Source organism: Amblyomma maculatum, chromosome 1 (genome assembly GCF_055883805.1).
Source record: "Amblyomma maculatum isolate TAMU_Amacu chromosome 1, ASM5588380v1, whole genome shotgun sequence".
In the NCBI taxonomy this organism is placed as follows: domain Eukaryota; kingdom Metazoa; phylum Arthropoda; class Arachnida; order Ixodida; family Ixodidae; genus Amblyomma; species Amblyomma maculatum.
In genome coordinates this window covers 499,000,513-499,288,870 of record NC_139344.1, presented here as the reverse complement: position 1 = coordinate 499,288,870, position 288,358 = coordinate 499,000,513, and the positions used below count along the sequence as shown (strand labels likewise).

Sequence of the window (288,358 nt, the reverse complement as noted above, 5' to 3'; positions counted from 1 at the left end):
TGACGAACTCGGGCGAGTGTGCGTGTAAAGCCCAAGTGGCCGGAGGTGGGCTCATCATGGCAGGCAAAAAGGATATCGGCACGGAGGTCGGCTGGCACTACGAGGAGGAACGCTCGGTCAACAGTGCTGGAGTTCTGTTTGTATAGAACGCCATACCGGACACAGAAAGCAGACAGGTTTCGAGCAAATTGCCGAGGGATATCAGCAGCGCGACCCTGCAGGTGGTCAATGACAGGTCGAAGGTCCGGGTCAGCTCGCTGTCGGGTCATTATGTCTGAAGCACTCACCAGTCCAAGAAAACCGCTCTCATCGTCCGTGCTCTCATCGACTAAACCGACGGGTGCGCGTGACAGCGCGTCAGCATCTTCGTGCTTCTGGCCAGATTTATACACAATGGTGTACTCAAATTCTTGGAGGCGAAGACTCCATCGTGCTAGGCGCCCCGATGGGTCGCGGAGGTTAGCCAGCCAGCACAAGGAATGATGATCGGTGACAACTTTAAACTGGCGGCCGTAGAGGTAAGGCCTAAATTTCATGGTTGCCCACACAACCGCAAGGCATTCCTTTTCCGTAGTGGAGTAGTTTGTCTCGGCGCGGGAGAGCGTGCGGCTGGCATACGCTATTACCTTTTCGACGCCAGCTTGGTGTTGAACGAGTACAGCGCCAAGGCCGATATTGCTGGCGTCAGTGTGGACTTCGGTGTCAGCGTCTTCATGAAAGTGCGCAAGAACAGGGCTTGTTTGCAGTCGGCTGCGCAGCTCCGCAAAAGCCTCTTGTTGCTCGGCGCCCCACACGAACTGTGTATCATCGCGCGTGAGGCGAGTCAGGGGGGCGGCAACTTTGGAAAAATCGGCGATGAAGCGGCGGTAGTACGTGCAGAGACCCAGGAAGCGTTTCAAACTTCTCTTGTTTGCAGGAACGGGAAATTTGGTGACAGCAGCAGTCTTGTCGGGGTCTGGCCTAACGCCTGCGGCACTCACAAGGTGACCAAGAAACTTCAACTCTTTGTAGCCAAAGTGGCACTTCTCGGGCTTGAGCGTCAAGTCAGCTGACCGGAGGGCATCTAATACTGCGCGCAGGCGTTCGAGGTGTTCTTCAAAGGTTTCAGAGAATACGACAACGTCTTCGAGATAGACTAAGCAGATTTGCCATTTGAGGCCGGCGAGGACGGTGTCCATCATGCGCTGAAAAGTTGCCGGCGCTGAACATAGGCCAAAAGGCAGCACTTTGAACTCGTACAGTCCATCTGGGGTGACAAAAGCTGTTTTTTCGCGGTCCCGCTCATCAACCTCAATCTGCCAGTACCCACTCTTCAAGTCAATGGAGAAGTACTGGGCGCGACGAAGCTTGTCGAGTGAATCGTCGATACGGGGCAGCGGGTAGACGTCTTTTTTAGTGATGGCATTCAGCTTTCAATAATCGACACAGAAGCGAAGGGCCCCATCTTTTTTTTACCAGCACGACAAGGGATGACCACGGGCTGTTGGATGGTTGTATGACACCATCACAAAGCATCTCCTGAACTTGTGTCTGAATCGCTTCATGTTCCGTCGTTGAGATGCGGTACGGCTGCTGGCGGTTAGGGCGGGCGTCGTCAGGAGTAATGATGCGGTGCTTCACGAGAGGCGTTTGCCGTACTTTCGATGAGGACGCAAAGCAAGAGCTGAACTCTAGTAGGAGGGCACGTAGCTCACGATTCTGTGTGTCCGAGAGATCCGGACTAATATTAAGACGGTCAAGTGGGGGCTGCACAGTGCTAACAGCCCCAAACGTAAAACATTCAGAAAATCCGCTAAGGAGTCAGCAAACGCGATGACAGTAGCACGAAAAAGATTCCGGGGTTCGTTGGTGAAGTTAGTCACCAGGAGATCAGACCGGCCGTCGCGGAGGTGGATGAGGCTGCGCGCTGTACAGATACCGTGGGTGAGCAAAAGTGACTGGTTGCCTTCCGCGACCGCGTGCCCGTCACGCAGTTCGTCGCAAGTAACTGTCACAAAAACACTGGCGCGTGGCGGAATCGAAATGCTCTCGGCGGAAATTCGAAGGGCGGCGCGGCGTTGGCGATTCTTGACGTCAGTATCAGCAGCTTTCTCGGTTGAAAATGTCACTGTGCGCTTTCGGAGATCGATAATAGCTCCATACTCCCGGAGAAAATCAACTCCAAGGATAACGTCACGGGAGCAGTCAGGTATAACGAGGCAGCTTACAATAAACGTGGAGCTGCGAATTTGAACTCGTGCCGTGCACAGGCCACTAGGAGTTATGACATGTCCGCCAGCGGTGCGAATCTGCGTGCCCGACCATGGTGTCATGACTTTTTTTAGAAGCGCTGCTAGCTTCCCGCTTATAATCGAAAAATCCGCGCCAGTGTCCACCAATGTGCTAACCTTATGGCCGTCGAGAAGCACGGGTATGTCCAGCGAAAGTCGATTTTCATGCGTAGGAACTGTCGTCGGTGCCGTAAAATCCAGATCGCTCACAGGTCTCCTTGTCAGGGGGTCTTCGTCACGTCGATTGCAAGCGGCCTCGCCCCCGGAGGTCGCTGTCTTTAGTTTTCCCGGTGGGGACTTGGCGAGCGTCGCTGCGCCGTCCAGGATGGCCCGCGCTGCGGCGATGGTCGGCGTGGGGACGTGGATCGTGACTGCCGCTGAGAAGTTGGCGCCATGCGCTGCTGCGCTAAGTAGTCTTCAATCTCCCGGGGTCTTTGGCCTATTGGAGGGCGACGCATGTCGATGGGAAATCCGTGAAGTCCAAGGTGTCGATAGGGGCACTGGCGATAGAGATGACCTGGCTCCCCGCAATGGAAGCACAGGCGCTGGCGATTTGGGGCGCGCCACAGGTCCGCCTTCCGCTGGGGTGGTCGTCGGTTGTCGACGAACGGCTCAGTGTGTGCGGAATACAGCGAGCCTTGATCGGGTGGCGGTAATGGCGCCGAAGCAGTGGCAGGGCGTCGCGCCATATCTGCATAAGTTGGACGCAGGTACTCCGTGGGGAAAGGTTGTGGATCAGCGGACGCTACCGAGGGCTTCAACGCTTGAAGCTCTTCTCGGACAATGCTAGCTACAGAGCCGACCATCGGCTGTGGAGCACCGAAAAGCTTCTGGATCTCTTCGCGTACAACTGAACGGATGATGTCGCGTAGGTTCGGGGTAGCCCCGAAGGCAGAAAACGGCTCCACAACCGAAGCGGCGACCACCGGCCTGTTGTAAGTGGTAGACCGCTGCTGGAGCATCCTCTCTATTGTGACAGCTTCCGAAAGAAACTCGGCAACCGTCCTTGGTGGATTACGCACGAGGCCAGCGAACAGTTGCTCTTTAATACCATGCATAAGGTGGCGCACCTTTTTGTCTTCGGTCATGGCCGGGTCAGAACGTCGGAAGAGCCGGGTCATGTCCTCCACATACATGGTCACAGTCTCATTTGGCATCTGTATACGAGACTGTAGAGCCCTTTCTGCGCGTTCTCGCCGATCCGCGCTGGCATAGGTCTCACGAATTCGTCGGCAGAACTCACGCCATGATGTTAGGGCGTCTTCTCGGTTCTCGTACCAAGTACGAGCGCCATCTTCCAGGCTGAAGAAGACATTTCGAAGCTTGGCGGCGTCGTCCCACTGATTAAACGAGGCGACCCGTTCAAATTGGATAAGCCAGTCTTCGACGTCTTCGCTCTGACTGCCGTGGAAGGGCTGAGGCAGTCGTGGATTTTGCAGGGTGTAGTAAGTTGGAGCTCCTTGCATAGCCGGTTGAGGGGCGCCTGCGGTGTTGAACTCCAACGGCCCGTGCTCAGGTGGTAGGCCTAGGTTCCTCCGGCTAGCGCGGTGATCAGGAGTGTCGATTGGCACAGGACCTGAATCCTGGGTATGCGGAGGAGTTCGGGACATATACTGGGATCGATACCCTGTGCCGACACCAAAATATGTCACGGACAAGAGGGCTAGATGTGACTAAGACGACGGGACGAAGCTCAACCAGCAGGCAAAGTTCCGCGGACAGCACGCGAGACAACTTCGGCGTCCTCTTCTACCAGGTGTCACCTAAAAACATCTGGGACACCAGGTGGCAAACGAAAGAGGGATAGAGACAAAAGGGACGGAAAGAGGGAGAGTGAAAAACTGAAAGAGGGAGAGAGGAAATGAGGGAGGGAAAGATGGAGAGAGGCCATAACTGAAAGAGGGGGAGAGCGAAGGAAGGAAAGAGGGAGAGAGGGAAAAAGAAAGAGGGGAAGGGAGAGAGGGAAAGGGGAGAGGGAAGGAGGGAGAGCAAGAGGGAGGGAGGGAAAGATGGCCTGAAAAATTGAAAGAGAGGGAAAGGAAAGAGAGGGAGAGGAAAATACAGAGGGGAAGAGGGAAAGAAGAAAAGTGGGAGAGAGGGAAAGACTGGAATAGGGAAAGGATATAGGGGAAGAAGGGAATAGGGAAATGATGGAGGGGGAAAGATTGGGAGAGGGAAAGACTGAAAAAAGGGAAAGAAGGGAGATATTTACAGGGAATGGAAAGAAGGAAAGAGGGAGAGTGGAAGAGGGAGGGAAAGATGGAGAGAGGGAAAGACTGAAAGAGGGTGAGAGGGAAAGACTGGAAGATGGAAAGAAGGAGATGGGGGAAAGAGGGAGGAGGGAAGACTTAAAGTGGGAAAGAAGGAGAGAGGGAGATGAAAATAAGGAAAAGGGAGAGAGGGGAAAAGGGAAAGGTGGAAAGGGAGACGCAAAGCAAGAGAGAGCGAGAGGGAAAAAAAAGAAAGAGCCTCACATGAAGTGCTCCCTTAGAACCTCAGCTGCAGCAGTCCTTAAAAACCGAAGCGGTGGCCTTGTGGTAGAGCATCCGCCTCGCATTCGGGAGGTACCAGGTTCAACCCCTGGTGCTGCGGGTACCCACCGGTTTTACAATGGGTACAAATCCCGGCCTCTTACTCAGCTCTTCTGGGGTGAAATGCTTGGGAAAAGGCTGAAAGACTGAAAGAGAGAAATAAGGAGAGAGGGAGAGGAAAAGAATGAAAGGGGAAATAAGGAAAGACGAAGATGGAAAGAAGGAGATAGAGAGAGATGGAAAGAAAGAGAGAGGGAAAGAGGAAAGAGCCTCAGCTGCAGCAGTCCTAAAAAACCGAAGCAGTGGCCTTGTGGTAGAGCATCCGCCTCGCATTCGGTAGGTACCGGGTTCAACCCCTGGTGCCGCCGGTTACCCACCGGTTTTTCAATGGGTACAAACCCCGGCCTCTTGCTCAGCTCTTTTAGCTTTCCCCTGGCCTGTTGCTTGGCTCTTCTGGGGTGAAAAGGGCCACATAAGGGAAAGAGGGAAAGGGAGAAGAGGGAGAGAATGAAAGGAGAGAGGGAAAGAAGACTGCAGGTAAGAGGAAGAGGGAAAGAGGGAAGGGAGAAGAGGGAGAAAATGAAAGGAGAGAGGGAAAGGGGAAGAGAGGGAGAAAATGAAAGAGGGAGAGGGGTAGGACTGAAAGAAGGAAAGAGAGAGAGCGAAAGGAGAAAGGGAGAGAGAAAGGTGGAGAGGGAAAGAGGGCGAGGGAGAGAAGGGAAAAGGGAGACCGAAAGAGGGAGAGAGGGAAATGGGAACAGGGAGAAAATGAAAGTGGGACAGACAAACGGGAGGGAGAGGAGTGAGGGAAAGGTAGAGAGTGAAAGAGGGAGAGTGGGAAAGAAGGAAAGATGAAGAGGGAGAGAGGGGAAAAGGAAGAAGGAAAGAGGGGGAGATGGAAGGGGGAGAGAGGTAGAGACTGAAAGAGGGGAAGGAGGGAGGGAGAGAAAGAAAGATGGCAAGAGGGAAAGAGTGAGAGCAAAAAAGGAGAGAGGGATAGAGACAAAAGGGAGGGAAAGAGGGGGAAAGACTGAAAGAGGGAGTGAGGGAGGGAAGATGGAGAGAGGGAGGGGAGGAGGGAAACATGGTGAAAGGGAAAGGAGAGGGAGAGCAAAAAAGGAGAGAGGGACAGAGGGAGAAAGGGATGGTGAAAGGGAAAGGAGAGGGAGAGCAAAAAAGGAGAGAGGGACAGAGGGAGAGACAAAAGGGAGGGAGAGAGAGCTGGAACAGGGGGAGCGACAGACAGAGAGGGATTGAGGGAGAGGAAAATAGTGAATGAGGGGAAGGGAGAGAGGTAGAGACTGAAAGGAGAGAGGGATAGAGACAAAAGGGAGGGAAAGAGGGAGAGTGAAAGACTGCAAGAGGGAATATGTAGAGAGGGAAATACTGAAAGAGGGGGAGAGCAAAGGAAGGAAAGAGGGGAAGGGAGAGAGGGAAGGAAGGAGAGTGAGAGGGAAAGATGGACTGAAAGAGAAAGAGGGAAAGGAAAGAGAGGGAGAGAGGAAAATAGAGGGGAGGAAGGAAAGCGGGAGAGAGGGAAAGGATAGATGGGAAGAGGAGAAGTGAGAGGGAGGGAAATATGGAGAGATGGAGTCTGAAAAAGGGAAAGAGGGATAGATGGAGAGAGAGAAGGAAAAGAGGGAGAGTGGAATAGGGAAAGGGATAGATGGAGAGGGAAAGGAGAGAGAGAAAGGGGGATATAGGGAAATAGGAAAGTGGGAGAGGTGGAAATAAGGAAAGAGGGAAGGAAAGAGGGATAGAGAAAAAGGGAGGGAAACAAGGAAAGATGGAGAGTGAAAAAGGGGAAGAGGGAGAAAATGAAAGAAGGATAGAGGGAAAGAAAAGACTGCAGGTAAGAGGAAGAGTGAAAGAGGGAGAGATGGAAAGGAGAGGGAGAAATGGAAAGAGGGAAAGAGAAAGAGGGAAGGACTTAAAGGAGGAAGGAGGGAAATAATGAAAGAGGGAGAGTGGAAGAGGGAAAGGAGAGAGGGGTGGAAAGGAGAGAGTGAGAGGGAAAAAGGAAAGAGGGAGAGCAGAATGCACGAGGAAAAGAAAGGAAAAAGGGCGAGGGAGAGATGGAAAGAAGGAGAAGCAAAGTGGAAAAGGGAATGGCTGAAAGAGGGAGAGAGGGAAAGGTGGAGAGAGGGAAAGATGGAGAGATGGCAAGGGAGAGATGGAAAGAGGGAGACTGAAAGACATCACAGGCGCCCCGTGAAATGCGAAAACTGCTTAGAAATATTTCGGTTTCATGTATTCCTATGGGCGCTAACCCTATTTTTCACCCCCAGTCGGCTGCTGCCCCCTTCGTTTGTAGACACGGTCTATATGTGATCGAACCTTGTGCATTTCGTTGAGGAAGGAATTATGCATTCACGCCGTACATGGCCAGAGACGCGGGCATTGCGTAACCAGACATAACCACAAGAGCTCCAGCAAATCTTGGCTTTATTAGACAGTAATGCACTGCATACTTTAATGCGAAAAAAAAATGGATATGTTCGCGAAATCATGTCCGCAAGATCTGTGACCGAAAGATCTGATCATGCTCACCTGATGACGTCGTGATTCATGTAAGTTATGAGACATTAAAAACTGCTGAGTCAAGGGACGTCATAGGTTATGTGACGTCATAAGGTATCTGAAGTCACGCCAGACAAGTCCCCTTGTCGAAAAGTTCGCTCGGCTTGTGAACTGTTCAGTGCTCTTTCTCAATGTGTAGCCATCTTCCTCTCGTTCTATCCTGAATCAGCAGTGTCAGTGGTTTGATGTCATCAATGAGTCATTGCCATAGTCATAAGTATTGAGTCTTTTGATGTCATAATGACATCATGAGTATGTGACGTTGCTAGTGGCGTTAAGGGTTTGATGTCACTGGGTGATTGTCGTAGTCATAAGTCACGTGACGTCATGGATCTTGGGCGCAATACGTCGTTGACTCCATATTCTATGTGACGTGCAAGTGACGTCAGGGCTTTGATGGCGTCCCACAGCAAGCTAGTCAGAAGGCTACGTCAACTACCCTGAATACCGCGAGACACCGTTTTCTGACTGCAAAAAATTACTCATCAAGTGGTAACATCGGAAATCGAAGAGTACCGGTCGGATCTTAACGGAGTGGGTAAGTGGATGCAGAGTCTTCGATTAGGTGTCAACAACGTCGCGGTAGCACTAATGCATTCGCATTCTCCCAATGCAATTTCTGCAGTGGCATAGCCGTCATACCTTTAACTAGCCACCGCTCACGGGCAACTTCTCTTTCCGAATGCTGCAAAGTCCATCCGTATGTCGTCGTCAGCGACGCCAGGTAGAATCCACTGCAGCCGCAGTTTGACATGGGTCGATGAACATGCACCGACCATATTTCATCCGCATTTCGTTGACAAGGAGCAGCCGCTTAGTTGCTTCGGAACTGCCGAGTGTCACTGCCCCCATGCGGTTAACGCGTTCTGGTGTTGGAAAGGGCATCTCGGAAATCCTCTGCATTGAAGGGCTCAAGTTGCACATCACAGTGAACGAAAAGAGCAATCTGTCCAGTAAGCACTGTTGGCAAGGGAATCTGATACCTGTTATCTGCAGCAGTTCTGTTTCCGCTGCCGTCAAGGGCCCTTGTCGCTTTGCTGACGTCCATTCTACGCGCGTCCGTTCGCTTGCGCGGCTGAAAGTATATAATCGATAGCTATCGCCGTAGACGAACATATCGAGCGTTTGAGTGCAAGTCGGTCGCACTGTGCACTGCATGAGGTCTTCTACATTAAGTCCTATCCGTGCGCAACAGACTGCTATTGCACTGCCCTCGTAAGGTGCACTAAGTTAACCTCTACTTCTAAAGCACGCTACCACTAACATCCAATCACCAATCTCGCGGATCTTCCACTTACTTCGAAGCCCTAGCGTAAAACCGCAAGTGAAATGAAACTTTCACGCCTTCGCACACACCTCGCAAGTTCACTACAACGGCTGCAACTTTTTCGTCCCCCAGGCCAGACATGGCAGTAATTGAATTACAGTAATGAAATTAGCGTAATTTAATTTCTTTTCTCGGTAATTTGTACTGTAATGAATTACGTTTTCGGGTTGGTAATTTAGTAATGTAATGAATTACTTCTGGTAGTAATTTCGCAGCAAAAATAATTAATTCTTTTCGAAATTACTTTTTCTAAAGCACTACTCCTTCAATAGACAGCAAAGTAGTTCCGCGATAGCAGGAACGACGTGCGGCAAACCGAAGCCAGCGTAACGGATCGGCAAAAGGAATTGAGCAGAACAGTCCGTCTGAGACCTTCTGTGTAGCAATGTCACTTAGTGCGGCTACTCATGACAACTATTCTCCAAGCAGCAGGATACAAGGCGTCAAGGGAATGCCGAAGGGAGAAATGGTGCAAGAAGGCTGGAGTTGAAAACTAGTTGGAAGCGCGGCGCAGTGGCACTCCCTATTGCGTCGGCTAGGGCACAGCGGATCCATGGTTACACTCGTAACCACGGGGCGAGGGAGGATTGGGGTGGGGGAGATAGGTGGAAGAGTCCATGGCGTGAGCCGCCGTGGCTTGAGCATTACTGAGCAGTGAGCACAAGGTGCCGACGTCAATTCTTGAGACTGCGGAAGCAATAAATAACCTTCTTCGGGCCGTTGAAATGGCGGAGACAGCTCCGGGCCAGCAAGACGCTGAGTTCGCCGTTCATTTTACGACCGTTCAACCCTGCTTCTGCTTTATGATTATTTTTTTTTGCGGTTGTCTTGTTCTTTTGATGGCAAGTGTTGTAGGAAAGAGGGAAGGAATAGGTCTCTGGGAAGGAATTTGGCGGGAAGACGAAATAATGTGTGTGCTTCGAGTCTGGAGAACAAGTTGTTTTCTTCACCAACTTTACTTATTTTTTGCGTTGATTGAAACTAGAAAGTAATTTAAAAGTAATTGAATTACTAAGTAGAAGTAATTGAATTGCAATTTCATTACTTTTACGGGGCCGTAATGAGTAATGTAATTTAATTCCTTTTGAGAAGTAATTTTGCCATGTATGCCCCATGCTCCCGCCCCGATCGGTGAGCAAGACGGGCTTGACAGAAGATTGACCGTTTTAAGCATAAAATAATTTGTAGACAACTCTGTGCAGTATTTCGATGTCGAGTCTAATGTTCAGCAGATGAACATCGATGGGCAAATGCCGTCCAGTTCATCAGCCAAGTGGTTTCTGGCAAATGGCGTTGAAATTTTCAAGCGCGTGAAGCTGGAACACGCTTTGAGAATTAGGTGTCGTGGTCAGGCTTAATAGCATAACAAAATTTAATCCAACCACAGTGGCGTGGTTTGTTTTATATCTCCTGATTATCAGTTTCTACAGTGCGTCAACACATTTACATCATACCTTAGTATCAGCCGCCCACGAGCCGCACTAGCTACGTTCACTGCATAAAATATTCGATGACGTTCCTAACCCGTGTGCGTTATACTTGTAGGCCTGCCTGTGCGCGCTGCACTTGATCGCGTTTGGTCAACTCCTTGAGCACCCAGCGATTATGTGAATTAACTAATGTGTTTATTTCTTTATTTTTTTTTACTAGCCGCGGCACAAGACAGTTCATTCAGAACATGTTTTTATGTGTCTATATCCCGTAAGGCTCAAAAACCGTCCAGTGCGTCATTTTCATGAAAGCACCTCCTTCATTTCAACTGTTACTTTCTGGGTGCTTATTACCAATCAGTGCTTCCGTTGTGTCCGGCTTTATCTCGTGAAAAAAATACCAGTGATAGAGCCAACATTTTGCTTTGTGGTGTGACCCGCAAACGTCTCTTTGTTTTTCTTTTACATATAAGTCGATAGAGCAAACAATAATGCGCGGAACAGTTCCAGCTATTGCCCCGTGTTCCCAATAGAGGCAGACACTGGCATTTAAGAAAAAGGACGAATTCAGGCCATTAGTACGCGATCGACTAGCTCATACCTGATGTCTCAGCTGCCTACCTTACATTAGCACAGCCAGGACACGCCGAAAACCGACTCGGGGTCTGCGCACGCAACAAAAATTTAAAGGCATCTGTTACTGTGTTTATTGAGCGTTCTAACTCCGATTATTCCTTTTATATATCGGCAACGAGTTTTTTTTTTCTGAGTATTTGAGTATTTTTTGAGTGACGTCAGCCTTATCTGCTACAGTATGGAACAGCGAACGAGGGAGAGTGCGAAATGATAATGCAAACCCGGAGTGCTAGGCTGGTCGACGCGATAACCTTCAAATCGCGCTCGACGTACAGCAACATCATCCCCACGGTTGTGCCAGCCCGGCGGCTCCTGTTTCACCAGGTGGGCTTTTCCTTATCGGAGCCGCGGACGTGACCGCTCGTCGGGGGCGGCCTCTGCGGGTCGCTCCCCGTTTTTCGGCCGCTTCTCGCGGTCCACGGACTGGCTCTGCGAGCCTCGCGTAACACTAGCGAGGCCTAGCACCGGCCGCGCCCTGTGGTGGCCGGGTAGGAGGTCCCCCGCGGGAATGGAGGCCTCCACCTCGCCTCCTGCGTCCTCGGGACCGACTTCGCGTGCGGAGAAGCCGCGATGCGAATCCCCGAACGACACATTGGTAGCGGAGTCATCCATTGCCTACCGAACATCGTCGACCAGGTCCCCTGTCTCGGACCACGGTGAAGCTACAGTGCTTCAGGCCACGCAGGCGCAACCTATGTCATCTATTACTGCGGCTCTGAAGATCCAGCTCGCTCCGGAGCTACCCATCCCTAATTCTCTTTACATGGCAATTAGTAATTTAATTACAGTAATTTGAAAACTTTCACCATAATTTGTGATGTGATTATCATTTTTCTGGTAAGGTAAGCTAGTAATGTAATGAATTACTTTAGAGCAGTAATTTTGCAGTAAAAGTAATTACTTTTGCTAAAGTGAATCACTGCTGTTTCTGTACATCATACACCTGGTGCTGGCGTCGCCAAAGCAGTGACGATGCACGGTTGAAAAGCCCGATAGGACCCAATGCCTGCTTGCTTGGGACAGCACGGCTGCTTATAATTTCTCCTCCACTGAAATGCCGCTGTTGTGGCAGGAATTTGATCCTGCAACATTGTGATCAGCAGCCAATTGAACGTCAAAACCGCTGCATTGCGTCCTTGAAATACTGACCCATAAAGCAAACCCAATTTGCGCTCATATATAGTTTCATATTCAGATATGTGGCGCAAAAAACACAAACACAAGATACACAACAAGATAAGTACCAAAAAGCAACCTCGAATATGCACCAGCTGTTCCTGACTGCAGTTCCTTTCTGACCGGCGATAACCGGCCATACAGCCGGTATTTGCTATCTTCCAATTCTGGTTAAAAATCGTGTTGCTTATTGCAGAATCCTATGCTATTCGGATGATAAGCAATGCCGCATTATCAGGCAGAGGCCTCCCGTTCCGTGGCAAATCATGAAGACACGTTCCCAGCCCCATTTGGGTCCTTATGTGTGGTAATTAATTTCACTGCCGTTGGGCGCGCATTATTGCCCTCTTGTCACGGGCGCCCGCCTGACCCGTTGCCATGCAGAGGTAGTTTATCCTCACCGATCTTCACAATGGCATGCCCGCCACGTGGTTGCAATGCATCTGATAGTAATTAGCTGGGCTAACTGTTGCTGCACAGCTTTGGCTGTTGGCGCTCGAAGCAAACAGACGTGATTGCGCTGCGCTCCCGTGCCTCGCGCTATTTCTTCTTCGCCCAGATTTCCTGGGCCCAACACCGGCCTTTGGGGCCTTCTGGGCGGCCTCGGAGTCTCCCGTTTTCAGATCCAGGAGTTCCAGAGGCCTCCGCTAGCGGTTTTAGGCCGCTTTTCCAGCCTGCGGACTTTGCCGGTGGTACAGTCAAGGTATATGTACTATGGTAGCGAAGGCTCCATAGACGCCCATGCGTACAAACATGGCGGCTCACGGGCTCCAGCGACCAATGAAAATTGGGGGGCCATGACCTCAAATGACGTCACGCATACGTTCACTTTGGCGCGAATTATAAAAAAGTTAAAAAAAAAACGCCGCGTTGCATTGACGAGCCCGCATCATTTGAAGGTTGTTAACCTTTCAGCGCGCGCCAACCTTTGCCATCTAAATGAACTCGAGTTGTTTACGCCCTTGTTTATAAGCAGTTGCTCCAGCACAATGAAAGTGGTTGGCAAAAGTAGCGGCATAGAAAGGCAGCAACACTTCCAAATAGAGACCATGCATGCAAATTCATAACACAAATACTGCTGCAAGTCATGCAAGTACTTTTGCCATTTACTTTGTCCCTCAGCACAGTAAGGTGCGGTCCAGAAATACTGGTGCAACGGGGCAGTCGTGCCCAGTTCGCAACAGAGTGTACCAAGTGAACAGTTATGGTTTTCATATTCATGGTTTATTGCATCAACCAATAAAATACAGCAACAAATCACAACAATAAAAATGCATGTCGCAGACAGCACAAACAGTAGCGCTGTTTAAGCGGGCTAATCATCCTAATGATCACAGCCGAGGCACGGCTTGAAGTGCCTGCCACAAAACATCACCAGATAAGACACATGCATGTACAGAAAACAAAGACAGCTGCGAAATAATGTCATGAATTAGTAGGTGCATCAAAACATACGTGGAGCACTCTTCACATTTAAATGCTTCGACAGAAAGTATGCAGCAGTTTTCAAGGCAATTTTAAGGTTGCACCAGTCCAGGCAGCTTTAGCATCAACAAACGTGCTTAACACAGGCATACATGGAGTCTGTGTGCAACCTCCAGATCTGCTCACCGGTGAAAGTCAGCCGGTAAGCGGTAAGGATACCGACGGTTGAGTCGACGCTGTCGCAACGTGCCGCAGAGCATCGCTTCCTCACTTTGTGCGGGCTCATCTTGCGATAAAACGCTAAGCGCAATACACTGCTGCGAAAAGACTTCGCACTGCCCGCACGACGAAACAAACAAAAAAAAAACACGGTTGCAGGGGGATATTAAATCTCACCAAGCGGCGACAGAGCAGCGACCAGCAAGGACGTCGAAATCTTCGCAAAAGGGACACTTTCAGACTTGCGAACTAAATTACGCTTTCCCGGGCGCACCACAGCAGACTAGCAGCAGACAGCGATAAGAAACCGTTTCGTGCTTCGTCATCTCCGTTGCCTTGGTTACTTCTGGCAGCGCCTGCTAACCGATGCAACATCAAGGGGGTGGGGCGATAAGAGTGTTGCAAGATAAAAAAAATAAGAATGTATTTATAAAATAGAAGCTTTCAACTGCCTGGTCATCATAACTACATGTAGGTGCATAGGCCTGTACAACCTTCAGTTTATACCGCTTATTAAGCCTAATTACGATGCCTGCAACCCTCTCATTAATACTATAGAATTCATCTATATTGCCCGCTATATACTTATTGACAAGGAAACCTACTCCTAGTTGTCGCCTCTCTGGTAATCCCCGATAACACAGTACATGCCCATCCTTCAGTACAGTATATGCCTCATTCGGCCTCCTAACCTCACTAAGCCCTATGACATCCCATTTCATGCCCTCTAGTTCCTCTAACAGCACTGCTAAGCTAGCTTCACTAGCTAGGGTTCTAGCATTAAACGTTGCCAGGGTCAGTTTCCAATGGCGGCCTGTCCAGCGTAGCCAGGCTTTCTTAGCACCCCCTGCTGCGTCACAGGTCTGACCGCCGCCGTGGTCAGTTGTTCCGCAGCCGCTGGTGACTGAGGGCCGGGGTTGTATGGAGCTTATCATAGGAGGTTGCGGCCAATTACTGCACCAGGGTGGCCAACTCCTGTTCTGGTGAGGGAGTGTGTTGCCGGAGGTGTTCACCGGCATCAGGTCGCACCCCAAACCTGTTTATGCAATTCCATCGACACGCGGATTTTTTTTTTTTTTTTTTTTTCATCCGGTGGAGAATTGCGCGGCACCGGGATTTGAACCCCGGTCCTCTTGCATGCGAGGCGGACGTTCTACCGCTACGCCACCGCTGCACCTGCACCTCATTCACAAGCGAAGTTATCCAAATGCCTATTTTTATGTTGATACTTTTCAGTAGTATAATTTCTTAATCTGAGTGGTTGGCCCCCGACCTGTGGCTATGCTGCGGTACCGCTGAACCGCTTTTGAGCCCAGCCTTCGCCACCATTCTACTTCCGCCATGGTACAGTCGAGCGCGATTTGAAGGTTATTGCGCGAGCGTCGACCGGGAACATGAACAGTGCCATGCTCCAGAATTCTCTGCCGAGGCGAGGGAGGTATCAGGACAGCTTCCCTTACTGTTTTTGTTGTTCCTTCAGCAGCCGTCACTCCCTGCTGGGACATCACTTTCTTTTTTTTTTTTCTCTTTTGGTTCTGCGAACAGGCAGTGACCGTTGTGCGCACGACGTAATATTTGGTGTTATCTGAAATTGGACTGTTTAGCGCAACAGATGGAAAGCTTAGAATAGAGAGAAAGGGCAGTGAGTTTATCGCGGGGATGATGGTTGTTGTATGTGTGCACGGCCCCGCGTCGGGTGATGAACAACTTTTATTTCCGATAAGACGGCGTATATATACATGTGCTGACGCATTGGGTCATGCGCAGATTAGGTTAGAGCGAGTGACGTCAGCCTTACTCAGATCTGCTACATCTTCCTTTTTACGGAAAAAAAACAAGGTTTAGCATCGCTCGGGCAGAGGGTACAGACATGGTTCGCGTCGCTGCCTTGTGCTTCGGCGTAGCTCTTGGACAGGCTCTGTGCGAGGGCCTTCTTGGGGGGCGGAACTTGCTTCAGGTTGCGGTCCTATCAGTCGTACATGTTCTCGTGTGCGTCGAATTTCCCTGCCGTCCTCGGTTTTGACGATCGCTGAGCGAGGTTCGTTAGCTGGCCTGAGAAAGACAGCTGGAGACCAGCTCCGCTGGATTGTGTCATACACGGTGACCTGATGTCCTGGTGTCGCAGGTGACAGGTACCTGCTGCCGCGGTTGTAAGTCCTTTGGCGTTGGCGTACCTCACGAAGCCGGCTGCAAACCACGTTGCTGGGTATTTCCCGTGGCTCCAAGTGGCTTCTAGGCACCGGGAGAAGTGTCCGAGTGTGGCGTCCCATCAGCCTCTGCACAGGGTACTGTAGCACATCATCACGCGGAGTATTGCGCCATTCAAGCAAAGCCATTTGAAATGCAGGCATTTTAAAGGAGCATTTTTTTAGAAGCTTCTTTGCTTCCTGCACCGCTCTTTCTGTCATGCCGCTAGACCGCGGGTGGTAGGGGCTTGATGTGACGTGGGCGATACCTAGGATGTTCAGGAAGTCCTTAAATTCCCGGCTGTTAAAGGGCGGCCCATTATCACTGCACAGCTTCAAAGGCAAGCCATGGACAGAAAAGGTTTCAGAACACCAGGTTTTCAGCGAGGTTGCTGTGGCGGTTCGAAGTTCCCGAATCTAAAAAAAAAATGAGTAAAAGCCCACGATGACGGCAAATTCACGACCTTCGTAAAAGAACAAGTCAATACCAACAACTTGCCAGGGTAAGGTTGGGACATCGTGACTTAAAAGGGGCATTTTGGCGTTTCGCGGCTGATTCTTCATGCACACCTTGCACCCTTTACAGAACTGCTCAATGTCGCTCGCCATGTTCGGCCAGTACATCACGTTCCTAGCCCTCGCCTTCATTTTATCCGCGCCAGCGTGCGCCGCGTGAAGGAGGCGGATCATTTCGTATCTTTTTGACTCTGATATAATTACCTTGTTGCTGCGAAATACGAGGCCATCCTGCGCGTGTATCTCGTCTCGGTACCCCCAGTAGGTCCGAAGTTGCTCGGGGACTTCATGCTTGTGAAGAGGCCACGCTGCCTCGGCGTATTCGCGCTGCTTTGTCAGGTTGCTGTCGCCACTGGTTGCTGCAAGCAGGTCTTTCAGGCAGTGCTCAGAGGCTGAAACACAATCAAGAACATTGACTTGAAATTCCTGGTGTTCTTCCATGTATGCCTTAGTGGGAAAGCGAGATAAAACATCTGCGAGGAACAGTTCTTTGCCGGGTTTATACGTAACGATCATGGATAACGTTGCAACGTCAGCCGCATGCGATGCAAGCGTAGCGGGCACTGGTGCAGTGGTTTATTGAAAATGATCTGTCTCCACTGTTACTGCATGCTGTTCAAATATATAGTCATGAAATTTGGTGCAGCCGTGCACTATCGCGAGGGTTTCCTTTTCTATCTGAGCATATCTTTGCTGCGCATCTGCGAGTGACCGCGATGAAAACGCAACGGGGTGCGCATCCTGCATCAGAACGGCGCCTACCCAGAACTGACTTGCGGCAACTGATAAGGTAACTCCTTTCTTGGGGTCAAAATAACAGAGAATTGGGGCTGTTATCAGAGCCTCGCGCAACTTTTCGAAGCTTTCTTGCTGCTTTTCTGTCCATACCCATGCGATTTCTTTGCGTAGCAAAGATCGAAGAGGGCCGGTCACTACAGACATGTTAGGGACGAAACGTTGCACAAAGTTTATCGTGCCCAGAAAAGCTTGCAGTTCCTTACTATTCTTTGGTGCTGGCATTTCCAAAATATCTTCTACGGGTTGTGGGTCAACCCGCAGGCCTTCTGCAGTAAGCACGTGTCCCAGGTAGCGTACCGCTGGCTGGAAAAATGAACATTTCTTCAAGTTCAGTTATGTTCGCGACAGCGTGTTAAAAGATTCTGCAAGTGGTAGTCGTGTTCTTCTTTAGTCTTGCCCCATAAGAGAATGTCATCCATTACTACTGCGACATTTGGCAAACCCTCTAGCACGCGATGCATTGCTGCTTGCAACACTTCCGGGGCTGAGGCAATTTCGAAAGGCATGCGCAGAACGCGATAATGTCCGTAAGGTGTGCTCATTGTGCAGAGCTTGGAGCTTGCGTCAGCTAGTTTTATTTGCCAGAATACCGATGCCGCGTCTAGAGTTGTAAAGAACTTTGCTCCGGCAAGCTTAGGCACTACATCTTCAAGAGTCGGCATGGGGTAATGCTCCCGTAGCAAAGCTTTGTTGAGTGCTGTGGGATCTAGGCAGATGCGTACTTTTTCTTAACTACAGTGACCATGTGACTGGACCATTCTGTAGGCTCATTTACCTTGGATATGACGCCTTGTTCTTCCATGCGCTGGAGCTCTTGACTTTTTCTTGGAGGGCCACTGGAACTCTCCTCGCCGGGACGACCACTCCCACGGCTTCGGGCTTTAAGTTCATCGTGTACTCAACGCCTTTTAACTGTCCCAGTCCACTGAAAACATCTGCAAACTATTGCGCTGCTGGGTACAACTGGTCGACATGAACTGTTTCTACGCGACAAATAAACCCAATGCTTTCAGCTACTGAGAGTCAGGGGCACATTTTGGTCAACCACGAAAAAAAGTCTCTTTGTGAACTTTGTTGTTAGCGCGCAAATGCAGCGAAATTTGTTTTGGCCAGAGTTTTGTGGCCGAAGAACGCAGTTAACGTTACGCGACATTCTCGGTGAGGCTTGTTCGGCAGCTTGCAGACATCCTTACTCGAGATTACACAGCAGTTCGCTCCTGTATCCAGCTTACATGTGAATGGGCGTCCTTCAATGTCAACTGTCGCGCTCCAATGGTCTGAGGCTACAGCGCCGACGGTCAAAGTTTGTAAAATGAAATCACCGTCATCCGCGCCTTGCAGTTCGCGCAGTTCCTTTTTTGACCCTTGTTATGACGGGGCGCAGATGCTTTTCATGCTTGGGCGAAGTGATTACGCCCACCGCACTTTGTGCAGTCCTTTCCTTGGGTCGGACATGTTACTCCACGATGAGTGAAATAACCACAACGACTACAAGGTCGCTTTCGCGGGCCGACTGCATGGTCTACTGCGTCGCCTGCTGTTTCGGTGCCTTCACTGATTTCCTTAAATTGTTCCTTCCCTTGCTCGGGGGCTCGGCGTATTGCGACTGTCTTCTCATACGACGGGTTTTCGGCTACAAGCTTTTGCTGTAAACACTTGTCCTGCACTCCCAGGGTAATGCGACTGCGGAGCAAGCTGTCTTCCAAGTCTCCGAACTCGCAGTTCTTTGCTAGCAGCCTTAGGTCTGTCAGCCAGTCGTTAAAAGGTTCCCCTTGCTTTTGGTCTCTCGATCCAAAGCGGAACTCATGAAATGTCAAATTCGTCGATGGTTTGTAGAATTCCTCAAACTTTTTAAGTAAAATGTCGACGTTGTTCTTGTCCTCTTCGTTGTCGAATTTGAAAGTGCTATAAGTTTTCTTTCCGTCTTCTCCGATTGTTACAAGTAACGTTGCTGCTTGCACTTCGTTAGGCTGTTTCCTTAACTGGGTGGCCGTAGAAAATAGCATGAACTCACTTTTCCATGCAGTCCATGCGTCTTCCGAGGTATCCAATGGTTTCGGGGCCGGGAGCAGCGTCGACGGGGCGGATATAGTGAATGGGCACCGCTGCCACCATGTGCACGGCCCCGCGTCGGGTGATGAACAACTTTTATTCCCGATAAGAAGGCGTATATGTAGTGTGCTGACGCATTGGGTCATGCGCAGATTAGGTTATAGCGAGTGACGTCAGCCTTACTGAGATCTGCTACAGTATGGAACAGCGAACGAGGGAGAGAAGAGTGCAAATGATAATTTTTCCTGTTGCAAACCCGGCCGCCAGGTGCCTGGAGTGCTAGGCTGGTCGACGCTCGCGCGATAACCTTCAAATCGCGCTCGACGTACAGCAACATCATTCCCACGGTTGTGCCAGCCCTGCAGCGGGCTAGCGGCGGTCCTGTTTCGCCAGGTGGGCTTTTCCTTATCGGAACCGCGGACGTGACCGCATAGAGAAAGAGATTGGTAAAGAGCGGTCACTCGGCGAAAACTGGCCCCAGGAAATGACGCTCGACTTTTTGCGCTGCCGCCGATTGATGGATGGCGGCACCAACGTGCGCATGCGCGGACACGCGCGCGACGGCACTCGCTGCAGCGGTAATCCGCCGGAGCAGACGACAAGAAGTTGTCGAAGGGAGCGGTTGTGTGCTCGTGCCTCGCCGCGCTTGTGCGGCACAGACCTCTCGTCGGCTGCTGCGCGGAACGACAGCGGTTTAAAACGACGGCAAGGTGAGCAACGTTTTTTGCTTAACTACGCTGCATTTCAAGCAGTTTACGCTGACCATGCCGGCCGGTGCCAATAAGTTTCGCAGCTCGTGAACAGGCGCGCCGGCTGTTCAGGCGCAGTTCGTTACGCCGTAACTCTGGCGGTTCCCAACCACGGCGAGGTGTAATATGTTGTGTTCCCGGGAAACAGCTTCATTTCGAACAGTTTAGCTCGTCACGCTTGAAAAAGTGGCATGTGAAGGCACCAAGGCACGTCGTTGCGCAAGAATGGCGCGTTCGCCGGCCAGTGCGGCCATGCTGACGCAGTTTGCCGAACGGCTAGTTTCGCTAAGTGTCGCGTTTAGCAGAGCAACGGTAAAGTGAGAAACGTTTCATTCTTGACTTTCTTGTCAAACTGTGCAGTATTTCAGGCAGCTTAGCTCAGTACGGCGGCAACTGCGCTTCGCAAAGTCGCGCGTGAAGGGCAAGCTAACAGGCATGACGAGGCGTGCTGACCGCCGCGGTGACGTGACATGGCGATTTTGCGAACGGCTCGTTTTGCGTGCTGTCGCGTTTAACAGGGCAACCGCAAGGTGTGAAATGTTTCATTCTTGTCAAACTTCGAGGCGTTTCGGGCAGTTTAGCTCAGCACGGTGGTCTGCGCTTCACAAAGTCGCGTATGAAGGGCAAGCCAACATGGCGTGCCCGCCGGCCGCGGTTTTGCGTGGTGTCTCGTTGCGTTTAACAGAACAATGTTAAAGTGAGAAATGTTTTATTATGCAGCAAGCTTCATTGCTTCAGCTGTTCAGTGTTCTTGAGGAATATTGTTAGTTTAGTGGCTGTTATTTCACTCACTGTAGAAATACATTTTCAGATAGGTTCGATTAGCCTGCATTTCCTGACCTCTACGTTGCAAGAGTAGCTTTTGTATCAATTTTACGAATCACAGCTTTTCTGTTCTGGACCACAACTGCTGCGCACCAAGTCTTCAGTACGCATCCGCATGCACAGAGGTGTGCGCGATGCAGTGGCCTTACATTTCATTGCAACCTTCTGCATCATGTTCATTCCTTTTCCAACAGCACTGAATGGACCCACGGACTGCAGCCGAAGCACGGCAGATGCGACGAGTGAACGGTGTGGCTTTCCCCCAAGCGTCAGTACTTCTCTCTGCCCTGAACAATACAAGTTACCCTTGCTAAGGTAGCCGCGACTGGGACTGTGTAGTTTATGTATAATGACTGTTTTGTTACATATCATTTGCCATAATTCGGAAATCAACGTTATGCTATTTTTTGTCTCTACCTAAGTGCTGTTTCTCGCCGTGTGTATTTTTATTTTTCAGTGTTTTGCACATCGCCTAATGTGTCCCAAGTTTTGTCGATGCATCCGTCTACAGCTGTTGTATCTCTTATGCGTTTTATATGCAGCAAAATAAATGTTCATTTCACACAGCTCTTGGCGTCTTTTCTGCAATACTGTTTTGCAAAGGCTGTGGCGCAGCTGCGTTGATGGCCAATTTAGAGAACTGGGAATCTATTTTTCATGTTATGCATGCTGAAAATAAATAGAAACACTAGCAGACCGGGTAAAACCAAAATAATGCGCCGTAAGGGCAGGGAAGGGCGCAGCGCATTCTAGCATTCAAATCACGCGCTTTTCAGCAAGACCGGAAGTAGTTGCCGCCGGCCGCTTGGCGCACTACAGTCAAATGGGCCGCTGGGCCCTATGGGAGTGTCCGCTCTTTACCAATCTCTTTCTCTATGCGTTTCCTCCGGGTGACGGGAGTAAACTCTTCGTCATCGGACTGGACGAGGCTGCCGCTTGTCTGGCTCTCCAGTTGGTCGGCTGCCTGCTGCGTAACTGCCACGTGTTCGGGGGCCGTATTACGAACCGCTCTCAAAATCGCTCTCAAGTTTGAGAGCGTGACGTCAAAATGACGAGGCTCAGACATGTGAAGTGTGACGACATCACGGTTTTAGCCAATTACAAGCAGGCTAGGGTGCTTAATAGCAAAGCCCCACCCCGGAAACTTTTATTTGCACGATAAAGGGGCCGTGTGCAAAAATTTTTCGTGAAAACGCAGCGAATAAAAGTATAAATGTTCTATTTACCTAAGAAACATTGTTCGAAGCTATAATACGGCAACTAAAAATAGAAGCATTTTCAGTATTACAATTAAATGTGCGCCTAGGTAACGATTTTCGCCGCGAGGGTCAGCTGACGACAGCGAGGCGTGAACATGGCGGCCTGCAAAGAAACAGCTGATTTTCCCGTCTAGTTGCTGCTTTTTACGCGTAGTTTAAAATCGAGGTCCTCTGCGGATGTTGTTAGTTGCCGGAAACATCTGACTGAAAGCAGTAAAGGCTACGAACCTGCAGTGAACAGCTTGGTGAAAGTGTTTGTCACGAAAATAGATTGCTGAAGAGTGTTTTTCAGTGCTTACCAGCGATGACAAGAGCGACGAGCGGTAGCCATGTGATCTAGTGTTGTTTCTTTTTAAAATACAAGAGGAAAATGAAGGCTACACTATTACTTCTACCGATAGATGGAAGCTGACAGTATCAGTAAAGTAGGTGTCAGCCGCTATGCAAGAGCTCGCGACTGCAGTGCGGGAAACGAGATCCCACGCACGACCCTTCACCACTGACTTGTCGTGCAAGCCACAGTGACTCGCTGCTGTGCTTCGCAACCAGTTGACCTCAGGCACATTGGGCTCGGTTCTTCATATTGCGATTGATGCTACTGCTGCTCCATTCCGTTCATGTTCAGTAGCTGATGTTCTGTGTGAGGTACAGAAACCGACGTTTACGCTCCGTTTTGGTTTGTGCAAGAGAAAGAAAGCACTCTTTTTTTTTTTTTAATTGTCACCGAGGCGAGAACGAGTTTGTTCTGCCAGACCTCAGTTTAGAGGCGATAAAGGTAGGGATGTCTAGTATGTTGCATTTCGCGCAGCGGTAAGAGTGATGGTGTTGGTCGCACATTGTTGCAAGGCCTCTCTGACGGTGTCATAGTTTCTGTTCGTGCTAGACGGTGTCCACTCTGTCGGCAGGAAAAGCAAGCGTATCATGCATGTGATGCCGCGAGGGAGCTCGAAATCGGCTCAATTTCTGCGATCGCACTATGACAACTAGCTTTCAAGTGCCCTTATATCCATCAAAGAGTCTTTAGAGTTTCAAAATATGTTCATTTTACACACATTACGCATTCTCTTTCAATATTGTGTGAATTATGTACAAGACTTTTCTATTAAAATATCAGTTTGAACAGGAGATGATTTTTTTTGGTTATTGGTTGAAAAGACTTTGAAAATAAATGCCAATGACAAAAGTAGCTGTGCAAAATGTGTATATCACACATTTATGGCGTAGTCATTTATTGGATGCTTATAGTTTAGCTTCCTCTACTGTCTTCAAGCTGTTTAGCATTCTTCTTGACAGTGTTGCACGTTTTATTAGTGTAAAATAACCTTTATTCACACATAGCCCCAGCAATGCATTTGTTATGATTGCAGTTATTTTATTGTCACTAAGATTTTTGTCATTCAGCAGTCATTCTGGGCACTGAAGCCAAGTAAAATACACTATTCTCCTAGCAGCTGCTACAGCAGAGCAGCAGCTACAGCTTTGTTATATCTGATATATAAGCATTTTGTATACTGCACCATGCATACAGTACCTATTTGTATAGGTAGCTTCAATATGCAATGGAATGGCTTCTTTGGGCCTAGTAATTTATTCTCGAATGTACATGTCAATGTTGTATGGTCAATGTATATCAAGGTACATGTGCTTCTCTATATGCTGCCTCTTTTGCAGTAAAAACACTCGAGTGAAATGCTGCTGCCAAGAAATAAGTGTTTCTACTGAATATAAGTGGCAGTAAAAAAAAAAAAGATCTTTGTTGGTAGTATTTTCTGATTACAGTCAACATCATGAACATTTACTGCCTTGCAGTAATACTGCACTTTTCAGTTTAAGCATGTTTACACCACAGTGACGACAGCCAACTGTACCAGGCTGCAAGACGGTAGCAGAGAAGAGACAGCGAGCTGGGACTGGGATGGCTTGGCGCTGGTGTAATCAGCCATGACTTCAGTGGGTAGTTGCCGTCTTATGGGTAACCAAAATATGACATCCACTTAGGCCCATCTTTTGCTAATCTCAACAGCTTTCGAGCATGCTTTAGCACTCAATTGAAGATCCATACTAAGTAGCCCACAGCCAGAATCGTAAACATTCGCAGGAATGCTTACAACGTGTGCCAATGCTGTTTAGGCAAGCATCATTGTAGGGACAGCCTTGTAACTTGGTAGTGATGATTACCTGCATAACAGAAGCACCCCGATTTCTTAGGCAGCAAATAAATTTAAACACTATAAATATTTGTCTCCTATTGCTTTTGCCATGAACAAAATTTCACTGCAACATGCATTCTTTGGCATATAGCCCGTCTCAGCATATTCAGGAAATGTATCTCTTGCCGAAGCCGAAATCTAAGTCAGTCTCTCCCTGCAAGGCTTGCTTTCAAAAAAAAATAATAATAATAAGCCTTGCAGAGAAGCCGACTTACAACAAATGGTATTGCACACATCAATGCATATAATCAAGATCGTTCGATGACCAACACGGGTTTTTAGATCTTAATCAGGAAAAAGACGCAGGTGTTCAGCAGACCTTCGATCACCTTTCGGTGCACAGGAGTACCGCTATCAAACATTATGGTGTCGCAGCGCTGGCAGACAAAGACAAGACTAGCGACACACACAACTGCACTGAACTTACAACTTTATTTTGGACGCTTTTGATTCGCGCATATATAATTGACAGAAGGATGAAATGAAAAGAAGCAGGCGTTTTTACGGCGCATTCACAAACGCTAGACGAACGCGCCGTGGAGGAGGCGTTGGTCCGGCGGGGCAGCCAGGGTCACGAAATGCGCGTGTTCGCTTCGCAGATCTGAGATAAAGCAGGCACAATACAAGTTTACTATGATCTTCAGAACTCTTCGGCAAACACACGCAGTCAATAACAAAATCTACTCACTATTGTGATGTTCACAACGTGCGTAGTATTTCCGTATCCTTGACGGCAATCATCGTTCCGTCCGATGGCTTCCGCTACCGACGCACTGCGTGATGCAAACGATCTTACATTCCCTACGTACGTTGGAAGCACGGTATAATCGTGGTTGGAAGCCTCCGGTAGCAAAAAAATGCGGTGCGCTTGCCGCCGCGGTGACGACGCACTCGCCCGCAAGCCGCCGTTCATCGATGTTCGTCGGCAATCGTCGCGCAGTTACTACACTTTCTGCTTGTTCCCGAGTTGAACAGAGCCGGAGCAACTTGTCCGGCAAGTCAAACGCGTCCTCGTGCTTCATTCTTCGCTGTGGATCGCCGATACAATGCCTCAAAGCGGCGCATCGCAATTTACGCGGCCGCCATTTTCACTCTCAAACGTTTGAGACTGCTTCTGTCGCTCTCAAAAAAACGCTCTCAATTGGCGGCCATATTTAAGTGCCTAACGTCATCATTTCTTTCGTGTTCATGACGTCTGATGACGTCCACCGGTGACGCAGAACTGACCGGTCAGAACTGACCAATAGGACATAGGCCTTTGAGAGCGATTTTGAGAGCGATCCGTTTGAGAGCGGTGCGTAATACGGCCCCGGGACTCTCGGCTAATGGTGGCGCTTGCTGTTCGATGGGATCAGCAGGGCCGCTGTGAGCGTGGTCGCTCCGAGGAGCGAGGCGGTTCGGCGCGGCCTGCGAGGACAGTTCGGACGCGGTAAGAGAAATGTCACTCACCGCGACTGGCTTCTCAGTTGTCTCCTCCCAAGCAAAAAAAAGTGTGTGGTAAAAGGTAGGGCCGACCTTTCTCGCCGACCAAAAAGTGGCCGGCCGACCTTCGGCACCCGAATGAGGGCCGGCGTCGGGGATTGACACTGACCTAACGTCGGCCGATTTTCGGCAATCGACTACGGCCCTACCTTTTGGCCCGACGTGACCGACCCCTTACTGCACGTGGGCCGCCCATTTGCCAGCGTTACTGAATGGTCGGCCGCTCGTCTGCCCTAGCTAGTTTGCTGACGAAAGACCGTACGTCGGCCGGTCGCTTCCCGACGCCGGTTGGTGGCCCCTCGTGCATCGCCCCTCGTGCAGGTATTCATGCCATGCATTTAATATATCGTGGCCCATGCATATATAACGGGGTAGCACATACAAATGCATCAAGAAAAGCAATAGCTTTTCTGATGCCATGAAGAAACAAAAGCTGCAGTATTTGGTGAAAAATTTATTTGTGAACAGCGTTCAGAAAAAGCTCGCGATTTGCTTTTTAATAAGCGTGGATATATGACTGACTATAGAACACGCGTGTGCCACATATGGAAGATGGGCTTGAGGCTTGGTCTTCTTCTTTTGGCAGCCTGTCGATCACTTGATGTCTGCGACTGGTCGGATCTGCGGCAGGTTCCATCTTGGTCAGCTGTAGGAAGACAAGTGTTTTAATTAAATATTTCATTTTCGCCTAGACTTTTACATTGCAGGCAAATATAGGGTGGAAAGGTAGAATAAATAATGTCTGCTCCCTGCCACCAACTGCACTATCACATAAATATATTTTATGCGCCTGACTTTCATGCGACCCTACTGAAAACGCATTAGCGCAAAGCCGCAATAGGTAATCAGGATCTGTGAATCCGCGAAAGAGGCGTGATCACTTCGTTTTTCTGGAGTCATGATGTTGCAATTTGCAACCGTAGCGCACTCAAACCTTATCCTCCCGAAGCGCGTTCTTGCATGCTAATGCTGCAATTTAATCATTCTAGCAAAACCAAGTGTCCGCGCTTGTCATACAGCGCGTATGAGGGATTCCAAAGCGGCAGAACAAACAGTTTCCGCGATATTTACATGAAACCTACAATAAGTTTATTCCGTAGAATACAGCTTAATTTTCGCAAACTAAATGGAACTTTTACAGCAAAAGCGACCGGATATTTAACGATAAGTCATCTGATTTATTTTCGTTATTTAACAACCGAGCATTATTTTAAAAATTGTCTCATCAGCCGAGACGGCTATTTAGACAGCCCAACTCTTAGAAGCTTATAGAACCCGTTGTAAATTTTTAAAGCTTGAAACAAGTTAGCTGAACACCTCATGAGCATGTAAGCACCAGGAAATAATCCGCACGATGAAAATACAACTGCTTGCCCAGAAAGCAAGCGCACAGAGCAAAATCAATGTGAAACGGCTCAGATCTGTGTGCAGCACATATATAATTCCAAAATCCACAAAATGAACGCACTGGCTCACTTACCTTGCCAGCATACCGCATCACTCAATCATCAATTTTCACGTATATACATCATTACAGGAGCAAAATAATAATAATAATAATAATCATAATAATAATAATAATAAACACGGCATAAATCTTGTACTCAGTCCTGGCACGAGCTTGCTTGGCAGTAGCGATGATGCTAGTACAGCTTCTGATCGCTCCTATGGCGAGGGGTGCTGCAATATTTATATCAGTGATAGCATTTGACATTTAACTGGGCTGCATGCGTCCCATCGATGTGAGTCGGATAATCGAATTTTCCGAACAAAATCAGCGCTAATACCTGTCCGGCGAGTGCACCGCCATAAAGAAGTGAAAGGCCAGCGTTTTAGTGTAGAGGGGACCAAGGACTTCGGGCTTCGGCGAAACGAGCTTCCACTGTCGCAGCCAGTTTCCAGATCAGCTGATATCGCCTCCCTGCACGATCAGCGCAAGGCGCGCACACCAATTACAAAATATGCATTTACAGTAACAAGATGCGCATAAATCTCAAAACAATACATAATTAGTTGCAGTACATTATCGTATAGAAGAAAATAAGCGCTAATTTGACTTACCTGATCGGTATACATGTCAGTGCATGCACTTCGATATGAAGAAGTGAAAGACGGGCGTTTTGGGGCAGAGGAGATCGGACCTCAGACTGCAGCGAAAAGAGCTAATTCCACCGCCGCAGCATCGTTTCCAAGTCGGCTCAGCACATCTTCCTGCGCAATCAGAGCGAAATGCGCACACATCGATGATATATATATATAAAAAAAATGTACGTAGTAAGATGCGCATATATATACGCGCTCCAGAAACAGTTGCAGTATATTGTGTTGGATTGTGATCTCACACAAGCTGTTAATATTCCAACGAGAGTACAGGGCACATCATCCTCAGTATTAGATCTGATTTTCCACAGCCGATCACTTAGTGATGTTAGTGTTGAAGTAGCAGATGGCATCTCCGATCACAAGTTAGTATTGTTTACATGCAACATGCGTATAGCTAATTGCCCACCAGTTCGGTGCAGGAAGACCGTTAGGGATTTTACCAGGGCTAACGATGAATCTGTTCTTGATTACCTCGAAATGGCCCTAGATAACTTTTCTGAGGGCGATGTGAATGACCTATGGAACAAATTTAAGTCCCATTGCCATTTTTGCATAGATAACTTCATCCCAAGTAAAACTAAAACTGTTCGCCGAAAAACTCCGTGGATTACCCGCGAAATAATTCATTTAATTCGCAAAGTCAAACGGCTTAGAAAACGCAAGGCTAGTAATTGTGTACTTCAAAACCTAAGGCGTGCATTGGCAGAAAAACTTCGTGTCAGCAAACAATATTTTTATTCCAATACATTAGCTGAATTCATCAAAAGTAACCCTGCCAAATTTTGGCGCCACCTTAATCATGAAGGACGCAGAACCGTCGATCGTGTCAAGGTCGGCGAAAACGTTGTTCGCGACAGGTCACAAATAGCCAAGGAGTTCAATCATTTCTTTCAGTCAGTTTTTTCGAATCCCCGTCCCCACCCTAGTTCTTACAATAACACGACCAGCGTTAGCCCGGAATTCATAACATATGAAGGAATTTTTTCAATGCTTCTCAATTTGAAGCCAAAATCGTCTTGTGGCCCTGATGGCATCCCAAACGTATTCCTGCGACGTTACGCTGAATCACTAGCACACTTTCTTGTTATTATATTTCGTTCATCACTTTCTACTGGCGATGTTCCATCTGACTGGAGGCTTGCCCGTGTTGTGCCTGTTTTCAAGAAAGGCAACCGCGATCAGTTAACTAACTACCGCCCGATATCTCTCACCAGCACTGCATGCAAACTTATGGAACATATTATTTCGAACTACATATCTGACTTCCTAGATAAGAACAACGTTCTCTCCCCATTTCAGCATGGTTTTCGCAAAGGGTTGTCGACAACTACTCAACTGGTTTCCACAATACATTCCTTTTCTTCGGTACTCGATAATGCTGGCCAAATTGATGTAATATTTCTCGATTTTAGTAAAGCATTCGACATGGTTACGCATTCCGGTCTATTATATAAACTTGACGAGCTGGGTATACCTCAAACTGTGCTTAATTGGATTTCATCATATCTAGACATGCGCCAGCAGTTTGTCGATTTTGAAGGCCATTATTCAGACTGCCTTTCCGTAACCTCCGGTGTTCCGCAAGGAAGCGTGATAGGTCCTCTTCTTTTTTTAATTTATGTGAATGACTTGACTGCCTCTATCCATGAAAGTGTGAATATTCGTTTATTTGCGGACGACTGCCTGCTCTTCAGGGCTATTAATAATACAAGTGATCAAGTGGTTTTAAATAAAAGCATTAACGCTGTTTCTGACTGGTGTGAAAAGTGGGATATGAAACTTAACGTCAATAAAACCGTGTTCATGCGCATCACGAACAAAAAATCGTACCATTCTTACCGATACACTATCAAAGACACCCTTATAACTGAAACCGACAGCTTCAAATATTTAGGAGTTACAATTAACAATCACTTGAACTGGTCCCCCCATATCCAGAACATCTGTTCATCTGCCCGTCGCAAACTAGGCCAACTGAGACATAGGCTCAAGCACTGCACCTCCGATGTAAAGCGTCTAGCATACAATTGTTTAGTCCGTTCCAAGCTAGAATATGCCTGCGAAGTCTGGGATCCTTATACAAAGCAGGATATTAATAAGTTAGAGCAAGTACAAAGATCAGCAGTACGCTTCATATATAACCGCTTCCGCAGACATGATTCACCATCACAGTTGATAAGATTAAATGAAATCGAATCATTAGCATCTCGGAGAAGGCTAGCAAGAATAAAATTGCTCTTCAACATCTATTATCGCACGCTCCGTATGAATCCTTCGTTGTATTTTCAACCCTCATCGTCCAGAGTTACGAGGCGTCATCATCCTCATAAACTAACTCCTGTATTTGCCGGCACAAACCAATTCAAATATTCATTTTTCCCAAGGACTTTAACCGAGTGGAATGGATTGCCTTCGCATGTGTTTGAAGGTCCAAATGTCCTCTCCGCAATTCAACAATTTTTGAAGCAATAACGTCTATTTTTTGTAATATATCAAAATGTGTTCTTGTTCTTTCCTTCTGCTCTCTTCTTTCCACGGAAAAATGTACTGTACATAGGTGTGTATAACGATGCTCGATTGTGCCCCGTTCCTGCCAGGGCCTTTTATGGCCTGCAGTATTGTATAAATAAATAAATAAATAAATAAATAAATAAATAAATAAATAAATAAATTGTCGTATCGAACAAAATATGTGCTAATTGGACTTACCTGATCGGTATAGTGAGTGTCCCTCCATATTAAAAGGCGAGCATTTTGGGGCAGGAGATACCCAAGGACCCAGACTGCAGCAAAATGAGTCAATTCTGCCACCGCAGCCAGCCACAGCCTTGTTTCCAAACGGCTCAGTAAGTCTTCCTGCGCGATCAGCGCCCACACCAATTATATATATATATATATATATATATATATATATATATATATATATATATATATATATATATATATATATATATATATATATATGTATATAAAGATGCAAGGAGTATATAACAAGATGAGCATATGCTTCAAAACAATACATTATTCGAAGTGTCTAAAGGTACGTCCGACGGATCCATTCGATTCTCGTAAAGATACGGCGGACGTCGATATACAGGCTCATGGCTATATACACGTCGAACGCGGCCCCATTCCGCTTGCTACGCGTGAATGGATCTCATCCTCTATGATATCAGCTAGCCGCGACTCTCGATGAGGTGCTACGAAGAGTGCATCCGTTCTAACATAGATCACGGTCTTCACTTAGGGTTGTGTACGGCAAACATCGCTGTCAAGCACATAGCTGCAGGCGATATGCTACGTACTGCACCAGCTCCACCAGCTGGCATCGAGATACGCACATTCACGAGCAGCTTTCGCTTCGCACTAAACTATCACCTCGATCTGCCCGTAATGCGAGCGAGCTATTCCTAGCATTTACGCTGTCTTAGGTCCTGCATCGACCTCTGAAGATCTAGCGCCGGCACAACACACACACACCTCGTCGTGCAGCTGAACATTCGGCAGTCCAAAGTATGTATGTGAAATGGCATTATGCTCGTTCCTCACATGCAGACCGAGGAAACAGGATGTTTTTAGCTAAATTCTTCGTTTAAATTCTACCTCAGAGCCGTGGCAGAAGACATGCCGAATCTACTAGAGGCCTGCACATCGACTCGTCGAGGCGAAGACCTACTGCACCGCACCGCAAGAGTGCACAACCGGAAAGCCGGAAGCGCGAATGATCCGAATTCCCTGTTAACAGCAATGTTCTTTGGTATTTAGGGGAAGACTAGACTAAAGTGCTTAGCCTGCATCTTTTTCTTGTCGTTGAATTTTGCGTACATGTAGTTTAAACCCCCGCATGCTCGAGGTTAGCATGACCCGACTGAACGGCCGCGCAGCTTTGAAACGATCGGGATCGATATGCATGCATCGGCGGACTTGGGTACGCGTTAAAAAATGTGCGCTGCACATTTCGTTGCAGAAGCTGACTCTTGGAATTTTGCAGAGTGCGCCACGCAAGTGATCGTTGCTACAACCACGCATCCATGTTCCAGCGGCTGGCCTACCCCGAGGCGCATAAATGTTCAACCGTGGACGTATCAATGATCGAAGAGAGGACAGATTTTCACAATATTGGGCGCGAAATCGATAGCTACCAGTGCTCAGTGTTAGAGAAATTCTGCCTTGATCATGCGCAATTCAGTGTTTCGGGTGTGGTCAGTAGCTATATAAGTTTGAACAGTTCGCCTTTCAAGTCAGCGGCGCCAGCGATGGATCGGCGGAGCGATTTTCCACGCTACACCGCTGTCTTGCTAGAAAGCCTATCTAGGCGGCGTTTGACATTCACCTGCTTTTTGTTGGCCCCGTAATTGAAAGCAACGCCTTCAGAAACGCGTTAAATGTTCAAAAATGTATTCTCTTCAACAGTTTCACTCCAGGCTGTCAAAGCAGGCGGACGTTGATAAAACAGTTGAGCACTCCAGTCTTTAGAAATCTGTACAATCACCTTCAGTTTGTAAAATTATTGGAATACTAGGTCACTTTCCGATCGCTGGGACATAGACCCTCATGACAGCGCTGTCACGTGAATAAGGACCACACCAGGCCGAAAGCTTGTCTCATATAACATAGCTAACCAAGGTATACCTTACAGCATTGTGTTGATTTTTATGGTGCCTAAGCGACTAATGCTGCCATGCACCAAGAACAAGATTTAATGTATTTATTTTGTGTGTAATGACTAAAATGTTCTTTAGGATGTAGCTTGTTTAGGAACATTTTAGGAAACCAAAAATGCAGGAAATTTGCACGTCTCTCCTAGGATCATGCTGGGATGGAAATGGATCTGTTGGAAATTGTACAAAATGTTTCCTCTTTTCTCGACTCTGGCGCATGTGTAAGATATGGTTTATTGTTAGTTCATCTCCACACTCCTTGCATATTGGTTTGTCCTCTTTCATAAGTATGAAGCTGTGTGTGAGGTTTGGGTATGTGTTTTGTGAAGATGACCTAAAATGTCCTCCATGTTGTGTTTTTGATTACTGCATGATTTCCATTCCTTAATGACAGGTTTGACAAGTATAGTTTGTAGTTTATTTCAATGTTTCAAAAATCCTGCCATTTCACTCTCACTTTTCTTTGTACAAGCTTCTTGGTATCTTCATGCAGCATATTCACCCTCTGTAATTTAGCATTGCGTCAAGGTAACCTGGTTATTTCTTTTCATCACCTTTCAAGACTACTGTCCCGATTTCATAAAGTTGCTGACAACAGGAACTCCTTGGAAGTCATAGAAATAAATGAGATCCACAATCATGAGCTATCTAGGGTATGCATATACATGTCCATCGCTCAGTGGAATGGCGTCAGTACGCTGTTAGAACAGGTCTTGAGATAACAACAACCATTGTCTGAGGTGGTCCTTTAATGGGCATTGAAATGCTATGTAACTACAGGTACTGATAGAACTCTTGATCATGTTATGTGATGATGCGATCCTTGCATGAATATAGGTATACATTTCAGAATCTGCAGTGCACCACTTGACCATTTGCCACCAGTTTGTGTGAAAATGTATTTTTCATGCATGTTAACCAGTGTTTAACAGATGACCCCTGTGCACAAGCCAAAAGTGCCACGAGCCAAATGTCACGAGGCCACACAACATGGCAGGAGCTGTTAAGCCAAGCTTACAAAGTTATATTTGAAATATTTCAGCTTCAACGTTTCAGCTCCAATTAAGAAAGGTTGAGGCTTACAGAGGTCTATGCCAGGTTGTCTATCACCTAACAGGGCAGCCTACAACCGTATGCTAATGAGTATATCTGAGATAACAGAGACATGAATTAAGGAATTAGTAGTAATGTTTGTAGCAAAGGGCATGTAAATTAATGAGAATCCACAGTGGGATCTGCAGACAAGAACCATTAACGCTGGCACACCATACCCTTACAGGTGGAGATTAGGAGTCTCCCTAATTTTTTGTCTGCTCAAACAAAGCTTGTCATTTCCTTCGTTCTTCCAGATGAGGAAGATGTGAAAATGATAGCATCTAAAATGCCAGAGACCATCGTTAACAAGGATGCTGATCCCAACAGCATAAAAAGGAATTTCAGAAAAGATGGGTGACTAGTAATGCTGGCAACAGTTGAAACTAAGTGGAAAGGCATGAGATTGAAATGCAACATATGCAGAGATGTTGCGAGACGACCAGGCTGTGGTGTGCGACATCTGTCTTCGTTAGTTCCATCAAGTGATTGGCCAAAGCAGATGGGGCTTGTGGTTTTGTGATAAGCGCAGTGTAGTAGCATAGATGCAACCTTGCCCATTAATAATTCGAGTGGAGTAAGTGCATTGTTTTGTTTTGTTCATGGTTTCCATGAAAACATTATGAGAAATTTTTTCCTAGAGAATGTTTGCTGAAATGTGAATATAATGTGCAATAAAACTAGTGTTTTCTTGCTGTTTACTTTTCCTTGTATACATTAGTTCTGTGAAGAAAACCACAGGCTAGAAATAAATGTAATGGCATGCATTTTGATACTTGGCCCCGTTGTGCTGGCTCAGTAGTTAGAGTGCTTGGCTGCTGAACCCAAAGATGCAGATTTGGTTCCAGCCACAGCAGGGACATTTTAATAGAGGCGAAACAATAGGCCGTCATGCACCGTGCGGTGTCAGTGCATGTAAAAGAGCCCCAGATGGTCGAAATTATACCGGAGCCCTCAACTATTGTGTTCCTCATAGCCGTAGTTATTTTGGGATGCTAAACCAGATATATATCACATCATACTCTGAGTAAGATGCTATTCATGGTCAGTTAATCATACACTAAATGATCAATTTTTTTTCTGCATGGTACAGCAGCTGTTGTACAATTTTACTTTAGCCTTCATGAAGAATATCACACTGGCTCCACATGGCCTTCTGTTGACCCTTGATATGCGTCACAATCACACACCCGAGTATGTATTTGTCTAAAGGCACCTATGCATGCAAGGAGGGGACCGTTACTTTCTACTTGTCAGAACTGAAATGCATGATCCACATCATTTCTGTAATTCAACTGCTTGCTATTTGAACTGTCCAGCATTGATGCAAGTTTCAAAGAACTGCAATTAGCAAATTAATCTAAGCAGCAAACCATGCCAAGAACTGCTTCGGTTTCATCTTTAGCAACTGTTTGGGAACTAAAATTAGCCAAATGTTGCAAAACATAGATGAGGGGTTACAAAATCTAAAAAACAATGCAGCCTACCTGTGGCATGTAGGGTTTCACATCCTAAAGTGACATATGTAGCTATGAAGAATACCGTAGTGGAGAGCTCGAGACTAATTTGACTGCCTGGGCTTTGTACTTTGAATTGACATCTTGCAGAAAACAGAAGCATTTGCATTTCACCTGCACCAAAGTGCGACTGCCATCACTGGTATTAAACATCACGACCTTGGGGCAAGTAGCCTAACGTGCCACTAAGATGTCGCAGCGTGTACGTACTTACATGCTATACATGTCAACCTTTCTAGCATTAAAGCTGTCACATGCATGGCAGATATTCATGTTCAGCTTTGGACTGACAAGTTTAAAAGTGTACTATTTGTGTTTGTCTAGCATGAAAAACAAAGGAAACTAAGGAAAAACGAAAAAAAAAATGAACATAATATGTTGAAAAAGCATTAGTCATTAACACATAAAGCATATTCGTTCCTTTATTAATGATAAAGTGGCCTTCAACAATAGTACAAAGCCTGAACATTTAGAAAGGTGCTGTGCCAGGCAGCTATTTTACAGAAACCTGAACCATTTCACCTGTAGTAATACGCATCCCGGCGGTGTGGGCTGGGCACTTATTTTTCGGTCCACTCCAACATGCGAAAACTGCATCATGTGCATTCCCATTTTCCGAGTTTTGAGCTCTGTAGTACAGGCTAACAAATTGTCGATGACTTATTTTCGTCTGATTGTTGCACAGCGCGTGTAAATAAATTACCACTGCACCTAATAAACACTGACATGCACGTGCAACATCGCCGATCATAAACGGACACACTGATGTCCGTCCGGACATCGGCGCACTCATCACAGCACTCTTCGTAGTCTCACACAGCACTCTAGTAGGACGTAATCCGTAATCACAGCATCTCACGGTAAGCACAAACCACACCTCCAGTTGTACAACAAACACGAATGACGCGATGCTTGGGCTAGAGACACGCCGGCGGTGCCCAGCTTTTTCAGCGCCGCTTGTACTACGTAGAACTTGCAGCACCAAACCTCAATGCGAGCAGAAAGCGATGCGTTACGTGACGCATCTCATCACAGATGGAAGTGAGGAAACTTTGAAGAATCAAAACTACATAATTACATAACGACCGTCGTAGACGTTAATTCACATAATAACGAGGACCAAATGAGCGGGCGTGCGGGCGCGGGCTGGCCGTCAACACCGCGATTACATGCGCTTGCGCTCTGGTCGTGCTTGCCACCCTGCCGCGGTCCAACTCACGTAAACCTATCATCATGCCATCACGTAGTATATCACCCATTCTAGGCACTATTCTTGCCACTGTACTATTCTTTGTAATTTCACATTTCACGCATGCAGTATGTAGTACATACTTCTTACACCTCGCACGTACACCTCATACCAACTTCGATTTGGCTACATATGGCTACCATGTTGCTACAACCACATCTGAGTCCGGCTTTCCCGACGGATCCCAAGACCCATATCGGAGAAAAATGCGTTGGGTCCGTCGGAAGAACCCTACCGATCGGGTCCGTCCGCCGTACCTCTGAAAAATATTTCCCGGATCCGTCGGACGGATCCCGAAGAAAAACGCACCGGGTCCGTCGGACGTACCTTTAAGACCATTGATCGGGTCCGTCCGACGTACCTTTAGCCACAGCCTACATTATTATGTTCAGTATAATATTGAATCGAGCAAAAAGCTCCTCTGATCAAGACCGAAAGATCATGTACTTACGCATGTTTTGGTGAACTTCGGCACGAAGAATCTGTACAGAGCGGCTGCAATCATCAGCTGCATATATGGGCTGTTCTTTTCAAACGCTGACTGCTGCAGGAGGTTGAGACAGACTGAATTTGCGCGAAAAAAGCGGACGATAAATTTAGGAAGTAGGCATCGCGCCCACACGGAGGCTGGCCGTCGACTGAGTGGCGCCGCGCATCTTAGCTCGCGCGGGATGTGTTTTCCCGCCATTTGGCCACGTGACCTCAAGAAGGGGGAGGGGGGGAGGGAAGCTGGAAAAGCAGCGAAAATCTCTCTGTGTGCGGTGCATGCAATTCTTTTTTTTTTTGTTTTTTTTTTTGTTTTTGTTTTCGCCGCTATTTGTCTCCGCTTCGGCATTCCTGTCGCCCCCGCGGTAGGGTGCCTGGATGCCTTTCGCCTCCCCGTGGTTCTTTCCGCTTTGCCGCAGGGAGAGGAGATGGACCGATGGGGCCCCGGCAGCGGGTCCCGCGCAGCAAGAAGCAGTTTTCTTTCTTCTTCACGCCCCCTCACCCCCCCCCCCTCCCCCCTCTCTCGTCGTTCAAGAAGCGTCGAGGTCGTTTCTTTTCTTTTCTTTTTTCTACGGCTTCTGCAGAGCCCTCGTCTTGATACCAGCGGCTGTAGTTCTTTGCATGAAAAAATATGGCTTGGAGCGAATGCATGTAATGTTCTTTTAACCGAATATCTTCCACACAAACCAAGTGTGGGGCAGTAGAATACCTGCAGCTTCATTTAGCCAAAATAGCAAGACCTAGCTACGTGTATAGCGTTCAGCAACTTTATCGGAACCGTCTTGGAAAATTTTCCAAGAGAGTTAAGTTTCAGAACACTGTATATTATGAGTGCTTTTGCAGAGATTACATAGTCCATGCGGATTTATACTTCCCAAAGCAGTACGTGGGTTATTTAGAGCCCCTCGGGCTGTCATATTAATTGCAAACCACATTTCCGTTTTCGCGTTTGGTTTCCATCATAATGCAGCTTCTGCAGCTCGACTAAAGCCCGTGACCTCGAGCTCAAGCTGGTAAATACCGATTGAACCACATAGTAACTGCTGCAAGTTTCTGACAAAAATATATTTTGTCCATTTGTTCTAGGGATGCATGAAAAGCAGTAGAAGGTCGCAGGGCAAAGTGCACCGGATCCGGATGAAAGCTCATAAAAGCTCACCGCCTCTTTTCTTGACCCCGTACGAAAGGTAAACTCACGGAGGCTGCGAAACGAATTTAAGGGCGTTTAGGATTGATAGGTTTCGAGGGCACTGGCAAAAGTAATTGACGGTTAACATGTAAACCTTAAAGGCACGTGATCTCTTCGGTTTACCGTGGGTTTGCTTAGGGTTATGTTGTAGGTTAACTTTATGATGAGGTTGTTTAAATTCAGAGGTTACCATTTAACCATAAAAAAATGAACAATTACATTCCTAGGCTCATAGCAGTTTACCGCGCAAATCTTAGGCACTTAATACTAAGTATGCTTCAAACAGACAATCAGCGCCTACCAGTTCACAAATACAAGCATAAGTTCATGACAACTCGCGATCAACTACAGAGTGTACCATACCCGCCGCGGCTCAATTAACGCGCGGTTAAAGCTTTATTTCAGAATACCGTAAAATGGGGTTACTTTGTGACAGATTTCATACGTTTTCATTCTCTCGCTGAACATAACGCTGCTAAAGCCTTCCCTCACACGACGGTATGTTCTGCAAACCCGCATATTTAATACAAACGGAAATATTCAGGTTAAAAGCTGTCACAAAGTTGCCCCGCCGTGTGGGGCAACTTTGTGACAACGTTGGTTTTGGCTATGATTGGGAAAAAAAGGGCTGACATAAAGTTACCCCATCAAAAGTTTATTTGCGTTGTCTACAATTGGTTTCTGCTCCGGCAGCGTTACAATTGTATTACAAATGATTGATACATGTACCTCCTCAATCAAGATCTTTTACTTCAAAGATGCCTCGCTTGCCTACTGGCCCAGGGGATTCAATTGTGTACAAAATTTCTTATTTTAAGTACAAAATAGCGTCTTCGTGGTCCGGCCATCTCCAATTCTTTTTGGTCCTCTCCATAGTGCTGACGATGTACCCCTCAGGTTTGACTTCCGTCATGACGGAAGTCAACTCTTCCCGGGAAAAGTTGTCCTTCGAAGTTTACTACGACAAAGTCATCTCCCTTGAAGGTGCTTTCTCCGGAAACTGTACCGCGGACCCTCGGGACGTTGCTAGTATTTGGAACCACGGAAGTGGTAGGAGTGTCCGTTTCCGATAGGTTTTCAAGACTTCCGGACAGTACCACGGAATCACTTGTATCTCTTTCCGACCACTTTTTGTTGTCTCCATGCTGACCATCTGAAGACGATTCGCTGTCACTGCTTTCTTCTGCGCGGTCGTCCTCAAGAGAAGACCTCTTCCTAGGTCGTCTAGCTCTGGTACCGGAGGAAGAGCTGCCCTTCTTTCCGGTTGTCGCTTTTCCCGTCCTGCTGGCTTCTTTGTTGGCGTGTCACAAAGTTACCCCGCGAAGTATCAACATTTCAGTTTCCTTTCTACAACCTTATACAAACATGACTTGATTAAATTTATATTACAGTTTATTTTAGCCTAGATATTAGCAATCAGAAGTACATAGCTGTTTTCACTGGATTTCTCATGCGGACGGGTCGAGCACACAAAGTTTACGGTGCTTCACCAAATGGGCGCTAAAACACGATTCAGCCTGTCGACGTCTGGATGGCTCCGGAGCGCGGGAACTTCGGCCGGCTGCCGGTAGGTGGCACGGCATATCAGGCGAGCTTGTTGAGTGGCTCGTAGCTTTCCGGCGGCGCCTGGTCGTGGCGCGAGATGTAAAATACAGAAAACCGAGCGCGTGTCACAAAGTAACCCCTGCAGTCACAAAGTAACCTCATTTTACGGTATGTATAAATAACAGTTAATTTCACCTTCTGTTGCGCAATGTATAATTCTATCAGCAGGCTCAAATGATATAGTGTCAATATATATCATGCACGCGGTATAATTCAATGTTGCATAAAAATAGCTGTTTCAATTATACGAATTTTCCACTTTTCTCCTGCTAAGCCGACTGCCTCATGGAACGTAGAGGGGAAACCTGCTGTATTGCAGGAGTCTTTACTTTGATATGCACAATGTTATTTAATGATATATTATAGCAGCAGTGAATACGCGGCTGTGGAAAAGGGGATTCGAGGAACTTTATATATATTCTGGCATTTCATACCATATTTCTGCGTGTGAGGCTGACGTTGAAGAATTTAACACAATGTAGACCGCCACTGGTGCAGGAGCCGATCGATCCTCGTCATGTTGCGCGGGATTCACAAAACGTAATCCCTTTGAATTTTCTCAAAAGAACCAAAGGTTACTTCTTGCACAATGCTTGTGTTCGCAGGAAGTTACGATCGACAGGCGAATCGTCCGGGCGATCGGCTCTTTGCGTGCCTTTCATTTTTATTTGGAAACTATCAAGACCACATTTGTGTTCTGGATAAAGACAGTCGGCCTCGGCATATTGATATATCAGGAATATAGCTTTCCTGATCACCGTGTTTCAACTGAGGCGGGCAAATATTTGTCCCAAGCTGTTCCATTTATCCTCATGTCGGCAATATACCCGAGTTTCGTCTATCGAGAGTGCAGCATATATGTATATATGCGAAGCGTTACAGCTCATTTGGTCCAAAAGCCACCTCGCTAACCCGGTTTTCGCTTGAGTATCGTCGAGTTTTGTCTGAAATATTCGGAATGTGGTAGTAAATATGGAGATGCGGTCCAGGTTCCCACCGGGATCTGTGACAGATGCTGCGCCTTTACTTTCCTATAACCAATTTACAATTAATTGCGGTTGTCCACCGAAATAGAGAGATAGAGAGAAGAATGAGAAGGCGTTGTATCCCGACGAATGTTAAGGGGAAGCTTGAGCGTCCCCCTAATTTTTATTTCCTTCTTTCAATTATTATTAACTATTCCATCGTACCACTGTGTAAGGTCGTGGAACAATTTACTCTGTGCGACTGCAGACGTGCGTAAGTGCGTGCGTGCGTACGTGCATGCATCACACACGGCTTACGTGCCGATGTCGGGATAGACTATTAACTCAATAATCTCGGACATCTTGTTCATCCTAAAGTTATAGCTAATTAACGTATGCGCGAAACTTCTGATAAAGCCTAGTGCACACAGGTGCCAACTTTCCCACATCTGTGTTCCTTGATTGTTTATTGATCCAGACTCCCAATGATACGACCCTGCATGGCTTAGCGCGTGTTTTCTTGTGTATTCCTCTCGCAAAGTCAATCTACTTTGATTATATTTTCTGTATAGCTAGGTGGTGGCGCCTATTTGGGTTCCGCCTTGTCTTCATTCTGCCCTTTGTTGTGCGCTATTGGGTATCCGAGTTAGTGGATCACATAGGTTACGTTGGGCGGCCTTAACTTTTATACTGGCTTGGAAGTAGAAGGCAGATATGTTTGTATAGTGCATGATCAGGGGAAAGACAGGCGCACGTGTTCGCATAGTTAGAGGAGATGTTTGTAGACGGAGCATGGATAGCCATAGCAGTATCTAATCTCTGCGAAGCGCTCTGCTATTCTGCGCCCCTAGACGTATGTGCCAAAGGTATGCGAAGTGGGAGACGCCTGTTGCACCCAATCTCCCGCATGCTGTATACTTTCGGTGGCGCACTGAGTGTGGCGTATTCGATCCCCACCAAATTAAGACAGGCTTTACAGCTGGCATATTGATCCGCACTGTATCAACTTTGGTCAAGTCGAGTCTCACACACGTGTCCTTAAGAACTGCGTCGCAGCTTGGACATTCCGCTGCCTAGCGCCGTGAGCTTTTTTGTCGCACAGTGGAAGGCCGCGCGAAGCGTTCGAACAACGTGTAGTCAAGTCCGTGGGATTGATCATTTGGCAGAATAGGAACGCGGTCGATCGTATTCTTTCGGTGACCCTGTTGTCTACTGTTCCCCATGCTAGTGAGTCTCACCTAGATATAGCCAGCTGTTAGCTCTTGGAGAGCAAAGCTTTGTCCGGCGGTTGTTGACGCGGCACATCCACCTCAGGAAGGTCACTTGTACATCGAAGTGATTTGAACTCGGTTCTTGTCTTGAAAGACGCAAGCCTGCGGCTCACGCGTATATGTGTGAGCACAAAGGATCGAGCAATCGACTGTCTGGAAAGTTGTTAGGTGGTCAGAGCTCCCGAGGGATTCCTGTTGCAGCTGCGCATTATTGATATACAACGTGTGACCAGAAACCCACTGCATTATATATTTCTTGCCGCTACCTTATATGTTCGGTACTGTTGGCTGTTTTACTGAAACATTATTTATTGTCCCAGTGTGCTTTGCTATTTCCATGTTTATCAATAAGATTTCTTTGGTTCCCTGCTATGCAAATGGTTCAAGTTCACGCCTATGACGTCATAATCGTTTCTACTTTCTTATCCCGGTACTTTTCAAGCAGAAGTCTTCAGTTTCTGCACCTATGCAGCATTCCTTCCATATGCAGGGCTATTCTACAAGCGATCTCTTGGCTTAGTACGTACGACAGATAATTCGCTTTAATCACTTCCGATACATGTTCACGCCTTAAAACTAAAAGTTCTCCATATTATTAGTCTGCAAGCCACAACAAAAACCCGAAATTGCGGCAGCTGCTTCAGGAAAGAATTCTTTTCAATTAGCTTCTTTTATTGCGCGTACCTCGTGTAGCTCTCAATAAATATTCTTAATTTTCAATCACTCTGTATAACATAGGGGTCTCAAACTCATATTGATATGCAGGATGCGTTGAGAAAATATGTCTCTCGCGGACCAGGAGTGGACAGTAACAAGCAAGAAAATATATAGAAGCCATAATTCAAAACAATCTGTAAAACAAAAGCGAAATACTAATAAAATAAATAAAAATCAACTGTTTCGTTCCTATGAAACCACACTCCCATTATTTGAGCAAAAAGAAAAAATAAAAAAAAAACAGGAAAAGCGGAGCATCTTCGATTTTTTGTGTCCAAACGCGCCGGAGGAGCGCGTTACTTCAGGATGGCTTGCCGGAGTTACTGAAAGGATACAGCGGTTGAAAACTACTACAATCACTTGTCCTGACAATATATAAATGCGAATGAAAAAGAGGTCTGGTTGTCCAGCGCCTAGTTATTGAAGGTAACAAAGTTGACTGTCTTGTAATTTTAACTAATAACGCGCAGCTTTGGAAAGCGCGCTTACATTTCCAACATTTCGTTCGCACGTACAGCGTCCTCGCGCGCTCGAGATCGTCTCAACGAACTTGAAAGCACGCACCCACGAGCACAAGCTGCCGAGTCTTCCAAGAACTGTTGACAAGAAGCGGGGGAGTAGAGGGGGTTAGTTTCCGGTCCATTGTAGAATCGGACCGCTCGCTGCGAAAATGCGCCCCTCCGACTTCCGAAAAAAAAAATAGAAAAGAGCCGCCCGTCCCACCCCGGCAGGTCGTAAAAGAGGATGAATGGGCCACACGCAAAGAAACAAAACCAAATGACAAGGACGCTGGCCCGTTTTCTCGCGGCTCTTAGCTTTACCAGACTGTTTTGAGAAAAAAAGTATGCGATTAATAACCTGGACAATAATCATTTTCCTTCGTTTTTTTTTCTTCATGTATTTGCTCGTAAGACAACTTTGTTCGAAAAGAGCTCCTTCAAAAATAGTATACAAATACCACAAAACTTCATGCTCTCTTCAAAGTCGGCGTCTACACATCTCTTCTCTCGCCCAGTCAGGAACGCTCGCCACCAACTTTCGAGCTGCGGGGGTGACAGAGTTGCCCTGCCCTTCCCATCATTTCCCCCCTCTTCTCCGCCCTTCCTTCGAAACGTCCGAGCGCGTGGTCGGTTTGTTTCGTCCGGGTCTCCCTCCGTGTACGCATTTCTTCTCTAGCTGCGAAGTCGTGTTTTTAGAATTTGTCTCTGCTTGCCTGCCGGAGCGTTCGCCGCGGCCAAAGCTTGCCAGTGCCCTACGCATAATGTCTACCCCCGTGTGCTTTTTCTTTTCTGTCCGCTTCTTTTATTTTACACAATAGCCTTTTCCTCCCTTACAATGCGAAGTTGCGTCTACTCAAGTGACCTGCCATATAGCGGATGAATTTCAGTGAGTGATACGGGCTAAATGGGGTGTACGGGAGCTTGTGCGCCAAAATATAACTGATGTTACATCACCTACTGCTACTCTTCGTAACAAGCAAACAGTATAATGACATGATCTACACATTAAATCGCGGTCACCTTGTGGCTTGCTGTTTATCAGAACTCGGTAAATAATTTTACTAACAGCTATAGGGTTCACTAAAAATGTGAGCGACAAGTTAAACAAACAATAGTATTAATTAATGTAACAAAACATTTACACTAAATAGCATGTATAATTTTGTTCCATACTAAGCGCAAATTACATAACATCGCGAAAAACCAAAGCCAAGTAACAGGCAAATTAAAAAAAAAGTAGCAGTCGTGCTCTTCATAACTTTTTTTCAATGTACCGCCTCAACAGTCGGGCCGACGCATTGCCGCACTCTTGCCATTAACCTGGCGCCGTGCGCGGCATTTAGTCTGTCCGGAAAGTCGGGCCAAAGCCCGCTGCGAACTACTTGCCGAAATGGCTGGCGGCTACCTCCGGGCCGGCCGCTTGCCGTGGTTTACTAGCCGACTAAGTAGGCTGCCGACCATTTTCCGAACGTCGGCCACAGGTAAATGGTCGGCCAAGGATGCTTGGGCTCGTAGTCCTCGGTGCCTTCCGGCGGTTGTTCAGAAGACAACGCGTCGGTCGGCTCTCTGGCAGCAGGCTGGGTGGGTTGTGGCAAAGCTGCGGCTGCAGCGGCCACTACCATGGCGTGTTTGGCCACGGACGCGAACGTCCTAGCACTACACTTGATCAGCGCGTGGTCCGCGCCGCACTGGGGGCAGGGGAGGGTGCACGAAGCGTGGCCGAAGGCCCCGCAGCGCGCGCACAAGGGGACATCGCACGTGGCCACTAGCACCGCAGCGCCGGCAAACACGTGCGACCCCCTCGTACTCGCACTGCAGGGTGAATTCGGCCACCTGCAGGAAGTTCGGCAGCGGTCGTCGCAAGTCCATCCTCACGCGGCGGTTGCCGCTCGGTATCCCCTCGAACTCCGGCACGAACTCGGTGGTGATGGACTCCACGGGTCCGTACCGCTCCAAGGCCTCTCGTAGCTCTCTCACGTCGAGGTCGTTGGGAAAGCCAAACACGCGCACGGTTGTGCTCAGCTTACCGCGGTACGCGAAGCGTACGGCGGTTCCCTTCACAGTGATGACTGGGTCTGCAAGGAAGGCTTGGACCACCTTCTTGTTCTTGAGGCAGATCTCAAATCGTCCAGCCTGGAAGTCTTGCACGCCTCCAATCTCAGCTCTGGTGAATCGCTTCACCAACTCTTTGCAGATGTCGGTGCTGTTTACCCCCTTCGGCACACGGCCGAAGAAGGCAAACGGACGCAACCTAGGCTGCGGCGGCGCCATCCGTCTAGCTAGCGCAATGCCTACCCTAACCCCTCCTAAGCCTTCACGGCTTTTCCGGACGGCTGAGGCGGCATGACTGCCGCGGATCATCCTCACCGGACCAGAGATGGCTACAGCCCACACCGCCACCGCCGCTACCAGGCGCGCCAACGCCGGCACACTGCACGTCTCGTCCAGTCCCGGGTGAACTCTCCGCCACTCTACATAACTCTACCATAGAGAAAGAGATTGGTAAAGAGCGGTCACTCGGCGAAAACTGGCCCCAGGAAATGACGCGCGACTTTTTGCTCTGCCGCCGATTGATGGATGGCGGCACCAACGTGCGCATGCGCGGACACGCGCGCGACGGCACTCGCTGCAGCGGTAATCCGCCGGAGCAGACGACAAGAAGTTGTCGAAGGGAGCGGTTGTATGCTCCTGCCTCGCCGCGCTTGTGCGGCACAGACCTCTCGTGGGCTGCTGCGCGGAACGACAGCGGTTTAAAACGACGGCAAGGTGAGCAACGTTTTTTGCTTAACTACGCTGCATTTCAAGCAGTTTACGCTGACCATGCCGGCCGGTGCCAATAAGTTTCCCAGCTGGTGAACAGGCGCGCCGGCTGTTCAGGCGCAGTTCGTTACGCCGTAACTCTGGCGGTTCCCAACCACAGCGAGGTGTAATATGTTGTGTTCTCGGGAAACAGCTTCATTTCGAACAGTTTAGCTCGTAACGCTTGACAAAGTGGCATGTGAAGGCATCAAGGCACGCCGTTGCGCCAAAATGGCGTGTTTGCCGGCCGGTGCAGCCATGGTGACGCAGTTTGCCGAACGGCTAGTTTTGCTAAGTGTCGCGTTTAGCAGAGCAACGGTAAAGTGAGAAACGTGTCATTCTTGACTTTCTTGTCAAACTACGCAGTATTTCAGGCAGTTTAGCTCAGTAAGGCGGTCTGCGCTTCACAAAGTCGCACATGAAGGGCAGCCAACAGGCATGACAAGGCGCTCGCCAATATGGCTCGCCGGCCGCGATGACATGTGACATGGCGCGAGGTTTTGCGAACGGCTAGTTTTGCGTGGTGTCGCGTTAGATTTAACGGGACAACGTTAAAGTGAAAAATGTTTTATTATGTGGCAAGCTTCAGCTGTTCAGTTCTTTTGAAGAATATTGTTAGTTTAGTGGCTGTTATTTCACGCTCTGTAGAAATGCATTTTCAGATAGGTTCGGTTAGCCTGCATTTCCTGACCTCTATGTTGCAAGAGTAGCTTTTGTATCAATTTTACGAATGACAGCTTTTCTGTTCTGGACCATAACTGCTGCTCACCAAGTTTTCAGTACCCACCCACATGCGCAGTTGTGTGCGCGGTGCAGTGGCCTTACATTTCATTGCAACCTTCTGCACCATGTTCATTCCTTTTCCAGCAGCACTGCAGGGACCCACGGACTGCAGCCGAAGCACGGCAGATGCGACGAGTGAATGGTGTGGCCTTTCCTCAAGCGTCAGTTCTCCTCTCTGCCCTGGACAATACAAGTTACCCTTGCTAAGGTTGCCGCGACTGGGACTGTGTAGTTTATGTATAATGCCTGTTTTGTTACATATCATTTGCAATAATTCGGAAATCAGTTATGCTATTTTTTGTCTCTACCTAAGTGCTGTTTCTCACCTTGCGTATTTTTATTTTTCTGTATTGTGAACATCGCCTAATGTGTGTCAAGTATTGGCAATGCATCCGTTTACATCTGTTGCATCTCGTGTTTTATATGCAGCAAAATAAATTCATTTCACGAAGCACTTGGCGTCTTTTCTGCACTACTGTTTTGCAAAGGCTTCTTGATGGAACAGCGCAAAACATCGGGACAAGAGACAAGCGCTGACTTACAACTGGTTTTTATTTCGAAGAAACATTGCTTCTTATACCTTCATCACCCTCTCAAAAAACACATGCGTCGCAACCATATCGTTCAAGCATCCACAAGAAAGCATCAGACACATAATCGCAGATATTTATAATCACATTTTTAACATGTCAAATTCTTTCTTAGTCAAAGCAACGGACGGTGTGCTGACACAATCGTCGCGCAGACTCGCTATCGAAGCTGCCTCGATTATTTCCCGGACTAGCTGGTCTTTGTGATTAGCCAAAGCTTTGCATTTTTGGAAAACCGGTGCACAACTAGTTGAAGGGCAATCTCTACAATGGATTCCCAGGTTCCTGCAAGCTTGCTCGAAATTATTTTTGTGTTCTAGCAGCCTTTCATTCATGCACCTGCCAGTCTGCCCAATGTACTGTTTACCGCAAGTCACTGGCAACGAATAAACAAGGACTTCGGTGCACTCCACAAAGGGGGTTCGATGCTTTATCGTGCATCCCTGCTTCTTTTTGGTCGGATCGGAGTTGACTCGTCTGCACAGACCTTTGAGTTTATTAGGAGCAGTCATCACTACATTCACGCCAGCTTTTCGACCTATGCCTTTCAGGCGATGGGAAATATTGTGAAGATACGGAATTGCTACTACCGGCCTCCTTTCTTTCTGTTTCTGTGCATCATCTTGCTGCTCGGGCCTAGCCTGCATCAGGTGCTTTTTCACCTGCTTGGCAACAGATACCAGCAAGTGCGAGGGGTAACCCGAGTTGCCAAGCCGTTCCGCCTGGCGACGAAAGCTCACATTCATTTTGTGAACACAGACTTGAGTTCACTAGAGGGCACGCCTGCTGGGCCTATGAGCCCAGAGCGGAGAAAGCGCCAATGCCCTTCCAATCAGCTCACTCTAAGCTGACCAAGAGGGCTATTGTGAACTTGTGCTTCACGAATGCCTTGAGGAAATCCTGTGTTCACAAAATGAATGTGAGCTTTCGTCGCCAGGCGGAACGGCTTGGCAACTCGGGTTACCCCTCGCACTTGCTGGTATCTGTTGCCAAGCAGGTGAAAAAGCACCTGATGCAGGCTAGGCCCGAGCAGCAAGATGATGCACAGAAACAGAAAGAAAGGAGGCCGGTAGTAGCAATTCCGTATCTTCACAATATTTCCCATCGCCTGAAAGGCATAGGTCGAAAAGCTGCCGTGAATGTAGTGATGACTGCTCCTAATAAACTCAAAGGTCTGTGCAGACGAGTCAACTCCGATCCGACCAAAAAGAAGCAGGGATGCACGATAAAGCATCGAACCCCCTTTGTGGAGTGCACCGAAGACCTTGTTTATTCGTTGCCAGTGACTTGCGGTAAACAGTACATTGGGCAGACTGGCAGGTGCATGAATGAAAGGCTGCTAGAACACAAAAATAATTTCGAGCAAGCTTGCAGGAACCTGGGAATCCATTGTAGAGATTGCCCTTCAACTAGTTGTGCACCGGTTTTCCAAAAATGCAAAGCTTTGGCTAATCACAAAGACCAGCTAGTCCGGGAAATAATCGAGGCAGCTTCGATAGCGAGTCTGCGCGACGATTGTGTCAGCACACCGTCCGTTGCTTTGACTAAGAAAGAATTTGACATGTTAAAAATGTGATTATAAATATCTGCGATTATGTGTCTGATGCTTTCTTGTGGATGCTTGAACGATATGGTTGCGACGCATGTGTTTTTTGAGAGGGTGATGAAGGTATAAGAAGCAATGTTTCTTCGAAATAAAAACCAGTTGTAAGTCAGCGCTTGTCTCTTGTCCCGATGTTTTGCGCTGTTCCATCAAGAATGAATAACCAACATGCTCAAGCTGCTGTCCTGGCTGGTTTGCAAAGGCTGTGGCGCAGCTGCGTTGATGGCCAGTTTAGAGAACTAGGAATCTATTTTTCCTGTTGTTATGCATGCTGAAAATAAATAGAAACACTAGCAGACCATTTAAAACCAAAATAATGCGCCAAAAGGGCAGGGAAGGGCACAGTGCATGGCTAGCATTCAAATCGCGCGCCCTTCAGCAAGACCGGATGTAGTTGCCGCCGGCCGCTTGGTGCACTACAGTCAAATGGGCCGCTGGGCTTTATGGGAGTGTCCGCTCTTTACCAATCTCTTTCTCTATGACTCTACTAGGCCGCATCGGTGGGGAGAGATTCTTTACACTCCGCTATCTTATGGGCGGAGCCATGACGTCACCTCATCGGCTCATGTCAGAAATAAAAAACAACAAAAACCGGTGGAGGCGCTGCTGTTGCTGCTGCATTAAAGTCCCTTGATAATTTGAAAGTAGCGACACTCTCCTCCGCGCCGCGCTTTCCTCCTCGATTCTCCTCGCGCGGCGAGCGCTGCGCACGACACGCTTTTTCCCCTTGACGCCCGCCGGCCGGCCGCAGCAGTGAGTGAAGCGCGAGCTTTTGGGCCAGGTTTGCGCTCCAGGAGTGCACAAAATTTTTGAAAAATTGCGAGAAAAGCATTGAGAATGCCGAAAGTAAAGTTCATGAATTGATTGGTTTCTTCTTAGAACTGTTTTAATGGGGAATACTGATAAACAAAGCTTTCAGGCGAGTTCTGTGCTACAGACACTTTTTAAGTCTCATGATAAGGTTTTACTTTGTGCACTTAATCTAGTACTGCCTCTGACTTTGTGTTTTTTTTTTTTTAGAGCGTGAAATCTGTCACCGCGGTAAAACTTCGGAAAACGATCCAGGCTGGTGCTTTGAACTTCAAGATTAGAGAAGGTTAAAGCAGGACTTAGTCTATTTCGCTACTGTCAAGCTATCTCTCTAAGCATAGTATATGTCACGTGATCAACCATGAGATTGGATTATTGGCTAATTGTACATGTATTTCAATCAATTACTGGGCCAAATTAATTGATAATTAGTAAATTGGAATTAAAATCTAAATTTTAGCTGCAACATCGAACCGTATACCGTTGGAAAGTTTATGCCAAGTGTAATGGCACTGTGCTAGTTAGCGATCCTCGATAATCTGCGTTCATTAGTTAATTTTGTATAAAACCAAATTTTGAGCTGTTCCTTGCTGCTTCGAGGAAGGAACAGGTTTTCCGCAGCAGTCTTGATATGATGCTGATGGAGGAATTAAATAATTTTATGAGTACGCGGCCCCTGACTGACTTCGCGTGTGGTTAAAAGACAGCAGGGTACACTGGGAGAAGTGGTGGGCCCTATTGCCGACACACTGAAGTTCTGGGGCAAGCATGCTGTGGTCTCATGCGCCATGTAAAAGAGCTTGATTTCATTGAATGCAACAATCAAATAAAAAAAATTACAAGGTGCACATAGGTCTTCAACGTGCGGAAATGAAAAAGCATATGACTGCCAATTCATTACCTATCGCTATCATATCTATCACTATATCTACTAATGCCAGAGACCTATCGTAACTGTCACTATCCGCAACGAACACTATCACCTCACTATCCGGGCCTATTACTATAATTTACTATTATTATCTGATGCCGCCCCATTACCCATTGATATACTTCAATTTGCATTGACTTACGTTGTCAGATATTATCTCATAATATCTGACGAGACAACTATACATTGACTTTTAATTCTTATACGTTCTTGTTTTCTCATAAATGGAGGTTGGAAAAGAGCAAGCCACAGAAATAACTGACTACTATCAGAGCGAGGTTCATGTCTCTGTCGAGGAGGCTTCCTTTACTTCAGGACAGGTCGGTGAGAGAAAATTGATGGAACTGCGTTTGGCCTGTTTTTTTTTTTTCGAGTTCGTGTAATATTGGCGGCTCAAACTGGTCTTCAGTGAAATGTAGCTAGAACATAGAGCGATGATTTAATCACTCAGGCTAGGTGAAAAAAAAAAATTCTTGCATACAATTGAAATGAGTAATATGTTACAGTGTTAAGAATTGTTGCTCGCAAAATGTTCCTTTATTTTTACATCATAACTATATAATTATTGATTGTTTAAGTTTCGTAAATACAGAAAATTGATACAATGATTCCGGCTGATTTGACATCGATGGGATAACTTTTCTCGCAATAAATGAATACGCGGAATCGCGGTTTTAGAGCTCCAGCTTTCAAAGCGAAGATAACCTGCCAACGCCTAGTAGTCATGGTCAAAGTGATGCGTGTGTGATCGTATGAACACCTCCTGCACATTGGCCGTATCCCTGATAAAACGAACGCATATTTTTTAACCCACGCGTGCGTCGAAGCGTGGCAACACATTCAAGAATTGAAAAAAAAAAATATGCCGTACGACCTAACTAGTGCAGATTACCCGCAATACCTCTGGTTTACTTGCCAAAGAGTTTTTCAGGGCCAGCATTAATTGCTCCCGAGTAACCGACGCACACTACAAGTACAAGCTGGAAAGGCTAGCTCCTCTACAAGCCCGAATTTTGATTTTTAGTGAAGGAGGCCAGGGATCCTAGCATAATCGCGACAAATGCAATCGAGAGACTGTAATTTTCCAGTTATTTCTGACAGCAAAAAGCAAATTATAGCGACCTGTTTCTGACTGTACAGAAGTCGAAGCGTGTTAAATGATGGAGCCTTGGAGCCTCGCAGAATATTCAGCATGCTGCAGAGGACAACCTTATTTTTATACAATGAACATGCTGCCGCCGCAAAAATATTGAGGAGCAAGCAGGAATAGAAAACGCAGCGTCAGGTGACGCGTTATTACGGGGAGAAAGGCACCCGACGTCGCAAACAACTCTGTTGTATCTAGGAATAAACGTCTTTCGACTAATCTTGTGAATCCATTGACTCGTGCGCAAGCCGTCACGCTTGCCTTGAGATATCATGAATACCGCATAACCATCTTCAGGCCGCTTGCTGCAGTTGTACGCGCAACAGCACGACATAGAGCTTGCACGCTGCAATAAAAGCACAGCGCGCAATATTCGCTCGCCGAGACTAAGGGAAAAATGGCGCGAAGGAAAAAGAAAACACAAGGAAAACGCCGGACGCGCGTCGGTTTCCAATGGCAACGGCAGGGAGACCAATCGTCGCTCAGGAAATCGGGCGGAGAGCCGGCCTTCAGCGAAGGGGCGAGGAGGAGGCGAGGAGGTAGCGCGGCGGCGGCAAAGTTCAATCGTTGGCGTAACTTTCAAAGTATCAAGGGGTTTTATGCTGCATTAAAGCCCCTTGATACTTTATGCTGCATTTTCCGTGCGCGAGCGCGCCTCTGTGTCGTCTGCTATTTGTTCTCGTAGGCAAGCAGTCCCAAAATGATGGACAGCGATTACCCACAGGAGACCGTAATGAAAGAGCATTTGAAGGAGTTGAAGAAAAATGACGATACCGGCTTTCTTGAATCCGATGAGGATCTCGAAGAGTTCGAGAAGAAACTTGCATCTGCTCGCGTCCAGTTTGCACGGAATCATCGAAGACATTCAAGTCCGGAGCCTGTGAGTTTGCCCGTTTCATTCAGGATCGAGAATTTAAGATGATGTTTTTTCAGCTCCCTGTTTGTGTAGTATTGGCAATGAGGCGCACCGGCGGGTGCGCTATGTTCGCGCGTCTTGATAAATGGTTTCTATATTGTGGGGCTCCGCAGCCCCTTTAGGTGTTTTAAACCGCGCGCGCCTCTTTCTATTTGTATTGTTAGCACGGGCAGCGCGAGTAGGGAACCAAAGCTGGAGTTTGCTCCGCGACGCCAGCGCTCGGTTTCCAGCGGAGCGGAGAGGAACTACAAAACCTACGCGCATCCGCGCCCGCGCTGCGCGTGGCTGTCTGCGGAGTCTGCGCAGCCCGCTCTCTCGGGAGCGCGTGCTACGTTCAGCCGCGCGTGCACGCGGAGCGGGAGAAGGAGAGTGAGGACGAGGGGGGTTGGTGGCGCGTTCTCGCGCGCAAAGCCGGCGCTCTTTGCCAGTGGGATTTCTTAATTTTGCTTTTTTCTGTGCCCCGGCTGACATAGAGGCTGGCTGGAGGCATGTTTTTTATCGGTGCTTTTGAAAGCAAGAAATTATGATTAATTGATCGCCAGACATTGTTTTCAAAGAGCGCTTGTTGGCAGGCTCAGACATACATAAAAAAAAAGAACGCGAATTCGCTCCTTGGAGGCGGGAGGCAAACGACAGCTATCTTGAAGGACTTGAGCCGGCACCTCTTGATGCCTCTGTCCATGTTCACAGAATGAAGGGTCCAGCCTTCGAGTGCTCCTTCCTTTCCCTTTGTAACTGGTCACTTGAAAGGTGCCTATTCAGCTCTTTGGGGACAAACGTTTTAGGCAGTGCTGCCGGCGCCGTGGGGCCTGTTTTCGGCGCGTTTAGGATGCGTTCCCTACAAAGGCACAAAGCATGCCGCCTTACCCTTTGGTTCCTGCCGACACCGGCCAGGGGAAGTTCACTGCTGCGGCGCTGCCATCCGAAATCCATGACCTAGCTACCGTTAACGATGAGGGGTTTCTTAACGACCTGGGTCATTCCCCAGAAGCCGAGGCATGCCATTTTTGCGGCAGTTTCCTCTCCACGAGACGAACAGCGAGGAAATGTCTGACGACTTTCCATGGAGACGGGGACATCTCTCCACGGAAATCTTTGTCTTCTTAATTCCACTCTTACGCTGCGCAATTCCTAGATCAGTTATCTCCTATAGCGAACGCGCAGTTTTGAGCTCCCGAAGCAGGATCGCGTATGAGGATAGGATGATTGACGTAAAGTGATCGCATTAATGACGAATATCTGTTTCTTGAGGCCGATCCGGTTCCACGATGGCTGCTTCAGCACCGCCAGTTAGAGAAGTACGACACACGAACGGTACGAGATATCCCCCCCCCCCCCAAAAAAAAAAGAAAAAAAAAGAAAGGCCCACAACCATCCGGTTACCGTTTCCACGCAAGCTTCGCGAAAAAAGTGCGCCGTCATTATTTTCCTTCTAGTTCTTTTCTTTCTTCCTTCTTCCCCCCTCATTGTTAGAGCGCGACGGTGGCCACAATGCGGCCGGAGGAGGAGAGAAACAACCGAGCGCGCGCGCGCAAACACGTGCTGGAGAGCAGCGCGGAGCAGACGACAACATGCTTTTCTATGCGGCGGCTAGCAGACGACGCGGCCGGGCTGCGCGTAGATTTTGACGGGGTCTCCATGGAGGGCGCTGACGCACAGAGCGGCGCAGCGCCCCCTGGCCCAGGTTTTCTCCCCTTGGCTTTTATGCCCCGGCGGAAAGTTCGGTGCGGGGCAACCGGCGAGCGTCATGGGCCAGCAGGGTGTGCACGGACGATCACCGACACGACGATGGAAGCAGTGCCTGCAGGAACAGCCTAGGCGTATTCCTGTGAGTTGCTGCGAGGAGCAATCTTTCTTGTGTCGCCGTTAGCGCTTTGGCCCCATTGCTCGTTTTATTCGCTCCGCAGTGTGTTTGGTTTCGCCGCGGTAAGACACTGACATTCTTCCCGCTTTCCGTTGGTGTTCAATTGTCGCGCACATGAACAGCCTGCTCTCAGCGCAGTAGCGCCTCATGTTTCTTTGTTTTGCTTTTTTGTTTATCCGGAATAAACCGGTGTTTTTTAAGAGACTGGATTTGTCACTCGTCGGGCGAGACCATGGCTCGCGGACCCGTTTTTTTGAAGGCGAGGCCTTCAATATATAATGAGCATTCAAAAAAGTATCTAAATTTACGCGCTTTAGTGCATTGTAGAAAATTGGAAAGATTGGGATATATATGAAATTGCGTCGACGGATATTCAGAATATTCGCTTTTCAACACGTCTCACGTCTAGAGAAGAGCGCATTATCCCCATTAAGTATAATAATAATAATGTTTATTTTTCCATCACCATAGGTTAATGGAGGAGGTGGGAATAAAAGCGATTAACGCTTCACTAAGTTCCCACTCCCTTTACTGGACACTGGCAGCGGCAGCGGCACGGGAAAGGCACCATCTTAAGAAGTTTTTCTCTGCAATTGCAGATATGAAGTTTTGACATCGACTACAACCGTCTGCGTGCACGTGTGCTGGTTGCTGCGGAAGATAACGTCATCCAGGACTGCATCGCTACCGGCCAGCGGACACGCCCACCCATCGAACGAGACTATAAAGAAAGCCCAGAGACCTGCGGCTGTCACACTGGCAGCGGCAGCGGCACGGGAAAGGCACCATCTTAAGAAGTTTTTCTCTGCAATTGCAGATATGAAGTTTTGACATCGACTACAACCGTCTGCGTGCACGTGTGCTGGTTGCTGCGGAAGATAACGTCATCCAGGACTGCATCGCTACCGGCCAGCGGACACGCCCACCCATCGGACGAGACTATAAAGAAAGCCCAGAGACCTGCGGCTGTCACACTGGCAGCGGCAGCGGCACGGGAAAGGCACCATCTTAAGAAGTTTTTCTCTGCAATTGCAGGTTAGTTGCTGCTCTGTTAATATATCTTCCCGCTGTCTTCTTTTACTGCTGCTGCTGCTGCTGCTGCCAGAAGTGTCGCTATGCCCCTTGATGAACAGTGTGGGTCATGTGATATGCAACTCGAGGAACTTGATTCCAAAATCGACTGTAGTGACTGTAAATCTGTCTATCACACGGGAAAATGTGCAGGAATTTCGGATGCTACTATCAAGTCAAAAGGGGAGCAGTATCGCAGTGCGTGGCGTTGCTCAAATTGCAGGCGCTCGAAAGGTCGTGCTCCACAACTCGATAGATCCAGCATTGATACGGATGACCAAGATGTTCGTGCACTGCTGAAATCAATCAATGAAAAGCTGGAGTACCTTTTACCGCTAAAAGAAACAGTTGACAGCGTCGAAGACACAGTTCAGTACATGAGTGACCAGTACGATGAGCTTCTAACTCGGATAGAAAAGAACGAACGTGAAGTCAAGGAACTGAAACACAGGGTAGATAAGATTGAGAAGCAAGACGATGAAATAACGCAGCTGAAAAACGAAATGGACTGTTTGGAATGGAGAAGCCGAAAGCTCAACCTTGAATTCCATGGAATTAAAGCAATGAAGGATGAAAACCTGATTGATGAGATAAATAAGCTGGCAACTCTAAACAACCTGCCACAGCTTCAGGAAAGTGACATAGTGTCCATTCATCGCCTGCCCTCAAAGCAAGATAAGATACCTGGCATTATCTGTCGTTTCGCCAAACAATCAGCAAGAGACAAATGGTGGCAAAACAGGAAAACACTGTGCCAAGGAAATGACAGCATTTTTGTGTTAGAAAACCTGACAAAAAGGACACGTACTCTGCTTACCGAAACAAAGCTCTGGGCGAAGACAAATAACTACAAATACGTATGGCACAACAACAACAAGGTCTTGGTCCGGAAAGCTGATGGGCAAAACGCGGTGGTCATTTCCTGCTCTAGTGACCGCGACAAACTTAAACAACAGATCAGCTGAACACTAAGAACACTATGGCACCTACTCACTCGTATGTATTGCCACACACTTTCAACCATCACTTAGGTACAGCGTTTTCGAAGGCTTTCAAATGTTTTCACTTAAACATACGTTCTTTTACTCGCAAGGAACATGACTTACAACTCTTTTTTGAGCAAACAAAGCAATCCTTTGACGTCATTATGCTGACAGAGACTTGGTGTGTTGACGATGTGAACATCTTTCGGCTTCCATTGTACAATACTTTCTACCTGAATCGATCAACAGGTCGTGGTGGCGGAATATGCACCTTGGTTAAAAAGCCGTCTGCATGTGAAATATTGAACCAGTTTTCAGTAATAACTCATGACTATGAATTTTTATCAGTGATACAAAACAATACTGTTTTCGCTGTTTGCTATCGCCCGCCGAATGGTTCCGTTGCATCATTTTTGGAGTTCTTAGAAACTTTTCTCGTCTTTATAAATGAAAACAATTTCAATTTAATTTATGGCGGAGACATTAACATTAACATGATGAAGAATGATTCACCAAAACTTGGGTTAGATACTCTCTTGGAGATGAATGCGTGTTGGAATACTATCAGTCTTCCTACCAGAGTGACCGAGAATTCGTCATCTTTAATTGACGTATTTATTACGAATTTAAGTTCTGAAGTCATTAATGCTGGCGTCTTCGCATCGGATCTCAGTGATCACTTGCCGATATATTTATGTTTCAAGGGTCACGTACGAAACAAGGAAACAAAGACAAACCATTTCATTCAACTAATAACAGATCAGACTCTTTCTATTTTTCGTGAGAAGATAGCTCAGACATGTTGGGATACTGTATACGATCTTAAAGACGCAAATTTGGCTTACGAGGCTTTTTTCAGCCTATTGAAAGAAAGTTATGACATTAGCTTTCCTTTTAAGTGCATTAAACAAAAAAAGAAAATACGTAAACCATGGATTAGTGCAGAGCTATCTGCCAGAATACGGAGAAAGAATGCATTATACAGTGAATTTATAAAGACAAGAGACCCCGAAATATTTCAGGCTTTTAAAAAAATTAGGAATCGTTTAGACAAAGATATAAAAAAGGCCAGGCGAGAGTACTATACACTTTCTTTTAATTCACTGGTTCCACGTACGGCCACAATGTGGAAAAAACTGAACTCTTTGTTGAATTGCAATAATCCTGAGGAAAGGATACAGAGCTTAAAAATAAATGGTCTTGAGTTAGAGGGAAAAGCACTTGCCGACGCTTTTAACGAACACTTTGTTAAAATTGGAAGTAACAACGCACCAGACATTGATCTTGATGGTATTCCATACAACTCTAGCTCTATATTTTTGTATCCAGTAAATGAGGGAGAGATAATTAGCACAATTCACAGTCTAAATAATAGTACCGCTAAAGATATTGATGGTATCCAAATAAAACCCATCAAATATGTTGCTGGCCTTCTCTCTCCTTGTCTTACATATATCTTTAATATCTGTATAAGCGAAGGCACGTTTCCTCGAACGATGCAGATAGCGCGAGTCGCTGCGCTCTTTAAAAAAGGCGATAAAAACGACTTAGGAAACTATCGACCGTTATCAATCCTTCCCGTCTTTTCAAAAGTCTTCGAAAAAGTTATTTTAAAGCGACTATCCGAATTTGAGCAGAAACATTGCCTGCTGACTGATTGCCAGTATGGCTTCCGTAAGGGTTTAGGCACACAACTCGCACTGCTACAACAAAAAGAACACATACTAAATCAGTTTGAAGAAGGAAGACTTGTGTTAGGAATTTTTATTGACCTGTCAAAAGCATTTGACTCCATTAGTCATCAACTTTTAATTAAGAAACTCCAACACTATGGCTTTCGTGGTAAAGCCGCATCTCTTTTATGCTCCTACTTGGAATTTCGTAGACAAATAGTCGTCATAAACAACCACAGTTCTAACCCATTATCTATTTCAGCAGGCGTCCCACAGGGCAGTATATTAGGACCATTTTTATTTAATATGTACGTGAATGATATTGTGAATATTGATGCAACCGTGAAATTTATCATGTACGCGGATGATACCAGCATATTATTAACCGGTAAAACTAGTGACGACCTTGTTGATGCTGCTAATTTAACATTAATAAAACTAGACGAATGGACGCGTAAAAACAGCCTGACGATTAATGCAAACAAAACAAAAGCCGTATTTTTTCGAAGTAAAAACAAAAACCTAACAATACAAAAGTCTATCTACTTAAATGCCACTCCTCTCGAAATAACTTCCAGTATTAAGACATTAGGTGTTATCTTTCAGCAGAATATGTCATGGGATGTCCACGTGGACAGTATGCTTATTAAGCTGGCACAGGTAATTGGGCTAGTATACCGCAATCGCAATTTACTACCACCAAAAATCTTACTGTTAATTTATAATACCCTATTCTCCTCCCGACTCAATTATTGTCACTTAGTTTGGTCTACGACAACTTATGGAAATTTGCAGAAGCTTCACAAGTTGCAGAAAAGGTTTGTAAGAGTAATAGAAAATCTGCCGTTTTATTCACATACGTACCATCTCTTTCCCAAATACAAAATACAACATAATTCCTGTTACCAAGCTATTTGATTATATCCTTTGCAAGGCAATTAAGAATGAAAACGCCAGCAACAGTTCATTTCTACATCGTCTAGCCAGGTTACAACAAAACGCTACTACACGCCAGACACGTTACACGGAGCTCTGGAAAGTAAGGACGTTTCGCACAACATACGGCCTACAAACACTACAGAATAAACTACCCCGGTTACTAAATGATTTAAATCATAAACATATCCAACTTGAAAAGGTGACGTTCAAAACACTCCGCCGGTATTTCAACATGTACTAGGACACTTCGCTTGCCATTCCTGTTTACTCTGTCACATTGTTGTTTACCCTGACTGTACCGCTTGTCTGTATTCACTTTGATTTGAATTTTATTTGAAGCAAAAATGTGCTTAATTTATCTGTTACTTTCGCTAAACTCATTGCCATCGCACATGAATGTTCCATTGCTTTTGTAAGTGCTTTCTAGCTTCATTCTAACACATTTTCTGTATAATTTTATGTAGTTTTTATGAGTGATTGTAATTGCAGATGTTTTCATGTTTTGTTTCTATTTTCTTTTTGGATGAGACATGCCGTTTCATTGCGCCTATGATGCTGTCAAGTGTATAGGGGGGCCTCCGGCTTTGTCAAGCTGTCGCTTGTGACAGCTTTTACTGCGGGTCTCCCGCGCCATGTATTCATTTGGCGCAAATAAACCATTATTATTATTATTATTATTATTTATATATATAGCTTGCACATCCACGGAGTTTTTCTTTTTTTTTTTTATCAGTAGTAACTTTTTTAGGTATCCTATTGTATTTTACCAGATCAGTTTTCAAGCATCAGCTGATGCAGCGTATATGTATACAGCCCCAGATGAGAATGTGTGAAGAGTAAACTGAATGAACTTATTCAGATATGTGGCGCAAATAAACACAAACACAGGAGAAGATACACAGCACACGCGCATGCTGTGCTGCATGCGCGTGTGCTGTGTATCTTCTCCTGTGTTTGTGTTTATTTGCGCCACATATCTGAATACGATGATGCACCAACTTGCCCCTCAAGCCGTTATTTTGAATGAACTTAATTTCCTCCATCGGGATACAATATGATCGAGATGGAAGTTCAGGCAGCATATACAATTAAGTGATGTGTGCGCAGAATGTATCGCCTAGATGAACGTTAATTTCTCACGTTTGACATTCTCGGAACAAAACTTTGGCTGACCGAGAAAAAGGAAACGCTGTTAAGTAACACACACAAAAAAAAGGATAGTCGTTTATCTCGAAATCGGTGGATGCGGGTAAATGAAAATTAAATCAGATGCTTCTAATTTCATATCTAACCGCTGCTCCAGCCGCAAGAACAAAAATGTATTGTGCCTGTAATTCACGTTCACTATTCCCCACTCGATGATTTTTATTTTTAACATTCATTCTGTAACTGTCTTAGTGCATTATGACGTGATCCTGCTTTTTAATTGCAAAACGCATGTATGCGCCACACATATCCCAACGATCACGTTCCATAGCGAGAAGATCGACGTCGTATCAAAATTGCGCACATGTGCATGCGGTAGCCACTGCACAAACCTTTCACTGCTTCACGAGTTTCAGCAGCCTAGTCAGCTCTTGCTCTCGTATGGAATGGTGTTCGAGTATGGAACGTTCCCACGCTGATTCATCAAAAGGTCGCCGCAAACGGGCAGTTTTCAACAAGCACCCGGCGGAACCAAAGCTGTAGAAATCGGGCGTGCAACGATTCCCTTTGTTTACCGTCCCTGTCGGCGTGTTAGAGGACACAGGACGGTCAGGGATGCGTGGTGCAAAAGGAAACCGCAGAAGCCGCCTCGGGCGGTTCCCATAGCCAGAAACGGGAGAACAGTAGTGGGGAAGGGACCTCGCAGGAGATGGGCCAGCGGCTGCGGGTCACCGTCCGTGTGACCGACCCACTGCGAGGGCGGACGACGGCTTCAAAGGAGCCGCTTGAAAAGCCTAGCCTGGGAAAGAACAGGCACTCCTAAGATGCTACGTGCAATCCTCCCCCTAGTTGAGATAGAATCAATGGGGAGGGGGCTGAAGTTTTTCCTATCGATTGTGTCCAGTTGGTCGCTGTATGCCGCACAATAATAAAAAGGAATGTTGAGTTATTACACAAAGTGTGTATGAGTGACGAAAAAAGTAGTCATCCATTTATTGTGTGCCATCAGTTCATCTGTCAAACCATTTCCTTCTCAAGCAATATATATATATATTTAGAAAGAGATCTGTTTCGCATATAGTGCCACTTAGAGTACCCAAGTCAAAGTGCCTTGAACTGTAGCATTTTCAGCTGTTAATTGATGCTCTGTGTATAAAAAATAAGTTAATGTATTTTTTTTTTCATACTAATTAATGGTGTTATCTTTTCACACAGCCCAGCTCATGTTTTCCTCAAATCGAGGAGCAGTGCCAATCTCTCTCAACATGCCATTCTGCGTTGTCCGGCGAGTGAGCAAGGACTGCGTGCTGGGCATTGATCGCAACAAGAAGAGAAAATGTCCGAGCAGCAGCACGGTAAGGAAACTACACCTTAAATAATATATAAATTATGCACTTTTCTAGAACAGTTACAACTGCTACTCACAAAACAAGGGCACAATCTTTTTCCAGTAAGAATGACTGCCTAAAATATGAGTAAGATGTCACATTCCCATGGGAACTTCTGCACAACATTTTATTTTGTATTTGAAAGCCTCTTTCATCAGATGTGGATGTGGTTACCTCAATCAGCAGTTGCCGAACTAAACCTTCTGCATGCCAATTACCACCTGTCAGATGACGTCATCAGATTCTAGCTAGAGTCCACCAGGGTCATTGTGTTTTCCTGCTCTCTCTTGGTAAACATTTTTGCCAATAACAACCTCCATCTGTGCCATTTTTAACAATTCACTGACTAACATAGCTTGGAGCCAGCAGAAATGCTTTGTGCTTGAATAGGCTCCTTAAGTAAAACAAAAGTCTTAACTATATTAGTCCTCACTGTTATACAGTCTTTCACAATGCATTTAAACACACCCTCAGCATGCTATTATAAAATTGCAAGATAATTATAAAGTTGCTCAGACGCAGTTTGGCATTAATTCTGAACAACTGCTACTAACACTTCTTAGAAAATATATATACAGGCAGAAACCTAAATATGTCTTGAAGAGCTGCAGATCTACAGATGATGAACATCAGTGTAACATGGTATAAGTGGACATTTGTATTGACTAACAATAAAATTTATTGCTGGCAGATGCCTTCAATAATATTGTGACATCATATTGTGCCATTTTGACAGATGAAAGCAGCAAATATTATCACGAGTGATTATTCTTTCAGACGAGTTGCCCACCTGACTGGCCTCAAGATGTCTTTGGAAAGAAAAGGATGACGTTACAGGGAACAAAGAAAAAAGGATGCACTGCAAGCATGCACTTAAAGTGGCTTATTGTATATCCCGACTTCAAGGTAGGCCCGATTTTTCTGTTCCAGGACAAGGATTTAAATTTTAGCAATGTGTATGTGATGTGCAGGGCTTAATATCTGAGAAAGATAAGGAGGAAAAGTCTAAGCGAAGGTATAGCCATTAGCAAGAGTCAATGGTTGTCTCAAAGCAGCTAGAATACAGGCAACTGAGGATAAAAACTCGTGTTAGAAACACCTCTTGTAGCCTATATCACTTTGTGATTTAATAATGACAAAATGCTGTTTTCATTTATTCAAGCATGAAATTAAATACAATTTTCTCATGAAAATAGAACAAGTAAAACTGAAGCTAAAATCACCAGAATGGCAGGAAAATGTACAAGGTGAATTCAGGTTTATTACTTTTCCCTTCATAACTTTTTGTTCTGTCAGCATAATGGGAATGCTACTGACAAAGATGGAACTGTGGTGCCAGGCATTTAGAAAACGAAAGAGCCAGCAGCATGCCTAGGACCATCATAACTTTCTGTGCTGCACGACAGCTTTGCTACAATCAGCAGTTGTTACGGCAAGTTAGTGTCTAGCTCAAGATTCTGTCTCACAGCACTGATGAAAAATGTACATATGTGTCAAAGTATTATGAAGACAAATAAGAAAGCTGAGGCCGTTAAGTTCACATTTTGATGAGAACAGAGAAGCATACCCACACACCAGCTACATGAGAGTTGAAATCATGGCCTGCTCGAAAGAGTCAGACACAGAACCAAATATATTTAGAAGGGTGGATGATTGGACTTGTTATGTTAGTTCATGAAGCAAGAAAAAAAAATTGCAGTGCAAAAAAAAAAAAAAGCCAGTCAGGGAACTCCGTGCAAAAAAAAAAAAAGTTGCCATCGTCCCATAAGATCATTGACTGTCACATAATAAAAAAAAACATGGTGCAGCGATCTAGTGCTAGATTGGTTTTTCGGCTCCTAATAAGTTGAGTTATTTCGCAGAAGATGGCGGTTGGCTGCACAAAGAAGCATCGGGAAAAATTTGTTAACTACGTTGAAAATGCTGTGTATGCATGAAATATCTCTCTCCTGTGGCAATGTGTGGGGCAAACGGGCAGATGCCTAAATGATTAGCTGCGGTAGCATGGGCCAGACGTTAAGAACATGTGTGGGAAAGGTCTGTTGGCCACTGCCGCATTTGCAAAAGCATTCTTCCCCTTCTAAAAAAAAAATGCTTGCTTTTAAAAGTGCACGAAAACCGAAAACATGTTAAATAATTGAAGCGAAATAGACTGCACTTTTCAAAGGTGATTGTGTAAGTAGACCCGTGCTGTGCTGTTGCCGAAAGAGCTCTCGTATCTAGGAGGTACGCTTTGCTAGTGCATGTTCTGATCGTGCACTTACGATACGATGGTATAAAAACTGCCCTTCCAAAATAAATACTGCTGGAAGTTAGCACTGTGCGTGTTTTCTTTTCTGTCAGTGTTTTTTTTTGTGCTACGCTTTCTTCCTTGCAAATATATTTGTACCTCTGGCTTAATTTCTAGGAGTGTGAATTCCCTAGTAGTACAATTCACAGTAGCTATCTTACTTAGGTCTAGTACGCCAAGAGTTAAGCATGCAGCCGAAATATTGCAGAATACATAGCAAACTGTTTATAAAAATTTTGCACTACAGGAAAACAGGTTATATCAGTATAATACAATAAAATTTATTCTTGGTGATGTCATGGTAATTAAAATAATTCTCAGTGTTATGCAGTATTTAACCATAATGCCACCAATAATATTACATAAGCAAAGGAACCAAACTGTTATAATCACTGGAGGCTGGTTGATATAACTTAAAATGCTTCAATATCCATTGCTCTGATACCTACACATATTAATCTTTTCAAGAAACATATATATTTTGTAGACAATATACACATCTAATAATTGTCATTCTCTTTTGATCATTTTGCATTTCAGGTTGACATCGCTGATGGCACAGGAATAGAAAGGACATACAGAATGAAGGCTGACAAGATAAGACAGCACCCCTAGTCGCTGCCGCGGTCACTTCCGGATGCTGCTGGATTCTTTTGGCTGTTTTTGACCGTTTCAGCGACATCGGCAGAGGACGCTGGATGTCACCGTTTTTTGCGCGAATATGTCGAAGTGCGTCTATCGAAAAACGTCTGCAGCGTTAAAAAAAATGAGAAAGCAAGTTGTGGGCCGTACTCCTGCCTATTTATCGTGTTCCATACCGACCAGTGGAAATCGCCATTACTTAGCAAGGCAATGTCATCAACGAATCGCAGCTTAGTCAGGTATTCTCCATCTACCCACTGCCCCCATTCCAAGTCTCTGAATACTTCCTCTAAGCAAGCTTTGAACAGTACTTGGGAGATAGTGTCTCCTAGATCAGGGTGCCTTAGAACACGCAGCTAGAAAAACAAATATGACGCATGTGCTGTATGTGGCAACTCCAGTGAAACAATTGACCATATTACACTCGAATGTAATGGTATCCATCCGGAAGTTGATGTAGGCGCAGTCACTGTTCCTGAAGCTCTGGGGTTTGGAGATACCAGTGGCCGGGTGAATAAACCGGCGGTGGAGTGGTTTGGGCGCCCGTCTCGGCTGCGGGAGGTGGTCAGTTCGAAACCCGCCGCCGGACACCCACCGGTAAAATTGGGTACAAGCGTCCCCCGGCCCGGCGCCCGGCTCTTTTAGGGGTGTGCGTTTGGGAGAGGCTCTCTAACCATTAGTGAGAGACCGGAAAGCGTGGCGTGACATGGTCCATAGGGTCACGAAGAGTCGGACACGACTGAACGCCTGAACTGACTGACTGACTGGAAGCTAGCAAAAAACTACTGGAAGATTGGTGGCTTAAAAGCAGAGAAGTGACATAATGTTAGTAATGTAGAAACAAAAATTTCATAAATAGAATGATGGTGTAGTTAACCAATATAAAACAATAATTAAGATTTAGTGACAAAAATGAGCATGATAGCTGCTGCTACCACCCCGTTTCAAAGGGGACGCTCCTATATTCCATCCAGCCGCTCGCTTCGCGTCCTGGCCCGGGATTCCCCGGTCGTGACGCATCGCATGGCCAAGACAACAGCTGCCGACTTCTTGCTGAAGCCCAAGGATCCTCCACCCGCTCCCTCCAGGAGGACGAAATGTCAGGTTGCCCCTGGCCACATTCCGCCCGCGCTGCTCTAAAGCCTGCATGACAGAGAGGCCCGGGGACACCACGTCAACCTCCTGTGGCTTGCCCCCTCCGAACCAGCCGGTCTCTCCTCCGGACATCTCCCTGGAGGAGCCTGCTGCCCAGGAGTCCGGCCTCACAGGGCTTGAGTCCTCGTGCGGCTGGCACTCGTCTCACAGGGGCGTCCCGCCCGAGGGGTGGCTGTGGGCCCCCCTTAGGCTCTTTCAGTGCCTGGGGGGACTTCAGTGCCCCACTGGACGACCTGTCCCCCCTAACAATGCCCTGGATGGGTGACCCTCCCTGCACCTGTCGGGCCTTCCCAGGAGTCCCTGCTGCAGAGCCAGGACCTGTCCCAACTGTCTGGGGAGATCGAGTGGCAGGTGGGCCTTGCCAACAACCCCCCCCCCCAGAGCAGTCCCCGAGCAGGGTGGGCACTGCCCTCTTCCAGTGCCTTCCTTCCTGAGCCGCTCCAGGGTGGCTACCGCGGAGGACCAGGCCACTACACCTGCGGTCCTGGGAGTGAGGGTGAACCCCTCACAAAACATTGTGGCCGTTGATGCCGCCACTGAGAGGCCCTCATGGCCTCTCAGGAGATCCAGGCTCTTGCTGGGGTCGCAATGCGGGGCCATTCTGCCTCACTCTGAGAGGGGCACCGCCTAGGGGTACGTCCATGGAGTCCCAACGAACATCAGGGACGAGGACCTTCCTGCGGCCATGGAGGCGCCTGTTCCAGTCCTGGGTATCCACTGAGCTCGGGGAACTGCTCTCCGGGTGCGGTTCAGGCCCCCGTTTCCTCTAGCCTGGGTGGTAATCTTCCGCCTGCGCCTTCCAGTCCGGCCGGCTCTGCTACGGCCAATCCAGTGCGGTCGGTGCGGCCGCCTGGACCATGTGAAAGCCTCCTGCAAAGAGGCGCACCGATGCACACGCTGTGGCCGCCACCACCAGACCAGCGCATGCAATGCTGGAGTGCTTCGCTGCACCAACTGCGGGGGACCGCATCTGTCTTTCACCCTGCTGCCCCCGCTGGCAGGAGGAACATCAGGTGGCAGCGGCAATGGTGCCGTCCCTGGAGCCTGTCTGGGAGGGAGGTGAGGGCCAGCTTGCGGGAGAATCCTGGTGCCCACACATACTCCCGGGCCCTGCAGTCACCCCCCAGGTGACTGAGGACTGCCGTCTGGTTTCTCCCTCGACACCAGCGAATGGGACCCCGGGCATGCCACTCTCCCCTGCCACACTGAGCGGGAGGTTGGAGGAGCTGTCCTGGACCCGGTGCGCCATCTCCAGAAGTCTGCACAGCCGTCGGGGGCTTGCCACCTGCCGCACCACCATGGCTAGGGCCCTGCCAGAGGTCCCCTACCCATGGGTCCTGCAGAACTGCCGGCCCTCCGCCCTTGCAGGGCAGAACTCATCAGTCGACTACAGGCGGAACCCCACCTCCGGGACATCCTAGCCCTCCAGGAGGCATCGCAGGGAGTGCCACCTGCCGGGCTATCAGATCTCCCTGAGCCAGACGTGTGAGGCTGACCCCTGCCTGAGGCCCCTCCATCCCTCTTCGCCCGTTCATCCCTCCTCTAGGCTGAGTGAGTGATGCGGTAGGGGCCCCCATGGAGGCGGTCTGTGTCAGACTTAGAGGGGTGGATACGGCTGTCGCAAACGTATATGTCCGTCCTGTAGCTCGCAGGGTCACCACGTCCTTATCACAGCTGGCCAGCCTCATAGGCGGCAACTGTTTGCTCTGCTGCAACTTCAACGCGGTGCACCCGGAGTGGTGTTCCCGCAGGGCAAATCGCCATGGCTGCCCTCAGCAGAATTACTTGCAAATTAAAATCATTAGTTTTGGATTACCAAGTATTACGTCTCAGCCAAGGAAGACACACATGCAGGAAGCCAGGGAACGAACAGAAGTGGGCTTTATTCACCAACACATAAATGTACTGTTTGTTAGGATTATGCGCTCGCTCTGATTTGAGCAGGCGTTCCAGAAAGCGTTTGTTGCCTCCCTTACCTCATTCAGCCCAAGCTGCCCCCCTCCCCCTTTTCTGTCAAACTTTCTTTATTTTTACCTTTTCTCGATTCCTTTTTCTTTTTCTGGTGGAACACCTGTTATGAAAACAAAATTTTTGGACAGTTCATTAACGTGATCTATGTATTTCGATGGCTAAAGCCTGAATCGATACCTCAAATTAATAGCGCCAGCCAGAAGTCGCCACTATGACTCCGCCCTAGGTTGTCGATTTTAAAACAGTGCAGAAAAAAACAACGCAGGCAGAACAAGCACAACACCTGGATCGAGCTTGTTGTACTTTTTCCGTGCTCATTATTTCCTGCTGCTTTAATATAGATAACGAAAACCAACTTGCCCAGCTTCCTTTTCTCCTAGGTTATACCTAGGTCCATGGGGGTCACAAACCGCTATCATTACAAGCGACTGATGCAGTCTAAAATCACATACACAAAGAGGCTTAACAGTAAAAATAAGTTTAGTTGCATTTCCACGCAACTTCACTTTTTCTTCAAGACAATTCCACGCTTGAACAATGCACAAATATTGCCTGACTGACCTTGGCACAAACGGGAAATGCAAAGGTGTCCGCGTGCTGTGCGATATATCACACATAGGGTATATACATCTTCAGCCTTGGGGAATGTGCTTGGTTCGACCTTGATCTGATATCAGTCATTTGGTGGAAGCATGAACGAAATATTGTTCCAGATGCAGTGGCGGAGGTTTCAACCTAAAATAAAATTTAAGTGAAGTTCTGTGTACCTGAAAGGCGCAGCAGGAAACATTTTCCTTCAACTTTCTTTCGGCGTGCGACAGCCTTCTTGTTATGTGCCAATGAAAACAAATTTTTGAACATACTGCTTTAATCGTCAGTCACTGGTTATAAACATTTGGCTGAGGTCTGTACATCCATTGAAGCACGTCATATCTGATGAGGAAAACAATAGAAAACTACTGTGAATTTTCAGCTTTCATTATGTATAGAACAGGAAAGAAAACTCAGTACTAAGAAGGTGGAGCAGTAGAACACACCCTAGGTTTTTTTTTTTTTTTCTGAAATCGTTTGAACCGGTTCGGGGAGGGTCGAACTGGCTTGAACAAGAACGGAATGCGTCTCCAGAGCTGAAACCAAACCCGTACCCGAAAGGCGCGAACGATAACCCCAAAAAATCTGGTTCGACATTTTGCTTTCAAATACTCATAAGAATGTGACCAGTGGTTATAAACACGTGTGTGTGGCGTACGCATCGGCTGACAAACCACCTTTCTTTGTGCTTCAGGTCCTTCTTTCATTCCTGGCATACTCGTACGGCGTTGTCTAGCGCGGCACCGTCATTGGGGACCTTCATACTGAGGCCTGCCAACTTTGGCAGCGTGCAAACGCTACACAAGGGTCGGAAGCCATCGGAGAGCCACCAATCATTGAAATGCATCCAGTCTTCATGCCATCACCATGGTCATCGACATCAACAGTAGCGCCAGCTATAAATGTCCGGCAACATCGGAGCTGCTCCAGTGGGCACGGGTGCAGCCTGGCGTACGCATCGGCTGGCAAACCACCTTTCTTCGTGCTTCAGGTGTGTAATTGCATTTCCTTGTACGCAAAAAGGTGTGATAATCGTTTTTTACAGCTGTGCCCACGGGTTTTAGTATGCATTGTAAACGAGTGTTTTCACAATGGTGTACTTTTGTTGCGGGCGGGAGATGTAGAGGAAAATCCTGGTCCTCCCGGTCCCGAAACCTGCCCTCATACCGCTCGCAACAAACAGTCCGACCCCATACGTTCGACTGAGCAAGACGAGACAGTAGACAGAGCCGCCACTGTAACATGATTAACGCAAACGAATCACAACCTCGAAATTCTATGCCTACTTCGCGATCTGCAACTTGAGACTACCACAGTTCAGGCGAGTAATGAGGTAATTAAGAAGGGCATGAATGAAATGCGGCTTGGACAACACAACATTGAAGCCTCACTTGCAAATATTGGCAGCAGGCTAGAGGCTGGGAAAACTAGGTTCAAAACGCTTGAAAGCCATAAACAGGACCCTACCCGTTCTATCGACGAACTTCGCAAACAAAACCAGTTGTTGCATGCTCGTATCGACGAGCTGGAAAATAGGAGCCGGCGCGATAACATAATCTTGCATGGAATACCAGACGGCATAGAAACGGGGGGGGGGGGAAACTGAAGACAAAGTTTCGAATCAAAGTTGCTGGCAACCTGTATTGATCACCATTTGTCGTCGACTGACATCGACCGAGCTCATAGATTAGGTCAGTATTCACTCTTGCGCTGTCGTCCTGTCATAGTTAAATTCGCTAGTTATAAAACTAAAGAAAAACTTTTCAGTCTGCCTCAAAACTAAAAGAAAAGGATAGAGTAAAAGCTTGTTAATTCGACATCGACGGGACCGTGAAAAATTTTCGAATTATCGAATAAAAAAAAAAAACGAAATGAGCCCCTGGTGACATACCTTTATTGATAAAGAAGTTAGTTATCACCGTCTGTTTTTTCGGGCGAATTTGATCGGCGACAATAGTGCTAATCGCTGCAGGATGCTCCATGGCATGCGCACCATCGGTAATCTGTTCGCAGAATTCTTCCAGAACGGACAGCGCTTCTGCGGCTTCTTTAACCATGCGCTTCGGCGGTGGGGAAGCTGGTCACAATGATCTTCTGATGAATCGTTGTTGCCGGTGTTTTTAACTTCCTGAATTATGTCGTCCTCAGTCAGCTGTCTGGCGACTGCGACGCCATCATCGATTGTGATGTAATCAGCAAGCCGCCGTCCGCAGTCTTTTCCTTTTAGCATTGAAGCTTTCACTGTGGAACGCCTCCAAGATGCTGTTTTCATTTTTGACATACGTGGCCAAGGTTGTCCTCTTCACTCCATACTTGTTCATCACGTCTTGGCGTGAAACGCCGTCCTTGATCGCCTTCAATAATTGTACTTTTGTGGCCAGGTCCTTCGCTTCATACTTCGGCCGCTTTGCTCACGCTCACCTCGCGCTCACGTCGAATTAACCGATTTGCCGAACTAACGGGGGTCGAATTAACGAGCTTTCATTGTATTAGTGTGACAGAAGACTTCAGCCACTCGTCTTGCTCAGTAAAAACTAACCGGCTTCGCTAAACTACAGCCAGCATCCCTACGTTACCGACTCAGGTTTCATTTCAAACAAATGCTACATGTATAATCCTGTTGCTGACATATACGAAGTCATCTCTACCAGTCCGCAACTTCAGATTAACAATTCGACACCGCCAGGCCCTGCACTAACAACCGAAGTATCATCTGATTACGGAATCCAGAGAGGAAGTGGCCACACGCAACAATCAACGCATGCATCTGTCGTATTCACTAACATTACAAGCATTGTCAAAAAGTGCACAGAACTTTCCTCTCTTATCGATTCATGCTCCGCTGATATTATTATGTTGACTGAAACATTTCTGCGTGGGAACATCAGAGACAGTGAAATCCTCGACTCAGCTAACCAATTTCATTTTTCAGATTTTATAGAGAGGAAAGGCAAGGCGGAGGTGTTCTCATAGCTATCAAAAAACATTTGGAATCATTCGCGCTCAATATTACGACAAACATAGGAGTCATTTGGGTGTCAGTGAACCTGGTTCACTGCCCCTGTGTTTTTATTGGGTGATTTCAGTTACCCTGGTATTAACTGGACCTCAACTGCATAGTTTTCCTCCCGAACGTGCTGCGAATTTCTTGATGTGTGTTCGTCATTGAGCTTTACCCAGATTGTTACTAAACCTACCCGGATCACAGAAACAACAGCTAACATATTAGACCTGATTTTGTCCACATATGTCCCGAACTGTTCTCAGCTGACCTACTTGCCAAACTTAAATGATCACATTGTATTAAACTTTAGCACCACTATCCCTGTGAAAAAAAAACGCGAGACAATAAAACTACCGTGCAACTACAGTCGAACCTCGATATATCGAACAGCGTGGTGATTGCAAAATAGTTCGATATAGCCGGAATTCGATATACAAAATCACGTAGAAAACGCGTCAAAAACTAGTACAAATCGATCAATGAACCAATCGTGGCACAGTGGCGCAATAAATACTCACTTGAAGTTTCAAACAAAGTATTTATTCCTTTGGCTTAAAGTACTGTAGCAGCGTAGCTTGCTTCAAATTGGCAACCGCGTGCTTAACCATGGCGTCCTCAACATAGTCTAAACGGCCCACAAGCGATAGTCCAGCGCCTTCTATTGCGCCGCAGTAGCGGCGTACAAGGTCCAAAGCAGCTACAGCCTCAGTTGCAGTCGGGAGCAAGGCAGCGCTTACGGGATCAACCTAGGCAGCGTCTTCGTTTGGCCGCTCAGCAGTTACTTCCGCCGCAATCTCTACATCTGTCAACTCCGCCACTGTTCCGGTGCTGTCATCACCGCCAACGAAGTCATCAATGCACATGCTGTGTGGCTCAGCACCGACAAAGTGCTCCAACTGGCTCCAGGTTTCTTCGAGCTGGCATTCTTCCTCTGTGCCGTCGTCCAACGCTGATTCTTCAGTTGCTTGCTCGGAAGCTTCTTCAGTGCGGCTTACAAAACCCGCATGCCGAAAGCAGTGAACTACTGTCGATTGCTTGACGCTGTCCCATGAGGCTTTCAGCATTTGAATGGCACCCAAAAGGTCTATCTTTAGCTCTTGGCCCATCCGCAGCTTGAGAAGCAAAATGTCAATCAGCGGACGTTTATAAATGGATTTGAAAGCGCGAATAATGCCCTGGTCCAATGGTTGCAGCTTCGACGTCGTGTTCGGCGGCAAAAACTTAATTTCAATATTGCTCAGCTGGACATCAGTGTGGTGTGCTGTGCAATTGTCAGCGATGAGGCAAACCGTCCGGCCTTGACGCGCCAGCTCCGAGTCCCATGCCTTCAACCATTTTTGGAATATCTCCCGAGTCATCCACGATTTCTTGTTCCATGCGTATGTCACCGGAACACTGGGGCAGTTGCGCATGCATCTCGGGGTTTGAAACTTGCCTATGACAAGTGGCCGCAGCTTCGTGCTGCCGTCCATATTCGCAGCCAACAGAACTGTAATATGAGCCTTGCCTTGCTTGCGGCCGTGGCACTTGTCTCCGCACGTGTCGAGCGTTTGTCGCGGAAGCATTTGCCAGAACAGGCCCGTCTCGTCAGCATTGAATATGTGATTGGGCTCATACTTGACGAGAATCTTAGGCCACTCTTCTTCAAGCCACTTCTTGATCTCGCCTTCATTGGCGTCCTCACTTTCCCCCGAGACTGTCTTCCCGACAATGTTAAAGCGGGCCTTAAAACGTTGCAGCCAACCGCTGCTGGCATTGAAGTTCTCGGCACCGAGAATGAACGCAAAGTTCTTGGCCTTCTGTTGTATCATCGGTCCCGATACAGGAATATTCCGGGCCCTTGCGTCGATGAACCATTTCTGCAGCGCCTTCTCAACGTCTTCAAAGGCAGCTTTGTGCACCCGCCGCGCGCCTGAATGCTGGTTTTGTTCCGCCTTGGCCTTTATGTCACTCTTGTTTTTCAGCAGAGTGCTCAAAGTGCTCCTCGGTATGCTGAAAGCTTCGGCGACGCTTGACTTTTTTTCACCATTTTCAACGCGGCGGATCACTTCCAATTTCGCAGCAAATGTCAGGGTCGTCCGCTTCTTCGCGTTTGCAGCCATCACAACACCGACCACGCCATGACAGGCCTAGGCCACACACGATAACGACTGGCGCAGCACAAGTGGCAGCGCCGAGGCGCGGTTAGTCGTTGCCAAACTAAATCAGGCTAGCCACCCTAGCCCGGCCAAGCCGCCGCTACGTTCAAGTGGCGCCCTCGGCGCGACCGATGTATGCAGTGATCGTGCGCAGCAGTCGGGAACGCCCATCGCGCTGCCGCTATCTTCGAGGGCGTTGAGGGAAAGCTCGCCTCCTGTCAACAGAGTGCACATGGTTTGGGGTGGCGGAGTTCGATTTATCCATTTGGCAACCGACGCCGTTCGAAATAAAAAATTAAAAATGCATGCGATTTTCTGCGTGATATAGAAAGTGTTCGATATAATTCGATATATCCGTGTTCGATATATCGAGGTTCGACTGTATAAGCGGGCAGATTTCGACCAAATTAATATGCACTTGCATTCTTTCTTAACATCATTCTTAGATACTTTTCAAGAGCGCTCTGTTGAGGCAAACTGGGATTTATTCAAAACCAAGGTTGAGGATCTTACTAGTCGCTTTATTCTGACTCGAACCATATCATATAACCCGGATGCGCCATGGTATAAATTGGACATAAGACGACTTTCAAACAGAAAAAAACGATTTTATCGTACGGGTTAATCATCTCATAATCAGAACCGCTGGGAATTGTATCGTAAAGCAAACGATGAATATATTTCCGCTGTAAGGAAAGCTAAAAAATATTTAGCTGCGAACACACTACCTACTGGATTAATGCAGAATCCCCCAAAATTTTGGAAGATTATTAACCCCAGGGAAACTGCGCGTATTACATTAACAGACTTAGGTGATGAACCAGTACCTGATAATAAATGCACGAGTGTCCTTAATGATGTGTTTTCGAATTGCTTTTCTACTTCTTCCGTCGTTGAGCTTCCTATTTTTCGTGGTTACAAATATTTGCCAATGTATCCCGTGGTGGTCCACTCTGATGGTGTTGCTAAAATTATTGACAGCCTTAAAGTATTTTCAGCAGCCGGCATCGATAACATTAATGCAAAGTTTTTGAAAAGCACCAAAATGTATTCATCAATTATTTTAGCTAAAATATTCAGCAGTCATTGGAAAGTTGCGAATTACCGTCAGACTGGAAGATAGGAATTACCGGATTCCTTCGGTGCACACGCAGTGGCATTAGTGGGGCCAAGTAGGGCTAATGCGCGTGTGCAGCCGCCACTCTCTACTTCTCTGTGCGTAAATAGTAAGCCTCAAAGCCGTGGATTCATGTTGCAAGGCCAGGGGTCTGTTTTTTTATTATTATTATTATTATTTTGCAATGCACCGTAAACGCTTTCGCAGACATTTAGTGCATGTGGTGGTTTGACGGAATGAAGCGCGTGTCTGTATGGGACTGTCGTGCAGAACAGAGTACTGATATCCAGCGCGGCACACACACATCGCAGCTGTTTTTAGACTGCTGCAATGAAAACAAATCGAACGTATTTATTAGCACAATGACAGCCTCCCTTTACGAGTGCACATGGTTATCCCCGATTAGTCATCGCGGTGAAATTCCGAGCTTTTCGGGTGTTTCCTGCGCCTCATTCCAGTTTTGTACCGAAAAAAGAAAATTGTAAATAAACGTCGCGTTTGGTTTCGACATAGCACATCATTCTCTTCACACCCTCGAACACGTCAGTTGGCTTGAGTAAAGTAAGTAGAGGAGGCTCAGAATTTTTGCCTCCAATGGGCAGAAAGTCGATTGACACCATCGAAATGAAATATGCGACAATATGTGGAGTGGAAATTGCAAGGCAGTCTGATTCGGCGTGCAGTTTTGACGTCGAGGCCACCAGCGGCATTTTTCTTTTTTTACTGAAAGCATTTCCGATAACAAACATGCAAAGCAGTAAAAGGAAATAAAACCAAAGACTAACGCTAGTTGTAATCCTTACTGCTTAGCATCAAGGAGCCATGTGGTCTTTATAAATATAAAGATTCAGAAATGAAAGCAATTCCAAGCAAACACGCAGAAGACACGCAGCAAGTTCTACCAAGGCAGCAGTTGTTGCTTCCCTCAGCAGATAGGAGCGTGAGTCTTGCATGAAGGCACATTCACGAGCTGGGCTGAACCTGTTCATGTAATGCCATTAAGGCTATGCGCAAAAAAGACGACACAAAAACACAGAGGCAACGACAGGACGAGCGCAAACTAACAACTAGTTTATTAAGAAGTTTAACCTCTAAATATACAACATATAAGCGCATGCGCAGCGGAAAAAACCACAACATGCCTGATAAACGCGAACCACCGTCATACCCTCCAAAACAGAATTCAACAAGGCAGACTCGCTTTGGTATAAGGCGATAGACGTAGTATCACTGACACAATTGTGCGCTTTGTTTATCAAAAACGACTCAAATATTTCGCGCGCCACTGCGTTGCTGCCACGGCCAAGTATCTTAATCTCATTTAGTCGCGGCCGGCACTTGCAATCTCGACAATGTTCGGTTAAGTTTGTAGTACATTCCTTATCCCCTAACGTGTGCACATGCTCCCCTGCTCGATCATTAACGCATCTCCCTGTTTGGCCAATGTAGGCCTTTCCACATGTTAGTGGAATTTCATAAACAATGCCTTTAGCGCATTTTACATAGGGCTTACCATGCTTCTTTGTGCAAACGCCCGGCCTAGTTCTCTCTTTCGCCGTGAGCGAGCAGAGTCGGCCTAGCTTAACAGGTGCAGAAAACACCACAGGCACACCAAACCTGTTGGCCACCTTCTTCAAGTTGTGTGCCACTTTATGCACGTAAGGTACAACTACTGGTTTTGTACCCTCCTTTGGGGCCCGTTTGCGCACTTTTCCTTTCATTTTCTGCAGGAGACTTTCACTCACTGCCGTCAAGATTGTGCAGGGGTAGCCCGCATTGTCCAAACGGGACACTTGTGCCAAGAAACTATCGCCCATTTTGTGCGGACATGACCTCATGAGGGCAGACTCAAGACACATAGCAGCAACACCTCTTTTGACCGTCTTCGACTGTGCAGACCCGTACGGCATAAGATCTTTTGCAACTCTGGGATGATACATCCAACACAAATGCTTATCTGAAAGAATCATTTTCATGTCCAAAAACTGCAGACTGTTATGATCTGGTACCTCATGCGTAAAAGTTAGACCTCTACCGTGTAGTTTAAAAGCTTCTAAAATCTCATTCGTCACGTCAAGGTAGTCAATGTTATCTTGTTCTTTCAGAAGAATTAAAAAGTCATCCACATATCTAAATACTTTTAAAACCATAGTGCTGTCAAGGACATTTGTCAGGGTACGGTCAATAAAAGAAGAAAAATGTTACACAGTACCGGGGCAACACAGGAACCTATACAAATACCGCGACGTTGCAGGTAGAACCCATTGTCAAATGTAATGAATGTGCTATTAAGATAAAATTCAAGTAGAGTTATAAAATTATCTACACTCATCCCGGTTGCGTTTTGAAAGGGAACATCCCCGTTCTCTTCCACACAAAGTCTAACTGCTTCAAGTAGTTCAGCATGAGGTATGGAATAAAAGAGGTCCTGGACATCTACAGAAAACATGAATCCAACATTCTGGCTTTTCTCCAAATAGCCACTAACATCCTGTGAATTTCTAGTAGTAAATGGGTCAAACACATCTAGCTGCTGTAAATGTTTCTGCAGAAACAAACTGACCTGGTTCTGCCTTTCTCGCTCACAACTGTCCTAAAGGGCACATCCACTTTGTGTCTTTGCCAAGAAAAATACCTGCAACGAGTTGCCGACACATTTGTTTATACCTTTCGCTATCTGCACCAGACCTAAATCATTGCACAACTTCACAGCCTTACTCTTAACTCTAGTTACACTCCTTTTAACTGACCTAAAGTTTTTGCTGATTGCCTGGTCTGCCTTTTCTTTAAACACACCTTCAGGCATAATGACAAATCCACCATCTTTATCAGCCTGCAATAAACGCAAGTCATTATCTCTAAAAAAGTTCAGCACTCCTTTCGTGGCCTGCTTCTTCCTTGTTGACGGTAGCTTGTGAATAGTCTTTGCTAAGCAGTCCACCCCTTCCAAAAAGCACCGCTCTTGACTTTCGCTTTCAGCTTTCTTGGCAATTCTTCTATTCAGTGCCAAAAGTTCATGAGCTTGTACGGCAGGCTCTTCGCTATACTTTGGTCCCTTCTTGAGAACGCTCATTACAGACTCTGGAACTTGAACGTCTCCGAGCGCAGTCACAGACCCTTTTCCTCGAACGTCACTCCGCCTCTCCGTCAGCTTCAACAGTTGTTTAATTGTGACGTTCCACATGGCCTCCGTATGTTGCGAAGCATTTCGCGTGTGGACGCGCAGCATATGTTCTCCTAGCCTAGACGGGTGCTGAGCCAAGCACACAATGCGCAGCCAGTCTTGACATAGGCGAACCTGTCTCCACAACTCAGATCTGAGTAATCTACACACCCGCTTACGGTGACCAACCGACGGTTTAATAACCCAAAAAAGGGCACTCACTTCATGCGGGGTGATCCCTTTCCTGAGGCAGTAAGAGATGGATCTTGCACGAACAGAATTGGCGATGATCAAGCTGACCAAGGTATCCGCTTGAGGGTACGACGATGGAACACATAGTGGTGAAACACAGAAAGATGGGCCTGCTGTAGTAGAAATGAACCTCAACAAGAGTTGTTGTCGGGCTAGTTGGCTTGAATCATGTAATGCCACTAAGGCTATGTGCAAAAAAGACGACACAAAAAACAGAGGCAACGACAGGACGAGCGCAAACTAACAACTAGTTTATTAAGAAGTTTAACCTCTAAATATACAACATATAAGTGCATGCGCAGCGGAAAAAACCACAACATGCCTGATAAACGCGAACCACCGTCATACCCTCCAAAACAGAATTCAACAAGGCAGACTCGCTTTGGTATAAGGCGATAGACGTATCACTGACACAATTGTGCGCTTTGTTTATCAAAAACGACTCAAATATTTCGCGCGCCACTGCGTTGCTGCCACGGCCAAGTATCTTAATCTCATTTAGTCGCGGCCGGCACTTGCAATCTCGACAATGTTCGGTTAAGTTTGTAGTACATTCCTTATCCCCTAACGTGCGCACATGCTCCCCTGCTCGATCATTAACGCATCTCCCTGTTTGGCCAATGTAGGCCTTTCCACATGTTAGTGGAATTTCATAAACAATGCCTTTAGCGCATTTTCTGTCTTTTCTTGACCATACCCTGACAAATGTCCTTGACAGCACTATGGTTTTAAAAGTATTTAGATATGTGGATGACTTTTTAATTCTTCTGAAAGAACAAGATAACATTGACTACCTTGACGTGACGAATGAGATTTTAGAAGCTTTTAAACTACATGGTAGAGGTCTAACTTTTACGCATGAGGTACCAGATCATAACAGTCTGCAGTTTTTGGACATGAAAATGATTCTTTCAGATAAGCATTTGTGTTGGATGTATCATCCCAGAGTTGCAAAAGATCTTATGCCGTACGGGTCTGCAGAGTCTAAGATGGTCAAAAGAGGTGTTGCTGCTATGTGTCTTGAGTCTGCCCTCATGAGGTCATGTCCGCACAAAATGGGCGATAGTCTTGCACGATCTTGACAGCAGTGAGTGAAACTCTCCTGCAGAAAATGAAAGGAAAAGTGCGCAAACGGGCCCCAAAGGAGGGTACAAAACCAGTAGTTGTACCTTACGTGCATAAAGTGGCACACAACTTGAAGAAGGTGGCCAACAGGTTTGGTGTGCCTGTGGTGTTTTCTGCACCTGTTAAGCTAGGCCGACTCTGCTCGCTCACGGCGAAAGAGAGAACTAGGCCGGGCATTTGCACAAAGAAGCTTGGTAAGCCCCATGTAAAATGCGCTAAAGGCATTGTTTATGAAATTCCACTAACATGTGGAAAGGCCTACATTGGCCAAACAAGCCAATGTAGGCCAATGATCGAGCAGGGGAGCATGTGCGCACGTTAGGGGATAAGGAATGTACTACAAACTTAACCGAACATTGTCGAGATTGCAAGTGCCGGCCGCGACTAAATGAGATTAAGATACTTGGCCGTGGCAGCAACGCAGTGGCGCGCGAAATATTTGAGTCGTTTTTGATAAACAAAGCGCACAATTGTGTCAGTGATACGTCTATCGCCTTATACCAAAGCGAGTCTGCCTTGTTGAATTCTGTTTTGTAGGGTATGACGGTGGTTCGCGTTTATCAGGCATGTTGTGGTTTTTTCCGCTGCACATGCGCTTATATGTTGTAGACTTAAAGGTTAAACTTCTGAATAAACTAGTTGTTAGTTTGCGCTCGTCCTGTCGTTGCCTCTGTTTTTTGTGTCGTCTTTTTTGCGCATAGCCTTAATGGCATTACATGATTCAAGCCAACTAGCCCGACAACAACTCTTGTTGAACCTGTTCAATCTGTTTCGAAAGGACTTTTGATAACAATATGACGTCAATTCGATGTAGACTGCTATATGTCGAGACCTTGCGGTGAAACCCACAGTTGACCGCGTCGAGTTATCGCTATAGCTTCGTTCCCACGTGTAGTGAACATCACCAATTTTTTCTGTGCACAGATAACAAACGGTGACCACGCCTTGCAGACTACTTTTTTTTTAGTGATAGAAAGGCAAATTTCCACTTCTTTGGAATGATAAAATCTGAAATAAATCGAAAAGAATAGAACCATAATGTTCAAAAAACAAAATGACTTGAAACAGCATCGCCGCAGAAGAAACTGCATAAATATTCGGAGCATCTGCCATTTTCTTGGTTTAGACAAATCGTTTAAAGGGTCTATCAACTTGCATCTTGAACGTTCACGAGCATACTTCAGCCGACTGATTGGAAAGTCATTCTAAGGAGTTCTTGTGTGGACAAAAAAGCAGGAGGATGAGGGTTAGGTGCAGCAAGTGGCAGTGAACCAGCTCTGCCATTGTTCAACTCTCATCCTGCAGAAATGCTGCATGGCATACTGAAACAACAAAACATGGGGGTGAGGTCAATGAATTGCCACTATGATTGATCTCATGAGAGAGGAAGAGAGAAGGACAGGGACTGGTCATTTTGGGGAAGGGCTAAAAATATACAGGCACGAGGGACAGGCAAAGCGCTTTGTCCCATGTCTCTCGACCATCCCTGCCTCTTTTTTGCGCTTTGTCAAAATGAAGAAACTCCACAAACTAGGCCAAGAAACAGCATTGCAGAGAGACAGTGTGCCTAAATTTCACAACCACTTTTTGTAAGTCTAGAAAAGCTAGTAAATTCAGACTAGATTGACCAAAATTGACCACAGTAATCTGGGCATGCACTGGGAAAATGTTAGTATGTCTAACATTAAAATGAACACATTCTGATGCCTGTGCTGCTTAGCATTCTAGTCAATTTTTTCTCTCAGTGTGGCGATTGAAGAAAGTATAAAGGCATACCACTTCCCCAAAGTAAATCCAAAATTGCGTCATGTTGGAGGTAGAGTGGCGTGGGTGAAGGGAACTACTGGAATACATAAGCCCAGACTCAAAACACACATGCGTCATGCACTGCCGCTCCAACGTCGTCGCACGCGTCAGCCAAAGCCGGTCTGCGCATGTGCGCAGTGCCTGCGTGCATCGCGAGCGCTGATGCTGCGATCTGTCCCTGCCAAATATCTGGCGCGTGACGCGCGCGCGCTACACGCGTCCAGAAACCGCGGCTGTCTCCTACTCCGTTCTTCTCGTCCTGAAGTCCACTTAGCTCCCCCTGCTTCTATTCTTCACAGAATGGTTTTCTTCATGGCTTTCAAATTTTCTCAGTCCGCGCGAGATGATGAGCGAGGCAGCACCACGGACATGCAGGTGCATTCCCCTTTTGCGACGCCTGCAGTGACGCCGGCGTTGACGTCAAGGCGCATGGAAAGTGCTTTGGAGCACCCGCTTTATTTATGGCAGTTACGAGGGTTTGCCTACAGAGGGAATGTGAGGATTGCCAGCCATGTTTGCCAGTTCTTCGATTTTTCCGTACTGTTTCCTCGGGCTGTTTTTCTTCTTCTTTCATCAATGATGAAACAACCCTTCACACATTCGTGGGGACAATGTTTGCAAACAGTGTAGGTTTGCCAGTACTTGTCTGAATGGGGTGATTCCCCCCCCCCTTCTTCCCACATCTTCATTGGGACCGCTGATGAACCAACAAGGGTATCTTGTTGTACGATCCCCAGACATGTAAAAAGAATTCCGGGGCTGGTAAATTTCAAATTATGAAATCATTGTCAAGAAACACATGTGCTACTTGCAAAGCAGTGCATATTTAGATAACTGCTTGTGATGTCTCACTTTTCTGGTCGTCTTATTGCTCAAATACATTTATTTATTTATTTTATTTACATTACCCCTCAGGGAGGCATTACATATGTTTTGCATATATTTCAGAAAAATCATGTCGCACTCATGCCCTCGAGTACTGCTAGTATGGCAGTCCGCTTTCTCAACGTACCTTATAGCTAAAAATGTCGCAACAAAAGCGCAGACTGGCTTGAAACTGCAGCTCGCGGTAGTTATTATAGCTGGAGTACCATTACCAATGTACGCTTACTGCCAGCGCTGGTGCATTCACCTTCAGCCGACCTGCTCATCTTGCTATATATAGCACATGGAGCTCAATCTAAAACACAAAAACAAAAATGGGGGAGGGGGGGGTTAGCTTACCGTCAATGCTATGTAGCGTCCCCCCCCCCCCCCCCCCGCAGGGAATAAAGAAAGCGGTCAGCGCGTCATTAAAAGGAAAGTACGCACACCCACATATATCAGCGCTCACTTTTTTTTTAATACTTTTATTACAACAGAAAAATTGCCGACGATTACGATAATGCGAAATTTGAGCGTATCTCATTGGCTGTTTCAGCTTTTCGATAGATTGAAGCAAAGATTTTGAGCAAGACATATATGTACAGTTACAGACAACTTTTTTATTTTATTTTTCACGCATATTTCTTCAAGAAACACTCCACTAACAGTTCTTGACTTGTCATGAAGGAAGCTTTGTGGATCAGAAGTTCGCGGAAGGCAGCGTGTGGACCTGTAGGAGAGTTGCGCAGCGAAGAGATAGCAGCGACTGACTGCTGCCGCTGACACCGCTAGCGAGTCAAGTCAACGTGGCTCTGCGTTTCGGCTTAGGATGTATGTACCGTGATCCGCTTACACCGGAGAACACCGTCGCCGCCACAAAGAAAAAAGGTAGGGCAGGGACACGCAGCGGCGAATGGTGGCAGGAGTGCGCGCTGCCCTGGCTGCGGAGCTGGTTACGAGGGACAATGCAGATGGCGATGCGAAACGCAGGAACGGGCGCCAAAGAGCTGTGCTCTAAAAAAAAAAAAAAGAAAGCTGTTAAGCACGCCAAATGGCCAGATCAGGGCAGCGCAAGGAAGTACATGTCCGGACAAATTCTAGGGGCAGTAAGTAACTAAAGTGACGTCTTGCATTATTCTTTTGTTGCATATACAATGACAGAAACTAATCCTTTGACTCCAAAGAATGCCTCAGTGGCAGCCACTTATGCATTTTACCGTGGTTAGCGCGAGTGATTGCCGTTCTATGCTTGTTATGAAAGCAGGTAATGCTGGTAGTGAATAAATAAATAAATATATAGGAAGTACTACACTGGATTCGCAATGCAGCAAAGACGTACCTCTAACCAACGAAGAGAACAGAGGAGGTTCAAAGGGGAAGGGTCGAGAAGGAGCGGTGTAACGCGCTTGCGAAACTAACCCTCTTCTACTGGCAACGTTGCTCATAACTGCCTGCTACCCTCCCCTCTCCATTTCATTTCTCCAAAAATTTAGCCTGAATTCATTGCGGCAGCTGCGTGGTGCTTACCCTCTTGGTAGGTATTTCACACCTATTTCGCAATGCCGACTCTCTTCTCTAAGGTAAAATGAAATTGGTCATCGCCCTTTCCTCAGCTCTCACTAGGTTACCAACGCCAGTTTCTATGGATAGAAAAGCCCGAACTAAAGAAAAAAGAAAATGATTACTGTTGATTGAAACAGACTTTATTGCAATTTTATTATTTGCAATAACGTTAGATAAAAGTAATTCTGCGCCAGAGAGTTCGCAAGAATATACTATAATTGCTATAACTTCAAAAATGATAACAGCTCAAAAGATGGGTATCAAAGGAAAGACAATACAGGTGTCGATTTCAGCCAGAGTCCATGACGAAACCACCAAAGATGTATACTTCGTCTCACAAAATGTTTTTAGTACTGCGAAAGGCCGGGCGCCATGGACCAAGCGCACTTGGACACTTGCGCGCGAGCGAGGCGAACACGTTTTCCTTTTTTTTTTGTACTTTGTAAATAATGTACAAAGCTTCCCCTGTACTTTCTTGCTATAGCTCCCCTCTGCACTTTCCCTCACTATCCTCTGCCCATCATTTTGCTTTCCTGCCGGCTGCAGCTCGGGCGCTTCAGATTTTAGATACCAGTTGAAGTGGCCGGCAGCACTCCTTTCCTTCCTTTTGTTTGAATAACCACTACCCTCACCACCTATAATAGGCAATTGTGCTCCCACTGTCGCCCTTGCCGATTCGAGGGGTGCGTCGGAGCAAAATTACCTATTACAGTGCGCATTTGAATGGGCCAGGGAGCCCCTGCCTTTCGCAGTGGTGTGAGTCAAAGTATAGTATACAAGGGCCACATAACTATTTTCCATCATATCGCACCTTTCCATTTTTGGTATGCACTTGAGCTATCGTGAATGTATGTCGACGATGTATCATCAACTCGCTCAAGCTTCTAATCTATCAAGAACAGTGAACAACAACGAAACGAGGTGACGATCAACCTACTTTTCATTTACGTTACGCACACTGGTCATGGCCGAATTGAGTAGCAGCGGCGTGCGTTGCCGCTCAAGTTCAGCCATGGTAAGGCAAGCTAGCACCCCCGCAGTCCTGCTATCCGTTGTAGTCAAGCTAAGAACAGGTGAACGCTTTCCCCTGCGCACGGCAAGGAGAAAAATGGAGCTTTGAAAACCCATCTTCCAACAAAAGAAAGCTTCTCTACAAAGCAAAAGTTGGGTCGCTCGGCCAACTGGGGGCAAGGCCGGTAGGCACTTTCTCAGTCCTGAATCAGTAGCGTAGCCTGGTAGCATAATTTGAACTAAAACCAAGATGGCCACCTTGGGATCCCCGCCTTAAGCTCCGCCGTTAAGCCGGTAAGAATGTGACGCGACAGCGTCGCTCTCGGCATGTGCACGCACGTATGCACATACACACGCGCAATGTTTTCTTTCTTCACGTTTAAAATTTTTAGTTTTTAGTTTTCTTTTATTTATTTCTTTTATTTTTGTATAATTTATTTTCCTTATTTTTTATTTATTTATTATTTTACATTTTTATAAACCAATACTCAGCATCAGCAAACATTGCCTTTCCATTCTGAACCCTTTGACACCATTGAAGACCTTCTTCATGTATTTCAATAATCAGTTACACAGAAGATAAATTCGGATTGTTGGAGTTTAGCAAGGGCAGTCAAAGAGCATCAAACCGACCCGGAAAGCCAACGGGCATCTACTGATAAGTTTTGCTTTCTTCTCCAAAGCGACGGTGATGCGCAAACCAAGCAAACTCGCGATTGTCTCTCATAGGCTTCCTAGTAAATAGCAAAGGCACAAGAAAAAAAAAATCTCCATTATATAAAACTTTGGGTACAGCAATTAGATAGGGATGACACTATGCGGATTAACGAGGGGTCCATGTAGGACTCGCAGAGCAGTTTGTAATTGCACTCAGCAGCCCGTCCGGTGGGTCCCACCACGCCTCAGCTGTCAAAATACACATCTAGGTGTCGCTGACGAAAACCGCCAGGGACAGAGCAGAGGTCCCTCGACCGGGTAGTGTGTTCTCTTGACAACGAAAGGTTAGTCCAAGCACAGCACATTAGGTTACAACGTGACAAGCGCGGAGAGAACAGCGGGCACTAACGGACGGACACGGAGCTGACTGATGAAGTGATCAAAATATGGTAGGCAGTGCATAATCAGCGTGCCGCTCACGGTTGCCAGACTTACTTTTGTAAACTGCAATACTGCAGGCCGTAAAGGCCTGCAGTATTGAATAAAAAAATAAACCCTCTAGTCCACACTGATGCTGGTGGTGTTGGCATCGGCACTTTTTTGTTAAATGCACTGTCACACCAAGTGTGGCAGTGAAAACTTCCATCCTTTCATATCAGCCATCATTCCATAACATTCCATACTTTCTTGGCATTGAGGTATTTAAAAGTGAGCAGCGCAACGGAAGAACCGAAAATGGACATGGAAAAGTCCTAACGGAGAGACTAAAAATGAAATCGACTTCATAATGTGTTCAACCCCCGCCATTGTGCAGGATGTAGAGGTAATCGGGAAAGTTCGATGTAGTGACCACAGGATGGTGAGGTCCCGAATTAGCCTAAATCTGAAGAAGGAACGCAATAGATTAGTAAGAAAGAAACCCATCAACGAATTAGCGGTGAGGGGGAGGGCAGAAGAGTTCAGGATCTCGCTACAGAATAGGTATTCAGCTCTAACTGAGGATGGCGACATTACCCTAGAGGCAAGGAACAATAATTTCAGAGATATCATTACTGAGTGCGCGGTAGAAGTAGGCGGTAGGATAGTTAGAGAGGACACCGGTAAGCTGTCTAAGGAGACGAAAGATTTGATTAAGAAACGGCAGAGTATGAAAGCTTCCAATCCAACAGACCAGATCGAATTGGCCGAGATATCAAAGCTAATCAATAAGCGCAAGGTGACCGATATAAGGAAGTATAACATGGAGAAAATTGAGCATGCTGTAAAGAACGGGGGAAGCCTTAAAGCGGTAAAGAAGAAATTGGGCATAGGCAAAAACCAGATGTATGCGATAAGGGACAAGGCGGGCAATGTCATCACTAATATGGACAAGATAGTCAAAGTAGCCGAGGAGTTCTATACAGATCTCTACAGTAGCCAAAGTAGTCAGGACCGTAATGAGATTGGCGGTAGGGAAAAACAGTCGGACGTTCCACCAGTGACGAAGGACGAGGTCAAGAAAGCACTAGAAACTATGAAAAGGGGGAAATCAGCTGGAGAGGATCAGATAACTACAGATTTGCTGAAGGACGGGGGGGATATCGTGCTAGAAAAACTGGCCACCCTGTATACGCAGTGCCTGGTGTCATCGACGGTACCGGAAGCATGGAAGAATGCAAACATTATCCTCATTCACAAGAAAGGGGACTCTAAGGACCTTAAAAATTACAGACCAATCAGCTTACTGTCTGTTACGTATAAGGTATTTACTAAGGTAATCGCTAATAGAATCAGGACAACCTTAGACTGCAATCAAGCAAAGGATCAAGCAGGGTTTCGGAAACGGTACTCTACTATCGATCATATCCATACCATCAATCAGGTGATAGAAAAATGCGCGGAATATAACCAGCCCTTATACATAGCATTCATTGATTACGAAAAAGCATTTGACTCAGTTGAAACCTCGGCGGTGATGCAGGCATTGCGAAATCAGGGGGTAGACGAGCCGTACGTGAAAGTGCTGGAAGATATATATAGTGGCTGCACAGCAACCATAGTTCTGCATAAAGAAAGTAACAAAATTCCCATAAAGAAAGGTGTTAGGCAAGGAGACACAATCTCCCCAGTACTATTCACAGCTTGCTTAGAGGAAGTATTCAGAGACTTGGAATGGGAGCAGTTAGGGATAAGGCTAGATGGAGAATACCTCAGTAATCTGCGATTTGCTGATGACATTGCCTTGCTAAGCAACTCGGGAGATGAACTGCAAATAATGATTGATGACCTAGACAGGAAAATTAGAAAGGTAGGCTTGAAAATCAATATGCAGAAGACTAAGGTAATGTTCAACAGCCTCGGGAAGGAACAGGAGTTTACATTAGGTAGCGAAATACTGGAAGTAGTAGGCGAATATATCTACTTAGGACAGGTAGTAACCGCAGATCCGGACCATGAAAAGGAAATAACAAGAAGAATAAGATTGGGATGGAGCGCATTTGGCAAGCACTCGCAGATTATGACTAGCAGCTTACCGGTATCGCTCAAGAGGAAAGTATACAACAGTTGCATCTTGCCTGTACTCACTTATGGGGCTGAAACGTGGAGGCTAACCAAGAGAGTTCTACTTAAGTTGAGGACAACCCAGAGGGCTATGGAACGAAAAATGGTAGGGGTAACATTAAGAGATAGAAAGCGTGTAGAGTGGGTCAGAGAAATAACTCAAGTTAACGACATTCTAGTGGAAATTAAGAAGAAGAAATGGACATGGGCAGGACATGTAGTGCGAAGAGAGGATAACCGATGGTCGCTGAGGGTAACAAACTGGATTCCAAGGGAAGGAAAGCGTAGCAGGGGGCGGCAGAAAGTTAGGTGGGCGGATGAGATTAAGAAGTTCGCAGGGGTCAAGTGGATGCAGCTAGCACAGAACCGGGTTAAGTGGAGAGATATGGGAGAGGCCTTCGCCCTGCAGTGGGTATAATCAGGCTGATGATGATGATGATGATGAGCGCAAAGGTCTTACTCTACAGCTCCCCTTTGCCAGTGCATGCAACCAGGCAGTTACGGGCCACTTTTGTATACGCCACCAATACCGCCACCCAAGAGATGAACAAATACTGCCCATTCTATCTTTTGTACACTTGGTGCATAAGTGGACTGGTGGGTTTCACTTATGCAGAGGGCAAATGTAACAGCTGTAGTCTCAAAGACAAGCAAATTGGACACGGGGATTTGTCTAAGTGGAAACTGGGGCAGCTCACATGCTACTGGTGCAACACCGTCATCAGTAAAGCTTTTCTTCCATAACAAAAGAACACATGCTGTGTTGACTGTCTGGACAGCATGGTTCAAATTAAACGGACAAAAATGCAAAGCCTCCAGAGAGGTTGTCATGCAAACAGGGGCCACGTCTGTGTTCCCTACAGTGGAGAGAAAGTTGCTTTATCCTCACTACACTTGTATGCAGACATTCCTGGAAAAAGATTTAAAAAAAGGAAATAATATTGATGTAATTACTTACTCTTTGCAACTTGCCATGTATCAAATTTGTAATCACTGTCAGGCTCTGGTTTTCGTATGTTTCTTGATTCCGGGGTGCCTGTCAGTGGTGAGCATTTTGACGGTCACTTGGTGAGTTCCTCAAGCCCCTTCACCAAGCCTTACTTTTCCACGTTGTTACTTGTTTTGACCTTGTCATTCGGCAAAGGATTTGCACAAAGTTATTCAGTTTAGCAAAAACGGCGTGAGCAAAATAGCACTAAGAATATCACAAAATGTAAAGACCAACCTCTCCAAATTGCACCTGGACAAAGTGAATGACTTTGTTCATTAAAATGTCCATGAAGGTGTGTAACTTTGCGCAAAATCCAGGGGCGTCGCAGTGCCCATCTCCTGCCAACTCCTCTTGGGCACTTGTCAAAACATTGCCTTGTTCAGTGTCCCATACCTGGAAAGAATATTGTTGCTCAGTATGAAAGACCCAGACGAAGACAAGCCCCATTGTCCAAATGTGAACTGAGGCTCCTGCTTTCAAATCTGAAACATAGTTCAGCTGCCTGAAGATGCCCGTTCACTATGCTCACTGCCAAATTAGTCTCTAGAGGTGTGCATGTCTTAGCTCAATAACTACAGACATTTCATTTACATTTTTACTTGGAAAAACAAAAACTGAGCCAAGGCAAAAAATGCATGTTTTGCTGTATTGCAGAATTGCAGGCTGGAAGAGAATCCTTTGGTTTGTATATAACACACATGTTGATGTCACCTGTATGTTTGCCTGCTTTAGCAGCCTCAATGTCCTTTTGTGAGCTTGCATCAGGGAAGCAAGTGGCAGCACATAGCACTAAGTTTCCCACAGGCTTCCTTCTAAGCATAGAGCCATAGACGGCAGTGGAAACCTGGCTTGGTGTCTGGCACACTTTGAAGAGAGCCATCACCAGTGAACTTTTGAAAACAATGAATTTCCACTGGAACGTCGGAAGCCTCATACCTGGAAACGAAAAGTGTCATACACCACACATGCTTAGCGCAATTACAAGCTTGTGAATGTGTAGCAGTAGTACTTGGAAAGTAGTACCGCTGCATCATCATCAGCAGCCTGACTTGCATCGGCCAAGGAGCTTGTCGAAACACCTCCTCTCTGGACTTTTGCAAACCGCCTCCACCGTGTTGACACCCCAGCGAGCAATATGCGATTGCGTAAGCGAACCACTCATCAGCAGTCGGCGATTTTTTTGCTGCTCGGAAAATCCTACCTTTGATGTTTGGTAATCAGTTAAGCTGTCTAGTGTATAATGGCGCGTTAGATGATTGATAGACCTTCCTTAAGGGAATGTTTGCTTTTATTAGGTGCACCTTTAAATGATGCTTGTAGTTTTTAATACCATGTTGTCGAGAAAAATCGGCCCTGATAGTGGCTAATATCCTGGTAAGTTTGAAGCGCTTGTTCCTTTTAGAGGCTGGTACAGAAACAGAAAAATGTAACACGTTATAATCAGTGACTCAGTAGGTGATCGCTTTACTATCAAATATCAAATAAGCACTTGACACCTAGTTGCTGCTCTCGTGATAACCTTGCAGTAGAAAATGTTTCCTAGAGTAGATACTTGGACATGGCGGTGCATTTTAAACCTGAAATAGAGTGTTGCCTTATATGTTATTTGCAAGTTTGTGAGAAAAACTTGGTGCCATGATTATCTTACTTGCAGGGATAAAGAAAAAGTTGACTGCAGTGAGCAAACAGGCCTTCGTCGATAGTGGGTCCAGCCGACAGTTAGTCATCTGTACTGGTGCTCTGAGTTGAGACGATGGAGAGCGACTGGTGGCCTTGTGGAAAAGTGAGTTTTCACTATTATTTCTTTGTCATGAGGCAGTTTCTGAAAGGTTGTTTGTGAACCACGTTCAGTAATGTTGATATGCTTGACATTAACAGATTAGCAGTTTAGAGCCTGGATTTCTAATGAGGCCTACTGATTTTATGTGATAAGTACCTTAGGAAAAAAAAGTGTGCTAGAAATTGCTGCATGCAGCATATTACTGTCTGCACATTTTACCATTTTCTCTGTTGCCTACTCACTAAACAGTTCATGCCTCTAAGATATGCTCTTACTTAAGGCCCTAGATTCAGTTGGTGAATCAGTTGCCGTTGCTGGTCAGAACATAAAATTGTCCTCGTTGTCCTGCAAGGGAAGTTGTCATAAGGACAAGCAAGCTGCTGTACTTTTGTGCACAGATAAAGGAGGCAAGTTGTGTGCAGGCGCTTATGAAACATAGAGCTTGAGACTCATGCTCATATGTGAATGGGGCTGCCTTAGCAAACTTCCACAGGCTAGTGTATGAAAAAAAGGGAAGAAAAATGGGATAAGAGCGTAGATTTCATGCTTCCTCTGACAGCCTTGATTTTCCTCGAACATTTCAATATAGCCAAATGTAAACATAGTCTCAGAGCTGGGATAGGGCAGAGTTAGAAAATTACTACCGAAAACTAGCCCTGAAATCATATCAGGCCATTTGTTTGCAAGTGACCTGGTAAGCAGCCGGTTTGTTTCACGCTCGTACATGAAACAACACACACACACACATGCACGCACGCGCACACACACCACGGGAAAAGAGATGTACAGATGGAGGGACAATCAAGGTGTTAGTGGAATGATGCCTCTAGTTAAAGGGTTGAGTATTTTGGATGCAGTCAAATGCACTTACAACAATATTGAAGTGCCATAGAAATATCATTGTTATAACTGATTTAGGCTGAAAAAGCAAATAAAACATTTTAAACTACACATTTAATGAGGACGAGGTGGTCTACACTTTTTATTTTGTAGCGGGAAAAAAATCCATAATCCGTAAGCGTTGTCTCTTTCACGGCAATCTGGCTGACATCTTTCTGCGGGGCATCTAACTGTTGAACATTGTGCTGTGGAAGGTTCTTAGCAAAAAAAAAAATCCTGCAGGGAATCGATCATTAGCCCCCTGGTGAGATGCACAGGTTCTGGTTCTTCATCTCTCGCAACTGTATCATTGGCATGTAAGTCCGACACTCTGGAGCATGGTCGTGTTGGCAGGAGCTTGGCGACCTTTAGCATCGCTGGCAGTTCATGATGGTCAAGGAGAACTGCACTGGGGCGAGATATCCAAGTCTGGTGCCGGCGTTCTCGGACAATCCTTCATTGCTGTTTACAGAAAATTCATAGCGTGTCTGGTGAACAGCCTGAAATTGGTCAAATGGGTCAACCAACGCGTTTTCTTGCTACTTTGTTGTCATTTTAGAAATGCTTCTTTGCAAATAGTTATGTACTAGGTGTAAACAGTGTGGAGCCAGGACCATGCTTTGGCATTATTTGAGTGTGACACACATTTAAAATGGGCTTTGCCAAATATTCGGCCTCCTTGCCTAATTGCTTGTTGGTTGGCTTTCTTGCGTTGCAACAGTGCTGTTAGGAGAATCAATGAATAATGAACACAAATATTATTTGTGCTCAAAAATTACCCACGTCCTCATGTAGAATAACTCCAGACGTCGTATCTCAAAGAAAAGGCAGGATTTTAGCAGAGAAGACTACCATACATATCCAGAGCAAATTTCCAAACACATTTTCAAAGCTCGCTTTCAATTTAACAAAAACGAAAGTTTCGAAAAGTTTTCTTCTTGACAAATAGTTATTTGTAATTTTGGTAATTTGCAGCACTTCCCACAGGTACATGTCTCTCTTCAGCAGCAAACATGATCTTTGGTATCTGAATAAAAATTTTATTTACTGGTTATAGCTTAGACATGCCTAAAAGGAAAGTTTCAAAAGAGCCCTACTTAACAAATATGAAACATAATTTTTGCTTAATACAACATTTTGGGCGAGTTGGTTACGTACATTCATTATTACAGCGCAAAGACGGACAGGACAAGAAGAGGACACAACAGCGCTGACCAACACACATGGGACGGAGTGAAATGAAGGGCGAGATCTAAGAACCTGATAGTGTCATTAAGTGGTGTTTCCTGTGTTATAACCAATGGTTCAAGACACTCTGTGAACACTGAATGAATCTTTAGGAACTGCTGCTCAAAGCTGAGGTTGTCGTACTGTACAAACACAAAGTAATCGTCAACAAATCTAAAAATGCGGCACACACCAAACCCTTCCAAACGATCTTGCAGTGTTTTGTCACGCAAGGCCAAAAACATATCGCTCAGAATCGGGGCTAGGCATGAACCAATACATATTCCGTCTTTCTGAATGTACATATCCCCATTTCAATCTACAAAAGTCGAACTGAGATAAAATGATAACAATTCTAGGAAGGCATCTGCAGCAATTCCGCACTCGTTTTGGAAAGCTATGACACCATGCTTTTCAATGTGGTTATTCACAGCTGACAGTATCTCCGCCTGCGGAATTGTGTAATTGTAAAGAAGACAAAGAACAGAAAAACGCTGCGGCATCGCCATCACCATCGCTTGTCTCCGGCGCCCATCTCGCTCGCGCTGAAGCTGTGCCCTGCGGCTGGTAATTCGACCCTGCTGTGCCCGAAGTACTGCCAGTGCTAGACGTTCCAGCCAACCATTAAATCCACATTTCACTTGGTGGAGGTGAATCTGAGGTTCCCTGTACCAATCTTGCCCTGGAACTTCGCAGCAGAACATTGACTACCCCAATGACGGAGCCGACTTCATTGCACCTACCTCCGCCAGTCACCTGCACAGGCGCCGTTCGTCAACGGGACCCGGCTACCTTCAGTGGAAGCAGCGATGACGACGTCGACGATTGGCTGACCACTTACGAACGGGTCAGCCGTCAATAACTGGGACGACAACCGTAAGCTCCACAATGTCATCTTTTACTTGAGCGACGTCGCTAATCTGTGGTTTCGAAACCACGAGTCGGACTTTGGCACCTGGGCGAATTTCAGTACGAAATTTTCTGATGTCTTTGGCCGCCCCGCCGTCCGAAAACTCCGCGCGGAACAGCGTCTTCGGTCGCGACTGCAGCTGCCTGGTGAAACGTTCACCAGTTACATTGAGGACATTGTTGATATGTGTCGTCGCGTTGACCCGACCATGACCGAGGCCGCTAAAATACGTCATGTCCTCACAGGAATTGATGACGGCGCTTTTCACATGCTCATCGCGAAAGGCCCCACTACGGTCAAGGAAATCTATGACCTCTGTCAAAGCTACGACGATCTCCGGAGGGAGCGTGCTTTGATTCGCCAGCCTCATACATCACTTGCTGGACTAGCCGCGGAGAGGGAGTCCTCTAGCCTCTCTGAAGACATCAAGGCTTTTGTACGCCAGGAAGTCGCGCGACAACTGTCCCTGCAGCTAAGGAGTTAAGGAGTCGTCAACAACTGGCCTTGTTCCGGAGCTTCGCCATGCAATCCAACAGCATGTATCTGAAGTCCTCCCTAATCCTGTTCCTCAACCAGCTCCGGTCGCACCTTCAATGCCGTTACTCACGCCCACAGTTTCATCGTCCGGCGTTGCGCCACTGAGCTACGCTCCAGCATTCGCGCCGGCTCCTCCTCAAGTATTGCACCGCACGTATGCCGAAGTTACTTCAAGTCCACCGCCTGAGCCAGCATATGCCTATGCTTCGCCCCCCATGCGGTCGGCACCAACAGCTTTTGCTCCCCCCTTGCTTCCGACACGATCTCCATGGCGCACATCAGACAACAGGCCTATTTGCTACCACTGCGGCATCCCTGGGCACACTACACGCTACTGCAGGCGCCGAATAAATATGGCCTTTGCTGCACGGCCTGCGCCACCTTATTTGGCCCCCCAGTTCCCAGTCCCATCGGGTCCTCCAACAGCACCCCCTGAACCTCCGGACTTCCGCCCTCGTCGTTCGCCATCACCACGTCGCCGCTCCATTTCGCCAATGCGCCGACGACCCGCTACCCAGCCGGAAAACTAACCGCCGCAGTTCGCGAGGCACGAACTGCGTATCCGACCGAATTTCAAAGTCCTCGTCTTAATCCCGCGAATGTTATTCCTGTCATCGTTGAAGGTGTTCATACTCTTGCGCTCGTCGACACCGGTGCCGCTGTATCAGTTATCAGCCAAAAACTCTGCCGCTCCATCCGAAAAGTGACTACGCACCTCGAGGGACTATCGCTTCGTACCGCATCCGCTCACAGTATACAGCCGACAGCTGTCTGCACTGCTCGCGTCGTCATTGCTGCAGCCTTGTACATCATCGAATTCGTCGTCCTCCCCACATGTTCTCATGACGTCATTCTTGGCTGGGATTTCCTGTCCCAGCATCATGCTATCATTGACTGCGCCAGTCCTCAAGTAGAGCTCATTGAATCGAGTGATGCACCGTCTGATGCCCTGCTCCACGAGCCGTGTCCTCGTTTTGCGACCAAACTCCTCGTAGCACATGACACAACCATCCCACCCGTTAGCGCTGTTCTGGTTCCCCTCACTGCCTCTTTTACCACCGTCGCGACAGTCCTCTTTGTGCCCTCTAACGTTGTCTGCCGCCGCCGCCACTTACCGCTGCCGTTTGCCGTCCTTGACATGAAAAACGGCACTAGCACACTTCTGGTAGCCAATCCTCTTCCGTCTCCCGCTATGTTGATCGAAGGGGAGTGCCTCGGCCGCATCGAGCCCGTGGACCTTCTGTTCACCTTTGATGATGTGTCATTCCCTCTTTGCCAAGTTGACGCCTTGACTCCAACTCGTGTGGCTTCAGATCCGCTACAGCGGGACCTTTTTGACCATTCCGTGGACAGCGCTCTAGAACCGCGCCACCGCGAGCAACTTCTTGACCTTCTACACCAATTCCGCGCCTCCTTCGACATTCCGCAATCTTCCTTGGGCCGCACGACGACCGTTTCCCACCTCATCGACACTGGCGCTCACCCACCTCTCCATCAGCAGCCGTATCGGGTGTCCCCGACTGAGCGCCGTGTTATTGCCCAACAAGTCGATGACATGCTGCAACGCGGAGTAATTAGAGAATCCTGTAGCTCATGGTCGTCTTCTGTGGTCCTAGTTAAAGAGAAGGATGGCTCCATACGATTTTGTGTTGATTATCGCCGCCTCAACAAAATCACTCGTCGTGATGTGTACCCCCTCCCACGAATCGATGATGCCCTAGACTGTTTGCAAGGCGCAGAATTCTTTTCCTCACTCGATTTACGCTCCGGGTATTGGCAGGTGCCCATGGCAGAGGCGGATCGTCCTAAGACCGCCTTTATTACTCCAGACGGACTATACGAATTTAATGTTATGCCATTCGGACTCTGTAACGCCCCAGCCACATTTGAAAGAATGATGGACACTGTACTGCGCGGCCTGAAATGGAACATCTGTTTATGCTACCTCGATGATATCATCGTCTTTTCAACCGACTTCCCGACCCACCTGACTCGACTTCGCCAGGTCTTCACCTGCCTAACCCGCGCCGGTCTTCAACTGAACCTCAAAAAGTGCCGCTTTGGTGCCCGCCAGCTCACAATACTCGGACATGTTGTGTGTAAAGATGGCGTTCTGCCTGATCCTGAGAAGCTGCGCGCCGTCGCTGACTTTCCGAAACCGACCACTTTGAAACAACTGCGAAGCTTCGTGGGCCTCTGCTCGTACTTTCGTCGTTTTGTTCGGAATTTCGCAACCATCATAGCCCCCCTTACACAGCTCTTGAAAGGCACCCCTAACCTCTCCTCTTGGTCGCCAGCCTGCGATGATGCATTCGCGACACTGCGCAATGTTCTGACGTCACCACCAATCCTTCGCCATTACGACCCTACTGCACCTACAGAACTTCACACCGATGCCAGTGGTGCTGGCCTCGGCGCCGTCCTCGCCCAGTGCAAGCCTGGCTTCTCCGAATACGTTGTCGCCTATGCAAGCCGTGCTCTCACCAAAGCCGAGTCCAACTACTCCGTTACCGAAAAGGAGTGCTTAGCAATCGTGTGGGCTGTAACGAAGTTCCGCCCTTACTTATACGGCCACTCCTTCGAGGTAGTTACAGATCATCACGCTCTCTGCTGGCTCGCGTCTCTCAAGGATCCGTCTGGCCGTCTCGGGCGCTGGGCTCTCAGGCTTCAGGAATACGACATCCGTGTAGTGTACCGCTCTGGCCGCAAGCACTCTGACGCCGACGCTCTTTCTCGGTCACCGGTGCGCTCGCCTAACTCATCGTCCCCTCCTCAAGCATTCTTGTCAGCACTCACCATTGAGGATATGCCTTTCAAGCAACGACAAGATCCTTGGGTTTCTAACCTGCTGGATATCCTTGGCACTACTTCCGCGGCTACGCATCCTCGGGCACTCCGCCGACAGGCCTCCCATTTCGCCATTCGGGACGGCCTTCTCTACCGCAGGAACTACAACTCAGACGGCAGAACGTGGCTTCTTGTCATTCCGCACCACCTCCGCTCCGAGGTTTGTGCCCATCATCACATTGACCCTCAAAGCGCTTATGCCGGCGTCCTCAAAACCTATGATCGAATTCGTCAGAGGTACTACTGGCGGGGAATGTACAATTTCGTACGGCGCTACATTCGCTCTTGTACCGCCTGTCAACAACGCAAGATTCCTCGCCACCCCGCTGGCCCTCTCCAGCCTTTACCTTGTCCAGCTCGCCCGTTTGATCGCGTGGGAATCGACCTTTATGGTCCGCTACCATGCACTGCCGCTGGTAATCGACGGGTCATCGTCGCAGTCGATCACCTGACCCGTTACGCCGAGACTGCTGCACTTTCCGCGGCGACAGCCCGAGAGGTAGCCCATTTTCTTCTACACCACTTCATTCTTCGACACGGCGCCCCTCGCGAGCTACTCAGGGATAGAGGTCGTGTCTTTCTTTCCGAAGTAGTCCAAGAGCTCTTGTCGTCTTGCAAATCGATACATCGGGCTACAACCGCGTATCACCCGCAGACAAACGGCCTCACGGAGCGCTTCAACCGTACGCTTGGGGACATGCTCGCAATGTATGTTACATCTGAATCGGGAAGCTCCAACTGGGACCAGGTACTGCCATTCGTAACGTTCACGTACAACACTGCCACCCAAGCAACAACTGGGTTTTCGCCCTTCTTTCTCTTATATGGCCGTGAACCATCTTGTACTATGGACACAATTTTGCCATACCATCCAGATGCCTCTGCGTACAGTGCTTTGTCAGATATTGCACAGAAGGCTGAGGTGCCGTCAGCTTGCTCGCACGTTTACCTCCGACACTCAAGGCTATCGCAAAGATCAGCATGATACCGATACCCCTGCTCCCACGTTCCTGGCCGACAGCTTCGTTTGGCTATGCGTTCCTGCCACCAACAAACTAGACACCAAATACCACGGACCTTATCGCGTCTTGGAACGCACATCCCCTGTGAACTACGTCATCGAGCCAGTCACCCCTTCTTCCGACCACCGCCGTCGCGGCCGCGAGGTTGTCCACGTTAGCCGCCTCAAGCCATATTACAACCCTCTGGTCGTCTCTTCTCCCTGAGTCGCCAGGATGGCGACTTCTTCACGCGGGGGAAATGTAAAGAAGACAAAGAACAGAAAAACGCTGCGGCATCGCCATCACCATCGCTTGTCTCCGGCGCCCATCTCGCTCACGCTGAAGCTGTGCCCTGCGGCTGGTAATTCGACCCTGCTGTGCCCGAAGTACTGCCAGTGCTAGACGTTCCAGCCAACCATTAAATCCACATTTCAAATACAAGTCGTTAACGTCGAATGAAAATCCCTGCAGTTTTTTATCGTGATCCCATCCTTTTATGAAGGTGATTACTTCGTCAGAATTTTTTATTCTAAAAGGGTCATTGATAGTTAAAACGTTCAGTTTCTGTTGCAAGTATTTTGCGACCTGCTTCTGCCATGTCCCTACTTCTGAAACTATTGCACGAAATGGCCAGTTGGGTTTATGGGTCTTTGCAGAGAAGAAAATTTCAAGGTTGCTCTTGTGACAGTTCTCAATCATACTCGACAACTTGTTTAAATTCAACTTGTTAGTTAGCTTTTTTGCTTGACTCTTAATTTTCGACATTTTTACATCATCGGGCTTGTCAAACACTGCAAGGACGCTATCCATTGCTTTCGACATGTACACATCTCTAGTTAAAACAACAAAACCTCCATCTTTGTCTGCAGGAAGAAGAGACAGAGAGTTATTTTTCAGCCAATTAACTGTTTTGAACAAGGGGAGCTTCCTGCCTGCCTGTCTGTACTTTGCTAAAACGTCTACACCTTCAGAGATGCAACGGTCTTCTTTGGTCTTCTCTGCGCGTCGAGAAACTTGTTTCACCATCGCCAAGAGCTCCGGTCTCGAAGTTTTTGGCTCGACCGCAAACTTGGGCCCCCGGCCAAGGACTTGCCTGATTTTGTCGGGCAGGGAGATGCCCTCCATGACATGGATCTGTTGTCTGGTAGCTGGAGCCCTCTTAGGAAGCAGTGCACGAAGCGCTTGGAGCGTCTGTTGCCAAAGGAACTCGGTGGTGCAGTCGATGGACCGAGATAATTGGTGCCACTGCGCTTTTGAATGTTCTGGCTCAGCATGGAACTGTACCAAGACCTTCAAGCGCTCCTTGTACGCTCGCACTTGCTGAAGCCATTCAGACCTGAGAATCTTGCAGAGTCTTCTTCCATGGCTTGCCGAAGGTTGAACGCCGCCAAATAAGGCTGATGCATCAGGTGGGAGGATTCTCTTGCGAACGCAAAACCCGAGTGAGCGTGCTCGGCAAGCCGCCACGGCGACTACTGGTACCACATGGAAAGGATTAGGAACACATGCAAAAGAGCCCTTTGTAATAGAAATAAAGTTCCATAATACAACATTTTTGGCGAGTTGGTTACGTACATTCATTATTACAGCGCAAAGACGGATGGGACAAGAAGAGGACAGAACAGCGCTGACCAACACACATGGGACGGAGTGAAATGAAGGGCGAGATCTAAGAACCTGATAGTGTCATTAAGTGGTGTTTCCTGTGTTATAACCAATGGTTCAAGACACTCTGTGAACACTGAATGAATCTTTAGGAACTGCAGGAATTAAGAATTAGGAATTAAGGAATTAAGAGACTCTTAATTAGGAATTAAGAGTCAAGCAAAAAAGCCAACTAACAAGTTGAATTTAAACAAGTTGTCGAGTATGATTGAGAACTGTCACAAGAGCAACCTCGAAATTTTCTTCTCTGCAAAGACCCATAAACCCACCTGGCCGTTTCGTGCAATAGTTTCAGAAGTAGGGACATGGCAGAAGCAGGTCGCAAAATACTTGCAACAGAAACTGAACGTTTTAACTATCAATGACCCTTTTAGAATAAAAAATTCTGACGAAGTAATCACCTTCATAAAAGGCTGGGATCACGATAAAAAACTGCAGGGATTTTCACTCGATGTTAAAGACTTGTATTACACAATTACGCAGGCGGAGATACTGTCAGCTGTGAATAACCACATTGAAAAGCATGGTGTCATAGCTTTCCAAAACGAGTGCGGAATTGCTGCAGGTGCCTTCCTAGAATTGTTATCATTTTATCTTAGTTCGACTTTTGTAGATTGGAATGGGGATATGTACATTCAGAAAGACGGAATATGTATTGGTTCATGCCTAGCCCCGATTCTGAGCGATATGTTTTTGGCCTTGCGTGACAAAACACTGCAAGATCGTTTGGAAGGGTTTAGTGTGTGCCGCATTTTTAGATTTGTTGACGATTACTTTGTGTTTGTACAGTATGACAACCTCAGCTTTGAGCAGCAGTTCCTAAAGATTCATTCAGTGTTCACAGAGTGTCTTGAACCATTGGTTATAACACAGGAAACACCACTTAATGACACTATCAGGTTCTTAGATCTCGCCCTTCATTTCACTCCGTCCCATGTGTGTTGGTCAGTGCTGTTGTGTCCTCTTCTTGTCCCGTCCATCTTTGCGCTGTAATAATGAATGTACGTAACCAACTCGCCCAAAATGTTGTATTATGGAACTTTATTTCTATTACAAAGGGCTCTTTTGCATGTGTTCCTAATCCTTTCCATGTGGTACCAGTAGTCGCCGTGGCGGCTTGCCGAGCACGCTCACTCGGGTTTTGCGTTCGCAAGAGAATCCTCCCACCTGATGTATCAGCCTTATTTGGCGGCGTTCAACCTTCGGCAAGCCATGGAAGAAAACTCTGCAAGATTCTCAGGTCTGAATGGCTTCAGCAAGTGCGAGCGTACAAGGAGCGCTTGAAGGTCTTGGTACAGTTCCATACTGAGCCAGAACATTCAAAAGCGCAGTGGCACCAATTATCTCGGTCCATCGACTGCACCACCGAGTTCCTTTGGCAACAGACGCTCCCAGCGCTTCGTGCACTGCTTCCTAAGAGGGCTCCAGCTACCAGACAACAGATCCATGTCATGGAGGGCATCTCCCTGCCCGACAACATCAGGCAAGTCCTTGGCCGGGGGCCCAAGTTCGCGGTCGAGCCAAAAACTTCGAGACCGGAGCTATTGGCGATGGTGAAACAAGTTTCTCGACGCGCAGAGAAGACCGAAGAAGACCGTTGCATCTCTGAAGGTGTAGACGTTTTAGCAAAGTACAGACAGGCAGGCAGGAAGCTCCCCTTGTTCAAAACAGTTAATTGGCTGAAAAATAACTCTCTGTCTCTTCTTCCTGCAGACAAAGATGGAGGTTTTGTTGTTTTAACTAGAGATGTGTACATGTCGAAAGCAATGGATAGCGTCCTTGCAGTGTTTGACAAGCGCGATGATGTAAAAATGTCGAAAATTAAGAGTCAAGCAAAAAAGCTAACTAACAAGTTGAATTTAAACAAGTTGTCGAGTATGATTGAGAACTGTCACAAGAGCAACCTTGAAATTTTCTTCTCTGCAAAGACCCATAAACCCAACTGGCCGTTTCGTGCAATAGTTTCAGAAGTAGGGACATGGCAGAAGCAGGTCGCAAAATACTTGCAACAGAAACTGAACGTTTTAACTATCAATGACCCTTTTAGAATAAAAAATTCTGACGAAGTAATCACCTTCATAAAAGGATGGGATAACGATAAAAAACTGCAGGGATTTTCACTCGACGTTAAAGACTTGTATTACACAATTCCTCAGGCGGAGATACTGTCAGCTGTGAATAACCACATTGAAAAGCATGGTGTCATAGCTTTCCAAAACGAGTGCGGAATTGCTGCAGATGCCTTCCTAGAATTGTTATCATTTTATCTTAGTTTGACTTTTGTAGATTGGAATGGGGATATGTACATTCAGAAAGACGGAATATGTATTGGTTCATGCCTAGCCCCGATTCTGAGCGATATGTTTTTGGCCTTGCGTGACAAAACACTGCAAGATCGTTTGGAAGGGTTTGGTGCGTGCCGCATTTTTAGATTTGTTGACGATTACTTTGTGTTTGTACAGTACGACAACCTCAGCTTTGAGCAGCAGTTCCTAAAGATTCATCCAGTGTCCACAGAGTGTCTTGAACCATTGGTTATAACACAGGAAACACCACTTAATGACACTATCAGGTTCTTAGATCTCGCCCTTCATTTCACTCCGTCCCATGTGTGTTGGTCAGCGCTGTTGTGTCCTCTTCTTGTCCCGTCCGTCTTTGCGCTGTAATAATGAATAATTTTTGCTGTAATGCATTGATGAAAAGTTGCCTCTTTCCTTTTCGGTGAATTGAGTACAAAAATGAGATGGCTTAGCTCTACTTTGCCTGGATGTACTTAGCGACTACATCGAAATCAGAAGTTAATTTCTCCAGTCTTCTGCGCCGTTCATCAGCAGCTAAACTCTCCTTGGCTTGCATGTCGAGCGTGTCTAAGTTCACCGGCATTCTATAATTCGTTTACAGGAAACGAAAGGCACAGCATCTGTCACTCGCGGTAGGCAAGAAGTGCCGCCAGGCAGTGTTGGAGTGCACTCATTCTCGCTTGGGCCTCATAGCTCACAGCAGATGGGCGGCGTCACATCCTTGACATCACCTGAATTGAGTGACTTAAATATTTTAGTCTTTGGTACTTTCAAATTTCGTGCCAGTCGCAGTATCTGTCACTCGCGGAATCCTGCTATCATCCTCACTGTACACAAGCAGAATTTTCGATTCCTGGATGGAGATTAATCTTTTTTTTTTTATGAAGAGGAGTCGCACACTTCTTAAGCGTTGCTAGGCAACGCCGGCAGAACTTGGCGAAGGGGCTGCGCAGCTGGCCTTGGTTGTGACGTCACGCGGCCTTAGCATAAGCGAAGCTCGGCTCCGACCATTGTAGTGAAGCTTTTCGCTTAAAAAATTTCTTCTCGTGTAAGAGTCCTTCGAATTTCAGACTAACGTAAAACTAGATCTTCGTAAGCAATATACAAACCACCTTATTTTTTTTTCTTGTGCTCAAACCTTTTTATAACAACTGTATAGACCTTTTTAGTTTCGATGCCTGGGTGCAGCCATCTTAGTTTGATGGTGGCGCCCTGTATAAACCAAACTGCGGAACGTCCGCTCCGGTGCCTCTTGACGCCATCTTGGGCTGTGCTGTGCGTGTTGATGCTGCGGTGCGGCAGTGTAAAAGTGCTGTTTCGTGGTGCTCGTGAAAGCTATCTGACACCTTGGTGCTATTTGTGCTTTGTTTGAGCGCGTCAGGAAACCGTATACCAGCAGTTTGACATAGCGGCTGCTGTTGGAAACAGCACAGCGGTCGGGGTGGCTGCGAAGGACTGCGCTCCACTTCCGCAGTGAGGATGTATCTGTTATATCTTTCACGATACATGCATTTTTAATTATATTTTATTATCGCAATGGTAACTGCACACACAAACACACAGCGAATGAACCGTATGGGCAGCTACCGAATTCGGAATGCAGATACTGTGAAAGATGCTTTCCAGTTATCGCCGCATTGATTTAACATGAAGTGCGATCCATGTCGATATACGATCGAGCTGCATTGCTTAAACAATGTATACTTTCAAGTTAAACTATGGTTCAAGACATAAAAGAATTAGGGTAAAGTACCATCCTTCGACGTTTTTATAAAGCCTCGGTGTTCGTCCTGCGGCGAGACAACATCGTATACCCCCGTCCCATACGTCGTAGCAGCATCGTTTGCACGACGTATTTTGCAGCAAAACTTCAAAAAAACTTGTGCTCTCAGCGGCACCGTGAAAGTAAACCACAAATTCACAGCGCATACGGCAGCGTTTATGAAAGCGGCGCCACCCGCTGGTGCGGCGGACTACGGCACTCTCGTCGAGCGCTACTCCCTAGTCGTCGCTAGGCCTAAATTGTTTCGCATCGAAGGCACATCCGACGACGCTTTGTAATTGCTCAGCGCTAGAGTAAATGGTCTCTCATGGAACTGCCTTACTGCCGATCTAATAGTATCAGTAAAAGAAAGATGTAAATTTCGGTGATGCCTTAGCAGTAGAGCCAGCGTGCAGATGATGAGCCGCACCAGCGGTAATGTGCTGCGTAACTTACTTGTATTGCAATTATCAATAACACGGTATAGGCCAGAAATCCGCAAGAAATATATATATATATATATATATATTTTTTTGCTGTCGGCTTATTGTTTACGTTAAGAACAGATTATAGCACACTCTTGCGTTGGCGGAAAAGATCCACCGTATCGTTGGCGCGGAGGGCTTGCGGGAGGCACGGCCTGCCCAGGCGTGCGTGGCTACTACGGCGGAGGAAGTGAAGTGGGCATCATATTCGTGAGTCCGTCATTGGTACTAAGTTTATCTGGCTTACATAAAACGTTCATAAGCTAATTAAATAAGGTTAGACTGGAAAGCGGTGAAGCAGAAACATATCAGAGCCAAACTCGCACTGTCGATGCATGCTTCCCGCATACGCTCTCGGCAATCATGTTGCGATTTCTTTGATTCTTTGCGCAGTCCACGATCACTCATTGCTGTCCCGATGACGTTACCACTGAAAAGGGCGCTAATAAATGTATTTCAGTCTCTCAATTGACGATATACCGAGGTGCAAGGCCGCTCTGCTATGCATGAAGCGTGCGAATGCTCTCAGTAAAACGGTCTATACAAGCGGCACTTTTTATCAGGAATCGGGACATTGTCGGTACAAATTTTTTTTGTTCTTTTAGTTAATTTTTGTAGCTTGAGATGCATCATTTCTGGCCTTTTAAAAATTGCATTTGAAATGTATGAGCAGTTTGAGCTTTTGGTTGGTTTGCTAAATCATTTCACTTCATTTGAGCTCAGCAACATTCAAGAAAAAATTCCCATATTGCAATAAATTACAGTGCACTGTATGTTCGGATGAAAATTTAATTGTGCGGCTTGTTGCAGAAATGCAAAGTTCAATTAAGTTGGTAGCAATGCTTGCACATTCGATTGTATAAAAAGGGAGCCATTTGAGAATCACCAAGCCAGTTTTGCAGCGAAATGACAGCATGGGACGAAAATGACTGCAGAGCTTAGCTTCAAAATTGCTTTCTGTTATGTAAAGAAAAGATTTCAAAGATTTCTTAGCAAAACATAAAATAACAGGCTATCAGCTGAATTGCTTTTCACATTTTTGCAGCGAGCACCTTAGTATGCAATTTTCATCTGAATACACAGTACACTACAGAATGTTTGTAAATTTGGCATTTTTCATGTAAGCTATTTATTGAAGCTGAGGGGAAATATTGTCTTGCCGAATAGCACATATCAAAGGTGAAATTATAGCCTAACAGAAAAACACACTCACATGGAAGGCAACAGGACCCAAGGTTGACTAACAACTCATCTTTATTCCAGGGCGCAGAAGAATATAAAGGTGAGAGGGAATGTGGGGCATTAACACAAAAAATGCTCTCAGTCATCACGTATAAGTCAGTGCCATGGGGTGAAAGCAAAATAAAAACTTATGACCTGTTAAAGCAGGTGTTAGTGTGTTTTGTGCGACGCCACGGACCCCGAGCACCCACGCTTAGCCGTGCGTGGCATCGTCGTGTTTGGGGAAAAGGGGATCCTGGTGTTTGAGCCGATGCCGAGTGTTTGAAACGGCCCCTCGGCGGAGGCAACACACCACTTTGGCCCACGCTTCCCGGATTGACCCACCTTTCCTGTCCACCCCTCCATCGTTTACTTTCCTATCCCCTTTCTTACAACTGTCCTGTCTTCTCTTACCTTCTTCGTTTCTTCCTACTTCCAGGCTGTGAGGGTTACCCTTGTGTGGCTAACCACCCTGAGTTACGTCATATTTGGTTATAGTCGGGGTGTACGGCTGGCGTGAGCAGGACCTTACAAGCTCCTGTTCCATCCCCTTGTTGGGCTCCATGGTGGGTGGCCGCCACCCTGGCCGAACAGACAATATTTTTTATGGCTTCTTCTCTACCTTCAAGTGGAAAACGGGGGCGCACCGATGAAACAGCTAAGTTTTTCCCAAAGAATGCCACCAACTTTTCACGTTTACACGTTATCCAAAATCAGCTAGACTGATTTCACCATTTCTGGTTACCAAGACACTAACCGAGGCGATTGACCAAGGGTACAAAGTGAAAAAGCTACCGAACGGCGACCTCCTTTTGGAAGTTCTGTATAATCATCAGTTCGAGAAAAAAGTGACATCCTTTGGAAACTGCCCAGTAACAATCTCCCAACACCTGTTCATTGAACACAGTGTGTGGAGTCATTTCCGACTATAACCTAAGGTACTTGAGCGAAGAAGAACTGCTCGAAGGACTAAAAGACCAGAATGTCACTCAGGTTTATAGAATCAAAATCAGACGAGATAACAGCGAGACACCGATCAAGCACATAGTTCTTACCTTCTCATCGAGCACACTGCCCGAAGAGGTGGGCTACACAAAGATAAAACTAAAACCATACATAGCGAGACTGTAGCGCAAAGCAGACAGGACACACGAGAAGAATGAACAACACGAGCGCTAACTTGCAATAATCTTTATTTCAGTCATGCAGCACATTTATACGCCAAAGATAGGAAATCACTTGTGCTGACAGTATCACCGCCGGAGAAAAGAGAGTTCTTTATCGCATAAACTAATAGACGGAGTGCTAACACAAGTCTCTCCGCAAGCATTTATCTTCTCAGCTTCAATTATCATTCGCGTGGTCATGTCAAAATTTCTTGCTAGCACAACTGTTTGTTCCAAGTACGGTTTGCAAGTTTTCGATTCACAAGAAAGAATATGATCAACAAGAGTACTACTCTTCCCATTCTTGACGTTACGTGCGTGTCCCATTAATAAAGATTGTTGGAAGTTAGCGCTCGTGTTGTTCGTTCTTCTCGTGTGTCCTGTCTGCTTTGCGCTACAGTCTCGCTATGTTCACGCACCAACAAGCCCAAAAAGCCACCCTTTAAAACCATACATACCAAACCCACGTCGCTGTTGTCAGAAGTATGGCCATGGCTCGCAGACCTGCTGAGGCCAACTCACCTGCGCTAAGTGTGCTTCACACGAGCATCCCGCAGAAGACTCTGAGGGCAGCCATGCAGCTTACTCTTGCACATGCCCTACCTGGAAACAAGAAAAGGATATTCTCACATTGAAAGTCCAAGAAAACTTAACTTACAGGGAAGCGCGACAGAAGCTTACCTCTTCTCCGAATCCTTCATACTCTGCTGTGACGCAACAGGGGGCCGCATCACAGCAGTCTCTCACCCCTGGCCAGGCCACACATGGTGAGCCTCGTTTGCCCCCAAGGTGGAGGGAGCTACTCCACCACCCCCAAAGTGCGGACCTCTACGTCAGCCAGCCCCAAGGTTTCTTCAATCACGGCGAGGCCCAACACAAATGTGTCTGTGCGTCCAGCACGTCCGAGGACGCAATGGACACAACGAAAAATGATCATTCGGGGCTGTCAACATCAGACAGCAAAGTAGAAAGGAAAAAGCTAGTCTCCTCTAAAGATGGCCTTTCTTGTCCTGTAGAGAACTACAGCGATATAACACTCTTGCCTCTAGCACTGTGTCTACAGGAAACCAGTCTCGGTGCAAAACATTCAAATATACTGAAAAAATATAAAGATTTTCGCCTGGACTGAGAGCAAGCCAGCAGGTGGTGTTGCCATCATTGTCAAAAATACCATTGCAGCAAACAAACATAAACTTAACATTAGGTTTGAAGCGGTGGCAGCCACCTTCAGTTCAGTTCAGTCGTTCAGTCGTGTCCGATTCTTCGTGACCCTATGGACCATGTCACGCCATGCTTTCCGGTCTCACTATCTTCCTAACATCACATAACTTCATCTGCAGTGCCTCGAGGATGCCATCTAACCATCACGTTCGCTGCCTACCCCTTCTCCGGCGACCCTCAACCTTACTTACTTTCAAAACAATAACGGTATGCTGTGTTTATATTGAGCCACACCAGACTGTAGCTCTTCATGACCTTGAAGATCTCCTTAATCAACTACCGGAGCCATACGTGTTAGTTGGAGATTTTAACGCGCATTCCCCCTTTTGGGGAAGTGAGAAAAGCGATCCACGAGGACAGATTATAGAAGATTTTATTTTATCTAACAATGTCTGTTTATTAAATACCGGCAAACCGACCTACTGTTACCGAGCACAGGACAAATGAGTGTTTTAGATCTATCTTTTTTTTCATCCTCAGTTTTTAACGATTTTAATTGGGATATTTTAGATAATCCTTACCAATAGTAATTAACCTATCATCATCAAAAACCACAGCACTGGAGGCTACATCTAGCAGAGAAAAAGCCAGGCTACATGAAGCATTTTCCAAAAATCTCTCAATTGACGAATTAAATGAAAAGTTTACAGATTGTATACTTACCGCCGCAGAATTTGCGATCCCACAGTCCTCGGGAATAGTACATCAAGGCCATAAGGTCTGCTATTCTTGTAGGAAAGCAGAAAAAACAACAAAATAAAGCCGCAGATACCCAACCTATGAAAACTTAGTCAATTTTAAAAAAGCAAGAGCGAAAGCACGCTATACCCGACAAAATGCTGAAAAGGACTCGTGGCAAAGATATGTAACCTCCATAAACAGTTCAGCTACATCAAAAAAAAAAAAATTGTGGCAGCAGGTTCAGATACTAATTGGCAAATTTTCACCTTTTATAATCCCCCTCCTAACACCTGGTATTCAAACCACTCTAATGGAACAAGCAAATATATTAGGGGAACACTTTGCTACAGTCTCTAGTTCATCCCACTATACACAGCCTTTCTTAAAATATAAAAGTATGGCCGAGAAATATAGACTCCCAATAATTGGTGGCACAAACGAACCTTATAACAGAAAATTTACAGCCCATGAATTAAATACAATACTCTATGCGGAAAAAAAAAAACAGCCCCAGGACCTGACAAAATGCACTATGAAATGTTGGCGCACCTTTCTGATTCCGCAGTAGAAGCACTTTCGAAATTTTTTAACAAAATATTCACACTAGGAAAGATACCCGATGCATGGAAGAGAGCCGTTATAGTTCCATTCCTTAAACCCGGAAAGCCGCCTACCTCCCCTTCTAGCAACAGGCCCTTACGAGCTGTCTTGCTAAATCTTTTGAGAGTATATTAAACATTAGGCTAACTTTTATTCTGGAATCACGTAAATTTCTCGACATTATTCAGTGTGAGTTTAAAAAAGCCTGCTCAACAACAGATCATCTCGTTAGGCTTGAAGATACAATCCGAGAAGAATTTATACACAAACAGCATTGCCTTGCCGTTTTTTTCGACATAGAGAAAGCATATGATACAACTTGGAGATTTGGTATTCTGCGTGACCTAGCAGATTTAGGCATCCGCGGCAAAATGTTAAACTGTCTAAACGATTTCCTTTCAAACCGCTCGTTCAATGTACGCCTGGACTCAACCCTCTCGAGTACTTTCACTCAAGAGAATGGTGTGCCTCAAGGATGCATTTTAAGCACTACTTTATTTGTTATTAAAATAAATTAATTGTCCAGAAGAATCACGAAATCTATTATGTATTCACTCTACGTTGACAATCTCCAAATTGCATGCGCATCATCAAACATATCAACGTGTGATCGGCAGATACAGTTAACAATAAATAGGTTAGTTACATGGGCGGACAAAAATGGTTTCCAGTTTTTCCCACAGAAATCAGTGGTTCTCACTCAGACGAGGACCGACCCTTACTTGCACCTAAAAGAAACTGTGCTACCCATCAAAAGCGAGCACAAATTTCTTGGTATTACTTTTGATAAAAAGCTAACCTTTCTACCTCACATAAACATTCTCAAGAAGAAAGGAGCACACTCATTAAACATACTTAAGATACTCTCAAGAAAACACTGGGGTTCTGACAGAGCTTGTCTTTTAAATGTCTATCGGTCTGTAACCCGCTCTGTTAGATTATGGATGTAATAGTGTATGGGTCAGGGAGACCTTCTTATCTGAAACAGCTGAACCCAGTACACAACTTAGGTTTACGGCTCTCAACTGGTGTATATAGAACATCTGCTGCACATAGCAGCATTTATATTGAAACAAATGAACAATGCTTACATGCGCATATGTACTCAAAATAAGGTCTCTGCTGAAACATGTCTGTTACCCCATAGTTACCCAGTGCCCATCTAGAACACTCTGAAAACAAACCTCAGACAATCAGACCAATAAGTCTTCGTTTTGAACAGATATGCCAAGAATTAGACATTCTCTTCCAAATATTGCCCAAAAATCCAGTCCACTGCCAACCTGGTACCATTTCCCTGCTGCACACGACATTACACTAACACATTTCCATAAGAAATAAACGCCACATGAACACATACTACAGGAGTTCTTGGCACTAAATGAAAAATACATAGAGTTCTACACAGATGGGTCTAAAAGAGTTTCATGTTGGAAGTGTTGTGATACAAGGAAAATGGGGGAAAAAATAGTACAGTTACCGGAGTTCTTATCAATTTTCGCAGCCGAATGTCACGCTATTTCTTTAGCAGTAGAAAAAATATTAAAGACCAGTATTGAAAATAGCATCATTTATACCAATTCTCTCAGCGTTATCACAGCATTAAATCATAGAAATGCTACAGAACCTCTAATCAGAGACATCATACATAATATAATAGCTGCAAAAACACGGGGACATACAATTAAATTCTGTTGGGTGTCAAGCCACGTTGGAATCAGCGGCAATGAAAGAGCTGGTGCATGTGCCGCAGCAGCCCGTCATACTAAAATACAGCCAGTCAACGCACCACATAAAGATGTTCTAAGACTTGTAAAGAAAAAATTGAGAGTAAATTTAAAGAAAAAATTGAGAGTAAAATGGCAGACATCATGGAACAACGAAATAAATAAGTTACACCTTGTCAAACCGATCATTGAAGAATGGAAATCTTGCAGTTACCAAAAACGTTTTATCGAAGTCATTTTATGTCGTCTTCGCATCGGACACGCTCATCTGACACATTTTATGTTGTCTTCGCATCGGACACGCTCATCTGACACATAGCTTCATTCTAAAGAAAAAAGACGGACCTCTGTGTCAAGGATGCGGAGGTGAACTAACAATAATACACATCCTACTTTCATGTACTAAACTAGAGAACTTAAGGAAAAATTTTACACATTTTTACACAGAACAGATCCCTCTCCATCCCAGCCTGTTGTTGGGAGAAGTTGCATTGGTTGAAGTGAACAATGTTCTCCATTTCCTAAAGGATGCAAACCTTCTGATAACGAACTTAAAAAAAAAAAAAAAATCAGTCCTTATTTACAAAATAAACATAAACCTTGTTCCTGGCGCATGATAGCCTGGATTGCTTATGCACCAAAAAACCCAATACAATACAACAAAACTTATGAATGCGTTTGATGTAAAAGGCCATCATGGGAGAGATTAAAAGCTAAAACCAGTACGTGAGGAAACGCGGCTGAAGTACCAGCGCCCCGATCACAACAAAAGGGGGGGGGGGGTGGAATGGCGGTAGCTGGAGACACCAATAAGAACTAGCTTAGTCAAGCACTAGGGTGCTAAAAACTTGTACTAAAAAAAAAAAAAAACATGGTATAAAGAATTGGTATAAATGATGCTATTTTCAATACCGGTCTTTAATATTTTTTCTACTGCTAAAGAAATAGCGTGACATTCGGCTGCGAAAATTGATAAGAACTCCGGTAACTGTACTATTTTTTCCCCCATTTTCCTTGTATCACAACACTTCCAACATGGAACTCTTTTAGACCCATCTGTTTACATGTGTAAAATTTTTCCTTAAGTTCTCTAGTTTAGTACATGAAAGTAGGATGTGTATTATTGTTAGTTCACCTCCGCATCCTTGACACAGAGGTCCGTCTTTTTTCTTTAGAATGAAGCTATGTGTCCGAGGTATTTCTTCTTCTTTTTGGTGAGTGCCACAAGACAGTGCTGATTAAGATCCCCGTAGTCATTAATTGCTACCGCTTCCAGCACTGTCCGCGTTAACAGCACGTTCTTTTTAGCCAAAAAGGTAGGCTTGTGCAGCATCAAGACACATTCTGTGGGCACCCAATGCCTGCAGTTTTGAGACAGAAGCCCCCCCCCCTCACCCCTCCCTAGAAGCATTGTTGGAATTCCTTGAGTGCTCCATTATAGCACTTACCAGTCCCCCCTTTTTGTTGTCATTTGTTTCCTCATGCATTGGTTTTAATCTCTTCCAGGTTGGCCACGTTCATACATTTTCTTCTTTATATTTCATCATGACAGCATTCTTCACTCCCATTTGCTTTTATATTTTAGTTGTTACTCTATTCCTTGTGTGTTTTTTTTTCTTAGGCTATAGCGTCAACTTTGACATGAAGCAATTAGCTCAGATCTACATCATCCTGGAGTAGTAAATGTTCTGGCTAAAGATTACGTTGAACTGAAAAAAAAATAAATAAAGGGATGAAGAATAATTTTTTACTGACAAGTTCTTTATGCATAATATAGAAGTACAGTTATAGATTTTTTGCAGAAATTTTGACTACAAGGGTTTTTATAATTTTTATGGACACTTATACTCCCTGAAAACTTTCTTCTGTCTGACAGCGAAGGCTACACAAGAAAGGGAATGAGTCCGGCCTTCGTTTCCATGCCACTGACAGTAGATTGTTTAGGTGATGAGGGGAGGTTGAAAGGATGGTGCAGTGTTCTCTGGCCCAACAGTATGGGGGCAACAGCCTATCTCTTTCCCTTTCTTGTGTAGCCTTCACTGCATAGCCACTGAGTTTTCCATGAATATAGTCACGCAGTAGTCAGAAAAATTCAAAAGGCTGTCACATGATGGGATTTTTGGGAAATTGCGTTTGACTGTAGTTAATGCTGTAAATTGTAAAAAATAAAATTGGAGAGGGTCAAGCACCCTGATGCATTCAACATGGAATGGTCATAAAGGAAAGATGTGTTATTGTGGTTGCTGCACTGTTCTGTCAAAATGATCCTTTCTTCCTGCATGCATTGTAAGCGCACATTATTAGCCATGTCTATAGAAAAGCTGCTACATTACGAACCCACTGTGCATGCCATTTTCAAGCTATTAAGTTTGCTGTATCATTCTTGCAATGTGCCTTTATAGCTGCAGGTCTGGTTATGGCCGGGCTGCTTGTGCCACTGAACACCGATTTGGCCCTGGAAATTGCCGGAACACCTTGGATTCGTGAAAGAGCTGCTGTCCAGAGCCGAACTGCGGAAACCTGTTTGTACATTGCCGGCTCAACTACCATGGAGCACACCAGGCCACTTTAGTCGACATATTCAAAAGTAAGTGAACTTTATCAGTAGAAATTCTATTGCACTGAATGTATTTGCAGTATTTTAGGATATGTACTTAGATCATGAGCCACTTTGGCGCTTTAAACCTCATGAACCAAGCAAGGCTGAATGTGAGAAAGAAGATGGCTTCAGAGGGTAGAGGAGGAGCCTCAGTTTGCCAATCTTGTAGCACCATCATAACTAGTGGGCTTCAGAAGAACAAAACCTAGGGAGGGAGAAGAAAGAACCCACAAATTTGGCGCAACAAACACAATCACATGAGAAGAAAACATAACAAAGGCGCACACTACCAACACTACCAACCACACTACCATCTTACACTACATTGCACATCACGATGACAAGGATAGACGACTCTTGCAAAAGAAAAACAAAAAACAAATTTGCTGCTTCTTTAGGTCCGCAACCGTCATAGCTTATGCTACACCGCACATTCAGCACGATGACAAGGATGGACGACTGTCGCAAAAAAAAAAAAATTTGCCGCTTCTTATTGTTCGCAGGTGCCATAGCTTAGGCACATTCAGCAGGACGACACGAGATGCACATCGGACATCAGCCGCCGCGTGCTGAAGGTTCACAACACACTCTAAAAAAGCAGAAAGCGTCTGACATTCTGTCTGCGACGGGCTAAGCCGGCCTGTCAGCGCATGCATAGTGCGTAGGAGAAGTAATTGCGGCGTCCAGAACTGTATTCATTAGCTACAATACCTCTTGCTGTGACATCTACACAAGTCGGCGTCGAGACAGCATTTTGTGTAAGTGTGTCCTCTCTTGTGATCGAACCTAGATAACTTCAACAACCCTAAACAATGACCTCTTCTTTCGGTATTTCTATGCTGACAAATAAAAAAGTTGGCAGAACCTACTGAGCCTATGATAAAATATATGCGAGCAGCCATGATGTCATGACATGCTGATTGTAAATTATGTGGCTGAACATAACAGTCCTGCCTTAAGGTTGCTCTAGAAGAAGGTATATAGCGCGCCTATTCAAGCAGCCATGACGCACGAGACGATGGTCGCATATCGTGTCGCGGCCACTGGAGCGAGATAATAATTATTGCGGTCCTCCGGCAAATACGATAATGACTCCAAACTCATTACGTGGCAGAAGGGACTTTTGTTGGAGCTTTTCGGGCCACAACATACGGGTGCCTTTGCGTTTCACCTTGGTACAAACGCGAAATGCAAAGGTGTCCGCGTGCTGTGCGATATATCACACATAGGGTATATACTTCTTCAGCCTTGGGGAATGTGCTTGGCTCGAACTTGATCTGATTTCAAAGTCATTTAGTGGAAGCATTGACGAAATACTGTTCTACATGCACTTGGCGGAGGTTTCACTCTAAAATACGAGGGTATTCCCAAAAGAAACCGAACTAAATTTTTGGTGGGCAGCTCTTTCATAGTACCATGTTTTGCCACAAGGAGCGCATAGAGTGAATATTTCAGAGTCAGTCAGCCGAGTGGCGTCGCTGAAGGTCAGACGCACTAGCTTGAGCAGAGTTTATTGTGACAACTGTTTTCAGATAGTGTCGTTTTTGCAATGGCTGATTTTCATGAACAGCATGTGGCGGTGAAATTGTACTTTCTGTTTGGAAAAAATGGAACAGAAACTCTTTAAAATTTAAAAATGGCTTACAGGGATGATGCTATGAGGAAAACTCAAGTGTTTGAGTAGTTCTCCTGTTTCAAAATTGGTGAAATGTCAATTGATGACCAACCTCGTTCTGGTCGTCCTTCCATGGTCTGAACACATAAAAATGTTGAAAAAATTTGTGCAATCATCAATATTTGATCAAAAATGGTATGCCTCCTGTTCCTCACCCCCATGCTCACCGGACCTTGCGACGTCTGACGTGTTTTGTTTTCCAGAATGAAAAATATACATGAAAGGAAAATGTTTTGCTGATGTTGCGGAGGCAAAGAAAAAAAACACAGGCGCTGTCAACCATCACAAAAAGTGACTTTAATCAATTTCTTGAAAACTGGAATGAAAGATTAGACAAGTGTATTAGTGCAAGTGGAGAGTACTTAGAAGGAAATTGAAGTTTTGACCTAAAATGTGAATAAATAGGTTTGAAAGGAAATGAGTTCGAGAGGAAACTGGTTCGAACAGGAACGGAATGTGTCTCCAGAGCCGAAACCGAACATGTACCCGAAAGATGTGAACTCGAACCCGAAAAAAATCTGGTTCAACACCTTGCTTTCAAGCACTCGTAAGAATGTGACCAGTGGTTATAAACACGAGCTTTAGCACAGAGTGTGTCTGTACAATGCGGACATTTCATAATTTGTCTCTATATGTGCATTCCCGCATACTCAAAAGTTTGGAGCGCAGTCAAAAGTATTCCATAAGGTTTAGGAACCCAGGTAAAATTTATAAAGTATCTGAAGAAGATCAATGACACAGTTTGCATTGTAAAACCTACAAAGATAGATATATACTGACTGTACTAATTCAGCAGCTCAAATAAAAGAAATACAGATCACAGCAGTGTTCCCCCAAGTTTTTCAACACATAGCCACAACAACTTTTACTTACTTTTTTCATATGGCTACGAGCAACTGCCACGCTAACAGCTGCACACCAGTACAGGGGGTGGACCTCTGGCTGTATCCAGTCAAAAAGAGCAGCACGGGCAGTCTTGTTGCTTTCTGCTGTGCGACGTTTCTTGATCACTGTAAACAAATTGACTGAGAAGTGCAACCCTTGTGACAGCTGCCCCCACCCAGTTCCCTACTTCACCTGTGAGAACCCGACCTTTGCAGGTCATTAGTTGTTCGAAACTTTAAGCCCTCTAAGGAGCCAAGCAGGGTTAGCAGAGCCTCTTCCAAACGCACACCCCTGAGAGAGCCGGGCGCCGGGCCGGGGGATGCTTGTACCCATTTTACCGGTGGGTGTCCGGCGGTGGGTTTCGAACTGGCCACCTCCCGCAGTCGAGACGGGCGCCCAAACCACTCGGCCACGACTGCGGCCCTTGAAATCAGTACCTTCTTAGCAACAGAGGCACTCGGACAAAAACCATAGAAAGGTGACAGTGATAGAGGAGCTATACAATCATTCCTTTATGCATCTTTTGAAGATCCACTTAGAACCTGCAGCTTTTGAGACTTGTGGACACTGTATTGGGCACATTTGACAAACATGACCAACTAGCATAAAGCCAGCCTAGCTTTAAAATGATGGCCACATTGAAGAGCATCCAGTGTTGTTGCTCGGCCATTTTGTCGATCCTCAGAAAAGTGTGGCTGTGACTGTCAAGAAGGCCTGCACTTTCTTGGGGCTTTGTTCATACTTGTGATGCTGTGTTCCCTACTTTGCCAACAAAGCCTGTCCAGTATGCTTCATTTGGCCTCTCTGCACGTGCAGAAGAGAGGCTTTACAAAAGTTAGCGTCATCTAGTGAAAGAAACACAAACTGTGCGTGGCGGCCATGTTTTAATCCGTCAGCCCGCGCTGCCAACGTGCACAGTCAGTGCTGCCAACGTGCGCCGTCGTGAGAGCCGTGCATGCATTGCAGGCTGCATTGGAATGCTCTCAAGGGATTGTTTCTTTCAACCAACTGGTTCCCGGTGAAGTTGACATAGTCAGAATTAATCCCTGGAAGGATGTCCTCACCGTGAATGTCAAATCCCAGGCTACAGTGGACAAGCTGAAAGGAATTGGTGCGCTTAGCAACATGCCGGTCCATTCCTTTCTTGCACATGGGAAAAAGACTACTGCATTGACCCTGAGATAAGTTAAAGCGATCTCTGCACACTGATAAATCTACGGCGCGCATTGTGGATGCTCATCGTTTCGGCCGCTCAAAGTGTGCTAAATTAGTCTGAAACTGAATCCCTCCTATCCCATGGTAAAGTGGGCTATGTGAGACATCCAGTTCGGATGTACTATGTTCCAAGACCTGTTCAGGGCCACAAATGCAACAAGACTGGACATGTGAGTGCCGTTTGTCAAAACGAGATATCCTGCCGTCGATGTGGCGGTACGTACCCTCATGACACATGTCAGACGGAGACTGTCAAGTGTGCGAACTTCTCGGATGCCCATGAAGCGACAGCTAAGGACTGTCCTAAAATTCGGAACGAAAGGCGTTAACTAATGAAGATGGTGTGAGATAATTTGACTCATCAAGAAGCGGCTGCGTCTATTCGTCGTCGCAAGCACCATTCCCGACGCCGACGCAAGGAATCGGAAGGCAAGCCTAGCCTGGATAAGTCAACTTTACGGTTAACGTCAGCTCAGGTGCGACAACAGATTGAGCCTAATCCCATTAAGAATACTCTGGCTGTAATGTCACAGGCAATGTCACAGGCCAAGGGTCAGACAGAAGCTGTTGTGTTACCTGCGGCCTCTGATGTTGAGTGGCCTGCTCTACCATCAAGGGCCATTGCCAGGCCTCATCCTAGCTTAGTTGCCACACATGCTGAAATTTCTGACAATCCCGGCAGTCAGCAGGCGAAAGAAATGCTGAAACAGCTTGTTTGTTCAATGCGGATGCTGCTCTCTAGCACCAACATGCAAACAGCAAAGTTTGCTGTTCAGTTTTTGGACGCATTTGACCCGCTCTTCGCGGCATTACAATAATTCACAATGGCACAACAAACATAACACCACCTCTGGGACGATGCACTTGTGCCACAGTGTAGTGATGCAATGGAATGTCCGAGGCCTGCGTGGTCGGCTGAGTGACTTCCGACAGCGGGTACAGAAGTGCCACTTTCCTGTGATTGTGATCTGTGAGCCCAACATGCTGACTGCTCTCTGCCTTTCTGGATATGTTGTGCTATGGTCTCGAGAAGCAGAAGAAACAAGCAAAGTGCTGGTGTGTATACGCCAAGACATTGCACATGTCCGCCATGCTCTAAAGCCCCACAACACGAATCAGTACATTTGTTTGATGTTAACCCTTAAGTTGCAGCGGTGGCGTAGCGGTAGAACATCCGCCTCGCATGCAAGAGGACCGGGGCTCCAATCCCGGTGCCGCGCCATTCTCCACCGGATTAAAAAAAACAAAAAACAAAAAAACAAAACAAAAAAACAGAACAAATCCGCGTGTTGATGGAATTGCATAAACAGGTTTGGGGCGCGATCTGATGCCGGTGAACACCTTCGGCAACGCACTCCCTCACCAGAACAGGAGTTGGCCACCCTGGTGCAGTAATTGGTCGCAACCTCCTATGATAAGCTCCATAAAACCCCGGCCCTCAGTCACCAGCGGCTTTGGAACAACTGACCATGGCAGCGGTCAGACCTGTGACGCAGCAGGGGGTGCTAAGAAAGCCTGGCTCTGCTGGACAGGCCGCCATTGGAAACTGACCCTGGCAACGTTTAATGCTAGAACCCTAGCTAGTGAAGCTAGTTTAGCAGTGCTGTTAAAGGAACTAGAGGGTATGAAATGGGATATCATAGGGCTTAGTGAGGCTAGGAGGCCGAATGAGGCATATACTGCACTGAAGGATGGGCATGTACTGTGTTATCGAGGTTTACCAGAGAGGCGACAACTAGGAGTAGGTCTCCTTGTCAATGAGCATATAGCTGGTAATATAGATGAGCTTTATAGCATTAATGAGAGGGTGGCAGGCCTTTTAATTAAGCCTAATAAGCGGTATAAACTGAACGTTGTACAGGCCCTACGCACCTACATGTAGTCTTGAGGACTTGGCAGTTGAAAACTTCTATGAAGATGTAGAATTGGCAATGCGGAAAGGAAAGACGCAGTATATACAGTCGAACTCGGTTATATCGAACCCGGATATATCGAATTTTGGTTATATCGAACTCACGGAATATCCCCTTGAAAATCCCATGTAAAAGTATAGGAAAGCCGCGTCATATATCGAACTCAATTTCGCCGGTCGTTCGATATATCGAACTCCGCACCACGCACTGGAAAGTGTGCCTTCCCTAAAGACGATCGCATCACCCTTGGCCGTTTTCCGCGTGACGTTTTCAAGCCACGCGCGGAAGGAATGAGAGGGGACAGTTCTGGACAGCGCCGCGCCCATTCCCCAAAGGCGCGCATCTGCAGTTATCGTTTCCTGCGCGCCAACACATGACGTTTGAAAGCCATGTGCGTGGGTGTACCCATTCTTTTGCCGAGCTCTCTCCTTCAGCACGCGCTACTCATGCGCCAAGCCAGCTCAGCCCGTTTTCAGACAGACGTGGGATGCTTTCTCCAGCGTGTGTTGCGAACCCTCTGCGAGCGGCGGCTGACGTGGCTATGGCGCCTGCGGACGTTAAGAAGCGGCCGCTCTCTGCGTTTTTTTTTTGCGGGAGTCATTCTTTCTTATCGTTGTGCTGTACGCGCGACGTAGCGTAAGATATGGCGGCTGCGGACGTTAAGAAGCGGCAGGTTTTTTCTTTTTTTTTGGCGGGAGCCGTTTATCTTTGCATGTATGAATCAACGGAAGCACGCCGTCAGCTGCTGCGATCATGACGCCCGCCCCAAGCGCGGCGTGATAAATCGAACCAGGCTTGTGCAATCAAGCCATCACGGGAACTCTGCCAAGTTCGCTCCCCGCCACCGGAGGAGCTATCAAAAGATAAACGCGCCCCGACGTTATCGCTGCGCAACTTCTTGGCACGCTGCCAAGAAATGAGCTGTGGATGCGACGACCGAAATGGAGTGACGGGCGCCATCGACATGCAAGCGAAAACGCTTGCGATTTTCTGCTGCAGCGACACAGAAACCTTGTTTTGAGCTGCCGCGGTGGCTCGAGCGGCCAGCGGGACGCAGTTCCAACAAGTTGGAAATTTTTCGCTGTGTCGCTGCCGCTCGTCGCTGAGATCGCTCAATCGCTTGCATGTGAGCGAGCTGGCCTTAACACATTTTTTTTTTTTTTTCAAATTCTCGGGTGCAAAAGTGGAGAGTGGGTTCATTATGCGATTAACGTTAACGGCTTCATGGAACACACATTGCGCTTTGGGAAAGAAAACTTAAGTTCCCACCGCCACTGTAGGCACTTGTCTTTCTTCCTGTCATTTCTTGCTTACGCTTTTACCGACCTCTGTTCACGTTCAGCAGAATTTATTGCAACCACATGTTGCTGTTTTCCAGACTGCGGCGGCACTTCCGCTGCACCCAGAAATCTCCTGGTTCCCCCCTTTCGGGGTCTTTCTTACGCTGATCCTTGGTTTGCTCTGTACATTCCTCTCTGCTCTTGCGCCCCCTCCCCCCCCTTCCTCCTCCCTTAGAATGGCGACACGCCACAGGACTCGTTCAGGCATCCCAAAGTATCGGCTGTCGCGTAGGTTCGCGGGCGGCACGCCCTTCTTTAACTTGCATTCAGACTACTATGCTTTTTTTCAAGCACTGTCCACATTAACGAGACAAAAATACATGGGCCCAAGTGGGGCACATGCATTCTTCCCCTGTCCATTGTCCGGACAGCGAGTTTCCGTATTAATGAGGCATAAATACATTGAAAAGGTTTCGTCCCAAAAAAAACTGTCCATAATTCGGGTCGTCTATATTGACGGGGGTCATATTAATGGGGCACAACTGTAGTGACGTTCACAAGGCTGTTGCGTCTTCTGAGCAAGGCTTGTCATCCGCACCACAAGAAATATGGGAATTGCAACTGAACCTAGATAAAAGACTAGGCTTGTCCCAGAAGTGCAATCTTCTCGAACTTTTACATCAATACAACGATTGTTTTGCCACGATATACAGGGTTCGCCAGACGTGTCGCAAAACCCAGAATTATTGTCGATGGCGCAACACATCCGATTCGCCAACTTCCATACCGGGTTTCCTTGAAAGACCGAGAGACGATACAGGAGCACGTGCGTGAAATTCTAAACAATGACGTCATCCAGCCTTCCAAAAATCAGTGGGCTGCACCTGTGGTGCTGGTTAAAAAGAAAGACGGGTAGCTGCGATTCTCCGTAGATTACCGACGACTCAATAAAGTGACAAAGAAGGATGTATACCCATTGCCACGAATCGACGACATCCTCGATCGACTATGTCACGCCTGCTATATTTCGTCGATCGATTTGAAGGGCGGATACTGGCAGATTGAAGTAGATGAGCGGGACCAGATGGCCTCTATGAGTGATGCCGTTTGGTTTATGTACTGCCCCTGCAATGTTCCAACGAGTCATGGACACTGTTCTCACCGGATTGAAGTGGCAGACCTGTATTTAGATGATATTATTTTTTCGAGCACCTTTGCTGACCACCTTGTGCGCCTCAAAGCGGTTCTCCATGCTATATGGAAGGCAGGCCTCACACTGAAGCCCTCAAAATGCCGGTTCGCGTACAGCAAGTTAAAGTTTCTTGGGCATATTGTCAGCCACGCGGGCGTGGAACCAGATCCTGAAAAAACTGCAGCCATAGTGTCGTTTCCACAGCCGTCGGACAAAAAGTCTGAGAAGGTTTCTTGGTTTGTGCGCCTACTTTGTCCACAACTTTGCCGTGCCCCTGATCCACCTTACAAAAGATAGTGTTGCCTTTGCATGGAATGAGGAGCAAAAGTCAGCGTTCAGGCTGCTAAAACAAGCCCTTCAAACACCACTTTGATGAAGCTGCCGACACTGAGTTCCACACCGACGGCAGCAACAAAGAGAGCAGTACTTATGCATTCACGGGACGGCTGTGAGAGAGGTATTGCATATGCTAGCGTATTGCGTAGCCCTTTCCAGGGCAGAGTAATTACTCCACAACAGAAAAGGAGTCTGGGCCACAACAAAGTTCCGCCATTTTCGTATGGTCACCAACCACCACTCACTATGTTGGTTGGCTAATGTGAAGCTTGCTCGATGGAGCCTTCGACTGCAGGAGTGTGACATCACTTTTGTCCGGCCGAAAGCATCATGACACTGACTGCTTGTCTCAAGCCGCCCTGGAGCTGGCGCCAGGAGACGATGATGACGCTGACAATTTTATTGCATTCTTAAACATGGCAGATATGGCGGTTCGACAAAGACTTGATCCACAGCTTGGCCAGCTAATGGCGCACCTTGAAGGAGACGACGATGTGGTGCCTCATGTTTTCCTGCATGACCTGCCCACGTTTAGAATTCGGAACGGCGTCCTATACAAAAAGAACTTCGACAGCAGCCAGACATCGTGGTTTCTTGTTGTGCCGGAAGATCTGTGTAGCGAGATCACGGAAGCTTGCCATGATGATCCTATAGCTGGTCACCTTGGTTACAGCCGAACACTTTCACGGATTCAGGAAAAGTATTACTGGCCCAAACTCGTTAAGCATGTGCGTCAGTACACAAGAACTTGTTGCGAGTGTCAACAGCAGAAGACTCTACCCACACGTTCGGCGGGCCTTTTTCAGCCAGTGGAACCGCCGAGTGCCCCGTTCCACAAATCGGAATGGATATTCTTGGCCCATTTCCCATGTTCCAGTCCAGCAATGAATACATCATAATAGCGATAGACTACCTGACGTGCTATGCGTGAGTCCCGGCAGCAGCGTAGTCTTTTTTGAAGTGATCGCGCTTCTTCTTCTTTGGGCGCTACAATATGTTCTCGGTTCATACGATTTCCTTTATTATTTATTTATTTAAGCATACTGTAAGCCTTGGTAGGCTCTTACAGGAGTGGGTGAGTTGATGGGACCGTTATACAAAATGAAAAACATCAGAAACACAAAAAATGGAAAACATACACACTGCAACACTCTAACGGGCATTCAATTTTTCGCATATGAAGCACTGTAAAGAACCGTGAAGCGATACAATAATAGAACACGTTAGACAATAGGTACTAATAAGATAAAATCCTAGACTGAACACTCGCAGTGAATAACGAAACACATTTTAGGAACAATTTTTTTTTTGTTTACACCATTTGCTTCTCAAAATATTTTTAACGTTTTTAAGAAAAATATCAAGGCAGATATCTCCCATAAATTCATGTGGCAGCCTATTCCATTCTTCAATAGCTGAAGGAAAAAATGAAAATTTGTATGCGTCGCATCGAGCTGGGATGGGTCTGATGCACTTCCCATGATTTAGCCTCTTCGAACGATGATATGATGCCTTTTTGATTGCACCGTTATAAAGAAGGTATAGCAATTTCATGGAAGCTACTCGTGGCCAACAAGAAAGGGTAGGAATACCCGCTTTAGTTCGCATGGATGATACACTATCGTGGCGTGAGTAGCTGGAGAAAATAAAACGAAGGGTCTTATTTTGAATTTTTTCTAATTTTTGGCTGAGGTATGATTGATGAAGGCTCCAAATAATGCTACCGTACTCAAGAATGGGCCTTATGAGGGTATTATAGGCTGTTAGCTTTACATGAGAAGGAGCTGCTGACAGTTTTCTACGAAGAAATCCAAGTTGTTTGAATGCTTTTGCACACGTGTTATTTATATGAGTGTCCCAGCTTAGTTTATGGGTAAATGTGACGCCTAAATATTTCACCGTATCAACCCTCGTTATGTTACATCCTGATAAACTGTAAGAATATACAAGAGGCGCTTTTTTACGTGTAATTGTGATGAAAGAAGTTTTGTCGATATTAATTTCCATTCCCCATGATTTACACCATTTGGCAATACTATTTACAGAAGAATTTAAATTTAATTGGTCATCCCGTGTACGTACCGCAGTGTAGAGAACGCAGTCGTCAGCGAAGAGCCTTATTGTCACCCCAGGTTCGGCGCAAGCATGAATATCATTAATATATATCAAGAATAGGATCGGTCCCAAGACGGATCCTTGTGGGACCCCGGAAGAAACACGTATTCGTTCTGATTGAGCGCTGTTTACTTCCACATACTGCATACGACCTGTGAGGTAAGAGGCTATCCAGGTTACTACTTTTCGAAATCGCGGGCAGTAAAACAGCTTCCATAGAGTTACACTATTTTTCTTCCAATTAATACACTCTCGGAAAATGCAGTATGGTCCTGACCGAACACGAGCTAGAGTTCGTTCTTGAAACTCGCCGCTACAGCCGCAGCACACCGGTTGCAGATGGCATAACATACAAGATGCTCTCAAACTTAGCGTCGAAACAATGCCCAGCCCTACTCGCCGCCTTTAACACAGCGTGGAGCAGTAGGCGACTTCCCGCGGAATGGAGGAATGCTATAGTTGTTCTCATTCTAAAGAAAGACAAGCCACCTGGAGCTGTAACTTCATTTCACCCAGTGTCGCTGACATCGTCGGCTGGCAAAATACTAAAAGCAGATTGCAGCGGATTGCGACAGTCCGCAACGCCCTTGCGCCTCAACAATCAGGCTTCTGTAAACAATGCTGCCCAGCTGGCTGCATCTCACAGATCCCAAAGCAAATCAACACTTTCTTCTTTTAGATATTCGCAGTGTATTTGATTTACTTCATCATGAAGTCATTCTAGCATCCCTGCTTTGGCTGGGAGTGACAGGAAGCCTTTTCCGCCATGCCAAAGCCTTTCTAAGCGACTACAGTTTTCAGGTTAACATCCTGAGCACGCCACGGCCGGTCACTAAAGGTGTCCTACAGGGCAGTCTGTTGAGCCCTTTTCTTTTCAACTTGGCTCTAGTGCAACTACCTAAATCACTCCTACACTCTATGCACCTGAGCTTCAAGGCAATTTCTAAGCTCCACTAAACAATGTCGACAAGTATCTGTGTGACATCAGCCTGTGCGACATTGCCGGAAAAGACTGTTGCTATTTGCTTCCGCCCAAGGGTGCTGCGGCAACCCCCCCCCCCTCTCCATCTACAAGGCTCTCCAGTACCCTGGAAGGCAAGTGGGAAGTACCTTGGGAAGTACAACAAGCTCTGGTTTCGGATAATGCAGTCCACTAGAATATTGTTCTCGTAGAAGCGCGTGCTAACATGGGGTTGCTTCTTTCGCTAGTTTCAAGAATAGCGCAAGCGTCGACCCGAAGTGGATTAACTTAACAATATATTAACCGATGTAAGCTAAACCGGAATATGGGACAGTGGGAAACGGGATGGCAGGATATGCCATCACTTCCTTCAATTCCTCGGTTACTGATTGCGGCACAGCAGAAATTACATTTTTTTCTTTTTTTTGGCATCGACGCAAGGTGCCTGGATTTCGCTCTCAGATGAAACGTCCGTCTTGACAATGTAGTCATGTGCCGCTAGCTGTTACGGCCTTCGCATCTAGCATATGTCATTCCCTTCCGCACATTAACCTTACTTTCCCGAAGAGAGCCTCAATGGGTCGCTATATAGGGCTTGAAATGAGTCTTCAGTGAGAGTGTCCTTCTTTAAAGCTTTTGAAGTTTCTTGCATACTTTCGATATAGCAGGTGAACTCATTAGTAAGTCACTGCAATCACTTTCATCATTTATTAGCCTCCTTTTACCACCTCCAGCACAAGTGGTGTCATGAATATCAAACTATTTTTGATTGTTTTCGTAATAAGCTAAATATTATGTAAAAATCTCAGTAAAACAATGTTTATTTGCAAAATTAAAATAATGTTTATAATACCACACATTGGCTAATATATTAATTGTAATAACAATTAACACTCAACCCTACAACGTTTACTCTGACTGTTATACTAATACTTTATATCATGCAAGCATTTTGCAATTTACATTGCATTTTTATGAAATTATTTTCATCTTTGGTGTTACATGGATGGTTTCGCATCTAGCGCTGAAAGACGGTTTTGCTGTTGCAGACGATTTGTTGTCATGTTAGCCTTCAAGAAGCTTCACTGCCCATTGAGGTTTTTTTGATATTCTGATTCTTGTACAGGCTTGGGGAAAATTCGGACTAAAATGGACAAAAGTAGCTACCATATGCCACAATGTACGTCATATGCTTGTCGAACGTTTGCTGAGTGACAGTGTTTTTTATATAAAGACTCCGTTCACGTGTGTAGTACGTTGACGACATGCCACTGCAGCATCTACCTTCTGTGTTCTTTCATTTCGGGGCTGCACTCACCACGAAACCTGGGAGCGACAGCGCGAAACCAGGCAAAAGCCACTCGCCACCGCTGAAGCAGACGCGGAGCGAACAGTGAGCAGGTCGCGCCCCTTGCGGCGGCGGAGAGCGTGACTCAAGGAGAAAAGTTCCCATTGTTCCCGCGGCGATGGAGAAGGCCGTAAGAAAGAGCGCGCCACGCTTTCCGGTCTCTCACTATCTTCTTAACATCACATAGCTTCATCTGCAATGCCTCGAGAATGCCATCTAACCATCGCGTTCGCTGCCTACCCCTTCTCCGGCGACCCTCAACCTTTCCCAACATCAAATCTTTCTCCAGCGACTCCTCTCTTCTCATCAGATGACCAAAGTAGCTGAGCTTTAACTTTAGAATTTGACCCTCCAATGAGCAGTCAGGGTTTATGGTCGACAATATCGACTGATTTGATCTGGCAGTCCAAGAAACTCTCAAGAGTCTTCGCCAGCACCACAATTCAAACGCGTCAATTCTTCGGCGGTCAGCCTTTTTCACAGTCCAACTCTCGCATCCATACATCACAACTGGAAAGACCATAGCACGGGTTATACGGATCTTGGTTGGCATACTACTGTCTCTGCTCTTTACTAGGCGGTCAAGGCTAACCATTGCTCTCTTTCCCAGAAGCAGGCGTCTCCTAATTTCATGGCTGCAGTCTCCTTCCGAGTTAATCTTGGCGCCCAAGAACAGAAAATCTGTCACAGCTTCCACTTCTTGTCCATTGATGCTCCAGGACTTGATAGGGCAAGACGCCATGATCTTCGTCTTTTTAATGCTCAGTTTAAGCCCAAACTTCTCACTCTCTTCTTGTACGCGCATCAGAAGTCTCTTGAGTTCCACTTCGCTTTCTGCCATTAAAGTGGTATCATCCGCATATCTAAGGTTGTTGATACGTTTTCCAGCAATCTTCACTCCAGCTGAAGACTCGTCCAGACCGGCCTTCCTCATGATGCAATCTGCATATAGGTTAAATAGGCAGGGTGACAGTATGTAGCCTTGCCTCACCCCTTTCTCAATCGGAAACCAATCAGTAAGACCATGCCCAGTTCTGACTGTGGCCTCTTGCCCTTCATAAAGGTTCCTGAGGAGACAGATGAGGTGAATTGGAACTCCCATCTCTTGGAGAGCTTGCCACAATCTGCTGTGATCTACGCAGTCAAACGCTTTCGCATAATCAATAAAGCAGAAGTAAATGGGTTTCTGGAATTCTCTTGCTTTTTCCATGATCCAGCGAAGGTTGGCAATTTGGTCTCTAGTTCCTCTGCCCTTGCGAAACCCAGCTTGCACGTCCGGAAGCTCCCGATCCACATACTGCTGCAGCCTACCTTGGAGGATTTTCAACATCACCTTGCTAGCATGCGAAATAAGCGCGATCGTGCGGTAGTTGGAACAATCTTTGGAATGGGGATGTAAACTGACCTCCTCCAATCCTGTGGCCACTGCAGGGTTGTCCAAATCTTTTGACATAATGTATGCAGTGTGTTAACAGCGTCGTGGTTGAGGTTTTGAAGGAACTCAGCTGGAATACCATCAATTCCACTAGCTTTGTTCTTAGCAAGGCTGGCTAAGGCCCATTCAACTTCACTCTTCAGGATGCCCGGCTCGAGATCAGTACCGTCAGCTTCTTCAGCAGCAGTGGTCGGTGCATAGACTTGGATAACTGTTATGTTTAAAGGGTGACCTTGGATCCGAAGTGAAATCATTCGGTCGTTTTTGGGGTTGTACCCTAGCACTGCTTTGCCCATTCTTCTGTTTACTATGAGAGCGACCCCATTCCTTCTCTTGGATTCGTGCCCACAATAAAAGACATAATGGTCGCCGGAGTTAAATTCTCCCATTCCGGTCCACTTGAGCTCGCTGATACCCAAGATATCAATGTTCAATCTGTCCATTTCTCGCTTGACGACATCCAGTTTACCTTGCGTCATAGATCTTACATTCCATGTTGCTATGTGATATATCTCCTTGCAACATCGGACTTTCCGGTCGCTTCCCGACACATCCACAACTGAGCGTCCTTTTGGCTTTAGCCCAGCCGCTTCATTCGTCCTGGAGCTACTAGGAATCGCCCTTTGTTCATCCCCAGTAACATGTGGGACGCCTTCCAACCTGGGGGGCTCATCTTCCGGCGCCATATCGATAATGGTATTGTGACTGGCCATAGGGTTTTCTTGGCAGGAAATACTGGAGTGGGTTACCATTACCTTCTCCAGTGAATCACATTTTGTCAGAACTCTCTGCCGTGACCTGTCTATCTTGGGTGGCCCTACACAGCAGAGCTCACGACTTCATCGAGTTTCGCAAGCCCCTCCGCCACGACAAGGCAGTGATCCATGAAGGGGAAAAATGTGGAACGCTTCACGATTTTGCGTGTCATCCTTGCGCAGGGGCCATGCTGAAGACACCATGTGGTGTCTGAAGGGTTGCATATAAACGAGCCGCGCCAGCGCGCGGCACGCCACTGCTTGTAGTGTGCCCAACCTCCGACAGGCAGTGAGACTCGCACGGATTCGGGCAGTATGGCCAGTGTGACTCTTTCGTCTTCCCATGGTAACTATAGACTGTTAGAAATTCGCTGAAAAAGAATGTATTAGTTTAGGCCGTTTACAGTCTCCAAACACATCACAAAATATGTCAGCTGTATTGCATTTCGCTTCTCTCATAATTTGCAGAAACAAAGAAAAACAGCACTACAAAAAATTCACGTGGTTACTTTGCTAGGTACTAGAAAGCGTGATGAATACAATGTTAGGAGCATTTTTTTTATTTAACAAATATTAGCGATGTATAGCAGTTCAAAGTTTTCAATTTTGCTCTAAATCAGACAGGAAGGCACTCACATTTGGAACAGGGAACTTTGAACTGCTATAACATCGCTAATATTTGTTATATAAAAGTGTGCCTAACATTGTATTCGTTACGTTTTCTAGTATCTAGCAAAGTGTTCATGTGAATTTTTTGTACTGCAGTTATTTTTTCATTGTTCCCACAAATTATAAACAATTTCGTTTATCTTTTGAAATAATTGGCCAATCTGAAACTTAATTACATATTTGAAATCAGTGCAAGAAACTAAATCAGAATACTAGGTTTTATCAAATTTGTTGAAAAACATAGGAAAAATAGCTTTAAGAGCCATGTCCCCCTTAAAAGCAACCAGTTTGGCCATGATTTCAATCCGTGAAATCGCGTTCAATTAGGGAAAAAAAAAAGTCATCGGACTTCTTGCGAGGAGGCTTTAATATTTAGATACCGCGTGCAGTAAAATATGACAATAAAATCTCGAGGAAACGCAGTGTAGCCAATTGCGTGCGTATGTAATCTTCACGCCATTCCAAAACTGCTGTTCGTCAAGCGTAGGTATCGCCTCTGTCAAAGAAAGAGAAAGCCAATATTCTTCTCGAATTAATGTATCTGTGAACTGGAGGCGACGGTGGTAGACCAAAGACAAGAAGCTCAGGCGGTGTGCCCACCCTGTGGTGTGCTAGAGGTGCTGCACAAGTTCTGGCTGCAATGCTCTTCGCTGATTCTGCATGTAGAAGGCCCCCCCCCGCCCCCATATTCCCTTGTCGAGAAAGATGGCTTCGCTGCAGCAGCAAAACTGTGTATCTGTGGCTGAGGCGTCAAGAGTGTTGAACACCAACCTTGAAAAAGACCGCACCTCATCAAGCGTTCGAACGTTGGCCCTTCCCAGTGGTTTGTATGAGGTTTCCAGTTCCTAGTCTCCAGTGGTATATAAAACTGACCATATGCGGAAGCGCCTTATCGCAGACCAGACTATCTGTGCTCGCTGATAGCTGAAACAGCCTCATTCGGCGCTACTCTGTAATTTATTGCGCAAATGCACGTGTGGAAAATGAGCCATGTCTGGGACGTTACTCCACGCTGCACCACACTAGCGCAAGCCGCACATGGCATTTTAAGCTTTAAAACATGCAAGAGCGGTGTCTGACTGCTGCTCTTGTCACCGAGGGGAGTAATTTTATATATTTGTTTGTATTGTTCAATGTGGCCGGCGCGCATCTAATTGTTTACGACACTGATTGACTCGATTTACAATTTGCTCTTTCAAAATTTATCTTATTTTATCGTCAAGAAAATTTCGAAACTCTTTAAGCCTTTGTGGCCATTTCAGTTATGAGACGTTCTAATCAACAGATCAAAATGAAAACCATGCCCATGTTTGGTTTTGAAGTTTCTCACGTGGAGAAAAAAAAATTACATGACACCAAAAAAAAAAAAAAAGAAAAGGGCTATGTTTTTGGAGCAATGGTCCCGGTTTCAAACCGGCTCAAGGTGTGAGGACGCCCTAGCAGAGGTGTCTGGATCATTTCGGACACCTGGGGTTCTTCAATGAAACTGCAATCGTTAAGTATGCCTGCCATGCTTTCAGCTTCGACTGAAATGCTGTCTCCCAGTTAGGATCAGACTAGGGTATCCCAGTTCAGTACACGAGAGCTTTAATGACTAAGCTACCGCGGTGCCATAATAAGTAAATAAATAAACTAAGACTAAACTTTTTTCTCTGAGCGTACCGTGGTTATTTCATCCGTTTCGCTGCTGCGATGCCGCGGATTTGTATTTTAGTCTTACAAAGTGACTATAAATCGGACATCGGCCCTCTGTGTACAAGCCCGAATCCGGCTCAGGCCCGAACGTTTAAGCCCCCCCCCCTCCCCGGGTACAGCAAAAATGTTCATGTGTCGGCCCAGACGGCCCATGGGCTAAGCCGCACTCTGCTTTTGGGCCGGTCCATGCCCACACAGTGTCGCGTGAAGCGCGTCACTACCTTCACCTGACGCTTCTACACAAGGTTTGACGACCTTCTATTTTTTCGGTTCCTGGGGCTGCCTTTCAGTGGGCCGCTTTCTTCTTTTCGAAGTCTGAAAGTTAGGCAAGGCAGGCAGAGAATATCGTGGGGACCGCTTCCTTTGCTAGCAACGCGCAATGCTTTGCAGCACATGCCCATTTAACTCTGTCGTCCATGTTTTGGACACAAACCTGGGCTCCAAGTGCCCCTCACAAACAGTGACTCTACAGCTCGGTCCTTTCTTGGTACTCCGGCCGCCATAGCTGAAGTTGTTCGACATCTTTTCGCATCGAAAAAAGCTGACATTTTTCCTTGCAGAATATGTAGCCTGTATTGCAGCGGGGAACAATGCACTTTTTTCCACATTACATTACATTACAACTTAGAATATACCATGATCGAAGAAAGGCGTGGAGCGGGGGCGTCAGCGAGAAAACCAAAATGCGCACCGATGCAAGTTGAGAACTGACTGCCATTTCTTGCGGCAACCAGCGAACCCGCAGCCACCAACAGTCAATGCAGACTCTCGGCAGCCTATGGAAATCTGAGTATCGGTATTGCCACTTACTGTTCGATGCAGTAGAGCCCGTTCACACACTTCTATTCTAACACCATGATGCGCAGGTTGTGGGTCTGGGCTGACCAGTGGCATATGGTAGTTTTTTGCTAAACAATTACCTTTCAGACAAACTCATTATGAATTATCCATTGATTGCCACGCCATTATGGGCACAGAGCAGGGGTCTCAAACTCATATTGCTATGTGGGCCGCATTGAGAAAGCTGTTTCTCTCATGACCCAGGAGATAGAAAATAACAAAACAGGAAACAAAGTACAATAAATAACTATAAAATGAACAAAATTAAGTAAAATTTCTTTTTCCCAGACCTAGCCCTCTCATTATTGCAAAAGAAAAGCAATGTGTGCTCCTTTCCGCTTGAATGCCGGACAAAAGCAGCTTCAGAATCGCTCGGAGAGAGGTACTGAAATGATACACTTATAATCCTCAACAAGAAAAAAAAAAAAGAAGAAAAGCACCCTTGGAAACGAAAGAGAAGGCAGGATGTCCGGCTCCTTGCTTTTGATGGCATAGTGGTGTCAAATGAAAGTTCACGCAGATTAAGGGGTCAACGCCTTTTCAAAAATAAATGCGTACTAACTGGGTACAAAGTCTGAGTTTATTTTAGTTTAAAATTAGGGCTGGTGGTAATGCTTTCAAAAGGTCAGCTGAAAATTTTGAGCTGGTGGACTGCATCACACAGCTCCGCGGGGCGTGCGCCAAGACCCCTGGCATAAAAGAAAAATCTGATGAGCGGAAAGAAAGTGTTCAACGTTAGTGAAAAGATAGTGGATGGAGTGATGGAGTGGAGGGGCTGCATGCCCCACTCTCAGCAAGGGAAACTAGAATACTTCTTTGCTCGACAAGTGAAGAGGATATACTTTAGGCAGGCATTGCCTCTGCTACGAAACGGGCACCACCGTAGGCAGTGTACACCTGGCCAATTCTTCAGTACCGCGCGACCGTCGGCTGCCTGGCGCTGCTGTGCCGGAAGATGCAGATGACAAAGTAAGTGAGTGCGAAGGTGTGCTTACAATTCTTGCTGCTGCAGTGAGCCTTGTTTGCTACGCAGCTTTGATTAATGAGAAGCAACCCTGTCACAATCGGCTGGTAGGCATATCGGTGCCCTGGAGAAGCTGCCACGGTTTGTTTTTAGCCGCAATATCTGCATAAAGAAGGCCACAAGCAAGCACAATCCGTGGATTACCCGAGATATAATTCACATGAAATGAAAAATTAGTAGGTTAAGGCAAAGAAATAGGCAAAGAGCAAGCTTAGAATTAAAGATAAACATAAGTAAGCTAACAAAACAAAGAATAAGGTACATGAGGCTAAAAAACGATTTTGTGGCGCTACACTTAACAAATTCATTAAAAATCTCCCGGACAAGTTCTGGAAGTATATAAACAGAAAAAATGAGACTGCTACTTCGCTTTCACATGGAAAGCAGCAAGCTGATTCATTTAAAAGTTACTTCCAGTCCACTTTCACTGCCGACAATAATGTCTTAGGAACTTTATTGTGTCATAGTAATCAGTCAACACAATTTTTAGGCGCTCCGGTTATAAGCGTACTTGGGATTCTTTCTCTGTTGTTGAACCTTAAAGGGACACTAAAGGCATCCAAAGATGCGATGAAAATCTAATAAACTACATTTGGTGGCACTGTCGCCGCATATCCGGCAGCAAAAAATCGAATAATTGCTGAGATATTGCGATAAGAAGTTGAGGTTTTTTCTTGTTCCCGCCGGTGGAATTCAAACTGTGGCCGGCGCGGCCCGCGGCGTCGCATCCCTCAAGGGCCAACTTGGCAACAGCGTACTCGCAATGATGGCCTCATCCAAAATAAATAAAACGATGAAGGGAGTCATTTAACGAGCGATGGGCCCATAAAGGAATAAAAAAAAAAACATAGAGCGCTTGTAATGCGCAATACTTTACATGTTTCTCAAGCTTTTGCGCTCCTTCTCGCACTGTGTATAAACAAACCGAGCCCTCGGTCATCGAAACGCTTCCCGACATGTTACATACAAATAAGATTTAGTTACCAGCAAAATAGTGTCCTCGCTGCTGCGCTTGTCAGTTTTGAAGCTTCGTCACACTTTTTTCCTTCAAGTATTGTGCTACAGCTCCATGTTCAACGAAAATTACGTCCACGGTAGCAGAGCACGACCGAAGAGCTGACGCCACTATATTTGCCAGCGCTGTGAAATTCTACATGTTAAAATGGATCCAGTGCACAGTATAGTGCGCATAGGCATCCAGAACATTAGTTGCAAGTCGTGAGAGCAGGCAGCATGCTGCGATGGTCAAGAAGTTGTAATTTTTAGACCGGCGGCAGAAACATTTTATTGTAAATGGGCCATGACATAAAGTGCAGAAATATTTCTGGGGTTCCTGTGGAGTGGCGTTGCCGAACAGTTAGCGCCGAACGTTACGGAGCAAGAAGTAGCAAGTTCGAATCTTACCGGTACTGGCGTTGTTGTTTTGTTTTCTACAAAATGATTTTTTTTACCTTTTGTAATGCATTTCTGGTGCTTCATTATTTTTAGTTGTTACTTTTTACCTGAGGCCCTGTTTTTTGCCGGGCGACGACCACAATATATCGATGCTCTCCTTGGTATGAGCGGCAAGTATGCCCCTTTTGTTTACAATGCCTGCAAATAGCACATTGAAGGTCTTGTCGACGCAGTATGTTGGTCAGATGTACCATGATTTAGTTAACAATTGAATGATAATGCGTTTTTCGTTCGGTACTTAGCATATGTATGCTTTTCGTGGCGTACGTAGCTGCAGTCGAGCGGTCAGGTCGCAGTCGAAGCGGCGACGGCGGCGATATGTTGGCGCAGAAGTGTGAACGAAGGAGCGTGTCGGCGGCAGCGGCTTTCGCTCGCTCGTGCCTCCGAATGCTCAAATGGGAACGAGCCAGGCGCATCTGCTGCTCCAAGCTCTTAATTCAGGCGCTGCAGATCCAAACAAACTATCCGAGTGCGCACGAATTGCCTGAGCCGAAACATAACCAAAACTGAAGTGGGCGCCTGTGGCTCCTCCAAGTATATTTTTGTATTTGCCTTGCAATGTTTACGTTGTCTTTTCGCCGTCGTTTACGTATGATAAAAGCGTGTTGTTATATTCGAGACAGAACCTACGACCGCATTCGAACGAGCAACGTAATTCGCATTTGTCAGCCTTCGTGATCCCTAGCGCGTCACGTGATTTGTAGTTGCGGGTTACCTGTATTTCTGTTCTTCCTCTTTACTACCTTATAACAGCTCTGTTTTCAGTAAGAGTGGATTTTTTGTAATCAGGAATTGGCATTCTATCGATGCAAGCCCACTTGAGTTTTCTCTTTAGTGTCCCTTTAATGAAAAAAAGTTTGGGTCCCGATGAAATTCCGAATTGCTTTCTTAAGCGTTATGCTGAACCAATTAGCGAATATCTCTACCTAATATTTTCTAAGTCACTTGAGGACAGCTGAATGGAAGATAGCAAAAATAGTTCCCATTCATAAATCAGGCGTCTAATTCTCGGCCTATATCTCTCAAAATACTTGAACGTATTTTATTTCTTAAAGAACATACCGAGACCAGGATGGCTGTTACCCAGCTCACAGAAATTTTTCATGACCTAGATCAACGACCAAAGTCATTCCTTGATTTCTCGAAAGCTTTTGATCGTGTAACACACGCCAAACTGAACTTCAAACTAAATGATATACTTGTTACGAGGTAGATAGCCAGCTATTTATCGGAATATGTGCAATACAATGGCTATGCCTCTGATACTGTTCCGGTTATTTCTGGGGTGCCACAAGGCTCTCTGCTTACACCATTTATTCTATACATAAATGACATAACGTATCACGTGGATGTAAAGGTGCGTCTCTTTGCTGATGATTGCGTGCTATATCAAAAAATAAACACTCAAGCAGACCAAGAAAGGCTAAACACAGCTCTAAGTAACGTCATACAGTGGTGTAATACATGGCAAATGGTCATCAATATGTAAAAGACGGTAGTGATGTCAGTCACAAATAAGAAAACAAAAGTTAGCTTCTCTTATGGCACAGGCAATCAAGTTCTTAAAATAGTAACTGAAAAGAAATACCTTGGTGTGATTATTTCTGATCATCTCAGCTCCAAACCCCAAGTACAAAACATTACCAAAAAAGCCATGAGTAGTTTATACTTCCTTAAACGCGCCTTGCGCTTCCTCAGATACCAAGTTACTCGCGTATAAGATCCTTATCCGTCCAATCTTCAACGAAGTTCAACGAACAGCAGTTCGCTTTATCTACCACAGATACCGGCGCACTGACTCTCCCATGAAGCTGCTTTCCTGCACAGGTCTAGACACATTATCATGTCGCGTAACACTCCATCGAGTTTTTATATCAATTAATTCATAACGCATTCAACATGGATCCTGCTACTTACATTTGTTTTAACCGTTCTAGAGAAACACTTCGCAAGCATGAGTTTACAATTAATGAATACGCTTGCGCTAACAGCACATGTTATTTTTCTTTTTTTCCCCGAGCAGTAAGGGAATGGAACGCCTTAGATAAATCTGTAACTGCGCAGAATTCGTTAGAAAAATTCATAGAGCTTGCAGCCTCATCAGTTCTGTCATCAAGCAAGACTTGATGACCATCCAGTCTGTATGGTCTTAAGTTTTTTTCGCACTCGATTATGTACCCAGTGTATGATTGTACTAAGGAATACTTTGAGACGTGTTTAAACGCATGTTTTGAACGCCAGAGTTGGCTATCTTCCATCTTCTGTTATTCACTCGATGTTTCCGCATATGAATGCTCCTTTCTTGTTTTTAAACCTGATTGCTGGCTTTTGTATTGTTTGTTGTTAGCTTGCATCCTTGTCTATAAATCCACTCCTGTAATGGTCCTAAGAGGGGACCAGCAGTATGTTCAAATAAAGAAAATAAAAATATCGTGCAAATAATATCTTCAAAGTACACACATTTCTGATAAAAAATCGAACATGCCCAATAACTCTTTTGCCATTGTTACTTGTGAAAAATTATTGTCGAGAATATTAAATATCGACACAATCATTACTTAAAAAAAAAAAAAACCCAAAAAAACCAGACAGTATTCGCAAATAGAACCAGGGACAAGTGTAATATTTGCAACGTTACAAGTTTGCACAGATTAAAACCACAAGCACATAGCAAAGCGCTTCCAGAACTCTGATATGAAACTTGATTCAAGGGGTTGCTACCAACGGAGCAGAACAGCCAAGCAGACAACACTCGCTCAAGCAGCATGATTACGCCTCCCTGCTTGTTCCCTCTCCTGATTTGCACTTTGCTTCTGCTCTGATAGTTGACACTCGCGCGGTACTGTTAAAGAATTGGCAGGGTGTACATTCTGTGGTGCTTGTCTTGCAAGCCATTGATGCCAATCTTGCAGACCTCATTTTATCTTTCACAGTGGTTTCCAAAGCTATCAAGTTCTGGCAGCAACTTTGTCACATGCACAAAAAAAGCAACACAACCAATCTGTGCATCATTCGTTAAAGAAGGCAGCTTTACCAGTTTTTCACAGCGAATTGAGAAGACAATATAGCGTGGTTTGATCTTCCATCTTGCGCAAACATTTGTTTGTTTTTGGAGCTAGTCTGGTTTTCTTAGTCTGAATCAACTGTTACATTGCGCACTGTTTGCGATGCATTAATTGCAGCTGAGAAAGAAAGGCTGCGAGCTACAAGCTGGACACTGCAGCTGCAGGAATGCTTGCTTGTTCAATTCATTCATGCACTCTATGCAATCTGGTGACCTGTGCCCAAGCATGTTCCCCATGTAAAACAAATGACCAGTCACGGTGGCACAGCAATTGTTTTGAAATTAAGTACAGGGCTCACCTTGTGGCGTTAGAGCATATGCTGCCTCCGCCTTTCATAGTCCCATTTGTTCAGCTTCAGCAACCAGCAAGCACATGCTAGACTCCAAAACACATATCAGGAAGGTCCCTGCGTACCAAATATTAGACATCAGCTTATAAGCGGTCTTCACACACACAAAACAAATTGTTGATGCACTTTGAACACAAAGCGAAATCGCATACCTCACCGTAATTAGAAAACGGCCCTGCATACATTTGACAGTGCGCTGTCATAAAATGAGGTATAAAATCATTATTCTACACCGTGTCATAGCAACAAGGGTCACACAAAATGATAGTATGTCGCACAAATGGTTAGTACGTCGTGGTGCATCGAAACAAAAGCTTCCCACACAGGCCTGTGTGATCCTCGCCTTTCCTGCTTCTACGCGTTGTTTTGTCATGTTCTAGTATCCCCTAAAGTCTCTCTATCAGCTGATAGATGTTACAATCATTAACTATTCATCCAGACCGCTGAGGAAAGCTTATCCAAGTTTCCCGTCCTTTTCAGACGCACGCAAGACTGGTAGTCAGGCGTGCTTTACATGACTGAGATTTTCGTGCGGTCGGCCTAGTAAATGGTATTTAACCGTCCTTGGTGTCGAACTGCGTTGACCTTTTGACTTTCGATAATCCACGTTTGGGGCGTTTGGGCCCAAGCAGGTTCAATGGTCGTCAACAGAACATTCGGCCGCAGGGAGGTTGAAAACTAAATGTCCAACTCCAGACAGCGGGCAATGACTCAATACATGCATACTGAAGTATCTAAGAATAGACATAGACAGAATAGACATAGATATGTCTAAAGACATAGACGTCTTTAGACATATCTAAAGAATAGACAACCACCTACCCACAAAACAATAGCCGGAAGTGACGTCATTTTTTAAACCGGCGAAGACGTCATGGGTTGCAGCAAGCATTTTGCTCCTGCAACCCGGTTGCAGGAAGCATTCCGCTCCTGCAAATGGGTCGCAGCAGACAGCGCCTTATTTTACCAGAGAACACATAGCAAACCTCACGGTGGAGCGGCTGCCCATTTTTATATCCGATATGTTGTTAAAACTGGTATTGTTGTAAGTGGGTTTGACTGTGTAACATTGCATTATATAGTTCCTTTGGTTGGTGTGTTCAAGTCACTCATGTTTCTTTATCGCTCTTTGTACCTAACCTAGCTGGTGTTATGCTTCACCAGATTTTGAGGTGACTTGTGAAAACTACCTGTGTTCTTGAATTCTCTTTCAATGGTAAATGATTTTGTTTATTGATCTTAACAGGACGCAGAAATGTGCCAACACCGAATTCCATTGCCGTTACACATGAGTGTATGCTCATGAATGTATTTTTAGCCATGCTTTGTTATGATAAGGACCTCTGTCATGATGAGAATGTTGCTCGTTCACAGGCAGGGAGCAAAGATGGATAGAGGGCCAAAAGAGGAGAAGTAGTTGTATGATGACTCAATATCGCAACAACTTATGGTACATACAGCAACTTCAGATTAACGTTACTTAACACTGTTGTTGTGGACATATCCTCCCCTTCATTCGGGGGAGGACATTATAATCGAAGGGCCCTCATAAGTGCCTTCCTTACCAGCGAGCAAATAGCAAAAAATATCAACGAGCATGGAGGTATTGTTTCTTGCCCCTTGCTTCGCCCGTGAAGATAGCTTCTTGTTTATTTATTTATTTATTTACATTACCCCTCAGGGCCAGAGGCATTACAGAGGGGGAGTGGTAAATACACAAAAAATGAAGAGAGTACAGTATGTAAGTACATGAATGCCAAATAGCACCTGAGTATACAATGTTAGCTAGAGCTACGCTATAGTTAGTAATGCCAACAATTTCTGCGGGAAGGTGGTTCCAGTCTCGTGAGGTTCGTGGCAGGAAAGATTGTGAGAAGCATTTCGTGTTACATGATAAAATTCCAACTTTGTGTTGATGGTCAATGCGATGGGATACATAAATTGGACGGGGAATGAGGCGATCACGAAGAGCGGGATGATGGTACAACTTGTGGAACAGGGTTATGCGGAAAACTTTTCTGCGCGATGTCAGTAGAGGGAGGCACAAATTAGTCTTCATGGCTGTTATACTGGCTGTTCGGTTGTAGTTAGCAAGAATAAAATGTACAGAGTTATTTTGGACCATCTCGAGATCAGTAATTAAGTTCACATGAGTAGGGTCCCATACCGGTGAAGCATACTCGAGTTTCAATCTTATTAATGTTTTGTATTGTAACAGTTTCAAGTGAGAAGGAACATTATAAAAGTTGCGACGTAAGTAGCCTAGCATGCGATTAGCATTTTTAATTATGTTCTCGGTATGGAGGGACCAATCGAGGTTACTAGTAATGTGGACGCCGAGGTATTTGTATGACGGAACTGATTCCAAGGAAGTGTTATCGAGGTAGTAGTGGGGTGGGGAGGAAGTTTTTCTAGATACGCTCATGACTTTGCATTTGTTAATATTTAGCTGCATTAGCCAATCCTTGCACCATTTACCAATAGCAGAAAGGTCTGGCTGAAGTAAGGTAATGTCGTTAGCATTGGTTATTTCTCTATAAATGACACAATCATCGGCGAAAAGGTGAATATGAGAATTTACAAGAGAGGCAAGATCGTTAATGTAAATCAGAAACAAAAGAGGACCAAGAACGGAGCCTTGTGGAACTCCAGAACACACCTCTGTAAAGCTAGAATTATAACCATTAGCAGAGACAAATTGTGAGCGATTAAGTAAAAAACATTCAATCCATTTCAATAAGTTAGAGTCAATGTTCAGATTTGATAGTTTGTGAAGTAGTAGTTTGTGACAGACCTTGTCGAACGCTTTAGAAAAATCTAAGAATATGCAGTCAGCTAGTGATGAGATGTCTAGAATGTGATGCAGAGCATGTGTAAATGATATTAACTGTGTTTCACACGAGTAAGATTTCCGAAAACCATGTTGCGCTGATGTAAAAAACGATTTCGATTCGAGGAAATTAACAAGGTTAGTGAATATTATATGTTCGAGCATTTTGCAACAGGTACTAGTAAGGGATATTGGACGATAATTACTAGGGGATGCTTTACTGCCGGATTTGTAGACTGGAACCACTTTTCTGATTTTCCATTCATTAGGAAGTGTTGAATGATCAAGTGATTGCTGGAAAAGTTTTGATAACATTATAGAAGAATAAGCCGAAGTGTTTTTTAAGAACTTTGAATTTATACAGTCATATCCCGGAGCAGAGTGAAAACTGAGACCATCAATAAGCTTGTTGACACCTGGCATATCAATGGTTATTGGGGGCATGATAAAATAGTTTGAATAGTGTATTGTTGGCATAGGTACATCAGATATGGTTGTAAAGTTGTCAGTAAATGCGCGGTTCAGAATTGTAGCACAAACGTCGGAAGGAACGGGGTCACCTGATGGGTAAGTTAGGGCGATGCTATCATCAGTGGAAGGATTAATGACACGCCAGAATTTTTTCACATTTGTGGTTAGCATAGAGGGCAGTACACGTGAGTAAAATTTCATTTTAGCTTCTTTGAGCGCATGCACGTACATATGGGGCGCAACTGTATATGAAGCCCATCGCTCGCTAGTTGGGGAAAGCTTCGCAATACGGTAGAGGCGTTTCTTTTTGTTAGATAGATGCTTGAGAATATACTGGCTAGTGTGACAAGCGCCCGCGCTTCCCTATGGGCGAGGATGGCGCTATTTGCAATGAAAGCCAATCGTTAGCGGCAGAGGGCGCTGCTTGTCGGGAGGGTGCCACCTGAGCAGACGACGCAGTTTTCTCTCCAGAATACGGCAATCTGTTGGTGTTGTGCGTGCGTGTTAAACCTGCTTCTGCGCGTCTTTTGCTTTCACAAAGGTGCAGTAGTTTATTTAAGGTGTAGGTGTTTGCTCATGCGAGTCGTTCCGCACTTCTACCTGCTCGGCGACGATTGCATCGGTTTTTTTTTTTCTCGTTTTGTGCGCGCGTTCTGTGCTCGCCTGTATCCCTTCTTTTTTTACTGTGTCGCCAGTGGTGAAGCGTGGTTCCCGATTGTTGTTTCCCCAGTGCCTCTCACTAGACTGCAGAGAAAAATGCCAAAGAGAAAGCGGTGGTGCACAGAGAAGACTTGCTTTTTTGGCAAACGGGGCTACCGCTAGAACAAGGAGCGTACGTATTACTGCGCTATCTGATGCTACGTAAGTACGCATTCTGTACAATGGGAACGAAGCATCGATAGAAATGACGGAAGGTAAACGGCAACTGCTTTTGTTGGCGAGAAACATTTTTAGAGCATGCAGTTATATTCACAAGGATGCAAACCTGGGCGAGTCGGTAACGGTGCTCCATGGCAGTGTGTAGCACAAAGAGTGTACACAGGCTCTACAGACAGCACCTGTGTTGTGTACCTTTTCTGTGTCCCTCGATTGTCCTTTTGCGCTACACATATTTCATGTGGATGCAGTTATATATTAGGCGCATGTTTCACCGCAAACGCGGCATTACCAATGAGCTTCATCGCGATTAACCGGCCGTGTCTCGTGCATATTGTGTATCTGAGAAAAAAAAAAAAAAACTTCGTCAGCTTCTTCATTCAAAAGATGGTGACTTCGGCAAAACCTTGTGCAATCGCAGGTCGCGATGTACCTTAATTAGCCGCTGTAAGTAAAGGTTCCTCGTTTGTGTTCTGCTGTTTGCTTTATTTATTTTTTATTCAAATACCTCACGGGCTCCGATTGGAGTATGATGTGAGGGGGGTTACATAACTGGGGTGCGAAACAGAAGCATGTAGAAGATGGCTATTTTAACATCGTTATTTTCAAAACGTTAACATTATACCCTCCACACCTTGCGCCCAAGACGGCACCAAAAAGGAAGGAAAGAAACATATGCGAGCAGCAACCAGCTTGTAAACGCCATAAGCGGGACGCAGGGACTGGACCCGGCGATTCGGGCTCGGAAATCAACGAGGGCTCCTGTTTTCTCGAAGCTGGCTTTCAAGACTGCAACGACTCCTCCGGCTCCAGTGAAGTGGACATTGTGGGTGAACAGAGTGGCAGCCAGGCTACACTGCAGACACCTAACCACCACGGAGGCCGTCATCCATTTGAGGACATTCTCATTCCGGTTACATAGATGCGGATACCTTCCGTGGATGACAGCCTAGCTTATGCTTAAGACCCAATAACTTTGAAAAGATGAAGGTTGACCTTGCATTCCAACTTTTTGGAGATGAGGTTATTAAAGGACTTTTTTTGCACCGGCGGCATGTGGAGACTATATACACTCGGGTGCAACCAACAGAAGACTTCGTCAAGCTAATCAATCGCCTGATACGAGTAATGACCTCCAGGATAACCAAGCGTGCACTTAAGCCGGGTAGCCAAGACATGCATTTCTTGGAAGACTTTTTAGGATATCTGGACAAGTGGGAAGAACATGCCAGCATTGCCTTCCACTCGCATTGTCACCTTTGATTAAACATGCTGCCTTCGTTCTATTAAACCGAATCTGTGTTTCGTGACTTGTATTCTTTGAGTTTGAATTCCTCCAAACGCGAAAGCTCTCATGTGCGTTTACCGGGTTAGCGTGTGGCTCACGTACCGATTGAGCTTTCAAGTTCGAGCAATCTGCACAAAACAGTTCGATATTAAGATTAGCATGTTAAAACGTTATATCAATCCTAAGCTCCTGAAAGAGCTCTAAAACAAAGTATTAAACGTGAGCCAAAGCAACGCGCAGCTCCCTTTCCAACTCTCAGCAGCGCGGCGCAATGTGCGCGAGAAACCGGCTCGCACCCTCTCGCACCACAGCGCCGCTATGCGGCCGGCGGCGGCTTTCATTGCTATTCGAGCCATCCCAGCCGGCGCGCTCGACACACTAGTCAGTATATTCTAGGCACTATAGTGATTATTATACCAGGGAGCGTTTGAGTGATCGGTTACCGTGCGAAGGGGAATGAACTGTTCAATTAGTTGGGTCACTATAGCTGTGAACATGCTCCAGTTAGTTTGCACACTACGGTTGTCAAAGTTATCAAGGAAAACATTGATAAAAGAAGATAGCTCGTTATTTATCGCCTCAAAGTTTGCTCTGTTGTAGTCACGTATAACTTTTTTCTTTTTAAGGTTATTCGTAGGAGATAGGTTAATGTAAAGGTGCAGCAGCAAGTGGTCGCTGATGCCCGGAAGGTATGTTATAGGTGATACTATGTCAGATCGATTTGTTAAGACTAAATCTAGTATATTCGCTGCGTTTGCTGTTATTCTAGTTGCTTGTGTGCACAATTGTACTAAAGAGAATGTTGTGCATACATCTATAAACTCGCGACCTTGAAAAGAGAACGGGGACATTGAAGGGGGGTCCGAGATCCATGTTATGTTCGGAAAATTAAAATCACCAAATAAGAAAAGCGGACATGAAGGAAAACGTGTAGTGACCATATTAATAGCATCATAAAGTTCTTCACTAAACGTAGGCAACGAGGAAGGTGGACGGTAGCAAACCCCTATCACTACACGCTGGTGATTAAGTTCAATACCGTAGCAGTCTGGGCGTGTTGGTTATTCATGATGGAAAAATACAGCGCAGAGAAGGACGAGGACAAAATGAAGACACATAGGACACACGAGCGCTCGTGTGTCCTATGTGTCTTCATTTTGTCCTCGTCCTTCTCTGCGCTGTATTTTTCCATCATGGTGATTAAGGGTGATCGCGGACCAAACTATTTCCAGGTTAGTCTGGATGTGTATGCATGATGAAGGAATGTCATTGGAAATAGCTAGGAGCACTCCGCCGCCTCGCTGCGTGCCACGATCGCATCGAAAAAATGAAAAATGTTCAGCGTTTAAAAAGATTTCACTGTCGTGAATATGCGCAGTGAGCCATGTTTCTGTTAAGGCGATAATTTTAGCGGAAAAAGTGTCGATAGCTGATGTTAGATTGTTATACTTGTTCAAAACGCTTCTGACATTAGTGAAAAGAACAGATACTGAAGCTGTGATTGCCCGACCACTACCCCTCCCGCGTACCTAGGATGTGTTATCAGGGACAGCGGCAGAGGCAGAACCAACATGTGCGCTGCGTGTATCAATGTTGATGACTGTGTCAGTGTTAGTGTCGTACATGTAACATGACTTGTTCATAATTAGCTTATTGTAGCGCAGCTTGTGGGTGGGGGAACCAGGTTGGCTCTTAGCAAACTCAATAAGCTTTTTTCGTGCCAGACGTGTTGCCACCGAAAAATCTTCAGTAAGGGAGACCTGTTTAGCTTTCAGACTGTTACGCTTGGAGAGGATTAGGTCTTTTGTTTTGAAATTTAAGAATTTCGCAATGACAGGACGACATTTGTTGGTTTTGAAAGTCCCTAATCGGTGGGCGCGTTCTATTGCGTTGGGGGGCAAGGGAGCCAGGAAAGCAGTCGGTAAGAATAGCGGTTAGCTTTTCTTCAGATTCCTGCCAGGTTTCATCGGAATCTGGAATGCCGTGGAAAATTAAATTATTGCGCCGGGATCTATCATCCAGTTCATCCTGCCGGGAGTTTAACGAGTTGACTAACACTGAAAGTTCGTCTGTTTGAGTGTGAATGTCGGAAATTTCCACGCTCAGTTCATCTATTTTTTTACAGTTGTCTTCAAGCACATCTAAGCGGGCCTGAATGGCAGTGATTTTTGTTTCAATAGTTTTCTGGCCGGATTTAATAGCTTTAACGTCGGCTGCTAAGAACTCTGCAAGGAGCGAGTATGGGCATCTTTAAGAAACAAAAATATAACTTTCATCTGCTCTGCGGGGTCAGAGGGCAAAGATTCAATATCTAGGAGTGATTCCGAGCGTAAGGTAGGAGGCCCCGAGTTCATCTCGACATCACCAGCGCGCAATAGTAAAAGGGTCATAGAAAAGCACTCATAAAAAACATCGCACAACACTTGTGGACACGGAAACAGTACTAAGCAGACGTTGTTACTTTTCTTAGCGTATAAAGGAAGCTTTGTACACACCTGCATAGCAAAATGGGAGCGATTCAGTGCCAGATTGCAAGTACTGTCCACTGAAGCGAAAGTTGCTCAGCTGGGCTCTTAAATACATGGATGATGTTGCTGACGATACGGAAGTTGGTTTGAAGATGAGTTGTACCGGACCAGATGCGTCAAGGAAGGGCGCGAAGACAAGATGCAAAGGAAGCACCCCGTCAAACGCGCAGGCGTGGTAGCAACCCAGTGTCGGAGGCTGGCATATCGGGTTCCGCGAAGCGGCCGATAACCACGGGAATGCAAGCAGGGCCTGCATAGCAAAATGGGAGCGATTCAGTGCCAGATTGCAAGTACTGTCGCCGTGTCCACTGTGTTGAAGTAGAGAGGGACAGTGACGTCTTTTTTATTGCCCTTTAAGTCGGGCTGAGAAGCCGCTACGCTGCACAGAAAATAATATAATCGAGTTTGGTGTACCCAGATTCTTGTTAGCATTTAAGGTGCTTTGTGATAGTTTTGAGACTACTATTGAAGGTATGTTGTGCATCCTAATTGTCTTCATTGCCGCTTGCACGGTAGCCAGTGATTTTGGCAACTGGCCGGGAAGTTTGTGTGTTATAGCACCTTAAACACAGCACAGGGAGACTAGCAAGGACTCTTTGGGTCACCCGCAATCATTTGCCATTCTACTTCTCTTCGCTCAATGGCACGAACAATACCCTCTGTTGATGCCATGTCTTCTTTCGCCCGGCTTCCAGGGCCCATTCCAGGCCTTCTGGGCACCTTCTGAGCTCAGGGTCATCCTCGCAACCACCGCGGGCGACCTGCAGGATCCGGACCCGGTTTTGTAACCGGGTTTTTCCCACCGCCGATCTTTGTTTGCGGCCAACACCTGCGGCCATTGCCTGCGCCCGTCACCACCGGGCCGGGCTTTCGAATCCGACCTACCAAACCCAGGTAAGCGTTACTCCTGCGGACTCCCGGACGGGTTCCTGCCGCCTGCTGCCGGTGTTCGCCGGATTTGGGAGCTCCGGAATCTTAAAGCCGCAGGGCGTGGCAGCCTTGCCTAGGCCTATGGAGTCATGATGAGGGTTTGAGCTGAAGGGTGAACAGCTCCGGCAACACACTGCCTCACGAGAACAGGAATTGGCCGTAATTCGCAACAACTTCCCTACCAAACCTCGGCCTTTCATCAACGGTGGTCAGACCTGTGACGCAGCGGGTGGTGCTAAGAATCTCTGGCTCCGCTGGACAGGACGCCATTGGAAACTGACCCTGGCAACTTTTAACGCTAGAATCCTAGTTAGTGAAGCTAGTTTAGCAGTGCTGTTAGAGGAACTAGAGGGTTTGAAATGGGATGTCATAGGGCTTAGCGATGTTAGGAGGCCAAATGAGGCATACACTTTACTGAAGAACGGGCATGTACTGTGTTATCGAGGTTTACCGGAGAAGCGAGAACTAGGAGTAGGTTTCCTTGTCAATGAGTATATAGCTGGTAATATAGATGAGTTTTATAGCATTAATGAGAGGGTGGCAGGCCTTGTAATTAAGCTTAATAAGCAGTATAAACTGAACGTTGTACAGGCCTACGCACCTACATGTAGTCTTGAGGACTTGGCAGTTGAAAATTTCTATGAAGGTGTAGAATTAGCATTGCGGAAAGGAAAGACGCAGTATATACTGTGCTAATGGGCGACTTCAATGCCAAGGTAGGGAAAAAGCAGGCAGGAGCCAAGGAAGTAGGTGACTATGGCATTGGTTCTAGGAATAGCAGGGGGGAGTTACTAGTTGAGTTTGCAGAGCGAAATAACTTAAGAATCATGAACACCTTCTTCGGAAAACGGAAGATTTGGAAGAGAACATGAAAAGGTCCTAACGGTGAGACTAAAAATGAAATTGACTTCATAATGTGTTCTAACCCCGCCATTGTGCAGGATGTAGAGGTAATCGGGAAGGTGCGATGTAGTGACCACAGGATAGTAAGGTCTTGAATTAATCTAAATCTGAGAGAACGAAACAGATTAGTAAGAAAGAAGTGCATCTATGAATTCGCAGTGAGGGGGAGGGCAGAAGAGTTCAGGATCTCGCTACACAATAGGTTTTCAGCTCTAACTGAGGACGGCGGCATTACCCTAGAGGCAAGGAACAATAATTTCAGAGATACCATTACTGAGTGCTCTGTAGAAGTAGGCGGTAAGATAGTTAGAGAGGATACTGTTAAGCTGTCTAAGGAGACAAAAGATTTGATTAAGAAACGCCAGAGTATGAAAGTTTCTAATCCAACAGACCGATAGAACTGGCCGAGCTGTCAAAGCTAATCAATAAGCGCACAGTGGCCGATATAAGGAAGTATAACATAGAGAAAATTGAGCATGTTGTAAAGAACGGGGGAAGCCTTAAAGCGGTAAAGAAGAAATTGGGCATAGGCAAAAATCAGATGTATGCACTAAGGGACAAGGCGGGCAACATCATCACGAATAGGGACAAGTTAGTCAAAGTAGCTGAGGAGTTCTATACAGATCTCTACAGCAGTCAACGAAGTCACGACAATAATGAGATTGGCGGTAGGGAAATGCAGTCAGACGTTCCGTCAGTGATGAAGGACGAAGTTAAGAAAGCATTAGAAACTATGAAAAGGGGGAAAGCAGCTGGAGGGGTCAGGTAACTTTAGATTTGTTGAAGGACAGGGGAGATATCGTGCTAGAAAAACTGGCCAGCCTGTATACGCAATGTCTGGTGTCATCTACGATACCGGAACCATGGAAGAACGCAAACATTATCTTAATTCATAAGAAAGGGGAAGCTAAGGACTTGAAAAATTACAGACCAATTAGCTTACTGTCTGTTACGTATAAGGTTCAATAAAACAGAGTTGAGCTAGTTGGTACATGTTTAAGGAATAGCAGCGCGGAGACGAAGGAGGTGTTGTCTTCTTCCTCGTCCTTCGTCTCTACGCTGTTATTCCTTAAATACGTGTAAGACATTTACCAAAGTAATCGCTAATAGAATCAGGGCAACTTTAGACTGCAACCAAGCAAAAGATCAAGCAGGATACTCTACTATCGATCACATCCATACCATCAACCAGGTGATAGAAAAATGCTCGGAATGTAATCAGCCCTTATACATAGCATTCATTGATTACGAAAAAGCATTTGACTCAGTAGAAACCTCGGTGGTGATGCAGGCATTGTGAAATCGGGGTAGATGAGCCGTACGTGAAAGTGCTGGAAGATATATATAAAGGGTGCACAGCAACCCTAGTTCTGCATAAAGAAACAAAATTCCGTTAAAATAGGTGTTAGGCAAAGAGACACGATATCCTCGGTACTATTCACAGCTTGCTCAGAAGAAGTATTCAGAGACTTGGAATGGGAGCAGTTAGGGATAAGAGTAGATGGAGAATACCTCAGTAATCTGCGATTTGAGATGACATTGCCTTGCTAAGTAACTCACGGAATGAGTTGCAAAGAATGATTGATGACCTAGACAGGAGAAATAAAAAAGTAGGCCTGAAAACCAATTTCCGGAAGACTAAGTAGTGTTCAATAGACTAGGGAAGGAACAGCAGTTTACGTTATGTGGCAAAGCACTGGAAGTAGTAGACGAATACAGTCAAACCTCGATATAACGAACATGCAAAGAACGAATTATTGAATATATCGAACTCTTCAGAAATATTTTTGTCAAACACATGTATCTTTAACTTCCCATAGCGAACGCGGTTCGGCATGAAACGGATATTACGAACTTCGCGACACCAAGCACTACCTCACTTTAAAGCGACACTAAAGAGAAAACAGAAGTGGGCTTGCATCGATAGAATGCCAATTCCTGATTACAAAAAATCCACTCTTACTGAAAACAGCTGTTATAAGGCAGTAAATAGGAAGAACAGAAATACAGGTATCGCCGCCACAGTCGAAACTTGCAACTACAAATCACGTGACGCGTTAGGGATCACGGAGGCTGTCAAATGCGAATTACGTTGCTGGTTTGATTGCAATCTTAGGTTTTGTCTCGAATATAATAACACGCTTTTATCATACGTAAACGACGGCGAAAAGACAACGTAAACGTTGCAAGGCAAATACAAAAATATACTTGGAGGCGCCATAGGGGCCCACTTCAGTTTTGGTTATGTTTCGGCTCAGGCATTTCGTGCGCACTCGGATAGTTTGTTTGGATCTGCAGCGCCTGAATTAAGAGCTTGGAGCAGCAGATGTGCCTGGCTCGTTCCCATTTGAGCATTCGGAGGCACGAGCGAGCTAAAGCCGCTGCCGCCGACACGCTCCTTCGTTCACACTTCTGCGCCAACATATCGCGGCCGTCGCGGCTTCGACTGCGACTGGACCGCTCGACTGCAGCTACATGCGCCACGAAAAGCATACATATGCTAAGTACAGAAGGAAAAACGCATTATCATTCAATTGTTCGCTAAATCATGGCACATTTGACCAACATACTGCGTCAACAAGACCTTCAACGTGCTATTTGCAGGCATCGTAAACAAAAGGGGCATACTTGCCGCTCATACCAAGGAGAGCATCGATATATTGCGCTCGTCGGCCGGCGAAAAAAAGGGCGTTGGGTAAAGCGCCGGAATACATTACAAAAGGTAAAAAAAAAATTCTATTTGTAGCAAAAAAAAAATAAAAACATCAGTAGCCGTAAGATTCGAACTCGCAACTGCTTGCTCCGTAACGTTCGGCGCTAACCGCTCAGCTACACCGCGCCGCAGGAGCACCGGACATATTTCTGCACTTTACCTCATGGCCCCATTTACAATGAAATGTTTCTGCTGCTGGTCTAAAAATTATTTCACAGCGCTGGCAAATTTAGTGGCGCCGGCTCTTCGGTCATGCTCTGCTACCGTGGACGTAATTTTCGCTGAACACGGAGCTGTAGCACAAACCTTGAAGGAAAAAAAGTGCGACGAAGCTTCAAAACTGACAAGCGCAGCAGCGAGGACACTATTTTGCTGGTAAGTAAATCTTATTTGTATGTAAACATGTCGGGAAGCGTTGCGATGACCGAGGGCTCGGTTTGTTTATACACAGTGCGAGAAGGAGCGCAAAAGCTTGAGAAACATGTAAAGTTTACGTAGCGTTCGGCAGAGGCTGCCGTCTGTCGTCGTGTGGTGCGCGGGTGTGTGTAGTGCTGTGATGGCGGTGAACGTGAAAAAAAGAGCAGCACTGACGTTAAAGACCAAGCTCATGATAAAATCAGGACCTTCAAGGCAGTTTACAAGAGGAGACTGATTGACACTCTTCTCGTGAAGCTTCTTATGAAGCAGGACTTGAAGATCGACTTGCTGGGAGCATTAAAGCGACATGAGACAGCGTGAAAGGCGAAATGATTGCCAACTGCTTTCGGCACGCAGGTTTTGTTCCAGCAGAGGCCCGTGCATCAAGTGACGATGGGGACGATTCCGATGAAGCAGAGCTCCGCAAGCTCGATGGGGCCTGGAACGATTTCTCACGTTTTGTTGGTGACATGCCCGCAACAATGACTGTAGAGGACTTTGTAGGCGACAACATCGCGGCGACCACGGCTGTACTGACGGACGCCGAAATCGCTGTGGAAGTTTCTGAACATCCCGCAGACGAAGCTCAGGCTGACCCTGGACACAATGAGAACATCCCGACTTCACAAGAAGTGCTTGCTGCATTGGACTTACTGCGTCGCCACTGCAGTGCTACTGAGAGCAGTGGGTTTGCCCTTGTTGAGTGTTTGAAAACTGTGGAACAGGGCGTGATACGGAACGCGATCAACACAAAAAAGCAGGCCGCGATAACGCAGTTCTTTGCGTGTAAATAAATGGACGTGACCCAAGTAGGCACCCTCCGAGTTGCTGTGCCTTCTCTGATTGAATTTTGCTGCTCTTGCATGTATTTTCTACGAAATTTTATATTACGAATTATGGATAGAATGAACTATTTTCCGATTTTTTAACTGTTCGTTATAACGAGGTTTCGCTGTATATCTATTTAGGACAGGTAGTAACCGCAGATTCGGACCATGAAAGGGAAATAACAAGGAGAATAACACTGGGATAGAGCGCATTTGGCAAGCACTCCCATATTATGACTAGCAGCTTACCGGTACCGCACAAGAGGAAAGTATACAGCAGTTGCATCTTACCTGTACACAGCTATGGGGCTGAAACATGGAAGCTAACCAAGAGGGTTCTACTTAAGTTGAGGACAACCCAGAGGGCTATGGAAAAAAAAATGGTAGGGGTAACATTAAGAGATAGGAAACGTGCACAGTGGGCCAGAGAAATAACTCAAGTCACTGACATTTTAGTGGAAATCAAGAAGTAATAGGTATGTGCAGGGCATATAGCGCGAAGATAGTATAACCGGTGGTTGCTTAGGGTAATAAACTGAATTCCAAGGGAAGGAAAGCGTAGCAGGGGGCGGCAGAAAATTAGGTGGGCGGATGAGGTTAAGAAGTTCGCAGGGGTCAAGTGGATGCAGCTCGCACAGAACCGGGTTAATTGGAGGAACATGGGAGAGGCCTTCGTCCTGCAGTGGGTATAGACCTCCTTCATGTTTGCAAACAAACAAGACGATCGAGGGGGGCTGCTCTCGTCAGCAATCCCACGGTAGGCAAAAAGCACGACCGCGGCCGCGCACTGTGGCTAAGCTTGCCAAGGCCGTGTTATTGTGATCTGTAGGCGCCTTCTTGGCAGACGAAATGACCATGTGCTGGTATTTCGTGAGCCTCAGCGGTGAGGACAAATACGATACATTGAAACGTACACGACGTGCAGCGTACGCACCCGCACGCCGTACCGATGGAGATTGGTTGCTTGGCGGGCTAGTTGGTTCATATCTAACTTGTATTACAGCGCGAACCACAAGAAGGGACGACGACAGTCAGAGTGAAAAGAGCGCTCTTTTCACTCTGTCTGTCGTCGTCCCTTCTTGTGGTTCGCGCTGTAATACAAGTTAGATGGAGATTGGGGTCAAGGCGCCCAAGAGAAGCGTTGCTGCCAGCCAGAGAAAATGACCGACGTTGACATCTATTTGCTGTTTCTCCCAGAAAATTAGGTGCGGAACGCATAGAGAATTACAAAGCTTCGGATGCTTACAACTACTTTAAGTCGAGTAAGCTGACGGTGATTTTTCTCGCTCATAAATAGCGCGCGCAAACCGCGTACGAAGTAGTCCGCTCGAAGCATCATTGCGTTATCGGATGAGGCTTCACACCGAGCGGCAAATGAGCGTTCTTGATAAGCACGAAGCACCTCGCTAGCGTCGAATGGCTGTATGGTTAAGATGATTTAGGTCAGCACGGCAGCAGTAGCCTTGACACCGCACGGATTTGCGTACCATTTCGTTATTCGTTGAAATCACAAAGTGGCGCTTCTTTTATATCTGCTCTGTTCGTGGGCGGATGTCGTCGTTAATGGTAGCAATTTTATCCCGGGTAGTCACGCTTAAAGCTTCCATTACCATTACGAGCTGCAGCGGCCGCTGTGGTTCCGTGGGTTCCGGCAAAATCGTCCCAGGAAAGAATGGTCCCGGAAAAAATGGTCCCAGATAAAACGTCCCCAACCAGATGGAATCAAACGTACTGCAAAGTCGAGCTTTCGCCTTGCCTGGTGCTTGGCTTATCAGCGATGAATAGCGCTCATTCTAATCAACTTTTACTGTTCTTATCTTACATCTGCGTTTGTGATTTTAGCTTGAACATTATTTATATTTTGAACCCCGCCGTTTTATTTTTATTTTTTTTTCACGTTTTGTAGTTCTGTTTACTAAAGGCGTAGACTGAGTTTCCTCGTGTCTATAGCCGCAGTAATGTATGCTGCAGTGATTCTTTCTACCCGTCCGCTTGAAATTTGCTAAACATGGTACTGATGCCATGCGTTTACAAAAAAAAATCATTATGGCGCCGAAATTTCTGCGGTCGAGGACAAGCACGTCTCTCGAATGTGTAATATTAGCCGGGTGATTAGACCTATAATAAAGAGAGACATTTCCCAGCTTGGAAACTGACAACTTATGCACTGCATAATACTCGCTGGATGTTATATAGTGGTGGGGATCTTTTTTTTTTCGCAATGCTTTCTCGCCAAGCCTTCTCCAGTTCCTGTAAATGTGTAAAGCACCCAGATGACCCAGTGCCCCGACAATGGTTACACCTATTCTAAAAAAAAAAAAAAGGCATCCAATAAGATGTTCAATTTTTTGCGAAGTGAGTTCCGGGCAGATTTTCAGTCGATTTCTTCGGTGACATTTTTTCCTAGGGGCCGCTTCCTGAGGGGACCTTTCTGCGCTTTTTTTTCCGGGGCCGTATATTCCACGGACCTTTTTTTTCGGGGCTGTATCTTCTGGGGACCTCTTTTCTGGGGTCGTTTTTACCTTCACCCGTGGTTCCGTAGTTAAGGCGGCCCAGTTCGTTTTCGGCCACTGTGGCCGCGTTAATGTAGGATAAGCCCTCCCAACTCGCATTCACAATCATCCGCTGTGAATACAAATAAAAGCACTCAGCATAAATAAAAAAATGCAGCTCCAACCCAATTGATTAGTAGCTGTCAACGTGAAGTGGGAATCTTCATCAGGAAGTAGATTAAAATAATTTGACGTGAACGCGGCCAAGGTTATGCAACATATACATACCACGGATCGAGGAGTGCAACACTGATATCTCGCGTAGCAGCTCACTGCGCATACATACAATTACCAAAGTGAAAAAAAAAAAAAAAACGGGCTTGAGGAACAGTTTACATAGGTAGAACATCTATGCATGCTCCAACAAAGAAACAGGCCTACGCATTACAACATATATATGACGGCCTTGTCTACATATGTTACCTGCGCACCCGCGCCCGCACCGGCACTAAAACAGTTCAAGATCCCATCACGCGTCGTAAGAAGGCCAAACCCGAGTTATTCGCGACCTTTAATCCGGTAGACCGCTCTGGCGTAAAGGTGAATAAGCTCCAGCTTAGCCGTGACGAAGGGTTTGCCGCATATTCGATGAGCAGGCATCGGTATCCAGCCTTGGCGCTTCACCGCGGCGGCCCACCACTGTTTACGGCGACCATTGTAGGGCAAGAAACCTGTGCAAGCTTACTAAACTTCCTCTAGTGTGCCTTTCGGCACATGTCATAGTGACGCTATAAGTCGGCATGGTGCTCTGCATTTCCCGGCAGTAGCAAGCCATCGCGTAATCACGGTAGGCAAAGCGAGAGCACTATAGCAAAGCGACTGAAGTGTTGTTTTGCCTACCAGGCGAAAGTCACTAACGACGACAGCGCCACCGCATTTTCATGACGTAGCCAGAGTGAAGGTCTATAGTCAGGCTGATGATGATGATGCCACGCGACCTGTGCGGTCAGCTAACTGGTCGAGAAATATTGGTATCTACACGTGTGCCTCTGATGGTTCAAAATGTGGCTGCACATTTGTAGCAGTCCAGCATGTAAGAAACCGGCAGTTTGAACTCTCCAAAGAACACCGTTTATGTGATGCCAGGACACTGCAGGTTGCTTGTGGTCGTATTGTGGCATCGTAGCCATTTTTGTTTATCGGGAGAGCGTTGAGGGAGCGTTTTTCTGCCCTTTGCAGAATGTGAGTTGGTGCAGGGGCGAGGAGCAAAGCAAAACGAAAGGAAAGAGCGCAATAAACACTGAGCTCAAAAGAAGTTCAGTTCTGTGATATATGGTTAAAGAGTGCGAGATAGCATGTGTGGCAAACAGCCTAAATTGGTCAAATGGTTCAAACAACACAGTTTGTTTGCTGGCTACTTTGTTGTCATTTTAGAAATACTTCAAATAGTTATGTTAGTTAGTTTCAAATAGTTTTTCAAATAGTTAGTTTCAAATAGTTATGTACTTGCTGTAAACAGTGTGGAGCCAGGACCATGCTTTGGCATTATTTGAGTGTGACACACATTTAAAATGGGCTTTGCCAAATATTCGGCCTTCTTGCCTAATTGCTTGTTGGTTGGCTTTCTTGCGTTGCAACAGTGCTGTTAGGAGAATCAATGAATAATGAACACAAATATTATTTGTGCTCAAAAATTACCCACGTCCTCATGTAGAATAACTCCAGACGTCGTATCTCAAAGAAAAGGCAGGATTTGAGCAGAGAAGACTACCATGCATATCCAGAGCAAATTTCCAAACACATTTTCAAAGCTCGCTTTCAATTTAACAAAAACGAAAGTTTCGAAAAGTTTTCTTCTTGACAAATAGTTATTTGTAATTTTGGTGACTTCCCACAGGCAGGAAACATGATGTTTGGTATCCCAAAGAACCCCAGGTGGAGTCCTCTACTACGGCGTCTCATAGCCTCAGTTGCTTTGGGACAACCCCACAAACCAGCCAATAAAAATCCTAAATACTGGTTATTTATTTATTTTATTTATTTATTTATTTCATAAATACTGCCGACTGCCCTTTGGCGGTCAAGGCAGGAGTGCACAAAGAAAAAAAGAAAAAAAAATTACAAAGTAGTAACAACCAAATAACAGCAACACAGGGCGATTACAGTATGAGAACAAAATTCAATAAGACCAACGGGAAGCAAAAAAGTTCAGGCAAATCATCTGACATCAAACAGACTAAGTGAACAGAATAAAAACAAGGAAATCGAAATACACTGTGTACTAGACGCGCTACTGCGATACATGAGCCGAAACAGCAGACAAGAAAGATTCTGAAGATACTAGGTTGGTGATATCGCTTGGCAGTCGGTTCCATTCGGAAATGGTGCGTGGAAAGAAGGAACAAGAATATGCTTTTGTTCGGCATCGTGGCATCAAGATAGTCCGTTCGTGTTTGTTACGGTTGGGGCGTGTTGTGTTGTATTGCATGTAACTCTGAAAATTCAGTTTTGTTTTATTATGTATGATATTGAACAACATTTTTGGTCGGTGCTGCTTTCGACGGGATTCAAGCGTGGGAAGCCCAGATCTGTTGAGCAAATCAGATACCGAGACCTGCCGACCATAAGCGTGGTAAATAAACCGGAGTGCTTTCCTCTGGACGCCTTCAAGAATTTTTCTATCCGTTTCTGTGTGCGGATCCCATACAGCGTCGGCGTATTCGAGCACTGGACGCACAAGTGATGTGTATGCTGTCAGTTTAGTTTTGCTCGTGCAATGCTTTAGGCGGTGCTTTAAAAACCAAAGTTTTTTGGACGCTGCTGAGACAATGGAATGGATGTGTGCGCTCCAGTTCAGGTTGGATGTCATGGTTACCCCAAGATATTTCACCTGAGTCACTGAGTTGATCGGAAGGCCATTGGTTTTGTATGTGCATTGGAGCGGTTGTTTCTTTCGTGTTACTGTCTTTTTTCCGCATTTTGAACTGTTTATACCCATTTGCCAAGTACAACGCCAGCTAGAAACTGCTGTTAAGTAGTCGGCTAGGAGTGCCTGGTCTTCGACTGATGTGATACTATGGTATATAACACAGTCGTGGGCGAAGAACCGACAGCGTATGCGTGAGTTGAAGGACAGGTCGTTCATATAAATAAGGAAGAGAAGCGGCCCAAGGACTGAGCCCTGGGGAACTCCTGAAAGTACTGGCGCTTTTGTGGAATGAGATTCAGATATCTGAACAAACTGATGCCGCTGTGTAAGGTAGGAATCTAACCATTGTACTACTTGCCGATTATTTAACCACCACCTTATTTTTAACAAAAGATTGCCATGCGAAACCCGGTCAAACGCTTTTTCGAAGTCAATGAAAATTAAATCTACCTGTCCATTATTGTCTAGTGACATCATAATTTCATTTGTAATATGAATAAGCTGCGTCACTGTCGACAAGCCTTGCCGAAACCCGTGCTGGCTTTCAATAAAAAAACCGCTTCCCTCTAGGAATGAACTTATGTGCTTGAAAATAAAATGTTCTAATACCTTACTGGACGTACATAACAAAGAAATTGGCCTGTAATTCTTCACGCAAAGCTTGTCTCCTGATTTGTGAATGGGTATCACCTTTGCTGTTTTTCAATCGTTTGGAATTTCTCCTGTCCTGAGACTTTCAGTAAAAATAATGAAAAGGTATTTAGCGCACCACTCAGCATATCTGTACAGAAAAGCGTTAGGGATATCGTCTGGTCCAGAGGATTTTTTTGTGTTCAACTCCAATAGAGCCGAAACAATGCCCTCCTCGTTAATAATTAGGTCTGGCAGATTGAAATGGCTAGTTCGAGATTCGGAGACTGAGTTGCTGTTACTCAGGAATACAGAAGAAAAGTGCTCATTGAAGGCAGTCGCTAAGCAGAGGGAGTCGGTAACAACTGTGTTGTTAAGGAGAAGTTTGTTAACCGGGTCTTTTTTCTGTGACAGATGCCTCCAGAACTTTTGGGGGTCAGTTTTTAGAAAATTGTGCATCTTGACATTAAAAAAGTGGTACCGTGAAGATTTTATTTTTGAACGCAGTTCAGCCCGAAGAGCCGGCAAAGCACCACCAACTTTATTGCTTGACCTTGATAAGCGCTTCACGCGACGTTTTAACTGTATGATCTCGCGTGTTATCCAGGGACATGCCATTTTCAGCTTCTTATGTTTAAGCGGCACGTACTTGTTGATACATTGATGAACCGTACTTTTGAATTCTAACCACAAGTCGTTCACACTTGTACGCCCATCAGTGTATTTTTTTGCAAAGGATTCATACGTAAGTTCAAGCTGGTCTAGAACGCTTTCATCCTGAGCATTGTTAAAGTCGCGAAAAACTTTTCCTGCCTGACGAACAATTACTGGTCGCAGCAATTCGCTTTTAAAGAGCACCGCTTCATGGTCTGATATTCCGGGAAAGACATCTGTCGAAAAGCCCAATTGACTAACAGGGTCCGATATAAATACTAGGTCAAGAAGAGAACTGGTATTTTCTGTAATGCGCGTAGGTTTCTGAACAACCTGGTTTAAGTTATAGTTGAAAGCAATGGTGAGCAAAGCATCCGAGTTAGCACACAAATTTTGATCGCACAGGGAATCCCAGTTGATGTTAGGCAAGTTAAAATCGCCGCAAACGATAACATGGCTATAGCGCTTTGTATGTTCATTTAAAAAGTCGTGCAAGTTGTCCAGTACAGAAGTATCAGCATTCGGTGGTCGATAAATAACACCTACTAAAAGACTAAGCTGAAGAAGACGGAGAACAACCCAAACCATTTCAGTGTTGCTGTGATGCGGTATCAGCGTATAGTCAATGCCTTTCTTTATCAGAATAGCGACACCGCCCCCTCTTGAAGTACGGTCGCGGCGAACGATTTCGTATTGATCGGATGTGATAACTGCATCATTCGGAATTGCATCATGAAGCCATGTCAGAACAGCAGCGTCAGGATCGTGTGTGAAGAGGAAGCTTTCAAGTTCGTCGAATTTATTTACTATGCTTCTAGCATTAATATTAAGCACGGAAAAGGAATTCAAGGATGGCTGTGTTCTTAGTGCTCCTGAGCTCTGTGTGTTACTTTGTGCAGACACGAGTTTGGAAACAAACCATCACTTTGGAGCGCAGGGAACTCTTTCATTGCGGGCGTCGTCCCATCGATACAGTGTGCCGTTTATTTTAATTTTGTCAAACTTGAGCATGACCTTCTCTTCCTTCAGCCTTTGCTCTTTCGCACTTTCCCAAAGCTTCTTTCGTATTGACTGAACGCGAGGGGAGAAGTCCTCGGATATACTATAGCCTGAGTTTTTCAGATTTCTACAGCTTTTGAGAATGCTCTCTTTGACCCTCCCGTCAACTAGCTTAAAGATAACTGGTCTGCATTTGTCCTCTGCTGGCTTCCCTATTCTGTGGATACGCTCAATAGCCACATCCGAAATATTCAACCGGTCCAGAAGAACATCCTTGCAGACCGTGTTCTCAAGGTCTTGGGGCGTTTCGTCCTCGGTTTCCTTAACGCCAAACACAATTAAGTTGTTCCGCCTGCTTCTATTCTCTAGGTCGTCTACTTTCATAAGTAGACTGTCGACAGTTTTTTCCAGTGATTCGACTTTAGAGGTGTAGTCAGTAACCGTAGAGGAAATATCGTCTAGCTTTTTTTCGATAGCAGACAGTCTCGTGTTAGTAGAGCTTGTATTTTGTTTCAGCTGTTTAAGATCTTCCATTATTATTTGCAGCATTTCCTGTGTCGAAGGACCTGGGTTTGGTTCAACGTCACCACACATAGCAAGCACGTCAACAAAACAATGATACATTGCTGTAAGGAGCGTAACTAACGGCCGTGGGCACGGCAGAAGCAGTAGGCACACATTGTCACTGCGGTAAGAGTAAACGGGCTGTTTGTCTCTTACCTGGACAAAAAACAGGAACGGATTTGTTAGCCGCATGGTTCCAACGCCTCCGCCGTGCCCACTGGTCGCGAGCCGGGCAGAAGCTTCTCTTTTATGTGCTGTGACTGGTGACGTAGTCGATGGTGGCGTGCGATGCGCATGCAGTAGTGGTGTCCAGTTGCGCAGTCCTATCAGTTTGGTCTTCGCGATGCATTCCGATGAAGAAATCACGCCGGAAACATGATGGTCGGTCCAATTTCCAGTGCTGTCGTGGTACGCCCCCTGTGATGCGGGTTCCACGTTCACGAAAAACACGGCCTGGACAAAAAACAGGAACGGATTTGTTAGCCGCATGGTTCCAACGCCTCCGCCGTGCCCACTGGTCGCGAACCGGGCAGAAGCTTCTCTTTTATGTGCTGTGACTGGTGACGTAGTCGATGGTGGCGTGCAATGCGCATGCAGTAGTGGTGTCCAGTTGCGCAGTCCTATCAGTTTGGTCTTCGCGATGCATTCCGATGAAGAAATCATGCCGGAAACACGATGGTCGGTCCAATTTCCAGTGCTGTCGTGGTACGTCCCTGTGATGCGGGTTCCACGTTCACGAAAAACACGGCCTGGACAAAAAACAGGAACGGATTTGTTAGCCGCATGGTTCCAACGCCTCCGCCGTGCCCACTTAGACATGCCTAAAAGGAAAGTTCCTTACTTTAAAAATATGAAACATAATTTTTGGCTGTAATGCATTGATGAAAAGGAACTTTTCGTCAATGCATTCCTTTCCTTTTCGGTGAATTGAGTAAAGAAATGAAAGATGGTTTAGCTGTGCTATGCCTGGATATACTTAGCAAAAAGCAGTGACTACATCGGGATCCGAAGTAGTTAATTTCTCCAGTCTTCTGCGCCGTTCGTCAGCAGCTAAACTCTCCTTGGCTTGCATGTCGAGTGCGTCTAAGTTGACCGCGTTCTATAATTCGTTTTCATGAAAGAAAATGCGCAGCGTCTTTCACTTGCGGAAGGCAAGAAGCACCGCCCGGCGGCGTTGGAGCGCACTTGTTCTCGCTTGGTCCTGAAAGCTGACAGCCGATGGGTGATGTCACATCCTTGGCGTCGCCGTAATAGGGTTGCTTGACTATTTAGTCTTGGGTACTTTTATATTGTGCGCCAATCACAGTATCTGTCACTCGGGGAATCCCGCTAATGTCCTTACTGTAGACAAGCAGAATGAAGAGCGTTTCGCGACCCAGGGCGTGGCACAGTGGTAAAGCGCTCGGCTGGGGATCCAGGGAATGGAGGCTCGATTCCCGGATGGAGATTAACTTTTTGTTTTATTAGAAGGAATCGCACGCCTCTTAAGCGTTGCTAGGCAACACTGGCAGAGCTTGACGTCACTCGGTCGTGGCATAAGGCATACGCGAAACTCGGCTCTGACCCTCGTAAGTGAAGCTTTTTGCTTCAAAAATTTCAATGCTTTGGTTTTAGTCTCTTTATGTGCTATCTTTTCAGTGTTATGAGTGAGTGTAATGTTGACAGTTTAGTGACTGTCTTTTTGCCATTTTTTGGTCTTTGATGGCAACTAGTGAAACATTTCACCCTCAAGAATGTTTCTGTAAAAATGTTTGCTGCACTTTTACATATACCACAGAAAGTGTCGTCAGCAGGGCCTGATTAAGAAATATCCCCCTCCCCAGCCAATCCTCTTGGCGGTGCCTCCTAATTTCATACAATACTTTATACCCCGTTTCATTTTAACTACACGAAACTAAAAAAAGAACAAGAGGTGATCATTTGATTAGTGCGAGAATGATGCATTAGTTTTGCAGCACACAGAACACAAGTGCAGTCATTAATGCTCAGATTAGGAAAACTGTTAAGAGGAGACACAAATACAGCACTGACTGCGATGATTCCTCCTAGTCACTTTTTCGTGGTGTTGGCTCGGAGCTGTAGTAGTGTGCACTGTTACAGGAATTTCGTGTTTGGTCAGCAGTCTGGAAAAACAGATGCCTTTCATTTGTGGCGTTGGTTAAAAACGTGCCACTGTGAGCTCTCAGGAAGAGCCAATCTCTTAGCTGCATCATTCTGATCGCAGGATCTTGCGCAGTCTTATTCCGTGGTTTCTCGAGTCGGTCTCCGAGCAGCGCCAAGATCGCCATAGGTAGAACTTTCGCTTTCAGGCTTCTGAGAAGGAAAGCTTGCGGGGGCGGCAAAGGGTCACCGCGAACAAGGAAACCAAGGTGCAGGGCTTGGCACTGAAACGCGGACAAGGGCCCATTGTTCTACGCAGGATTTCAGATAAGGTAGGCGCTTGGGCATGTTGGTTTGACGTTATCCATGCAGTGCGCAAGACTAGGGCGAGGGGAGACATAGATACAGCACTGATTCTTCACAAGTTCTCTCTGGCATGGCCTATTTTCCTCTCCTGAAGCAGGAGGAAAGAAGTGATGCAACTATTTCTGAAGTGTTGTATGATAGTGACAGTGGGAGTGGATGGATATTTTCCTCCTTATCTAGCCCATTGTTCTAGTTACATGTTATCAATGTTGTCCATCACCACCACAGGGCAGAGGGATTCACATGAGATCGTTAAAGGGGCAATGACAGGTCGGTCGATATATTGCCGTTTTGTACTTCTGTGAATAAGTACAAACGCATCAGTGATTTAACTTATGCAATAGCCTGCCTGACAGCATCGGGCCGTCGGTCTGCCAAAACCGAACTATGTCATGTTGCCCGCTTGAAGCCGTGTCAGCCTCGCACGACTGACGTACACGCCCAGAGGGCTACGGCTGAGTAGGGGGGAAATGTCACGCTACTGATGACGATGAAGGATTGTGATGGTGCGGCAGAAGAAGAAAAAGAAGCGTTGGTTTCTGGGGGCTAGTAGGCTTCACCTTGTCCCGTGGCGTCAGCACTGTAAATAAGCACCCCCCTTTCTTATTTTTACCGTAACAATACACAGGCCTGTGATTCTACACGCAAAAAAAACGTGATAGAAATTGGAATCGAGAAGCTTCTCCCACCGAGAGCGACTACCATTTTGAAATGCTCGAGCGACGAGGATACGCAGCGGAGCGTCGTCTGCACTATCAGATGACGGTGGTCGTCCCTCATGCAGATGTGCTCAATGAAGATATGGCGATGTAGAGTAAGGCATGTTTTCTTCACCATAGCTTATCGACGCACTCATCTGTTGCATTACACCAACAACGATGCTAGCATGACCAACGGTCGCCCATCACCATAGTGGGAGGTTTTCGGCCTCGCGACGCTGACTGAACTGATCAGCGGACGATTGCCCGATCGGTTTTGGTCAGATCGCAGGCCGAGTGAGATCTTGACACTCGATGAGTTAACGGCTTGAATGGCTGCGCTTGTCTGTAGCTTAACTGTGTTAGAAAAAGGAAAACAAGTGGCTACACTATACATGTTCCCCTTTCTAATTAGCAATGACCTTGTTCAGAAATGTAATCGGCGCCGAAGTGCAGGCCTGTTCAGCGATGAGTAGGCCTAGCGCAAGTACACGGGATTAGGGTATAAAGTTTCGGCGATTGCATAGCGCGCATTCATAAGATTTAGCAGTTGCATATGTGGCCATCGAGTGTAGTTCTGGCAGTAGTGACTCTGTCACAAACCTCCACCTTTACGGTCAAAAGAGGCGCTGGATCCTCTTTACGGTTACCCGTCATCCCTCTATGAGGTTTGACAACACATTTAAAAGTTAGGCCGGTCAACCCGTGAAGTATGTGTGTTGGTGTGTGATTGAGGAATAAGTTCAAATAGTTCACTTTCCTTTACAAACAATTGAATGTTTATAAATTTTAGTCCAAATTACACTGCCTAATAATAGAGTACAGTGACAAAAATAAAACGCCACGAAAAAGATATTGACAAAAGACGACAAGGTAAATGACAAGCGGAAACTCTACAATGGACAAAACGCTGTGATAAAAAGAAGACAATAAAGATAACAAAGCAAGTATTCTAGATATAATAAATATGGTCAAAAGTCAGATAGAAAACACAGCGTAAAATATTATTAAGGGGAGACCTGGGTGTTTGAAGACGAAAAATAGTGAAAAAATTGTTTTTTTTTTCAAGTATTTTTTTATCACAATCTAGAAGCTCTAAAGAAGTTACTCTTGAAATGATAATGTATTCTGATGCGTATGTATCGAGATATTAGCGAATAAAGTCAGTAACGGGACCGTTCTGGCTCATAAAAATGCTCCTGGAATCGCGAATTTCAACGTCACGTGCCGCGCTAATGGCTGCACGCAGTGCGGCCATTTTGGTCTCGTTTGAAAGCTGCACTCTGCAGTCAGTTTTTAGCGGGATAATTTTTTTCGACCAGCAACCATGGCAGTATACACCTTCAAAAGAATAGTAAAAGAAACGTACAGCATTGGTGCTTTCGCGTCATGTGGGGCGAACTCAGGCTCCCAATTGGATGTTGGAAGCATCGTCTGCCAGACAAAAGCGCATCGGTCGCCATCTTGTCACGTTGCTCGCTTAGCTGCAGAGTTGCTGATTGATGCGCAATGCGACTTTCTTATTCTTGCTGCTATGGCTGGTGGACATAGAAAGTTCCGGACAACGCACCGTTAAGCAATGAAAAGGGCGGCCTCGAAAGCGCGACAAGTCAGCGACGTCAATGAGCCCGCGTACCCGCGGCAGATGCGGACACGTGCCGCTACCACCGCGCCTGTTGACGTGGGACAAACAGTGCGCGTTGACGCAGTGTGTGGTTCTCGCGATGAGATAGCGGCCACCACGGCCGATGAAGTGGAACAAATTGTGCGCGTCAACGTGGTTTTTCGTTCTCGTGACGAGATAGCGGCCACCACGGCCGATGAAGTAGGGCAAACAGTGTGCGTTGACACAGTGCTTCGTTTGAGCGACGAGATTGCAGCGGCTGAACGCCGAGTGAACGAGGAACAGCGCCGGTTGTCGTCAATGTCCGCAACTCGCCGAAAGCACTCGTTTTTGCCTTCGTCCTCATCTGAAGCTCCGTGCGACTCGACCAACGGAACAGAGTTCGTCGTGCTGAGTCTGGCGGAGGTGAATGATCTGCTTCAACAGCACGTGCGGTGCAAAGTGTGTGGCAGCCCAATGAACATTTCGAAGAAAGGGCGACAGTATGGAATTGCAGTGAAGCTTGTTATGAGCTGTGATGTCTGTGGAGAACTTTGAGCCAGATGGAGTTCACCAAGGGCCGGGGATAATACGACCTGCAATCCCTTCGAGGTGAATTTGCTTGCAACTCGTGCTGTTATGAGCACTGGTAACAGCCATACTGTGCTGAACGATGTGTTTTCTGCTCTGAATATCTCCCACTGTGGCATGCACAAAAAGACCTTCCAGGACTATGTAAAAAGGAAAGCTTAATCCTGCAGCTCTGAAAGCAGCTGCACTCATGACAGAGAAGTGCAGTAAAGTCGCTGTACTCGGATCTGCAGTTTTCAAATCCAGGCAATATTGCCGTTTCTTTTGACGGAACTTGGCTAACTAGAGGGCACTCGTCACACATTTGTGTGGGAACTGTCATCGAGTTATTCACAGTATATGTGCTTGACTTTGTGGTGCTATCGAACTTCTGCTTGGGATGCCGGCTCAGCCCCAAAGAAAAAGATGATCAACACGGAGAATGGTCAGCTAGCCACATCTGCCAAAAAAATACTTTGAGCAACCCTGGCCAAATGGAGGTAGAAGCTGCCAAGATTCTCTTTGGCCGGTCTGTCGAAAAGCTTGGATTTCGGTACACAACAATGTTGTGTGATGGAGACAGTCGAGCTTTCAATAGCCTCCAGCAAGAAAGAGTCTATGGCATGGAAAAAGAAGATTGTGTTCACAAACGGATGGGTGCAGCATTCGCAGTCTTTTGCTCAAAAACAAGGAAAGCAGAGCCTCGGTGGCCGACAGTCTTGGTGGCAGTGGCAAAGCAAGAAGCTCCACCAAAACACAAATACAACACATGTCTATACATGTCTCTCTAAAAGGAAACTTCTGGAGCGCTGTATGAGGGGGAAGAACTGAAATGAGAGTCTGCATTCTGTCATTTGGTCACTTGTACAAAAGACCAGGCACGCCTCGCTCTTCACAGTTGAAGCTTTGATTCGCCACTGAGGCAATTCTGACCAAGCTGAACCTCAATCGAGGTAGCACAGTGCTTCAGAGATGTGCTGAAAAAGACAAGCACAAGCTCAAGGCTTCTGACAAGAAACATGCAAGTGCGGAGAATTGGTAAAGTTCATTTTTCATTGATGCTACCAGGCAGTCGCTTCATATATCTCTAATATATTCTAGAGTAAGCATTCTTTAGAGGTATTTCGCTAGCAGAAGCCGGATAATTAGACTGCTGGCAGCTGCAGTTTAGCGATACTAACGAGCGGACTGTCGCGCCAGTTGTATTTGCGATGGCAGAGAGCTGAAAGCGTGCAAATAGCAGGAGGACATAGTGCCCATTTTTTGCAGCCTTTACAGAGCTTTATCGGTTTATGCTGCACTGCCCAAGAGAGTAGCTCTGGTCTTATTGTGTACACTGTGCAAGCACGGCAGGTACACCGCGTTTCTCAGCCAAAATTGTGCCATGGCTAATCTTTCAGATATTTACTTACTAGTGCACAATCTTAGCTATTTTAAGCTAAATTCTCTTGACGGCTAGCTCAACTGATTTTGTTTACATGTGTGCTAGTTTCTTTTTTTCTGAAAACGGTAGGAGGTATACAATGCCAAAGAACTGTATCATGGTTAATATCATACTGTCAATCAATGAAAACATAAGGAGGATCACGAAAAAAAGAATAAAATCTCTTTCAAGCATATTTGATTTTTACTTTAGTTGTATTACGAAAATGCAACTGCATGATGTATATGAGTTGCATTTTTAGCACTGCTGTATTCATTTTGCATGCATCATACCCCAACATGTATGTAGCTAAGACTATATGGCCAAAAACCTCTACTAATACTTGTTGAGGGCCTGGGTCGGCTAGTAACGTAGCTATATTCCGGCAGGCAGAGAGACATATCCAATTGTTGAGGCTGCAGTGCATGTGAGAAAACCCCACTCATAAACAAAATTAACTAGCATAGTGTGTGGGACATTTTACGCTATTCACATACAACTGTGGAAGCTCTCCATGTTCGAAATTCCCATGCTTGATTCCCCAATACCGATTGCTGCATTATGTCGGTCAAAAAAAGGGAAGTACTAAAACAAAAACTGTTTTAATGGCCTGTCTTGAAATCATCAAAAACTCCAGGATGCGAAACCATTATTTTTTCCAATCAAAACTAGGAAGAGCCTGTAACTATTTTGCTGTTGTGTACTTTGTGCTTGGGGCCTGGCTAGACAGAATACCTAGATTGTGTATACTACATTCAAAGTTTCCAGTATAGGCACATGATTGTTAATGCATGCATACTGAAATGCTGGAATCTATAACTTGAGCACTATATGCAATGTGTTCAAGGTAAAGGAGTCAAATACAAAAAGCCAGGCATAAAGTCAACTCGTCTTGTGGTTCTTCATAACGAAAACGTCAACTGAAAGACGTATCAACGCTTAGCACAGCTTTGCTATGGGCACCAAGAGAAACAGTCGGGTGCAAGAAAATAGGCAAAGGTAAAAGTTACTAGTCTTTATTATACATCCATGAAAAAGCAAAGGTTCTTGGAAATGGGAAACTGTTCTCATATTGTAATTACGCCTCATGTTACTTTGTCCAGCAGAACTTTTGCAGCACATTTTTTACAGCATGTGATTAATGACCTCCAAGCAAGGCTGGGAATGAGGAATAGTAAATTGTGACAAAATGCCTAGTACAGGCTGTAGAAATGAGCTTCAAAAGACCTGTTGGGCAAGTAATAGCGAGCTGTAAGAAAATGCATAGCACAGAGCACATAAGCCTTGCCTGGAAAAATTCATACTTCTTACCCTTAGACATAAAAACTGCTTGCTAGGCCAGCCTCTGCCTACCTTGCAGAATTTTGCACTTGTTGAGATAGCCAATGGCCACCAGTGCCTTGTTTTCCATCTGAAGGCCACGCAGCAAATGAAAATAACATATAAACTTCATGCATATGCATCACAAGTAGCTTATGTAGATGCATCTGCTAATGCTAGGCCATTGTAAAACTGCTTTGCTGAACAGCAAAATTTGGTTTTATACCATGCATCTCAGCTGTCCGCGTTTCTACGTGATGAAAGATGAAAAATAGCTGGAAAATGTTAGTGCTGCACTTAAATGAAGATTTCATGACTCTGACTCAGAGTATAGAAAAATGCCATTAATTTTTATTCCTGCAACAGTATTTAACTGGCTCTCTTTCTACACAAGGCAAGAATACAGTTGACGACTGATTTTTCGGACTCTCAATGGACCACGAAATGTGCGAAAAATTGGGCAGTCCAAAAAAACAAATATGTACCAAAAAAAAAAAAGCTCAATTTATTGCCTATTTTTCACTTTGAGGCCGGAAAAAGTCTCAAATGCTTTTCTGCACCACGCTTCGCTTCTGTGCTAACAGGTCCGCCTGAATTTCGCTTGCATCAGCTCAGCTTGCGTTTTGCACGCTGCTGCAGGTGAGTCATCGTCGTCGTCGCTCTCAGACTCCACAAGCACTTGGCGAATAATTTCTGCATCTGTGAGCCCAGCGCACAGTTCCAACTCGTGGTCCATGTCTGTGAACTCTGAAAATGAGGTGGCCGATGGAATTTCGACGCCAGCAGTGCAAAGGTCGGGAATGAGCTGCTCACTGCCTGAAAGCTGCTTGAAGACGCTCTCCTTGTCCAAGGCAGCCGACTCGTCATTCCGCACAAATCCCGCATGGTGGAAGCAATTGCGCAGCGTTGTAGGTGCTACAGACTTCCACGCATCGGCGAGCGTGCCAGGTGCTCCACTCAAATTGACAGAGTAGGTTTTCCCACTGTCGAGGCACACCACAACCACCAACTACTGGATCACAACACCGACTCAGTTGAATGCCTTCTCGCTGCCGCGTTGCACGCAAAAAAAAAAAAGATAACTCCTTATAAAATCTGGAAACAGCTTCTTGAAGAAGTACAACCATCAACTACCAACCACTGGATCACAACACCGACTCTGTTGAGTGCCTTCTCGCTGCACGCAAAAAAAAAAAATAACTCCTTATAAAATCTGGAAACAGCTTCTTGAAGAAGTACAACCATCAACTACCAACCACTGGATCACAACACCGACTCTGTTGAGTGCCTTCTCGCTGCACGCAAAAAAAAAAAAATAACTCCTTATAAAATCTGGAAACAGCTTCTTGAAGAAGTACAACCATCAACTACCAACCACTGGATCACAACACCGACTCTGTTGAGTGCCTTCTCGTTGCACGCAAAAAAAAAAAAATAACTCCTTATAAAATCTGGAAACAGCTTCTTGAAGAAGTACAACCATCAACTACCAACCACTGGATCACAACACCGACTCTGTTGAGTGCCTTCTCACTGCACGCAAAAAAAAAAAAAAGAAAAAAAAAATCTGGAAACGGCTCCTTGAAGCCGATTCAATTAAATGAGAGCCACAGTAGCGACAGAACGTAGTTCTCGCATCAGCACGACCACAGCTAGGCCTACTCGCTACGCTCGGCAATGCACTTGAAACGCACGGCAAACACACAGGGGAACAGGCAGTCGAATTGATTACGCTAAAAGAAAAAAAAAAGCACTCGGCAGCGACGTTGTCCCGGAAACGAAAGCTTCTAGGCAAATAATATAGCCTCGATCCAGCGTCAGTTTAGCTGAGGAGCGGCATGCAAGGCTGGCATCGGTTTCGAGGCTATTGAAGGAAAAAGTAAACAAACTAGATGGCGGCGACACTGCACAAAATGTGTGGCAGTTGGCCCAGCTGACGCTTGGAATGTCTGAAAAATTGAATAGCCCTCCTTAGAGTGTAGAGTGTCCGAAATTTTAGGCAGCGTAATACATTGACTCGCCGTGGTTCTAGAAACTTTCATTTAGCAGAAATGGTAGGGCACAAAATTGATCAGTACTTATAATATCACGCTGTACTGACGGCCAAACAACAAAATTTACGAACCTTTTGAAGTCGTGGAACGAGCGCTCGCTGCTACCAGCGCATAGCCAGTCACCCGAGAGAGAACTTGGTGCTTTCGAACGAGAGCAAACAACCTACTTCACAAAATTTTCTAGCTTTCAGAGCGCTGTCCAACACTTGTCATTAACAAAATACTCAAAGCCTCGTGTTCCATCTGCAGCTTGCTGTCGACGGTCAGCCAGCGCATCGCAACGGCCAAAAAGTTTTCGCCGTTCACAACTCGACGGCACTCGGAACATCTTGTATCGCGTTCTAGTTGAGTTGCCGTAGTTGCTAACACCTCAATCCCAGCACATTGAGTGCAAATATCTAGAGAATAAAGGTTGATACCGCATGCTGGGAAGCAGTGCCAGCAGAAACCAGGCCACAACGACCCGGAAGTCAAAATTCACGTGATAAATCCTCGCCGTGACGCAATGTCCGCCAAAACTTGGACACCACCTAGTATTATTATTAATGATATTATTATTATTATTAATATATTATTATTATCCAGGCAGCAGTAATTTTTTGTCTAAAACTAACGTCTTCATTTTATCCATGCAGGGTAGGTTTTAACATTATTTTTATGGAAACTCCTGTGATTTAGTGCCTTATAGGTGGTGTCCAAGTTTTGGCGGACATTGCGTCACGGCTAGGCTTTGCCACGTGAATTTTGACTTCCGGATCGTTTTTGTGGTTTGGTTTCTGCTGGCATTGCTTGCAGGCGACCTTTATTTACTTGATATTTGCGCCCAATTTGCTGGGAATGAGGTCTTCTGCACGGCTTCCAACTCAACTAGAACGCGATACAAGATGTTCCGAGCGCCGTCAAGTTGTGAACGGCGAAAACAGTTGGCTGTTGCGATACGCTGGCTGACCGTTGACGGTGAATTGCACGTGGAACACGAGGCTTTATTTCGAGTATTTTGTCAATGGAGAATGTTGAATTGTGCTGTGAACGCTAGGAAACTGTAAAGTAGGTTGTTTTCTCTCGTTCAGGAATCAGGAGCACCAAGTTATTGCTCGGGCGACTTGCGCTATGCGCTACAGCTGTTTTCACATGATGACGGTAGCAGCGAGCAGTCGTTCCACTTGTTCAAAAGGTTCGTAAATTCTGTTGTTTGGCCTTCGTCAGTATAGCGTGATATATTATAAGTATTGAGCAATTTACTCCCCGGCCATTTCTGCTAAATGCAAGTTTCTACAACCACGGCTAGTGCTTACTAATCAGCTGTCAATGGTTGGTCTTATTGCCTGACTAGGCCAGCGTGTCACCATTAGCAGTTGTTGTTGTGTAAGCAATGATTTTCCAACGAAACATGACTTCACTAGCCAAGTGAGCACGCACAAAATTGCCAGAGAAATACGAGCAAGATGGATATCATGTGTATAAAGAGGGATAATCTTCAGGACAGCACTGTTTTTCATCTTTCATTGTATGGCACATGCTAAGATAAAACCAAATTTTGCTCTTCAGCAAAGCAGTTTTGAAAGGAGTTTCACTGCCTTTTGAATTTTGCATGCACAGATTTTGAAATGCTTAATTGCCTGCCATAGCCTATACTCTCGGACAGGATTGTTGAATTTTTTTGTACAAAGCATGCGAAAATTAAATGAATATCCACATAAGCTACTTGTGATGCAATTCAAGGTGCTGCATTTTCATTTGCTGTGTGGCCTTCAGATGGAAAACAAGGCACTGGGGGCTATCTCAACAAGTGCAAAATTCTGCTAGGTAGGCAGGAGCTGGCCTAGCTAGCAACTTTTATGTCGGTAAGGATAACAAGTATGAATCTTGCCAGGGCAAGATTTCTGTGCTCTATACTATGCATTTTCTTACAGCTTGCTGTTACATGCCCGCAGGCCTATTGGAGCTCATTTCTGCAGCCTGTACTAGGCATTTTGTCACAATTTACTCTTCCTTTAGTCATGGTGAAATGCGCAACAAACACGACACAAAAGTAAGAGGAACACGTATCACGGGACGAGCGCAATCACGGTTGCGCTCGTCCCGTGATACGTGTTCCTCTTACTTTTGTGTCGTGTTTGTTGCGCATTTCACCATGACTACAGTAGACATTCACCGACTAGCCCGCCAACAGCTCCTGTTACTCTTCCTTACTCTGCATGAGCCTTGCTTGGATTAATCACATGCTGTAATTAAAATGTGCTGCAAAAGTTTTGCTGGAGAAAGTAATAAGAGGTGTAATTACAGTACGAGAACGGTTTCCCATTTCCAAGAATATTTGCTCTTTCATGGCTGTATAATAAAGACTAGTCACTTTTATCTTTGGCGAGTTTCTTGTGCCTGACTGCTTCTCTTAATTGGTGCCCATAGCAAAGCTGTGCTAAGCGTTGATACCTTGCTTTCAATTGATGTTTTCATTATGAAGAACCAGATTTTATGCCTGGCTTTTCGTAATTGACTTTTTTTACCTTGAACACATTGCATATAGTGCAGTAGTTGTACATTCCCACATTTCAGTATTTATATGCATTAACAGCCTATACGTGCCTGTTGGAAACATCTGAATGTACACAATCTATAGTTTTTCTGTCAGACTCCAGCACAAAGTACACAACAGCAGAATAGGTACAGGCTCTTTCCAGCTTTGATCAGAAAAAATAATGGTTTCGCATCCTGGAGTTTTTGGTGATTTCAAGACAGGCCATTAAAACAAAGCTTTTGTTTTAGTACTTCCTTTTTTTTTGGCCGACATAATGCAGCAGTTAGTATTGGGGAATCAAGCATGGGAATTTCAATCATGGAGAGCTTCCACAGTTGTATGTGAAAAGCGCAGAATGTCCCACACACTAGGGTTGGTTAATTTTGCTTATGAGTGGGGTTTTCTCGCATGCACTGCAGCCTCGGCAAGTGGTTATGTCTCTCTGACTGCCGGAATAGCTACGTTACTAGCCGACCCAGGCCTTCAACAGAGGTTTTTGGTCGTACAGTGTTAGCTACATACAGTTTGGGGTATGATGCATGCAAAATGAATACAGCAATGCTAAAAATGCAACTCATATACATCATGCAGTTGCATTTTCGTAATACAACTCAAGTAAAAATCAAATATGCTTGAAAGAGATTTTTATTCTTTTTTTCGTGATCCTCCTTATGTTTTCATTGATTGACAGTATGATATTAACCATGATACAGTTCTTTGGCATTGTATACCTCCTACCGTTTTCAGAAAAAAAAAAAAGCATATATGTAACCAAAATCAGTTGAGCTAGCTGTCAAGATCACATAGCTTAAAATAGCGAAGCTTGTGCACACTTCTAAGGTTTCGAAGCGCTGATAAGTAGATCTAGATCTGGAGGAATAGCACAACACAGTGTTAGAATCGCATGCCACAATATTAGCTGAGCAGCGCATGTACCAGCTGTGCTTGCAGATAGCTGCAGTACATCACAAGACAAGAAACCCTAGCTACTCTATCTCTGGCAGTGCAGCATAAACTGATAAAGCTTTGTAAAGGCTGCAAAAAAAGTGCACATTGTCCGCGTGGTATTTGCATGCTTTCAGCTCTCTGCCATTGCAGCTACAACTTGCACGTCAGTCAGCTCCTCCTTATTGCTAAACTGCGGCTGCCGGCAGCTTAATTATCCTTCTCCTGCTACCGAAATACCTCTAAAAATGGTTGCCCCTATAGCTTGCTCATGCAACCGAAGACATGGCATCGTCATGCTGCATTTCTCGGTCATTTAATCATATTGCATCAGATGGCAATTTTTGTGGGCGATACCATTGATGTGCCAGTGTGCAGAAAAATTGTGTTCGGCTAAATTTGATGGCAAAACATTGAGACAGCCAGTTTGAAGCAGTTGTGGAGCAGGGAAAGCAGTTTGGAGCAAAATGGAGGAGTATTTCCACCCTTTCATGTTTGTTGTGAAACTGCATATGGTGCCAACATTTTCTTCTAGTAAGTTTAACAATGAATGCTAATTATCTGGTTCAACTGCGTGTGATGTTGTCTGTACCAAGGTAAACAAATTGAAAGACGCCAAAGGGCAGGGGTGGTGCCATTTGTCATCTTCAAGAGACACTTTGCGATGCTTGCCTTGGTACCTTTTGTGTCCTAGCGCTTTTCTTTGAAAACAGATACTGCCCTTCATCGGCAACCCAGCATTGATGGCTTTTGGCCTCTGATCATGGCATAGAGAATTAAGGGTTGGTATCGTGTGCCACTGTCAAACTTAAGATACAAAGATTATCGTAATATGTGAGCTCCGTGCAGAATTTTCTTGCAAATAAGCCGGTGGCTGAGCCGAGAAAGTTTTTTAAATGTCTTCGTGATAAATATGCACAGTATGGTGCAACAGAGTATTTGCAGCAGCTTGCAGCAGTTTACAAAGAACATAATCCACTCTCAAGCATATTTAGACTATGCGTCACTTGTGGTATGCAGCCTGTACGCAATCATCACACACACAAACAGGAACAAAAAGATTGCCAAGTGCTATAAAACACTGTAGCAGCATCACTGCAATAGACCAGCAGAAAACATTGCCGGGCAAGGGAGCTATGATGTCCAAGAACCTCGGTGCCACTGCAGTCGTAAAGAAAGCCCATTGCTAGAAATTTTGCAGTGCAAATAGTGCAGTTCTATTTTATGTTCACTGTTGTTTTCCATGTCAAAGTATTGTAAGTTGATGCACTGAATCATACCAAGCACTTGTAACATACTGGGATGTTGCCCCAGCTAAAAAGCCATGACTGAGATTTTGCTGCTTAACCCCGAGGGCACACAGCTATGGGAGCCAAACAGTACTACGACAATGAAGAAGAGGCAACATGTACACGGTCTCATGCCTTCAGGCAATCATATCATAGTTCTAGGCAGTGTCAGTACATATGTTAATCACAAAAGCCGTCACCTCAATACCATGTTCAGGTATGGTGCGGGCAAGAATAAGCAATAGAGATCATGGTTTTACGAGTTCCATAAAATTTGGCCATGGTGGGACCAAGAAAAGAGAAGAATGATGAATTGTGAGCATGAGCAGAAAAAATTACTAGTTTATGAGAACAATTAAAAAGCTCAGCTTTTTAAAGTAACACAAGAGGTTCTGGATGTAAATTACACAATATATTGCAAAGATCAAATTCAGAGCACTTAGATATTGATTTACGAATTTATTTATTTATTTATTTATTTATTTATTTATTACAAGTTCCTGCAGCGCCCGAAGGCATTATTGCAGGGGGGGAGATGACAAGTAATCTTGCTGGGAACACCAGTGATAAAATACATAAAATTGAAGAAAATAACACGACACAAGTGATAATGCGGAATGAAAAACATGCATCTAAAGGGGGCAACTGCGCGACGAACAAAGTGATGAAAACACTCAAAAAACAAAGTCATGAAGGAAACACACGCAAGAGAACTGGGCGCCACGTCACACATCCGATAAAAACGCCCGAAATAAATTTTCAGTGCAACACTCAGTGATGCCAGCTGGCAGCCGGTTCCACTCATTGATCGTCAGTGGAAAAAACGAGGTTTTATACACATCTGTCCGGCATTTTATTTCGCGGATCTTCCACTGATGATCAAGTCGTCTAGACAAAAAGTGAGGTTGAAGCAGGTACCGGTGTTTGTCAATGTTGAACTTTCCAAAATAAATGCGATACATGATCTGCAGTCTGAAATGTTTTCGGCGGTGAGCTAAAGATTCCCAACCAAGATGATGTTTAATAGACGTGACACTAGATGAAAAATTATAATTGTTAGACACAAATCTGGCAGCATTATTTTGGACGCGTTCGAGCATGTCTGATAAGTAAATAAACTGGGGATCCCATACAGGGCATGCATATTCAAGAATTGGCCTTATGTAAGTGAAATACAGGAGCTGCTTGACATTTGACTGCGCTTTGCTGAAATTACGCTTTAAAAAATTAAACATTCTGCAGGCTTTCGATGTAATATGCTCAACTTGTCTCGTCCACGTAAGGTTAGAGGTGAAATATACGTCGAGATACTTATATTCAGAAACTTTTTGCTGGGGAACATTATTTATCGAGTAGCAGGTTGGTAGAGGGGAACGCTTACGAGTGAACGAGACAAGTTTGCATTTTGAAATGTTCAAAGACATTTGCCATTTTGAGCACCAGTACTGGATAAGATTTAAGTCTCGCTGAAGTTTTAATGCGTCAGATGAACTTTCTACAGCATGGTAAAGCACACAGTCGTCAGCATATAGCCGAACTTGGCAGGTGAGGTCAAGAACAATATCATTAATAAAAATGAGAAAAAGAAGCGGTCCAAGGACAGACCCCTGGGGCACACCTGAGGAGACGTTTACGGAATCGGAGTTACAACTGTTAATTACAACACGCTGCATGCGGTCCTGGAGATATGAATGAAGCCAGTCGAGGATATTGGGATGCAGACCAAGACAACGTAACTTATGTAATAATAGCACATGAGGTACAGAATCAAAGGCTTTTTTAAAATCCAGAAATACACAATCAATTTGATATCCGTGGTCAAAAGAGGAAAACAGATCATTACTGAACTCAAGTAACTGGGTGGTACAGGAAAAACCCATTCTAAAGCCATGCTGAACTGGCATAAAGAAGTCATGAGAGTCAAGGTGTTTCATGACTGCACTGTAAATTATATGTTCCAATGTTTTACAACACACGCTAGTCAGAGAAATGGGTCGGTAATTAACAACATTTTCGAACCGCTTTTATGCACTGGGACAACATTAGCATTTTTCCAGTCATTTGGCAAACATGCAGAGTTAAGCGATGTTTGGAGCAAGGTGACTAAATAATGAGCAATTTCGTTCGCGCATGATTTTAAAACAAAGGTAGGTACACCATCAGGGCCGCTGGCGGAGGCGGCCCTGATGTTATAAAGCAGTTTTAAAACACCCTAGTAAGTAAGAACAATTTCAGGCATGGTTTCTGTAATAGATTCACGAGTGTTCGGAAGTTCACCGATGTACGCTGGCGCAAAGGCAGACTGAAAATATGCATTAAAGCGGCAGGCTTTATCACCATTAGTACTAACAAGGTCACCATCGACGTCTAAGTTTGGGATTCCGACTGGTTCGCGTCCGTTGTGTTTCAGAAACGTCCACAATTCCTTGGGATTACTACGCAGTTTAGAACCCAGATTATTAAAGAAGTTATCCTTATGAGCTTTAATTTCAGTTTTTAGTGTACTGCCAAGGGTCCGAATTGACTGCAATACAGCAGGGCAACGATTCTTTTTGTACGATTCAAGAAGGCGATGTTTTTTCCTGACAAGCCGTCTGATTTGTCGCGGCGCCGCTTACCAGAAAGAAGTTTTGTTGGGATGTATTTATCAATTAGGCTGCCCAATTTATTTTTGAATACCTCCCAGAGTGAAATGCAGTCTAAACTCTGACTTAGAGTAATAAAATTGGGAAGGAAGGAAGCAAGTTCGTTATTCATTGATGCATAATCGCCCCTGGTAAAAACAAAGACTTTCCTAGGGAGACCTTTTGGAATTAAATAAGGAAAATGCCTAACGTTAGCAACAACACAACTGTGATCACTTATTCCTGGTATGATAACAGTGCCGTGCACTACCGATGGTCGGTTACAGAAGAGTAAATCTAACACTGAAGATGAGTGCTGAGTTTCCCGAGTAGGCTCAGTGACGTACTGATATAGATCATTAGTAGTAATTAATTCACAAAAAGCCAAAGACAATGAAGATTGATTCGTACGAAGAGGTTTGTAGTCAACCCATTTGAAATCAGGCATATTGAAATCCCCGCCAAACAGAAAGTCATTTTTTAAGCCAAGCAAGAAATCAGACAGTGATCTGAAAATGTCAGGGTTGGTAGCGGAAAGGGGACGGTAGATGGAACCAATAGTCAGGTCCCTTCCATTGCTTAGGCGTAGGTTACACCACACTGATTCGCAGCCAACTAGGGGCGCTGTTATTGCTGAAGAGCGAAAGCATTCCTCAACTAGCAGAAATACCCCTCCACCATGCAAGTGTCGGTCTCGACGATACACGTTATAACCAGTTGGGAAAACTTCCGGGCTCAGAATGGAATCATCCAGCCACGATTCAGTGCCAATTATAACATGCGGCTTAACGGAGGAAACATGGGCAGCAAATTCATCAGTTTTATTTTTTATACTCCTGCAATTCACGATGAGAATTGTCAATTCAAAATTTGATGATGCCGAAGGCGCAGAATGAAGATCAGGCCCATGCTGGTGAGCGGGCAGTTGCCTCCCTTTTTGCTATTCCCTAAGCTCAACAACTCGGTCATGTTCAGAATCATAGACAAAGCACTTTTTATTTACAAAAAGCTTATCAAATCGCAACTTTGAAGGAAAAGCCTGATCACGAGCGTATTGTGAAAGCTTGAAACGTGCCTTTCTAACCACAGGCGTGAAGTCTTCGCGCAAGGCGAACTTAGTATCCTTGAGCCTAAAACCACATGATAAGATATTGTCCTTGACCTTATAACTGCAAAATTTAACGACAATAGGTCGGGTTTTGCCTTCAACAAAGCGACCTACTCGGTGAGCCCTTTCGATACTTTCAGAAGGAACATCTTGGAGAAGAAAAGAGGAAAAGAAAGCGCACAGATTTTTTTCAGATTCAGACCAACTCTCTGTTGCGGAATCTTTTAGACCTAGAATAAGCAGGTTATTTCTGCGGGAGCTATTGGATACATCTTCAAAACAAGCCTTAAGATGCGCAATATCGCTGGATAAGGTGTCAACACAGGGTAATGCATTCGGAGTGCGAGCATTTGCAGTCTGCCGTAAGGAATGCAAGTCGGTCTCTATTGCAGAGACACTGCCCAGGAAGCCTTGCAAAGACGCACTTGTAGCGCTCTGCTGTTGTTTGAGCATGTGGAGTTCCTGAAGAAACTGCGTCTGACGTAGTTCTCGACGGTTCAATACTGCGTAAATCCCAGCAATAGCTTCGCTATCCGAACTAAACTGAGGAGCATCGTAATCGGGACCGGGGTTGCTCTCAACGTCACCAGATAATAACAGTAAAATTTGACATAGGAGACCATGACCATACTTCCACATAGCAGCACACTTTTTCATACCACAAAGCAGGCCGTCGGGGCACGACACCGCAATAATACATCGATTGGAACTGCAATAGCATACAGCGGGAAACCGGTAACCAACCTGAGCAAGAAACAGCGGTGAGCGCATGGCGGCTGCAATGTCGTGCCCCAGCTGGCTGGCTTGAAACTGACGAATAAATAACCGCCCCTCGAAGATAGTGCTGCACGTGCATCCGTGTTGCCAGATCACCAGCGCAGTCGGAGCCAAACTGGGAGGCAAATGCAGAGGCGGGACGCAGCAACTTGCTATCGAAGCATCATCGGCAACAATTGAGCTGAGGTTGAAATGGATAGGCACATGCTTGAATGCCTCATCCAGTGATGATGGATTCACGGGAGACCAAGAGAAGAGGACGCAGGACAGCACCTGAGCAAGAAACAGCGGTGAGCGCATGGCGGCTGCGATGTCGTGCCCCAGCTGGCTGGCTTGAAACTGACGAATAAATAACCGCCCCTCGAAGATAGTGCTGCACGTGCATCCGTGTTGACAGATCACCAGCGCAGTCGGAGCCAAACTGGGAGGCAGATGCAGAGGCGGGACGCAGCAACTTGCTATCGAAGCATCATCGGCAACAATTGAGCTGAGGTTGAAATGGATAGGCACATGCTTGAATGCCTCATCCAGTGATGATGGATCCACGGGAGACCAAGAGAAGAGGACGCAGGACAGCACCTGAGCAAGAAACAGCGGTGAGCGCATGGCGGCTGCGATGTCGTGCCCCAGCTGGCTGGCTTGAAACTGACGAATAAATAACCGCCCCTCGAAGATAGTGCTGCACATGCATCCGTGTTGCCAGATCACCAGCGCAGTCGGAGCCAAACTGGGAGGCAGATGCAGAGGCGGGACGCAGCAACTTGCTATCGAAGCATCATCGGCAACAATTGAGCTGAGGTTGAAATGGATAGGCACATGCTTGAATGCCTCATCCAGTGATGATGGATCCACGGGAGACCAAGAGAAGAGGACGCAGGACAGCACCTTAGCAAGAAACAGCGGTGAGCGCATGGCGGCTGCGATGTCGTGCCCCAGCTGGCTGGCTTGAAACTGACGAATAAATAACCGCCCCTCGAAGATAGTGCTGCACGTGCATCCGTGTTGCCAGATCACCAGCGCAGTCGGAGCCAAACTGAGAGGCAGATGCAGAGGCGGGACGCAGCAACTTGCTATCGAAGCATCATCGGCAACAATTGAGCTGAGGTTGAAATGGATAGGCACATGCTTGAATGCCTCATCCAGTGATGATGGATCCACGGGAGACCAAGAGAAGAGGACGCAGGACAGCACCTGAGCAAGAAACAGCGGTGAGCGCATGGCGGCTGCGATGTCGTGCCCCAGCTGGCTGGCTTGAAACTGACGAATAAATAACCGCCCCTCGAAGATAGTGCTGCACGTGCATCCGTGTTGCCAGATCACCAGCGCAGTCGGAGCCAAACTGGGAGGCAGATGCAGAGGCGGGACGCAGCAACTTGCTATCGAAGCATCATCGGCAACAATTGAGCTGAGTTTGAAATGGATAGGCACATGCTTGAATGCCTCATCCAGTGATGATGGATCCACGGGAGACCAAGAGGAGAGGACGCAGGACAGCACCTGAGCAAGAAACAGCGGTGAGCGCATGGCGGCTGCGATGTCGTGCCCCAGCTGGCTGGCTTGAAACTGACGAATAAATAACCGCCCCTCGAAGATAGTGCTGCACGTGCATCCGTGTTGCCAGATCACCAGCGCAGTCGGAGCCAAACTGGGAGGCAGATGCAGAGGCGGGACGCAGCAACTTGCTATCGAAGCATCATCGGCAACAATTGAGCTGAGGTTGAAATGGATAGGCACATGCTTGAATGCCTCATCCAGTGATGATGGATCCACGGGAGACCAAGAGAAGAGGACGCAGGACAGCACCTGAGCAAGAAACAGCGGTGAGCGCATGGCGGCTGCGATGTCGTGCCCCAGCTGGCTGGCTTGAAACTGACGAATAAATAACCGCCCCTCGAAGATAGTGCTGCACATGCATCCGTGTTGCCAGATCACCAGCGCAGTCGGAGCCAAACTGGGAGGCAGATGCAGAGGCGGGACGCAGCAACTTGCTATCGAAGCATCATCGGCAACAATTGAGCTGAGGTTGAAATGGATAGGCACATGCTTGAATGCCTCATCCAGTGATGATGGATCCACGGGAGACCAAGAGAAGAGGACGCAGGACAGCACCTTAGCAAGAAACAGCGGTGAGCGCATGGCGGCTGCGATGTCGTGCCCCAGCTGGCTGGCTTGAAACTGACGAATAAATAACCGCCCCTCGAAGATAGTGCTGCACGTGCATCCGTGTTGCCAGATCACCAGCGCAGTCGGAGCCAAACTGGGAGGCAGATGCAGAGGCGGGACGCAGCAACTTGCTATCGAAGCATCATCGGCAACAATTGAGCTGAGGTTGAAATGGATAGGCACATGCTTGAATGCCTCATCCAGTGATGATGGATCCACGGGAGACCAAGAGAAGAGGACGCAGGACAGCACCTGAGCAAGAAACAGCGGTGAGCGCATGGCGGCTGCGATGTCGTGCCCCAGCTGGCTGGCTTGAAACTGACGAATAAATAACCGCCCCTCGAAGATAGTGCTGCACGTGCATCCGTGTTGCCAGATCACCAGCGCAGTCGGAGCCAAACTGGGAGGCAGATGCAGAGGCGGGACGCAGCAACTTGCTATCGAAGCATCATCGGCAACAATTGAGCTGAGTTTGAAATGGATAGGCACATGCTTGAATGCCTCATCCAGTGATGATGGATCCACGGGAGACCAAGAGAAGAGGACGCAGGACAGCACCTGAGCAAGAAACAGCGGTGAGCGCATGGCGGCTGCGATGTCGTGCCCCAGCTGGCTGGCTTGAAACTGACGAATAAATAACCGCCCCTCGAAGATAGTGCTGCACGTGCATCCGTGTTGCCAGATCACCAGCGCAGTCGGAGCCAAACTGGGAGGCAGATGCAGAGGCGGGACGCAGCAACTTGCTATCGAAGCATCATCGGCAACAATTGAGCTGAGGTTGAAATGGATAGGCACATGCTTGAATGCCTCATCCAGTGATGATGGATCCACGGGAGACCAAGAGAAGAGGACGCAGGACAGCACCTGAGCAAGAAACAGCGGTGAGCGCATGGCGGCTGCGATGTCGTGCCCCACTGCAAGGTCACTCTGCATTGCCTCTGCATTGCATTGACTCTGCAAGGTCATTGACTCTGCAAGGTCACAATAACCATAGTTTTGCATTTATCATGGTCACGTGGATTTTGCAGCTGCCCCAGTAGTTTTCCTCTAGTGATAAGCACAAACTGAATGAACAGGTACCCTCTAGTATCTGTAAATGACATTGCAGCTAGAGTGGGAAAAAAAAGGGACAGCGACAAGATACCGATTATGGGAGAGACTTTAACTGGAAAAGAAAAGTAATGACTGCCTTACATCTGTCCCAAAAAGGCTGCTGTGTGGCATGCGCGTTGTTTTTTTAGCCTCACGAAAGCTGTCAAAAATTTGCCGGATGGTGAACAATGCTCACCATGCAAAACCCTGCGGAACCAAACATGCCACATGGTTTTTGAACTGCATCATGGGGGTGGTCTATTTTTTGCAAATCCTGTATTGGACAAACAGGCCAGTGCTTGAATGAAAGACTGCGTAAACAGCTCTGATGGCTGGTGGTCATTTGGCCACACATTCACCACGTGCGAGTGCTGAAGCGGCTCTACAGGCAGGTTGATTTGATAAGACAGGGTACAAGTGCTCCAGCACCACGTCAATACCCCTGACAAAAAAAAAAATAATTGTTGAAAAACATGTGTTAATGTGTCTTGATTTTTTTTATGATAGCTTGCTTCTTTGATAAAAGAATGGGGGGGAGGGTCAAAAAGAGTCTCCTGAGCATGCGCTAACGTCAAGTGTCAAATTCCTTTACGTGTGGAATAAACGTTGAAGTCTGGCGTGCTGTCCCATTGGTATCTTACTGTCGCTATTCCTTTTTTTTTTTCCACGCTAGTTGCAATGTCGCAGCCATTTACAAAAATGCACCAACTACCCCATCTGTCTTCCCTGACCTCTAGTACCAGGCTGATATTAAAAAAACTGGTCCTGTTCTTCCACAACTCTTACTGTACAGCTCCAAATCATGCCTGCAAACAGGCATTATGTGACAGCCATTACAAAGACTAGGAATGTAAAAAGTCACTATGAAGTTCAATGAAGACCTAAGTTCTATGCAATCAGACTACTCATAGCAAGAATACTGCGGTGGCGGCTGCAATGGCTTCATTGCTTCGTTGTTTCACACGGTCTTGACACAAGCAAAACTTCAAGTGCCAACATAAAGCAAGATCAAGCTTCCTAAGTTGCAACTGGAACCTCAGTGATCAGTTTTTCATTTTGCAAACATTTTGAGACTGTTACAAAGCATTATGTATAAAATGTGGGCTTCATAAAGCAGCAGCAATGACATACCCCAAAAATATTCTATTCAGAAATGCAGGCAGGACTGAACAGAATTATGGAGACTGAAGGCGCTGCCTGCTGCCTGCGTGCAACAGCTCTGCCATCTATATAACCATATAAAAGCTCATGTCAGGACACTAAAAGGGACAAAATCCATCCACCTATGCTACCATTGTTGAGAGGGAAAATTCGGTTTACTGTCCTGAGAGACATGCAGTCAAATTTGAGCCCTCCAATGTTGTCTGTCTACACAGCTATTGATGTTCATCACATTCTTCAGTTCAAAGCATACCACACAGCTGACCAATTTCTACCTCAGGACCAGGAAATTTGTTATGCCACAGGCTTCTGCCGAAATGGTAGGTGCAGAAAAAAAAGATGAGGAGCGGTTCTTTTAAAGGAGCAGAAAAAGCTTATTCTCTGCCGCCTAGCAGTGTGGCTGCGCCTATGTCTTGCATAGATAAGGGCCGCCAGTAAGTTTTGAAAATGCGTATTTAAAGGGAAAAAGATGTCCTTTTTTTGCCACTTTTAGTAGACATCAGAAAAGAGATATATGCAAACTAGTAAGCCAGTGAGCTAAACTGCAAGAGGTAAGTTGAAAATGTTACGGACAAGCACTTTGTTGCAAAGAAAGATTTTTTATCCAACCAATGCAAATAGCCACGTTTGTTATAATTTCAAAAACACGATTGCCCTTGGTGCTGTGGCAGAATAGAAATTGGAGATTGCAGAGAAGCAGTCCGTAAACTGCAATGCTCCACAGATTTGGGCTAAGAAGCAACCACTGTGGGCTTCCTAAGCTTGGATAACCCTGCCTCTGCAGCAGACTTCAAGGCCTTTTTCAAACTCATGTTAAAACCCAATAAAGGTTGGACAGGCAGTGATGTAAGCATAAGAATTGCAGCAAGAGAATGTGCAAAACACACTTTTTAAATAAAGTGGATTGAGTAATGCCGATATTTTCTGAGCCTGGAATGAAAACAGTGCTGCTTCAGAGAGACTGCAAAACAATTAGAAACGCGTGAAACTCAAATTAGGAGGAATGCAGAAGGTTGCGACTTGTCATAAAGCGGTACACAAGAGAATAAAGCAAGGTTTTCGACGGCCCTGTTGAAAGCTGAAATCATGCAGACTGGTTGATGAGATTTATGCACTGGATCATGGCCGGCTTCAGAGTGAAAATAAGGCAACCTTAATGGCAGCTCTTTCATTTAGAAGTGTGTTTCAATCTCACGAAGAATGGTACTTCTCATGTTGCATCATTGCCAGTCACGTACATTCCTGACATGAGCACTTCTCTGACCTGTGGTTCTGTGGATCCAAGATGAATATGTCCCTTCTGTTTGCAAAGTCAGAAATAGCACGCATGAAGTGTCTTTCTTTACCGTGACCTGGCTTAAATGTGGCACTGACCGGAATGTGTATGAAACACACTTGTTACATATGGTCCTTTAGGCAGTGCAAAAACACTTTTGGTCCCACTCATTGAAAGCACTATGCTGGATTTGAGTTCAGTGAAAACCTGGAAGCCCTGTTAGCGAAACACTGCCACTGTATACCTAATACAAGAATTCCTGCCCCGCCGGGGTGGCGCAGTTGTTACGGCGCTCGACTACTGTTCCCAAGGACGCGGGATCGAATCCTGGCCTCGGCAGCAGCTTTTCGATGGAGGTGAAAAGCAAGGCGCCCGTGTGCTGTGCATGGTCAGTGCACGTTAAAGAACCCTGGTTGGTCGAAATTTCCGGAGTCCTTCACTACGGCGTCTTTCATAGCCTGAGTTGCTTTGGGACGTTAAACCCACAAACTAAACCAAACCAAACCAAACGAGAAATCCAGAACACTGGAGGCACGGCCCAGGTGCAATAACCTAGCTGATTGTCGTACACAAGGAATAAAAAAAAATTCTTGGCCAAAGCCTCGACTGCAGCATGCTCTGTAACTTATGCAAAGTTTTTCAATGATACTACATCCCACGTATCACAATTACTAGTCCAAACTATACTTGGTCTCACAAGACGCGAAAGGCAGGGGCGCCTTGGCCCATTCAGGATCACGCACACTGTAATAGGTAATTGTACTTGTATGAGCCTCTTGCCCCCCGAATCAGCAGAGGCGACAGTGGGAACGAAATGCGCTGGGATGAGAGATGTAGAAAAACACAATTGGCTATTATAGTATGCATGATCCTGATTGGTACATGGTGTCTTTGGCACTGCTACAAACACCTTGTGAGACCAATTATAGATGGCATGCACAACAACCTACATCTTGAAGCGTAGCATGCGCCTTGCCATAAGAGTTTCTTTGGGCAGCCGTGCATGTTGTGCCAACATTGGTGGTGGCATTGGGGAATGTTCGATCTCTTTCATGGCAGAAAAGCATTGTGTGCTGCATTTTTCAACTGCTACTTCCAGAAGGTTTTGCACATATACTCTGAAATGACCAGCAGAAGTTTTAGGGTAGGATGAGAAGAAGATGGCTGCATAGTATAAAAGAGCAGTGAATAATGGTCTCAATTTGCAAGCCGAGCCATTTTAACAAGAAGATTTGCATTTGCCTGTGTAGCGCTGTTTAAAGCTAAAAGTGAGAGGGGGAGCTGTGTTGATGGACGGGGCAGAAAGGAGCAGGGCAAGAAGTGAAAGAATGTTTTCTTTAGTATGAGTTTCTATGAACCTAAAAGAGAAAGTAAAGTGGCAGCAGCAAGAAAAGCTACAATCAGGGGTGGATTATGCATTGCTATCTAAAGATGCTGGCACTTGTTTCTTGAAAGGTATTCCAAAAGCACCTTATTAAGAATACAGCTACAGCGGAATAGTTGAGAACTTTCAAGAAGGAGAGGGCAAATGGAGAAATAAATAAATCAAAGTAAGTCATACCTGGAGCATTATCCAACAAAAAGAGTTAAAGAGGGAACCAAATTAAGAAACATGTTTGGAAAAACATCTGCAGCTTATTCTACTGGAAATAAGGGGGGGGGGGGGTAGAGCATTCAGGCAAAACCCTACCGACAGAGGCTTCTAACCATTTCAATGAGAATGGCTATAATTCTGGTGAAATTAAATTTTTTGTTCTCCAGTCAGGCCTGAAATATTGAAGGGATAATAAATATAGGGAGGCATTTCTAATTCATAAATTTAGAACACTGGAACCAACAGAAAAAAAAATATCTTGAAAGGGACGTTACAATCCCTAAAATATTCCCTCTTTGCTTCAACTAGTTGGCAAGGCAACTGCATAAAGCAAAAATTGTAAACACCCCTCCCCCCCCCCTCCCCCTCCCCTTAGCTTATTTATAGTAGAATAGCTGCAGATGTGTTTCCAAACATCTTTCCTGCTTATCGTTTCTTACTTTGGTTCCCCCTTGAATCATTTTCTTGGGATAATGCTCCAGGCACGGCATTATTTCTGTATTTTTTTACAATTGTTCTCACCTCCTTTTCCGATGCAGCTGTATTGCTTTCAAGAAACACATGCCAGCATCAAATCTAGTTAGATGCTAACTCATCATCTACCTCGTATGATAATTTTTCCTGCTGCTGCCACTGTTTTATTTTTTTCCAGGTTACAAGTTCACAGAAAATCGTACCTGGAGAAACATTCTTTCACTACTTGCCCGGCTCTTTTCTGCCCACTCCTTCTCTCCTTGCTTTTATTCTTCGAAAGCAAAAGCTCACTTACTCCCCGCCAGTGATGACCGCGCTGCCCAAATGGAGACAAGCCCTTGTCGAAACGGTGGCTCGGCTTGTGAACTTAGGCCCCCCTCAACCCTTATTCAGTGCTCTTCTAGCAGAAGTTTTGTAGCACATTGTTGCAGCATCAAAGTAACTGTGCTTCCTCATCCAGTAAAATAATGCGGCCATTTCTGTAGGCCAATAAAGCATGTTGCCGGGTTAGTTGGTTTAACATCTTTTATAATTGTCCCCTCGTCTATCTCTTTTGTGTGTGCACATTTTTTTTTAGCCAGGTCTTTTCCCAATTTTTAAGAGTCGACATCTCTAGGTGTAAACCCAGAAATGGCCTCAGTTTTCATAATCCTGTCCTTTTACGTCCTTTATTTGCTTTCAGTAGCTTCGTACAGTAAACAGGTTTGCCTTCCTTGTCGCGAGCTTGCTCTTGCATCGCGTTTTCATTGTGGTGCAGTATGGCTAGTTGAGTTCTGCAAGTGCACAGCCAGTAGTTGGATAAAAAAAATTAAACTTTCGACAAGCAATAATTTTACCTCGCAGACAAGGTGTGTACGCCACTGATTTTGGAACAAAGCGAATCATGAGAAGAACTCCGACAGCTGAGAAATGTATTTCAGAAGGCGCACAAAGCTTCCTGCAAACATAAAGAACAAAGCACAGTTGTGGGCAGAGAAAACTACTTAATTTCATCTCTATTACAATGAGCAGAAGGCAAAATAGGGTGTAGAACTTTGGGCAGCATAAATTTAATTTATCTGGATGATAAAACGACACAACATTGTTTCAAGTTCTGCCTGCAACTCGCACGTACAGAAGGCAACACTGACATGGTATTTTACAAATATTATTTACACCTGCCTAAGTAGAATATTCCTCTCCAAAGAAAATGCTGTGTACCTGGTTAAGTAATTCCTTGCGCGACAGCTTCTCTTGCAGGCATCGATGATCATGGCCATTGTGGACATTAATAATATGTCTTGTTAGGCCTGTAGGTGCAAAAGCAGACAAAACATGTTCATTTGGTTACTAGGCACTTAATACATATGCCAGTCGGTGAGTGCTCCTCGTGTGCTCGAGCATATACAGAAGAACCTTTGTTGTTGCAACGCAGCACTAGAAGATGGTAGGAACATAGGAGCATGCTTAAAGGGGCCCACAAACACCTCCTGAGCATTGCTCACAAACTATCTCAGTCGCTAGATTATGCTGCGATACACATTTGAACGTAATAAAACACGTCTACGGGCAGTACAGGTCGCGCAATTCTATACGAAAGTTGGTGCTCTTTCCTTCGACTTTAACGGTCCTCCTTCTCCTCTTTGCAACGCTGCTACGTACATGCATTTTTGAATGACTATTAGCCTGCTTCTTTGCGACGTCACGCAGGCATTAAACCACCACTTATGCCAAAATAATTGAAATACGCTTAACTTTTAGTTATTAGGAAATAAAATTAGAATGTTTTTGTGGACAAACATTTTTATTTAGAAGAACTTCTTGTTGGGGCGAATTGGTGCATACTATTGTAGAAACAAGTTGCGCACAGAAGGACACACACAGGACACATATTTTTAGCCGCTATTGACCAATCCTTGAATCAGGGGCTTACTAACCAGGGGGTACTTAGGGTGTTTAGATACGTTGATGATTTTTTAATTGTTTTATCTAAACAAAAAACTTTTACTCGCACTCATACAGTGAATAGCATTCTAGCTCTTTTTAAACGTTATGGGAAGGGTCTAAAGTTTACGCATGAACTTCCGACGAAAGGTGCGCTGCAGTTTTTAGATCTTAGCCTGGAGTTAGTTTTTATTACGTCTGATGGCACTACACTCCAAGATCGCAGAAAGGGCTCCTTCCTTACGATTCTGCTCATTCTAAGGTAGTTAAGAGAGCCATAGCCAGCTCATGCCTAGAATCTTCTCTCACGAAGTCATGCCCGCATGCAATGAAGACCAGTTTTGATAACCAGATAAACAGGCTGATTTCGGCCGGCTTCCCCTGTTAGGTCATCTCAGCTGCGGCTGAGGACCATCTTAAGCAGATGAAAAAAGAGAACAGTGCCAACGGTATGGAGCGATTGCCCCGAAGAAAGACTACGGTCGTCCCGTATATGCACAAGGTCGCCCACAACATAAAAAAAGTGGCAAACAGGCATGGCATCCCTGTGGTTTTTTCTTTCTATCTGTCCGGAACACTTCAGAGAACGCAGAACCTTATCAGCACTAGCTACAAGCACTGAGTCTGGATAACCAGCCTCCTTACATCTATTAGCTTGGATTTCAAGGCTATTAAACATCTGACGTGCACAAGACTTATTGACAGTCATCCTAAAACAAGCTGTTACTATTCCAGATTTAACAAGTTTGGAGTGACATGACTTGTAGTTTAAAAGAGGCTTTGCACTCCTAGGAGAGTACTGCCAACACACATGATTCATATTAAAAGTCAACTTTAAATCTAAAAATTGCAATACATTTTTCTGAGGAACCTCAAAGGTAAACTTCAGTCCCGTACCATTCCGATCAAAAATGTCAAGGATCTGAGGCACACTTACAGCATCCAAGGATCTAACTAAAACAAGGAAATCATCTACGTATCGGAATATACGAATGATAGGTCGCTCTCTATTTTTCGGTCGACATAACTAAGATAAATATTGCTGAGAACGGGGGCTACTTTAGCACCTATACACACACCAGACTTCTGCATGAATAATTTATCGTCCCACATTACATAGGTGTTCTGAAGATAAAATGACAAAAGTTCCAGGAAGGATCCAACAGTACTACCGCACTCATTTCGAAACAAACACTCATCATTATCCTCTGTGATGCAATTCTTCACACATTGTAGAAGTTGATTATGGGAAAGAGAATAAAACAAGTCAACCACATCAATGCTAAAGCCAGAACAAGAAGCCATATTCTCATCCAAAAGATGCTTTACAACGGTTAGGCACAAGAAACGGGTCAATAACGGAAAGTGCTGACAAATGATTGTTAAGGTAAGACGATACGACTACTTGCCAAGTCTGGCGCTCAGAAACTATTGCCCGGAAAGGGATGCCAGGCTTATGCGTTTTTGCTGAAAAGAAAATTTCAAGAACTGGAAGTTGAGCTTTCTTTACTTTGCTTGCTAAATTCTCTAGCCAAAGTTATGCAATAACGCCTCCTGCACTGAACCGGATCCTTTCTGCTCACTCCAAAATGCTTCCTTACTGACTCACATGCTTTTTCTGAAAACTGTTTCTCGGGAAGTACAACAAAGTAGCCTTCTTTATCAGACTGCACAACATTGTCACACAGGTAATTGACCAGCGAGCGAAACCTGTTATTACGCCGACCACTAGACTTGCTACTGGCTACCGCATCAACACACTCTGAAATACACCTAGACCTATCATCGAACTGAGCTTTGGACGACACACTGCGAGCAAAAGCCAACTTCTCAACCGTTAACATTCCAGGGTCAAGACAGAACTTTGGTCTGAGGCGTAAAGTCTTCTCATGCTTAGATTCTAGTGGTCGGCGTAAGATTCTAGTGGTCTAGTGGTCGGCGTAATAACAGGTTTCGCTCGCTGGTCAATTACCTGTGTGACAATGTTGTGCAGTCTGATAAAGAAGGCTACTTTGTTGTACTTCCCGAGAAACAGTTTTCAGAAAAAGCATGTGAGTCAGTAAGGAAGCATTTTGGAGTGAGCAGAAAGGATCCGGTTCAGTGCAAGAGGCGTTATTGCATAACTTTGGCTAGAGAATTTAGCAAGCAAAGTAAAGAAAGCTCAACTTCCAGTTCTTGAAATTTTCTTTTCAGCAAAAACGCATAAGCCTGGCATCCCTTTCCGGGCAATAGTTTCTAAGCGCCAGACTTGGCAAGTAGTCGTATCGTCTTACCTTAACAATCATTTGTCAGCACTTTCCGTTATTGACCCGTTTCTTGTGCCTAACCGTTGTAAAGCATCTTTTGGACGAGAATATGGCTTCTTGTTCTGGCTTTAGCATTGATGTGGTTGACTTGTTTTATTCTCTTTCCCATAATCAACTTCTACAATGTGTGAAGAATTGCATCACAGAGGATAATGATGAGTGTTTGTTTCGAAATGAGTGCGGTAGTACTGTTGGATCCTTCCTGGAACTTTTGTCATTTTATCTTCAGAACACCTATGTAATGTGGGACGATAAATTATTCATGCAGAAGTCTGGTGTGTGTATAGGTGCTAAAGTAGCCCCCGTTCTCAGCAATATTTATCTTAGTTATGTCGACCGAAAAATAGAGAGCGACCTATCATTCGTATATTCCGATACGTAGATGATTTCCTTGTTTTAGTTAGATCCTTGGATGCTGTAAGTGTGCCTCAGATCCTTGACATTTTTGATCGGAATGGTACGGGACTGAAGTTTACCTTTGAGGTTCCTCAGAAAAATGTATTGCAATTTTTAGATTTAAAGTTGACTTTTAATATGAATCATGTGTGTTGGCAGTACTCTCCTAGGAGTGCAAAGCCTCTTTTAAACTACAAGTCATGTCACTCCAAACTTGTTAAATCTGGAATAGTAACAGCTTGTTTTAGGATGACTGTCAATAAGTCTTGTGCACATCAGATGTTTAATAGCCTTGAAATCCAAGCTAATAGATGTAAGGAGGCTGGTTATCCAGACTCAGTGCTTGTAGCTAGTGCTGATAAGGTTCTGCGTTCTCTGAAGTGTTCCGGACAGATAGAAAGAAAAAATGAAAGAAATAAAATTGCAGTTGTGCCTTATATACATGCATTGTCACATCGGTTTAAAAAGTAGGTGCAAAATATGGCGTACAGGTGTTGTTTTCAGCCCCTAATAAGATAGGTAGGTGCAGCAGTTCAAAGAAAGCTGGGGGGCACAAGAAGTAAGAACAGATGCCAGGTTAATCACGCCAAGAGTTTCATTAGTTGTAGGATGGGTGTAGTATATCAAATACCATTGTCCTGCGGCCGTACGTATATTGGGCAGACAGGCCGTTGCATCAACATTAGGCTGATGGAGCATGCGCGGTCCTTAAAAAAGAATGAAACAAACTTATCAAAACATTGTAACACTTGTGAGTGTGTACCTTTCTTTGTCGATACTAATATATTGTTTCTTCATAAAGACCAGACTGCTCGAGAAATCTGCGAGGCTTTCTATATTAACCAGAAGCAAAATGTTTGCGTCAGTAAAACGTCTGTCGCATTGACAGAAAAAGAGATGACCATGCTGCACAATAGATAGTGCGTCGGCAGTTTTCACCACGTGCTTGTGATGGGGGGAGTTTTACATGTGCTGATATATATTTTTATAAATTTTGACTATGCGCATGTGGATACAAGTGTGTGTACATATATATGCTCTTCCGTTCTTCGATTAAATCAGTTGTCAGTTCTACGCCGTCGTTGTTCACTTCTCCTCTTTGTCTCGTCTTTGTGCGCACATATATTACTGTCCATGATAGTTTGCGCTCTTTCTGCCTACCTGTGTTTATTTTTCCTGTGTGTGTCCTTCTGTGCGCAACTTGTTTCTACAATAGTATGCACTAACTCGCCCAACAAGAAGTTCTTCTAAACTACCTGTCTAGTACAGAGGGCCCTTTTATGATTGTTCCTCCTTCACCTTTGCAAGTCCATGCCTGTGTGAACCTCATCGTCAGCTCAACATGTCGTGCCAGGTACCTCGCCTTTTGCCTGCGAAAGAGACTCATACCCGAAAATGTAAGCTCCATGTTCGGCATCCTGAAACCGAGTGCGGGCCTTGTAAAACGCATATGCAGGTACCTGAGATCAGAACTTTGGCGTCAAGTGTGCAGATTTCAAGATTTATTGCGAACAATTTGCTATGCCCTAGACCAGGCCTGGTTAGCTGAAATCAAGCTACGCGCTGCCAGAAAATTTGCTGCCCAGTTGACAGAATTCAGGTGGGCCTTCTGCCTGCACGAAGTCCGGGCGCGTGAGAGAACAACAGCCAAGTCGAACCGGCCCGAAGGCCTTCAAGTTCTGGGAGATGTCACGATACCTGAAGATGTTTCGTGTATACTCAGCAAGGGTCCAAAGTTCAGTTACGAGCCCACGGTCCTAGCTCACGACCTGCTAGCACTTAACCGACGCGTATCAAGCAAGGAAGGAGTAGAAGCTATAACAAGAACGGTGACCGCTAAGTCAACCAAGCACACCAAAGACCCGACCAGAAATGTAGTCACATTCTTCAGGAAAAACAGTCTGGCGGTTGCTACAAGCCGATAAGACTGGAGGGTTCGTCGTCTTAACAGAAGAAGCTTACAACGAAAAGGCAGGCCAAGCGATCTCAAAGAACTTTATACTCGTGAAACCCAGTGCCACAAGAATCAAGAGCCGAGCCGCAGCACTCTGCAGAAACCTTGAATTGACTAAGCTTGCAAGATCGATAACTGATTGCAGAAAGAGAGCGCTATCGGTTTTCTTCACTGCAAAGACCCACAAGGACTCAGTGCCGTTCAGAACAATTGTTAGTGAGAAGGGTTCCTGGCAGTTCTTAATAAGCCAGTATTTGCAGAAGCATCTGAGTCAGTTGCAGGTAGAGGACCCATTCGCTACAAAAAACTCCAGTGATGTTATACGTTTCTTGAATTCCAATGCTCCTATTGGTTACACATTCTCTGTTGATGTTGAGGATTTGTTTTATTCAGTGCCTCATGAAGATTTGTTTATTGCAGTTAGAGAATGTATTGAAGTGAATGGCGAAGTCAGATTTCAAAACTCAGCCGTTGTGTCAGCAGACAGCTTCATTTCCTTGCTAGAATTTTATTTGCAAGCCGCCTTTATTTCTTTTAACGATGACATTTATATTCAACGACAAGGCATTTGCATAGGATCCTGCGTTGCACCGACCCTTTGCAATGTATTTTTAGCCGCTATTGACCTCCCTGAATCAGGGGCTTACTAACCAGGGGGTACTTAGGGTGTCTAGATACGTTGACGATTTTTTAATTGTTTTATCTAAACAAAAAACTTTGACTCGCACTCATACAGTGAATAGCATTTTAACTTGCTGCAGTTTTTAGATCTTAGCCTGGAGTTTAGTTTTTATCACGTCTGCTGGCACTACGCTCCAAGTGCGCAGAAAGGGCTCCTTCCTTACGATTCTGCTCATTCTAAGGTAGTTAAGAGAGCCATAGCCAGCTCGTGCCTAGAATCTTCTCTCACGAAGTCATGCCCGCATGCAATGAAGACCAGTTTTGATAACCAGATAAACAGGCTGATTTCGGCCGGCTTCCCCTGTTAGGTCATCTCAGCTGTGGCTGAGAACCTTCTTAAGAAGGTAAAAAAAGAGAACAGCACCAACAGTACGGAGCGATTGCCCCGAAGAAAGACTACGGTCGTCCCGTATATGCACAAGGTCGCCCACAACATAAAAAAAGTGGCAAACAGGCATGGCATCCCTGTGGTTATTTCAGCTCCACGCAAGCTTGCAGGGATCAGGATCAGTGCGGAAGGCGCTCGACGAAGAGCATGCGATATTAAACATGCCGAAAGATTTGTAGAATGTGCCACGGGCGTCGTGTACCAGATCCTACTCAAGTGCGGACGTGTGTGGGCCAGACAGGACGCTGCGTCAATGAACGTGCAGGGGAGCATTCTATCAGAAATAGGGAAGGAGCAAATTTGCCTTCTCATTGCATTGCATGCGTCGGTTGTGAACCATTGTTTACAAGCATTAGAATTCTAGGCAGGAACAATGATAAAGTAGCCCGTGAAATTCTAGAGGCGTATAATATCAAGAAAAAAGGCGATAATTGTGTTAGTGACACTTCTGTTTCCCTGTACAATTTGGAAAGGAATTTTTTGAGCGGCTTTGGGTGATTGTCGCACAGGTTGTGATTTGCCCTCTCACTCCTTCCGCACCTATCTTTTTGTAGGCATGCGTGTACACTGCCTATAAATGTGGGCTTAAACGAGTAATAAACCAGTTGATAGTTTGTGCTCGTTCTGCCTACCTGTGTTTATTTTTCTTGTGTGTGTCCTTCTGTGCGCAACTTGTTTCTACAAACCTTTTTAAAAGCTTTTTTCGTTGCACTTCCAGTCTCACGCGCGCAGCGACCTCGTTTCAGTTCCCTGCGTGGCGCTTTCCGCCTGTGTATGTTCTCGTTTTTTGTGTCTCCCATGCAAAATGGACTTCGAAGTCGGCTTACTGGTCTCCAGCATTAGGTCGGTGCGTTAAATGCCGTGCGCCAGTGCACCGCGTCGTACGTAGTGCAGCAAAATTTTGGAGGCAACCGCTCCGTTCCCGTGTCCACCAAACCAAAATACGCACCTCGGATCGAGTCTCCGAGTCAAGGCGACAACATACGCTGGTAAGTAATGTGTTTACTAGCCTGAATATAGCGCACAGATAAACGACGGTTTCACAGGTGCAATGAGAGTGTTGTGATGCATCATTACTGTGGCGGCTTTTAAAATCCTACCGGCTCAATTGTTAACTTGATTGCTTCAAGCTCATTTTGGCACATAGTAAGTTTGTAGCGTATAAACTTTTGTCTTATAGTAAATTATCTAAGACAACTGTACCTACCTGGCTCGGCCGTGCACGATGCGTGAATCCGCGGTATCGTGTGCCGGCATTGGCAGCTTTCGGCCCCTGATACTGGCGCAGATTGCAGGTTTGCATTGTACGCAGCAGCAACAAATTAAGCACCCTTACCTAACTTACTACGAGCAAATAAGTTACCGCAATATCAAAGCTCCGTGTGCAGTTTCGCCACAAACGACTGAACGGTTGAGCCGGAGAGATACAAGCCACCGCGGTAAACACGTGTTAGGATACGCATGCTGTATCTGCCCCTTGCAAGGTTTCACATGACGTGCAGTGATGAGGAGGCACCGAACAAACGAAGAAAACAACTTTATTTCCAGAGCAGGCCTACAGCATTTCTCTAGATAGGTTCTAGAGCATATTCCATTATGCTCTGAAGCAGTAAACAACGTTATTAAGAAAAAAAAACTGTCTCCGCGGGGAAGCGCTGTGTTTTTTTAGTCGCTAGCAATATAAATTACCGCTAAGAACGCAGTATTATTTCGTGCACATAATAATAATCAGCACAATTACACTGTTGTCTTGCAAACTGTGTAGCTTAACGAATGGGGAACTGCGAGCCCGTGAAAAGAGATATGTGAAATGGTCACTTGTGAAGTCTGCTCACTTTAATTACTTCCATTTACTTCCAGCTTGGCCTCAAGAAGCTGAACAACTTTGATCGGCATAATTATTCGCAATCTAGCCTTGCGCACACCCTGAACCCACAGTTGCTCTGCCTTTCCTACTTTTTGTTTCAAGCGGCAGCTTTGATGCAATACTTGAAGGGCCTGCGGGCGGTCGCACACCATGTGGGGTTGCCGCGATAAGCAAACAGCAACATGTTTTGTGAGCATTTTTGCTTGGCCTCAGCCAGAAGCGAAACACATGGAGACATGGGTACAAGACTGCACTCACTATGCCAGAAAAAGTCATATGAAACTGCGCTCCAGCTATTGCTAGTCGCAGCAAACATATTTAAACAATTGTTTCTGCTCCAGTGGCCAATGCTTTAACAGGAGCTGTTGGCGGGCTAGTTGGTGAATGTCTACTGTAGTCATGGTAAAATGCGCAACAAACACGACACAAAAGTAAGAGGAACACGTATCACGGGACGAGCGCAAGTCCCGTGATACGTGTTCCTCTTACTTTTGTGCCAATGCTTTGCGGCGCTGATGCCAGTTTGTCGAGCATTTGGGTCAAGCATACTGACAGTTGTATTGTGCAATTGAATAGTCGTGATGAAGCGCAAATCTGTGCCTGTGTGCAGTTCTTCTTTTGATGGTCTTTCATAGGTATCAGTCATAAAGTGGCGCTCTGAAGCTATGCTTGCAGCTGTCTCTGTGTGTAGAGCCCTGAGACCGTTTCTCCGCATCCTGGAGGAGCCTGTGGACGTGCGCTGCGTGAAATAGTCGTCGAGATTACAACAGTTCACTTATTTTTTCGTGTAATATTAAACAGTTCACTTATTTTTTCGTGTAATATTATAAGTAGAACAAAGTTGTAACTTACAAAAAGTAGGCTCCATTTTCATTGGAACGGCACTGAAATGTCCTGTTCTTGATTTTGTCATTTTCACTTTCCAGCGGTCCTCTCCTTTTTTTTTTCTGTGCCTGGAGCCTGAAGAATTTTCATTGAAGTGAATAACAGCCAGATGTTACCTAAAAAGAAGGTAAATATGAATGAATTTCTCATCAGTTCAGTTCAGTTCAGTCGTGTCCGACTCTTCGTGACCCTATGGACCATTTCACGCCACGCTTTCCGGTCTCTCACTATCTTCCTAACATCACATAACTTCATCTGCAGTGCTTCGAGGATGCCATCTAACCATCGCGTTCGCTGCCTACCCCTTCTCCGGCGACCGTCAACCTTTCCCAACATCAAATCTTTCTCCAGCGACTGCTCTCTTCTCATCAGATGACCAAAGTAGCTGAGTTTTAACTTTAGAATTTGACCCTCCAATGAGCAGTCAGGGTTTATGGTCGACAATATCGACTGATTTGATCTTCTGGCAGTCCAAGGAACTCTCAAGAGTCTTCGCCAGCACCACAATTCAAACGCGTCAATTCTTCGGCAGTCAGCCTTTTTCACAGTCCAACTCTCGCATCCATACATCACAACTGGAAAGACCATAGCACGAGTTATACGGATCTTGGTTGGCAGACTAATGTCTCTGCTCTTTACTAGGCGGTCAAGGCTAACCATTGCTCTCTTTCCCAGAAGCAGGAGTCTCCTAATTTCATGGCTGCAGTCTCCTTCCGAAGTAATCTTGGAGCCCAAGAAGAGAAAATCTGTCACAGCTTCCACTTCTTGTCCATTGATGCTTCAGGACTTGATAGGGCAAGACGCCATGATCTTTGTCTTTTTGATGTTCAGTCTCATACTTTGGAAAAAAATGTGTTTCTTGTTGCCTACTAGCAAAATTATGCCGAGTAGAGGCTACTATATATGGAACCATTAGGCATTATATTCACATCACTGCAGCAGATTGCTTCTGTTTTAGCTTGTATATCCAGCGCCTTTATATCCAATTAAGAACGTGACGCAGTGATCTTCAAGCTGCAAAATGAATATATGACATGGGCTATACTTCATCATATCGTGAATCACCCATGTTCTCCCTGCTGTTGTATTCTAGCGATCATCATTAGTCCAAGTGATCAGAACCTTGAGCATTCTTTCAGTTTCAATACAGTAGCTTCGGAACATTTGAGACGATTCTAGAGGGGTCGAAAACTTGCGCTGATAACTTCCAGTTCTTTAAAAACTACCTTTGTCTTGGACTGCACTAAAATGAGGAGCACTAAAGAGAGACGAGGTGTTTTTTCAGCCGGCCCTCCATGCTTGCCCTTTGCGTCATTGCAGTGTCTCAGCTCTTGTCATTTCTGTCTGTATTCCTGGTGCACTGTTCTTTATCTCATCCCATCTGCCTATTCTAACATAACAGCAATGACTTTCAATGGGGACCCTTGAGTGGCCTGTGCAGTACGTCTCCTGCCTCACTTTTTCCATGGAAGGGGATTACAGAATGGCTAGTGCTACCATCCTACCAAATATGTTTTTGCTATAGCATCCTTGAATGTCAGAAGTGTGCACCACAGTCTCCTCCAAATGTATGAAAACTACCTTTGACATGGCAGTGTTCCAAGTTTCGAAAAGAAAGACACAAGATAAGTTCAGCTAATTTTACAGCAGTGTGTTTACTATCACGATGGAAGAAGTGTCGCAACTGGCTCATTGGGTGCCTAGTTTATGCAGAAGTTGACATTGAGTTACGTGGCGGGCACTTTTTTTTTGGCAGATGTCAGGGTCGACTCCTGTGAATCGCAATTGTAGGGTCTCGTTTTACCTGGCCTGATAACATGAGAGCTCCAGATCAAGCACTGCACTAAGGAGACTGAAGTCGAGCCCAACTTCCATAAAAAGAACGCACCCAGTGCATCCAGTAACACAGCAGCTGCTCCCTTCTCACATTAAAAAAAAAACACTTGAACTCGTTTTTTCTTTTTCTCCAGACCTCAGCACTACACCATGAGAAAAACTGTTTTGAGGTGCTTGAAATTTCATCATCATCATCATCATCAGCCTGATTATACCCACTGCAGGGCGAAGGCCTCTCCCATATTTCTCCACTTAACCCGGTTCTGTGCTAGCTGCATCCACTTGACCCCTGCGAACTTCTTAATCTCATCCACCCACCTAACTTTCTGCCTCCCCCTGCTACGCTTTCCTTCCCTTGGAATCCAGTTTGTTACCCTAAGCGACCATCGGTTATCCTCTCTTCGCACTACATGTCCTGCCCATGCCCATTTCTTCTTCTTAATTTCCACTAGAATGTCGGTAACTTGAGTTATTTCTCTGACCCACTCTGCACGCTTTCTATCTCTTAATGTTACCCCTACCATTTTTCGTTCCATAGCTCTCTGGGTTGTCCTCAACTTAAGTAGAACTCTCTTGGTTAGCCTCCACGTTTCAGCCCCATAGGTGAGTACAGGCAAGATGCAACTGTTGTATACTTTCCTCTTGAGCGATACCGGTAAGCTGCTAGTCATAATCTGCGAGTGCTTGCCAAATGCGCTCCATCCCAATCTTATTCTACTTGATATTTCCTTTTCATGGTCCGGATCTGCGGTTACTATCTGTCCTAAGTAGACATATTCGCCTACTATTTCCAGTATTTCGCTACCTAATGTAAACTGCTGTTCCTTCCCGAGGCTGTTGAACATTACCTTAGTCTTCTGCATATTGATTTTCAAGCCTACCTTTCTACTTTTTCTGTCTAGGTCATCAATCATTATTTGCAGTTCATCCCCCGAGTTGCTTAGCAAGGCAATGTCATCAGCAAATCGCAGATTACTGAGGTATTCTCCATCAACCCTTATCCCTAACTGCTCCCATTCCAAGTCTCTGAATACTTCCTCTAAACAAGCTGTGAATAGTACTGGGGAGATTGTGTCTCCTCATCGTTGGTGTCATCGACGGTACCGGAAGCATGGAAGAATGCAAACATTATCCTCATTCACAAGAAAGGGGACTCTAAGGACCTTAAAAATTACAGACCAATCAGCTTACTGTCTGTTACGTATAAGATATTTACTAAGGTAATCGCTAATAGAATCAGGACAACCTTAGACTGCAATCAAGCAAAGGATCAAGCAGGGTTTCGGAAACGGTACTCTACTATCGATCATATCCATACCATCAATCAGGTGATAGAAAAATGCTCGGAATATAACCAGCCCTTATATATAGCATTCATTGATTACGAAAAAGCATTTGACTCAGTTGAAACCTCGGCGGTGATGCAGGCATTGCGAAATCAGGGGGTAGACGAGCCGTACGTGAAAGTGCTGGAAGATATATATAGTGGCTGCACAGCAACCATAGTTCTACATAAAGAAAGCAACAAAATTGCCATAAAGAAAGGTGTTAGGCTTGAAATTTGTCACAGTACAATTTTTCAGCCCTCCAGGACTATTCCATAGCACGAACTAAAAGCGACCTGCTTAGTTGCAAGTTCCAATGGGATGCTTAGCAAGTTGAAGAATCAAAAGGAGCAAAAGTAAATGAAGCAAATGCAGCACAAGCTTTCATAGATGAACTTCTGTTTTTCTTTTTCGCATTGTATGTAATACCCTTATGTAATACCCTCTAATGAGGGTCTTTAAGGTATTAAAGTGAAGTGAAGTGTATTCTATTTCTTCTGGCCTCTGTTCCTTTTATGACAATATTAAGTACATACATTAAAAGCTTCATGCAAGGATTTATTGTTTTCACATGCCATGCAGAAAAGTTGGACTGCATAGTCACACTGGAGGGAAAAATAATGTCTTAGTCTTCTCTTTCATTCAACTTACCTTACTTGCATCCCACCATCTGAGTATGCAATTGATTTGGGAGCAAACCTGATGACCAAGTTGTGAAAAGGTTCAAGGGAAGATGTTTGGGCTTTGGGAGACAGTTGTCGAATGTCGTTCAAAAACAGGGAGTTCTTCAGAATGGAGTTCAGCTTCTTGGAAGGACATGATTCTGTTAAAAATATTGTTACGGAGCACAGTATATCGAGACGACGACGACGTGCTGATGTGAAGTAGTGAAGAAGACGACGCTCAGGCCTAGCTAACTTCGTTCTGTGGTGTGCGGTGTGTGGTGTGCGTCTAACAGTGAACTAGCATTTACCACTGTGTTCTTTCCTTAGCATTTGGTGGAGGATTGCTGGAAGTACGTAAGTCGCCAAACCTGGATCTCCGTAGTGGCCGCCAGATTGGTACCATCACAATGCCATCCGACGCGACACCTTCTTCAGCGGCACCATCAGCTTCCACCGTCGTCATGACGCAGCCTCGCGATCCAGGCACCTTTTGCGGCACCGACCACGTCGACGTAGAAGACTGGCTCGTTATGTACGAGCGGGTCAGCAAGCACAACCGTTGGGACGCGACCCTCATGCTTGCCAATGTAATCTTCTATCTGGCAGGTACGGCGCGCGTCTGGTTCGAGACGCATGAAGACGATATCACATCGTGGGAGATGTGCAAGGAGAAGCTTCGAGACCTATTTGGCAAGCCGATCGGACACAAGCTTGGCGCACAAAAAGACCTCGCATCCCGTGCCCAGTCTTCGACGGAATCGTACTTGTCTTATATTCAAGACATTCTAGCCCTATGCCGAAAGGTAGACAGTGCCATGTCCGAATTAGACAAGGTGGGCTACATATTAAAGGGAATTGCAGATGATGTTTATAATCTGCTGCTTTGCAAAGATTGTCCGACGGTCGACTCAGTTATCCAAGTTTGCCGCCAGTTCGAACAAGTAAAACACCGCCGTATTACTCACCGCTTCGAACGCTTGCCAAACACAGCTGCTACGTCCTCGTGCGAAGATAGTCCAACCTTACAGCAGCCATCTCATCCCTCCAACTTGACCAGGATTGTTCGTCGAGAGATAAAGGCTATGGCACCCGTTGCGTTCGCTCCTCAGCCAGCGGATGCTACTATAGCCTTAATCCAATCTGTCGTTTGCCAGGAGTTTGCAAATGTGGGCCTCAACGCGAACGTGGGCTTCAACTCCGGCCAACCTTCCGCACAGCCCTCGCTCCAACCTAATGTTCCAGTCGTAGCTGCTGCGGCTCCTACCATGCCCTTTCAGACACGGTACCGCTACCGCAACCCGGACGAATGGCGAACCTCGGATGACCGACCAATCTGCTTCAACTGCTCACGTGTCGGCCACATTTCTCGCCATTGCCGCAGCCGTTGGGTTTCGCCACCTCGACCTCGCTACTATTCTGATCGCAGCGCCGACTATGTTCCACACCCAACCTATGTCCGGGATACGTGGACTCCTGACTAACTCACCAGCCCCGCGCATGCCCAGCCGCTCGTCGTCTCCTCAGACCCGGAGGTCCCGCTCGCCCCAATCTCGTCGTTCCTCATCTCTCCACTTCTCCGGCTCTCATCCGGAAAACTAACCAATGCAGCTCCCGGAGGTGACGCTGCATTGACGACCCGGCCCGAAAATCCTCTCCTGACCCTCGCTCATCGCCGCAACCTTCTAGACATCTACGTGGATGGTGCCCCTGTTACTGCCCTCATTGACACTGGTGCCCAAATTTCAGTCCTAAGCTCATCTTTTCGCCGCCGTCTCAAAAAGGTTGTCACACCCGCTGCTTCATCCGCCGTTCGTGTTGCCGATGGAAGCGTCACTGCCGTCGTGGGACTGTGCACTGCGCGCGTGAGTATTTCCGGTCGCACTACCCCTGACCTCTTCACTGTTATCGACCGCTGCCCTCACGACGTGATCCCTGGCATCGACTTTTTAATGGCCCATTCTGCCCTGATCGATTGCTCAACTGGTCTTCTTCGCTTAGACCTGCCCTACTGCTCTGAAAACACCGATGTCAAGCCCCACCTCCGATCCGCCGAATTTGTTCGTCTACCACCCGAAGCTGCTATTGATATCCCGCTGGCCCTGATCCTCGCAGTTCCTGACGGCACATATGTTACTTGCTTAATTACCGATGGTGTTCTCCGTCACAACGTCATACTGCCCCATACCGTCGTGACTGTCACTGCTAACCTCACCTATCTTCCCGTACTGAACTTCAGCCGTTCGACTCAAATTTTACCCCATGGTATCGCACTTGCTGAACTGTTTCCTTTGGCGGACTGCGAAGTTGCGGCTCTAACCCCTTCGATCCTTCTGCACCTACCGAACTGCGCACCGACGCTAGTGGACATGGTATTGGTGCTATCCTTGCCCAGTCCCAGCATGGTTCCTCCCGCGTCATTGCTTATGCTAGCCGCCTGCTTTCGTCCTCTGAGCGCAATTATTCAATCACAGAGCGGGAATGCCTTGCACTTGTTTGGGCGCTGACCAAATTCCGCCCTTATTTGCTTGGGCGGTCCTTCTGTGTAGTGACTGATCATCATGCTTTGTGTTGGCTGTCCTCACTTAAGGACCCCACTGGCCGCTTAGGTCGCTGGGCCTTACGAATACAAGAGTGAATTTACTGTGGCGTACAAGTCCGGCCACTTACACCAAGACGCTGACTGCTTGTCCCGCCATCCCGTAGATCCTCCCGATTTGTTCGACCATACTGCTGACGACTGTTTTGTCCATCTCGGACTTTATCAATATCGGCTCCGAACAGCGTCGTGATCCTGCCCTGCAACCAATTATTGACCAGCTGCGCAACATCCCCGATTCTTCCGCCATAATGTTTGTACTCCATAACGAGACATTATGCAGACGCAATATGCATCCAGATGGCGCGGACCTTTTACTGGTTGTTCCGGCTCATCTGCGCTCTAGTGTCCGCGCCCAACTTCACGACGTTCCTACAGCAAGACACTTGGGAGCCACACGCACGTATGACAGTGTGCGATGCAGATTTTTTTGGCCTGCTCTCTACCGCTCTGTCCGTCGCTACGTCGCCACTTGTGAGCTGTGTCAGCGCCGTAAGACACCCTCACTTCAACCTAGTGGGCCCTTGCAACCAATTCCAGTGCCGACAGAGCCGTTTTCTCGTGTGGGCCTTTTGGAAACAAGTGGATTGCTGTGGCGACTGATTATACCACCCGATATGCTGTAGCCAGGGCTATTCCTACCAGCTGCGCCTCCGACGTTGCCGACTTTCTTCTGCATGATGTCATCTTGATTCATGGCGCTCCACGTCAACTGCTCACAGATCGTGGCCGCTGTTTCCTCTCTCAAGTGGTTCATGACCTTCTCTGCTCATGCGCTACTCGTCACCAGTTCACCACGGCCTACCATCCGTAAACGAATGGTCTCACTGAGCGCCTCAATCGCACTCTGACCAACATGCTGTCTATGTATGTGTCCGATCACCATCGTGACTGGGATGTCTGCTTACCTTTCGTCATGTTCGCCTATAACTCCTCACGTCATGACACCGCCGGATACTCTCCCTTTTATCTACTCTTCGACCGTGACCCTTTACTCCCATTCGACACCTTGCTGCCTCTTGATGACTCTTCCTGCAGCTACGCATCGGATGCCATCGGCCGCGCTGATGCTGCCCGCCACATTGCTCGAGAGCGTCTTGGAGCGTCTCAGCGCTCTCAGAAAACGTCGTTACAACCTTCATCACCGAGACGTCCACTACCCTCCTGGTTCCCTCGTACTTCTTTGGCACCCGGCTCGCCGTGTAGGTATGTGTGAGAAACTTTTGCCTCGTTACGTGGGCCCCTACTCAGTCTTGCGGCAAGTCACTGATGTGACCTATGAGATCGCCCCTTTACAGCCCAAGAATCTTTCCACAACCCCTCATCCAGAACTCGTGCATGTCGCCCGTCTAAAACCATATCATTCGAGTTCTCCTGTGTAGGACGCACCGGGACGGTGCTTCTTCGGCACGGGGAAAACTGTTACGGAGCACAGTATATCGAGACGACGACGACGTGCTGATGTGAAGTAGTGAAGAAGACGACGCTCAGGCCTAGCTAACTTCGTGCTGTGGTGTGCGGTGTGTGTTGTGCGTCTAACAGTGAACTAGCGTTTACCACTGTGTTCTTTCCTTAACAATATATATATAAAAATATATAGTAAAACCTCATTACAAGAGACACTCAAGGGACCCAAAAAAGATGTCTCTTGTAAGCAAGGTCTCTTGTAACCAAAAATTCTAAAAGCACTGTGTTGATCAGTTTATTGCACATCAGCATATAAATACATTTACACACATTAACAGGAAATTGTTCAGGAAAGCTTAAAGAAGTTATTCATACAAGTATGTATTTTTGTGAGTGCAGAGTGTATTCCTTCCCAAATTCTGGAGGTAAAGCACTTCACTTTGCAAGCTTTCCTATTGCTCTAATACCTTTGAAGCACTCTTACATGCTCGTAACCCTCAGATGCTGACACTTTTCCTCTAAATGTCTTCGTAGTGATCCTCTATGGCACATGTCCCATTTACTTGTGTGAGAATTGCACAGTCTGTACGATCTGGGAGCACACAAGATCCACATCTGCAAATACGAATTCCTCAAAATATTCTGGTACCTCAGCAGTCTCTTGGATGCTCGCCTAAGCTTCATTTTTAAGGAAGCTTGCCACAGTACACAAATATGGGCCCTCGTCTGAAATGGTTTTTCACAGCTTCACTTCTCAGGCCATTCCAGACACCTGAAATCACATGAACAGCAAACTTCGCATCAATTACTATTGTACAGTCTTGCTGCCTATCGAGAAACAGACGTTCTACCAACCTTGTTTTGTACAACAACTTGACTGAGTGCATACTGCCTTTGTCTATTGGTAGAAGGTAGGGTGTGGAGTTTGAAGCGAAAAAATAACTGGTGGCTTTGAGCACAAGAACTTTGGTGCTGCAAAAAGCATTGTCCACAAAGAGAAAAACATCAGGATTCTGAGCTCTCACCTTGTGATTAAATTTTAAACAGCGAGGAGTTAAAACTGCTGGATGTCATTCATCCATTTTGATTTGCTTCGTAGGTGACAGTAATGCGATGCCAGTGGCTGAAACAACGGGGTCGTTTTATCATTGGGAAGCACTCCTTCTGAGTTCCTGACATATACAATAAAAAGGATGCTGATATGGAGCAGAATTTGGCTAAGGGAATCTGAAGTGCATCACGTACGAGTTGGCACGCTTCACGTACATTGCATGAGCACACCTGGGTTGTGTCTCTTCCAAATAGTGAAGAAGTTACTCCAGGGACCTGCGAAAGTTACCCTTAGTAACCGAGTGTCTCTTGTAACCATGTCTCTTGTATGCAGTGTTGTTAACATGGCATGTATAGGAAAACCAACCAAACAATTTTCAAATGTCTCTTATAACTGAGTGTCTCTTGTAACAGTGTCTCTAGTAGCAAGATTTAGCTGTATATATAAATATTCGCCTGATGAGCTGCAGTGTTGGTAGTACAGTAAAACCTCGTTAGTTTGAACTCTGTTAATTCGAACTTACGGTTAATTCGAACTGACGCTCGGGACCCGGTATGGCCCTATGTATTTCAATAGGAGAAAACGCCCGATAATTCGAACTAGGAGCCCGTGGCTCACACAGCGCAGACAGAAGTCGGCCCATATCGTATACAATGCGCAGAAAGATTACTAAAGACGCAAAAAACAAAATCTTTCAAATCTGCCCGCACGCGTGAGACGAGGTGCGCACTCGACAGTCACAGCGAGCATTCCGGTGCATGCCGTAGCAGGTTTTCGCTGCCAGGTGCCGCCAGGCTCCATCACACCAACGGTTCGGCGCAAGCTGTTGCAGGTTTTGGCTGCACCGCGGTTGCTGGGTGTGCTTTTGACAAGCCTTTTTTCTTTTTGTCCTGCGGTCACGTGTGCACAACGCAGTTGTCGGTGTCGTGCATTTGTTTGTGCCGCGGTGGTCCAAGTTTTATCGTTTTCGTTGCCTCACCGCCTTGCCAGCGACGACTCACCGATTGTGACAGCCATGGCAAACCGCGGTAAATACACGGCAAAGGACCTCAAGACTAAAATGGAGATTTTGAGTCAGGTGGAACGTGGTGTGCTATCCAAGACGGATATAGCCAAAAAGTATGACATCAAGAAGAGCACGCTGTCAACGTATCTCAGGAACAAGGAATCGATCAGTGCTGCCTTTCGTAAAGACGTTATGGAGCCCTCACGCAAAAGGCTACGGACGTCAGCCCATCCCGAACTGGAGAGTGCCGTAATGGCATGGATAAAAGAAGTTCGCAGCTGGAACATTCCGTTAAGTGGGCCCATAATTGCTGCGAAGGCTGCAGTCTTTGCCAGCCAAATGGGCATTAGCGAGTTTGGAAGGCTGGCTGTCGCGTTTCAAGGCGCGTCACGGGCTGACATTTAGAAACGTTTGTGGGGAGTCGAAGTCGACAAGGAAACGTGTGAACAGTGGGTCTCCAGTGAACTGAAGGAACTCCTCGCTGATTATGCGCTCAGCGATGTATTTAATGTTGACGAGACGGCGCTGTATTTCAAATTGCTCCCCAACAAGACCGTCACTTACAAAGGCGACACTTGTGCTGGCGGAAAGAGAAGCAAAGAAAGAATCACTGCCATGATGTGCGCAAATGCGATGGGCTCGGAACGGTGGCGCTTGCTGGTGATCGGCAAGGCAGAGAAGAGGCTTCCTGTTGATTACACCGCAAACAAAGAGTCGTGGATGACACGGGAAATTTTCACCGACTGGCTGGGCAAGCTAGACAGGAAATTCGCTGCACAGAACAGGAATGTTCTCATGTTCGTGGACAACTGTACAGCTCATTGTGACGTGAGTGGACTGACAGCAATCCGCTTGGCATTTTTGCCTAAAAACACGACTTCTGTGCTCCAGCCTAGATCTTGGAGTTATTCAGAACTTAAAAACGCTATACAGGCGCCACCTCCTAGAGAGACTTCTTTGTTTGGACAGTGGCAAGTCGCACGACATCGATTTGCTTGGAGCTGTCCACACGCTGGCATCATCGTGGAATACCGTTAAGCCGGAAACTATCAAAAATTGTTTCCGCAAGTGTGGCTTCGGTGACGTCCCAGAAGCATGCAGCGCGGAGGTAGCGGAGGGTTCGTCTGATGATGACTCCGTCGTGCTCGACCGTGGCTACGCGGCTTTGTCGGAGGGTGTCGCCTTTGAAGCCTACGTTGACGTTGACAACGGTGTGGAGACGTCTGGGCCCTTGAGTGATGAGGATATAATCGCGGCATGTGCTCCACGGGGCTCACGGGTGGCGAACACGGCTGAAAGCGATGAAGAGTCCGACGAAGGCGACGATCCGGTGCCACCCCCTAGTGCATGTGAAGTAGTGTCGGCGCTCGATCTCGCTGCACGATACTTCTCCGCCGATGAGAATTCAGATCCTGCGCTGGAACTCTTGGGCAAGCTGCAGTCGATGCTTGTGGAGTCGCGGCTCAAGAAACGCAAGCAAATGCACATTACAGATTATTTTTCCGTGTAAATAAACATGTTTTGAAGCTCGCTACTCACACGAATGCATTCCGGTTCTTGTTTGCGGCGCATGACTGACCGATTAGTCCCGTTCATTCGCTGTTGCGGCTCAATTGCAAAAATTATCGGAATCGCCTTCCGTAAACGTGCAGTAGCGCCTAGCCCTCTTTACTCATGGTAATGAGTCAACATGTGGGCTCGGCCAGCACGGTGGGCCACGATGGCGCTCACTCCAGTGCCCGACTGTTAATTTGAACTCCGCTTAATTCGAACAATTTTCTCGGCCCCTTCGAGTTTGAATTAACGAGCTTTTAGTTCTGCTCAACCGTAGATGCTGAACCTGCTTACAGCTGCTGCATTGCAGCTGAAAACAGTTTTAGCATCATATTTATAAAAAGACCCCAGGTCTTACTCTGAAAAGAAATCTAAGAGATGTTGAGCAAACATGCTGCACTTTGTCTCCTTTAAAATTGTCAGTATGGAAAATCCCATTGTATTTGTGTTTCATACTTGCATGTATTAAAATATCTCAGCATTCACATTTAGATTATTTTGTTTCTTCACTTCATTCCTTCTTGGCTATGTCATATGTCAACTTGATGTTATGTGCGGATGTGTGGAAAGTTTTTTCCGTGAAGTTCTATTTGCATTTCCTATCCCTTAAATTTATCATTGCCTGACAAATGCCACAAATGTGAGCCGTGCACCTTCCAAACAACATCAAAGTGAAAACATTACAAATATAAAAAACAGATTACCTCTGCTCATCCACTGCCTGTTTGCAAGGAGCTCATGCAGGCATTTGCTGTATGGTCCATCATGGCCATCATGCTTATTGCATATATTGTTCAAAAGGCTGCACCACATGCATCACCCTGGCTCAGGGCAGCAACATAGTAAACACGACTTGTGATTGTCTGGATCCATGGTTCTATTACTTCACAGCTCTTCGACCTGCTCACAGCTTTCAACTTCTTAAATCCAGTGCAGAATAATGCTATGACCAGGTGTTTGCCCTAGTAAAGCAAGCAACTGCACGCATCCTTAGTAATGTGCCAGGCATCAAAGTAGTGCTGTATGTGTGATTTGCTGTACTTGCAATATGTCCGGATAGCTGGGTGGTGGTCTGTAGATAGATGGAATTAAAAACTCATTACATAATAATATATGCCAGCAAATGTACCTCTTCCCCAATGGTTTACAACGATGAAACATTTTGTAATTCAATTGTTTGTATTGCATAATGAATAATTTGATTCTTTTTATGTATGGACATGCAAGCAGCACTTGCCAAGGACACTGTTGGTGAGCTTGAAAATAATTTCTAATATGCATAAATTGTCGCCTTTTGTTAAAGACTGCACTGAGACTCGTTAAGTTGAGGCCAGGCCCCATGTTCGCGCTATTGGGCACTGCAGCTTACTTAACACAGTTAATATGAATTGCAGCTTACCAATTTTCGTATCACAGCAATGCCTCTCCTATTCTTACCTGTTTGCATTGTAGGATATGGTCAGTCTGACAACAACGCTGTACGTGCATACTTGGCGCTGTAGCCAGGGGAGTCGCAACGCCCATCTCCCACTTCCATTCCATCCAGCTGATCTGCACCTGCTGTTCCTGGAAAAGCTGGGACAAAAATAAGTGTGCATTTGTGAGCCACTTGTAACATTGCGCCGAACTGTGTCCCTCGATCGTTGCACTGCTGCAAGCGTGCGCAGTTTTCTTGTTGTTTTTTTTTACGCAAGCTTGCCATAAGGCATATTATAAAAACCTGTGTAAATTATTTTCCGTTAGGAACCGGAGAAGGCTCCTGCTCTTATTGTTGTCGGTGAGCCATTTGGAGAAGTCCTCTTCCCTTGTTGCAGTTTATTTCCCCCTCCGGCCCCCCCATCCCGAAGAAAAAATCTAGCTTTGTATAACTCCTGTCTATGCTCCTGTCAACCAACACTTACACTTCCGATTGGCAGCTGATCGCTTAGGGATTAAGAGGCACAACTTTGAGTGACTAAGCCAGTTCACGCGAGTGATAACCTTGCATTCATGACCGCCCCCCTTGTTGAAGGGTAAAGCCCCTTGGCACGTTTTTTTTTTGTTTTCATCTCTTTGTTCCTGACCAGTGTCCCTCCTTTTTTTTTTATTTCCATCTCTTTGTTCCTGACCAGTGTCCCTCCTTTCTTCGTTCTTTTATCAACCGCACATCTCGGTTTTCACGTGTTTCTTTCCTGGCCGCCTCGGTTGGTGAACTGGGACGCGGCTCCATCCACATTTGAGGGTGTGCTTTGTACAAACACCACATGGCATTAAAAAAAGTTGGAGTCATACTGCGATCATAATCGGGCACCGAACAGAGTTTGTTTACTTCCTGACGGTGCGCGCGTTCGCCGTTTTCCTGCAGTCAGCTGACGCCGAACTGCGGTTAATAAACCGCGGCTGCGCAAAAATACGTAGCCCCCTTCTCCTCATCCCCCTTTTTTTTCCTTAGTATAGACGCTTATCTTTCACGAAGGAGCATCGTATAGTCAAACGCACGAGGAGCCTAAACACGATTTCAAGGTTCGAGCAAGGTGCAAGAGAGAGTTTCCCTCTGCGACGCCCGGAAAACCGCTCTCTGCAATCTCGATTCTGAATTTCTAGTCTTTCGCTGACATCTCATACCCATGCTGCGGCATGAATATTACGGACCCCGAGTTCGAAAAGAATTCGGAGAATGAGTGCCGAGATTGGACTCGACCCCCATAAGTACATGCCGTTAAAGAATCCGGTGCTGAATCGTGACGATAGTATACGGCTTATATGGGTGCATTGGTGCAAGGGGTTGACTAGCGTAACAGTAAAAAATATCAAAATCTCATTGTAAGCTCGCCACTGGTTTATTTTGAGCAGTAAAAATCACAGTGATCATGACAAATCTCGCTTATGCACGCCACAACGTCGAACAAGATCGCCTGAGTTAAAAAGAATCCACACTGTAATGTGGTAACACGTCTAAAGCTAATATTATCACAATATTTTCATTTTACACTTACCGGCAGTGTTGAAAGAAACAGCGTTGGTACCGCTCCTTCACGCAGACGCAGTCTTGTTGGGATGCCCAAATCGCGAACGACACCCAGGTAAAAATTATACGCATCGGGAGAGAAATGCCGTCCACAAACATCTTCACGGATGCTGGCTATCCGATGAGCTGTTCCCACTGTTTCCAGAGGTTGGCATCTTGAGCACTTTATGCAGAATGTTTTTCCTGCCGTCACTAGCAATACCTTTGCAGCCAGGGTCTGCACACCGTAGCAACCTCCCACTCATGTCCCGTCAAAACAACAATTCAGCGCTTCGATAACTGCCTTCGCGAACTCAAGAGAGTGGCCAGTCTAGCCCAGAGTTATCCTGCACCCGTCGTGCACAGGACGTAACACAAAATTGAGGGTGAGGTCAACGCCAGGGATATATAGCGTGGCATCAAACCTTCCGAATTGCGCCGAAGGACGATGAAGCAGACGAGAGGCCCTCGGGGGCGCATCTACAAGTAAGCGCGCCAAAACGGAAGTTGCGGCGCTAAGCAAAAAAGTAAAAGCGCAACTGTGTCAGTTGTGACGTGTCAGTGGGCGAGGCCCGTGGAGAAGGGCCAGCCTTTGCGTGCGCTAAAAATTTGAAAGGAGGAGGAAAGCCGCGAAGGCGCAGATATTCAAATTTTGATTGCAAATAACTCTGCTTCCAAATGCCGCATTTCAAAAATTCTTGCGGGAATGTTATTTTACATCGCCATTCTTTCACATACTAGGCATAGGGAAACATTATTCTAAGGCTGTTTAGAGCCCGTTTAAAATTATTGTGGCAACCCCTATATATGACACAATGTAATTAGCAAGGAAATATTGGAAATGAAATTGAGCTAGTGAAACTATGATTAGCAGCATCAGGAATCTAACAAGGCTTTGTAGTATGGTGCATGTGCACTTTCTAGTACATCTCACTCTGTCAAAGATCCCCATCAGACACAGGCTGTATCTACCAATGCAGGCAACCAGACCTGGACATGAAAAATATTGAGTAAGACGCAGAGCTACCACATCCATTAGAGCGTGTGTTCTGTACTTTTTATTTATGATGTAAATAACAAACCAAACTGTCAAAAGCTGAAACATTTTGCATAAAAAAATAAATAAAAATGTTTGCTCTTTTCTGTCCACTCAGCATCTAGCAGTGCTAATTGTAACAGTTTGTGTGTAGGCTCCTCTAATGGTTCATTTTGAAGGTAGCGCGAAAAACGAGGACCAAGAGTAGAAGGACACAACACGAGCGCTTTTTCACAACTAAACTTTTTATTGAAAAACACGGAATAAATACCCATCTCGCGAAACTAAAACACAAGAAACAAAAGGGATAGCATCAAGTACAGGAAAAGTGTAGGGCATGATACAGCTGGTGGGGGTGCTTACTAAGATAAGATGTAAAAACGAAAGCACAAAAGCCTCATAGTCACGAAAGCAAACAAGACTTACAAAAAAAAAAAAAAAAAAAAAAAAAAAAGATGAAGGAAGCGACGGGAGATATTAGTTCCATGTGTGGTCTAGATATGAGAGTTCTTTTTGTGTTAGAGCAATCGACGGTGCGCTTATGCATGTACTCCCTTGTCTTGATATGTAAAAAGCCTCCGTGATTTCACGCTGAAGTCGTTCCTTATGAGTTGACAATATTTCTGCTTCCTCGTAAAGGGGCTCACATTTTTTCTTGCACAACGGCTTACACTCCGGCTTACAGTACGGCTTACAATCTTGACATCCCTTGCATTGGTCAACCAAATGCGAGGACTTTGACCCTGATAGCGATTTTTCGTGTTCCTTTAGCCGTACATTTACACAACGTCCTGTCTGACCTATGTAGGTCTTTCCACAGGAAACTGGCAGCTCGTATACCACCCCCGTTTTGCAACGAATGAACCCTGAAGCATGGCATAATTTAGATCTTTTCTTATTTTTGTTTTGTCCGTTCCGATTAGCCATCATTCTGCCTACTAAGCCACACACTTTCTTGAGCTTGTTTGGAGCGGAAAAGATTACCTTTACACCATAGCGTTTGGCCACGTTGCTGAGATTGTGTGAAAGTCGATGCTTGTATGGTATCACCACCTTTTTCTTTTTTGCCATATCGTCAGATGACTTCTTTGGTGCGTTACCTTTTACCTGGGTAAAAGGTAACGCACCAAAGAAGTCATCTGACGATATGGCAAAAAAGAAAAAGGTGGTGATACCATACAAGCATCGACTTTCACACAATCTCAGCAACGTGGCCAAACGCTATGGTGTAAAGGTAATCTTTTCCGCTCCAAACAAGCTCAAGAAAGTGTGTGGCTTAGTAGGCAGAATGATGGCTAATCGGAACGGACAAAACAAAAATAAGAAAAGATCTAAATTATGCCATGCTTCAGGGTTCATTCGTTGCAAAACGGGGGTGGTATACGAGCTGCCAGTTTCCTGTGGAAAGACCTACATAGGTCAGACAGGACGTTGTGTAAATGTACGGCTAAAGGAACACGAAAAATCGCTATCAGGGTCAAAGTCCTCGCATTTGGTTGACCATTGCAAGGGATGTCAAGATTGTAAGCCGTACTGTAAGCCGGAGTGTAAGCCGTTGTGCAAGAAAAAATGTGAGCCCCTTTACGAGGAAGCAGAAATATTGTCAACTCATAAGGAACGACTTCAGCGTGAAATCACGGAGGCTTTTTACATATCAAGACAAGGGAGTACATGCATAAGCGCACCGTCGATTGCTCTAACACAAAAAGAACTCTCATATCTAGACCACACATGGAACTAATATCTCCCGTCGCTTCCTTCATCCTTTTTTTTTTTTTTTTTTTTTTTTTTGGTAAGTCTTGTTTGCTTTCGTGACTATGAGGCTTTTGTGCTTTCGTTTTTACATCTTATCTTAGTCAGTAAGCACCCCCACCAGCTGTATCATGCCCTACACTTTTCCTGTACTTGATGCTATCCCTTTTGTTTCTTGTGTTTTAGTTTCGCGAGATGGGTATTTATTCCGTGTTTTTCAATAAAAAGTTTAGTTGTGAAAAAGCGCTCGTGTTGTGTCCTTCTACTCTTGGTCCTCGTTTTTCGCGCTACCTTCAAAATGAACCAGATTCAACTCGCCCAACTTTCAACCTTACTCCTCTAATGGCTAGTTTCACATTTTCAAAACCCACAACATAACGGTCGGATATATAGGGGAATCCCCCAAGCTGGAGTAGATTTGTAATAACACATCTATAAGCATAATTAGCTTTAAATGTAATTTTACATACAAACCTTTGACAACATGCCAGCTGTCTAGCTCGTGTTTGATCGTTGTTTTGCTTTCACTTTCTTATGCCAGGATGCCTGTCGGTCGTCAATGTAGCAACCACGAGGTTCAAATTAATTAGCCCTTGCCTGCCCGTTCCATTTGTGGGCTCGTCTGGTGACTTCATTCAGCATGCAACAAATGAATTTGATCAAGCATTTTGACAACAATGCTATGAACAACATGTAAAACAGCATTCTTACCTCTCCAACTTGTACAACCTTGGCTGTTTCAGCATCCATGAAGCTTTTGAATCACATCTTTCCAAGCAATTGAAGGCAGTTGTCCCCCAATGCTTCAACAAGTGAAGCCTGCTGTGTTACTGAGGATCAGATATGTCTAGGTTACATGCACATTCTAGTTACTTCCTTTATGGCTGGCAGGAGACAGCCTTTCTGGTAGACGTATGATGTCTTCGAAAGGACTTAAATGTTGATGGCCGCCAGTAAGTGTAAGACCTTTGATACGTTGGCACCACTGTACAGAATGGTGCCACACAGCAGAATGTTACCTGCTGCCATGCCATTGGTCAAGGGTTGGCTGTGCCAAATCTGCTCATGTTCAAGGTGACGTGGATATTATTGTCAGTAGAGTTCCCCGAACACGTTTCTCGATGCTGAAGGTCTGACCACACATGCCGCAAATTTTGAATAGTGGCAGCAGTGCACTTTAAAGTTATGTATTTTTTTTTTCAGATTGCAAAGTGGATGGTAGATCTCTGCAGGAAAAAAGACTCAATTGTTTAGAGAAACAGATATTCAATGGCTGCAAACTTAGACAAAGAAGATTGCAGCTATGAGCCAGTGTCTGACTACACTGGCTATAGCTGCTATCTTTTCTGTCAGCAACAGGGCTGGCATAAAATGAGCGATTGTGCATCAGCAGCTTCTTTCATTTTTGCCTGATGAGGTGTTGATGTTTTCATAGACGTTAAACACAGGGTTGGTATTTCCAGATTCCCTTCTTTGCTGCGACCTCTCACATTCTCTCTGAAGCATGTCAAAGTCTGTTTCTGTGCCAATGCATTTTTTGGGGAATAGATTGGTCTGGTCACCTAAAAGAAGAAAACACGGCATCTCATTTTCTGTAGCAGCTTTGAAGAGGTCATTTGCAATGCAAAAAAAAAGAAAGCAATAGAGATAAATAGGTACAGAAAATATGCCTGTATAGAAACAGAATCTCAGTATGGAAGGATGTTGCACATTGTAACTCACTTGCTGACATGAACTTCCGAGGTGTTTCTTCAGGTACTAATGGCATCATTTTGGAGGCATATTTATGGTCCTAATGCTGCTTCACCTTAAAGCAAAATATTCATTGAAGTAAAAATCTGCTCTAACTCTGACACTACAGGTATGGGGCAATATCAGCTTCAATTTTACTAATTCCCCCGTTTTAACTTCTTTAACTATTTACCAGCTCATAAGATTGAGGAGCACTGGTGGTCATGGAAACTTCAGATTTGCTTTAAGCTCAATGCTTGCTTAAAACCACTCAAAAATATGCTGCGGTCCTCAATCTGCACAAAAAAATCATGATATTAAACACTGCCACTCTCAAAGCCATAAAAAAATATACGAGGGCCCGAGTGCATGAAAAATGTGCGTAAAGAGTGCAATGATTAATATATTCCTCCCTGTGCTTGTGAAAGGAAGACAAGCTGCGGTGTCAGTAATTTGCTTCCACAGGCTGCAAACAGGTGGCTCCTGGCTTACGTCTTGAAACTAGTGTTTCCGCCTGACAAGCGTAGTGTAAGCAGTATGCTCCTCATTGCACCTACCCCACAAGGTGGAGCTGTAGAGATCCATCACCTACACTTGAGCTACAGTATCCGCTTAGAAATAAAGCGCTACATTCATTAATAAAAAAGGGCGCTATAACTTTCAGGGTATGGATCTGATCTAAAGCTACGACAAGGTAACTTGGAAAGTTGAGTAACCTGCAGGATGAAAAAGGAGGTGTGTAAGCCTTTGGTTCCCTTCATCACGCCTCCGTGCTCACTGACGAGATGCTGCTTATCCTTTCCAGTGGCGATGACATTGACGTGGCACTGACCAATTGCAGGGGGCGAATATTGAGTTCACATGATGCCACACAGATGAATCCTAAAGTCTCTGGAACTCTCAAAGTACTGCAATCAGCGGGCGGCGTGTGGGCAACATTGAGTTGTTGCCAGGAATGGTCCAACGCAACGAATGCATCGTCTGCTAGGCGAGGAAAGCTCCGCTATAGCTCGTGTCTCCCCCACGGAGGCTTCGTTGATTGATTTTGCGTGGAATATAATGAATGATAGCATTTAAGAATGAAATCTTTTAGAGGAAGAGGGTTTACGAAATCATTTAAAGCGTAGCACGGCTGCTGCGCAGCTACGATCGGGTTCCTCACTTCCCGGGCGTGCGCAAGATGGAAGCGTGTTCCATAGCGCTTCATGCGTTGCAGCGCAGGTTATTCTACCATATATATCTGAAAAGAGTCATTCTAAAAGCCTTGCAAACGTATGTTTTCGGGACCAGGCAAACTGTTTACAGCAGTCATATATGCCACGTTCACGTGAGGGCTCGCCTGAAATGTGACTCATTAGAAAGGTATTCTCTTAGCGCTTGCTGTCCCGTCTGTACTTCCCTTCGCCTTGTCGCGTGCCAGCCGGGTGACGTTTTTGGCAGCTCCAACTACACGAGTGCACAAGGGCAACACTGAATTCGCAGCTAGATGGCCCCCGGTGATTGCTTTTTGCAACTGCTTACAAGGGGTGGGGGAAATGGGGAGAGGCTAGAATTAAAGCGCCAAGCCTAGGAGAAGTCTTGCCATGCAGACAAGCTGTGCGGGTAGGCTAACTATGAGGATGTGCTCTGACCGAAGTGCAACGCCCGACCCGGGCTCACCAGCATGTTTGCAAGACACGAAGCCCATTCTTACCATCATACTCGAAAAGTAGTGTGATTCCACCCTCTCATGAACTTTCCTTGCTGTGGGGTCCTAATGTAGCATGGTAAAGAACTCATTGTTATTTACTTTGACATGGAACCTCCGCATTTGGCACCCGTCATGGCTCGTGTGTCATTTCGGAAATTGTTTTGTGCTTAAAGAAATTTTAATTGAGCATCATAATTAGCTAAGCACAGATATAGCTGTGAGACGCATCACTCATTAGCCAATATGAATGACCTTAAGAAAAAGAAAACGCGCAAAACGTTTCCGAAAATGTAGCTGTGACGGACAAAAAATATACAGCGAAACATGCAATGCAGGCTGGTTAGGGATGTCAAACTAACCTGTAAATCGCAGGATGAACATTTAGTGTCTGATAACAGCTGATAAGTTCACAAAATGCTTGATTCGCAAAGCCTGATATTCTTATTTGGGACAAATTTGTTGTGAAAAAGCGATGCAGTCATACGGTCATACTGTTCTTTGATTATCACTTTCCGCTCGGGGCAGTAAATAATACTACCCCAATTTCATTCGAAAGCGCAACACCCCGGCATCCCCAGAGTGACTACGCTGTGCATGTTTTATGCACACAGAACACTATGGGACGAACTGAGCCATAAAACATGCCGCCCACGTGCCACCGAAGCCCTGCGTTGACTGCGGACCATCCATGGCGGGGCTTGAGCACGTGATCTCAGAGGGCCAATGGGCGGCGCCGCGGCAAAGAGAAAGCAGCTGCAGTACTTTCATAGTTCCAGTGACTTTAATGGATTCAGGGCAAGGGGAGCGTCACTGAATCCATCCTGAGGCCGCTGCCCATCTGGAGAGCCATCTGACGACGGGCCAGCTGCGAAGGCCACAAGGAACTGCAGGATGTAAAAACAGGTGTGTAAGCCTTTGGTTCCTTTTACCTTTCCTCTGTGCCCACTCCTTGCAATGGAGGTGATTAAAAGCATTATCTTCAGTTCCCTTTGATATGTGGCCCACCTTGTCGGACTTGGACATGGCGCTATCCACTTTGTGGCATGACACTAGAACATCTTAAATACACAACAAATATGACTTGATTGAGGACTGGGCTCGGGATGGTAGATCTTTTTTAGCGCCGAACTTGCATCCGATCGGCTTGCCAAGCAGATCTTGGATCTCCCTGTGCATATTACTATCCCAGGATGTGAGATTGTCTTCGTGCGTCTCAAACCAGATGCGCACCATATCCGCCAGGTAGAAAATGACATTGCTGACGCTCTGTACATGGCATGCCACTCTTCGAAATTGATATGAATGGTACTGCAAAAAGGTGCCCGAATCACGCGGCTTGTTGTACCACTTTAGAATTCGTTGCATTGGTTGGCATAGTGCTAGCACAAAGCTGGCAGCCACTACGGAGATTCAGGTTTCGCTATTGAAGTGCTCTCAGTAAGCCTCCAACATATGTTATGGGAAAATACATGGAGGTAAACCGCAACTGTTCTCTGTCAGGGACACACCACCCAAACTAATCCAGCCTAACTACAGCTTTTCTTTTTCACTACACCACACTGGCATGCCATCATAAAGTAACAGTGCGAAACGTAATATTTATAATGGCTTGTCAAAAAGCGGCCTCTGCTTTTTAGAGCTTTGAGTAAAAAATGCGATGCTCTGTGTCTCTTCATCAGCTCTTCTTTCCGTGTTATGAATGGATCTGATGTTAACAGTTTTGTGACTGTCTTTTTGCTATGTTTTGGTCTTTCATGGCAATCAGTGAAGGATTTTTCGCTCTAGTACACTTTTGTAAAAATGTTTGGTTCATTTTTATATATACTACAAAATGAAACTTGCCAGCAGGGCCAGATTAAGAAAAATGGGGCCCGGGGCTAATACCCATGTAACATCCTCAGCCCCGCTCCAATTCCTTTGACAGCTCCCCCTCATTTCATGCAATACTTCTGCAGTGTATCCAGTTTTATTTTAGCTACATGAAATAAAAAAGAACAAGATGTGATTATTGTGATTGGCGTGAGAGTGATGCATCAGTTTTGTAGCACACAGAACACAAGTGCAGCCGTTGCTCAGATTAGTAGATAACTATTAAGGGACTTATTGGGGCCGCACATAAAACGACGACAAGAGGAGACACAGATGCAGCACTGACAGGGATGAGTCCTGCAGGTCTCTTTTTCGTGGTGTTGGCTCGGAGCTGTAGTAGCATGCACTGTTACATGAATTTCATGTGCTGTCAGCAGTCTGGAAAAATAGATGCCTTTCATTTGTGGCGTTGGTTAAAAATGCACCACCATGTGCTCTTAGGAAGAGCCAGTCTTTATGCAGGCAAGCTTGCTGTATCATTATGGCCCCGTCGGGGTGGCGCAGTGATTAGGCACCTCGTCTACTGTGCCCAAGGACATGGGATTGAATCCCGGCCTCGGCGGCCACTTTTCGATAAAGGCGAAAAGCTAGGCGCCCATGTGCTGTGCGATGTCAGTGCACAGTAAAGAACCCCAGGTGGTCGAAATTTCCGGAGTACTCCACTATGGCGTCTCTCATAGCCTGAGTCGCTTTGGGACGTTAAACCCCAAAAAACCAACCAGCTGCATCATTCTGATCGTATGATCTTGCGCAGTCTTATCCCGTGGTTACTCGAGTCGGTCTCAGAGCAGCGCGAAAAATCTCCATTGGTAGAACTTTCGCTTTCAGGCTTCTGAGAAGGAAAGCTTGCGGGGGCGGCAAACGGCCACCGCAAACAAGGAAACCAAGGTGCAGGGCTTGGCACTGAAACGCGGACAAGGACCCATTGTTCTACGTAGGATTTCAGATAAGGTAGGCGCTTGGACATGTCTGTTTGACGTTATCAATGCAGTGCGCAAGACTAGGGCGAGGGGAGACATAGACACAGCGCTGACTCTTCACGAGCTCACTCTGGCATGGCCTATTTTCTTCTCTTAAAGCAGAAAGGACGAAGTAATCGAACTATTTGGAAAATGTATTGGTATAGTGGATGGTGGAGGAGACTAATATTTTCCTCCTTATCTCCCCCATTGTTCTAGTCACATTATTCCGATTTTTTCGTCCACCACCACAGGATGGAGGGATCGACATGAGACCATCAAAAACTTCTCAAACGCCAGCCGACTGCAACCATCTCACAAGAAAGGGTACTTTCTGTGTAGTGGGGAATTCCTGTTTTTGCAGCTCGACAAAGGCTCCCAAAAGTGAAACAGTCAGATTAGAGGAAGACCCCGTCTCCTCGTTCTCCTTTTTTTCACTATACTTGTTGCTTGACGTTCCCTTATATGTACAGTCGAGCCCGCTTATAACGAACCTGAGTGCCATGCGGCGTCCGTTCGTTATATCCCGAAGTTCGTAGTAACTGGACCACAAACTAAAAAAGAGAAAAAAAAAAGTTGGCGGTCAAAACACGAAATTTATTTCTTGGCAGAAAAGTCTGTGATGCTCGTCTGTTTCTGCAGTGCAGATGCGATGAGGGCGGTCTCCAGTTTATTTAAAGCACTGGCGTGCTCTTCACCGAGTCCCTTGGCATAGACAAGTTGTCTGAGGCCCTCTATATAGCCCATTGCTACAGATGTGCTCATGGGTGCTCGCTCAGACGTTTCATCTTCATCTGATTCTTCCGCGTCGCTCTCGGCCCGCACTTCAGAAACGATGCCTTCGTCCGTGCACGGTTCCGCAATATCTGCGTCTTCATCCGCAGAAATAAAATCCTGCCAACCAATGCCAGGGCCTCCGATGTCGGAGTCGACGACGCGCTGCCACAAATCGCCGCCGGAATCATCATCATCGGAGGCATCAGGCCCGACGTCCGGTACTGCGTCGACGAAGCCAGCCTTGCGGAAACAGTTTCGCACGCAAGCGGTCGTCACCTCCGCCCAGGCCGCCTTCACCATCTCAAGGGCTGAATACAATGAAACTCGGAGCGGCAAGTTAGCGGCCGGACGGTCAACGGCGATGAGCAAGCGCTGCACAATGCGGTGCCTATACGATGCCTTAAAGGAGCGTATTATGCCCAAATCAAGAGGCTGCGCTTTAGAAGTGGTATTGGGCGGCAGGAAAAGTACAGTCACTGCCGTCAGAGACGTTTGCACGTGGTGCGCTGAGCAATTGTCGAGCAACAGCAGCAGCACGCGCCTGCTTTGCCTCTGCATGTCGTGGTCAAACTCGCCCAGCCACTCTGCGAATAAATCCCGTGTCATCCAGGACTTAGTATTGTGCCTGTAGCGCACGGGTACATGGTTCCGAAAGCAACATGGCTTCTTGGATTTTCCGATTACAAACGGCATGCGCCGGTCGCTGCCATTCATATTAGTGCACAGAACTGTAACGCGCACTTTACTGTGTTTACCGCCAGCGCATGACTCCCCTTTCATGGAGTGCGTCTTATCTGGAAGCATCTGATAAAATAATGCAGTTTCATCTGCGTTATACACATCCTGCTCCGCGTAGCTTGCAATAATGGCTCGGTTTGTTGCAAGCCAATTGGCAACGTCCTGGTCACTTACCGAACGCGCCTCACCGACAATCGATTTAAAAACAATCCCATGCCGCACTTTCAACCGATGTAGCCAGCCATTGGCTGGGCAGAAGTCGGGAAAATCTAGTATGAATGCGAAGTCTTTGGCTTTGCCCAGCATCATTGGTCCACTTATCGGAATGTTGCGAGCCCGTGCGTCGACGAACCACTTCAGCAGCGCATCCTCTACGTCCGCATAGGTGGCCTTCCGCAGGCGCTTTCTGTCTGCTGTGTTGGCATCGGAGCTGGCGATCTTTTCCTTATTCTTCAGAATTGTCGAGATGGTTGATTTCGACACGTTGTACTTCTTCACCAGCTTTTTAGCACCTTGAGACAGTTCCGTCACAATTGCTCGCTTCGTTGCCATGTCCAGCGCTTTTCATTTCGTGACCGCTGGAGATTCCCGTCCGCCATCCCGAATTATACGACAGGCCTGACAGACGAAGCGCTCACACCACACACACGAAAATGACAACAAAGCGCCGCAACTGACGGAGCACGTGCGACAATCACGCGAGGCAAGCGAAGAAGTGCCTAAGGAATGGAACGGAACGGACCGGCTTCCAAAGCACCGTCGAGCGGCGCTGCTGCTCCTGACAGGGAGCGCCATCTCTGACGGAAAAATAGAAACTGGGGATAAACGCGGCGGCACCACCTAGGCATCCCGTGCAAGTTTTCTCCTTTCGCTCGCTCGCTTCTGCGCACGTGCCGACGTCTTGCGCTGCTTTGTCGCGCGGGCACTCACTGGACCAACACCTACTGGACGCCGCCGGCTCGCTCGCCGCCTTCACGGCGTGCGCCGTGCGCTTTCTCTCGCACGAGCACGCGCATTGACGCGCCCCCGCAGGCGCACCGCGACATGCAAACCGTATTCAGTCTTGATTGGGCAACCTGACGCGTACTTCCATGAAGGATACTTTAATATAAGCGGGAAACTTTTTATTCACGTCTGCACTGTAGAGCAGATGACAGACGGGGATGAGTAAATATTGATTGTGAATGCGTCCCACGTCAGCAACAGGGTAGGAATGCATCTCGAGGTAAGTCCGCTATGTAATTATATTGTCGTACATAATATCTTTAAAAACTGCTAAAGTATCATCAGTACTGTGGAATAAAGTGGCCCGCTCGTTGACCATCGTCTTGGCCTGTAGCATGCGATCTATATACGGATTTGGTTTTTGTTATTACGACGTTAGCAAAGGAAATTTCGCAGTAGAAGAATAACTATATAGTTCGAAGGAGGTGTTTCATCAAAGACAAGAACGCTAGCAATCTCATAAGCACATGCGTGCTCCGTGCGCTACACGCGATATAACCGGCTTGCTGGCTCGGAAGGCAGGTGAAATCCAAGCTTGTACTACACAGTGTTTTATTTCGGTTCTTATTAAATGGTTGCGCTTCATTTATGATAATATTTGGTTTGCACTCACGAACTTTGTGACGCGAATGGGATGCTCCGTGCGAGTAGTGTTAGTCGAGCCATAGCTAGGATCACTTTTGTACTGCACTTCCGACATATCTTCGTTAATAATAATAATAATAATAATAATAATAATAATAATAATAACTGGTTCACAATTATTGGCCAATTTGCGAAAATCTGTAAAAGCGTCTCAGCAAGGCATGTTTTCCAACGCCGCCCCCACCCCCGAAAAAAAAAAAAAGGCCTCGTTCCTAGATATTTTCTTGGTCAATCTAAAAATGAAAAGGCAGCTGTGGACACTTAGGGCACATTCACACATCAGTCTCGGTTGTGGACGTCACATCTGTTGATTTGGTTGCTCTCAGAGCACTCACAAAGCAGGGAGAGAGCACAAAAAATCGGCAAAACTAGACACGCGGGGAGCGACGAGCAGGATAATCTTCCATCCTCTTCACTTTTTATGCATGGTGTTTAACCACTGTACTTTTTTGATGGCTCTCCAAGCCGTCTTTGTCAACTTTCAACATTTTTGAGTTTACGAAGAAAGGGGAAATTGGCTCTTTTCGTTTCCACAAAGAATGTGAGACTTCTCAGAACGCTGTCATGGTGTTGGAAAACAGGTCTTACGGACACGCTTCCACAGGAATCTGCAAAGTTTCACACGTGAGCCCCGAATTTTGGTGCTTCGCCTACTATTGTGGCTTCCTATGACACAATGCTAGTTAGTACATCCGTTCCGCATCAGCGGAAGCGTTTTTGTATCGCCAAATAACCGCCAGACGCAACGCGATCGCCGCGCGTGCACAGGAATCTAGTGGAGCGTCTGCTCCGGCGAAGCCCCATCGTTTCACATTTCGCCACCATGCCAGGAATGCAGCGCTGCCGTCGCGCGGCGAAACTTGAGCTTGGGCTCGCAGCGGGGAGACCAATGAGAGGCATCCTTGAGCGTCAGTGCTGCCACCTGTTGTCTCCTACCGTAGTTGTTTTCAACTGCCCATGGCCTCCAAGATTACCTCCGCAAATCTCGGAGGCCACGAACCGTCACCGCCGTACTGAATGCGCGCGGCGCGCCGCTGCGCATTCAGTCAACGCCTCCTATAACTTCCAGGCCTGCGCTCAAAAATATGACGTCACATCCTGCCGGCGGTCACTTCGCCATGCCCCTCTCCGCTACCGCGCCGTGCAGTCGGTGCCTGGAGTGCTTCGCCGCCGATCGCAATGTGAACGCCGCTGTTGCGCTCGACCAAATCGCTCGCCATCGGCGTTTGTGCGCGTTTTCCATGTGCGTTTATCGACGGCTGCAATGCCTAACAAGTGTTGCGTGCCGGGTTGTTCCGGCAACTATAATGTTGAGAAGAAAGTTCAAGTGTTTTCTTTTCCGAAGGAGAAAGACACCTTCGAGAAGTGGTTGCGCGCTATTCCGAGGAAGAATTTCGTGCCAACTTCATGTACCAAGGTAAGAATGCTTTCAATGATTCTTTAGTTTTCATTTTTCTCAAACTACTTCGTTTCACCAAGAATGTCATGCGTGTGAATGGTCCGATGAAGCGTTGGCATGTGTGCTGAGAGAAAGTATTAATTTTGTTAGCCGTAATGTCCGCTGTATGAAGTACGGCTACAACCTTCTCTGTTGCCGCTGCCTCGGTTGAGTAATTTGTAAAGTTTATGTAAATATATTCCCTTCGCGTTACATTATTTATTGCGTGGTCAATGTGTAAGCTCTCAGAGGTGCAGGAGTTTTTGATGCAAAATTCCTCAGTGCAGAAGGTAACCTTAAGGGGAAAAAAAATTCAGAGGGCTTAAGGATGCTTACGTGCTATTAACGCGAAAGCATCGGTATGTCATCATGAGCGTTCGACCGGAACGCTGGTTGCGCAAAAGACGCGTTTGTGCACATCGACTCCACAAAATCAGAGGGCAGTTAAAGCTGCGGACGCGAAAGCATCAGTGTGTCGTCGTGAGCGTTCCACCCCTACGCTGCTTGCGCTCTGAAGACGCTTCTCCGAACGCCGATTCCACAAACGCGTTTTGTGTCCAACGAACTATGTGACAGATACTGCGTCATTTCCTTTCCCATATCCACAATTATTGTCAAGAAAGGTAAGGGCGCAGTACCTCTCACATCTCGACATATCGGTGAACATTTCAACCGGCATTTTTAGGAAAGGACGGGTGCAGTAACTCTCTCGCATTACAGCATCTCGGTGGACGCCTCAATCGCGCCTTTCATGCAGCGTCCGATTATTTCCGACGTGATCGTTCGAACTACAACGCCGGCGGCTGTTCGGGCGAACGAGGTGTATACACTTCGGCGTAAGACTTTAAATATGCGGCACGTTGAAAACAGCACGCCGTGGGAAAGTTTTAGATTTTACTACCGATGTATTGCCGTTGTTTGAGCATATGTTGCCAGGTTTACTGTCAATAAGGAAACAGTAAATTGCTTATTTTTAACACAAAGGTCACATTTGTGGTAGTAAACTTGCCAATTTTTCATATGAGTGAAAAGGGGAACCTAAGAATGTAATGGTAGAAATTCATAAATTGCTGGTTTAATTTGTTTGCTTGGGCATTTGCCATTTACGATAGCAATTTTCTTGCACTGATACTATGTCCCTCACACGCATATTTTGCATTCCTGTAGGTCTGTGCTGTTCACTTCGACCCTTCGTGCTTGGAACGAACAACGTCGTATACTGACTGGAAGACAGGAAAAGTGGTAAAGGTGTCATTGCCTGTGCCACGCCTGCGACCTGTTCATTTGAAATTGTATTGTACTACACTGTATTGACAGTGAGCGAAATTAACAGTAAATAAACATTGCTTGGGTCACCCTGTTATCCAGGTTTGATTGTTTCATAGCAAAAGTATATCGTAGTCTGCAGCATCAATTTAGCCCTTCGAGAGCTGTGATGAACATTTTTTTCAACCTGCAACCATCTCCTCAACCCCCATGCCTATCTTTCCTGCCTGAAAAAGCATATGTCAATCTCTCAAAAGCTACAACAATATTAATGGTACGTGGTCAATATAATGAACCAAAATAAGGTGATAATGGTGTTTGATATGATTCAAAATCATTTAAGATTTACAGTTCACAAATAGCGTTACATTAACAGTGCTTCACAGACGGCGCTAAATCACGTACCATTTCCACGAAACAAAAACAAGGTAACCATCAAAAAAAAATAACCAGCATCCCCCATTCATGACCGATCGCATTAATGGGCTGCACTTGTCAACAAAATAAAACTACTCAAGAATGCGCACAGGCGCATACATGATGCATTCATATGACGCAGTAATAGGCCACATGCAAAATTACTCCACCCGCTTGCTTCGCGATGTTCGTTGCGGTAAATAGAAACCAGCTGACATTCATAAATGCATGGGACATTCTTTCGTCGTTTACGAAACTCGCACCTTCAAACATCGCGCCTGCCACAAAAACGATGGGAGCTACAAGCGCAGCGCGACGCAGCCCGCACTACGGTGGTGGTGGTTACTATGATGAAGGGGGATGGGGTACTGGGCAGGCGTTGACTGGGCACGACGTATGCCAGCCTGAGCTATCGGTGGCACTCTTGGTGCCCAGGGGAATGGGGTAGGGGAGGATTGGGAGGGGGGGAGGACGCGCGAGCAACAGTCCGCACAGTCAGGGGCCGAAGAATGGGAGCACTGCGAGGAGGTCCGCAGAACACACAGGGCTATCCTGGGTACCCCGCGGATAACACACAACACAAGCGCAACCGCTACCGGCAAGTCGGAGCCCAGTGCAGGGTCCTTTTCCGGTTAGAGAACAAGACGCCGGGGTAACTGCAGAGGATCTGCAGTGCGCTGTCACAACGGCGAGTCCGTGTGGCAGTTGGGATGACCGCTGGGAAACCGCTACCGTGGCAGCGGCGCGGCGAGTAGGGGACATCTAGGAAGATGGCACTCCTAGGCCCGTGAGCGAGAAGCACACGGGTCACTGTCTCTGGGGGTATCGTGGAGGCAGTGGAAGGGACCGCAGTGGTACCTCAGCCGGAGCTGAGGCGCGGCAGGGGGAGCTGGAAGAACCGTCGGGAAGGGCGGCGCGTCGAGGCCCGAGAGCACGGGGTTCCCGGGATTGCTGCCGAAGCAGCAGGGAGGGCCGCAGAAGCGGCAGGTGACGCTGGATGCGTCGAGGCTCGCGAACCTTGCGGTCCGCGGGAAACTGGCATGGGCCAGCAAGACTGCGCCCCCGAAGGAGCTGCAGGGAGCCTTGGCGGAGAGCCACGAGTCCGTACCAGCACTGGGGCTCGTCTCGGGCGAGGGCGACGTCGGTGCGCCACAGGCGAAGACCAAGGTCAAAAGGGGGCCGCACTGATAACTCCTCAAGGGAGGAGGGTGTGCTGGCAGGGCGAGACCTGGCAACACCCGCAGCACGGGACACACTCGCACGCCCAAGGGTCGGGGGTTGGGCTGGGAGACGGATCCGGGCTCCGCTTCGGCTGGGGGGCTGGATGAGACCAGCGGGGATGATCCAAGAAGGACCAGGGAGGTGCGACGGTAATAACCGGAGCACCGGAGGCAGGCGAAGGCGAGCTCGCCGGAGCGAGCGCCGCACACACCCGCCCGCACCGAGAGCTGAAAGGCAACTGACGCGAGAGGAGACGCGCCTAGTCGGGAGACAACGGAACGTGCGTCCGCTCCCTTCAGAGGCGAGCGAAGGAATTCACTACGCCGGCGACACCACGGCCACAAACGGTAGGAGTGCCATCAGCCTCCGCGTCGTGACGTAGCCAACGTCACGTCACGTGACGCGCAGGCCTGGAAGTTATAGGAGGCGTTGATTCAGTCCGCCCGTGCAAACAGTACAACTATAGTGCTCTAGAATATTGGGCAGTGTGACGACCGGCGCCAGAGAGCGGGCCGCTTTTGCGATGACAAGAACCGACTCCCGCGAGAGGGCGCGACGTGCAACAGGGGTGCCACGTTCGCCGCTCGGCGCGTAGCGGCCGCGGGATAGCGGGGGTACAGAGGAGGGGTGCGGTTCTCTTTGGAGCTATTTGCAGACGCTACGCAATTAGTGTGATAATTAATAAAGGGGCTACTTATTCCAGGTGCTTAAACTGATCCCTGCCATTCTTTTACGTCTATCTGGAGACATCGTTCACGCTTGGGTAGTCCTTCGGAGCAGCGCGCGATGTTTGAATAGCTATCTGAAACTCTCAACATTTCTTCCTGCTGACAGTTACAAATCGACCAGATGAGCAATTTGTACTTTATGTTTGCCACGAAGCGTGGTGTTTTGCATTCGTTTTTCCCGTAAGGGAATAAAGGCTACTGCCCAGGAGCGCTATTAACACGCGGAGAAAAACAGTATACATGCGAATCAAATTAAGCTTGTGCTTCGTAAGGCCTCTTTAGGAACACTTATTTTTTACAAACCCTATTTACGAACACCTGCTTACATTTCGCAGCTTGCGCTTATTAATACATAACAACGTTTATCTTAAATCGTAAGTAATCTTTAATATATCTCTTTAATCGGTGTTCTTTACGTGCCCTAATCACCGCTTATAGAAATTACAAATACAGCGTGCGAGCAAAACACATTTATTCACTACCGTACTAATTTGAAGCACTGTGGTATTTACCGGAAAAAAAAAATAAATAAGCAAGACGTATACGCGACTCAAGAATTTATTCTTTGTTCGTGATTAACGTATACGTATATCACGGACATTTGTTTGCGTGCCACTAGCCAAAGGGTGAACCAGCTGTTTAGATGAAAAAAAAAAAAAAAGTCAAGTACAGCTACGGCATTACCTCAAATAAAATGTGAAAAATTGAACCTGTCACATACGTAATACGTTCATAGTGGGCACTTGAGTACGGACGCTTTATTGGCATCAAATGGTACAGAGCAAACAAACAAAAATAAAAGCACTGATAATTGCGCGTCGAATTGGCAGGTATGGCGCACCGAGAGAAAGCGGAAAAATGCGAAAAAGATGACGAGCACCTAATACGCAAGCAATTAATATAATGCCGAAATCAAATGCGGACATAATACGTGTTTATTCTTTGAGTGTGTGGTATTAAATATGAGTAATCGACTGGATATACTTGCAACTACTTCTTACCGGACTATATATAATCTGGCTACTTGCCGCGGGTGCTCTTTGCAGTACTAACCAGACTATAATTGTTAACAAGGTTGATATTACACGTGAAATACTTACAAGGGAATTTAATTATTTTCCCTTTGGGAACTCTTGACGTGATTCGCTTACTTCGCAAAGAGCGAAGCCGCAAAAACACATTAAATTTCATTGCTTCAAGTGGGAGCTTTTCTGGTGCTCCAAGTAGATAAACTTTTTGAACCTTCACATTTTACAGGAAGTTTGCAAAATCTGAAGTTCAAAGCAGTCGAAAAGGACAGTGCATCCGAGCCAAATGTTTTAGTAAATTGCGACCTAGCTTCGAACCTATAGCGCTATTTTTGTTCGTGGTGAGAAACCGTGCCGGCCTCACAACCTCTCTTTCGCAGAAGTATGATCTAGCGGAAGCGAATTAAGCGTACCCTATAGCCTCTGCGTCCTCTATTTTCCGTCGTTATTTCTTTTTCAAAGCTATTCATTTTTTTTTTGTATGTACATAAAACAGGACTAGAGCGATCTTCTGGAGGCAATGACTTGCATATTACCGGTTGCTTGCGCACCCTAGAATGGAAACATTTTCTTGAACAATTAGGTCATTGTTAAACTATAACGCATTGAGATTAAATGTCATAAGTATAGCGCACATCTCTGGGTATTTATAAAGCGACCCGTTACAACAATGTTTCAGCTTATGGAGAGAAAAGAAAACGGCGTGTTCTTAGATTAGTGTACAGTTTCACAAATTGTTGTCTCTTAAATTTCGATGCTTATATCTTTATACGCGTTCGATTGCAGTCTGTTTGTGCACTGCTTTCCTCTTCCCGGGCCTTCATTTGGTTCTTATGCTCGGTTGTTTCCTCTTTTTTTATTGTTTTTAATATATCTCCATTTTTCTTCGTCTTTAGCTGCCTGCTTTCTTCGTCGTGCGTTTGCCGTGCCGCACGAAAATTCGGAACCTTTGTTCAAATTTGCGGTCGCTCTTTTCACGGCGCTGCGTGCCTTCCACCAACCCCTTTCTCCCTCCCTGGTAGGCGACACGTTTCTTTTTATTTTTGTGTGCAACCTTTACCTCCCACTTCTTTCACCTCTCCTGACCCACTGTGTTCCGTTATTCAGTAGCCAGTTGGCGTGATGTCGTTCGTTTTTCATGTCCTTACTTTACTATATCTCCATGCGGGGTATAGTCCACATTTAATTTATTCCAACTGAATGCCGACTTCTTTTGTGGCTTCAGTGACGTACTGTAGTCGGCATAGTTGGCGTGGAAAACAACGGAATATACCATTTTGTACTGTTTTGATAATGAGGTTACTGTGACCAGTTTTAGTCAGCGCTCGAACGCGTGCACGTGCTGTATGTTTCACTTCTTCATACATCCTGCCTCCACACTGCCTTCTTTTCAAAACGAGCGCATTTCTGGACGTCAATTAGGTGCCTCAGGAATGCTAAAGCATGCTGTACGGCGAGTGAAGCGTGGTGTGCGAGTCTGAATTTGTACGCCCTCTCCAAGCTGCTTTCTTCAGAGCCCAGCTCCTGTCATGTTGCTTCCGCGAGGTGTTGTCGACGGAAAAGGGAAAATAAATTAGGTGATTGCTAACAGTACTGAGCCCCATTAACCGGCATATTTATAAAATCTTGTCGCGAACAGCTCGAGACGACGCACAAGCAAACAAGAACGTACAATGCGCGCGCTATCCACCCTGCTGCACAGCGCGCATACGCGGGCGCCCGGACGGCTGACACACCAGTTGCTGGTGGCGCCCTCTGCGCTGCGGCGCCTCCGTCATCGCAAAAGCGGCCCCCCGCTTCCATGCATTTCGCGGCGCGGTCGACACACTGCCCAATCTTCTAGAGCACTATAGTACAACCGCTGGCGTATGGAGAGGCCTGCCTCCTGGCGCCCCCCGCCCCTGGCACGGCCGCTCAATGGAACAGCCAAGAAACGAAACGACGAAACTTCGAAGACTATGCCGGCGGCCGGCGCCGTGGAGACAGGCGAAGACGAGGGAATGGCGAGAGGAGAGGGGAGCGGAGTTGCGAGGAGGGGCGGCAGCGTGGCCTTGGAGGCCACACCACGCGCCGACACTCGTAGGCAGCGCGCGTCGCCGAGCAAAGGGTAGCTCGCTTGCGAGGAGGATTGCGAAAACAGACCAAAAAGGATGGGAGCCCATCGTTATCTCGTATCGGGGCGCCGGGTTTACGCAAACCCCGTCCGTTCGCTGTAACCGATCGGCAGCGCTCATGGACGTTCATTGTACGTGCGATCTTGTGCCATTGAAGTAATGTTGAAGAATGATTTTGGCAGCAGCGGCAGCTCGTGTGACGCACCTCGCCTAACGCTCCTCTGTGATTTTCCAGTTCGTGTTGCTGCCGCTTTCCTGGCCTCTGCATCTGTGTGCCCTTGGACGTGCGCTGTTCTGGAGGCTGCTACTTCGGGACTGCCGTTTTGAAGTTGGCGCCCTTCTTCACGCAACAAGAAGCTTCTCCACCATTCGTGGCATTCCTGGGCGACAGCGGCGACACATCGTTGCCTTATCGGCTTCGTCTACTTTCGTGTTGCTGCCGCTTTCCTGGCCTCTGCATCTGTGTGCCCTTGGACGTGCGCTGTTCTGGAGGCTGCTACTTCGGGACTGCCATTTTGAAGTTGGCGCCCTTCTTCACGCAACAAGAAGCTTCTCCACCATTCGTGGCATTCCTGGGCGATAGCGGCGACACATCGTTGCCTTATCGGCTTCGTCTACTGTGGGCGTTTTTTTTGCTCGCATTTGGCAGCAGCGGCAGCTCGTGTGACGCACCTCGCCTAACGCTCCTCTGTGATTTTCCAGGTTGGTCACTTTTCTTATACCTTCAGTCCAAACCTGCCGCTGCTGCCAAAGAAACAAAAATTCTTGTTGATACATTTCTGCTTTTACCGGTCTAGTTTTTGACATGTCCCGTTGTTGCGCGTGTAGAGGAGTGCTGTCTGAAGAGCACTCACAACTGACATGCTGCGCGTGCGACTTTTCCTTCCACTCGGGCGCTTGCTCGGGTGTGACTGATGAAACCCTCAAGGGGAAACGAGAATCGTTTAGGAAAACATGGAAGTGTGGGTCTTGCAGACCGAATGCAAGTAATGGCGCTATCACAGGGAAAGCCGACCAGGCAGAAGTTAATATACCTACAATTCTGTTAGACATAAACAGAAAGCTTAGCTCTCTCCTTTGCCTCCCTGAAAAAGTGGACGGAATCGAAAAGGCAATTGACTTGCTTTCGGGTGAGTTCGACAAGTTCAAAGAACGACTCGATGCCCAAGAAAAGGAAACCAAAGAGCTCAAAGTTCGAGTTGCAGTGCTGGAAAGCAACTGTGCTGGGTCTGATTTGACAGAGATCAAGTCTAGTGTCAATGACCTGGAATGGCGTAGTCGGCGTTTAAACCTGGAATTTCATGGTGTTATTGAGAGCGAACAGGAAGACCTACTGGCTAAAATTAATGAAGTGGGGGCCGAGGTTTCTCTTGAACCACTACTGCAACAGGATGTCATGACCATGCATAGACTGCCCGCGAAAAAGGACAGAACTCCCATCATTCTTGTGCGATTTTCTCGTCAGGAGCTAAGGGACAAATGGTTCGTCAAAAGGAGCGCCTTCCGTGATGTAGACAGCTCTGTCTTTGTCAAAGAGAACATGACCAAGTATTCGCGAGACCTCCTTGCAATCGTGAAAGAGCAGGCGAAACGATTTGGCTTCAAATTTGCTTGGCATGTCAACGGCAAAATATTGGTCAGGAGGAAGGAAGGGGACTCCGCCTTTGCCATTCGGTCAGAGAGTAACCTTGCTCTGCTAGCCCAATAACTCACCGTAAACTGAAAGCTAAATATGGAGTATCACGAATTACTACTTCCCCATAAAGTAAACGGTTGCCTCGACCTAAATAATTTCTCTGCCTTACATATTAATGTCCGGTCTCTGCGTAACAAGTTTGATGACTTTTCATATTTTGTTGACAGTCTGCAGCACAATTTTGACGCAATTCTGCTAACTGAAACATGGGCCGTATGCGATGCTGACTTGGTGAAACTGCCCGGCTATGATCCTTGTTTCCTGAATCGCCCTTCTCGTGGAGGGGGTGTTGCCATTTACGTAAAGAACAGTGGCCTTCATAGCGAAGTTTTACCCGAGTTCTCTATAATGACTCCTGACTGTGAAATGCTCGTGCTGAAGACTGCGGACAAAATGGTTTCTGTCGTTTACAGGCCGCCGTCAGGTGACCCAGATAAGTTCTTAACACATCTCGACAAATTTCTCGATTTTGCCGCTGAAGTCCAATACTCTACTATTATTGGTGGTGACCTCAACATTAATACACTTGCACCTTCTACTATAAATTGCCAATTGAATCACACAATTGCTTCCAATGGTTTTAGAAATCTTATCACTACACCCACAAGGATAACAACGACGTCAATCAGTACAATTGACCTTTTTGTAGTAGACATTGTCTCCCCCGTCATTTCTGCCGGTACTATTGCTTGTGACCTTAGTGACCACTGTGCCATTTTCGTATCCATGCCACATAGCTGCTCACCAAGTTACGCACAACCAAATAGTTTTGCTTATCAATGTATAACTGATGTGACACTTGCCCGATTTCGCGAATCTGTACGCGTTGCAGATTGGAACTGTGTTTTTGCCTGTTCTTCCGTTGATGAATCTTATGAGCTCTTTTTAAGTACTTTGAAAGACATTTACAATAAGTGTTTTCCCTGGAAAACAAAGAAATCAAACACAAAACTCCGTAAACCTTGGGTGACTCCAACACACGTCAAAATGATGAATCATAAGTCTAGGCTCTTCAAACGCTTTATGTCCACTCGGAACCCTGATCACCTTACAGCTTTCAAAAAACACCGCAACAAGTTAACCAACGAACTGCGAAGATCTAAATATGCCTATCAATCGCGTATCCTCACTAGCACGGAGGGTCCGAAAGCATTTTGGAAACTTTTAAATGAATCGTTTCTTAACAAGAATAAAAATACGCACTTAGGTCAGCTTGTGATCGATGGCTTGCCCTATTCCCGCTCTTTGCTGGCAGAAAAATTCAATGACTTTTTCACAAGCTTTAGACCGAGTGGTTCCGCGGTCGAAGCACTTCGGTATCTCCAAAATACAGGTTTAGAGACATTTGCTTTTCATTTAACGACCAGCGAGGAAGTTTTTAGCGTTATAATGAACCTAAAACCTACAAGTTGCACCGATTTCGATGGCTTCCAAATTAAACCAGTTAAATTTGTTTCGTATCTCTTAGCACCATGCTTAAGCTACATCTTTAACTTGTCGCTCACATCAGGAATTTTTCCTGCACGAATGAAATATGCAAACGTAACTGTTATTTTCAAAGGAGGCGATAGAAACAAGATGACAAACTATAGGCCAATTTCTATTCTCCCTGTTTTTTCAAAGGCTCTTGAAAAAGTAATGCTCAAGAGAATCGATGGGTTCTTTTCTAAACATGCCTTAATAAATGCCAGTCAGTTTGGATTTCGAAAGGGCAAGTCCACGGAATCTGCTTTACTCTTGCAAAAGGAAATTATTTTAAATAATATCGAAGCTAAAAGTTTGACCCTTGGTATTTTCATCAACTTTACCAAAGCTTTCGACCTTCTTAATCATGAAATACTACTCTCTAAACTTGAAAGCTATGGTGTCCGTGGTCTTTCCCTCCAACTCTTTCGTTCTTATTTAAACATGCGCCAGCAGGTCGTTTCGGTCGATAATCATAAGTCTAGCTCCCTTCTCATTGAATGTGGTGTCCCGCAAGGTAGCCTCCTTGGACCGTTCCTCTTTAATGTATATGCTAACGACCTTCCGAGCATAGCTTATCATACAAGTTGTATTCAGTACGCTGACGACACAAGTTTTTTTCTTAGAGGATCTTCTGCCGATGAACTAATCAATAGTGCAAATCTGGTTCTTTGTGCTCTCCACAAATGGTCCACAGCTAATGGTTTGGTAGTTAACTCTAACAAGACCAAAGCAGTCTTTTTTCGTCCCCTTAGCCAGGATATTACAGTAAACAGTACTCTGCATCTAGAAAATAACATTATTGAAATTGTAGACAAGTTCAAATCACTCGGTATTGTATTCGACTCTCGCATGAGGTGGTCTGACCATATAATGTATATTGAAAGCAAGCTCACTAGATCTGTTGATTTTCTCTCGAGACTGCGCAACGAATTTTCCTCAAAGCATAAGCTCCTTATTTATCACGCTTTAATTCAATCTCACATAAATTACTGTCACCTCGTTTGGGGTACAACATCCAAAACAAATCTAAACGTCATACTCGGTCTCCAAAAGAAGGCAATTAGACTGATCGCTGGTGCATGCTACACCGCCCATACAGAAACATTATTTCCGAAATATAGGATTCATCGTGTGCATGCCATGTTTGAGTATCGTCTACTTCACTGCCTTAAATTGTCACCTCAATGCTTAACTGACTTCTTGAAGAATATATCTGGACTTAAGCCTTACGAGAAACCCTTTCACACCAGAAGTAAACAAATATGGGACGTTCCTCGAACGAGGACGTTATACGGTAACCAGAGCCTTCGTTTTACTTTACCATGCATATTAAATCATTATAGCATACACAACCCAAACATTTTTACCGCGTCAATTAAGGACTTTAAGCTATATTTTATCAATTCCACACTGTCTCTCTGTACTTTCCGTTCCTTGCCTTAAACATTATTACAAGAATAGTCACTTCATTTTCATTACGTTCTGCCATATTTCGTGCATGCTGTTACACTATTGAGGGTCGTTAATTTACTGTGCTGTTTTTTAACTTGCTGTTTCATTTGTATATATGTGCTCTTTCTGTGCTTCAAAATTTTCATGTTATTATGTATATCTTCGCCTTAACGTCACACGTCCTGTTGCTCTGCCATTACTGGGCCTCGGGCATCTCTCAAGCTATCGCTGTAGCTTTTCGCCCGAGGCCCATTTCGTGTATATTACTGGAAATAAAATTTTTTTCAATTTTTTTTTTTATTTTGGCGGTCGCTCCGGTCTCGTTCGTTATAAGCGAAAGTTCGTCTTAAGTGGGGCCGTTATAAGCGGGCTCGACTGTAGTTCTATATGTGGCGCAGGATAGAATAAATGGGCCATCTGCACCTACCCTCGGGAGAGGAGGCTCTGGGCTGCAGCCTCCTTAGCCCCCAACTTAATTCAGTGCTGGTCGTCATGACAAGGAAATATTTTTCGATATTATTAGGCCTGTGAGTGGGATTCTTAGTGTAGAGAACCTGTTACAGCCACTGACCGATTTTTCAGACCCTCAAGGGGTCGAGATAGCGTCCGGAAAATCGGGCAGTCCAAAAAACAAATTCAGGAATGAAAAGTCTTTAGCGAGCGGCTTGAAAAAGTGGTCAGTATGCCTTTGCGGGGTGCTACCATGCCGTACAAGTAAGTCAGCTTGCACGTCGGCAAGGATGACGTTCTTGCTGTACACAGCCGAAAGCACCATCAGAGCTCGGGTTAGTTTACTGCTAGTTGCCAGCACAGCCTCTGGTTCTTCACTGTCGGAGCCCAAGCCATCACTTTCAAGCACCTGGAGAACATTTTCGTTGTCGGTGAGTTCAGCGCAGAGCTCGATCTCGCTGTCAGCATTAGCAAACTGCTCCATCGTCACTTGTATGGGAACGGCTTCTGCAGCGCGCAAGTGCTCGATGAGGTCAGCGGATCAAGACTGCTGATTGGATTCACAGGCGCTATCATCGGATGACGACGGCACTTCATCTCTGATCGCGAAACCAGCAGGGCGGAAGCTCCGCCTTCCATGCATTGGAAAGCATGCCGAGTGCAGACAAGTTGGCACTGTAGATTTTGCCACTGTCCACGCATAACACCATGCGACTAAGCATGAGTGACCGATAGAGGTGCTTGAGTGTCCGGATAATGCCTGGTCCATGGGCAGTAGTAGGGACGTTTTGTTCAGCGGCAAGAATTCCAGTTGCATGGCTTTCAGATCCTTGATGTGGCCTTGTGCAGCACAGTTGTATACCAGAATGAGAACTGCGTCCTTGGAGCTTGAACGTTTTGTCCAGCTTCCGGATGTAACCTCCGAAAATCTGCTGTGTTATCTAGGCTTTCTTGTTGGCTTTGTACAGCACTAGAACACGCGCTCCTTTAAAACATATAGGAGTTTTCATTTTCCGATCACCAGCATCTGGAGCTTTTCGGTGCCGAGCATGTTGCAGCCGACAAGATATGTTAGCCATTCTTTGCTGTGCTGGCCACCGTGGCAAGGGTCGCCAGTGAAAGTAAGGGTTTTTTCTGGTAACAGCTTGTAAAAAAGTCCGGTTTCGTCGCAGATAAATGTGTCTTCTGGTGTGAACTGCTGGAGCAATGACTGTAGCCTGCCACACTGATAGCTTTCAATAGCTGCCTCGTCAACTGTGACACTCGCTGCACATTTTTTTGAAGCTAAGGTCTTGCCTCCTCTTAAAATTCTGGACCCAACCATCGCTAAACTTGCAGCCTTCAATATTCATCTGCAACTCCAGGGTTTGTGCTTTTTTCTTGTAAACATCACTGGACACCAGCACATGTTTGACAATCATGGTTTTCAGCCACACCAGAATGGCTTCCTCAAGCTTCGGGTGGGCACCTTGGCTGATATTCTTTTGGCTGGATCCAGATGACTTCTTGGTGGCCTCTAGAATTTTTACTGTGTTTTGTAGGTAATCAGAGATAGTCTGCTTCGAGATCGCAGATTGCATTGCAACGTCCGCTTGCGACCGGCTACTTCCCACTTGCCTGATAATGACAGCCTTCTTTTCCCAGTCAAACTGCTGTAATTTCTTCGTTTCAATGGTTTTATTGAGGAGGCGGATGGGACGGTGGTGTCGGTGCCATTGGTAACTGCTTGTAGTTGATGCGGCGATGTAAACAGCACAACACACAACACGTGAATGGCGATCGTGGTGATTGACGACTGTGCATGATGGCAGCACCACAGAGAAAGTGGCAGCACGGCAGAGCTGACACTGGCAGTATGGTGCAGCAAGCGGTGCCAGCTATTGAGGCTATACCGGGTGCGAGGTTCTGATGGCGTGATCAGCGGACAATATGACACGTGGGTTTGAGGTTGCAAAAACCAAAATGGCAGCGGCCAGAAAAGTCATGGCACCAGCATTGTTTGCGTTTTCGGTAGCTTTTGAGTCGCCAATCGAAAGAAAGAGTGGAAAATCGAACGAGAAGGATTTCAAACGTCCGAAATTTTTGTCGGTGTTATACATTCATTCTATAGAGTGCGTGTTGGTGCCATGGTAAGGTCCGGATTTTCAGGCAAGTCCGGAAAATTGGGCATCCAAAATATCGCTCGGCGACTGTATATCCTTGGTAATGAAACCTATAGGGGAGAAAAAATTAGAGTAGATGGCGCAAAATGAACAGGACAAAACAAAGCACCTTGTCCAAATTTATTTTTGTTTCGTCCTGTTCATTTTATGCCATGGATCTGTACCAACTAGACCAACAGTTGTCTGGAGAAAAAAATTACAAGATAGAACTCAGCTTTGCTGAAGAGCTGTTTTTGCTTACCAAGTAACATGGAAGAACTTAATGGTGACAGCCTTTCCTCATCCTTCTCTTCTATCTTTTCTGTCTACCCTTTTTCTTGTACCTCTATCTTGCCTGTTTGTGTACTTATGTTTTCTTTAGCATTGTCATCGGTGACATGGGCATCTCAGGGCAACTCTTCTCCACATTTGAGAATGAAGGCAAGAAAGTGGAAATTATGCTGATGCCAGAGCCTATTGTGATGTTTTGAGCAAGAAAATTATATAAAGGCACGAGAACCTCTCGCGAATGCGAGATTTTCACCATGAACCTAGAAATGCTTTCGCTAAGAAATAAACACTGCATAGGTTATAGCTGAACTATCCGACTACTCCATAACACTTGTCTAAAAGGAGGATCATCAAAACAACATACTTGGCTTCATCACTGGATGTTTTTGTTACCTGCAGTCTCCAGAACTGTCGTTTGTGCCTTACGTGGGTTAATATGAGAATTCTAAATTGTAACGATGGTGATATGACGTACCTCTCAAACTGCCTTCGAATTTCAACCGGTGGACGAGATTCAAACACTTAATGGCAACCTGTGGGTGCACTGCATACACCGAATTGCCATGGTGGTTGCACTTTGTAAACATAATTTATCCAACGGACGTACTTCGTACATCTATTTTCAAATGATGGACACTCTTCGTACCCCTAATTTCATCTGGCGGACGCACCTCATTCTCTGAATTTGAACCTGTGGAAGCGCTTCGTACATCTAATTCAAACCGGTGGACGCACTTCGTACCTAATTTCAAGCGATGGATGCACTTCTCACACCCAATTTAAACTGGAGGACACACTTTGTACAGCTTATTGCTACATTAGACATACTTCGTACACCTAATTGCAATGGTGGATGCACTTCGTACACCTAATTTCATCTGGTGGACGAACTTCGTACACCTAATTTTAACTGGTGGATGCTCTTTAGATACCTAATTTCATCTGGTGTGCGCGCATCATACACCTAATTTCAGCTGGTAGGTGCAGTTCGTACACCTAACTTCCACCGGTGGACGCACATCGTACACCTAATTTCAAAGGTAGATGCATTTCATGTACCTGATTTCAACGGATGGATGCACTTGGTACATCTAATTCCTACCGCTGGACGTACTTTGCACACATAATTGCAATAGGGAACACACTTCATACCCCTAATTTCAACCAGTGTACACTGTTCATACACATAATTGCAATGGTGCGCACACTATATACACCTACTTTCAACCAGTGGATGCACTTCGTAAAGCTAATTGCTCATTGGACACACTTCGTATACCTAATTTCAACTGGTGGACGCATTAAGTATGCCTAAATTCAACTGCTGGATGCTATTCGTAAAATCTAATTGCATAGTGAACGACTATGTACCCCTATTCAACCGGTGGACACACTTCATGCACATAATTGCAATGGTGCATTGACAATGTACACCTTTCAACCGGTGGACGCACTTCATACACCTGATTGCCACAGTGGACGCACTTCATACACTGAGTTGCAACGGCTGGACGCACTTCGTACACCTAATTTCATCTGATGGACGCCCTTAGCCCAGCTAATTGCTCATTGGACATACTTTGTACACTTAAATTCATCCGGTGGGTGCACTTTGTGCATGTAATTTCAACCGGTAGCCACAATTCGTACACCTAATTGCAACGGTGAATGCACTTTGTACACCTGATTGTTACAGTGGACGCACTTCATACTCCTAATTTAAAACGTGGATGCAATTTGTAGACTTATTGTCAAGCAAATGCACGGTAAAGAACCCCTGGTGGTCGAAATTTCCGGAGTCCTCCACAATGGCGTTTCTCATAGCCTGAGTCACTTTGGGACGTTAAACCCCAGAAACCAAACCAAGCACTTTGTACACCTTATTTTAACCGCTGGATGCCCTTTGTACACCTAATTGCAATGGTAGACACACTTTGTACACCCAATTTCATCCGATGGATGCACATCATACAGCTAATTGCTCATTAGACACACTTCGTACAACTAATTTAAACTGGTGGACACACTCCATACATCTAATTGCTCATTGGACATACTTCATACACCCGATTTCATTCTGTGGAGGCACTTCGTACACCTAATTTGATAGCTGGATGCACTTCGTACACCTAATATCAACAGGTGGACGCGTTTCGTACAGTTAATTGCTTGTTGCGATGGAGCACCAGAGCAAGATGACCAGTGTGGCAGTCTTCTCATTCGGAACAGCCCGTGCTGTGCCTGTGCTCCGAGCACATGCTGTACATCTTTATTTTCCTCTAACACTGATCTCAGCGCCTCCGCTTTATAGCATCGGCGAGCGTTATAGCCCCCCCCCCCCCCCCCCGTCTAGACGGAACGGCGAAATGTGCGCGCCAACGGGGCAGAAATGGGGGTGCCACGTTGCCAAGCAGGTCTGCAGATAAGCCGGGAACATCTGAGGGGAGCTCCTGGGGAGGTGTTTCGAGGTACGCGGGCTTGAGACGATCTACAGACGACCTCTTCACGACCATCCAGCAGGATTGTCGCTGATTTTGTCGTCCTGTTGAGGACGCAGTACGGGCCGTTGTATGAGGGGGTACGTTTTGTTTTGCCTGATAAGGGTAAAAATGATTTTTCCGCAGAATAACATATTTCCCATGCATATGCGGTGTCAAAATGTTTTGCGGGTTGAAAAAGTCTTTTCTTTTTTTCTGAGGCATTTCAGCTCTTTGTTGAACCATGGCGACGATGGGTTTCCAGTGACGGTGATAATAGGGACGTGTTTATCAATAAGTTGATATAGAGCTTGTTTCTGAAAAGGGACCAGTTATCTTCAATTGATCGCTCTGAAAATTGTTGGAGAAGCCGCATGCAGAACTTTGTTCATCATCATCACCAACTCGCCCAACTTTCGGCGTTACTCTCCCATATTTCTCCACGTAACCCGGTTCTGTGCTAGCTGCATCCACTTGACCTCATCTGCCCACCTAACTTTCTGCTGCCCCCTGCTATGCTTTCCTTCTCTTGGAATCCAGTTCGTTACCCTAAGCGACCATAGGTTATCCTCTCTTTGCACTACATGTCCCGCCCATGCCCATTTCTTCTAAATTTCCACTAGAATGTCGGTAACTTGAGATTTCTTTGACCCACTCTGCACACTTCCTATCTTTTAATGTTACCCCTACCATTTTGCGTTCCATAGCCCTCTGGGTTGTCCTCAACTTAAGTAGAACTTTCTTGGTTAGTTTCCACGCTTCAGCCCCATAGGTGCTGAAGGTACAGGTAAGATGCAACTGTTGTATACTTTCCTCTTGAAAGTTGCTGATACCGGTAAGCTGCTAGTCAACCTGCGAGTGCTTGCCAAATGCGCTCCATTCCAATCTTATTCTTCTTGTTATTTCCTTTTCATGGTCCGGACCTGCGGTTACCACCTGTCCTAAGTAGACATAATCGCCTACTACTTCCAGTACTTCGCTACCTAATGTAAACTGCTGTTCCTTCCCGAGGCTGTTGAACATTACCTTAGTCTTATGCATATTGATTTTCAAGCCTATCTTTCTACTTTTCCTGTCTAGGTCATCAATGATTATTTGCAGTTCATCCCCCGAGTTGCTTAGCAAGGCAATGTCATCAGCAAAATTGCAGATTATTGATGTATTCTCCATCTACCCTTATCTTTAACTGCTCCCATTTGAAGTCTGAATACTTCCTCTAAGTAAGCTGTGAATAGTACTGGGGAGATTGTGTCTCCTTGCCTAACACCTTTCTCTATGGGAATTTTGTTACTTTATGCAGAACTATGGTTGCTGTGCAGCCACTATATATATATTCCAGCACTTTTACGTACGGCTCGTCTACCTCCTGGTTTCGCAATGCTTGCATCACCACCGATGTTTCAACTGAGTCAAATGCTTTTTCGTAATCAATGAATGCTATGTATAAGGGCTGGTTATATTCCGAGCATTTATCTATCACCTGATTGATGGTATGGATATGATCGATAGTAGAGTACTGTTTCCGAAAACCTGCTTGATCCTTTGCTTGGTGGCAGTCTAAGGTTGTCCTGATTCTATTAGTGATTACCTTAGTAAATACCTTATACATAACAGACAGTAAGCTGATTGGTCTAATTTTTAAGGTCCTTAGAGTCCCCTTTCTTATGAATGAGGATAATGTTTGCATTCTTCCATGGTTCCGGTACCGTCGATGACACCAGGCTCTGCATATACAGGGTGGCCAGGTTTTCTAGCGCGATATCCCCCCGTCCTTTAGCAAATCTGTAGTTATCTGATCCTCTCCAGCTGATTTCCCCCTTTTCATAGATTCTAGCTTTCTTGACCTCGTCCTTCGTCACTGGTGGAACGTCTGACTGTTTTTCCCTGCCGCCAATCTCGTTACAGTCCTGACTACTTTGGCTGCTGTAGAGATCAGTATAGAACTCCTCGGCTACTTTGACTATCTTGTCCATATTGGTGATGACTATCCTTGTCCCTTATCGCATACATCTGGATTTTGCCTATGCCCAATTTCTTTATCGCTTTAAGGCTTCCCCCGTTCTTTACAGCATGCTCGATTTTCTCCATGTTATACTTCCTTATATCAGCCACCTTGTGCTTATTGATTAGCTTTGATATCTCGGCCAATTCGATCTGGTCTGTTGGGTTGGAAGCTTTCATATTCTGGCATTTCTTAATCAAATCTCGTCTCCATAGACAGCTTACCGGTATCCTCTCTAACTATCCTACCGCCTACTTCTACCGTACACCCCGTAATGATATCTCTGAAATTATTGTTCATTACTTCCAGGGTAATGCCGCCGTCTTCGGTTAGAGCAGAAACTTGTTAGTCTGGAATTAATGGCTGCATATTTGCCTCTGTCGTACTGTGTTAGTGTTTTTCGAATTTTTTTGTGCGTGACAACTGGCAGGAGTATGTGGCTTGACCACAGAGTCCTGGTAAATGAAGAAGTGGCGGAACGTTATCAGGGTAGAAAGTTAATACGAGGTCGAGTATGTTGGAGGAATGATTGCTTTGTCTCAGTTTCAGTTCAGTTTAGTCGTTCAGTCGTGTCCGACTCTTCGTGACCCTATGGACCATGTCACGCCACGCTTTCCGGTCTCTCACTATCTTCCTAACATCACATAACTTCATCTGCAGTGCCTCGAGGATGCCATCTAACCAACGCGTTCGGTGTCTACCCCTTCTCCGGCGACCCTCAACCTTTCCCAACATCAAATCTTTCTCCAGCGACTCCTCTCTTCTCATCAGATGACCAAAGTAGCTGAGCTTTAACTTTAAAATTTGACCCTCCAATGAGCAGTCAGGGTTTATGGTCGACAATATCGACTGATTTGATCGTCTGGCAGTCCAAGGAACTCTCAAGAGTCTTCGCCAGCACCACAATTCAAATGCGTCAATTCTTCGGCGGTCAGCCTTTTTCACAGTCCAACTCTCGCATCCATACATCACAACTGGAAAGACCATAGCACGAGTTATACGGATCTTGGTTGGCAGACTAATGTCTCTGCTCTTTACTAGGCGGTCAAGGCTAGCCATTGCTCTCTTTCCCAGAAGCAGGCGTCTCCTAATTTCATGGCTGCAGTTTCCTTCCGAGGTAATCTTGGCGCCCAAGAACAGAAAATCTGTCACAGCTTCCACTTCTTGTCCATTGATGCTCCAGGACTTGATAGGGCAAGACGCCATGATCTTTGTCTTTTTAATGTTCAGTTTAAGCCCAAACTTCTCACTCTCTTCTTGTACGCGGATCAGAAGTCTCTTGAGTTCCACTTCACTTTCTGCCATTAAAGTGGTATCATCCGCATATCTAAGGTTGTTGATACGTTTTCCAGCAATCTTCACTCCAGGGTTTGATACGAACTGGGATAGACCAAAGGCTAGACATGTGTTAACAAAATCGCTTTCGATGTTATCTTTACATGTTGTGGTGGAAAGGTTGGGCCAGTTTATTGCAGGGAAGTTAAAGTTGCCGAAAAGAACTATGAGTCGGGGTTATCATGCGAAGTGCTTCGTGGAAATTAGCAACAAAAGAATCCATCAAATCTGGTGGACGATAGCAAACACCAATGATTGATTACGGGAGGAAATGAAGCATGGCACTGAATGAACAATATTTCTAGAGAGGATGGAATTTTAATTTCAGAACAAAGAAGCGAATCATGGGTTCCTATTCGCATGCCTTTTCCCCATTTATCTTTTCTATCGCGACAGAAAACTGTAGTTAGGAAAAACGGAAAGTATTTCAGAGTCATGTACGGATGGTGTTAGCCAGGTTTCAGTGAGTGATAATGTGGGGGGGGGGGCTATCAATTGTGTGCGCAAGACTTTCAAGGTCAAGTTTGGGCAGGAGACTACGGATATTAGTGTAAAGGAAGGACGAGGAGCAGGACTTTGGACTGACAGGAGGTTTACACAGTGTCTATGGCATGGTGACGGAGGGGGGTGGGAGGTGGCGGCGAACGACTCTGTGCAGATTGGTCGAAAATATAGACAGTGTTATCAATGATTATTTATCATGGCAGAGTTGGTATGTTTCTGGTTGAAGTTTTGCAAATTCTAGTAATCGTTTCCTGACAGAGTAGATTTTGAGGAGTCTTCCGAGATTCTATAGTCACTGTTTTTTCGTGTCTTATCTCAGGAAAGAACTTTCTAGTTTTAAAATGGTGAATTTAACGATAATCGGCTGTTTCCTGTCGCTTTGAAACTAAGCCTGTGCGCTCTTTCAACATCCATCGGGCTGATTGTGACGTCGAGCTTGCCCCTACATAACTTTGAAATCAACTTTTCAGATTCGGCCCATGTTTCTTCGTCAGTGTCTGACAAGCCGGAAAAAAATATTTCTACGTGCTCTATCTTCAAAATCAGTCATTTTGCAAGAGAGATTTGCAATTTCGCCCGAGTTTTGCTCCGCAAGTGTTCGCACATCGCTAATATCGTCCCTAATTGCAGTAAATAGTGCACAATCTTCAATTTTGACGAGTCTTGTTTTAATTTCTTCGAATGTTTTATCATTCTCAGTTAATTTCGAATGAATGCCTTAATTTCGTCTGACAAAGTTGTTTGTCCGGAACGTAATTCGTTCAAGGCTTCCATTATTGCATCTGTAGAGCGGGTATGTGGAGGCCTGGGATTTTACTCGATGTCATCTGCCAAGATTAGTAATTGATAGATGACACTCAGACAGTCATAAGCAATGTGTCCCGGTCGCGACATTCCGTTTCCAGCCCAGATGGGAGCAGACACTATCATCATCGTCGCCATCTCCAAGACGTCGCATTACGTCAGTTCCTTCGTTCTCGGTTGCCGCTAGTTGCCGTGGCAACAGATACGCTCCAAAATGCATATGGCGTCACGCATGTTCTCCGTCGCTACAGTGTTCTGCCCGTCGCGCTCAGGGCATTGCTCGCGGTCGAGTCAGTTGCCTCGGCTGGAGGATGGGGCCCATTTGGCATCGGCGTGCCAGCAACGATGTGCGCATCACAAACAGCATGCTAGCAATCCTCAGGGAGCCTCGAAAGGTGAAAAGCAGTCACAAAAACGTTGCTAGAGATTTGAGAAATGCGAGTTTTTACTTTGACAACAAAAATTTTGTGCGGGAATGACCACTATAGCTATAGTGTACGTCAGAAGCTTCCGATAATTCCTGCAACAAACATTGCTTTCGATGCGCCTACAGCTCGTTATTCCGCTACGTACTTCGATTTTAATTAAGAGCATCATAAGAAACAGTTTGCTTCCCTTATGCCGCCATCGTGAGGGCTGACTCCCGTGAGTTAGTCGGGATTGTGCATATTTAAATAAACTGTTTTATGCGGCATCGTAAACAAACTTCCTGATGTCCTAGCCATGCTTCAGAGGATATACTGAGCGTTGCCGGGGACGTGCATACAATATCGAGAAAGGCACTAAAATGAGCACAGTGGTTTGTGTGCCGCGCAGTACTGCTGCAATAGTTCAGCATTGCTTTACCTTTGTATTTTATGTATTATCAATAGCTGCTGGCCAGGGGCAGCGCAACAATTCTGCTCGCGCTGGTAGGGGTATCAAGGCATATTAATGAACAGCTTCGGTGCTGCTGAAACAGTGGTCAGTGTCGACTCTCATTCGGTCGCTTTGTGTATTCTCACAGTTAATGACGGGTAGAGTTCAAGGTCGTGACACTTGTATCGATTGCCGGTTTTTCTGATACACATGAGAACGTTGTCGGTTTTAAACGTTAATTACTTGCTTCTGCAACACTGCCAATGTTTTGCTACGGATAGTAAGAATAAGCAGGGACTGCGGCTCTCAATGCACGCAATTTATGTAGCCATTAATTATTGCATGCCATGGCAGTAGTGTGTGATGTGGTTTGCTGCTGTTCATGCTATGAAACCACCATGAATGACACATGCTCTCTCATTGCAGGAGACTGAGGGCACTTTGGTGGCAGTACTTTACCATCCATTCCATTGCATTTGACTGCACCATGGGGGTGTGGAGCGAATTGTAGGAAAGAAAGGGTGCTGCATTTGTCTGATAGTGCAGTGCTATGTGAAGCTTATCATCTTGAGCACTCATATAAGCATGAACAGCCTTGCACTTCGTCGAATCTGTGGAATGCACGGAAATACCTTTTGTGCTGGCATATAGCCTGCAGTGCAACTCTGCAGATACCACCAGAGTGCAGCTCTGCTGGTCAATCATACTGATGTAGGTGTATGGGTCGTTAGATAAAAAAGAAATGCTGTTCAGTTTACAGCAGAAGCACACCTGCAGGGTGCCGCACTGACTTGCGCATTACTCGAATGCGCTCCTAGGTACCAACATAATGCAAACATAAATACTCAGGCTTCCAACATTTGGAGGCAACACAGTTGTGAAATGTACTCAGGAAAATAAGTAATGTAATACACAGTGAATGACATCACTGCTCGTGCTCAGTTTCGCTCTATGTTGCACTGCAAAGTAGCAGTTATCACAAAAAACTAGATACATGAAATCTTACTAGAAATTGTTGGCATGAGGATTGTTCTGTGCCCTAATCCTTGCATATTGGAAACTTGGCATTACAAGTTTCTGTGATGTCATGTCCAAATGTTTCATTGACACTAGTATCTTCCTTTGTTTCACTACTGTGCAAGTTGTACAAGATTTTGTCATATTTTGACTTCTAAAACAATTTGCAGATGGTTCAAAATCCTTGTTGAAAATCTAAGGTTTGGTTTGATTAGGTTTGTGGGGTGTAACATCCCAAAGCAGCTCAGGCTATGAGAAACGCTGTAGTGGAGGACTTCGCAAATTGTGACCGCGTGGGGTTCTTCAAGGTTCACGGACATTGCACAGTACTCGGGCGCCTAGCTTTTCGCCTCGATTGAAAAGCGGTCGCCTAGGCCGGAATGTGATCCCACATCCTTGGGCACAGTAGTCGAGTGCCCTAACCACTTCACCACCCCAACGGGGTAAAAATCTAAAGGTGTAGTCATTTCCTTCATACTGTTTCTACTGCAACATGTCACACAGCCTATTTTTTAAAGAGCACTCTTTCCCACATGGATGCCACTTCACAACGCCAAAGTAGGGCTAGGTTTCCGTGCTGAACTATTGACGATTTCAACTGTGGAGGTATGTTTTGAAGTGCCCTTGTAATAATGTAAGCTTCACAGATCAATTCTAGAGGCTGCCACTTTGCAGCCTCTACTGAGCCAGAGAAACACTGAAGTTTGGCAACTCAAATTATACTGGTTGCATTGCTCTTGGAAGGAGGCAGCAGAGCAGGTAGCAACACAAAACATAAGAAGCACACACAAACACAAGGACAACACTGCACTGACTACTATATTGACCAGAACCTGCACATCTTCTCCCTTCACTTCACGTCTGCAGCCAACTTCTTCCTTGTCTTTAACGTCCTGCCGGTTTGCGCAGAAATTCGAATTCCTTCTTCAACAATATCACTGAAGGCATACTGACACATTGGTCTCCAGAGTCACTGATTGCATATGCTTCATAAATTTCTCTTGCTAACTTATCCTTCATCCTTTTCATAACCTTAACATTGTGAAGGTCAGCTGGACATTTTTGGTCTCTACAAACAACGCAGTCTTTGCAGTGCACCGCGAGATTAGTGCCAGACTTGTCCGATATTGCCATAGCTTGTTCTCTAATCCTGTCATTGATACATCTTCCTGTCTGTCCAATATATTTCTTTCCATATTGCAAGGGAATCTGATAAATAATCCCCTGAATACACTTGGAGTACCTAGTCCGGTGCGAAGTTTTGCATCCAGAGTTGAAGTCCTGGTTGTTAACCCGCACACACATCCCTTTAGCTCTGTTTGGTGCCGTTGAAGTGAAGGGAGAAGATATGCGGGTTCTAGTCAATGTAGTTGTCAGTGCAGCGTTGTCCTTGTGTTTGTTTGTGCTTCTTATGTTTTGTGTTGTCACCTGCTCTGCTGCCTTCTTCCAATAGATGCGTGACCAACTAGCTCAACGTTCAACTCTATTATGGTTGCATTGGTTCTGTCCATATAAAAACTGTACTTACAAGATCCAAAAAGCACAGGTTCAGTATGCTTGATACAGCGTGCAAAGCCTGGTATGTAGCGTAGTAAACGGCTGCCACGTATTTAATATATAAGCACAAGTTTTGAAACACAAGTCACTAACATGGTAGGTATTGGCTGTGGCTTGTCATTATAATTAAACTCACTGTATCCATCATTAATGTTGCTACTAAAGATTGGTTTGGTTTGGTAAAACTTTATTTCCCAGAGTAGGGGTCCTGGAGGACACTCGGCTAGGCGCCAGGTGTAGAGGGCAGCTCCCACGTCGGCACAGAGAGCCCGAAGCTCTCCGCCGCCGCGCGGGCCTCCTGGACAGCCCGAAGCTGATCATGTAGTGAAGCACTTTTTAACATCTTATTCAGAAATGTGGCGCAACAAACACAGACACAAGAGAAGATACACAACACACACTTTTTAACACTTTGTCCCAACGTTTCTTGTTCTTGCCATAGGCGTCGCTCGATGCACAACCACACTAAACCTACTACGTACCTCCTACTAAAGATGGATTAGCTGTAGTTGCCCAACCCACATACTCAGCTAGGTGAAATAGGATACTTTAAGAAACTTGGAATATTTCATGGGATGCTGCACACCTAATAGCAGTCTGCATTTTTGTCTTTTCGACTGTGGCAGTTTCAAACTTAGGTACGACTTCAATAATGGAATTAGTATTGATGTGATCATCACTTACTTGCCAACAAAAATGACAACTGTAACGAGAACGCCCGCTGTTCTGCAGAATACACAATTTGATGCATGGTGTGATCAAGGTCCTGAAGTAATGAGATCTCATTCTGGACTATACAACACAATGGTCTTTTTATGGACCATTCAGAATTCTGATCTTCAGCACTGTCTAGTAGTTTAATCAACAGCATAGATAAGCAGTTCTTTGTTTCAGAGCCCCACATTGATGGGTGCATATTCTCCTAGACAAGGGTTTTATAAGCTATAAAAATGTCTACATATGAAATACGTTTGTCACCATTGCTGGCCATTCCTGTAAGCAAACTGAGGTGCACAGTGATGACTTAGTGGCTCAAGCATCTGCCTCACGTGCAGAGTTCCTCACGATAGTGGACAACTTTTTTTTTTTTTTTTGGGGGGGGGGGGGGATTAATTGACTGTGGAAAGGGCCTCATACTGTCCCACTTTCAAATTTAAATCTGTATCGTGCTATAAAGCCCACTTGCGGCCCATTATTAGCAAAGCAGTGGCCTAGGTGGGCCACAAGAAGAAAACGTTATTTGCACACCTTTGAGGCTAGGCTACATCACCTTTCACTTTCATATGGTGATAGTGGAGTCATCAGTTTGGTGGCATAATCTTGAATTGAGTGTCAAGGAAATTTTCAAATCCAATTTATGAGTTTTATTGCAAAAGCAACACTACTCTAGGCTTTGAGCCTTCAACGTAGCGCGGCCGGTAGCCACGTCTTACCCACGTGACACTAGGGTGAGAGCTGGGCTACCAACTCAAGCGGTCGGCAGGCGCTGCCAACTTGGGTCTCTCGTTTCACATGGGACGGTTATGTCAGAATTGGCCTGCTAGGACCCTGGCATTCACGTTACCCCTATAGGCCACTAAGGCACGTTCACACGGATTGGTTAAAACGGGGCTTTATATGTGGGCTGAGGAAGAAGAAAAAGAGAAGAACGCTCGGTCACCCGCAGCTAATGCTTTCGCTGAATATTTGGTTCAGCAGCGTTGAACCCTTGTAATTTTTTTGTTTTGTTTTTTTCTGCTGCTGGCGAAACATCATAGCCAGAAAGAGCCACACATTCATTTCCAACTAAAAGCAAAATTTAGATAGAATTGTCTCTTGGCGCATTTTTCTAGAACAAATTTATCTCTGATACTGTGTAGAAGATAGCAAATTCTGGGGACACTTAAGCTCTTTCTTTAAGCATATGACTATATAGCGTCTGCAGCTCCCCTTACAGTTAATTTGCATACATGTAGTCCTCGCTTATTTACCAATCTCTTGGTCTGTGCCTCTAATATATCACATTCTTATTAGCATACAGTACTAAACTATAACCTCATCCATCTACCGCATGTAAGCAACCATTCAACATGTAAACCCCCGCTTTAACCAAGCCGTATGAGCGTGCCTGACTTGGCATCCAAGAACAGTGGAAGGTTGATTCTTATTCCACCTTCCCACCCCAAATGAGCAACCAGAGTTGGCAGCTCCTCCCACCTCTCTGATAAGTGATCTTGTTAAGTTGCACTAACCATAGAAGTATCGGTGCTCGGCCATGTCAGCTGCCAGCTAGTACAATCTGCTAGCACCATGACCGCAATTTTTTGTTCACAATGCTGTCGCAGGATTTTCTGGGTAACGAGGCCTTTATCATCATCATCAGCAGCAGCAGCAGCAGCAGCAGCCTGATTATACCCACTGCAGGGCGAAGGCCTCTACCATATTTCTCCATTTAACCCGGTTCTGTGCTAGCTGCATCCACTTGACCCCTGCGAACTTCTTAATCTCATCCGCCCACCTAACTTTCTGCCGCCCCCTGCTACGCTTTCCTTTCCTTGGAATCCAGTTTGTTACCCTCAGCGACCATCGGTTATCCTCTCTTCGCACTACATGTCCTGCCCATGTCCATTTCTTCTTCTTCATTTCTACTAGAATGTCGGTAACTTGAGTTATTTCTCTGACCCACTCTGCACGCTTTCTATCTCTTAATGTTACCCCTACCATTTTTCGTTCCATAGCCCTCTGGGTTGTCCTCAACTTAAGTAGAACTCTCTTGGTTAGCCTCCACGTTTCAGCCCCATAGGTGAGTACAGGCAAGATGCAACTGTTGTATACTTTCCTCTTGAGCGATACCGGTAAGCTGCTAGTCATAATCTGCGAGTGCTTGCCAAATGCGCTCCATCCCAATCGTATTCTTCTTGTTATTTCCTTTTCGTGGTCCGGGTCTGCGGTTACTACCTGTCCTAAGTAGACATATTCGCCTACTACTTCCAGTATTTCGCTACCTAATATAAACTGCTGTTCCTTCCCGAGGCTGTTGAACATTACCTTAGTCTTCTGCATATTGATTTTCAAGCCTACCTTTCTACTTTTCCTGTCTAGGTCATCAATCATTATTTGCAGTTCATCCCCCGAGTTGCTTAGCAAGGCAATGTCATCAGCAAATCGCAGATTACTGAGGTATTCTCCATCTACCCTTATCCCTAACTGCTCCCATTCCAAGTCTCTGAATACTTCCTCTAAACAAGCTGTGAATAGTACTGGGAAGATTGTGTCTCCTTGCCTAACACCTCTCTTTATGGGAATTTTGTTACTTTCTTTATGCAGAACTATGGTTGCTGTGCAGCCGCTATATATATCTTCCAGCACTTTCACGTATGGCTCGTCTACCCCCTGATTTCGCAATGCCTGCATCGCCGCCGAGGTTTCAACTGAGTCAAATGCTTTTTCGTAATCAATGAATGCTATGTATAAGGGCTGGTTATATTCCGAGAATTTTTCTATCACCTGATTGATGGTATGGATATGATCGATAGTAGAGTACCGTTTCTGAAACCCTGCTTGATCCTTTGCTTGATTGCAGTCTAAGGTTGTCCTGATTCTATTAGCGATTACCTTAGTAAATACCTTATACGTAACAGACAGTAAGCTGATTGGTCTGTAATTTTTAAGGTCCTTAGAGTCCTCTTTCTTGTGAATGAGGATAATGTTTGCATTCTTCCATGGTTCCGGTACCGTCGATGACACCAGGCACTGCGTATACAGGGTGGCCAGGTTTTCTAGCAAGATATCCCCCCCGTCCTTCAGCAAATCTGTAGTTATCTGATCCTCTCCAGCTGATTTTCCCCTTTTCATAGTTTCTAGTGCTTTCTTGACCTCGTCCTTCGTCACTGGTGGAACGTCTCACTGTTTTTCCCTACCGCCAATCTCATTACGGTCCTGACTACTTTGGCTACTGTAGAGATCTGTATAGAACTCCTCGGCTACTTTGACTATCTTTTCCATATTAGTGATGACGTTGCCCGCCTTGTCCCTTATCGCATACATCCGGTTTTTGCCTATGCCCAATTTCTTCTTTACCGCTTTAAGGCTTCCCCCGTTCTTTACAGCATGCTCAATTTTCTCCATGTTATACTTCCTAATATCGGTCACCTTGCGCTTATTGATTAGCTTTGATATCTCGGCCAATTCGATCTGGTCTGTTGGATTGGAAGCTTTCATACTCTGGCGTTTCTTAATCAAATCTTTCATCTCCTTAGACAGCTTACCGGTATCCTCTCTAACTATCCTACCGCCTACTTCTACCGCGCACTCAGTAATGATATCTCTGAAATTATTGTTCCTTGCCTCTAGGGTAATGTCGCCATCCTCAGTTAGAGCTGAAAACCTATTCTGTAGCGAGATCCTGAACTCTTCTGCCCTCCCCCTCACCGCTAATTCGTTGATGGGTTTCTTTCTTACTAATCTGTTGCGTTCCTTCTTCAGATTTAGGCTAATTCGGGACCTCACCATCCTGTGGTCACTGCATCGCACTTTCCCGATTACCTCTACATCTTGCATAATGGCGGGGGTTGAACACATTATGAAATCGATTTCATTTTTAGTCTCTCCGTTAGGACTTTTCCATGTCCATTTCCGGTTCTTCCGTTTGCTGAAGAAGGTATTCATGATTCGTAAGTTATTGCGCTCTGCAAACTCAACTAGTAACTCCCCCCTGCTATTCCTAGAACCAATGCCATAGTCACCTACTACCTTGTCTCCTGCCTGTTTTTTCCCTACCTTGGCATTGAAATCGCCCATTAGTACAGTATACTGCGTCTTTACTTTTCGCATTGCCGATTCTACATCTTCGTAGAAGCTTTCAACTGCCTGGTCATCATAACTACATGTAGGTGCATAGGCCTGTACAACCTTCAGTTTATACCGCTTATTAAGCCGAATTACGATGCCTGCAACCCTCTCATTAATACTATAGAATTCATCTATATTACCCGCTATATACTTATTGACAAGGAAACCTACTCCTAGTTGTCGCCTCTCTGGTAAGCCTCGATAACACAGTACATGCCCATCTTTCAGTACAGTATATGCCTCATTCGGCCTCCTAACCTCACTAAGCCCTATGACATCCCATTTCATGCCCTCTAGTTCCTCTAACAGCACTGCTAAGCTAGCTTCACTAGCTAGGGTTCTAGCATTAAACGTTGCCAGGGTCAGTTTCCAATGGCGGCCTGTCCAGCGGAGCCAGACTTTCTTAGCACCCCCTGCTGCGTCACAGGTCTGACCGCCGCCGTGGTCAGTTGTTCCGCAGCCGCTGGTGACTGAGGGCCGGGGTTTTATGGAACTTATCATAGGAGGTTGCGGCCAATTACTGCACCAGGGTGGCCAATTCCTGTTCTGGTGAGGGAGTGTGTTGCCGGAGGTGTTCACCGGCATCAGGTCGCACCCCAAACCTGTTTATGCGGCCTTTAAAGCTATCGCATAAAATGGTAAATGTTAGCATCTGCTGCATCACATGCATTATGTAGCCTGTTGAACATCTGCATTTTTCATATTCCCATCTGCAAGCTAGCAAACTGCCACATCAAAAATTGGCATAGGTCAACTGCTAGAACTTCTCAAAAAAAGTCCTAGAGCCAGTTCCACAAATTTAGGCTTCTGAGCAAATGAGAGCTACTGCTTTAAGCCTGAGGCCTTCACCTGTCACCAGCTGGCCAAGAATGAAGCCAAGGAATGTGTGACGCCAGTTACCCGGAGCAGCTGATTTACATGTGGCCTGAAAGGGCGCAAGCTGTCAGCGTGTGAAGGGGCAAGGCTTCGTGCATATAATCTGAAATCTTGAAATGTTCCCCATAAGGAATGTTCCCCCTTTTATGTTCCCCCTACATAAAAGCTCATTTTCTGCCATGACAAAAAATTATGGGGATTCTTAAGTCACCTTAAGAATAGAATGCGACAGCATTCGAGCAACGTTGCTTGCTGTAGGTTTCTGTCATTTCAGCTTGACATGCTCATTGCTGTACTTTCAGAAATTTTTACCACTTATAGTAGGTTCTGGACAGGCACTTTGAGTTGTTTTTCTGCAACAGTAGACATGGACAACACTGAAGGTGACTATGAACCAGCCACTGTTCTTGGCCATACGACTCGACCAGCACACCTGTAAATTTGGCCAGAGGGCTCCATTAGGTTGCGCTTTCTACACCAGTTGAGAGCATACTCAAGTACAATTTGTCAGTGCGGTTTTGTGCCATCTGCACCAGCCTCCCCGCAAGTCTCCTCGTGTAAATATCTGCTTGACTTGTTCCATTGTAGACTACTCTGTAGTCATGCTTTTTTCAGTAAAAGTGTTTCCTGCCACACTTTCCATGTGCTAGATGACTATGGTGATCATATGTAGTCAGTCAGTGTCAGTCAGCAGACGGGAGGGGCTTTATTATTTTTTTTGTGTGTGTGATACAACATGCGGAGACCCATTTCTTTTTGACAAGGTGTACTCCGCATCAGCATCTGTGGTACCTCCACTTAGAGTAGCGATTGGTTTTAAGAATGCGAGTCAGCCTATACCTTCGCCCGTTAGTCTGCCCATGCCTGCCAGTAAATGTCTGACAATCACTCTTCCACCACTGCCTGCCAAAAGAAAGCCCAAGTTGTAGAGTTTAAAAGTTAACTCTTTTTAATTGACAGGCAACTGGTGACACATTTTGGATGGGAACAGCAACAGCCTTAATGCACATAAACTTCCTTGGATTCTGCTGTTATCTCTTCGAAGTACCCACTGACTCGGTGACAGTTTGCCTGCACCACTTTGCACAATGCATAAAAAAGGGCAGAGTCAAATACATAACTTTTAAAACTGGCATGGAACTTTTCTGAATTAATGCAGATTGCACCCAATCTGGGGAGATCAAGACACAGTCTTGTGAAATCACACTCCTCACCAACCAATCAGCGCTTGGTCATATACATGACCTGACCTCTCCATCAAGCAAGACATTTCCTGCCAACACCACGTTTTCCTGTTCATGTGAACTGTAAGCTATTGCATTAATAAATGAGTTTTCTTATCTTCGGCCTGTCTCTGCATCGGCAACCAGTGGCCCACCCAGTCAATGTTACTCCTTGTGTAGACTCCAGCCCTAGCGACACAATTACGATTAGGTGCCATCTGTAGGATCCCTAGAATATTCCTTAAAGCTAGTTGTTCTATGCTAATTAGTGTATTGTGAATGGAGGAATACACAGCACAAAGAAGACTTGCCTGTTCTAAATCTTTTTTTTTTTGCGTCTTGTAATTCTTCATTCACATATTATACGCTTTCAATGCATCCAGCATAGCTGCCATGGCAAGAATATTGCATGCCATTCTATTATTCATTCTTGCAGTAGAACAGTGGTAGGGCTATGCCAACTCACCTGCAGCATTAGCATTGGCTGTGATATATAGTGTACAAACCAATATGGCTGGCACGTAAACCTGAACTTTATAAAACCTCAATCACTCCTAGGAAATTTTATATACAGCATCTTTTTGTGTAAGGCAACAAAAGCGACACATTAACTGAAAGCTGATCTGGCAATAGAGGCACTATTCTGCTGTCACTCCCTTTCACTTCGAGGAAACACCACAGTAAAAAACAGAGGACAAAGTAGGAGAATTTTGCTATGAATGCTAACTTTCAAATTAAATTTATTCAAGCTTTCATCAAGATAAAAAATGTGCATACACTGCCCTCTCTATTTAGACCAAGCCAGTTACCCACGTAGCAACACAAGTCATGGCTTGTCTCGAGGGAAAGCGCGCTTCTTACGGCCTCCCTAATGGGGTCTGCTTCCACATCTCTGTAGGGTCTCCACTACCTCACCGCTCCGCTTCAGCTAGCGCAGTTCGTGAGCAAGGAAAGCAAGCACCCCCACTCCATGCCCCACCCGCATCACTTGCAACCTGCAAGTCCTTACATTTCAGTCTTTATAGTTCACACAAACACTGCGCAGCCAGCGTTGTGAGATTTGTGATCTATGAGATATAAAATGCAGATAAATCCTGTGCACAGGCGCTCCTCTCAGTGCGACTGCATGGTCGCATGAACCTCCTGATCTACTGTCATCACAGCTTTCTGCCTCTAAATTTTGTGCAAACACAAAATTTATATGTCATGTGCAGTGTGTTAAATTACATCCTCAAAGCGTTTGCTTGGCTTTTGAAGTTCAAATAATATCCTGGAATCTCAATTGATGCTGTGTTATTTAGCTAGCTCTAAAAAGCGGCATTAACAATCATTCCTGGCGCTTCACAGATTGAGGTTAAAGAGCAAAAATTTGTTCAGAGTTGAAATTGCGGCTGCACAATGCAGTGAACTTTTCACTAAGTTCTGAATATGTTACATTCAGAATATCAATCGGCTGAAAGAGTATGCAGTCTCGCGGCTGACACAACTACTTTTGATCGCGACATCGAGCATGAATATTTGTTCTGCAGAAGTAAGGAGAGCGGCGGTCAAGAGAAGATCATTCTCCTTTAAAGCTGACCCTTATTTAAGGAAATCTAAGGAAGGAGAAAATTATATTCTCCTTCAAGAAACTGAACATTCCTTTATAGCTCTGTCGGCATGTGTGCACGTGTGTGCGCGTTTTGGGGAGGGGATTGCTTCTAGCGTTGTTGCAATTATAATTACACAGTGCTTGAAAAGCAGCTCGCCTGCGGGACGAGTCTCCTTACCGAGCACCTGACCATATGGGCATAAGTGATTTATTAAACATAAAATATCTAAATAAACACACCCGCCACGGGAGAAGCTGCATTTCAAGTTCTAAACAAAAGACGCATCTCAGAGGCACTTTATTTTCTAAATTATTATTTGCTATTTCTACAGGTTATTCGAAAAAGCTATTTTTGAATGAGCTATGTGCAACTTGCAAAAAATGTGGTGTCCACGAAAATTAGGTCAATTTTGACAGCAATTGCCAGCATGCATATTAGAGAATATAAAGTTAGGACTGTGTCAATAAAACTGAAATTTCGTGGCCGTAGTCGTCCTAGATGTCTTTACAGGGCGATATCTAGGAGTGCGAGCTTGAAAAGCTTCGGTTTTCATTTTTCTCGGGTTTGATCCCAGCAGCGGCGGCCACATCTCAATGGAAGCAATATCGTCAAGGCATCCATCTTCTACACAACACAGTGCAAATTAAAGAACACCAAGTGATTGAAATTTCCAGGACCTCCACTGCGGCGCCTCTCATAGCCAGAGTTTCTTTGCAGCGTTAAACCACATAGACATGCCACCAAGTTAACCTTGCATTAACAAGCTTACTTATAGTACTTGTCAGCCCAGTATGAATATTTGAAAAGAATGGATCAATACACCATCTTCTGCATTTAAGAGAGCAGTATCCATCATATATGCACATCATATTTTTGAAAAAGAATGATTCGTCTTTTTGATGATTCTAACTGGCAGATTTTGTTACTAAGGGCTTCATTCACATGTGGAATACATTGGAGACGTGCAGCTAAAGCAACTACAGTGTTGCGCATTCTACGAAACCAGTGGATGACAGCGTGAAACCAGGGAAAAACCACCCGCTGCTGCTGCAACAGGTGCAAAGCGAACGGTGAGCTGGTGGCACAACTTACAGCGGCGGAGAGTGTAATTAAAAGAGAACCGCTCCCATTGCTTTTGCGGCGATTGAGAAGACCACAGGAAAGAGCGTCCGCTCTCCCTCGAGAACAGCTGTGCACAAGTATAGTAATTACTAAAAATAGCAAATGCACGGATTGGCATGAATTTATTCAAGGAAATGGCCCAAGTCATTAAGGAACGATATGCATCAAGTGCACAACATAACAAAAAGGGGTCTGCACTACAGTAAAAAAAAGAAATGCAATTCATATTGTTCCAAACCATTTGAAATTAGTGAACATGAGACTGGCAGAGATGTACCAAGACCATACTAATGCGTAAATCTGAATGCTCAACAAATGGTAGGAAGGTGCAGACTCCGTACAGGCTCCCATAAATGGAGATGCCAGCTGGACTGAAGCCACTTTTTCTAAGAATCATGAATGCTCTGCACAACATATTAGAAAGTCGACTGCAGTGATGCGAGTGCTATGCTAAACTGAGTCACAAAGCTTGCCTTGCCCCATGCTGCCACATTATGAAATTTGAGCAATTTGGGCCAAGCCAGCACCAAAATTTTCTTAAAAAAAAAACGCACCTTGGGTGCCATGTGTTGTATGATATACGCTACTGTACAAAACACCATCATCATGGCTCACACATGCGCCAGCAGTCGCAGCATAGCAACTGCTGTTAAGTTGCATCCTACTATGGCACGCTCTAATCTGCATACGCAGTTGCAAAGTATACAGGCATGAGAGAGTGCCAAGTGAAGGCTCACTACAATCACCCTTTCAAATAGCATGTCCCAGCTACACAGATTGAAAGTGCAGTTTTAGATCAACAAACACTGCAAGTAGCTGCTCAAGTCTGGACTGAATGGTTCCACCGTTCTTAAAGATGCATAGCATTCATAGTAAGATCCACACGCAGGATGAGTATCACTTTATTGGTTAGTTTCAATTGTGGGGTTTAATGTCGACTCTGGCTGTGAGAGACGCCACAGTTAAGGGGTCTGGAAATTTCAGCCACCTAAGGTTCTTTTCTGCACACTGAAATCGCACAGCACAACGGTGCCTTGCTTATTGCCACTGCCGAAAAGTGGCTTCAGCGGCCAGGATTCGATTCTGGATCCTCTGATTCAGCAGTAGAGTGTTTTAACCACGGAGCAACCACGCCAGGATGTCACTTTATTGAAATCTTGCTGAGAACTTTATGAAAGTGCAGAGATAAACTTATTTATATGTGATTTACTAAAAGCAGCGAGAACTGAAAATGTCTGTAGTCATGCATTCGGGCAAATGCAATGCTAATGCAATCAAGTGCCTTTGTAATGAAGTGGTTTCGACCTCGAAAATCATTCATAATACAGGTCACTTCATTGTAAAAGTCATGCACAGAGCACTGTATCACGTGAAATAGAGCACGGTAAGCATGTCTTACAAAAGAAAACCTTTATTTACTATCAACTGAAGAACTATTTTATGAAACAATTTGTTAATTTTCTTCTAGCTGGGCACTTCTTCCAACAGAATGTGCATCTGTAGGTGATCCTTATCATATCCAGGTTCATGGCATGCTCCATGATGAAATCCAAGAGCAACACAAAAGTAGAGCAAAAAAAAAAACGCAGGGGGAAGGGAAATGACGCAAGTGCTCATTAAAGTGTCGTTTTGTCACCTTTGGACTGGATCGATGCAAAATGGCCGGTTAAATCCACTCGCTCCATCGGCATGTTCGCATTTGCTGTTCACAGTTTTCCAGTGCCTACCAGCAAGCGGGAGCATGCAGATTGCTTTGCCTAGTTTTACTTTTCCTGGCTTCAGGTAGTGCTAGTGTCATTTGTCAAGATTTCAGTTTTAAGGCAAAGGTCAATGACTCCAACCAACCAACGAATCAAGAACTTGTTTGGAGCCATTGACCTTTACCTTAAATTTAAAATTGAATTCCCCAACCAAGCTCCTATATGCAGCACAGCTCAGTGGGCGGCAATCACAGCCACATTATGTGAGTTCATTGTAAAGCAGTAACAGCTGCCCACATTCCTTCATTTTGTAGCACCATAGATATGAAAGAGGTTCAGCTGGGACATTAGAAAGCCTTAATTATACAGGTTGTTTTATTGCATAGGCATTCATGTTATTAATTTTAATTTAAGCAAGTGTTGACACCAAATTTCAAGCTATCATTCTTGTTTCAATGATTCATGACACTACAAAATAAGGATGGAATTGAGAACTTTCTGAGAACACATAATTCAATTTCTACTAGCAAGCCACCAGTTTCAGTAGTCGATCGGTGGCTATCATGCAAAATGAACACGCTGCTATTACATCACTGCTTATGTATGCCTCATGTGACCCCAAATCTCAACTCTCGTCTGACAAAAAAAAAAAAAGGCGGGGGGCTCCAGCTCGGCCTTTTAAGGTATGACGCGACAGCATTAATGATTAATGGCTCCCATTTGCCAGCTCCTCTTATTTGTTCCGAGTCCATTCAATCTGCTACTTGCCTAATCAATAGTCTTATTTGTGCACCTATTGTCCCATGCACACTCATTAGCACAGAGTCGCAAAATATCCCATGCATATCTGCCAACTTGGCGAGATCAAAAATCGGAAGATTTTTTATTTGTGCTAAGATGGGGTGGGAGGCGGCACGTTCAGGACGAAGTGTCCAATGAGTGCTGTGGGCGATTCCTCTGCCCGAGGCATGCGCATGACAAACACACAGTGGGCCGTATGATAAACATATTTAATCTCACAGGGATCGGGGATCGTCGAAGTCGGTGTCGTCGTCCGGGTGGCTGCGGGTCGTTGACAGCGCCGGAATGAAGAGCTAGGGACCAAGGAGCCAGAGACCAAGAGAGGGCGAGACGGCGGCGCGTGCCTTCTTTTATAGCCCCCTCGCGCGGGACCGGTTATCCCCGCGCGAGCGGGGAGAGGGTAACAGGCACGCGCGCAGGGAGCATTGGGAAGTGGCGCGGCCTTCGAATGCGCGGCGCGCCACGAGCCCTACATCTTCCCCCCCCCCCCCTCAGCGTCCGACCCGGGCTTCGCCAACAGCCGGGCCATGTCCATGTCCAAGCCCGGGTCGGCGTAAACGATGAAGGCTTGTCGCCTGGCTCTGGCGGGATGCCATCTCAGCTGGTCCGTGGGACGGGAGGAGCAGCAGGCATGGCGGGACTGTTCCGGCTGGTCCCTCTCCGGCAGCGGCCACATCCTCGGGGTCACAGCGCAGCTGGGCTCGGCCACGGATACGACTGGCAGCGGCCCTGAGCTGCTGCTCTACATCGTTGACCCCTTTCGATGTGGCGCCGTGCTGGATGCACATTGCAGCAGGCGTTTCCGCCACGGGCACACCTGGCTTCCTGAGGCCCGTACTCCAGGCCTGGGCAGCGGCTTCAATCCAACTCGTTGAAGACGGCCAGCATGGCCGCGCTGGTCACCATAATGGGCCACAAACTAGGGGGGTACCCCCTGTTTAAGTGGCCCCTCCTTGAACCACGCGCTGGGTGCGGTTTCCCGCCCCAGCGACGGTGGTTCATCTGGCTGCTGCAAAATCTTATCAGAATGCATTCTGAAAGAAGCAAAGACGTTAGACAAAGTAGTGCACTACCTTCCTTAGGTTATAGCGTCGGTTGCGAACCGGGTTGCTACCTGCATCGTTTTGCTTCCCCCGCTTCGCAGTTATCGTCCTTGCGAAGGTGGTAAGCTTTCAAATCTGCGACGTGCACCGGGCCAGCGGTTTCACCGCTCGCCAACAACCGCAGCTGGTAGGTGAGTGGCGTAGTCCGTGCCGTAACTTCGAACGGTCCAACCCACTTGTGCGCTAGCGACGCGGCGAAGCCACGCGCTGCGTTACTAAGTGGGTGCGTTCTTTTCAGTACCAAGTCGCCCGTGTTGAAAACGACGTGACGACGACCTTTGTTGTACTGATCCGCTTGCTCCATGCGCGCGACATCGAGGTTTTCACGAGCCGCGCGCTGCGCTGCCTCAAGGCGCTCGCGGAGCTTTGCCGCGTACTGCGTAAGCGGAGGGGGCGCGTGCCCCGCCGCGTCAAGTAGGGCGTTCTCTAGCGGAAAAGCGATCTCTTTCCCAAAATTCAAGTAAGCAGGTGTCATACCCACCGACCTGTTCACGGTTGTTCTAGTGGCGAAAGCCAGTTCGGACAGCCGTGCGTCCCAATCTCTTTGCTGCTCGGTCGTCGCAACCAGCATACTCTTAACATTCCGATTCACTCTCTCGGTTATGTTGCTCTGAGCGTGGTAGGGACTCGTTTTCCTGTGGCGGATTTGAAGCGCCCGACAGGAATCAACAAAGACTTTGCTTGTGAAATACGAAGCATTGTCTGTAATGAGGTCGGAAGGGAAACCGAAACGAGTGAATGTCTCCAACAGTTTCTCCCAAATCCGTTCTGACACAAGCTTTCTAAGGGGGAAAACCTCAACCCACTTGGAATAGTGGTCAGTTGTTACCAGGATATATTGGTGTACGCGCGCGGAGCGAGGGAGGGGTCCCATGATATCGCACGCGACCACTTGCCACCGGCTTCATCATGCCAGCGGGTTTCCTCGCCCGAGGCTTGGCTACCTGGCAAACAGGACATGTACGGGCGTAACCCAGCACATCCTTTCTCATACCTGGCCAGGTCGCGACACGGCATAACTTATCGTAAGTCTTACTGCCGCTGCCATGGCCTGCCAGCGCTGAGTCATGGAAGTACTGGAGGAATCGTTCCCGCAACTTCCTCGGGACCACGACTCGGAAGGGGGATGCACGGCGCGCCACGAATATGCGCGGCGCGCCACGAGCCCTACATCTTCCCCCCTCCCCCCCTCAGCGTCCGACCCGGGCTCCGCCAACAGCCGGGCCATGTCCATGTCCGAGCCCGGGTCGGCGTAAAATATGAAGGCTTGTCGCCTGGCTCTGGCGGGATGCCATCTCAGCTGGTCCGTGGGACGGGAGGAGCAGCAGGCATGGCGGGACTGTTCCGGCTGGTCCCTCTCCGGCAGCGGCCACATCCTCGGGGTCACAGCGCAGCTGGGCTCGGCCACGGATACGACTGGCAGCGGCCCTGAGCTGCTGCTCTACATCGTTGACCCCTTTCGATGTGGCGCCGTGCTGGATGCACATTGCAGCAGGCGTTTCCACAACTGGCACCCAACTGGGACTGAATTGGCACCCATGTGGACGATTTTTCTGCCAACGTGGCAGCGCACGGCAACACGACGGGCCGGTCCTTTGTATGTTAGGCGCGACGCCATTTTGAGTTTAGGGCTATCGTGTGTGCAGATGACACGGAGTGTAGTATAGTAGTGTTTTGTACTGTGTTTTATTTTGTTTTGGGTTATGTGTGTGTTTGTTAGTGTCGGGCGGTTTGTGTTTTAATTTTTTTTGTGCATATGTTAGTTTTATGAAGTGTTTAGCCTTTGTGACTAGCCTCTTGATGCGGGCTAGGTGGTAGTCGTGCGCGTTTAGGCTCCCGACCGGCCTTAGTTGTTGAGTGCAATGCCTCCGAGAAAAGACGTGCCAGATAGGGCCGCCGCTTCAGACGCCAGTGCGTCCGGAAGTGAGGTAAAGGACGCGGTAGAGTCTGCGCAGGTTACCGGTGCGGCCTCCCTGATGAGGCAGATGAACGAGGTGCGGTGTTCACCCTTCAGCGCGGTTCGGTGGCTAGTGCCAACCAAGCCACAGCTGCGGCGGCAGTCTCGCGTCCGCGGATAAATGTAGAGGTTCCCTCCTTTTCCGGTTACACGGACGTAAAGTCAGTCCACGAGTTCCTGCAAGAACTCGAGGATTATCAGACGGCACGTTCCCCAGACGACGTGGTGCTAGCGCAGGTAATCCCCGTGGCACTTGTTGAGAGCGCGGCGCGGTGGAGACGCTGCCAGCCGACCTTCCAGTCGATGGCAGACTTCACAGATCGCTTCCGCGCCGAGTTCTTGCCGCCCGATTACGAACGCCGGATGCTTGAGGAGCTAGCGTTGCGCACACAGCACCCAGAGGAGAGCCTCCTCGAGTATGTACGCGCAATGCAGGAGCTCTACAAGAGGGCAGATCCCACGGCAACCGATCTTGAACAGGTCGCGCGCGTGATGAGGCAATGCCATCCGCGCTTCAAGCCGTATTTGCGGGGACGTGGTTTTGCAAACCTCGAGGCCCTAGCACAGGAAGCGAAGGTAGTACAGGCGGATTTACTCGCTGAATTGCGCTACCAGCCACCCCCCAGGCCAACCGAATCGCTAGAGCCGCGATGCGCCTGGGCCGGAGGCCAAGACTCCGCGCCGCGCGCCAGGGGCGCAGACGTAATGACGGTTGGGCAGGAAAGGCCAGCGGAAGGCTCCGATATTCCTCGCGCTCTTGACCCGTACGCGTTCGAGCAGCGGCGTCGAGCTGGGCTCGTCAGCGATGTCCGCATAGGCGCGGAGAGAGGGGAAATACGTCCCCAACCGCTTCGTGGAACGCGGCATCCCCCGACCGCACGGCAGGTGAACGATCGGCTTTGCTGGAATTGCAACCAGCCGGGCCACGTGGCACGAGAGTGTCAAGCAAGGCGTACGCAGGGAAACGCGGACCGCCGGCGGCCATAATTGGTAACACCAGCCTGTCGCCGTCGGCGGGAGAATTTCGTGGTAACCACGGCGGAAAATGGGAAATGTACTCCCACGCCGCGGCACCGGGCGACCGCCCCGGGGGCGCAGAGGCTTTTGTCCCCCTCGCCTGTAGAGCGCAATGTTGTCGCGCTCGAGCCCTTTTATGCTAGTGCGGTTAGTTGGTCAAAGCTACTCGGCATTCGTTGACACGGGCTCAACTCTGTCATTGGTCGGTGATGATGTTTTCGAGGCCTGCCGTAGATGTAACATCCGTGTAAGGCCAGCAGAAACCCCTTTGAGCTTAGCAGCAGGGACGACAAAAGCAAAAGGAGCGGTGCGTCTGGTCCTGCGTTTTGACGGCAGGAAGCGGAGGCATCGCTTCGTCTATCTGCCCGGCTAGCTCAGTCGGTAGAGCATGAGACTCTTAATCTCAGGGTCGTGGGTTCGAGCCCCACGTTGGGCGCCAGTTGTGGGCGATTCCTCTGCCCGAGGCATGCGCATGACAAACACACAGTGGGCCGTATGATAAACATATTTAGTCTCACAGGGATCGGGGATCGTCGAAGTCGGTGTCGTCGTCCGGGTGGCTGCGGGTCGTTGAGAGCGCCGGAATGAAGAGCCAGGGACCAAGGAGCCAGAGACCAAGAGAGGGCGAGACGGCGGCGCGTGCCTTCTTTTATAGCCCCCTCGCGCGGGACCGATTATCCCCGCGCGAGCGGGGAGAGGGAAACAGGCACGCGCGCAGGGAGCATTGGGAAGTGGCGCGGCCTTCGAATGCGCGGCGCGCCACGAGCCCTACAGTGCTAAACAAAACACAAGCACCAACAGCATGCATGAAAGGTGAGTCCTAGAGACCTCTGCACGCCGTCACCGAGTGATCTCGCTACACCTCCGCAGCTGGTCAACGCAAACTGATCAGCGAGGCACCATTGCCGTTTTCTTTCGGTGTCATCGGCGCACCGTTTTAGTTTAATGTGAAACCATTATTAGCCCCTTCATACGCGATTCTGCCCACAACTGTTGTTGGTCGTGATGGTTCCGAAAGAAGAGCTATCATGCCATCGACGCGCATAGCGCAGCTCAGTAACATGAGACACGCGGCCGAGCGCAATATAGGAGAATCAGCTGGCATCATGTTTGGGCAAAGCTGCAGAAATAACCCTTTCCCGCCAAGTGCGCTAAGAGGCCGCCCTTTAGCTGCGCACCGCTGCTAGCTGCCGCCGAAACTGCTGCCTACAAGGACGTCGCCACAAGTCCAAACCGACACAGCCTTCTTAAGCAGGCAGAAACCACTTGCCGGAAGATTTAAAGCAATGATCGTGTCATCGAAAGTCTACTGTGCAAACCGGAAGGGTTGGAAGGTATGCCATCATTTGACAGATCACCCGAAGTAGACATAAGTCCCCATTTTAAATAAGCCATACGAGCATGCCGGTGTGGTCTAAGGGGTGTGCGTGCCTAACTTGGGATCAAAGGAACTTGGAAAACTAGTTCCTCCGACCTCAAAGGCAAAAGCGAGAGTTGGCAGCACCTGCCAATTCAGCCCTGTCATGTCGGCTCATAACGTCACACAACTCAACCAATCAGTGCACGACCATGTCACCGGCCAACTACCACCAGCCAGAGCCATGCCCGTGATTTTTAACTAACAATGCCAATACCAGATTTTCTGTATAACAGGGCCTTTGATGCTACTGCATTAAGATATGTTATTTACTGCACTTGCGCTCGCTACAGTTACCCGTGGAAAGAGACTCCACAGTCGCCGAACCCAACCGGTACTCTCAAACAGGCACGGGAAACCAAGATGACCATCTGCTGACACATGTCTGAGGGAATGACCTGCAGGAAGATAAAAAAAAAAAAGAAACCAGCATGAAGCCACACAATCAAAACATTAATACTGGAACAGTGTAAATATTGAGTGCTTCATCAGGTCATTTCACATGACACTGAATTCAAAAGAAACAAAATACAGGATACAGCACATAACTTAGAGGAAAAATTACTTGTTATAACCTGCTGTGCGAAAGCTGAATGCAGCAAAGTAGAAGCCATTTCAAGTAATGGACTGGGCAACGAGCACAAAAAAAACAAAGCAGCTGCATTTTTAATCCAGTAATTATTTCTCACAAATAAACTTTTTTTTTATTTTCCTCGATAAATTAAATGACCACGGTAATGCACTGCCCTTTGAAGCATCATCCTTCTAGGCATTTACAGTCTTCATAGTTTGCCATGGATAGTTCTTTTTGTGGCTGGGATATGTGTAGTTTCATGAAACAACCTGACCAATGAATAGTCTTTGCAATTAAGAAGCTTTTTCTTAAATGTAATTTCTGCACATTCAGTATTTGTCTATACAGCAGATCCAGTAGAATGGTTATCTTCTAGTCAAGAATATGTTTCGGCAAAGTAATGCAGGAACCCTGTGAATGTGCATCAGAAAATGAGTATTCAGCCTGGCTTGCACATGAAGTCCCAACAAAAATTTTAGGTGATGCCCACTTTGATGTGATGCACTTATATTGAATCAACATGACCTTGAAAAGTGAGACTACAATACACCCATAGGACCAATAAACTCTTTCAATAGCCTACATTCGTCACACGGCTCCAAGACATAAGTCGGCATTTCGTGTAGCTATATGCACTAGCAAAGACTAGGTAGCAATTAGGATATCTAACTATTCTGCTCAGGAAGCATGCAATTTTTTCATTTAAGGCAGTTAGACCTGTCATGAAAGCAGGGCAACACTGAGCATTAACTAGCACCACACGTCTTAAAGAGATCAAATACTGAACTTTAAGTGCCCAATTTTTTTAGCAATGAAAAGCTTGCTTTCTAAGGTGGTCGACTGATTCAATAGTTTTATAAGGTGTCCTGCATTTTTTTTGCAGATTTGCGAGCAGTTGGCAGTTTAAACAGCATTTACACTTCGCCTTCAGAGTCCGGCTGGAATAATTACGATGAGAATCATCGTCTCTATTCACCCTGTTTACATTTCATAATCTTTAGGTACTGAACATATGTCATGACCACATATGACCAGAGCAGCACCAGCATGGAGAAAGCAAATTCGGTCTCCTCGAAGAAGGGATTTTGGTTGGGAGCATACCTGTGCTAGTTCACTTCATCTAAAAAAAATTGGCCGTGGTTTAGCTCTGGTTAAACCGGGTTGAATTGTGTTAGCAATACCTTCATGGCTGCGCTTATGGTTCAGCATGTAGTGTACCTCCTTCTCTAGTCTTTTTTTTTTTTTTTTAGTCCGTGTCCGTGGTCCTGGCAGGAGCTGCCAACTTGGGTGTCTCATTTCACATGGGACGGTTATGTCAGAATCAGCCTGCTAGGACCCTGGCATTCACATTACCCCTATAGGCCACTAAGAGGCTTTATATGGGGCTGGCAGGAACTGCCAATTTGGGTCTCTCAAGGTCAAACGTGGCCCAAGGCTTCCCGTGACGATGTGATGGGCTGAAACCTGGCACAGTATTGCTAAAGCAATAATAAAGCTCACCTTCCATGGCTGTAGCAGCTGATGAAAGTATCTATTGCAGTTGGACAGGCAGCAATTTTTTCACATGTACCTATTTCCATTATGGCCACTGCCGACTCTAACTGCACAAATTTGAATTTGAAACTTCCAGTACCTAGTCTTGATCGTCCTTCAGCCATCCTTTCCTAAACTTCTGCACAAACTTCACAGGTTCTAGTAATGTCAGACAAAAAGCTTGAAAGCAGATTAGACTATTGCATTAGAAATGCCGCAAAAACCAAGTCAAGGCATAATGGACAACTAATATTCGCCACCTTGACATCGCAGTGACCACGCTCTTGCAGCAAACTTTTCCTCCAGAAATGAATATCATTTTAAGAAACAGCGACTGTTCTAAACAAAAACTGTAGGACCACCAAACACCACCCATAAAGAAGCCAACAGGACTTACAAATCACTAAAACCCCACCTCCTGCAATGGAACATTTTTGCCTGATAAACAGGATTGAAACAATTAAAGTTAGTGGGAAAAGCACTAACTAGGTAACATTGGTCAATACTAACAGCCCTTTAAGTGGTATCCTTAGGATCACCTCCTAAGCCATGCATGCTTGTTCTCTAACTTGTCTTGGAAGGCGTTCAATTTTGGACCACATCTGTCCGTGGACAAGTGGGATCGTTATACGGCCACGGCTATGCTCTAACTAAACTGCCATTACATTGATAGCTGAACTGAACGATTTGCAGATTAAATAATTTCATGACTGCCCAGCCACAAATTTCAAAGATCGTGCCTATTGTACCCTCTAATGATGCTGGTGGCTGCGGCTAAATCAATTTGGTTGAGCGAACTATTGGCACTATTACCTTGCATAGAAAAGACTACTCCTTCACATTTCCCAGTTACATGAAAAGCTTGTTGGGGCTAGGACTAGCCGTTTTCTTTGGTAGATAATTTGATTATGCAAATTTAGAGCAAATAATGTGAACATCTGGCAAGAAATGTAATGCTTATGAATTATATAAATTTATTTATCAAATCTCAAAATGCTGCAAATGCACTGGTGTCATCATAAGGCACAAAAAAAAAAAAATCAGTATGCTATTTCCGTAATAAGAGAGCATGATTACAAACAACACACGAGAAAATGGGGTTGTTTTAATATGAGGCATTCGTTTGCTGAATGCTGATAATGTATTTCCTTTCATATTGGAAGTAACTGTACATGCATTAAGAGTGCAGACGGCTGCTGAAATCAGGTGGTGCTTCTTCACTTGAACAGTGATGCTTGTTTGACACAATGTCCCTACAGTGACTGAAAGGCCTCTAATAAATGCAAAATCGCGCTCCTGCCGCTCACTCGCTCCTTGGTCGCCCCCACATATGCTAGGCATTGCTTTCTAAGAGAATTTTCCGTTTCTACTACTAATACTGCTATTGAAAGGCACCAGTAATTGCGACCTTGTGCGTAGAAGGGTGGGAACGGCTGTCGCCAAAGTAGGCGTGTGAGCTTGCTTCAGTGTACTTGGGAACAGGCATTACAAAACATCACCAAAGTTCTATCCGGTACCGTATTTTATCATTTACAGTAGCTACAATATTCAAGTAAACTCTGGTCAAAGCTGAACCGCAGCGATCTCTACGAGGCTGAAACGCTTGGAACTCACTTGAGTGCTTCCTTGAAGGCGCAACATACCGTAACCACATTACTTATGCCAATCCTTAGTTTTCAATTAATGATGCGCAAAACATTCTGCAGCAACTTTACCTTACAGTAATCCTGTGGCGAAGATGTGTACGTGGTCGAACCACTTAAAGTGGGCACGAGCTGACACACAAAGTTGAGCTGATGATGATAATCACCATGGACAAGACGTTTGCTTGTTTTGAACACAACCTTTTTTGAAACTTTTCAAGCATAAAATGAGCACAAAAAAGTTCAACTAATTATCTTTACAGTACAAAGCAACTAAAAATATGAATACCGGCAGCGAAAACTGTGAAGGCATTGGCTCTCAAGCCCACCGCAGAAGGCGCGCCCTACAGTAGGTCGTCTGCTGCCGAGCCTCCGTGCGCTCGGGACGAAAATTCTTGCCATGAGCTACGGGTTATCTTTTTGCCACTTCCAGCTATAATACACCACGTGGAAGATGAAGCCCATAATACAGCCTCATCCAGATTCACCGCGTAGAACTGCCACAGCGAAGAGAGAAGTGAAAGTTCACAAAATGACAAAAAGAAAGTGGTATGCTCTCAAATTTACTAAAACAATATTCGGTATGTGTGCGCTAAAGTCATAACCTATATGCAAGACTTATTCCACTCTTTCTGGTTGAATGATGAGCAAGCAGTGAAGTGAAAGATGCTTAGCAAAAATAGTGTATTTTTAACCAGTGGTTTGGGATTCTAAGGATTTAAATTCGTTGCAAAAAAAGTCCATTATCAGGTGTGGATAGTCAAACAAGTTGTCTAATTATACATGATTATCATAATGCCCTCACAAATATTCCATTCATAGTATATGCATATACTGTAGGCAAAGGAAACAGAGCAATTAGAACAAGCAAAGGGGGTACTGTGCTCTAGCTAGAAATACAACAACAGATTCCTAGAGATACACCAATTCAGGCTATGTTCGCAAGGTTGAGGTACAGTCATTCAAAACATTATTAGTACAGATACACACTAATAATGTAATAATTGATGATGACTCCATAGTACATACCATACAGGATTCATCATCAATTAATTATTCCCAGGCAACTTTCAGAACATTGAAAGATATAAGCCTAATGTTTCACAAGCGTACAACTGGTCGAATTTGTGACACATAACTGGTAGCAGTATTTTCAAAATCAACTGCTGATCGAGACATATGTACACCATAGAGAATAATACCATAAAGTAAGGTCTCGAGCACCTGCTTCATTGCGTGCCTGAAATCTCTAAATAAAGCATGCCTCAGAATGAAGTTACAGCATACCATATGCCCAAATCCACCAGTACTGTAAGCTACCTGGTACCAGCTGACCTCTAAGCATGCAGCTACTCAGCAGGCTACCGAGGCGTGTTCTGCAAGTATCAAGAGCCTTTGGCAGCTCCTTAACAGCTCAGTGTTAGCACCTACCATGAGCTGGCACTGGAGGACAAGTGGCCTATGACGATTTCTTCAGCCGACAGGAACAAGTCAGGACTAGCCCCTTAATGTTCCATCTTCTTCTTCACCACTATCTCAGCACGAGGCGTCAGCTGCAGTGACCCAGACAAAGTTCCAGAGCCAGTCCTTGAACCAAGTCTGGAATCGTGGCAGAGGTAGTGCAAAAGGCTAGGATGAAAAAGAGAAGAAAGGCAACACACAGAGATTTCCACCTTATGACAAATCTGGAAGTCTAGATATATTTGAGTGCTATCTCCATCTAGTTTATATTATAAGCAAACAGCAAAAGCCAAGCAAACTAAGGAAAGTACGGTTCCAGACATGCTCCTCACCAACATTGTGCAATATCTGTATGCAGACTGGAACGGCATTCCAGACAATGCTGCTATAATCACTTGCTCACATCCCTTCGTTGCAGACGTAAAAGCTTTCCTGTAACTGTGGATACATATTTTTTAATTTTACTATCTATTTTAGGGCCTTTAATGAAATGAAATCTAGTACTGCACACCAACAGAATATGTGCAAAACTTGATATGCCAGGGTATCCCATCATACGGGCCAGTGAGCCTGTTTTTTACATTTAAGCCTTTAATAATTTCTTTTTGCAAGCCCTTGATGAAGAGTATCAGATTGTCGATAAGGACATGAGATGCATCCACTCAACTGCCGATGGACAGCTTTCTTCCTTCACTTTCCTGTGTGCTTTAAATTCTGGCTAAGCACTGTGAACATCAGCAATGTTGCATCACAAGTCCTGCTGATGCTAAAGGCTACCATTGCAATGGGCACACAACACAGAAGGAAATAAAACAAGTCGAGAGAATAACACGCACCCAATCCTGACATGTTAACGGTTCTGCACACATTCCTGCTTGTCAGCCGGTCAACGTTAGGCAAAGGCTAAACGAAGTCACTCGCTTAGCCATAGCATCTGAGGCAATGCACCTGGTGCCAAATGATACGAACCAAAGCCATTTACCGTGTGAGCACATTAAATGCATATCAAAGAGGAAATTCAGAAAAAAAACTGATGACTACCGAGAGTAAGACACAGACACTTGCCAATCATGAATAAAGATAATCAATCTCATGGGACGACAAAGAAACCAAAGATTTGTTAATGCATGGTACCACCTCAGCCTTCATATGTAATAACGCATACCTAGGAAATTTTCTATTTCCATGGATTGAAGTAGTACCTCAGCGTACATCACACTGTTCAAACAAGTCACCGTTGAGGACAATGCAAAGGGCATCTTGCATTACTAAACCTTCAATTCCTTTCTTTCACCAGAACATTGCCCAGCTTGATACATAAAAGGCAAGTTTCTGTTTTGCTCTTGGTCTTGATTTTGTTTTATTTGTGTTTTTGCTTGTTTCACATGCATTTAATCATGCTCAAGAAACATATGCACTTGGTTGATAGCAGTCTTCCTACCTTTGCGATTTGTCCTGCACTCTTGGTTCAGTATGCTTCATCACTAACTTGAGCAGCCACACACATTCATAGTGTGGCAGAGCAGGGCCCACAAATTCTCTAACTTGCACCCTTTTCGAAAATGCCCCCTTCGGTGAAACCAGACTGAATAAAACACTCGATCAGTGTGCTTCCACCTGCTCTGGCCTGCACTGCTGGAGCTGTACACCATATAACAAAAAAGCACCTGGTACACAAATGTGATGAGGCACAAGGCACTTGCCTTCCTGCCTGATCAAATTTTACGGCAACAATACCAACATTATATAATATTCGACAACTACCAGCTGTGCATTCTTGTCCCATGAGTGCTAGCAAAATGACGATGTATAGTCCACAGTACATAAGCTTTACTTTTCTGAGATGGGGCCTCTCAAGAGTATTTTCTTCAAAATTTTTATTAAAGTTAGGCTGTGCTGTTTGGGTGTAGTACTCTGGATGCAGAATGTCCCTACTGAAGGTGTCCACAGTAGACCTTCCGGTGAGATACCCATAAAGCTGGCAACGAGTTGGCCTCATTATGGGGTTTAATTATTGCCCTATAGCGACTCAAGCTATGAGGGACACGCCGCAGTGAAGGGCTTCGAATAATTTCAACCAACTGAGGTTCTTTCATGTGCACTGATATCATACATACAGGTTCGTACTGCATTCGGCCAGGATCAAACCCGGATCCCCTGCCCTATAGTAGCTGAGCGCCCTATGCAACAAGCTTACCAGCATGCCTTGGGGTTCAGAACAATGGGGGATGTACAATGCCTGAAAGCACTAAAATAGAATGAGTCACTGTTGTCATTGGTGTAACATGCACACAACAGATGCAGTCATTATCTAAAACGCACCATTTTGATTTCTATACAATATTTTTACTCAGGAGTTCCTATCATATATATGGTGAAATAAATTCATTGCTATAGTAGTAATGTTTTTGCGATATACATAGCTACTTCAGTGCTACTACCAAGCAGCGGTACAATTAATACAGGGCACAGTGTCATTTCCAGTCGCTGTCTTTAAATGACATTACTTGCGGTAAACGGCTCCGCGTTCACCATAGAACACTCCGCAACAATACACTGCAGCTGATCCACAATTTGGATCGCACATATGAATTAAATGAGGCGCCAGTGTAGCAGCAGTATTCCGTTGCACACATAGTCGCATCACGAAAGGCTGAAACAACTCCGCCTCAAAGTTTCGTGCATTTCTCGAAATTGTATGTTCATCCCGCATTATATACCAGCAGCCTTGATTACAACGCCGTGAAAAACGGTTTACCTATAACACAACACTTTAAGACTGTCTAGTGAATCGCTCGATCGAGCGATGACCCCTTGACGGCGGCTTGCCCAGAAACGGGATAATGTTTGCCACCAGAGTTATTGATTTAGAAAGGTCCTAACGCACACTAGTTGGTTATTTCCGCGTGTATTTATGTTGTCAGCGTAACAGACTGGCATTTCTCAAACGCACACTAGATGGGTAGGTGTGCCGACCGGCAGGGCACAAAGCGTATTTCCGCGTGCCTCCGCTTCATGACGACGAAACTGGCGCTGCTGTTCTCCGCCCGGTGCTCACCGGCGGATCGTCTGCTACTTGTCACAATCGCATCGCGCCTCATTTTTGTTTAAAAACATTACTTATTACTTGCGTTATCAGTCAAAATAGTAGCTGAAACTGAGACTTTTGCGGTCTGGCATTGAAACAATAAACAGACGACACTAGCTACCTGTTTTCTCGTCTGTTTGCTGTCTGTCATCGTCCACATGCAAGCGCCGTAGCGAAGCAGGCGCTGCGCTTTTTGTGAGAAGTGATCGGAATGAAGACCAAAAAGGACACAACTTGTTTCGCACCCTTCTGCAAATCCGGCTACAATTGTCATCGAGAAAAGGACTGAAGGTCTCGCTGTGTACGGCGCCGCGGGATCCAGAACTGTTCAAAATTGGGAGCTTGCTCTTCATCGTGCCGACAAGAGGTTGCAGCCACACTCCGTTGTGTGTGAGCGGCATTTTGACCAAGAGTGTATCGAACGGGATTACAAATATATGATAGAAGGCAACGTTGTTAGCCTCCCACGTTCTCACCCACGATTGACGAAATATGCCGTGCCTTCTGCCCTGCCCGATGCTCCTGCTTACCTGTCAAGAGAGGTGACCGCGAAACAAAAGACGAAGAATTCCACAGGCTGCCGCCCAACCAAGGCTGCCAGAAATGACAGCCACGACCTTGAGACAGTGCCGGACGATCCAGTACCTTCAAGCTCCAGTGAAGGTATCTCTACGTCTGTAACCGAAGTGTCAAGGAGGGATTCTTAACAGGGAGCACTGCAGAAGGCCTCCGAGTCACGCTGTCGATCACTCTTTCCCTCTTGGATTATCTGTCGTCCAAAATAGGCTACAGGTACTTAATGACCGCCAGACTATAGCCAATTAAGACATCTTGGAGCAACTGTTTGGGGTTTTGCGACAAATGACAGGAAGTAACGACCATCCAACCCCCGTTCAGTTCTTGATCTCCATAAACACTCTGGAGTTCATGAACTTGGCCAAGTCACCTGATCATGGGAATGTTTCACCCGGTCTACTAAGCAGCTTGCTTGACACCGCGATGATGTCATAGCAAAAGCAGAGACCCGGCAGAGGTATGTGGACGACTTACTGGACATAGGGAATGTGCAGGCGGCACACGAAATGCTCAGCGCTTGCCAGCTTGACAACGACCACAGCAGCCTAGCTGGCGGTAGGGAAAAGTGATTCGCGGCTGATTTTCTATTTGGCAGGATACGTGGCGCGAAAGTTTCTTTTAAAGACTAAATGTGCCGATTGTGCCACTGTTTTGCTGGCATCGCCAGAAGCTCCCCTTCCACCTGTGGCCGCTCTCACACCCACGTAAGCATGGGGAACTTAATATTCCCATCTGATGCTTTGAACAGTCTCGTGACATCTCTCGAGTCACTGCTTCACAGTCACTGAGGCGAGAAAGTCTCGCAGACTTCGCCTCTTTTCTGCAACCTTCGCCTATGATCGGTTGTGAGGAGCATAAGATTGAGATCACTAACAGCGTCGTCAAGTTTTACTCTATCATGCGCCTCCACTTCGAGCAAGAACCTGACCCGTGAAAACGCGCGAAAAAAAAAAAGAAAACACCTGAAATTGAGACGCGTACTTTGAATGCATAGGCATGATTTTGGGGTGTGTAACTTCACTGACTCAAAAACACTAATGTGTGCATATGTCATTTATTGCCCTTTCAAAAGTTCAGCTAGAAGATACCGTTTTGCAATACAAGCTTATGCACTCGTTTTATTTTATTTATTCGCAAGGTCTGCTTACGCCCATGCACACGCATAAATCACAGCTGAGCACTGTGTTAATATATATTCGCGCTGCCTTGTGATGGCGTGGAACATGTAATGAAAAAAAAAATTAAGAACGAGGAAGTGACATAACAGTGTTTGGAGTTGCTTGCCTGAAAAATCGGGAACGCAGCAAACACACTGTACGTAAAAAAACAGCCTTAAACTCGGCTCCCCTGCCTTTGTAATATGTTTACATCCCTTCCCTATTCCCGTAAGACAGCTTGTTTGCAATAAACTCATTTGCACTTGGAAAAAAGTGAAGCGAGTCGCTTTCTGTCATGCGTGGCGACGGCCGGAGAAAACGGTCATGAACCGGGCTTTCGCTGGTGGCGCCACTGCGGCGTCATGAAGAAAAGGCACGCGTCACAGAAGCGTTTGCGGGTAGATCGGCTGGAAACGCTGATTGGTGGACACGCAGCGGCCTGGCGTGACGTTTTTCGCGTCACGCTCGATGCTTAACCGGATGTGACGTCAATGAAAACTGGGTTTGCTTGTTTTTTTCGTCCCTAACCCATCTAGGGAATGCCTAGGTACCGGCCGCTCCGGCGGCGCGCGCGATATGCCGGCATTCGGTTCGTGGTTCTCGCTGCGGCGCGTATTCGGCTCGTGGGTCTCGTTGCGGCGCGTAATTCCTATGATGGCGGTCCTGCGTGGTGTCATAGGGGAGAAAACCTGGGCCAGGGGGCGCTGCGCCGCTCTGTGCGTCAGCGCCCTCCATGGAGACCACGTCAAAATCTACGCGCAGCCCGGCCGCGTCGTCTGCTCCCCGCCTCAGAAAAGCATGCTGTCGTCTGCTTCGCGCTGCTTTCCAGCACGTGTTTGCGCGCGCGCGCTCGGTTGTTTCTCTCCTCCTCCGGCCACATTGTGGCCGCCGTCGCTCTCTAACAAAGGGGGCAAGGAAAAAAAACTGGAATGAAAAAGTGACGGCGCGCTTTTTCGCAAAGCTCGCGAAAGTGTTTTTCTCTCTTCTCCCTTTCGTGTTGAAACGATGGTTGTCGGTTTTTTTTAGGTATCTCGCACCTCTGTTTGTAACTGGCGGTGCCGCAGCAGCCATCGCGGAACCAAGTCGGCCTCAAGAAACAGATATATGTCATTAATGCCATCACTCGGCGCTTATAAAGGGAAAACACATACGTCAATCGTTCTATCCTCATACGCGATCCTGCTTCGAGAGCTCAAAACTGCGCATTCGCTTGATATAACTGAACTAGGGATTGCACAGCGTAGCTGTGGAATTAAGAAGACAAAGGTTTACTTGGAGAGATGTCCCCGCCTGCATGAAAAGTCGTCAGGCATTTCCTCGTTCTTCGTCTCGCGGAGAGAGGAAACTGCCGAAAAAATGGCATGCCTCGGCTTCTCGTCAGTGATCCAGGTCGTTAAGAAACCTCTCATCGTTAAAGGTAGATAAGTCATTGATTTCGGATGGCAGCGCCACAGCAGCGAACTCCCCCTGACCGCTGTCAGCAGGAACCAAAGGGTATACAAGGCGGCATGCTTTGTGCCTTTGTAGGGAACGCGTCCTAAACGCGCCGAAAACAGGCACCACGGCGCCGGCAGCATCGCCTAAAACGTCTGTCCCCAAAGAGTTTAATAGGCACCTTTCAAGTGAGCAGTCACAAATGGAAAGGAAGCTCCCCAACCAGCGCCCGGAGCACTCGTCGCTGTGTACACGCGTATCAATTCTCAACGAGAAGGCTGGACCCTTCATTCTCTGAGCAACATGGAAGTGACATCAAGAGGTGCCGCCTCAAGTCCTTCAAAATACCTGTCGCTTGCCTCTGCCTTCGAGTACCGAATTCGCGTTCAGTTGTTGTTTTTTTGTCTGAGTCTGCCAAGAAGCGCTCTTTGAAAACAATGTCCGCGGCGATCAATTAATCATAATTTCTCACTTTCGAAAGCACCGATAAAAAGCGTGCCTCCAGCCAGCCTCTATGTCAGCCGGGACACAAAAAAAAGCAAAAATAAGAAACACCACTGGCAAAGAGCGCCGGCTTTGCGAGCACAGACTCTCCTTCTCCCGCTCCGCGTGCACGTGCGGCTGCCTGTAGCACGCGCTCCCGAGCGAGCGGGCTGCGCAGACTCCGCAGACAGCCGCGCGGGCGCGGATGCGCGTAGGTTTTGTAGTTCCTCTCCGCTCCGCTGGAAACCGAGCGCTGGCGTCGCGGAGCAAACTCCAGCTTTGGTTCCCTATAATCGGCGATAGCCAAATGAAATTCTTGTGCAGGTCTCGCCTGCAGCTTTCGCCGCATGTTGAGACGTGCACTTTCAGTTTTGGCGGTTATGATGCCACCTCACTGTCATTTAAGGTCGCGCAGATGCGTTTGCACGCCGATTTTGTTATTTTGTATGTAGGGGGCAATGACCTCGCTAATGGTCATGGCCCGCGGGAAATCGCCGCCAACATCAAGGTACGTATAAATTACGTAAAATCGTCTCACAATTTGCTTTAAAAGTGCTGTGCCGTTCATCTTGCCCCACGTGCTTCCAGGACCTCGTGCGGCAGCTGCAGCAGCACGTCGCACGGATGGTGTTGGTTTTTAAAATACTGCCGCGGTATTTCAAAAACGAGAGCGAAGCGCTGCATGAAAACGCCCGTCGTCGGCAGCTGAACCGGCGCCTGACTGCTGCGCTGCGGCGCATGCCTGACGTGCGCATTTTGGACCCTGAGGTAAGAATGCTTTGTTTTCTCGTTTGTTACTCATTTATCAAATTGTTGAGTTCATAACGCAACTTTTTCGACACTCTTGCAGCATCGTTTCCTGGATGCTGCGAAGCGGCCGAGGCGTTGTCTGTACGCGGCCGACAGTTACCACGTGGCAAGGGGTCGCGGCATCGATCAGCTCTCGAAGATCATCGTCGCGGCCCTGGTCAAAGTGTACGGCTCCGACATCGCTGCAGCGTCAAGGGCAGAACCAGGAGCGGTGTACGTTGTCCACCACTGTCGGCGATGCAGGGCGAAGGGCCACGAGACGGGAGAGTGCAGCTCGTTTTGCTGACCACGCTGCCATATGCCACTGCAAGCCACCGATGGAACGCTGCGCATACAAACGGCCCTTTTCAGGGCCACCCCACTGTTTCCTGGCAGACCGCAGGCTTGCAGTCCCGTGATCCAGTTCCCTCTCTTTAGATATGTTGCACGTAGTATATCGTTGTACTTAAAGCGTAGCTGCCGCAGCGAAATTATATATTTCGTATAGCATGCGCATAATACTGCTGTACCGCTTATAGCTGCTTCCCTCGTGCATTATTTAAGACCCTAGGACAGGAATCACAAAACACGTGTAAGAGTAGCTGCCGGAGCGAACACTAGGCCTGTGCTCGGACACAAAGCGTCGCGCTAGGCCTCTTTTTTTTTTCCCCTTTACGAGGAATTCGTCGAGTGACAGTAAGTAAAGTTATACATTTCATATGACATGCGCATAATACTGCTGTACTGCTTATAGCTGCTTCCCTCGTGCATTATTTTAAGTCCCTGAGGACAGCTAGAATCGCAAAACACGTGTAAGCGTAGCTGCCGCAGCGAACGCTAGGCCTTATTGCAACAGGGCTGGGCTCATTGCGGCTTTGTTACGTCGTTTTTTTTTTAATGTGAGCACCATTTACTATAACAACGGCACAATCGTCTGAAATATGGATTCTGTACAGCCTAAATAATTGCCGCTTACCTCGTGGGACATCTTCTGCAGCATCATGCCGCCCGCGTCTTTCATTTCAACGCTGCTCCGACGATCACATGTATAGGCCTCGCGACAGGAGTATTGTGCACACAGTGCGGTTTTCTGCCGTGTTTGTTTTTTTTTTCTCTCATAAATCCCATGCATATTTCGAAGCATCTCGTCGCGGTGCTGTGTACAGCACCGCGACATGTGCATAATACAGCGGTATTATGCACATGTATGAAATATATAACTTTACTTACCGTCACTCGACGAATTCCTCTTAAAGGGAGAGATAAAAAAAAAGAGGCCTAGCGTTCGCTCCGGCATGTACTCTTACACGTGTTTTGCGATTTCTGCCTTGGGATCTTAAAATAATGCACTAGGGAAGCTGCTATAAGTGGTACAGCAGTATTATGCACATGTTGTATGAAATATATAACTTTACTTACCGTCACTCGACGAATTCCTCTTAAAGGGAGAGAAAAAAAAAAGAGGCCTAGCGTTCGCTCCGGCAGCTACTCTACACGTGTTTTGCGATTCCTGTCCTCAGGGACTTAAAATAATGCACGAGGGAAGCAGCTATAAGCGGTACAGCAGTATTATGCACATGTTCTAAGAAATATATAACTTTACTTACCGTCACTCGACGAATTCATCTTAAAGGGAGAGATTAAAAAAAAAAGAGGCCTAGCGTTCGCTCCGGCATGTACTCTTACACGTGTTTTGCGATTTCTGCCCTGGGATCTTAAAATAATGCACTAGGGAAGCTGCTATAAGTGGTACAGCAGTATTATGCACATGTTGTATGAAATATATAACTTTACTTACCGTCACTCGACGAATTCATCTTAAAGGGAGAGATAAAAAAAAAAGAGGCCTAGCGTTCGCTCCGGCATGTACTCTTACACGTGTTTTGTGATTTCTGCCCTGGGATCATAAAATAATGCACTAAGGAAGCTGCTATAAGTGGTACAGCAGTATTATGCACATGTTGTATGAAATATATAACTTTACTTACCGTCACTCGACGAATTCCTCTTAAAGGGAGAGAAAAAAAAAAGAGGCCTAGCGTTCGCTCCGGCAGCTACTCTACACGTGTTTTGCGATTCCTGTCCTCAGGGACTTAAAATAATGCACGAGGGAAGCAGCTATAAGCGGTACAGCAGTATTATGCACATGTTGTAAGAAATATATAACTTTACTTACCGTCACTCGACGAATTCATCTTAAAGGGAGAGATAAAAAAAAAAAGAGGCCTAGCGTTCGCTCCGGCATGTACTCTTACACGTGTTTTGCGATTTCTGCCCTGGGATCTTAAAATAATGCACTAGGGAAGCTGCTATAAGTGGTACAGCAGTATTATGCACATGTTGTATGAAATATATAACTTTACTTACCGTCACTCGACGAATTCATCTTAAAGGGAGAGATAAAAAAAAAAGAGGCCTAGCGTTCGCTCCGGCAGCTACTCTACACGTGTTTTGCGATTCCTGTCCTCAGGGACTTAAAATAATGCACGAGGGAAGCAGCTATAAGCGGTACAGCAGTATTATGCACATGTTGTAAGAAATATATAACTTTACTTACCGTCACTCGACGAATTCATCTTAAAGGGAGAGATAAAAAAAAAAAGAGGCCTAGCGTTCGCTCCGGCATGTACTCTTACACGTGTTTTGCGATTTCTGCCCTGGGATCTTAAAATAATGCACTAGGGAAGCTGCTATAAGTGGTACAGCAGTATTATGCACATGTTGTATGAAATATATAACTTTACTTACCGTCACTCGACGAATTCATCTTAAAGGGAGAGATAAAAAAAAAAAGAGGCCTAGCGTTCGCTCCGGCATGTACTCTTACACGTGTTTTGCGATTTCTGCCCTGGGATCTTAAAATAATGCACTAGGGAAGCTGCTATAAGTGGTACAGCAGTATTATGCACATGTTGTATGAAATATATAACTTTACTTACCGTCACTCGACGAATTCATCTTAAAGGGAGAGATAAAAAAAAAAAAGAGGCCTAGCGTTCGCTCCGGCATGTACTCTTACACGTGTTTTGCGATTTCTGCCCTGGGATCTTAAAATAATGCACTAGGGAAGCTGCTATAAGTGGTACAGCAGTATTATGTACATGTTGTATGAAATATATAACTTTACTTACCGTCACTCGACGAATTCATCTTAAAGGGAGAGATAAAAAAAAAAAGAGGCCTAGCGTTCGCTCCGGCATGTACTCTTACACGTGTTTTGCGATTTCTGCCCTGGGATCTTAAAATAATGCACTAGGGAAGCTGCTATAAGTGGTACAGCAGTATTATGCACATGTTGTATGAAATATATAACTTTACTTACCGTCACTCGACGAATTCCTCTTAAAGGGAGAGAAAAAAAAGAGGCCTAGCGTTCGCTCCGGCAGCTACTCTTACACGTGTTTTGCGATTTCTGCCCTGGGATCTTAAAATAATGCACTAGGGAAGCTGCTATAAGTGGTACAGCAGTATTATGCACATGTTGTATGAAATATATAACTTTACTTACCGTCACTCGACGAATTCATCTTAAAGGGAGAGATAAAAAAAAAAAAAGAGGCCTAGCGTTCGCTCCGGCATGTACTCTTACACGTGTTTTGCGATTCCTGTCCTCAGGGACTTAAAATAATGCACGAAGGAAGCAGCTATAAGCGGTACAGCAGTATTATGCACATGTTGTAAGAAATATATAACTTTACTTACCGTCACTCGACGAATTCATCTTAAAGGGAGAGATAAAAAAAAAAAAAAGAGGCCTAGCGTTCGCTCCGGCATGTACTCTTACACGTGTTTTGCGATTTCTGCCCTGGGATCTTAAAATAATGCACTAGGGAAGCTGCTATAAGTGGTACAGGAGTATTATGCACATGTTGTATGAAATATATAACTTTACTTACCGTCACTCGACGAATTCATCTTAAAGGGAGAGATAAAAAAAAAAAAAAAAGAGGCCTAGCGTTCGCTCCGGCATGTACTCTTACACGTGTTTTGCGATTTCTGCCCTGGGATCTTAAAATAATGCACTAGGGAAGCTGCTATAAGTGGTACAGCAGTATTATGCACATGTTGTATGAAATATATAACTTTACTTACCGTCACTCGACGAATTCCTCTTAAAGGGAGAGAAAAAAAAAAGAGGCCTAGCGTTCGCTCCGGCAGCTACTCTACACGTGTTTTGCGATTCCTGTCCTCAGGGACTTAAAATAATGCACGAGGGAAGCAGCTATAAGCGGTACAGCAGTATTATGCACATGTTGTAAGAAATATATAACTTTACTTACTGTCACTCGACGAATTCCTCTTAAAGGGAGAGATAAAAAAAAAAAGAGGCCTAGCGCGATACTTTATGGCCCAGCACGTCGAAGCGACGACGCTGTACGTGTAGTAAATATGCTGCCTACATTTCCCATGCTGTCGAAACGATTTTCGGACAGCACTGCGACGAGATGCTTCGAAATATGCATGCATCTATAAGAAAAAAAAATGGAAATGTCCGCGACGATCACATAGGCCTCGCGACAGGAATATTTCAGTATAGTTAGTGCGGTTTTGGTCTGTCTTCTTTTTTTTTGATGACTGCAGGACATTTCGAGGGTCAGCGACGTGGTTATCACTGTCTGCTGGCCAAGAATATTCCTTCGACAACACCGGAAAAGTACGCGCGTGTCTTCCCGTGCACGGCGCCATTTTTTTTCTTTTTTTTTTAAATAAATGTATTCGATGTACAAGGCCTCACTATGCAAGGTTCAATTGTGCAGTGTGCTTTTGTATTGTAACCGTGCATAAAGTGAAGGGATGCCGTGTTTGAGTTCACTCTTGTTAGCTAGCTGCATTTAATAAAATGTTTGCATTTTTCAGGATTTTAAATGCACAAATATTGATTGTCACAATAAATCTTTCAGTAGGTATCTATAATTTTTGGTACCTCCTGTATAGTGTGTTTATTTTTTTTATTATTACGTAAGCAATACTACGCCAGGTTTCAGCCTGTCGCATAAAGCCGGCCTGACAGTCAAGCTGTCGGGTAAACTCGGTCGATAGCCACGCCGCACCGCAGAAGACAAAAGAAAGAACAAAAAGAGAAGCTACGTCGGCTTTGTTTATATGCAACCTACCGGGTTTAACTAACAGTAAACCCCAGGTAATTTTTCTTTTTCTTACCCAACTCAACGTCGGCTACTGCTCCCTTCTAAATGGCTCCGGAGTGCACCCAGGGAAGTTGTTGGATGCAACATTATTTATCCCTGGAGACTGTCCAATATGCTGATAAAGAACTGAATAAGATTGAAATCAATTGACTCCAATTTGGACTTTGAAATTTGTCGCACAATTTCTAATTGCAAATTTTATTTGAAAGTCTAATTTTTAGGTTTTTATTTTTCCCAGGAATTAAAGCACAGCTAAGGAGTATACTCTGCAATCTATAGCTTGCTTCAGTTCCATAGCAAGTGCACACACACACAGATGATGCAATGTAACTCTAATTTGAAAAGAAAATTGAGTACAAAAAAATTTGGGGTGGCTAAGTAAGCAGTCTGTTTTAGGCTACAGGTCCACTAAACTATAGCTTGACATATATGCCATGTTATGAATGCAAAACGCGTTGCCATGAAAGAAACGCGCAAGACATTAGGTTTGTTTCAATAAATAAATATTGGACATACAAAAACATATGGCCGAACTCAAATGAACCATATGTTGCATTAGAACTAACACAAACTTAATACAAGACATGAACCTTATGGATCTCAATTGACAGCAAACATACACTAACATTTACAAAAACATACAATGCCATTTCTTTTCATGCAACTGACACCACAGTTGTCATCTTATACAAATATATCTTTAAAGCATTCTGCAAACCATCGTTGCCTTATGACAGAATAACCTGTTACAAATTACAGTAGAGCCTCGACACATTCATCGTTCATACGTTCAGAGTTGCAGGAAGTAAATATCTCCCATACAGCTGCACTGTTCCTTTCCTGTTTAATATGTATGTTCCAGATAACACAATTTCCAGATATTAAATTCTAAATTTACAAAAAATATATGATCAAATGGCTCGTTTAAGCATTCAAATGTGCATGTTTCAACATAGGGCTGAGCCCAGGAGCAGAATGCATGAACTGAAAGCAGCAGCACCCACCCATTGTGGTATCTTCTTCGCAGTGCCTTGATGGAAGGGTGAGGCTTAACAATTAAGCGAAGGTCATTTACGCAAAGACATGACTTGCAGAGAAGGCAAAAATTGAAAAACCAGTACATTTTTTTTTGCAGTGCATGGGACAAATCATTTGTGAAGAACTATGCGCTTGCATTTCATGAGCAGGCTGGACCCAGAGAATGCAGCGACAGTCAGCCACCCCCATAGTGTATTGATACAAGGGGATAAAGCAACGAGAAACAAGGAAGCAATCTTGGCTTTCCATTGTCCTCAACACATAAAGTGTGTTACTAAACCTCATCTGCAATGAGTGCAACACAACTGTAAGCTGAGTTGTGAGGACTAAACCAGAAGCCTTTCACATATATCTTATGCCAAGAGATGACAATCTATGCTTCTTCAGATGAAATGTTTTCCCAAATAAAATGTTTCTACCTGCATTTTTGAAGACAAAGTATCAACAATGTTGTACATGTGTTCATGCACAGTGACACACGCACAATTAATACACTATTACTCTGACAACAGTGAAGTCAGACAAATACCGCTAGTTTTAGTTAATTGTTACTGATATTTTTTATCAATCTGAATGACTGTAACCTTTCTTGGAGCACTGACTTTACTAAGCTTTTCAAGCTTGCTCTGCAGCTAAGTTTCCTACCTCTAAAACTTATTTCAGCATCTCTGCGGCAATAAAATTTGCCTAAAATTTTCTAGCGCCACAAATTTTCCCCTCTTTAGCTGCTATTTTGAACAGTGTAACATTGCTATTGTATATCCCCATGATGCAAAATATAAAGTACACATGTTCATCATGCATGCATCTTTGAAGGCTTTACAATTGTTATTTCAGCCGCTGATCAGCATGCATTCTTTACTCGTGATATATCCACTGCATATTCTTCATTTATCACTACAGCTGAATGAAAAGTTATGTGTACTTATTTTTTCAGTCACAAAAGAAGTTATTTCAATTTCTTTCGTTAAGCATATGCATTAACCTAGCTGTCCCACATTCTGTGATCCGGTGAAAATTTATATAAATTCAGCAGGAAACTGACAGGTCGCTTTTCTGTCATCTCACTATAAAAATGTTCAAATCATCTCTCAGTTTAGTGTTGTCTCCACCAGTGAGTAAAAAAGAATGAACCTATTTTACCCTCACAGTTCCTGAGGAAAAGCTTTTCAATTCATGTTTTCTTGCATTTTAAGTGCTTTATTTATTTGCTTGGAACAGTAACTGCTTACATATGCTCTCTCTTACACTTGTTGCAGTGACTTACCGTCATGAAAGTACTATGCATTGTGGCAGTTACATTTTCTTGCTCCGTTTTTTACCAATTGTTGAATGACCTAGCATGTCCACTTCTAGCTAGCACTTTTGACTCTTCTTCATACAATTACATGCAGCTTGTATCAGCTTGTATCACCTACCACTTCATCCTCAAGGCATTCCGATCAGCCTCCTCTAGTCATGTTTGTGTAATGACAATTCCTGCAAAGTGAAATATATACATAGGCATGCGCATGGAGGGCGGCTGTCCTCCCGAATTGTCTCAGGGGCACTAAGTCAGCCCGTACTTTTACTTTGTTGCACTTGTGCCATCATTTCTAAACGTGCACAGTTATGGTCATGCAGGTTTTAGAAGGTAAATACTGGCAGCCACCTGTGATGTTGTTTTGCACAAACTGCAAAGCCAGGGGCAGAATGAACCATTGTGAGAAGCACATCGTCACGTCATTTTCAATTTTGCATTCATGGCGAAGCTTGATTTCTTTTTATAGTGCACAACATTTTGTACTGAAATAAAACAAAACAAGTGCACTGAAAAACCCATAAGACAAAGAAAACGACAGGACAATTAACTCTTGCAAGGACATTATTGCAGGCTAGTTGATGCACCCCCTTCATGGATCACTGCCTTGTCGTGGCGGAGGGGCTTGCGAAACT

The 288,358-nt window shown here is 45.9% G+C and overlaps 3 protein-coding genes, 5 long non-coding RNA genes, 1 other non-coding gene and 2 pseudogenes across 13 annotated transcripts; 5 read left to right on the top strand and 6 right to left on the bottom strand.

Annotated features, from left to right (window-relative positions):
* Window positions 1–15,011: 15,011 nt before the first annotated feature.
* Window positions 15,012–19,245, bottom strand: LOC146210311 (uncharacterized; annotated as a pseudogene). Its single transcript, XR_014708803.1, has 4 exons — window positions 17,870–19,245; window positions 17,298–17,397; window positions 16,501–16,688; window positions 15,012–16,197 (listed from the first exon to the last, which is right to left on the bottom strand). The product of XR_014708803.1 is annotated as an uncharacterized LOC146210311 (transcript).
* A 6,939-nt stretch (window positions 19,246–26,184) lies between these two features.
* On the bottom strand, window positions 26,185–30,625 carry LOC146210310 (uncharacterized). Its single transcript, XR_014703524.1, has 4 exons — window positions 30,484–30,625; window positions 27,733–27,882; window positions 27,459–27,592; window positions 26,185–26,317 (listed from the first exon to the last, which is right to left on the bottom strand). It is a non-coding gene; the product is annotated as an uncharacterized LOC146210310 (long non-coding RNA).
* A 171-nt stretch (window positions 30,626–30,796) lies between these two features.
* LOC146210309 (uncharacterized) lies at window positions 30,797–34,228 on the top strand. The gene is made up of 2 exons (XR_014708802.1): window positions 30,797–31,287; window positions 31,383–34,228. It is a non-coding gene; the product is annotated as an uncharacterized LOC146210309 (long non-coding RNA).
* Window positions 34,229–52,430: 18,202 nt separating this feature from the next.
* Window positions 52,431–66,141, top strand: LOC146210307 (uncharacterized). 3 transcript variants are annotated; one of them, XM_084609184.1, is made up of 4 exons: window positions 52,431–52,569; window positions 61,497–61,636; window positions 62,447–62,575; window positions 64,500–66,141. In XM_084609184.1, the coding sequence occupies exons 2-4, from the start codon at window positions 61,505–61,507 to the stop codon at window positions 64,572–64,574; spliced, it is 336 nt and encodes a 111-aa protein (XP_084465310.1). In that variant the 5' UTR covers window positions 52,431–52,569; window positions 61,497–61,504; the 3' UTR covers window positions 64,575–66,141. The 3 variants fall into 3 exon arrangements, with proteins under 3 accessions (XP_084465310.1, XP_084465304.1, XP_084465296.1); XM_084609178.1 differs by lacking the exon at window positions 52,431–52,569 and adding an exon at window positions 54,315–54,433; XM_084609170.1 differs by lacking the exon at window positions 52,431–52,569 and having other exon boundaries at window positions 61,427–61,636.
* LOC146210308 (uncharacterized) lies at window positions 55,012–57,945 on the top strand. Its single transcript, XM_084609129.1, has one exon. It carries the CDS (start codon window positions 55,585–55,587, stop codon window positions 56,503–56,505), a length of 921 nt encoding a protein of 306 aa, XP_084465255.1. The 5' UTR covers window positions 55,012–55,584; the 3' UTR covers window positions 56,506–57,945.
* Window positions 66,142–66,147: 6 nt separating the features above from the next.
* Window positions 66,148–256,875, top strand: LOC146210302 (uncharacterized). Of its 2 annotated transcripts, XM_084609140.1 has the most exons (7): window positions 66,148–67,307; window positions 69,013–69,309; window positions 112,962–113,146; window positions 146,054–146,252; window positions 218,218–218,509; window positions 232,047–232,513; window positions 256,728–256,875. In XM_084609140.1, exon 1 carries the CDS (start codon window positions 66,686–66,688, stop codon window positions 67,175–67,177), a length of 492 nt encoding a protein of 163 aa, XP_084465266.1. In that variant the 5' UTR covers window positions 66,148–66,685; the 3' UTR covers window positions 67,178–67,307; window positions 69,013–69,309; window positions 112,962–113,146; window positions 146,054–146,252; window positions 218,218–218,509; window positions 232,047–232,513; window positions 256,728–256,875. The 2 variants fall into 2 exon arrangements, with proteins under 2 accessions (XP_084465266.1, XP_084465273.1); XM_084609147.1 differs by lacking the exons at window positions 218,218–218,509; window positions 232,047–232,513; window positions 256,728–256,875 and adding an exon at window positions 155,538–156,066.
* Window positions 82,427–89,049, bottom strand: LOC146210306 (uncharacterized). The gene is made up of 3 exons (XR_014703523.1): window positions 88,785–89,049; window positions 88,518–88,686; window positions 82,427–82,801 (listed from the first exon to the last, which is right to left on the bottom strand). It is a non-coding gene; the product is annotated as an uncharacterized LOC146210306 (long non-coding RNA).
* Window positions 106,801–108,276, bottom strand: LOC146210305 (uncharacterized). The gene is made up of 3 exons (XR_014703522.1): window positions 108,215–108,276; window positions 107,012–107,215; window positions 106,801–106,933 (listed from the first exon to the last, which is right to left on the bottom strand). It is a non-coding gene; the product is annotated as an uncharacterized LOC146210305 (long non-coding RNA).
* Window positions 128,407–128,518, bottom strand: LOC146210304 (U6 spliceosomal RNA; annotated as a pseudogene).
* LOC146210303 (uncharacterized) lies at window positions 205,044–211,807 on the bottom strand. The gene is made up of 3 exons (XR_014703521.1): window positions 211,387–211,807; window positions 209,849–209,986; window positions 205,044–205,572 (listed from the first exon to the last, which is right to left on the bottom strand). It is a non-coding gene; the product is annotated as an uncharacterized LOC146210303 (long non-coding RNA).
* A 9,571-nt stretch (window positions 256,876–266,446) lies between the features above and the next one.
* Window positions 266,447–266,519, top strand: TRNAK-CUU (transfer RNA lysine (anticodon CUU)). Its single transcript has one exon. It is a non-coding gene; the product is annotated as a tRNA-Lys (tRNA).
* The last annotated feature ends 21,839 nt before the right edge of the window (window positions 266,520–288,358 follow it).

Excerpts from the sequence above, each read along its gene's own strand:
- LOC146210307 (XM_084609170.1), top strand. The coding sequence starts at position 61,475 with ATGGTGTTATCTTTTCACACAGCCCAGCTCATGTTTTCCTCAAATCGA. Across the intron at positions 61,637-62,446 it reads AATGTCCGAGCAGCAGCACG|ACGAGTTGCCCACCTGACTG; the intron begins GTAAGGAAACTA and ends TTATTCTTTCAG. Across the intron at positions 62,576-64,499 it reads TTGTATATCCCGACTTCAAG|GTTGACATCGCTGATGGCAC; the intron begins GTAGGCCCGATT and ends TTTGCATTTCAG.
- LOC146210302 (XM_084609140.1), top strand. The coding sequence starts at position 66,686 with ATGCTGGAGTGCTTCGCTGCACCAACTGCGGGGGACCGCATCTGTCTT.
- LOC146210308 (XM_084609129.1), top strand. The coding sequence starts at position 55,585 with ATGCCCCTTGATGAACAGTGTGGGTCATGTGATATGCAACTCGAGGAA.